The 258,702-nt window shown below is 43.2% G+C and overlaps 1 protein-coding gene and 1 pseudogene across 5 annotated transcripts; one reads left to right on the top strand and one right to left on the bottom strand.

The window, feature by feature from the left end:
- Window positions 1–23,891: 23,891 nt before the first annotated feature.
- GHR (growth hormone receptor) lies at window positions 23,892–233,193 on the bottom strand. 4 transcript variants are annotated; one of them, XM_084629150.1, is made up of 9 exons: window positions 232,891–233,193; window positions 135,988–136,068; window positions 47,551–47,680; window positions 43,656–43,816; window positions 42,707–42,885; window positions 32,031–32,196; window positions 28,029–28,119; window positions 25,782–25,851; window positions 23,892–25,503 (listed from the first exon to the last, which is right to left on the bottom strand). In XM_084629150.1, the coding sequence occupies exons 2-9, from the start codon at window positions 136,055–136,057 to the stop codon at window positions 24,523–24,525; spliced, it is 1,848 nt and encodes a 615-aa protein (XP_084485276.1). In that variant the 5' UTR covers window positions 136,058–136,068; window positions 232,891–233,193; the 3' UTR covers window positions 23,892–24,522. The 4 variants fall into 4 exon arrangements, with proteins under 4 accessions (XP_084485276.1, XP_084485274.1, XP_084485277.1 ...); XM_084629148.1 differs by lacking the exon at window positions 232,891–233,193 and adding an exon at window positions 232,586–232,724; XM_084629151.1 differs by lacking the exon at window positions 232,891–233,193 and adding an exon at window positions 58,864–58,977 and having other exon boundaries at window positions 135,988–136,071.
- On the top strand, window positions 220,487–221,099 carry LOC311521345 (myelin-associated neurite-outgrowth inhibitor pseudogene; annotated as a pseudogene). Its single transcript has one exon. The product of its transcript is annotated as a myelin-associated neurite-outgrowth inhibitor pseudogene (transcript).
- Window positions 233,194–258,702: the final 25,509 nt, after the last annotated feature.

The raw sequence follows: 258,702 nt of genomic DNA, 5'->3' as shown, positions 1-258,702 counted from the left end.
TGCCCTCATTCATTTCATGTGTCAAAGGGATTGCATGGGTGTGAATGTGAGCAAAATATGTCTTATCTTCAAATCAAATTAGTCTTGCAAATTAAAATGAATTTCTATCCAACTTAGACATAGCTGATTTTACATATAATATTTCACTTATCTTTATTAATAAGCCAGAAAGTGTTGCAGACATTTTTCTAGATGTGCTATTTCATATGCACCTATGAGAACCATTTTAAAAAATCATTCTCACTAGTATCCGAATAAGAGCTCTGTGTAAGCTCAAAAACTTGTTTCTCTCATCAACAGAATTTAGTCCAATTAAAGATATTACCTCACCCATCTTGTCTCTCTAGTACCTTTAGTGACATTTCTAGGAATGATATTTAAATGTCAGAAAACAGAGGCAATGTTATTAAATAGAATAGCGGGCAATCTTGTAAGAATTTGAATTTTCTGCTGAAGTTCAAAACTAAAGCTGCAACCATATCATCAACATACTATGCCAAATAAATATTAGTGGTTTACATGTACAAAGAACTTTACAAACATTAAAAGACAATTAATCCACAGTACCCTGTGAAATAGATTGTCCTCATTTTATAGCTAGGGAAACTGAATCAGAAAGGCTAAGTGATGTACCCAAACTACACAGTACATGAATAGTTAAGACAGCTATGTGCTTACTCCTTTATACCACACTGCACCGATACTAGAACCAGTGGATCAAATGTTGTGCTGCTTTAAAACCTATACAATGCTACTGATATCAGTGGGATTTTACAGTGTGTAAATTAATATAGAATTTGGCCCAGTTATTTTATGTTTATAATGTACATGCTGCTAGACTTAACTACTCAGGTTTATAATCCTGCATAAATTCACTTTTATGTGTTCTTTTAAACCATGATTTGGGTGCAGGCCAGTGAGCCTTGTATTACAGTATATATAGCATATATTCACGGTTTTATGTCTCACAGTGGGGTGTGATTTTCAAAAGCAATCTGTGCTGGCCTAACTCTTTTCCCACTGAAGTGAACAGTAGAAAACTTCCATTGACTTGAGTGGAAACAAAGGTCAACACTTTTGAAATTTCACTCTAAGGACTTAAACATAAATTTACAAGAAAGTCTCACTTGTAATAAATATTTATAAAGACAGTCTATATGCATTAACCTGAAGACTCTGTTAGGAAACAACCGAAAGACCAGAACAAATTATGAATTAGGACAGAGCTTTAACTTCAACTTTTAATTTCAACTTTTAATTTCAAGATGGTTTGTACAACCTTTTGTTTTCAATTTTTACAAACAGTAAGTGGCAACATGATAGAAAAAGACCAGAGGTTGGAATGTGCAGTATAAAAAAAAATTGAATGGATTTCTAGATAAAACCATTTAAGAGAAAATTACACAGAAATGTGCATTTAAGTGACCAGTTTTGATTAGCAGACAAAATTATGTCATCAAGCCAGCAGATATTCTTGGTAATGTAATGATTAGAAGCCTGTATAATATATATATATATACACATATATTTTATAGCTTCATTAGTAAAACAATAATGTAAAAACATTAGCACTCTGTGATGAGTACATTTTTTTTTTGTTCTCACAGATTACTTAAACAGCTAATTAACTTTACAAATATTTTTCAGGAAGATATGTACAAAATGTGGTTAGCATTACAGAATAAAACTTTTCTTCCTAATAAGTAATTACCTGTACAGAATCATAGAAATGGAGGGCTATAAAGGACCTCGAGAAGTTATAAAGCCCAGTGGTAAGGGAGGGCCAAGTAAACCTGTGCCATCCTTGAAATATAGTTGTCTAGCCCAGTGGTTCCCAAACTTTAAGAACCCGCGAACCCCTTTCACTAAATTGTGAAATCTTGTGAACCCCCTCCTAAAAATTTTCCAGGGATTTAAGTTTAAATTTCCTCAGTGTGATGGATGTGCTTGCTTTGCTCTGCATAGCTCTTGGAAGTCTGGAACCACTGGAGAAAGATAAAGTCTCAGGTCTGGTTCGGCATCAAGTCTGTTTCTGTATTTGGTTTTCAGATGTGCATATGAGGAAAATGCTTTCTCACATAAGTATGTTGTTGAAAATGGTAACAAAACTGTAATACCCTCTTCTGGCAGAAAAAGCTACTCGTTTCTTAAACTCAGCCAAAAGTTAATCAATGACAGATTTCTGAAACTCCTTTTCAGTAATCACAGGAGATCTCAATCAATTTATCTTTTTCTCAGTGTTCAATATCTGTGTTGAGAAAGTGGTATCATCAAAAGGGTTGTGAATCCAGTCATTATCGCCTGACAGATCTGGAAAGTTGTGCAAAGTCCTGTTAGGTGTATTGGTTTTAGTGCACTGATCCAACTGAAGTTTATGTTCTGCCAGGAAGTCATGAAGAGTACTGAAACACTCAGTTTGATTGTTTTCAGACTACTTTCCCAGAACTGCAACTTCTTTATCATGGATTCAGCTCGCTCTTGCACATTGAAAACTGTTATATTGAGGCCTTGAAGAGATAAATTTAGGTAATTAATTCTTGAGAAAATATCTGCTAAATAAGCCAGGTTCTGGAGTCAGACATTATTTTCCATACAGCTGGCAAGGTGGAAAGGGTGGCTGTTGAAAAAAACCCTAGGATTTCCATTCTAAGCTCAAACAAGCGCAAAAGGATTTTGCCACGTGAGAGCCATCTAACTTCGGTGTGGGTCAACAGAAAATTGTGTATACTACCCATTTCTTCACAAAGTACGTGAAATATTCTGGAATTTGTTGGCTGTGATTTTATGAAATTCACCATTTTTACTGCATATTCCAGCACTTCCTTCAGTCCCTCAGGCATGCATTTTGTTGCAAGGGCTTGTCTATGGATACTGCAATGAGTCCAAGAGACTTTTGATGCAAACTTTTTTGTTTTATCTACAAATCCAGTATACTTCCCTGTCATTCATGTGGCCCCATCAGTGTAAATGCCTAGGCAACGAAACCAATCTATTTCCTTTTCTTGAAAATATTCATTAGTCAGATTGAAGATATCTTCTCCAGTTGTACGTTCTTCCAATGGTCAACAAAACAACAAGTCTTCAACCATAGCTTCATTCACATAACGTACAAACTATAGCAAAATGGGCTAGATTAGCTACATCAGTTGATTCATCCAACTGTATAGCATAATATGGACTAGTTTTCACTCTATGTACCATTGTAGTCTCTACGTTATTTGACTTGTCATTAATTCTTCGTGACAATGTATTATTGGACAAAGGTACCATGTCAATCCTTTTTGCAGCCTTTTCTCTGAGCATGCAATGAACTACGTCTTTTATACATGGACCAATCAAGCTCTCTGCTACGGTATAGGTTTCTGATGCTTTTGCTACTCAGTAGCTCATGCAATATGATCCTTCAAGTGCATTTTCATTATCAGTACTTGCTTTGGATATAAAACTGGTAGTGTCACTTTTCCTCTCAGCTAATTTTCGCTTGAAAAAATCAACATGCTTGTCGAGTTGTGCAGGATGCCTAGTTTCTAAATGGCACCGAAGTAGAGAAGGTTTGAGAATGCTGTTTGCTAGAACATCACCACAAATCACACACAGTGGTGATCTATTCTTGATCACCAATGCATGTAAAGCCATATTTTATATAATCATCGTCATATTTTCTTTTCTTTGTAGGTGAGTTTCCAGGACCATCATGATCATTAGACTTAGATTTTCCATAGTGTGGACTTGAGGAAACACTAGCTGATTCTTGTGTCTTTACACTTTCCTTTTTCAGCCACTTATCCACTGAACTTGTGTACAAAATATTTATTGTGTTGTAATAAAAATAAAACAGAGAGAATGCTAACAACCAACAAACTAGAAAATGAGAAGATTCAATCACGTCTCACTGTAGCACTCCAGAGAGAATGACTTAGTATCGAATTACTGAGTCACCTTAACTCTGCTACACTGACTACAACGTGGTTGCGGCTGGTTTGGCATGCAAAAACCTTTTCTTCCACCACCAGGGCCATTCCTAGGGGGGTGCCCCATAAGGGACAAATTAGCCTGGACCACCCTCCACATACAGTGTGGCCCCTGCTCACTCTGCCCTTTATGCCACCCAACTTCCCCTGTTGGCCAAGGGTCCAAGCTACCCATCTGTGCGCCTGGGGTCTCAGCTGCTGCCCTGCCCACCATGGGGCTCAGGCTGCTGGCCCTGTGCGGGGGTCTGGGCTGCTGGATCCACACTCCACAGGGCTCAGGCTGCCCAACCCCATTGACCAGGGCTCTGGCTGCCTACTCAGTGCTCCAATGAGCTTGGGCTACCGGTCCCAACTGCCCAGCCCCGCGCTCCATGGGACTTGGGCTGCTGACTCCATGCTGACCACGGGAGCTTGGGCTGCCGGCGCCCCCGCTGACTGGGGCAGGGCTCGGGCTGCTAGCTCCAACTTCCCGGCCCCGCTTTCCATGGGGCTCAGGCTGCCAGCCCCACACTGACCACTGGAGCTCAGGCTCCTGCCGACCAGGGCTCAGCTGCTCTTCCACAGGCTTGGGCTGCCAGTCCCTCCACTGACCGGGGCTCGGCTACCTGCTCAGCACTCCGTGGGTCTCGGGCTGTCTGCCCTGCAACCAGGTCCCACCTGCTGCCTCCCATTCCCGGGGTCCTCTGGCCACCATTAGAGAAATTTTTCTGGCAAACCCCCTGTAACGTTGTGCAAACCCCCAGGGGTATGCGAACCCCAGTTTGGGAACCACTGGTCTAGCCTGTTCATAAAAACCTACAGTGATGGGGATTCCACAACCTCCCTCGGAAACCTATTCCAGTACTTAACTACCCTTATATTTAGAAAGATTTTCCTAATACCTAACCTAAATCTCCCTTGGTGCAGATTAAACCCATTATTTCTTCTTCTACCTTCAATGGGCATGGAGAATAATTTTTCTTTATAACAGCCCTTAACATATTTGAAGACTGTTACCAGGTTTCCCCTTCAGTCTTCTTTTCTCAATTCTAAACATGCCCAGTTTTTTTAACCGTTCCTCATAGGTCAAGTTTTCTTAACCATTTATCATATTCCCCCTCTCCTCTGGACTCTCCAGTTTGTCCACGTTTTTCCTGAAGTGTGTCACCCAGAACTGGACACAGTACATGAGGCCTCACCAGTGTCCAGTAGAGTGGGACAATTACCTCCCGTGCCTTACATATGACACTCCTATGAATACACCCCAGAATCATATTAACCTTTGTCACATCTACAAACACATTGTTGACTTATATTCAATTTGTGATCCACTATAACCCCCAGACCCTTTTAAGTGCTACTGCCACCTACTCAGTTATTCCTGTAGTTTGATTATAATTATTACTATTATAATGGGGTTTGAAAAAATAAAATAAAGAAAAATCTGCCTGATGCTGTATAATTTATCAGTAATTATCCAACTGCACATCGTATATGCTTTTCTAGGTACATAGTTTTGCAAAATAATTCTCTCTCTACAAAATATACCTGCTGAGGAAACTATGTAGTATGAATGTAAAGCCCTGTATTATACAGTCCTTAAAAATATCTATACTGTTTCCATTTGCTTATAACCATTCCTCTTTCTCATAAGCATAAATATCTTCCTTTTCTGTAGTCCTGTTATGTCTTTGGTCTAATATTTACATCACAATTTCTGGGTGGGCGTGAGAGGATTTGCCTGATCTTGCAAGATACAGAGAAGTGCCTCTTGAGAAGTGTTGCAGGTCCTCCGTTCCCATTGGAAGATACTAGAACCACAGCACTTTGTAGCATCAGGTTAACAGTACCATACAGAATAAAACTCCTGCTAAACTGAAATAATGAAAAATTTAAAGAAATGTTTAACAGAAGATGTCATATTATTGCTGTTAAACTGTCCCTGTTCAAATAATCTAAAAAGAAAGGTTATGTTTTTAGTATTTTTGCTTATTAGTTCATTTTTCATATATCTCTTCCTCTAACGATATTGCATTAAGTTTTTTATCCACATTTTGAATTGTGTTATATCCTTATTTATTTCAATATTAAGAAGTATATGGTACCTTTCTAACATAGACACTTTTCTGACCATACTCACAATTAAATTAAATAGCCTCTTTTAATCTAGCCTGGAAAATAATTCACATTCTCATCCCATTACAACAGAAAAAGCATGTTGTGGGTGAGATGAAAGAAGAAAAACATAATTTTTTAAAAATTTTTCAGCATAGTAACTGATAATCTGCTTTTGAAATTTGATTTGATACTTTCTCTACAACAAGTAACTGATCATTTAATTCATGACTGCCAGCTTAACATCAAAAGTTTCTGTAAAAATTAAGTGTATATCAGTGGAATATTAATTATTCAATGATGAGTTTCTGTAACAGCCTTATCTGTTCTTTCCATTGTTTCACACTTTGATAAGTGAGGCAGTTAACATTTGCACCAAATCTAATCTCATAAGAACATAAGAAGGGCCATACTGGATCAGACCAAAGGTCCATCTAGCCCAATATCCTGTCTCCCAACAGTGGCCAATGGCAGGTGACCCAGAGAGAATGAACAGAACAGGTAATCGTCAAGTGATGCCCTTGTTGCCAAGAAGGCCAATGGCATTTTGGGATGTATAAGTAGGGGCATAGCGAGCAGATCGAGGGACGTGATCGTTCCCCTCTATTCGACATTGGTGAGGCCTCATCTGGAGTACTGTGTCCAGTTTTGGGCCCCACACTTCAAGAAGGATGTGGATAAATTGGAGAGAGTCCAGTGAAGGGCAACAAAAATGATTAGGGGACTGGAACACATGAGTTATGAGGAGAGGCTGAGGGAGCTGGGATTGTTTAGCCTGCAGAAGAGAAGAATGAGGGGGGATTTGATAGCTGCTTTCAACTACCTGAAAGGGGGTTCCAAAGAGGATGGCTCTAGACTGTTCTCAATGGTAGCAGATGACAGAACGAGGAGTAATGGTCTCAAGTTGCAGTGGGGGAGGTTTAGATTGGATATTAGGAAAAACTTTTTCACTAAGAGGGTGGTGAAACACTGGAATGCGTTACCTAGGGAGGTGGTAGAATCTCCTTCCTTAGAGGTTTTTAAGGTCAGGCTTGACAAAGCCCTGGCTGGGATGATTTAACTGGGAATTGGTCCTGCTTTGAGCAGGGGGTTGGACTAGATGACCTTGTGGGGTCCCTTCCAACCCTGATATTCTATGATTCTATGATCCATCCTTCACCAATTCCCAGCTTCTGGCAAACAGAGGGTAGGGACACCATCCCTGTCCATCTTGTCTAATAGCTGTTGGTGAACTAATCCTCCATGAACTTATCTAGTTCTTTTTTGAACCCCGTTATAGTCTTGGCCTTCACAACAACTTATGGCAAGAAGTTCCACAGGCTGACTGTGCGTTGTGTGAAAAAATACTTCCTTTTGTTTGTTTCAAATCTGCTGCCTATTAGTTTCATTTGGTGACCCCTAGTTGTTGTGTTATGAGAAGGAGTAAATAACACTTACTTATTTACTTTCTCCACACCAGTCATGATTTTACAGACCTCTATCATATCCCCCCCTCAGTTATCTCTTTTCCAAGCTGATAAGTCCCAGTCTAATTAATCTCTCCTCATATGGCAGCTGTTCCACACCCCTAATCAGTTTTGGTGCCCTTTTCTGAATCTTTTCCAATTCCAATATATCTTTTTTGAGATGGGGCAACTACATCTGAATGCAGTATTCAAGATGTGGGCGTACTATGGATTTATATAGAGGCAATATGATATTTTTATGTCTTATTATCTATCCCTTTCTTAATGATTCCCAACATTCCATTCGCTTTTTTGACTGCCGCTGCACACTGAGTAGATGTTTTCAGAGAACTATCCACAATGACTCCAAGATCTCTTTCTTGTGTGGTAACAGCTAATTTAGATCCCATCATTTTATATGTACAGTTATATGTATCTCACTTTAATTGCTTGGTCTTCAAAGGATATCCTGAGAATACCAGAAGAGGAAAGATATGTTTGTGAATATTAAAAGTCAGTTTTTAATCAAGTGTCGCATTCTGCCCAGGTAACCTGTGGGTGTGCAAGTGTGGGAAAGGACTCATGAGTACCTAGCTCAACTGCAGGCCTTATGGTCTCTAGCCAACCCAAAAGGGACAGTAGAATACGTTGGCCACAGTGGAAGGCTTGAGCTGCCCCAGACTTAGAGGGTGTAGTTATGGTCACACTGTATGTCACATGGAACAAGTGGCAGCATTTTAACCTACCTACCCCAAAGCCTCTGGGAGGCTATCAATAGGGAAATGTAGCTTTATTTTGACTGCTCTTTATCTTTACAAACAGAAGTAGCAATCCTTACTTTCCTTTCTGTTAATAAGGTCCTGAGGCTACAAAAAATGGTGCTTAATTTTACACCGTTAGGAGTCCTATTAACTTCAGCGGGATGGCTAACTGCATAAAGTTAAGCGTGTGTAAGTCTGCAGGATAGAGGCCTTAATACGCATAGTCATCTTCCAATATGTTTGTTGTTTTTGCTGCTGTGAAAAGATATAGAAAATTTAAATAATGGTTAAAAAAGGCATAAAGAAAAATGAAGGCAATTTATATAATTAATTGTAATGTGCTTTAAAAATATATTTGTGTTGAGTTAAAATAACTTAATTTTGTAAAAAGAAAAGGAGTACTTGTGGCACCTTAGAGACTAACAAATTTATTTGAGCATAAGCTTTCGTGAGCTACAGCTCACTTCATCGGATGCATACAATGAAGTGAGCTGTAGCTCATGACAGCTTATGCTCAAATAAATTTGTTAGTATCTAAGGTGCCACAAGTACTCCTTTTCTTTTTGCGGATACAGACTAACACGGCTGCTACTCTGAAACCTGTTGATTTTGTGAATGTTTTAAAATTCACTCAGTAAGCGCCAGTATTTTCTCCCCTTTTGTGTGTATTTTTAGAGCTCTAAAAAAATTATCATGGCAGGGACAGCTGAAGTATGGATTCTGCAAATTGGCCCTTACCCCCCATGTCTTCTGTTTGGAATTATGGACCACACAATGACATTGAGCCACTATGCAGGACTTCACAGATGAGTGTCCACTCAAATGTGAAGATTTAAGTAGAGGGGCCGTGGAGGTTAGGTATTCTAGGATGCAATGTTGAATCATGCATGACCTATAGTGCTCACCAAGGCCCTTTGTACAGAGTGCCCACAGTGAAGAACAGAGGCCCCAGGATGCAATGCTCTGTGTTGAATAATGTTGCCACCTGAGCCCTCGGTACTAGGAGTGGCTGTAGTACCTGCCCTAAGCATTAGTAATAATAATCCCCCACTCTTATACAGTGCTTTTCATCAGTAGATCTCAAAGCCCTTTCTGAAGGAGGCTAGTATCATCACCCCATTTTACTGATGAGCATGCTGAGGCACAGGGAGGTGATGTGACCTGCCCAAATCACCCAGCAGGCTGGTGGCTGTGCCAGGAATGGAACCCAGCTCTTCTGAGATCCAGACTGGTGCTCTGCCCCCTAGGCCAAGCCCACAATATGGCCTGGCCTCTGGGATTCGGGTGGATGCACGCAGGGGCTCATCACTCCAGCCGCCGTAGGAGTGACATCACTCAGGGTGGAAAACTACCCCCGCCCAGCAAAGGCACAATCTATAAACCTCCCCAAAGCCAAACCTCCAGAAGGCTGGCACCGAGTGTTGGTGGGCGGCCCAGCGCCTCCCACTGCAAGCTCCCCTTGACCTCTGTGGGGTCAGGTACACCCCACGGCTCCTACACCGGGCAGGCTCCAGAGGCACCCTTGGGGCCGCAGCATGTGTCTGTGGGGCACAGAGGGAGAGTGCCCAGAGTCTGCGCCAGGCCCCTGGGGAAAGGGGATAGGACCCAGCTCACCTGACTCCCTCCGCACCCCCCTCAGCCTCCTGCCCCTCGCGCCAGGCTGAGGAGCAGCGCTGGCACCTTCCCAGACAGGCGGGAGAACCCCTCAGCACAACATGGACTGTACCACTAGCGTCCTTGGGGGCACAGGAGGGAGATTTTCTACACTCCCCCACACCAACCAGCTAATGGAGGAGGCCACCCAACCACAGAGCTGCTGAACAGTCTGCTTCCCACACCCTGCATGGTGGCATCTGATGCATGTCCCCCCAAGCAAGCTCTGCTTGCTGTGTCAGGGGAAGGGAGCAGTGGAAGGAAAGGACAGCACAGTGCATGGGGATGGGGGAGAATCAGGGCAGGTGAGCATGGTACTAGGGGAGAATGGATGCAGCACTGCAGCAGAGGGGGGTGACTGGATGGCTCTGGGTGATGGCGGGGAGACACAAGAGGTGGATCCAAAGCTATGAGGCTGATGGATAAAATGAATGCAAGGAAGGGTGGGTGTAATGCTCAGGCTGGATGCAGTCAGTGCAGCGTGGGGCTGTTGGCTCTCAGGCTGGGGAGGCAAGAGGACAGATGTAGCCTGTTTGGAAATTGGAGATGGGCTTAGGTAAGAAAGGAAGATTGATTCAGTGTTGGAGGGGCTGGATCTTGCTGGGTGACAATGAGTACATGCAATGCCATCTAGTCTATAGTGATTCTAAGATACCTATTATCAGAGTAGATAAAGAAATGGCAACATTGCACACTTCTTTTGGTAGTGTGTAGAGTACATACCCCCTAGCACAGGTACAAATAGCCGCACAGATTGTGAAGCATTGCTTAGGTGAGTAAAAACATGCCTGAAGCCTGTGGGAATGTACCATACTCAGCTCCCTATTTGCCCAAGCCATGTCTCCCCATGTATATTACTATTTTTAGCAGCGTAGTGTCCTGCTGCTTCCCCACTGCTGGAGCTTTCCACCACTGCCTCCCACCCCACCAAAGCCTTACCTCACTGCAGTGAAAGGCTGTATCAGTGGGGAGCTGCTGAAGCCTTTCCCAACTGCCTCCCACCTGCCTGAAACTTTCACTGTCATGTGTAAGTCTGTACCACTGTGTGGACACAGCTTGTTTTTCAGTGAGGTGTGTCGATCCATATCCGCAACGCTGTGGCTCCACTGTCTCTGGTGTGCAGTGTAGACATAGCCTAAGCGTCAGGCTTGGTGTAGCGATGAGTGGCAATGCTTCCAGGGAAATGAAGTGGAAACAGAGAGGGTGCTTTATACTGATGACCTTGAAGAAATGGGGGAAAAAAATCATTGTTTCTGCATGAGATGGGGCTAGAGGAGGAGAAGCAGAAAAGGGTGATGGGAATTCAGAGTAATTTTAAATAATTAGTGGCTTTTAAGGGAAAAAAAGACCAATCATTGCCACTGACTCCATGTCACGCTAATGTTTTTAAAATAAGCAAGGCCATTAAATACAATCTTATCAATCAGGCTTTAAATTTAAATCACCATGTAGTTTCCACCTAGTGAGCAACAAATTCTAAAGGGAAAAGAGGAGTGTCATAGATCCAATATTTTTGGTTAAAGCCACACTCTTTAAAATTCAGATGATTCAGACTTTAAGGCCAGAAGGGACCAGCATGATCATCTAATATGACCTCCTGCAGTGTAGATGTAGCCTAAGTGTCAGGGCTTATGAATACAGTCTGATGTGTTCAGAGACAGCAAAGCAGCTAATGGATTGTTTTGGAAGGACTTTTTTCAGAGTACTTCTTCCCTGAGTAGTATCTAGTCTTTAGGGATCTGGTATGTGCAGATATAGGGAATGAATACCTCTGAAAGATGGAAGCATTTTCAGTTCCCAGTGACATCATTGGGATTTTCATGGGAGTTGAGAGGACTATGCACCTCTCAGGACTGGGTCCTTAGACAGGCTTATAAATTTACATGTATACAGAATACAGTAATTTGAATATATTTTATCTGTAGTTCTTAGTTTCCTAAATCAGAGATTAGAGGTTTGGTTTCACATTAACAAATCAAATTGTCATCTTGCCATAATAGTGTGCAAACCATCATCTCTGTTCAATGACTGTGAAGTCCTGATTGTTCACTTATTTAGTTAATGTTGATAAAACACTATAAAAGCAGTAAGTATAGCCATATGATTATGCCCAGTAACAAAGAGATGGTTATTCACTGAAGTCAGTGGATTTACACCAGCGTACCGGACAGCAGAATTCGATCTCTTTTCTGAACTATGTGTAAGTGGTGAAAGGAACGGGAGGGAGAAGGAACAGGGAAAGATATACTGAGAATATACTTATCAATGAAATCTTAGAAATTCAACCATGTAATTCCCAACACATTAAAATCTTTGAATTACAGTATATGACCCTGATAATTTATATGTAACATTGTATTGTACTACCACATCATTCCATAGTACTGAATCTAAACTAAGCCAATGTAATTGAGTAAAATTAGACAAGGGGGTGGTGCATAAGATATATTTGTCTAAAATAAGGCTCAAAACACAGTCTTTAATTATTTATCTAGAACTGCAGATTCACATGGTTAAATACTTCTCTAGAAAACTCAGACAAAAGCTAGGAATTTTAAAATGGAAATTTTCTTGAAGATGCTCTTGCTGTATTATTCTATTCTATGAACAAGCACATTATCCTGGGGCCAGAGAGGAAATGTGATCTAGTGGTTACAACATGTAACCCAGGTTCTATTTCCTGTTTTGTTAGTGATGCAACATGGGATGTTGGGCAAGTTGCCTCTCTATACTTTAGTTTTCTCATCTATAAAACTGGGATAATACTCACCTTTCTAAAGCATGTAAAATTATAACAGTTTCTGAAGCCTTTTCCTATTGTAGGCTTTCTAAGGTTTCTAGTTTCAACAAAATTCCAGAAAATTCTGATGTTAAAAATACAAGTGGTGTTACTGCTAGGCCCCATTACAGGGTGAACTGTGCCAAATGGGATTTCAGTTTACACTGCTTAATTAGGAATTCTGTTTAACTAGGGATTTGGTGGTGCTTAAATGTTGTATATGAGATTTTCAGGCTGGTTCTTGTGTCTATTCTCCTGACATCATCTTTCAATCTCTTCTTATCACTAACAGAACACACACAGAGTGATTCACCACTGTCTCCCACAGGTAACCTGCTCCCTTTATGGCACTTGCAGGGGGACCATAATAGGTTTCTAGCAGCAATTCTTATTCCAGGGCAGATAGCGCCACATCCAAACTTCATTGGTAAGGTTTGGTAAGGTTTGAGGCTGGCTGCAGTTTTCTGCTCTGCAACACTACTGTTGAAAAGATGTCTTTTGTTAGAACAGAAAAGGAGGCCACTCATCTTTTCTGTTTAGATTCTTATACCAAAAGCCATGACTGTGGCCAATAGTATTCTGTCCTTGTTAAGCAAAGTCAACTTGATTACGTTCAGGATTTCATACATATGATAGAAATAGGTAAGGGTCTTAAATATTTTTTATGTTGGTGTTCTGAAATGAAAAATCATTCCAAAACATGTCTTAGAGACATCATTTTTCAGCAGCATGCACATTTCTACATTTTTGTCCAGCAAGAGTAGAGCATATTGCTCAAATTAATGTGATCAAAACCTTCTTCCTTACTTATAGTTTGTTATGGTATTTTTGGCATTCTTTGCATGCAATAGTCAGTGTTGGGCTGTCAAGGTTCCTCCCCCACTCTGAACTCTAGGGTACAGATGTGGGGACCTGCATGAAAAACCTCCTAAGCTTATCTTTACCAGCTTAGGTCAAAACTTTCCCAAGGTACAAAATATTCCACCCGTTGTCCTTGGACTGGCCGCTACCACCACCAAACTAATACTGGTTACTGGGGAAGAGCTGTTTGGACGCGTCCTTCCCCCCAAAATACTTCCCAAAACCTTGCACCCCACTTCCTGGACAAGGTTTGGTAAAAAGCCTCACCAATTTGCCTAGGTGACTACAGACCCAGACCCTTGGACCTTAAGAACAATGAACAATCCTCCCAACACTTGCACCCCCCCTTTCCTGGGAAATGTTGGATAAAAAGCCTCACCAATTTGCATAGGTGACCACAGACCCAAACCCTTGGATCTGAGAACAATGAAAAAGCATTCAGTTTTCTTACAAGAAGACTTTTTATAAAAATAGAAGTAAATAGAAATAAAGAAATCCCCCCTGTAAAATCAGGATGGTAGATATCTTACAGGGTAATTAGATTCAAAAACATAGAGAACCCCTCTAGGCAAAACCTTAAGTTACAAAAAAGATACACAGACAGAAATAGTTATTCTATTCAGCACAATCCTTTTCTCAGCCATTTAAAGAAATCATAATCTAACACATACCTAGCTAGATTACTTACTAAAAGTTCTAAGACTCCATTCCTGGTCTATCCCTAGCAAAGAAGCATATAGACAGACTATAGACAGACACACAGACCCTTTGTTTCTCTCCCTCCTCCCAGCTTTTGAAAGTATCTTGTCTCCTCATTGGTCATTTTGGTCAGGTGCCAGCGAGGTACCTTTAGCTTCTTAACACTTTACAGGTGAGAGGAGCTTTCCCCTGGCCAGGAGGGATTTCAAAGGGGTTTACCCTTCCCTTTATATTTATGACAGGCAGCTTGTAACGTTTACTCCCTTGGGACTGAGGTTACTCAGCTAAGTACCAATATGTTTGTGCTTCACTAATGCCAACCCTTGACAAATTGATTTCTAGCAGCAAGAAGTTAATCAAGAACCATGGATTATTTTGAGATGTCAAAGGACATGCAAGAAACCCTGTTTCACATTCTAATAATAAAAGCTGATAAGACAGGAACCTGAATTCAGCTTTTTGAAAGCATAATTGTATCTTTGTTTCTGTTGGCCTGATAGTGAGGTTGCATTATAAAATGTAAGTCTGTATTCTAGACCTGCAAGATTTATTACAGCTTTTGCAACAGTGAAAGCTTGTCAAGTCCAAACAAACCTTATGTTAATCCCCATAGTCATAAGCTTGTAATTTTCTCAAATATTCTTTCTGAGGGTTTCAATTTTTCCATCTTCTATGATCTCTGCCCTTTTGTTATTAAAAGTTTGAGGGGAAAATCATTCCACTGCTTTTTGATTATGACTGAATGAAAAAACACACCACTTTCAGCCTACAATTTAACTTTCCAAAAACTGAAAAATAATTGAACAAAACCTCCCAAGCTTAAGATATAGTTTTCCCTCCATTATACAGAGTATCCTGGGAAATACTAGCCCCTGTGCAACCTTAGAGATTCCTACTCATTTATTCTGGGGAGAAGGGGACATTGATGAACTGTAGTCCCCCAAACCACTGGATCTTCTGAGATCCATAGATGCCCTGTACCTCTACCTTCCTCGTACCCCAACTGTGTTGTATACAGAACGATTCTGATTGACTCCTTTATGTCATCATCAGCAGAGGGGGTAAATAGGGTGTGAATGCTTCTTCAAGCAGCATTCAAGCCCAAATGGATTTTGAATAGGAAATAGCATGCTGCTGGGTATGACAGACAGATTGACATCTCTCTGACTCTGTCCTCTCTCAGCATTTATACTGTGCTTGTCACCCCGGCTTCCAATCAGTGGCTACCTCTTGATCCCATCCCTCATTTTTCTGGGGAAATCTAACATCAAAGAGTTTTGGGAGAAAGCTTCCATGGTATCACAGGCTGGGTGGGAGCATGCTACAGGTCTTGGACTCCTTTCACACTCCTCAACTGGGATTTAATGATTATGGTCAAGCCCTGGGGTACTTTGCAGGAAGGTTGACCTAAGTTTTGCAGCCAGACATCTGGATTCGGCTGCATTCTGTTGTACACTGGGACCCGTGCTGTTCAACATAGTCATAAATGATCTGGGAAAAGGGGTAAAAAGTGAGGTGGCAAATTATACAAAATTACTCAAGATAGAGAAATCCAAAGCAGACTGCAAAGAGTTACTTACAAAGGGATCTCACAAAACTGGGTGACTGGGCAATAAAATGACAGATGAAATTCAATGTTAATTAATGCAAAGTAATGCACATTGGAAAACATAATCCCAACTACACATACAAAATGATGGGGTCTAAATTAGCTGTTACCACACAAGAAAGAGATCCTGGCATTACTGTGGATAGTTCCCTGAAAACATCTGCTCAATGTGCAGTCAAAAAAGTTAACAGAATATTAGGAACCATTAAGAAAGGGATAGATAACAAGACAGAAAATATCATAATGCCACTGTATACATCCATGGTATGCCTACACATTGAATTCTACATGCAATTCTAGTCACCCCATCTCAAAGATATATTAGAATTGGAAAAAGTCTGGAGAAGGGCAACAAAATGATGAGGTGTATGAAACAGCTTCCATATGGAGGAGAGAGAAAAAAAGACTGGGACCATTCATGGGGATATGATAGAGGTCTATAAAATCATGAATGATGTGGAGAAAGCAAATAAGGAAGTGTTACTTATCCTGTCACATAACACAAGAATCAGAGATTATCCAATGAAATTAGTAGGCAGCAAGTTTAAAACGAACTGTAGCAGGTGTTAAAGTAGAATGAATTATATTGAAATTATAATTCATTAAAGAAATGCTACTTGAAGGGTTTGTTGAAATATAGTTGTCAGGAAGAGAAACATTAAGGAGTGTGAGACAATGGGTCCTCAAACTAATTAACTTAGAGCTCCTACTGAGCTAGGAGATTGGTAAACGTTAGTATGCAAATAAGATATGTATGTATATTTGTCAGTTTCTGCTTCCTTTTGTCTCTTATGTTAAATTGGCTTTGGCTTAGCTGTATACATAAGTTATCTTTAGCCTCAGAGGGGGGCTCACATCTGGGTGCATTAGCAAAGCGCTTTGCTAATAAACAGAGTGGTCTGACAAATTATGTGAGTCCTGAATCTGACTTTGACACAGGGTGGACACCTGTTCAGGCCCAGAGTGGTTTAAGATAGCCCTGGGAGAGGGCTAGGGCAGGGGAAGAGCTGGGCAGATTGGCAGAACAGCTGCAGCTGGGGCCCATGCCCCAAACAGACCCAGCAGGCCTCATAAGAGCCAGGAGCAGAAGACCACACTGTCTCTAGCTCTGAGAGGGCGGGACCTAGCTGCAGAGACCTGAACAGAGGACCTAGTTTGGAGCAGGGCTGGGGAAAGGCCAAGGGAGCCGGGGAGCTCTGGCCTAGGAAAGCTGCAGGCCTGGGAAAGGCTATTAGGTACAGGGGTTGCAGGGGCAGCCATGGGTAGGCAGAGGCAGCAGGTCCAAACTCAACCTTGCTGGTGATGAGTGGCTCATACTGCAGTCTGCCCTGGGGGGCTAGCTGGTGACTGGCGGGAGCTTCTGACTGTGGTGAGGTAGGGATAGTGGGTGGGGGGTTCCCCTGGGAGGGGGAGACCCAGAGGTGTGGGGGTACTGCCAGGGGGCAGCACCCAAGACAAGAGTACTGGGGTCCAGGAGGGACACGGGGGCCGGAGCAGTGAGACACCAGCCTGAAGAGGGTGCTCGAGACGCTGGAATGCTAATTCCCCAAGATGACCAGCAGGAGGCACTGCTGGGTGAGTCTGCACCCCGTGACACAAACATAAGTACTGCTTCACACCGTGCACCGCCAACTTGTGAAACTCATTGCTAGGGACTGTTGTGAAGGTCAAAACTATAACTGGGTTCAAAAAAGAATTGGATAAGTTCCTGGAAGATAGGTCCATCAGTGGCTGTTAAGCAAGAGGGTCAATGATGTAACCTCATACTCAGCATGTCTCTCAACCTCTGACTGCTAGACACTGGGACTGCTTCATTACTTGATAAATTGCCTTGTTTTGTTCACTCTGTCTGAAGCATCTGGCCCTGGCTACCGTCAGAAGACCTGATATTGTGCTAGATGGACTATTGTTCTGACTCAGTATGGCCATTGTTATGTTCTTAGACTGGAGATCTGTGGCAGCTTCAGATAAATTAAGAAATTCAGAGTACTACTGAATGAAATATGAAAAATGAAGCAATCACTGCTTTACTACTTATGTTGTTCAATTTGATATCAAATTCAGTTTAGTTCATGCTGCCCCTGCATTTTTAATGTTCTACAGAATCTTGCATTGAAAGTGTGTAGAAGCATTATGGAAGTTGTCAGGAGGCAGCTGGGGCTTCTTGTCACCTGGTAAGGCATCAGAGCTAGTCTGGGACTGTGGGTTAAGCATATTAGCTGGATGTTCCTACTGTAATGGTCAACTGTAAAGCAATTAACAATGCTGACATTTAAAATCACCATTAGTTTTCAGTATTATCTTATTGGGGCGAATGGGCAGTTCACATGCCTCAGAGTGATTGATTAACGCAGTTATGGACTCAGGTACACACCTTAGCATTAATTTGCATTTTATTCATGTTTGGAAGATTATAGTTTCCAGCCCTTGTTAGTGCGAAATCAGTCATGATTTTCAAAAATGAATGCATAAAATTAGGTTCTTAAATCTACATTTACATCCCATAATAATTGGCTTGTGCTGAACACCCTGCAGCTTTCATTGTCATGGGTTTGATTTTTGTTTAGAGAAAAAAGAAGAGTCTAGCACAATTCTGCAGCTAGGGGTGGTTACTTCAGCAAACTCAGTGGCTACAGCATCACAGATATGGCTTCCTGTGCTTATGTAACTAGAGGAAAGAATATTGCCATATTTTTGGAGGAAAAAATAAGAAAATAAAATCATATCTGTGCATGCTCTGAGAGTATCTGTTGTGATTTCTAGAAGCTTAATGAAGCTTTTCCTCCACAATATCACTAATGAGTTGGGAGTACTATACATTCTTTTCTGTTTGAAAAATTTTACTGCTGGATACCATAACTGTCTCTCTAAAAGCCTGTATCCATTCCCCAAAAGTGTGCTTTAAAGGATTGGTCTGTTTAAAAAAAAAAAAATTACAACTCTGGTAGAAGCAACTATTTGCTAGAGTAGACCAAACTGCTTCAATCAATAGGAAATGACTAGTGTTGCTCTTGTCAACCTTGGAAAAATGGTGCACGTAGATATTAACTGCAAAAACAAATAGATTTGTGAGTGGTGAGGGAATAAAATTTTAAAGCATTGTAAGAAACTGGATTGTGCAGGATGACATTGGTTATAGTTATGAAGTGGTTTATCTTATTTTGTAGGTTGCATTCATGGGAAGATACCGAGAAGATACTCGGTGCTGACCATCTTGTTTGGGCAAATTTTTTATGGCCCTGCGGTATGTTTGCCTGAAGTTAAATGGTCTGTATATAAATGCAACACAACCACTTGGAAGCTAATTGCTGTATGCAAAACACTTAAACCACATACAATTTTTTACCAAAATTAAAGTCTGCAAGAAGATTAAATTATATTTAATATTGTGAATGTTTCCTTTAACTATATGCTAAGCAGCACACTGACAGATGTCATAGAGTTTCTCCTTAGATTTTAACTGGATCTAAGTATCTTAAGTGTTTCTAGTGCACCAATTATATATAGTATCTATCATAGGTTATTTATGACATAATCAAAGGGGAAAGGGTATTATATATACACTCACACAGAGAAATGCATCTCAATAAAATCTGTGACATTTTAGAATTTAGTAAAAACTTGCATGATCATCATCACTACTTTTGCATGTTTGTCCCCTAAATCTTAAGTAGCAGTAGGTTTCAGAAAAATAAAATGAGACTGGATGATGTATGTAACTCTCTCCCTATAACCGGATCTCTCTCTCTCTCTCTCTCACACACACACACTTTCAGTACATTCTTGATTTGTATGTGACACTCTCTCTCTCTGAACTGTTTCCAGATAACATTTCTTTATACTGCTAAATTTTCCATATTGGGGCAGCGGGTAGGGGAAGGCCATGATGAAGAATGAAAAATTATGAAAGCAATTTCAAGGAACCAAAACTACCTCTCCCCCAGCACTTATGTCAAGATACTTCACAGTATTTACATAGCCATTTACTATGCTGTCTGCATTGTGATCCAGTCCATTTTCACAGATCTACCTACCTCTGTCTATCTGTGTATTATCTGTATTGGCATCCACTCCACCTCCAATATATCTGCTATCTCTGTTCTCCACCTGCTTGTGTATTTTCACCATTATATTAACCTACTAATAGGATCAGAAAATGCAAGGATGTAGTAGATAAATTCAATGCTACTGAAAGTGTGTTCCATTCCAGGGGGCTCAGCAGTAATATATAAATAGTGACAATGGGTCAGAAATATATATTCCTGGTATTTGCAATATGGCTTCCATATGGGCCAATTCTGCATGGACATTTGTATGGTTAGTGATGCTTAGTCTGGAAGTGGAGCGTGTACAATAAAATTATATTTAGCCAAAGGAAGCTCCAGCATGAAAAATGTGACTAAATATGATTGGAAGTACTCCTTCCAAAATCAATAATTGTTAAAGCTAGTTGATTTTCTTAAAGTCCCTATAACTTCCACCCTACATATAAATTAGGATAATCTGAATTAGAATTTGCATGTAATCTGAAAAATGCCTAAAAAGCAAATATCATCCCCCTTTTCCCCCTTCAAAATGCAATTTTTATATCCTCTTTGATTAAACCATGAAGTATGTGAGATTCTTTTCTTCCTTTGCAAGACATTAGCTGGCTACCATTCAAAGGGTAACAGAGAGTAGCCATTCCTCCCCCTCCCCTTAACTAGTTCCTTGAAATAACAAATGGTAGCCTCAGTCATGTTTCTTATAGGTTCAAGTGTTGCTTTGAACCACAGCATTCTTTCTGCTTGTAAAGCTATCCTGCTACATCTGTCCATAAGAGGCTATGAACTCCAGTAGCATGCTTCAAGCTTGGATTAAGTGCCACTTTAAGTTTATCATCCCTGTACTAAGGTTTTCAACTGCTTCTAAAACACCTCCCACATTTTCCTTTGTTGCTCGTTACCATGAAAAATTGATTACACTTTTTCTGATGTTAATTGACATTCAAATAGACATTGGGGGAGTGCAGAGATATATTGAGGTCCCCTTGGCCTCCAATCATTACTGATTTACACTTGGCCTGTATGGGCATGTCTACACTGCAATTAGACACCTGAGACTGGCCTGAGCCAAGGATAAGGGGTATTTAATTGTGGTCAGAGGGTCCCAAAGCCTAGGCTGTAGTCCGAGACCGAACATCTACACTGCAATTAAACAGCCCCAGCCCCTTGGCCTGAGACCTATGAGCCTGAGTCAGCTGGCATGGGCCAGCCACAGGTGTCTAATTGCAGTGTAGACATACCCTATGAGGTCATAGAGTCTCATTCCTCATACGGGCTCAGCCACATGTGGGAAAGCACAAACTATTTGGGACAATATACAGAATACAGGCCTTTAACTATCAGCTTTCTCAAAATTACACATTTAAAAAAAACAAAAACAACCAACTGCTCTTAACCCAGTGGAAGTGCACTCACACCATCTGGTTTTCTTTCAACCTTCTATCAAAAATATCCTCAAACCATGGGATCTCCTATTGTCACCAATGCAGAGAAGGAATGGAAATTGTACTCTGCTCCAAGTTAAGTGTATTTGCTTAAGTACAGCACCAAAACCCTTCCCTCTCCCCTTGAGAATCAAATTGTAATCTCAATATCCAGCCTCTACCAGGAAGCATATGACCATACTGAGCAATTAGTATGCTAATTTATTCCCCATACTTAGAACAATGACTATTTAATGCCAGAAGAAAGATTCAGTTAAGTGGCTTTGTTTTGCTTTTCACCAAACTGTTACTTGTCTCCAGTGTCTATTTGTCATCTGTGATTTGATTACAAAATCTCAGTGTGCTGATTACATGCAGGAAGAATTGAGGGAGGAAAATGTAGCTATAGTAGGGGGTTGGCCATGCTGTTTCTCAACAATTTCAAGAGGGACTGATTCTCATACTCCTACATTGAGTCATATGTAACTTTGGGACTAGGAAAGACACTACTCCTCCGTGTAAAAGAGTGGCAACATTGGACCCTAAGGCTAGATCCACAAAGGTACTATTCAGGCATCCAACTGCCTCTTGAGGTGGCAAAGTCCAACATTTAGGCACCACTGAGGTTCTCAAAACCACCATACAGCTGTCACCTAACCCTGTAGGTGCCTATAGTCCATTAGGTGCCTAAATGTCCTCCGGTAGGCATGCACAAAGCTGCCTCAGCCCTGATGCTGCCCCAGAGCTAACAAACTGCTTGGAGCCCTATGCCCCAGTAGGATTCTCAAACTAGGCGCCCCCCCCCCCCTTATCTCCCCACCAGGGCCCAATCTGGTTGGTGTTCTCAGAGCAGGTCTCGCATTTAGGACAGCAGCGCGCGAGCGGGTCATGAATTGCTCAGGTGGCTGTGGTATGTGCACTCCGCCTGCCTGATTTGAAGCAGGTGCTTGAATCTTTCAGGAGTGTGCCCTGACCACCAGGCTAATGGGATTTTGGGGTAGGGCTCTCAGTCTCCCCTGCTGAAGTTCCACTTTGTATTAAATAATTACAGAGAAAAAGATTTGACTCTGTGGGCCAGGGGTTAGGGCACTCATCTGGGATATGGGAGAGCCATCTTCAATAAATATATAATTTTTAATTTTTATACAAAGTGGCCCACCTACAATTAATTCTACCCACATTTAACTGTATACATGTGGCCCACAGAGAACGCAGGTCCTAGCATGCAATGCGCCTGGTCCAAGCAAGAGTGGCTGCATTCTGCTTCATTTGATGGAAAACCCTGAATACACTGGCATAATTCACAAATGCTAAAAGCTATTTAATGCACCTACAACAAAGAACACCGTGTCAAGATGGATCAAAGAAAATAAATTTATTAAACTTTGAAAGAAAAAACACTGACATAAGGAAAGTTAAATAGAAATTGAAAGGCACAAATCTTCATACTGGTGTATAATGACTTGTGTAACCACTAAAGTACCAAAATGACATTCTGAGATTGATTGAGGTATCTTCTATTTTTGGCAATAGAAATATAGTAAGAAACTTTTTCCAAACACATACATAGCTGTTAATCGCATTAGTGTCGTACACTTGTTAAATTTTATATGAAACCAAATAATACAGCTGTTGGCAGAATATTTAATAAACATTTACCATAAAGTACATGCTAAACTTAAATCCCATCCAACCATAGGGTTCAGTTCTGCAGCCCTTAGTCAAAGGCTGAGTCCCACTGAATTAAGTGGGAGTGCTCATGTAAGCAAGGTCTGCCTCATTGGGCCCATAGATTGCTATTCACCTAAGAAAAGGGAAATTAAAATCCCTGGTTATGTTTGCTTTCTAAAAATATTTCTGCTAAGATGGAAATTGTTTCTTATAAAGGCAACTTCTGAAGCAAATAATGGTTCATTGCAAAGCTTTATCACCTTCTTAAAAATGCATAAGAATGAAGAAAGCTATTACACTGAATTTTGGTTTTCTCTTTCATAGATTTCTGAAAGTCTTCCTAATGTTGCTGAGACTCTCTCTCTCTGTGCTAGGCTGTGAAAAAGAAAACACACTGCTGAACAATACTGTACTCAAACTCCTTTGTTCTGTTAACTTCATTTGATTCTGTTTCAGCTTCAAAAATGCACTATTGGCCAAATCCTGAAGTTCTTACTTAACTTTTATTCCATACTCAGGCAAAGCTACTAGTGACTTCAACAGCAGATTTGTCTGAGTGAGGACTTCAGAATTTGTCCCCATGTGAAGAAATAAAGCTGCCAAGTCACCAGAGCTTATTCTTGAGAACCATTCAATAAAAGTGTAATTGTAAGTATTTAAAGATCTTGGTAAACAAACCCTACTGTTGTTTCTACAGTTATATAAAATGTGTATTATTGGCACTAACTAGCATCCAGTGAAGAATAGACTCGTTTTGTACATTGTAAAGTTTTCTGAAAAACTTAAAATTTATTAATACTTTTCTATACTTACGGTAAGAAATTAATATCAGATAATGTGAGTTGCTACAATTTTTAATTTCTCTACAGGTTTCTTTAGAGGTATAAAAATGGCTCTGTAAAAAACTAATCCCCCCCCCCCTCCTGCAATGACTGATGCAGGAACAAGCTCTTATCAGATTGCAGCAAATACATTCCTTAGATGGAGCATCATATTTAAACTACAGTATGTAGTATAATATAAGATATCCATGCCTTTGTTTAAAATTAAAATATTTATTAATTTATGTAATTCAAAATAAATGTATTTATCCAAACAACTTTTTCTTTCCCACCTATTTTATATTTTCAGTTCCCAGTTACTGATATAAAGATCTCAGCACGTGATATAATTTGCATTAAATTCTCAAACTTCAAAATCCACCTGACTTTAGCTTTTTCAAAAAGCATGATTTACTGTATATTAAACATAGTAATTCAATGCTTAGTATCACAAAAATCAACACCCACAATAACAAGACAGTCACTACTACTAAACAGTCTTTTAAGACAATTCATAGATATTTACAATACACAATGGGAATATTTTGATGTAACATTTTATGTTTTGACATTTCAGGTAAAAGCGTAAGAACCACAAAAAAGTTTAAAACATTATTTTGGTTTAAGCATATAAGCCCAAGCCAACTCTATGCCATTAAATACATACTGTACGCACATTATCGAAGAAAGGCTATGGCATGATTTTGTTCAGTTGGTCTGTGCTCACGTAGCCACATGATATCATAAATTCTTTGTCTGGCACAGGCAGTGCACTAGCATTAAGTACAAGGCCTTGTGGAGAGTGCACTATATGAATGGAGGTATAGTCTGGGACAGGCATTTCGGAACTTGAGGCTTCTACTGCAGCTGCACCTGGATTCTCGGCAGTAGTGGTAAGGCTCTCCGTGGTGAAGTAAACATCCTCATTAAAGCTCTGCTCCTGAACATGTGGCTCAACCGCATCGTGAGATGTTGCAGAGATACATTTTTTCACATCCGCCTCACAGAAATAGGCATTGTCCAGGGTGAAGTTTGGTTGACATTGTATAGCTGGTTCTGTGTAGGCGTCACACTGTGTTCTCCTTGTCTTGTTTGTTTGCCCTGGAGATAGTACGACACTTCCTGCTGGAGTAACGTCACTTACTTGCGCATAAAAGTCAATATTTGCTACCGAACTCTGGTTGCTTAGCTGTGTATGGACAGGTGGGCTAGTTGATTCAATACTGTCAGCAAAAGGCGGCTTTGACTGGTTATCTTCAGACTGAATATTAGTATTAGGCTTCTGAGTAGTTGGGTCAGCAGGACTAGCATGTGACTCATCATTATCTTTTTGATCAAGGCACAAGAGATCCTCTTGTTTTTCACTTGTCTTTTTGGACTGATCAATATCTGAGGTGCCATCACATGTGTCACTTGCACTGAAGTCAGTCTCTGGAATGTCCGGTTCACAACAACTGGCACGTCCAGAATCATCATCTTTCACTCCAAGACAGTTGTGAGACTTACCACGGTCATCACCCAGGAGCCTGTCAGTGTCCAATCCGTCTGTCTTCTCATCGGGGTCATCTATATCCAATTCGATAAACTCAACCCATGAGTCGTCGTTATACAGCTGTGGCTTGCAGCTGTCATGGCTGGCTAAGATGGAGTTCACTTCATCTAGCTTTCCTTTCTACAGAGCAAAACCAAAATGTGTATGTTATAAAGGAAATAGTCAAGAATGGTTATGCTTTTTTATGTAACACGTTTGTTCAAGGAAAAGTAACTGTTGCAATGGTAGCAGTTGCACGGTGTATTACGTTAAATACTTGGGCATCTCTCCCAGCATGGAACACCTCTATCTGATAGTTTTCCTGCAAAATCCGGCTGCATGGGAAAGCTTTTTTCCCCAAGTATCATCACTGAATTGATGCCCACTCTGCAGAATTATATTGTACAATATATAATTACCTTCAAGAGGTCTGGATCAATCCCTTTAATCTTTGGAGCTGGAACCGGAGGAAGAATCAGCATTTTTAACCTTGAAAAATAAAAATTGGATTTTAATTCCAAATAATTTAAACTGTTACTTTTTTTGGCACACAGAGAAATAAGATGTTGGCATTCCATTGCTTTATTGCTTATTTATTCCAAGACTCCGGTGTGATGGACTCAATATAAAAATATTTTTAAAAAACTGCTGTTTACTAGTCTCATTTCCAATAAGAAGCAGGTTTTCTGAAATCTGGCTTGTTAAAGTCAAGTAAATTTATGTCCAGATCACACACATTTTGGATACAGGTCTTCATAGTTTACACTCCACAAGTCAGTTCTTGAATAAATTTCAGGAAAGCCCTATGGAAGGTCCCTCTTGTATAATTTACAAAAAAACCTTATGAGTCAGCATGGGTTACTCAACATGCCAAGCGACTTTCCCTAAGTATCTTCAGGGACAAGGGGTTCTTGCAGAAGTCCAATAAGTAGTAAACAGAGGAATGGAAAGGGTTAGATAGCGAAAAGGAAGGAAGGTATTTTAGGCCTGCTAAACAAAACCTGCAGATTAATGAAAGCAAAATTTTAAATGATTGTGTTTGTGAATTCAGACCATCCACTAAAATAACAAATTTCCATGACAGCAATCTGAAGATCATCATAATGGGGAGAGGGCCAGCATGCTCTCTCTGCACCATTAAGTGATATTGAAAGGTTTGTAGGCCTTGTGTGGTACCCTACACAGTGGTGAATTTTAGCCTGGGTGAAAAAGAACTGATCTTCAACTATTTCTTGTGTTTTGTGAAAAGCTAGGCTTTACATTAACAGTGGGCATACATACCACCTCTCCTCTTTCACCAAAGAAGGTTACCATATCCGTGGAAGGAAAATCCTGCTTGTCTTTTGTAATGTATCTAGCTTCTTGTCTAATAGGCCCGTGATGGAATACTGGCTCCCATGCCATGTATTTTTTTCCCGAAAGTTTCTGCTTCGGGGTTACTGTGTCACAGAACGAGTTCCAGAGCTTTAATGACCTTCTGAACTAGCGGTTCCATCTTGTGGGCCTTGTATTGACTTTTGCTCCACTTGGCATGTGAAAAACACTTATAGTCTAAATATTTAAATGTGCATATGCAAGACCATTGGGGGTGGTGTGTGTTCGGGGGATTTACAAGAATACTTTAAATAAGTTATGCTTGATTATGCCCTTGCTCCTTAGCCCAGGAGGGTGCTGAGGTAACAATTGAGCTGAGTGAAGTCTGCAAAAGATATCGATGAACACACAGTTAAATGAGAGCCAGGAGTTCACTTCATCAGTATTTATGTCCTTTTTATCCATGGTCATCATGAACTTTCTTTCTTTTTCTCCTGCTGCTTATAAAAAGTTTCAGTCATCCAACCATGCACGAGAAATAATACCATGTGATTTAGGTGTCCAATCCCCCATATCGAGTAATTGCCCAGTTCTAGTTACGAGTAGCAAGGACATGACTATCTGCAGCCTGGAAGGAGTAGGAGCCATCAATATGTGAGACTACTCTGCAGAAGTTCACGCATCATGTTCAGTAAAACCAATGAGTTCCATGTACCACCAGTATATGGGATCTGCTTTATCTTGAAAATGGTGTAAAAACTTTTAAAATAAAAGGTCTACAATTCAGTTTTACATGTAAACCTCATAGGGACAGGTTCCATTGTTCAGGGACAAATAAAAGTTCAGCTTCAGTGAGAAGTTAATGCATCATTGAAAAATCTCAAGGAATAGATTATTCTCCCCCTTTTTTTCCCCCCCAATGTAAGCCTGCTAAAACCTGACAATTTTTTAAAAATGCACCTCATAATTCAGAATTTTTTCTATTCCACAGACCACTGCAGAGCTGAGAATGGATTGCCTCATCTTACAGTTATCTTGTCAGTAACTGCAACAGACAAGACAGCAGTTGGGTGTGTGTGTGTGTGTGTGTGTGTGTGTTTTACAGTCAGCTGTATCTCTGGAAGTATTTAAATTAGATGACTCATTTGGCTGCTACTATGGAATTTTCTTTAACTTTTTTTTTTTTTTCAAATCTACAAACAGCAAACTCCTCAGAGCAAACTGTCAATTCAACATGCAACGTAAGAGTCAGTAGACTTTACTGAAAGGGCAGTACAAATCTGTGATTTGATGACATAATGGATCACGCCAAACAACTGCTAAAGAAAAGTGAACAGATGAAGCACACTTACCTGCGGTGTTTAGAGAACAGAATTAAGAACATCACCACTATCAGCCCAAATGTTCCGAAGAGGATAACCAAGAGCCATGGAAACTGAATTTCTGCAACAACATAACAAAATCATATTGGCAGGAATCTGCAAGGCTTTGCTGTGACCTTACATTTAACTTTCCTGTTAGTTCCAAAGGATTCCACAAGTTATGCATTTTACGGGGCTGTTGGTCACTCAACCAAAAATGCTGCACAAAAAACAAGTAAAAATGTCCGTCCAATCTCAACCCTTTTAATATTGCGTTTCATGAGTCCAATTCAACACCTCGAAAAGAAGACCTATTGTTTTCTATTATAGAACCAAATCCTGGCAAATGTAGCATGGGCAGAAGCACTTATATGAAGGGCATAGTTACGCTAGACAGTTTACAGCTGCGCTGCTGTAAGCTCTCTAATGTAGCTGCTCTAAGTTGATGGGAGAGAGCTTTCCCGTCGGCTTAACTGCTCCAGCCCCTGCAAGTTGCAGTAGCTATGTTGGTGTAACTTATATCGCTCAGGGGGTGATTTATTCACAGCCCCCCAAGCGACAAATTATGCCACCATAAGCTGTAGCGTAGACATAGCCTAAGAAGGAGACAGATGCATGCACGGAAGGCCTTCTCAGGGCTGGACAGCGGTAGTATTGCCAGCAAACCTTGCCGCAGGGGTATTTTACTGCTCCTCTAAGCAAGAGAAGAGTGCTCATTACTGGGAGCAGATGCCTTCACTAGACCACTAGCCATCCTCCTTTCTGAGCAAACCATGCCCTTTGGCCCAGGCAGTCACCCAACAGCATAACATGATGTAACAGCCAGCATGCGCCTCTCCACAAGGCCAAGCTGGTCACTTATGTTTTGAGTAGTATCTGTTGTACAAAGAAAAAATGACAAGGAGTCCTTGTAGCACCTTAGAGACTAACAAATTTATTTGGGCATAAGTTTTTGTGGGCTAGAACCCACTTCATCAGATGCACAAAAGCTTATGCCCAAATAAATCTGTTCATCTCTAAGGTGCCACAAGAACTCCTTGTCGTTTTTGCTGATACAGACTAACACGGCTACCACTCTGAAATTGTACAAAGGTTGATGGCTTTTTACCCCTGCCTTGCAGCCTGGCACATGCAAGGAGAGAACTTAACATGTGTGGTATGATAGGAATGAGAAACCATGCTGATAAGTGAAACATTCTTCTTAAATAATGGCACTCTCATTCTACTGTAGCTCTGACTGTAAAGGGTAACAAATCAGGAAAACACATGGAAATCTGTTCCGGCTGCAGCCCTTAAGATTTCTGATTCCCTGTTTTAACTTTAGGCCTCACTCATTTTTCTGGCCAAGAATGATTGAACAAGGAGCTTTAAAACTTGTATGTAAGAACATAAATATAAAAAATATTTTCAGAGACCACTTTTCCCGTTCAGTTAATGGCTCAGCTTTTTGATCCTTAGGCCAAATTTTCAAGTTTGGGTGTGTAGGGAGCCAGGGTGGCTCCCCTCCGAACCAGAGGGTAAAGAGCCACCCTCTGAGCCTGAGTGGGCAGGGCCAGGCCAAGCTTCCGCCAATCCCCGGAAGGGGAAGGGTGGGACAGGAAGTACAAAGGGCAGGGCCCTCTGCCCAGTGAGGAGAGCACCAGGGAGGGAGACAGACACAGGCTGCTCCCTCGCAATCCTGCTGCTGACCCAGGCGAAGCCCTGGGCAAGGAGGAGCCTGACCGGGGGGAAGGCCTGTGGCAACCAGGGCTGCCGGCCGCTGAATACCCAGAGGACCTGGACGGGCCTGACTGCAGCCCGGGCCAGCGTGAGTCCAATACCGAGAGGGAGCGGGGGTGGCCCGCAGCGGAATACCCGGAGGAACCGGAGCTGCCCGCAGCGGATTACCCGGAGGAGATGGAGGATCCGGAGCTGCCCGCAGCGGAATACCTGGAGGAGATGGAGGGACCGGAGCGACCCGCCTGAGAGAGACCGGGTAGGAAGTAGCCCAGGGGCCCAACTACACCGTGGGGTGGGTGTGTTTGGTCAGCGGGCGCGGACTGCCCCGCTGACCCAGCGGTGGGACCTTCGCCTCCCGCCACTGTCAGGGCCCTGGGCTGGAACGCAGTGGAGTTGGGTGGGCCTGCGTTCCCCTACCCCGGCGCTCCCCTGCCTGAGGGGCGCGCGACTGACTCTGGCCAGCGCTCCCCTGCCTGAGGGGCGCGCGACTGACTCTGGCCGGCACACCTTCCCGCTAATTCCCCAACGCCCAGGAGGTGGGGCCGAGGCCTGCCACGGAGACCATTGCTCTCCATCGCCCGTAGGGGCTCGGAGGACCGACCGACGCCTGTCACAGGGTGCTTGAAATTAGACACCTAAATCCATATGGAGACACCTAAATAACAGGCCCCATTTGAAAAGGTGCAGAGCACCCAAAAAGTCCCACTGAAGTCAATGGGATTTGTGGATGTTTGAAAAATTAGGTGCCTACACAAGGATTTAAGTGCCTAACTTTAAGGCAAAAATTTTCAAATCTAACTTTATGCTCCAAAACTGAGAAATGCCAAATACAGAACTCAGATCAGCAAAGTCAGAGGTACAGGTGCACCCATATGGCTCAGCTTCCAGAATCCGGTCTTTAAGGATGAAGGGAACCCAGCACGCACAGTGTATTTGGACTTTATTAAGGTATTTTGTCATTCTGTTTCCACAAAATCTTACTTGAAAATTTAATTTGAATTGACATGGGTAGGAAGAATAGTACCATATGGACAGAACACAGGCTAAATGTCCATAGAAACTGTCAATATAAATAGTGGAGGGGAGGTGTCCAGTGGGATTTTGAAGGGATCATTGTTTGGTTCAGTTTTATTTTACATCTTGTGGCAAATTGCCAGCACAATTATGATGGGTCCTGAGCTTCCTTTTCTGGTGGGGGTGGGGGAGGGTTCAGGGCGCAGTTTCCTGCCCCTGAACTAGGGTATCTACTGTCCCACTAGTAACCCAGAGAAGGAGGGACCTGGGCCCGCCCTCTACTCTGGGTCCCATCCCAGGGACCCTAGGGATAGTGGCAAACCACTTGAACTAGTGCTTCTTTCCCCTGGGCTACTTCCCTCTCCTGCTCTTCAGCTTGTGGGGCTTCCTGCCCTCTCTCTGCACAAGCCGGCTGTCTCTTTACCTAGGGTCTTGGTCTTCTAGCCAGCCATGGCACTTCTCCAAACTCTCCTCTACTTCAACTCCTCCAAACTGCACTCTGCTCCAACTCCTTCCCCTGGCTGATTGAAGCAGGGGGTTTTTATCAGGTGACTGGCTTCAGGTGCTTTTAATCTATAGCAACCTTTCTTCCCTCTACAGGGAACAAGGCTTCTCCTTATCCTGGGGCTTACATATCTCTCCTATATCACTCTCCTGCTGCCTTCTGGCCATGCTGTATCACAATCTCAACTAGTGATCTGGAAAAGAGACTAAAACAGAACTAAATAAATTTGCCAATGATACTAAGTTTTGAGTTGGTAAATTTGCAGGTCAGGCCCAATGATGTTTCAGAATGATGAGTTCCTTATTTTTAGATAAAAAGAAATGGGAAGGCTCATATCAGCTGTTTGCCCATTTTTAAAAGAGTTTTAGAAAAAGAAAGAGGAGCAGGAGTCAGAAAGTTACTATCCCTTGCCACCTCTGGCAGGCCAGGAGGAAAGCAAATTGCTTTCACAGTGTAATTGTCCTTCTCTAAGCGTGTATGGCATGAACTACAGAACTCATTAATAATCCTAAAATTATTTTTATCTCTGCAAAGTTGGGAAACAGCCCCACTGAGTTTGTTTCCGAATCTGTCCTTCCTGTACCACAATGCAAGGATCTTCTGCTGTGCCAGAGCCAGTCTCACCAAGTGTTTTTTATTGCAGTCATTTGAGTTTCTAGCATATTCAAGTACTAAATACTAAGGAGAGGAAGCAATGGAAAGCAGGGCAATGTTTAGAATGACACTTCATTGCAGAGTTGTTCTTCCTCACTTACCTTCATTACACAGAACTGAGCTAATTGAAGAAAGAGACACATAAAGGGCTTCACTAAACACCCCAAATTTTTCAGAAGCACGTTGTCTTGATCGGACTCGAATCTCATAGTCTCTTCCCAACTTCAATGAGTACAATGGAACTACTGTTGCGAGCACAGGCTCCAGCTACAAAGACAAAATGACTGATACTAGTTGACAAATACAAACATCTGCAGGCATTTTTACTTACATGGAACTTTTATGTTTACTGTTCAGAGGTATAGAGGGTATATGTCAAACTGCAAGCCCTTTTATTGTTCCAACACTATTCTACTAACTTCCCAATGAAAACTGTCTTGTTAAAAACAAGAGGACATATTGGAAATATAGAGGCATGGCTGTAAGGGACCTTGAAAGGGCATCTAGTCCAGTCCCCCACGATGAGGCAGGATTAGGTATACTTCCTAAACCCCATCCTGGATAATACTATGCTCTAGAGTCCACACTTCAGCACAGATCTTATGAACTAAAATTTTTTAAACTCTTTTCTGTGCACAAACACTAAACTCACTGCACATCTTATAAACGTACTTATTTTAGGAATATTGTGTAAACCCCTCCCCCCAAAAATCACAGAGTGAATAAAATGTAATGGTAACATATGAAGAGTGGGAACAGATTTCAGGAATCAAGACGCTTATATATAAATATTAACCACAGATCTACCTGCCTTGGTACCTACCTATGTACACGGGCCCCATCCCATAGTATCTGAACACCTCCCTTCCTTAAGACCAGTCTTCCTCCCTTATATAATCTATTTCCAGCTCCGGCATCAGAATACACAAAAATAATGATAATGTGCTCTAAATACAATTCCCTCTGGTGGGAGTTACATTGAATTTATGTTTGCAGAACCCAGTAGTATGATTGGCAAGAGTGAATGAGAGTCAGAAAACCAGACAGAGTGGAATAGATTAGCCTGAAATCATTTGGCCAAAACAGGATTCATGATCCCACAGATTTGGAATAAGTTTGTGCTTGAACTGTGCAATCTAAATAAGCTGTGTTTGCCTAAATGTGTACTTTAAAACACATTCTCTCTGTTGTTATGAGACTGTGGTCTTTGGACCACAAGTACCCCTATAGGTTGAAATATCTTGTGAACAAATCAGTCAGGAATTGCGGTGTTGGGAGAGGAGAGGCTCCTTCCCGTCCCCTGTGGTCCACAGGAAGAAGTTGAGAGAACCATGATATTATGTCTTACTGACTCTTAGCATGCAAAGCCAATCGGGCTGGAAAGCAGCTAAGAACACAATCCAAAACTAATTTAGCTTGCTTGTTTCATACTGTAGTTGTATAAATCCAGAAACAATGAAATACATTGGATTTTCACACCGTGGCATAGTGTCTTTTCTTTTACTGAAAAAAGAAAAGGAGTACTTGTGGCACCTTAGAGACCAGCAGAAGCAGCTGTCCTATCTCAGGGCCTCTCCTTCTGCCCCTCCACCCCCACGAACATGATACAGTTCTATGGTGACCTAGAATCCTATTTTCGACGTCTCCAACTCAAGGAATATTTCCAACACACTTCTGAACAACATACTAATCCACAGAGACCTCCCTACCAACACTACAAAAAGGATTCTAGGTGGACTCCTCCTGAAGGTCGAGACAGCAGCCTGGACTTCTACATAGAGTGCTTCCGCCGATGTGCACGGGCTGAAATTGTGGAAAAGCAGCTTCACTTGCCCCACAACCTCAGCCGTGCAGAACACAATGCCACCCACAGCCTCAGAAACAACTCTGACATCATAATCAAAAAGGCTGACAAAGGAGGTGCTGTTGTCATCATGAATAGGTCGGAATATGAACAAGAGGCTGCTCAGCAGCTCTCCAACACCACTTTCTACAAACCATTACCCTCTAATCCCACTGAGAGTTACCAAAAGAAACTACAGCATTTGCTCAAGAAACTCCCTGAAAAAGCACAAGATCAAATCCGCACAGACACACCCCTGGAACCCCAACCTGGGATATTCTATCTACTACCCAAGATCCATAAACCTAGAAATCCTGGGTGCCCCATCATCTCAGGCATTGGCACCCTGACAGCAGGACTGTCTGGCTATGTAGACTCCCTCCTCAGGCCCTACGCTACCAGCACTCCCAGCTACCTTCGAGACACCACTGACTTCCTGAGGAAACTACAATCCATCGGTGATCTTCCCGATAACACCATCCTGGCCACTATGGCCCTCTACACCAACCCTCTACACCAACCCTCTACACCAACATTCCACACAAAGATGGACTACAAGCCGTCAAGAACACTATCCCCAATAATGTCATGGCTAACCTGGTGGCTGAACTTTGTGACTTTGTCCTTACCCATAACTATTTTACATTTGGGGACAATGTATATCTTCAAATCAGCGGCACTGCTATGGGTACCCGCATGGCCCCACAGTATGCCAACATTTTTATGGCTGACTTAGAACAACGCTTCCTCAGCTCTCTTCCCCTAACGCCCCTACTCTACTTGCGCTATATTGATGACATCTTCATCATCTGGACCCATGGAAAAGAAGCCCTTGAGGAATTCCACCATGATTTCAACAATTTCCATCCCACCATCAACCTCAGCCTGGTCCAGTCCACACAAGAGATCCACTTCCTGGACACTACAGTGCTAATAAACGATGGTCACATAAACACCACCCTCTACCGGAAACCTACTGACCGCTATTCCTACCTACATGCCTCCAGCTTTCACCATGACTACACCACATGATCCATTGTCTACAGCCAAGCTCTGCGATACAATCGCATTTGCTCCAATCCCTCAGACAGAGACAAACACCTACAAGATCTCTATCAAGCATTCTTACAACTACAATACCCACCTGCGGAAGTGAAGAAACAGACTGATAGAGCCAGAAGAGTTCCCAGAAGTCACCTACTACAGGACAGGCCTAACAAAGAAAACAACAGAACGCCACTAGCCGTCACCTTCAGCCCCCAACTAAAACCCCTCCAATGTATTATTAAGGATCTACAACCTATCCTGAAGGATGACCCAACACTCTCACAAATCTTGGGAGACAGGCCAGTCCTTGCCTTCAGACAGCCCCCCAACCTGAAGCAAATACTCACCAGCAACCACATACCACACAAAAGAACCACTAACCCAGGAACCTATCCTTGCCACAAAGCCCGTTGCCAACTGTGCCCACATATCTATTCAGGGGACACCATCACAGGGCCTAATAACATCAGTCACACTATCAGAGGCTCGTTCACCTGCACATCCACCAATGTGATATATGCCATCATGTTCCAGCAATGCCCCTCTGCCATGTACATTGGTCAAACTGGACAGTCTCTACATAAAAGAATAAATGGACACAAATCAGATGTCAAGAATTATAACATTCATAAACCAGTCAGAGAACACTTCAATCTCTCTGGTCACGCGATTACAGACATGAAAGTTGTGATATTACAACAAAAAAACTTCAAATCCAGACTCCAGCGAGAAACTGTTGAATTGGAATTCATTTGCAAATTGGATACAATTAACTTAGGCTTGAATAGAGACTGGGAGTGGCTAAGTCATTATGCAAGGTAACCTATTTCCCCTTGTTTTTTCCTCCCCTCCCCTCCCCCCACCTCAAGATGTTCTTGTTAAACCCTGGATTTGTGCTGGAAATGGCCCACCTTGATTATCATACACACTGTAAGGAGAGTGATCACTTTAGATAAGCTATTACCAGCAGGAGAGTGAGGTGGGGGAGAGAAAACCTTTTGTAGTGGTAAACACCCATTTTTTTCATGCTTTGTGTGTATAAAAAGATCTTGTGTACTTTCCACAGTATGCATCCGATGAAGTGAGCTGTAGCTCAAGAAAGCTTATGCTCAAATAAATTGGTTAGTCTCTAAGGTGCCACAAGTACTCCTTTTCTTTTTGCGGATACAGACTAACACGGCTGTTACTCTGAAACCTTCTTTTACTGAGGTACACCTTGGAGTAGGTCCCTAACGGTGGAAAATCTACTAGAGACAGGAAGGCTGTAGTGGTAAAAAGTGGTCACAACTTCTCTAGTGCTGGAGCCCCATGGGGCCAATGTAACCTCAAATATAAGTAGTGCTGCCCTGAGGATGCACTGATTGAACCCATTCTCTTAACAGACTCACATGGGAAGGATAGTATGAAAGCTTGATCATAATGTAAAGCTGGCCTTCTCCAGCAGAAAGTCAACAGGGAAGGCTAGGCAGCAACAATGCCATCTATATTCCTTTGCACAGTTTTAATCACACTGTTAAACAATAAGAGAATACAAATTTAAATTCAGCATGGATGCATGCCCTTGGAATGGTGGTCGAAGCATGAAGGGGCAGATGAATTTTTAGCATACCTGGCACGTAAAAACCTTGCCATGCCGCTACAACAGTGCTATGCAAATGCCTGTTCTTACTTTTAGGTGACATTGTAAATAAGCAGGCAGCAGTATCTCCCATAAATGTAAACAAACTTGTTTGTCTTAGCCACTGGCTGTACAAGAAGTAGGACTGAGTAGACTTCTAGGCTCTAAAGTTTTACATTGTTTTGTTTTTTAGTGCAGTTATGTAAAAAAAATTTCTATATTTATAAGTTGCACTTTCACAATAAAGACTGCACTACAGCACTTATAAGAGATGAACTGAAAGATACTATTTCTTCATCTTTTTTACAGTGCAAATATTTGTAATAATTAATATAAAGTGAGTATTGTACACTTTGTATTCTGTCTCGTAATTGAAATCAATATCTTTGAAAATATAGAAAAACATCCAAATATTTATAATATATTTAAATTGGTATTCTATTGTTGTTTAACGGTGTGATTAAAACTGCAATTAATTGACAGTCCTATTCAGAACTACAAGTCAAGGATTATATTGTTTGCTCCAGTTTTCTGTACAGAGCGGCCTACGGAAGACTCTGGACTTTTACAATTTGTTGCCACTGCATGCTTGCAATGTCCTGCCTTATTCTTTGTGCCATGCAGCTTTACTCTCCTTCTTCACACCTTTCAAGAGTCACTTCTTTTGTTTTACCTTCCATTGCTAATCACTACTCTGGCCTTTATTCTTGATCATGGTATCAAGTTAATGATAGATGGCTTAAATGCACAAATTGGCAACAACTCTACTGGCTGCGAAGGAGTCATGAGCATAGCAGCAGAAGGCATCCTAACTGATAATGGTGAATGGCTTTTGAATCTCTGTGGCACAAACACCCTAATGATAGGAGGCGGTCTTTTCCAGCAAAAGAGGATTCCCAGGTTCACATGGAGATCACCAGACAACATGTCTGTCAACCAGGTAGATGATGTGTGTATAGCTAAGAGATGGGCATCCTAAGTTCAAAGATAGAAACACACAGCAGATTCCAGATTGCTTGTAGCAACTGATCCAGTGTTTTCTAGGACTAGGCTGATAAAAGTCTGGAAAGCAAATGGTGGAACTGCAAGAAGGCAGTCGAGACAGCACGGGTAGTAGTGGGCCTCCGAAGAGGGCAGAAGAAAGAATCATCCATTACATCTGGAACAAGGGAACTGATTGAGGAGCAGGAAGCTTTGAAGGCAAAAAAGGAACAGTGCAAGATGCAGGCAGAACTTTTAGAAGTGGATGCAAGATATAGAGTAGAAGACAAAGAAATAAATACATTCAGGCAAGATGGAAATGCCAGGATTCAGAAGGCTGCAGAGGCATAAGTAGCACTACAGGGTGCAGACTTCAAGCAACTCTAAAGAACAATGAAAACCTCTCAGGAAGAACCAGACCATCAGGGACAATCATGGACAGAAGCTAGACAATAGAAAGAATATTTCCATTCCATATTAAATTGTCCAGAGCTGACGATCATGCACAGGTTCATGAGAAATACCAATGCTAAGCTAGAAACAGAAGAGGGACCAACAATGCCCGATGAAATTAAAGTTGCTATCAAAGAAAGGCCTTAAACAGGGGAAAGTGCTGACAGAATACAAGCAGGTTTCAGAGTAACAGCTGTGTTAGTCTGTATTCGCAAAAAGAAAAGGAGTATTTGTGGCACCTTAGAGACCAACCAATTTATTTGAGCATAAGCTTTCGTGAGCTACAGCTCACTTCATCGGATGCATACTGTGGAAAGTGTAGTACACCCGCATTTGCTCCAACCCCTCAGACAGAGAAAAACACCTACAAGATCTCTATCAAGCATTCTTACAACTACAATACCCACCTGCGGAAGTGAAGAAACAGATTGATAGAGCCAGAAGAGTTCCCAGAAGTCACCTATTACAGGACAGGCCTAACAAAGAAAACAACAGAACGCCACTAGCCGTCATCTTCAGCCCCCAACTAAAACCCCTCCAACGCATTATTAAGGATCTACAACCTATCCTGAAGGATGACCCAACACTCTCACAAATCTTGGGAGACAGGCCAGTCCTTGCCTTCAGACAGCCCCGCAACCTGAAGCAAATACTCACCAGCAACCACATACCACATAACAGAACCACTAACCTAGGAACCTATTCTTGCAACAAAGCCCGTTGCCAACTGTGCCCACATATCTATTCAGGGGACACCATCACAGGGCCTAATAACATCAGTCACACTATCAGAGGCTCGTTCACCTGCACATCCACCAATGTGATATATGCCATCATGTTCCAGCAATGCCCCTCTGCCATGTACATTGGTCAAACTGGACAGTCTCTACGTAAAAGAATAAATGGACACAAATCAGATGTCAAGAATTATAACATTCATAAACCAGTCAGAGAACACTTCAATCGCTCTGGTCACGCAATTACAGACATGAAAGTTGCAATATTACAACAAAAAAACTTCAGAACCAGACTCCAGCGAGAGACTGTTGAATTGGAATTCATTTGCAAATTGGATACAATTAACTTAAGCTTGAATAGAGACTGGGAGTGGCTAAGTCATTATGTAAGATAACCTATTTCACCTTGTTTTTTCCTACCGCCCCCCCCCCCCCGACGTTCTTGTTAAACCCTGGATTTGTGCTGGAAATGGCCCACTTTGATTATCATACACATTGTAAGGAGAGTGGTCACTTCAGATGGGCAATTGCCAGTGGGAAAGTGGGATGGGGGGAGGTATTTTTTCATGCTTTGTGTTTATAAAAAGATCTTCTACACTTTCCACAGTATGCATCCGATGAAGTGAGCTGTAGCTCAAGAAAGCTTATGCTCAAATAAATTGGTTAGTCTCTAAGGTGCCACAAGAATGCAAGCAGAGATACTAAAGTGAGAGGTGAAATTCTGACCGAGGAGCTAAGAAAACTAATAAAATATGGGTGAAAAAACAAGTGCCACAAGACTGGAAAGATGGCATTACCATGACATTGCCAAAAAATAAAGGGTGACCCCCACCACGCCCCCATCCAACACCCCCGCTCCCTGTCCCCTGACTGCCCCGACCCCTATTCACACCGCCCACCCCCTGACAGGCCCCCCGGGACTCCCACGCCTATCAAACCACCCCCCCTGTTCCCCATCCCCTGACTGCCCCCACCCTGAACCTCCACCCCATCCAACTGCCCCTTGCTCCATGTCCCCTGACTGCCCCCCAAAACCTCCTGCCCCTTATCCAACCCCACTGCTCCCTGCCCCCTTACCATGCCGCTCAGAGCGGCAGGACTGGAAGCCATGCCACGTGGTGGTGTAGCTGCAGGGGAGTGGGGACAGCAGGGGTGGGGGCCAGGGGCTAGCCTCCCCGGCTGGGAGCTCAAGGGCCGGGAGGACGGTCCCATGGGCCGGATGTGGCCCGTAGGCTGTAGTTTGCCCTCCTCTGGATCATACCATGCAATTGTACTAAGCATGCTACTCTACATGAAGAGACTTGGCTGATGACTGTGGTTAACAAAAAGTGATAGGAGGCTGCCTACCACAGCTGGCTGAGGGAGAGAGTATAAAGGACATGGAAAAACAAAACAACAAATGTGAAAGCAAGGGAGCCAACAGAGCAGGACATGTGAGTGAATATCAAAGAAAGCAGGCTCAGGTGTTTGGGCCATGTACGCTGTAGGGAAGAGGGGAGGCATGCTAAGCAAGCACTGCATTGGGTACCCAACGGAGGAAAGAGAAAGCGGGGAAGGCCAAGGAAGAACTGGGCAGAAGACAGTGGCAGAGGACATAGAATGTACTGGTGTCAGCGGGGAAGAAGCACTACAACTAGCAAGGGACCGTAATCAGTGGAGGAACTGGACTGCCTGATGTGACAGCAGCACAGATAAGGTCTCTAAAGTAAAGACCTTTTTAGCTTATGAGACTCATGGTCCTTCTGCTTTAATTTAACCCCCCCTTTTCACGATTTTGTAAAACTAGTGTCTGTCACCTGCCCCATACCAAAAAAATCAGCAAGAGAGATGTAAGCTCCTCCCCTGTTGACATCACTTATATTTGCATGCTAAGCACTATATATATTGCTACATAGTCTTGTTTGAAGCCACTACATTACAGCCTCCCAACACAGATAATATTGGAAGGCAAATAACTCAGAACAGAAGCAGCTCAGATTACAGTTTTATAGACAGTGATTAACATGTTCTTTGGGCTTCTGATGCTACTATTCACTGAAAATGGAGTAACGCATGCAGTTTGAAGCTAAAAAGGCATGTGTCCAAACAGAAGACTTCAAGGGCATATAAAAGACAAATCAAATAGTTTTTTTAACATGTATTGGGGAAAATTAAAAATATATATACTAACATCTAGAGGTCTTTAGAAAAAAACAAAGAAGGAAAAATTTTCCAAGGCACAAATAGTAGTTAGGCACCTAAATTGCCATGTATTTGAAAATCTTCCTCAAAAACCTTGCAGGTGATCTTTAAGTTGTTCTTAAAGGGATAATGCAAGGTATATTTTGGTCCAAAATAAAAATGTAATAAAAATAACTGTTTATAAAACCAAGTGACAATAGTTAATATTTCATTTTTTGAAAACTATATAATTCCTTGTAAATTTTTAACAAGTCTTCTAAAGTCTTTGAAATGTAACATTGCAACATTGTGCTAATGCATGAGAATTTGAACTTAAAACTTAGCAGATACTGATTATAAAATGAAGTGAAAACTATTACATTTTCACTTTCCGAAATGAGAAAAATGCAAGAAAAGTCTGATTCAAATTTCTTTGAGTTTCAAAAAGCTACGATATTGTTTGTGACAGAAAAGATCAGATTTTTTAAAAAATATTCATTTTAATTTGATAGTATCTTAGAAAAAAGCCCAAGTGATTAAGTTCCATTTTAAACAAAGGGCATTTGCCAAATGGAAAAGGAGGCAGATGGTAAGGATGCAAAATTCCATTTTCATGATTCAAAATGTGCAATGGAAATAAAAGAAAACATAAAATGAATACTAAAAGTATTACAAATGCTCTTTTAAATCAATGCATAATTACAAGAATTTTCCACAGAATTGCATTCAGACGTACATTTAAAATGTAAGCAATTTTAAAGGGTTAACCAAAATGTATAAAACCCAGAAATTTCACAGACTAACCTGAAAATCTGATATCCTGGCATCAAACTAATATTGTTGTGCCAAAAAATAAAAACAACAGATATAACAGAATAACTTTTTTTTTGTAAAACAGCTAAAATTTAGGAAACTAACAGAAGATTATTTTATTACAGGAAAATTTGAGATCACTGATAATAATCTTACTTTACATTTATCCACAAGGATCTCAAAGTCTTTTATTATTATCACGTGAGCCTATTACCACTTCATCCATCACTAAGATATAACTACTTTTGGGGGAGGAATCAGCAGCCATCCTGCACTGACAACTCCACTCAGCAGGACTGAGGAGGAAAAGTGCAGGTTAATTTCTCTAAGTAGACAAAAAAAGTAACTTGTCAAATTAGAATTTGGCCATAATATCAGGATTAAACACTCTTGTGAAACATGGCCCAAAATGTTTACCAACCACACAAGTGATCAGGAGCTTGGTTTTATGTCTTATCTTAAAGGCAGGACTTCCAACAAAAGATTGTGCAATTTAGCACAGCCTTAGAGAGAAGAGCGAAACCTGCTACACCCCCAATATTATCTGGGTTTTCTTTGGAGATCTCCCATTCAAGTGCTGACCAAGCCCAATAGTACTTCACTTATGAGATCTTACAAGATCACAACCAAAGTTGGCCTGCCTACAGGCTGTAGAGAAATATTTATATTGTTTGTTAAAGGCTTAGGGTATGTTATCTCATTTTATTTATTTCCTTTCTTTCATATTAGCAGCATAAATGCTTTAGGGCCAGATTGTGGCTACTGAATCACTGTCCACACCAGGGAGGGAGTATGCTGCATCTGGAGCTTCAAGGAAGAATTCTGGAGAATGCACAATGCAGAGGCACCCAATCATTACCCTTGCAACTAGTGCAGCACACGTTCTCCTCCATGCCTTGCTAGTTACGCTGCACAGTGTAGACTGCAAGCAGGTCAAAGGCCTACCATCACCCTGCCTCCTTTCAGGTGGCTACTGCTAGTAAGAAGCATTGCCTGTTCTACACAAAAGGGAGCACGCACTAGTTGCCCCAAGGAGGCACAAATGGGAGAGATTCCTTCCAGAACCAGGCACAAATGAGTTCTTAGTATATTACAATTTTTTATATATAAATGTTTCCTTCATACCTCCCTCCATTTCGTCTCATTTACTTCTTTGTACTGCAGCTCATACTCCAGCGTAATCCATCCCTTCTGAACGTCGGCTGATGGTGGTGGATCCCATCTCACTTGGATGTCTGCATGGATCCCGGTCAGGCTGGTGTTCAGTAGAGTCCAGTTGAGACCGACAGGAGGATCAGGTTGTACTGTTTATTTAAACAGCGTGTTGGAAATAAAACAGTTTTCAGTCTGAAATCACTATTCTTGCTCAACACTGTTCATGATTAAAGAAGTATTTGAACCACACATACAGTAATTCCAGTCTCAACCTACAAATTAATATAAAAATTACTGAAGATTTGATAACAGGTGTTATATTTTCATTTGAGTCAGACATTTTGCACCTAAATCTCAGAGGGCCCATCACACAGCCCTGATGCTGAAAAAACTCCTGCTGACTTTAAGGATAAAATCCTGGCCTCATTAATGTCAATGGCAAAACTTCTGCTAGCTTTAATAGGGTTAGGATTTCACCCTAAGATTACATAGGAATTTAGGAAAACCAGATATGTATGTTTTAGAATTTTGAAACTCTGGGCCCAAAACTTTCCCTGAACTCCTAACTAACAACATTTTGCTCATAATATTTCATGGATTTATATTATATTTTAAAGCTAATCTGTGCTGAACTGTGCATTTAAAAGAAAAGAAAAGGAAAAAACAAAAACAACCTCCCCTATACCAAACGAATTGAAATCCATGGGAGTTTTCCCCTCTATTGGAACATTTTCCTAGGTTGTACTTTCAAGCTTTATACCATCTACTTTTAAAAGATTATTCTTTACCACAGTGTGAATTTAAATATATAAAACTCCCAAATTAATGAAAAGAAATCATAGTAACCAAGCCAATGTATTTGATTATACGTATCATATTATAAAAATAAAGCAGTGTAAAATATATAATGGAAATGTACCTATTTCATCAACACTGAAGCATTTTTCATCTAACACTTCATCTTTATTGATAAGCTTAACACAATAAGTTATCCAAATAGAGGTGTACGATGTGTTGAAATAACAGCTGTTTTCTCCAGCAGTTACATAATCGGGACATTCTTTCCATTCTTCATCATTCCTAGAATTACAACAAAACACATATTACAAGGTGGCTAGTGGCAAGTCACAGCTAGTATAGAAATGGAAATGAGGAATCATGTCCGTATTGATCATGTTTTATAATAAATTACCCAAAGCCACCCGAAGCCATATGTATATGATCATGTGGCTATTTTTATGGACTTTGGTGAAATTCCAAAACAGGCTGTTAGATTATATTGTTATGCTGGAAGGTATTAAACATCTGCTATCAATCACAGGCCTGGGTAAAATTGGTGTGTGTACCAAGCACCCTTCATTCAAGCTAAGTGGAAGGAACAATTAAATGTTCCTTTGTGTAGTGAAAGATGAAACAGTAGAAGCCATCACCCAAAACACTGGCCGGCTTCTCCTCCTAACAGAAACCATCCAGCAGACTCCAAATATTGGCTAACAAGTCAGGCAAAGGGGCAATGATATTTCTCTAGCTTCGTTTTCATATGGCAGGTCTGAATAACGCCAGGATTTTCAAAGAAAAATGGCAAAAGTCTTCAGTTAAAACAAAATGAAAAGACTCAGACTAACAAGAGCTTGTCCCCCGAACCATTACATATATTTATAGGTATACAGTGAAGCTGTTTTGGATTTTCTGAGGGAAGAATGGATGCCTCTACATTTCTGATGCATCATGCACTGGGAAAGAATCAGATTTGAATTGTTGAAACCAGTGTGAGGAAACAAGGCAGTTTAAAGTAGTGGTGTGATAGAATACTGAGACCCAGTAGCTGATCCAGCACTCTGATCACTTAAACAATAATTAGCTCCACCCAGAAAGTCCTGATGGAGGAAGAGAAGCTGGGGTTTGGTGAGCTAAGGAGCAAGTTATCGCACGAGTTAGGGATAATTAGTTAGATGTAGTTATATGTGCTGCACAGGGACTGTGATGGGGACTTGGTGGTGGTAATATTAATAAAACTCAGAGGTCTTGACAAGCAAGAGGTGTCCAAGATTGTTTGTGAGGGACCCCAGCATGGGAAAGGAGCCTGCCCTGTCACTGGTTGTAAAAGACTAAATGGCAAATTTAAAAATCAGAACAAAACTGTACAAACACTGGGCCTCCTGATTCTTCCTTCTGCCTGCTGAGATAGGTGTAGGGAACAGTAGGAGACAGCTTGCACCTCTCCATTTATAGGGATGCCAGGCGTCACTTGGTCACAGCAGTCCTGAAGACTTCCCTAACTTTTTTCCTGACTTCAAGGTGCACTTGAGAATGGCTAGGGCATAAGGATGCCATGACTATACCTAGGGTGGCCTGGCAAATCTCCTGCACCAGGGGCTTCTGTTTGAGCTGGTGTAGAGCCAACCTAATGCCAGGTCTTTGTGTGGTAGGGAGACGCCCTGCACAGACTCTTTCATGGGGGTAAGGGGGTTCCAACACTTTGCACAGCCCAGGATGATGATGAGCTTCCCTCTAGATTTTTGCATGTGTGGAAGGTGATAGAATTTCTGCAGTGGTTTGCTGGAGAGCCCTTAATAGTCAGTATCTGAAATCAGTTTCATTTCACCTGAGTAAAGTTGATAAAGGAAGTTTATCACTGGATAAAGCCACTGGAACAGCTAACAGAATTTGAGGAGAAAAATAAAACAGTTGTTCCTTTGCCTTTTATGCTGGATGAGAACTCTGCAGAAGTTCATAATTTTAACAAATTACGCTGCTCAATGAAACTTTTTAGAGGAAGATTATGCCCACCTGAAATGTAAAACAAAGCCAGAGACATGGTTAAAGACATTTATTTTAATTGCACTCACTGATGTCTTTAACTTCATTGTCAAGAGATGTGAAGATACATTTCTTTCTTCACAAAACAGAAAATATATTGTGGAAAACAGTCTTTAATAGTCTGATGTTTGTTGGAAAAATTATAATCGGTTTCTCTGTTCATGTAGCTTGTAATACTTGAAAACAGGGTATATGTGCGCTAGAAACTGACAGACCACTATATCACAGAAATACTTCTAATTAATCTTTTCTCCATTTGATTGCAATTCAGGCTGTAATGGGAGCTGAAACAGACTGGCATGCGGTTACCCAAAATGCAGCCTTAGGTTATATGTTATATGAAAAACTAAAATGTGGCCCACATCTGTCCTTTCCCAGAAACAGTAGGGTTAGGACAAAAGTAATCAGCTATAGGCTTTTGTTGCTGGTGAAAAACAACAAGCAAGTTGTATTCAGGTATCAAGAAAGATACAAGTACAAGCAAATACTGTGAATGTGTGCTATTTTTTAACATGAAAATTAAGCAAAGCCCTTGGGCTCCTGGCAAGTAGGCACTGAGGCCCTTGATATTGCAAAGTTTGGCCACCCGTAGCTTAAAATAATAACCCTCTACCCAGAAATAATTTAGAATATGCTATCTTTCCATACAAACATACTGCAATGCCCACCAGCAGAGATGGAAGCTATGCACATGTACCAAGAAGAGAACATATCTCCATATGCACAGTCTTTAAGCAGGTTTCAGAGTAGCAGCCGTGTTAGTCTTTATTTGCAAAAAGAAAAGGAGTACTCGTGGCACCTTAGAGACTAACCAATTTATTTGAGCATAAGCTTTCGTGAGCTAAAGCTTATGCTCAAATAAATTGGTTAGTCTCTAAGGTGCCACAAGTACTCCTTTTCTTTTTGAGTCCTTAAGCAGGCATTAGGCAAAACTTCTAGTACCCTGAATTACATTATAAGAATGTGGTCAGAAACTTAAAGGCAAGAAAATTCATGATTAGCAATTCTATCAATCACCTAGTAGCCCAATGATTATGTAATAATCAAATGGCACTGCTACAACATTCCCTGTCACTTGAAGTCTTAAATTTAGATTGGTTATCTTTCTAAAAGATATGCTCTAGCTCAACCAGAAGTTATGGACTTGATGCAGGAGTTACTGCATGAAATCTATGACCTATGCGATACAGGAGGTCAAATTAGGTGAACTCAGTGTTGCCTTCTAATCTATGAACATACAATAAGTGGCATTAAATGCAAATGTGTATAACAACATATCCTAATGACCTCTTTTGCCATTTAGTTCAATTTTTTATTACATCATTCTTGTTTCCAGTAAGAAGATAAAATGTGTGATATGTCCAATTTGTGTGGAATTGTTATATTGAGTTATTAAATGGAACCTACTTAGTCTTTATAGCTCACGCTTTACAGTTGGACACACACAGAGATATCACAATTATCTGATAATCATTTACATTAGATGGAATAGTGGCATCCCTGAGCATTTAGGATTCAAAGGAGTTCAAACTAACAGTTGATTTAGGAAGCTTCTACTAAAGCTTGAACCAGAATTTTAGATGGGCCTGAAGCAGACCCCCAGATGTGAACACAACTCAAACTTGGTAAGGTTCAAAAACGTGGCTTTAGTTTCAAAGCTGTCTGTTAGGTTCATAGGGGAACAAACGAAAACCCCATATCCTAAACCTCTTCCCCAAACTGTGGGGTGTTCAAATTCCAGATTCTGCACCTTGGGCCTATTTCTACTAAGAATGTTTCCTTCGGTGTTTAACCCATTCTTTCCCAATCCATATTAGTCATTGCATTATACCTGACAAATAACAGACATCTTTGGTTTCAAAAACATTTACTTAAACTGTGCCTTCTTAGCCTTTTTTCATGATATGAAATGAACTGCTTTGCATTTTAATGAGTGACTGTTAGGCATTTTAATGAGTGACTGTTAGGCATTTCAAATTGCATACTCTCTTTACCTTCTCATATACAACAGTTGTACTGTTCCTGGAGTAGTGAGGTTGTAAAAATCCCTATCTGTCCAATGACATGAAAATGTTTCCTGTTCAGGTGATCTGCACTTGATGATTTGTGGCCGTCCCAAAATAACTAATGAAAAATGGGAAGAAAAAGAAAGAAATGAAACAAACATGTAAAACCAGACAAATACCGTGCTGAAATCCTGGGCACCACCTTAACAATCACCATCTTGAGATAAAAAAACCCCACAGCATATTGCTATTATTGTTACCGATAAACATGGATGACTTTGCCCCCCAACTGTTTGTACACACAGCAAGATACACACTAGAGTGTGAGCAGAACACAACTTCAGATCCAAACACCCCTTATATTGTGAGGGTGTTCACCATCCAAACATAATGTCACAAACATTTTGCAAGTGATGCAGATCCTGATAATGGGCCAAATCGAAAGCTCTGATCCAACACGGTCAAACTACAGAGTGTTTGAAATAAGATCCAGGGTGAAATTCTGTCCCCTTGAAGTCAATGGGACTTTTGTTATTAACGTCAATGAGGCCTGGATATTACCCCCAGACTCTCCTACTTGCATCCAGTGAGCCTCATTCACTACACAACCCTGCCTGATTTACTATCCAGCCTGGACACTGAATAGGGTAGGTAACAACAGCCACTAAAGCAAGATGAAATAGGAATGTGGTAACAACAGTCACTAAAGCAAGATGAAATATTTTCAAGGAATAGTAAATCCTTTTGACCTAAACAAATATTTGTTTTCTTGTTTTTTGGTCTGGTGAGAAAAAACTAAAAACAATTCAGGTTTGCTTCTAATACAATAATTTTATTTGTTTTTTATTTTTGGTTCAACCAGTGAACCAGAAAAATAAATTATTCACTCAGTTCTATCTGTGATCATGGAAATAGAGATTATAGTAATGCATATACACGACAGGGCTGAGTGGAGTAATAACTTACAAAAGCAACCTCTTTCATCTCCTAACTTTATTTTTATTTATTTTATTTGTTTATGTTTATTTCAAGACTATTTTTGAATAAGTTGATCCTTCAACGGCCTCAAGAGTTTTTAGGCATGAAAGAGATTTCCCTACAATACATATGTGCTCAGTTTCCTGATTTGTAATTTATGACTTTGTTTTTTACAATCAGTGCCAACGTTTGTAATACGGATTTTTCTAGCTGATCGCTTCTAGCCGCTGTGTCAAGTTTCCAGGCTCCACAAGAGCAAGTCTTAGTGATCACAGGAAAGGTTGTGAACTTGACTTACATAATGCTTGGCACTCTTTGAGCAAGTCTACTTTACTTCCCACTAAAAAACAGTTATCAACATGTAACAGAGCCCTGCATGAGCTCTGTCTCCTGAACATACTGTACCAAAATGAGATACACAATAGCTAAATTAATTTAGACAAAGTGAGCAGGTTTAGGCTACTGAAGGTAAAGGTTAAAGACATTAATCTGGGAATCTCTCAAGATGAGATTTAAAACAGACTAAAATAGCAAAACAAAACACTGAGTGTGTATTCTTGTTTTCCTACTTGACCATATCAGCTAAAGTATAAAAGATGCAGTCAGCAAAAATGTTCACTCTGTGCACTTTAATGGATATTAGACTACTTAGTAATCTCAAACTTGCTAAATATTCAGGCCCAACAGCAGAAGGTATTATGAAGTAGGGAACGCTCCAGTGACTCTGTGGCTTCCATTATAACCAAGCCCATCTGGTAAAAAATTCCTAGTCTCTGCCTTGGGGATCAGCACAATGTACAACTACTATAGTCATGATACAAAAGCCAAACAAACTCTTCAGATCCTGCTGTTTATTTTGTTATGACCACATATTAGCTATGGTCTGAGCTCTGGCTCAGTTGGAAGTAGCTGCTCCAATACAGTAGCAAAACCAGTGCATTTTATGGAAATAATTGAAAATGCAAGCATGTCACCTATCTCTTGTGATTATCTAGCTTGATGTTCTTTCCCATATAGCTCAGTTTCAACCGCAAATATGGTTTAGCCACTCAAAAACAGTATATTACTGTAACTACAGACTAATGGAAACAGTATGTGTAGCCAGCCCTTTAAACAAAAAGCTATGTAAATTAAAATAGAGGGAAATCAATCCACAAAGGACTGAGCCCTGACAGAATACTGAAGCCTAAATTTCATTAAGTCTGTAAATTTCAGTCTGTAAATGAAATGTGGTACATCCAAAAGTAGGCCACTTACAGCTTGATTCATGGCAGAACTCCCACTGACACCAGTGTGCTAATATTACTTTGATAACAATGATGGTATACTGCTCTGGATCAAGGGCACTGTGTGGATCCTTGCACTGAAGGATTGTGAAGGCAGGTCTACTGTTCATTCCCCCTTCAAAGAGTGCTGGGATAAACTTTGTCTTTCAATCTGAAACTCTCAATTTCTTCTTGTAATAAACTGACAGTCATTGGTGAGCATCTTGGTAACTACAACAGTAGCATGACGCTTTTCCCTTGCAACTAACAATCAGTTATTTATGTCCTCTTCAAAGGCTTGAGAAGCTCTGAGTGTTGTGGGTTGCCCTGCTAATCTATTTAATGTAGCCTTCTCAAGATCATCTGGTTTTATTGTACCAAAGTGGATGCTGTCCTTGTAGCGCTTTCTGGGACGGCCTTGATTCCGATGACCTTGTGCCAATTCTCCATAGAAAATTTTTATGGGAAGTCGATCTTCAGGAATCCTAATGACATGTCCAACCCAGCATAGTTGGGCTTTAATTAGCCTGGCCTCGATGCTTATGGCATTTGACTTTTGGAGAAGCTCCAGGTTGGTAATTTTGTTCTGCCAACGGATGCCCATGCTGGTGTGCAGAGACTGCATATGGAAGTTTGATATGTTTGAAGCTGTTTGAAGTTTGAAGCTGTTTGATATGCCATTTGTATGGTGTCCAGGTCTCACAGCCATAGAGGAGAGAAGTGAGCACAAAAGCATGTTCCCTACTAGATGGGATCAAAACTATTCAGTTGTTTGTCACAGGTCCTAAACTGCTAACACAGAGAGGAGATTATCCTTTAGCTCAAGTGTCAGGGTCCTGTGTTTTTTGAGCAACAGGATCCAAGGTCTTTCCCCACTTTCACCATGAAATTTCAAGTGGCCATGGATTTGTTATGTTAATATATTTGTGTAGTGATGTATTAGAGGCAGGTAGGGAACAAACTGATCTCCACCCCCTAACCTAACTACTGCTCCAAAAAAAAGTAAAAATCAAAAGTATAAATTCTTAGCCTGGGTTTCAGCCAACAAGCCTTATGTACTGAACACTAAGAGAGGGCTTTATCCTGTACCCAGTAAATTCAATGGCTAAACTCCCATTCACATCCAATGGGAGATGGATAAAATCCCTAGCATTTCCTAGTTTAGTTTCTCCTACGGCAGATCTGATGAACAAGCAAATACTTTGATTACAAAAGAAAGCAGATGTTTCTGAACTAGATGAGATTAAAAAGCTCTTCTTTATTTAATACAGGGTTCTGGTAGATGAAAACGTAATGTAATGTAATGATGCAAATGATATACAGAATCAAGCTACCTGACCATAACAGATGCAGAAGGCCATATTCTCTCTTAAAAACAAAAAACTTCTGGTTGTCTATTTAAAAGGTTTTTATAAATTACAAAGACAAGTGATAATGCAGAACAAATCAAAAACAGAACACACACATAAGAAACGATGGACAACATGTTCTAAAAAATAAAGTGGCCTTAGGAAAAGATATTTTATGCAACAGGAAGTACTACTTTCATTTAAGAAATTCTCAAATTGATCACAACGTAGAATTAGGGGAGCTTAATGGAGAAATATGGAGGAGAAAGTAAAGGAAACAACTAAGTGGGAAATAGACATTAGGAGCTGAGAGACTATTTATTGTAGTTGGGAGTTCATATAATGAAACTGAATGCTCAATCTGAACTTACCCCTATCCAGTAAGGTCAATCAGTTTGGTGTTTATTTTAATGGAAGTAGGATGATGTCTACTATGCTGGATATCAAGAGAACATGTTCTGAGATTCTAACTCAGTGACTCTTTCAAGATACACAGAGAAATGAACAGCGCTGGCTATCAATAAAGGCAACTTCAAATATACACAGCCTTGTGCTAATAAACTAATAAGCACCAAATATGGGGAAACTGGAATTTTCTCTCCAGATGTGGTAAACAGATACAATAACACTAGCAAAGTAGGCCACTTTCTAGTTTATCACTAACTAGGCTCCAGGTAGAACCCTTGCATGAATGGATAGCAGTAAGGTTCTGGGTCAACTCCCCTCCTCCATTTGGGAAATGGAAGAACTTTTTTCATGAATGTAAATCAGCAATGGAAGAGATCCCTTTGCATGACAATGCCTGGAAGAAAGAAAGTAGAATGTTCCTGTATCTGAAAAATTAAAGGTTTTATTGCTGAGGCTTGGTCTACACCACAGAGTTAGGTCGATGTAAGGCAGCTTACGTTGACCTAACTCTGTAAGTGTCTACACTACAACGTTGCTCCTCCTGCTCCTGTAAATCACTTACTACACGACCTTATAAATCTCTGTGAGAGGCGTAGTGCTTAGGTCAGTGTAGTTAGGGCGATCACTTCATTGCTTACGTTGACAGTGGGCTGTGAGTCCCAGGGTGGAGTGGGGGACGCTCTGGCTGTGAGCCCTGAGGGGGCTGACAGCTTGGGCTATAGGTCCCAGGGTGGGGCTCCAGCTGCCAGTGCCTCACAATGCCCCACACAGTTAAATCAATGGAAGCACTCCTGGTGAGGATTCACACCACCTACAGAGAGGGCGTAGTGTGGACATGAACCACTACAGTAATTACTGCGGTGGCTGTACATTGACTTAACTTAGGCCGACTTAATTGTGTAGTGTAGACAAGGCCTAAGATGGTTGGAGGAAAGGGCCGAAGAGGAGAACATTCCCAGCACCAATTTGCTGCCAACACTTAGGATATCAGAATGGCCTTTTTACAAGGTTTCATTGGTCATTTTTGCCTCAGTGGCACAGAAGCTCTTGGCTACTACATAGCTGCAGATATACAGAAACAGAGTTAGACCAACTCTATAGTATGGCAGTATAATGTGGGTGCTGAGGAACACTGAAGAGCAGTGGATTGAAGTTTTCAATTTGTAGCCTATAGGTATAGTTATTTGCCAGGTAAGACATATGAATAAGTTAAGGCAGTAAAGCAATGAGCCCTACACACCTCAGGCCTGTAAGATAACAGTTTATCTAAACAAGGCATAAGGCCCAAAGCCTTACACGTGCAGTTAACCAGGAGTAACCTTGGATCATAAGCTATCACAAGACAGAGTGCTGTAATGACTAAACTGTTGACAGGTAACCACAAGATGCTAATTTATACCAGTTTGGCATATTTTAAGTTAGGAATATCAGCAGATGTCCCACCACAAGAATACCAAGGTAACGAATTGACATACATGCTAATAAACTTGCGGTAATAAACCAGCCAATTAGCCTATGGGAGAAGAGCACCCGAACATTAGTAAGGTGAGGAAATACAAATAAGGAAAAGGGAATGAAATCCCTATTGATTATGCATTAGTAAGGCTAAGATTTTGTCATGGTTATTTTTAGTAAAAGTCATGGAAAGGTCAAAAGCAATAAACAAAAATTCATGGAAGCCGCAGCAGCAAAAGTCACAGACAGGTCACTGCTTCCGTGAATTTCTGTTTATTGCTTGTGACCTGTCTGTGACTTTTGCTGCTGCGGCTCTATGGTTTCCCCTGCCACTGTGGTGGCTGGGAGCTGTGGAGTTCCTCTTCTGCCCACGGCAGCTGGAAGCTGCAGGGTGACCATATTTCCCAAGGAGAAAACAGGACACCCCCAGCCGCTTGCCTGAGGCGTCCCACACCCCCTTTGTGAGGCTGTCGCCCGTCACTGAAACCCTGAGGAGGGCCCCCTCAGGAATTTGTCACCTGTCGCTAGAACCTTGTCGAGGGGCCCCTGTTGCTGCTGTCCCCAGAACCCTGCCATGATCCCGCTGGGCTGCTAGCTCCAGAGTCCTGCAGCCCCTGGGGCTGAAGCAGAGAATGTCACAGAGGTCTCTGGAAGTCACGGATTCCATGACTTCCACGACCTCCATGACATAAAAGTAGCCTTATGCATTAGGCATAGTAGCATCAGTGTAACACATTATAAAAGTTGTCTCCTAGCTTGTGTTCTCTGGGAGCCGTAACTCTTGGGAGATGCCACAATGACAACCACTGATGATGATGAGGACGACGAATATTTTGGTTCTTTTTGCAAGGGATGGTGTGAGTATACAGATGCTCAGATACATGGCACATTCTGTGTTATCTCTACCTACCTTGTTGTGTAGGAGTGTTTGTAACTTTGCTAACTGTGTTAATAAAACTGTTACAAATACAGAGGGTTTACCCCTGCACATTGGGGTTCCCAACTGAACAATAATTTTAATATACTCAGCCTGATTTTTGAACAAGAACCTACCAAATCTCAGACTGTTAATGGGAAATTCTTAAGTAATCACTTTAATTAATATACAATCAACAGATCAGCTACAAGTTCTCATTGTCTTTATTTGCTGCTCGATATTAAATGGCAGGACACAATCAGCAATGAGGATATTTGTAGCTGAATCCAGAAACCACCTCCATCAGCACTAGTTCAGTTTCGGGAACTTTTTTAGTATGGACATGTTATTAGGATGGAAGACCAATGAATTATGATGCTTAGCAGCATTCCTTAGTAAACATGTGGCTGGCAATCACATGGCAAAAAAGCTTCAGTGATGTAATAAAATCTCCAATGAAGGACAAACTGAATATCCAGCTAGATCACCTTAAGAACCCAGCTTGAGATCAATCCAGGTTGAACTCAATCTACATGGAGGTTACTTCCCTTTGGGATTTGCCTTGGCGATGATGAAGCACAGATCAGTTTGCTTGAGTAACAAGTATTCTCTAAATGTTGTAGTAGGATTACGTAAATTATCAACAAATATTGTTGGTTTCAACTCTCTAGGTTGTCAAAGGGATTTTTAATACTTTCTCAATATAGTCTAATTAAGTTAAAAAGAAAAAAACCTCTATTGATACAGAGGAGCCAGCTGAGGTGGTTCAGGCACCTGATAAGGATGCCCCCTGGGAGGTTTCCTTTGGAACTCTACCAGGCACATCCCACTGGGAGGAGGCTGACCCAGGACACGCTGGAGGGATTATATCTCCCAGCTGGCCTGGGAATGCCCCAGGAGGAGCTGGAACCTTTTGTGAAAGAAAGGGAGGTGTGGTCCTCCCTACTCTCCATGCTGCCGCTGCGACCCTCACCAGGAAAAGCAGAATAAAGGAAAAAGAGACTAAGAAAAAAAAATCCTATACAGGAACTTAATAGTGGGAAATGAGGCAGTAATGGACAATCATTTCCTCTCTTAGGGCCAAATCCTCCCGTGCCCAGAACACAGGACATGAGTCCTCAGTTTTCCCTGCCAATGTGACCTCACACATGGTGCATGGGAGGTCACACTGCACAGAGGACACCATTTGGCAGAGCATGCCGCCCCGCTCCTGCTGTTGTGAACTTGCATGCACCGAGTGTGCAAGGTCATGCTGGCAGGAGTAGAACTGTACACTCTATAAAATGGCTTCCTCCATGGGTGATACCAGACAAAACCACGCCCGGTTTTACATAAGTACCGGACAGAGGACAAACCAGAGAAAAACAGGACTGTCCAGCTTAAAATCAGACAAATGTACTGCTTACCCATAACTCATCCACCTGCACAGAGCCCAAGTAGCAGGGCGGAAAGAATCTACTGTCTAAGGATATGTCTACACTACAGATGGTACAGCAGCACAGCTATGGTGCTGCAGCTGTAGCATTGGAGTGTAGAGACTTGCTACAGAGACAGAAGGGGTTTTCCGTCTCTGTACTTAATCCAGCCCCTCAAAAAGTGGTAACTGGGTCATCGGAAGAAGTCTTCTGTCAAACTAGTGGTTTCTGTAACAGGACTCAGGTTGGCTGAACTATCTCTTTCAGGGGTGTGACGTACCTAGGTTGACCTACATTTTAGGTGTAGATCAGGCTTGAGTTAGATTAGTGGGAGCCACTCTGCAGCAAATACAGCAGCTACTGAGCACCTGCTGCCCTTGGGCAATCATTCCCATACCCTTGGCCCAACAGAAAGCCCCACAGAGCAGGGATGTGGAGGCACCCCTAGGGAGCTGGACCCTGTGACATATTCTCTCCAAATCTCTCCCTGCCTTTCCCCTCAGTGTGCAGAGGAACCACACCACTCAGGGTAGGCAAACAGTATCCTCCAGTGGCCTCAGAAGATCAGTTAGGATTTGTCCCTTAGAAAACCAGCCTGCAGACATAAACACCACTGGCACAATTGACTGCATTAGTAAGTACAGCAAGAGTTTGTACTTCTCTCATTTACAAAACAATAAGGGTAACTAATAAGTTTCCAATTATTTCCCAATTTATCTGAGTGACTCAGCTTGCAATTATGTTTCGGGGAGTGATGGGGAAACAGATGCTTGTGCCTTTTTATTATCTAAAATGGAATCCTTTCTTGTGAAAAAAACTAGCAGTACATTTATGTATTGCACACAATTAGTGTAGTCAATCAACATTAGGATGATGTTTTCAGTAGGATGTGGTTAGAGCTGTACTCTCATCAGAAGGATAAATAAGGAGAGTGCAGCGTAGGTGGTAAATGAATACCACACATGATTGACTACGCTCTTCAACAGCAAGCAATGCTCCTGGAAGAGCGTAATTGCTATAAATTCTGTGTCTACTCCAAAATGCCCATTTGTAAGACCTCCATGAACAGAAAACAGGTCTCAGAAAAACCAAGACTAAATACTCTTGGATTTTATGTTTAACGTTATGCCCAGGAGGGAGAAGGGGATCTTTCCTCTGACCTGACAACCTCACTCTAAATTGTTTTTCTTTTACCATTAAGCACATTTTTACCTTCATGGATCATGGCCTAAATGGCTCCTCTGTGATGTTTCCCTTTCAAGTATGAGACTTGCAGTCTAAAATTGTTACCCTGAATGCTTGTTTATGGGTCAAATTCAGGCCCTCAGCACTGTTGAGACACAGAGGAACTGTCATAAATATAAAGGGAAGGGTAAACCCCTTTGAAATCCCTCCTGGCCAGGGGAAAGCTCCTCTCACCTGTAAAGGGTTAAGAAGCTAAAGGTAACCTCGCTGGCACCTGACCAAAATGACCAATGAGGAGACAAGATACTTTCAAAAGCTGGGAGGAGGGAGAGAAACAAAGGGTCTGTGTCTGTCTATATGCTGGTCTTTGTCGGGGATAGACCAGGAATGGAGTCTTAGAACTTTTAGTAAGTAATCTAGCTAGGTATGTGTTAGATTATGATTTCTTTAAATGGCTGAGAAAAGGATTGTGCTGAATAGAATAACTATTTCTGTCTGTGTATCTTTTTTGTAACTTAAGGTTTTGCCTAGAGGGGTTCTCTATGTTTTTTAATCTAGTTACCCTGTAAGATATCTACCATCCTGATTTTACAGGGGGGATTTCTTTATTTCTATTTACTTCTATTTTTATTAAAAGTCTTCTTGTAAGAAACGGAATGCTTTTTCATTGCTCTCAGATCCAAGGGTTTGGGTCTGTGGTCACCTATGCAAATTGGTGAGGCTTTTTATCCAACATTTCCCAGGAAAGGGGGGGTGCAAGTGTTGGGAGGATTGTTCATTGTTCTTAAGATCCAAGGGTCTGGGTCCGTAGTCACCTAGGCAAATTGGTGAGGCTTTTTACCAAACCTTGTCCAGGAAGTGGGGTGCAAGGTTTTGGGAAGTATTTTGGGGGGAAGGACGCGTCCAAACAGCTCTTCCCCAGTAACCAGTATTAGTTTGGTGGTGGTAGCGGCCAGTCCAAGGACAACGGGTGGAATATTTTGTACCTTGAGGAAGTTTTGACCTAAGCTGGTAAAGATAAGCTTAGGAGGTTTTTCATGCAGGTCCCCACATCTGTACCCTCGAGTTCAGAGTGGGGGAGGAACCTTGACAGGAAGGTAAATGCAGCAAAGTAGCATTACTGTGTGCTGACAGTCAGACTAGCTGCTGCTTCCTGTGAAATCATCTGCGTAAACATGGGGCAGCTCTTTCAGGGGACATAGGCACTAGACAACAAGGACCTGATCCCATGCCTCAATGACATATCATGCCGTGCAGGACCTGAGTGATTTGGGGACATGTCCTCTTTTACAGTGTGATCATCACCATGGTATTTGGTAATTTTGAGCATATTTATGTGCAGCCATAGGAATGAATATGCACTCTTTGCTACAGTGAAGTCGTCCCACCCCAGCACAAGTACCTTTCTAGAAGAGGACAGAAGGTTAGTAGGCCGAGCATTAAGTATTTTGGCTGTAGAGTTTTATATGCCTTCATGATATCCTTTAAGTTATAATGTCCACCCCTTTTCCTCAGCAGAACTTCATTGCCACAACTTTTTTCTGGACAGGGCTCCCTCTAATCTGTAGCTGCACTAACAGAACTTGTCTAAAAAATGTATTGCCCTCACTATCTCCACTTTTCTTTATTATTTAACATACTGTGTTATGGTTACATATTTATTTATTGGTAAGATTATTTTCCTGGAATCAGTTGCCTGCTGAGGACCTGAATTTTTAGTTAGGGATTAACTGTCCTATATTCTAATGATTTGAAAATGTAAGAATTCTGCACTATACTGATGTTATCACTTAGTATAAAAAAGTGTATGGGGGAAAATAAATCTGCATATCATTCATTATGAAGAGAAATAACACATTTATTCAAAAGATAAATACTCCATGTTGAATACAAAAAGTATGGCAAATTAATTAATTAAATCAGTCAGTATCACAAGCCCTACTCTATTTTCTTCCATTTAGTATTTAAATAAACATTGAGTGCTATAAAAATAATAATAAATGTCATTTTCCCTTCCAATGTAAGTTACCTTTAGGAAGAGGAACTCAGCAGAACCAATATAACCAGTCAGGGCTTTCAACATTTGTGCAACTTGTGCTAACATACTGTCCTATTTTTAAATTTTTATTTCTTATTGCACTTGAATGTGGTAGGTGGTACACAGAGCAGCAGCCACTGGTGAACTTTGTGGCATGTGGGCATAGCCTATAAAACAAATCATGCCCACTTGTCCCCATGGACTACCATCCACACCCACCTCCAAACATGGCAAACGGGAGGACGGGCCCTAGGAAGGTTACCCTCCCATGCTGTCTAGGGCCCTTACTTACCCTGGCCAGTCCCGGGCCTGGACTCTTCCCAGGATGGTGGTGGTCCTCCTCTTTTTCCTCTGTTATGTTCTCTCTCTCCACTGCCTCATCCCCTGCAGACTGCGCAGTGAAGGTCTGATAGGAGGCAAATTGTGGCTATTTTGGGTGGGGTTTGGAGCACCACATTCACTGCCCAAGTCACAAGCTGTGGTGACTGCAGAGTGCTCTAAAGCGTTGTATTCCAACTGCACTGCGTAGACCAGGGGTGGGCAAACTATGGCGCAGGGGCCACATCCGGCCCTCCAGATGTTTTAATCTGGCCCTTGAGCTCCCGCTGGGGAGCGGGGTCCGGGGCTTGCCCCACTCCGGCAGTCCAGCCAGGGAGCGGGCCCATGGGCTTGCCTCACTCCGTGTGGCTCCCGGAAGCAGCAGCATGTCCCCCGTCCGGCTCCTACATGTAGGGGCAGCAAGGGGGCTTTGCACGCTGCCCCCGCCCCAAGCGCCTGCGGACAGGGCAGCGTGCAGAGCTGCCTGACTGCGCCTCCACATAGGAGCTGGAGGGGGAACATGCTGCTGCTTCTGGGAGCTGCTTGAGGTAAGCACCGCCCCTGAGCTTGCACCCCTGACTCCCTCCGGTGCCCCAACCCTCTGACCCAACCCTGATCCCCCTCCCACCCTCCAAACCCCTTGGTCCCAGCCCGGAGCGCCCTCCTGCACCCCCAACCCCTCATCCCCAGCCCCACCCCAGAGCCAGCACCCCCAGCTGGAGCCCTCACACCCCGTGCATCTCAACCCCCTACCCTAGCCCGGAGCCCCTTCCTGCATCCTGAATTCCTCATTTCTGACCCCACCCCAGAGCCCGCACCCCAAACCCCAATTTCGTGAGCATTCATGGCCCGCCATACAATTTTCATACCCAGATGTGGCCCTCAGGCCAAAAAGTTTGCCCACCCCTTGTGTAGACCCTGCTAGCATGCTCTAAAAGATACCCTGAGCACATTAATGTAGTCAAGCCTGTGGCTTGGGCGGTGAATCCCAGCATCTAAAATCACACTCAGAATTGGCATGGGTTTCCTTCTGTCAGCAGTCTGTGCACGAGCCAGAAAGGGGTGATGAAGAGCACCTTGCTACTATACAAATCGCAAACCCAACAAATCTATAGCAGCCCCCTCCATGCATGTTTTATTTTGTGGGGTGGGGCAGTGCCCCAACGCCCTGTGTATTTGAGCCTCCACTGGCATAGAGATAAATAGAATCACATTTTCTGCCCCAAACAGCTTATAATCTGAATTCAGATTCATAATGAGAGGGTCACAAACAAACTTAAAAGTCAGGGACACGGGGAGGTAGGACCAAAGTGTTGTAGTTTAGCCTAGTCCTGTTCTCTGAAGAACACCAGTGTGTTGTGATGGGAACAAGCCATTGAATCCCATATGGTTCCAAGCCTCCTCAGTCTGGGTAGTGACTGGTTACCATTCCTAGCTCTGGGTCTGTCAGGTGTATTCCCAGATGAAGACCCTGTGTCTGACACCCTTCTTGGGCAGTGGGACCTCACAGTCCAGTTGCCTTGACTCCAGAACCAATGCCATAACCCCTGTCACTTATGCACAATGCATCCCAAGTGGCTGTGGGAGCCCTGTTTTTTCTAGCTACACCCTTAAGGGACAACATGACAATACAGCAAGGAAGTGCAGGCTTAGCAAAGGAATTTCTTAACCACAAGCACTTTTACTCTTAAAACCAACTCCTGAATGTAACCCCCCTGAGTGTGTCCCAACCACCTATGTGAGTCCAGAGTTTGTCCTTTAGACCAGGCAGCTCTTCCTACCTACTTGGTCTGGTATTCAAGCAGGGGAATGGCTCCCTTTGGTTAGAGAACATTCCTCTTTTAAAACAGCTCCTGACATTTCCCTACCCCCGTTTTTCTGCTGGGGACTTCCCAGGCTCCAACCTCCAGATTAGCTTCTGGGAGAGTTGTTCAAAATCAATGGCTCATCTGGTAGCAACTCATTGTTTCACTAGGGGAACTTTTCAGACAGTCTTTCTACTAAGTGTCAAGTTCCTGCTACAAAATGATTGCTCTGAGCCACGCTACAGGTTACTTTAAAAATGGAGGTTGAAATACAACATGGCGTACACAAAACCAAAATGGAATTCACATGTTGACAGGCATATCCCCCAAACCATCACACAAGGTTATAATAGTAAAGTCACCCAGTTACTTTGCCAGGCATGTTCAAATCCTGATGGTTCAGCTAAATTTGATTTTTAAGTTTCCCCTCTTGATTAACAATAATTCTTTTCTAATAGCCAAAAAGGCAGAAGAGAACTGAATGAGGAGAAGGGAGGTATCTTGGTTACCAGGCTTGGAAATGGCATTCCACACAGAGGGGGCAGCACAGAAGGAGGTGGGAATGAGGAAAGCTTCGCTGACAGAGTGGAAGAGACTGAGTGAAAGCACAAGGAGACACAGACTGGGGCTGGGTACACAGGGCCTTGAACAAGGCCCGGGAGATTGAATTCAAAGCCTAGATTTCTCTGTGCTGGACATTAACAAACCGTCTCCCTGCAACCTGCTCACATGTTCCATATGCCCATAGACAATGGGGCAAAAGAAAGCCCAAAGTGCTTCATATCCCACTCTTTGAGGCACTTGTGGATGTGTCACACCTTGGACCGAATGGTATGCTAAACAGCAAGGGCACAGTTCATCAGGATTGAGCAAATATTGCACTAGGTCCTGGAATAGAAGCAGCTAGACCCCCTGAGTTCCTTTAACGAAGGGAGAGGATGGTGGCCAGATGCCCCTTGTGACCCAATGTGGGTCAGGTGGATATATACACTTAACCTGACTCACTCCAACAACTGCAAGAACCCTCTTACGTGTAACTGCCCTCCTTCCCATGTGACAAAGGGAAGTCTTTGGCATTAGAAATTGGTCAACCTAGTCTTGGATAGAAAGAGACATTCACAATCACCAAAAAGTCAGAAAAGAATTCTGCTGATGACATTTAATACTATCCTGACTGGTCAGCACAGTAACTGGGCAAGGATGCAATACCTGTGTAGCTACTCTAAATGGCAGCAAATATTTACACATTAGTGTCCTAAGTTTAACTAAAAGAGTAACACAGAAGTGTATATGAAGAGAACACCACTTGAGGAATGCACTACCAAGGGAAAGTTAAGGTGTGGGGGAATACAAAACACACAGTGGGAGTGGATTGAGGGGAACAGACAACATGGAACTAGAAGGGAAGAGGAATTAAAATGAACAAAGAAATATTAGGAAAAATAAAACAAAACGGGAGGTGGATAGAAAATGGGAGGGAAAGCATGAGAGAACATAAATAAGATGATTGGAGTTGGAAGATAAGACGGAAGATGGAAGGAACATAGAAAGGACAACTGTGCAACCCAGGAGAGATCCCAAAACAGTTAAAGAAAAATATAAATAGTTTTATTTACCAAGCAGCCCTCACTGAAGCCCTACCTAATGATACAGAAACAGCACAAAAAGTCTAGTAGAAAACATCCCCTAAGAATCAAGTGAGATTGTCAAAATGCAAGAAAAAGGGGGGTTAACCTGGAGTTATACATGAGCCCAACAGTGGTCAAAAGAAAAGCAGATTTAACTGAAAACATTTTTGAAATATTTTTAAAAATCAGAGTTGAACTGTGCCAATTGTTTTTGAAGAACACATTTCATGCCTTAGAGATGGGATGGAAGTGGAATTTCCATATGTCTTGTATTGGGAGACTAATATTCCCTCTGGTGACACCTCAACTACACAAATCCAAAACTTCAACACCACACCCATTCACAGAGCAGGACACACTCAGGATATCAAAGGGACCACCTCCCTGGTCATGACCTTCCATGACAGCTGCATTCCTTAGGAACAATAGAATTGTCAATTACAAAGGTGAGCTTCCCAAGAATAAGATATCCTGAGGCAAAGAAACCCTGCTAAAAGAGAATGAGAATAAATGACGCTTGTGCTCATGAGGGCACATGTTGCTAATATAAGGTCAGTCTGTGGAAGTATATTCATACTGCATCCAACACATGGTGCTCTCCAAAGAGAGGGTTTGGCTGAAAATGAACCAAGATTTGTAACCTGATTCACTATCATTGAAGGCACCACATTGATAAGAAGGGAAAAGGAGGAGCTAGCCCTCATAATGATGACTTCTACCCAGTAACAAATGTTCTAGTTTCCTAGTATTGTGGACACGGTGTGTGAAATCCTGGTGAGAATGAAGTCATTGAGCCATTGACCTCAGTGCGGCCAGGATCTCCCCCTGTTAAGTCCAACACCGCTCTCTCTCATTTTTGTCGAAAGCAGTCCAGCCATCAAATTTGCAGGGTCCCTGGGGCAAGAGACACACAGCTGCGGATTATCACTTTACTCATGACACTTTATACTGAACTTCATGACATCATCAAAAGGACTCATGTTGGGCACAGAATCCTCCCAATAGTTCATGAAGTTGGAGCTGAATTACAACTCATTGGATGTTTCCCCTGGGTAACTGGTGGTGATATTGGGCCTGCATCAGAGTTCATTATTTACACCTGTGACTAAGTCACTCCTGCTTTACACTGGCACACATGAGATCAGAATCAAGCCTATGATACCTGAACTTGCCATTGTCAAACATTCAGGCTGCTTCCGATTTCTGCAGATATTCATGTAGATAAATGGCAAGAGCCATTTGCCAAAACAATGATTACCTAATCTGTGATATCTGACTGGCAGGCAGAACAATCCCACTTTATATTCTCCTTGGATCTTTTAGGCAAGGTGTGCACTAATTTTCCAATGGCTACACAAAATCTAGAGACTAAAAACTCAGCTATTTTTAGGCACCGGGAGAGTGAAAATAGCAGCCATCTCTACAGAATAATCATCTATAGGAAGTTTATTGGTGGCAAGTACTCTGAATTTGTGGGAAATAAAACCTCCTAAAAAAGCCTTACATAAAATTGCCCAGAGTTGGTAAACCACAGAGATCCTGTTTTTCAATTCGAAGATATATTCACTGCTAAATCAGACCTGAAGAAGAGCTCTGTGTAAGAGCAAAAGCATGTTTCTTTCACCAACAGAAGTTGGCCCAATAAAAGATTATACCTATCCACATAGTCAGCCCAAAATCAGAGAGTTTGTAATTGCAGAAGGCAGCTGCTATGTATCTAACAGACATTTTTGTACAAAACATTGTCATTCCGTTACTTTTTCATGCCTGGAGTATAAGCCAATCAATGTGTGGAGGTATGTGGGGAGGAATGAAAATTTAATTTTTCATTCAGGGCATCCTCTGAAAGGCTCTGAAACAACATCATTCTTTCACTAGAAGGCCTATATCAACACAGAAAAGAAAACTGTACAGAATAACAGGGGAGATTTCAAAGCCATGTAAGGGACTAGGAAGTCCAAGTCCCATTAATTTTAACTGGATATCAAAATCCTTTACACAGCTTTGAAAATTTCAGGCCAAGACTTTTTGGGAGGGAAATACATGTGAGTTTGCATTTTCTGAGGCCAAGAAAGCATGCATTTTATTATTCAGTATTCTTTTTATATATAATATTTGGATCCTATGATCTTTCTTCGTTTAAGAAAGAAGTATGATCAATTCAGTTTTGGTACTGTAGAAATCTCTGGTACAAAGTGTTTCATTTATGGTTTTTAAATTGCAAGATTAATCATTATAGTATGGAAGCTTATTGATACACTAATTCAGAGTTTTATTACTGCCGAGGCTCTTCAGTTATGATTCACCCACCCATAGGAAGCTCCAATGAAATTGTAAAGAAATACAAAATAAAGGAATAACAAAGTACTGGTTTTCCTCTAATTTTGTCTTCAAATTGATGATGCATCTTCCTTTCTTTCTCATATTTTTGTTTTTTTTGCACAGTACTCTTAATAGCCTTCTCTTCCAAGCATTTAAAAAAGAAACTGACAATACTGTCCTCTACACACATCCTCTGGTTTTTTTGAGGGTTCTCAGAAGTTTAATAAAGATTTTTACTTTAATAGGGTTTCTAAAACAAAAGCCTTTCTAGCATATCACCTTTTTTAACAAAACATTGGCTCTGCATAGAGAATCTAATTATCATAAAGTTCAGACTACCACAGAAGTTCTGTTAGCTAAGTCAGCAACCTACTTTTGCATATACACTTTCATTGCTACCTTGATTCCTGGGTCCATCTGGATTTGTGAGCATGAAGGAAAATAAATGCGGCCCCATTAGCTAAATTTTGTTTGAAGTATCTGTAAAATTTCCCCAAACAGGTCAATTTCTATGAACGATTAATCTTTTTAAATATTCAACCTGATGTTAGATTCAGGAGGGTGCAAACGCAAAAGAGAAATTATTAAAGTGGCACAAGCACCTACATCTCAGAGCAGCAGGATTAAATTAAAGAAAGGGGAAATTTCGGTTGAATATCAAGAAAACCTTCCTGACAGTGAGTTCTATCAGATGGCAGAGCAGTCTCTCACATACCAAAGATAGCAGCAGACATTTAATTAGGTTTGACAAAGGGATGGAGAATATACACATGGGAACAGTCTTGCACTGGAAGGGAGTTGGACCAAATGACCTAGTACACCCCCAGCATCTTTAATTTCTGTGATCCTCAGGGCTGCACATATAGAGGGGGTTTCTGATCATCCACACAGTGTTGTCTAGCTTCATGTGCGTTTCCCAATTCAGCCTTACATTACTATTGCATTTGGTGACTCATGCACAAATTTGGACCATACAGGTGCGAGCAATCTACAGTAAGCAGATTAGTAAATTAAGCTGCAGCGTTTTCTGACAAGTTTCCAGAGGTGATTTAAGTTTTATGTATCCTCTGCTGACCTCTCCTTTTCAAATACTCACTGCCTCTTTGTGAGAATCCAGTGCTGCCAGTTTTACATTTCAGATCTGTCTATTCTCAGTCATTCGTGCGAGTAAGACCCAGTCATAGGAAAGAGAACAACAGGAAGCAAGAGCTACCAAACTCGTCCTCTTCTAAACATGGGCTCCTGGGGACAAATTTACTCCTGGTGGAAGTGCAGGGCAGTGGAGTTGCAACTAGGGTAGATTTGACCTCTGAAAGCAGGGGATTTATCTTCTGGCTTGGCTCCTAGCAACGCATTTGAATTGACTGGCTTTCAAATAAAGGGAGGTGGAACTGGAGGTACGTCTTCAGATTGGTCATTTGAACATAGGACCATCTCATGACAGGAAAAAACAAAACGAGACATGAACTGTATCTCATTATCTCACCAGTGCCAAGAGACAGCATGTGCCCTGCATCTGCAGTAATTGGTACCACGTTACTCTTTTCGGAGCAACAAAGGCTACACTTGAAAAGACTCCATGGGCTCCAAGTGTCTTTTATCAGAAAGAGGTCCTTTTTCAAAGGTTATGTGACACTCAGAAAGAAGCAGTACTTCAGCTGAAGTCCTGTGCTCATTTTTTATTTCAATTCATGAAACAAAACAATAACAGCAAAAACGAGGTGCTTCTCTGAAAATTTCCTTCACTACCTAACAAATAAAATAAATCCAAAGGAACAGCAATCCCACAACTTATACTACATAAGGCAGGGGGGAAAAAGCCAGAAGCTCTGTTCCCCTATGCATTAGTTCTAAAAATATTTGTTTCTCCAACTGCCCTTCTAAAACGATTTGGCTTGTTGTATGCTCTGAAGATCAACAGATTTGGGCTATTTTAGATAAAGAGAACATAGTTAATACATAAACAAACTTAGCACTGAAAATGGAAGGTGCTTTATAAAAGTGCTTTGCAAACAGTAACTTTGTAATCCATTTCATGCTGCTGTGAGGTGCATGTTTTCCTTCTCTTATAAATGGGGAAACAGAGTAAGAGAGATTAAGCAGCAGGTGGTCCCAAACCAAACTGGGGAGGTGGGAAGGAAGGGGAGGTGCAAAGCCAGAACTATTATTTAAACCATGCAGTCAGCCAGCCAGGAAATTCCACTTATGTCCAGATTTCTAAAGGCACTTACTAATCATTTATATAGTGCAATAATTTCACACCAGGCTTTTACAGAGTAATGCACTTTCCTTGCCCTAAAGACTTTGCAATCTAAGACAGATAATGCAGAATTCATTGCCTTTGGCAGTGGAAATCTGTAACCTGGCTTCTGCTCCCTGTCCCTTCCCCTCCAGGGTTCTCTTCTCTTTTGCCCTATTTTCCCTGTTTACTTTGTACAGATCAAAGGCAACATTCACACTGATTATCTGTCCATTGCTCTTGCTCCAATACTTTGATTTGAAACTGCTGCTAATGAGGCGCCAAAAAGCGCTTGACCAATCAGGACAATGAAGGTGACTATAATCCCATCTACACCTCTGAACTGTGTGACAGAGGCTTCCACTCTGACAGTTCTCAAAATATATATATATAATTACACCACTTTCTCAGCCACAGGGACCACAGGCTATAATTACACAAAATGTTTATAAGGCACTGAAGTGTATGGAATTAAGTGACAGGTTTCAGAGTAGCAGCCGTGTTAGTCTGTGTTCGCAAAAAGAAAAGGAGTACTTGTGGCACCTTAGAGACTAACCAATTTATTTGAGCATGAGCTTTCATGAGCTACAGCTCACTTCTGAATGCATCCGATGAAGTGAGCTGTAGCTCACGAAAGCTCATGCTCAAATAAATTGGTTAGTCTCTAAGGTGACACAAGTCCTCCTTTTCTTTTTGGAATTAAGTGATTAATTCATCTCCTCTGCCAATAGCAGAAAAACATGGTGACTGCAGGGAGTTTGATCATTTAATGTACTTCTGTAACAACAAATACAAATAGAAAAAAGCAAAGAAATAGTGTGGAAAATGTGCATGAGTGAAGTGAAGCCGCCCGGATGACCTCAGCAAATGACTCATTTTTAGTGACGAGCTGAAGATGGGTACGTCAATGAGGACTTGGAGCTTGACTTGCTCCTAGCTTGCATTGGTTTTACATTGGAATAAATTCACTGACTTCAACGGAGTTACACCTGATTTACACCAGCATAAGGGAGAGGAGAAATCAGCCCCTGGTCTTAATTTGGGTTGCAAACTATCCTTTGTCTCTCTTGATATGCTCAATTTTGGTGGGTCTGTCCCATCGCTTGCCAATGGCAGGCTATTAGTAGTTCCTGTATTTAATTTGGTGAGAAAGGGACACTTGAACACATCAGAACATACAACTAGAAATTCCTCCCCCATTGTCTTATTTTGATTGTTTATGGTCCTGCTTCTGTCTTGAGCAGTATGTCTATATAAATCGTGAACATGTTCAGTTTGTTTTGAGGAAGGTCACGTATTTCTCCCTGATTTTACTGCTTCTGTGGATGGCATTAATTACCATACTCTCATTCCTCCTCCCCGCCCATCCCAGAACAGCAGAAGACATGTTACAGTAACTTCCGAGGTGGCTGCTACTGTGGCTTCATGTTGAACATTGAAGGCTACACTGGTTAATAGCACAGCTTCCAACCCAGTAGATAGTCACCACTGCACCATAACTTCACTAGGGTTGCCAACTTTGTAATATTTAAAAACCGGACACTCCAGCAGGAGTGCCGGAACCTTCCCTGCCCCACCTCTTTCCCCAAGGCCCACCCCTGCCCCGTCCCTTCCACTGAGACCCTGCCTCTTCCCCAAGGGCCCTCCCGCTATTGTTCGCTGCTTCCCCCCCGCCCTGAGCTGGGGCTGGGAGCTGCAGCCACCTGATGCAGGTAGGAAGTGGCCCCAGCTGAGTAGAAACTAGTACAGGTGATGACCTGGCACCTTCCCTGCCCGCAGTAACCAGACTTTAGATGTCTGGTCAGTAGATCTGACTGGACACTGTCAATTCCCCTTTTCAACTGGACTTTTCAGTCGAAAATCAGGCACCTGGCCATCCTAAACTTCACTGATCTCCAGCACAGAAACCTCAAGGCTGTTTCTTAATCTGGATGGAGAGACATACTGCCCCAGGGCAATCTATGCTTTCATCTCAGAGCCTATGTACAAAATAAATTGAGCTCAGCGGGTTGGCTGTACACACTACCTGATAGTATTACACAGTAAAACAGACATGTGGCAACATGTTTTATTTTTAATTAAAGAGGCCTAAAGTTGGAACAGGAGACTAACAAAACATGTCCTGATGAGGGGAAGCCATGGCTTCTGTGATCTTTATATTTGCCTTGAAAATCCCTCTGGAGCCACTGCTCCGTTACAAATACTTTACATCAGTAAATGATTATTCAGTATGATAGCAAACCAGATCATTAGCTACCTTTAATATTTATCCACATTTTGTTTTCTTTTCAAAGAAGGCAGAGTCCATAAATTATGTACTTAGACATTAGTTGAGTAGTGATTTTATGCCCATGCACAAAGCATAAAGCACAGAGCAGGTACAAGTACCAGACAAAAATCTCAATACAAAGCAAATATTTGGTTTTGCAATAGATCCAATCTTTGTGCTTCTGATTATCTAGGAAAAATATTTGCCAGTGGTGGGGAGGGGGAGGCAAAGTCTAACTTTCTGTGGAACCTTGATGTTCAAGTAACACAATGGCCAGGCAGATATCAATGTAATAGATTAGAAAACCTCAAGAAGTCCCTGACCAGAGGAATAAAAAGAGATGGTGAAAACTAACTCATGAGTATGTTGCAAGACTGAGATTTACATGGATCCATTGGAATGTCCAGGACGATAGGCTTTTATTGATATGTTATCATGTTTGTATTTCCTCACTATCTTTGTGACTAGAATTAGCTCAGTCTGACAAGTTACATTAGAAATAATCTTTAACACCGTGCAAGCCTTTATTTCCTAAATCAGCTCAAATGAAGAAACCAACACAAAGAACACCACTCTCTTCATTATGAAGCATTTATCCGATGGATGTTCAGCCACTCAACTTGGCTGAACACTTGTCATCGCGATGGGCTAACCTCTGAAAACATAGTCAGCACTTAAAAGCTTGGATTCTTATCTGAACTTCTGGGAACTTGATTACTGGCCTGCAAATCAGAGCACAAAAACTGAGCAATGTCTCATGAGATTTCTAATGTCTCCCATTTCCAGCCAGGCTAGAAGTATCATGAGAATGGTCTCTGTATTGGTTTTTCAGCTCTTCCATTTTAGCCTTGGTTTGAAACAAAAGAAAAGGGGATCAAGACACTAAAAATTAAAGATTAACATATATTCTATTATCTCTGACAGGTTTCTCCTTAAGAAAAAAGAGTACTGCTATACATATATTCCAATGTACCACATAGCACAGAAGAGACAGAACTTTACAGCCTCAGTGCATATTCCAGAATGAGTTGTAGACCATTTAAAATTTCAAGAAACTACTCAAAATCCACCTTTTCCATGAACTGTTCAAACTCTCATGACCAGATGCTGCACTATGTCCTCTTTGTCCATGTGTGCGTTGTCCTATTTGAAGTGTCTGTCTAGACATTCCTTCATTGGGTATGTTTTTTTTCATGTTTCTATTGGCACATTTGTTGACAGTCTCAGCTAAGTGATCAAAGATTTACTGGATACAGACACTGAATTATTCTCCTTACCAAAAAAGTGCCAAATTAGCATCCATGCACCTTGGTGGAGAATGGAGGGGTGGGAGAAAGGGATGTTACATGGCTACTTCCTGTGCTGCACACTTGTATGGATGGAAAGAAAAATCAAACTCCTGTACCATCGGTTTGGCTCTGGCATCTTTCCTTGAGTGCTGAAATAACTAAAAATGAAACAAAACAAAACTAACCAACCAAAAAAAATCCAGAGCTTGCAAAATAACATGCTATGTTGTTGCATGGTGATTATGCTTTAGAGAGGTTATCTATATGGCTTTGTATTCAACCACTTTGAAAATCATTATAATTTTACAGTTCTCTGCTACTACATTCTTCCCATACCAATGTTGGCACACAGGGCTGCAACCAGTCTCATCCATTCCTCTGTCATTTGCTGCTGCTTCCATTTGCTCCATGATGTTGAGATCAAATTATTCTGCCTTCCCTTCTTTTTCAGGTTTCTCTTGGGCACCCTCGTTCCCTCACAGCTGTTGGTTTCTACTTGACAGCTTCATATGGGTATCTGTGTACTGGCTTATAAATATGTACTATTCAGAGTACATGCCCCAAACACGGCCAGCGTGTCCTCCTGATTCTGGTGGAAATGAGCTGCTAGTTGGTGATTTCTTGGATTTCTTCACTGGTGGTGAAGTCTTTCCAAAAAAATACCCAGAATCTTTCATAGCCACTTATTTTCAAAGGCATCTAGTTTTGTCTAATGTTTTAGTAGATCTCCAGCTCTTATAGCCGTATATTAGCACCAATATTATGTTTGAATTGAAAATTCTCAGTTTTGTTCTGGTCCTGTAGGTGATAGATATGGCAGTTTCCTGTAATATCCTTGAAAGACCTTATTGTATTAAATTATATATTATTGTGGGTTGGGATTGTATAACACTCCTGTGTCTGTGGGGAGGAGGGGAAGGAGGGAGGTAAGTGCAAAATGTAAGACCGAAGTTCAAAAGACTTTACTAAAAACGTTCTAGACAAGTATGTACTTTTGAGACAATAAGTGTTAAGTGGGTTTCCTGGGGAATCCCTAGGGAGAGATTTGACCGGGAACCTCTTGGTGCCAACTGCCAGAGGGCACAGGGGATACAGAGTTTTCCAGGGATCTACTGGGTCAGACAGTTACATAATTATTCACTAAAGAGTGACACGTGAGGACTCTAACAAGAGCCAGTAACCCACTGGTCATTATAATCATTGTGAAATGTTTGTACAGATAATATTTAAGAAGTTAGGTGTCTGTACTGAAAACTATATTCTTAAGGCAGATTTCCAGGAAGTGACCTGTCTCTGACAGGTTCCTTTCCAACAGGGGGTAACAGACACTTATGTCCCTTTCTGGTCTATTTGTATACTGAGCCAGATGCTGAATAAGAGATTGCAAAATCTACAAGAACGGTGTATACAGCAAGAAAAATACCCAGCAGAGAGTGTCCTGCTTAAGAATAAAGACAACAGATTGTTCGGATAGGTCTGGGGGTGCAAACAGATATCCAGGATCTTTCACTGAGGAGGCAAGCTGATGGCACGACTTGTTTCATAAAAGGAAGACCACAGTCAGTCCTGGCTGTAAAACGTTGAAAGGACTTTGGGTGAGCATTGCTCTATAATACAGGAAGTATCTATTTAAGTAAGTCAAGATTCTAGAATACGTGTTATGATTTTATTTCATATGTAACCATGTTGCTTCCAATGCTACTTGCTATCACTTGAATCTCTGTACTTTGTTAAATAAACTTTTACTTCTTTTCACTATAAACATACCTAAAGTGCTGTGTGTTAAATGGAGTGATGATGTGAGGTGTAATGGTAAGCTGGGGTATACTGCTTCTCTGAAAGCAGCAAATCTGTGAATACTACAAGTGTGCAGTGGAACAGGGCCTGGACACTCCAGGGAGATGCTTGGAGGGCTTTGGGATTGGAGTGTGCATATCACTAACCTGCAGAGAGACAGCAGGGTCTTCGCAGGCTTTGAGGAGAGTGCTTGTGTTGCCTATGGCCAGTTGAGTTCGGGAGCTGATCCACGGCAGACACAGACAAGGATTTCTCATGCTAAAGGCAGGTGGAAGCAGGGTGCCGCACAATCCAGAGTACCCCAGGGAAGCATCAGAAGAGATTAATGCAAGTTACCCAAATCCAATTATGAAAAACTCAGCATTTTGAAGCTACACCCTGAAGAGAGCGTCTTGGCCTTCTGTAACAGCTAATCATCAGACAAAGATCAAAGGCCTGAGCTGTATAAAGAAATGACTGCTCTGTCCACTTGTTGTTCTCATTCTAGATTTAAGAGTGATATGAACTTGCACCCATGGGGAAAACCCAGTTGTGAGTTTTGAAGGACTGAAACTTACCAGAGTTACCTAGAGTGGAGTTGCGAGTGACCTCTGGTACATGTTTTGGCATGCATATTGGTTCTATTATTGTTTTAATATAATTTTCTCTGCAGTGCTTTTATCTTAAGAATAAATGTGCTTGCTTGGAAGGAGCTGTGTGGTAACTTTTAACTGCAGGTAATACACTGGCCATAGCTTTCAGAGAGAAAGCAAAGTGCAAGCACTGGGCTGTTTAGGCAGCCTGGTTTGCTGGGGATATCAGTGTAAATCCAGTGAACTGTGCAGCCTTAAAACCCCAAACAGCAGTGAGTGAGATGCAGGTCTTTGCCCAAGAGAGGTGATGACTGTGAGCCAGAAACCTTTAAGGAGGTACCCTCAAGGGACCATGGAGGAGGAATACATGTGCAGTTATCCTGAAACTGTGACACTATATCTTTGATTTCCATATATTGTTGAGTTTAGTAAATTGAGTGGATGCCTTTTGTAGTCCTCAATGTGACTTCCTTCTCGAGATCTATGTTGGTTAATATGGTGTTGCCCAGGTAGATGAACTGTTTTACTTTGATATTTTTGCCTTCTAATGTGATGTTACTGCCTGTATTCTGGGTTTCAAGGATGTTTGTTTTAGCATAAATAATTCTGAGTCCCACTTGGCCTGCTATATTTGCCAAGTTGTCTGTCTTTGTAATGTTTTGAATATACAGATATCAGAATTACTAAGGGGATAGTCAAACAACATAGTAATTACCAGTAAGTGAAAGTTTTATAAGGATCAGAGTCTACGAAAAACTATAGTTTTGCCGTTCACAACACCGACATAGGTGATTGAAATAATATTCCATGAAAAATACAAGCTATCATACCAGTGTGATCACTCCAGAATATTGTAGATGTGGTTTGCATTTGGTCTGAGCTGGATATGAATGTCTCAACATGCATTAACCAATGACTGAGCTCCTCCAATGCATTGGACATATATGCAACAGTGAATGGGATCTATGCACGACAGAATGTCTGGACCAAAATGAACCACCTCAGGTCATGTCCAAGAAAATTAAAATGGAAATGCTTTTGACTATTTTAATGTGCTTAGCAGCTTGTGTTTACATGCCAAATATTTTCAAAAGAGGAAAACTGTCAGGACTCCATAAAGCACAAAATCAGCCCTGCTCCCTGATGGCTTCCAGAATTTTTGCTTCTTTTGGGAAGGAAAACAATACATGTACCTAACTGACAGTGTCTTGTCAAGCACAGAATTCCCCTCTAATGAATTAATCTCCATGGAAACTAATATTCAACATTTATATCTCAGTTAAGAAAATACCAAATCAGACATACCCAGTAACGCTCCAGAAAAGTAGCTAAAAATGAAGGATTTAGCAGTTTGAAATAATTTAATCACAGTTTTCTCCACAGAACAACCTGTAAAGTGACAACCTCGAGTGCTTGATCCTCAGTGGCAGATACTCAGAGTATTGCTATGAGGAGCTGGTTTCTATCTAAGTACTTCATACCCCACAAATGAGTCAATAGATGCAGTGGGTTTAGGGCTTGGAGAAAAGAGGGTGTGGGGGGGGAGAGGGGCTGGCGGTGAGGAAGACGCTTCTTAAATCTTGTGCTTTGTTTTGATAAAAGTTGCCAGCATTTAAAATGAAGGCTATTGAGGAATAATTGTGCAAGTATGGGGTAGGGGGCAGAATTGAGCTAAAATCAAATAAATATTGTTATTGGAACTGCGTGAAACATCTCCACCCTGACAACAATATTTCAGAAACCTATTTTCCTCATGACACAGCAGATAGTATTAACCACCCAACTGCAATCCACAGCTTGCAGAGCACATACTTCCACTTACATGGCCAGTAATGATGTTTGATAACATCTGATCCTGACATAGTGTTGCCAACTTTCTAATCACAGAAAACCGAACACCCTTACCCTTCCCCCTTCTCTGCCCCTTCCCCAAAACCCCATCCCTTCTCCAAGGTCCCATCCCCTGCTCATTCCACCCCCGCCCTCCATCGCTTTCTCTCCCCCACCCTCGCTCATTTTCACTGGGCTGGGGCACAGGGTTGGGATGCAGGAGGGGGCTCTGGACTGGGGCTCAGGGGTTCGGAGTGTGGGAGGGGGCTCCAGGATGAGGCAGGGGGTTGGGGTGTGTGTGGGGGGTACGGACTCTGGGCGGGGGGTGCAGGCTCCAGGATGGAGCCAGAAATGTGGGGTTCAGGGTGCTGGAGATACTCAGGGCTGGGGCAGGAGTTTGGGGTGTGGGAGGGGCCTTTACACACTGCCCCCCTCTGCAGGCACTGCCCCTGCAGTTCCCAATAGCTGCCGTTCCCAGGCAATGGGAGCTGCGGAGCTGGTGCTTGGTGTGGGAGCAGACTGTGGAGCACCCATTGCCGCCCCTGAGCCGGAGGGACGTGTCACTGCTTCCTGGAAGCCACGCAGAGCTGGACAGGGAACCTGCCAGCCCCACTGCGCCAACAACCGGATTTTTAACAGCCCAGTCAGCAGTGCTGACTGGAGCTGCCAAGGTCCCTTTTCGACCGGGTGTTCCGGTGAAAAATCGGACACCTGGCAACCCTATGCTGACACCTTTTATCATCATATGGGTCTTCCTTGGGCTCATTTTAACTTGGTTTCACTCACACTTTTGGACCCTTCCTTACTGATTAAGGGTCTGACCCTGCCAGGGACATCACTGGAGCTGAAAGTTCTCAGCACCATGACGAAGATGCTTTGCAAGAAACAGTACTAAACAGTAACTTTCTATAGCTGGTGACTTGGGTATCCACTAACACCTTCCCAAAGCAATCAAGGTGTTGAAATAAAGGCCAGAAAATGTATTCTTTTTAATACAAAAGATTGTTACTAGAACATACCATACCATAGGTATGTGTCAGATAGTGCTTCTTGTGAGTTGAATCTCTTCTAACTTGTAAATTACAGAGCAGGGGTGGGCAAACTTTTTGGCCTGAGGGCCATATTTGGGTGGGGAAATTGCATGCAGGGCCATGAATGTAGGGCTGGGGCTGGGGCTTGGGAGGGAGTGTGGGGTGCAGGAAGGGGCGCAGGGCAGGGGGTTGGGGTGCAGGAAAGGTGCAGGCTGTGGCAGGGGGCTCAGGGCAGGGGGTTGGGATGCGGGGTGCAGGAGGGGTTCTGGGTGCGGGCTCCGGCTCAGCGCCGCACAGCGGGGCAAAGGCAGGCTTCCTGTCCCTGCGCCGCCCTGGGAAGCGGCTGGCACCACATCCCAGCAGCCCCTGGTGGGGACGGAGGGGAGGCAGAGGGCTCCGCGTGCTGCCCTTGCCTGCAGGTACCTCCCCCAAAGCTCCCATTGGCCACGGTTCCCCATTCCCAGCCAATTGGAGCTGTGGGGGGCGGTGCCTGCCATATGGCTGGCAATCCTGCGGGCCGGATCCAAAGTCCTGATGGGCTGGATCTGGCCCGCAGGCCGTAGTTTGCCCACCCCTGTTATAGAGCAAACAATTCTCTCCCACTCCTGTCTGTTTTGTGTACTGTCTACACAACAGCATAGCATATATTTTTATCAATCCCAAAGTGTTTTAAATATGGAGGCACTGTGGGCTTGCTTCTTTTCACATTGTGAAGTCAGGCCCATGGCACTGACCACAGCCTGAGTGGGCGATTTGCAGGCTCAGGCTCTGAAAGTGATTGTGTAATCGTTGTCACAGGTGCATGAGTTTATTTATCTAGATTCTACATGATGAATGCTATAGAAATACTGAGCACACTGAATGCCAATATGCACTCTCTGCAATTCATGCTCTAAAACAGACAGGTGAGGTGGCTTCATGGCCTAGAGATAAATGGGTTGAACAAGAAACATTCTACTTGTTTTGGTAAAAGTTGCAGGTGTTTAAAATTAGGGACAATGAGCATTAATTGTGTGAATCCAGGTTGCAGAATTGGGCCTATAATCTTGTACTCCCTCCAAGAGGATGTGGTGTGAAAGGAAAAGGCTCAGGGCTCTTCCTCTTAGATGGAACCGTAGCAGTGCAGCTAACCCCGCTCCTCTATGTCCATAGCTTTCACCATAGAGACCTACAAGGGTCTGTTGTATTCAATCATAGACAGAAATTTGTCAGGAGGACTAGTGAGACCATGAGCAGCACCATCTTCCTCCTTCTCAATGCCTAGCTGAAAAAAAAACCTGGAAGAAAAGCAACTAGCAAAAGATGAATGCAGGCAAGATTGAGGCGAATCTCGTAAGAAGAGGGACATGCTTCAAAAAAATTTGCCTCCTCTATAACATCCCCCACTAATGAGTGCATTTGCCCCCAGGTTAAGTCTGGCCACCAGCCTTTGGGATTCCTCAGTGATACTGGATATCCAAATATGGCAAACAATTTCTCATTTCCATCTGTGGCTGGGCAGAAGATTGTGTACCCCATCCTACTGGGTACAGACCTGGACACAGTGATCCAGGTATTCAAGATGTCTGAGCTTCAATACTGTAACTAAGAGTGATACCATACATCCAGAAAAAGCTCCAGCTGGCATAAAAACACAGCAGCCCATCTGTTTAACATATGTCACCCCAGTGATCTGCTGACTACACTGGTTCCCTGTTGAATATACAGTCCAGTTTGAGGTGTCTGTTTCAGTATTCTTCGGCCTCCACAGGACTGTCCTTAGATACCCGAGACCCCTCCTTTCAGTTCACAACCATGACCTCCCACAAGAGCTATGATCTGATAAGAAAAATAAAGGTGACAATGACAACCAGTAGCAGAGGCTCATGAATGCCAGAGATAGGAGATGGACCTAGACCACAGAACTCACTCCCACAGGGGGTTAAAAAGGACATGGAGCTAACCATTTTCAATTACAGGCAAAACTGATTTCTTCAGCTTAGCTTTCCTCCAACAATTTCTTCACGCAGATGCAAATGCCCCAGAGACACCTATCCACCCATAGAAACAAGCAAGCAAAAACTATCAGACAAAATACCAAAACCAAATCAAGATATTTCTCCTACTGGCTGGACGGGAAGAAAGACTGAGAAACCTATTTCTATTTTTAAATATAGGGGAGGCATTATGTTGATGGGGGCATAAACAGAAAAACAGCATTATTTGGAGCACATTTGTTTACACTTTAGTGCCACAGAAGAGATTAGTTTATTGATTTAAAACAATTTTTTGTTTTGCACAGTTGTAATCTTTAAAGGAAAAGCTCCAATATGGGACAACTTGTGAGGTAAAGACCTGACAACCTCGACAGAGTCCTTTAAGGATGAACATATTTCTATTGACTCTCAACAACTGCTACCTAAGTCAAGAATAATCCCACTGGTTTGCGACTGATAGAACCCCCCCACAGCACTATACGCGTATTTGAACAGATCCACTTTACACATACACTGCCAAATGTTTGGATAGGCTACATGTGTATATTATAGAAATCACCTTTAGCTAATCAAAATAATTTAATAAAGATCAGCTGGAAACAAATGGCTACCAACATCTATGAAGTGCCTAACAAAGGTCAAATCCCTGAGCAGTGTTAAACCAACTGAAATACATTAAATAAATATTCACTAATTTATGACTAGAGAAAACTGTACAAATCTTGTAACATTGCAATACAAAAATCTTACATGCAAAGGTCTTCCATTCTATTTCTTAAATCACAACGTGCTTAGAGCGGCACTACAAAAATGACAGGTTTCAGAGCAGCAGCCCTGTTACTCTATATCCACAAAAAAGAACAGGAGTACTTGTGGCATGTGGGCTGTAGCCCATGAAAGCTTATGCTCAAATAAATTTGCTAGTCTCTAAGGTGCCACAAGTACTTCTGATCTTTTTACTAAAAAAATGATGGTTGTTAGGTGCCTAAATACCTTTGAGAATCTGGACCAAAGTGCTTGGAGCAAGGGAATAGGAATCTGAAGTAAGCCGGTACGCCCCAGTACAGCGTACCGGCAAGAGCCGCTACCCTGTACTGGGGCAGCCCGGCTTCCCCAGGAGGCAATTTAAAGGGCATGGGGCTCCCAGCCAAATTGTCTCCAGAGCCCCGCTGCTGGAGCACGGGGTAGCAGCTGTGGGGCTCCGGTGGCTATTTAAAGGGCCTGGGGCTCCCCTGCTTCTACCGCCCCAGCCCTTTAAATAACTGCCGGAGCCCCGCAGCTGCTACTCCAGGGCTCCAGGGGCTATTTAAAGGACTGTGGCAGTAGAAGCAGGGGAGCCGCAGGCCCTTTAAATAGCCCCCAGAGCCCTGGGGTAGCGGGGGCTCCAGGGGCTATTTAAAGGGCTGGGGCTCCAGCTGCCTCTGCCGTCCCGGTCCTTTATATAGCCACTGGAGACCTGCTGCTTCCCCAGGGCTCTGGTGGCTAATTAAAGGACCAAGGCAGTAGAAGTAGGGGAGCCCCGGGCTGCTGCTGCTACTTAAGAGGGGGGAGGATGGAGGGGCACTTACCTTACAGGGTGGGCTGGGGCTGGCTCTGACCCCCTCAGCCCCGCCCCTTCCACTCTAGGCCCCGCCCCTGCCGGGGCCACTTCTTTGCTGTGTAACTTTGAGCAAGTTACTTATACCACAATATCCCCTTCTATAAATTTGGATAATACTTTATTATCATTCATTATTTTATTGTAGTAAGAAGTGCCTAGGGGCACCATCAAACATCAGGGCCCTATTGTGTTAGGTACCATAAATATATACATAAAAAAAAAAAAAGGTAATCCCTGTCCTAAGGGCTCACCATCTATGTTACTCATCTACCCAAGGGTTTGCGGAGATTAATTTAGATTTATAATAGCAGTTTGAGATCCTTTAATAAAACCTCTATTAGTAATAGTAGTAATACTAAGACTGGCTCTAATAATTGCGAGTTGCACACACTGCAAATATCCACAGAAAAACTAGCTCAGAAAATAAAAATCAACAGTTATGTTTTTTGTTTTGTTTACTGTTTGAAAAAAGTGCGGTTAACTTTTCTTCACTCCTTTGCTTTTGCTTTCTTCTGCCTCTGAACTACTTTCATTAGGGAAGAGAAGAGGAAATACCAAACTATTATGAGAAAAGTTTTAAAAAAATTCTAATCAAATCAAACCCAGAAAATACAGGCAATCTAGTGTGAAAGTCTGCTCTTGTGAGATTTCCATTCTGACCAAAGAGGTCAGACCAAAGAGGTTGGGCTCAGCAGCCAAAAGTTCATCCAACTTGAACCTTCAAACATAATTTGAAAACAAATGAGGAAATGTAAACAGCTTAATTTTGTAAGGGAGAAAAAAATTGTGGTTGTCAGCTACCATGGTTAGGGGGGCACAGTACAGAGTTCAAGAACCTTATTAATTGCTGGCACGTCATATGAGCACTAATTGAGAGAACCAGTGCTGGATGGTAGAAAAAGACATTCATAGGGTAGAACAAGGTTATAAAATGCCAGAAAATTGCCAAAATAAAAGCATATATTATAGGTGGGGCTGGTAGCTTGATCTGTCCAGGTTGCCCAACACTTCCCATGATAAGATTCTGCTTTCAGCTGTTATAACTTTGCCAAACTAATCATCCAGGCTAAACATTTCCATGCTAGTAGTTTGCATCCAGCTGAAATTTTATGGAAATTTTCACCCCAAACAGTTCATCCATTTCTGACAATCAGGCCAGGGAAAAACATACTCACTCCCTCCCCCCCCACCCCCCCGTCTCCAATCTTAAAACATTCTGGCAACTTTTTCTTTGAAAAGAACTAGCATCCCCATGCTTTGGAGCTGGGACTTGACATTTGGTACAGGGGAGGGTGGCTGTTGGGTCAGGGATGTACCTTTTGCCATCCCTGTGAAGCAACTAAATTCCCTGAAAATTCTGGACACACATTGGACACACGTGTCCTGAGGCCGAGCAGGACTTTCCCTGCAATTGCAGCAGGTCTGGGTTCCAGCACCTGGACTGAGAGTAGGGACCCTGTCCCTTCTGTGCTCCCAGTGCTCCCCCTGCTGGGCCAAAGCAGTGAGAGGAGGAAGAAGCTGCCTGAACCAAATGAGAGAGGGCCTGAGATCTGATGAGGAGCTGGAAGGACTGTGAATAGCTGGGAAAGGAGACCGGGACTAGAAAACTAGTGGGGCAAGGGGAAGGAAGACAGATCTAACTAGGTGTCACTACGTGGGTGGAAAACTGGGACTGGCTGGACAATGAGACAGGGACGAGGAGTTGGGGAGGAGTGGGAAACTGAAGTTGTATGAGGAGCCTGGGGAGGGAGATTGGGCTGGGAGCTAGTGGGGAAAGGGAATGTGGGCAGTGGGCAACTGGAAGCCAGAGTGGGGGAAGAAAGATCAAATGAGAAGCTAGAATGGGACTGGCTTGGGAAAGGCAACTGGGATGGGGAAGGCGGCGGGGACGCTGCACAGCTAAACTTAATTCTGCTATTTTCTAACTCGGGGCGGGCAAACTTTTTGGCCTGAGGGCCACATCAGGTTTCTGAAATTGTACGGAGTGCCGGTTGGGGGGGGGCTGTGCCTCCCCACATAGCCAGGCATGGCCCGGCCCCCGCCTCCTATCCGACCCCACCCTACATACGACCCTTCCGCTACTCACCCCCCAACGGCTCCCCCAGGACTTCTGCCCCATCCAAGCCCCCCTGTTCCCTGATGGCCCCCCCCCCCCCGGACTCCTACCCCATCCACCACCCCCTGCTCCCTGTCCCCTGACCGCCCCCCTGGACCCCGCCCCCCTGACTGCCCCCTGCCGCCCCATCCAACCCCCCTCTCATTCCTGACTTGCCCCCCGTGACCCCTGCCCCATCCAACCCCCCTGTTACCTGACCTCTGACCGCCCCTGCCCCTGACCCCCCCCGACCCCCTTACCGCGCTGCCTGGAGCACCGGTGGCTGGCGGTGCTACAGTTGCACCGCCCAGAGCACCGGGTCAGGCTGTGGCTCTGCAACCGCGCTGCCCAGCCGCCTAGAGCGTTGTGCCGGCAGCACGGCCTGCTGTGGGGGAGGGGGAAGAGCAGGGGAGGGGCCGGGGACTAGCCTCCCAGGCCAGGAGCTCAGGGACCAGGCAGGAGGGTCCCGCAGGCCAAATGTGGCCCACGGGCCGTAGTTTGCCCACCTCTGTTCTAACTTGTGAGTGCTAGGCTGTGCAATCTTAATGTCCTTTTACCAGAGTGAATGTGTGCACACACGCAAAAAACTATACAAAATACAGTATTCCCACTACACATAATGGACTATGACTATTTTCTGATTGTTATTCCTCCTTTATTTACCTAGATGAAATTCTGTGCTACGTTATGCTATGACAGCACAAGACCTACACACACACACACATTCCATTAAGCACTGCACTGAAGGATTAAGTGATGTGCAGACCTTTCACTGTTTTGTACAAGAGTGAATGCCATCTCATGGGAATATATGCTCAAAAATGTACTTTTCTTTTTATTATAATGGCTAATTACATAATGATATTGTAAATCACTGTAGGTCTATGTATTGGCAAGATGCTCATTTAGTTATATGAGCTAGGAAATGACCTCCCTTTGGAATCCTGTAGGCACATAACACAAATGGTACATGTCCTAATATTCCTAGAACAGTGGTGAATCGCTGACAGATTTATCTTCACCTGGGCACACAAAGTGCATGCTATGTCTTAGTAAGGCAAGTCAGACATATTTTCACAAAATTCCTTTTAGAAACTGCTGAGCAAATATTCTTAATTGTGTTCAAGCAGGATCCCTTTTCTCACAGAAGTGCCAAGCCCTTTGGAAACCATAGGATTAATTAAGGAATAGACTCAAATGTCAAGTGCTTCTGAAACACCAGGGGCTGTAAAATCTCTGAGGAGTGGTGCTGCTAAAATGGGAATATCTCTAATGCTGTGTTGTAGGAGAGGAGTTGGACAGTCACTGCCTCTGTGTGCCATGTCACTCTGTGTGTGTGTGTAGCCAATAAATGTTCTCAAAGTCATCTCAAGAACTCTTACACTCAATAGTAAATGTTTGCAAGATTGGGTCCCTAGGGCTCAGTTCTCCACTCAATTGCAATGTGAAGTAAATGGAAGTTGCCATGTAATTGAGAACAGAATTGAGCTTTTAGGGTGAATTTCTCTCAGTGTAGAGGGCAGGTGCACACTTATACATAAATATGGTACACATATGTGTGTACACCCTCCCGCCCCCCATACAAGTATTTTATATATTTATATTTGATAGTGGACTCTCCAATCTAGCAGACAACGATATCACAAGACTGTCTAGCTTCAACTTCCAGCCTTTCAAATTCAAACAGGAAAATAAGGTGCAAATGTTGAACCGTGAGGGTAATTAATTATTGGAACAACTTACCAAGTTACCAAGGGTTCTGGTGGATTCTTCATTACTAGCAATTTTTAAATTAAATTTGTTTTTTTTCCTTTTCTAAAAGATATGCTCTAGTTCAAGCTAATATTGTATCAGGAAGGTTCTAGGGTCCCTAATAAAGGAGGCCATACAAGAGGATCACAGTGGTCCCTTCTGGTCTTTGATTCTATGAATATAGAATTATATACATGTGTACACAAAACAAAATATTATACTTGTGCAGCACCTTTAATTTGGAAGGACCACAGCCCTTTGTATCTTGACAATTCTTTTTCAATTATTTGAATGTCGGAGGACAACAAAAATTCCACTGGATTATCCGGAACCTCAGTTATGTAAAATTAACAGTTAACAGAAGGGGGACCCAAAGAGGATGGATTTAGGCTGTTCTCAGTGGTAGCAGATGACAGAACAAGGAGTAATGGTCTCAAGTTGCAGCGGGGGAGGTTTAGGTTGGATTTAGGAAAAACTTTTTCACTAGGAGGGTGGTGAAGCACTGGAATGGGTTACTAGGGAGGTGGTGGAATCTCCTTCCTTAGAGGTTTTTAAGGTCAGGCTTGGCAAAGTCCTGGCTGGGATGATTTAGTTGGGGATTGGTCCTGCTTTGAGCAGGGGGTTGGACTAGATGACCTCCTGATGTCCCTTCCAACCCTGATATTCTATGATTCTATTTGCATGCTTAGCTACCAGCTAGTCAAGATTAAGAAATTAACAAGAGATTGCAAAATCTACAATAAGGAACACACAGCAGGAGGGCTCCTGGTTTACGAATAAAGATTAAAAGACTGTTTTGATATATCTGGGGTTACAAATGGACACTGTGGTATCTTTCACCCAGGAAGAAAGCTGACAGTGGGAATGCTTCATGAACGGAAGATCCCAGCCAAACTTGGCTGTAATATGCTGGGAGAATATTGGGTAAATTTGTTCGTGAAGACAGAGGCAAAAAAAGCATGGAGTACATTAGCTTTTTGCACATCCTCTGTCACTAGGTTGCCTCCCTCATTCAGTAAGGGGCCCACACTTTCCTTGGCTTTCTTCTTGTTGCCAACATACCTGAAGAAACCCTTCTTGTTACTCTTAACATCTCTTGCTAGCTGCAGCTCCAGGTGCAATTTGGCCCTCCTGATTTCATTCCTACATGTCCAAGCAATATTTTTATACTCTTCCCTGGTCATTTGTCCAATCTACCACTTCTTGTAAGCTTCTTTTTTATGTTTAAGATCCGCAAGGATTTCACCGTTAAGCCAAGCTGGTCGCCTCCCATATTTACTATTCTTTTGACACATCGGGATGGTTTGTCCCTGTAACCTCAATAGGGATTCTTTGAAATACAGCCACCTTTCCTGGACTCCTTTCCTCTCATGTTATTCCCCCAGGGGATCCTACCCATCAGTTCCCTGAGGGAGTCGAAGTCTGCTTTCCTGAAGTCCAGAGTCCATATTCTGCTGCTTACCTTTCTTCCCTGTGTCAGGATCCTGAACTCGACCAACTCATGGTCACTGCCTCTCAGGTTCCCATCCACTTTTGCTTCCCCTACTAATTCTTCTCGGTTTGTGAGCAGCAGGTCAAGAAGAGCTCTGCCCCTAGTTGGCTCCTCCAGCACTTGCACCAGGAAATTGTCCCCTACATTTTCCAAAAACATCCTGGATTGTCTGTGCACCACTGTAGTGCTCTCCCAGCAGACATCAGGGTGATTAAAGTCGCCCATGAGAACCAGGGCGTGCGATCTAGTAGCTTCTGTGAGCTGCCGGAAGAAAGCCTCATCCTCCTGGTCCGGTGGTCTATAGCAGACTCCACCACTACATCACTCTTGTTGCTCACACTTCTAAGCTTAATCCAGAGACACTCAGGTTTTTCTGCAGTTTCATACTGGAGCTCTGAGCAGTCATACTGCTCCCTTACATACAGTGCTACTCCCCCAGCTTTTCTGCCCTGCCTGTCCTTCCTGAACCGTTTATAACCATCCATGACCAGTTTATAACCATTCTACAAAACTTGAATGGCAGTTTAAAACTAATAAAAGTAAATCCTTTCCTATGAAACTAATTTTCACTGAGGTCAAGAGTTTAGCAGGATTCAAGAGTTTGGACATATATGGCTCAAGATAAACTACCCCTCAACAAATACTGGAGAGTAAAGAGAGATTGCCAGGGCAGAAAAAGGCCCATGCACATAGGATATAAAAAGAACCCTGGCAGGTTTTAAAGGGAATACTATCAAGCTGGGGTAGCTGTTTGGGATCTAGACTGAGACAGAGGGACTTGCTGGGTGTCTGAAGTTAGGCCTACCTAGGGGTACCATCACAGAATAACCTTTTAGATAATAATGAGTAGACTGTTCATTATTTTAAACCCCTTTTTCTCTAAATGCTTCGCTCCTATTACAAAAAACAAACAATACTTTGGTTTAAGAAGGCTGCCGAGTCACTATATTCATCACAGACTCCTGAAGGAAAGAACCACAGGCATCTAAACCCTAGTCAGACCTGCTGGGTAAACATGGTGGATACAGGGTATTATAGCCCAAGTCCTCGTCTAAGAGTGGGAGAATTGTGAAATTCCAACTCTGGGTAGGTGCAAGCACAAACCCAGAGATCGGAGGAGGTGCACTGAGAGACCAGAACAGAGACAGAGGTGAAGGTTAATGACCCAGGTTTTCCAGCACCTTCCTCTACATCAGCTATTTCTAGCCACTGTCAGAGATAGGATGCTGGACCACAGTTCTGATCCAATATGGTCATTTTGTGTTACCTTGTTCCTGTAACAAAGCCAGTCGCATAACTCGAATCCTTAGGCATCACAAGGAGTGTAGCAAAAAAAAAAAAAAAAAAAAGCCACTAACTCCAGGATTTAGGAAGATCATGTCCTGTTTCCTTGCACTTTCTCATACCTCCACAGCATCTAAGTTACACCATCTCAGGTTCCCTCACACCTCGATGTGTAAATAGGACTCTGGGAATGCAACCAAGTGTAAAGGAACTCAGGTAAGACTCTCTTACCCTAAGTTAAATCACTTTTCATTTCACCTCTGAATTTGGCCCATGGACTCCAACTAATTTGTCTCATTGCAACATGTCATGGAGATGAATGCAGCAAACTATAAGAAAAGGCAGCTTAACAAGCCTCAAACATCTGACACAATAACTTTGCTCCAATAAAATGTGATGGGCTGACCCTTGTTTATACAAACCCTGCTTTAACTATTCAGTTAATAGAACTCACACAGCATTGAGCGTGACTTTTTAGGCGGCTTTCCAGGCTGTTTCCCAAGGCACTCCCCAAACTGCAACCCTTATCACCATAGCTAAAAGCACCAGGGCCACGGTGTATGTTTACTCCAGACACAACAAGATCTGAGAACCCTGGACATGAAATCGTGAGAATTTATAAAATAAACACTTTCCAGCTGGCATTTTTTCTGTTATTCTCTGTTTCTCGCCAACTTCCAGCCTTGATCCAAGGAAAATATGATAAACGTTAATAACCCGCTGGGAGTACTGAACAACCAACCAACTTCTCTATTAACTTTCTCTGCCCCAACCCAGGGTGAGACTTGTGCACTACAGCACTGACAGGTTCTTTTCTGATGCTTCAAATGTCAGCCTAATGCAAGGAAGGCATTATGCATCACCCATATAAATTCAGCTTCATAGAACAATTGGTGTTAGAGCCTGATGTGCCCCCTCCATGTTGCAGAAGTGAGTAAAAGAAGGGCCAGAATGGTCCCTGAAGCTGTGTGGAGGTGGGAACCCAAGCAGCACGCTTACCCCACCTCTGAGAGATCCCTGTGGGACAGGGCCAGCCTTTGGAGCAGATGATGGCAACTGCAGGAAAAAGCTGCCCTTTGTGGTGTGGGGCTTCCTATAAACAGGATCTGATTTTTAGTGGAAATCCATGTTGTAGGTAATATTTCCAGAAGCAGCAATACCTTTCTCCTCTGTGACTTCGACCCCACACACGGGGTGGGGAAGAATGCATAGCCATGGGAACCAGTCACTGGTAACATGAGAGCTAGGCTGCCAGCAGTGGGGTGGCCCAGCAGCAGGTTCTCTCACGGCATCTGCAGGCTACAAAGCCCATACTAGCTCATAATGGAAAGGGGGACAATTGTCTATACACTCCCAACCTATGAAAAGAAGAGAGAAATAACCTAATCTCTCTCTCAGCTTTCGAGCTGCAGAGAACAAGACAATCGGACAGTCTCAGGGAGGGATTTGTGGCAGTGCAGAGGAGGCATGCATAAGCCCATGGAGCTCAAGAACCCCTGGTAAGAGAAACTGTTGGTTCAAAGTAAGAGATCCAATTCTGTGAAGTGCAGAATGCACTCAACTCCATACACTTCAATGGGAATTGAGGGCACTCAGAACCTTACAGGCCTGGGTCCCTAGCTGGGGGAGAGACAGGCGGAGGCAACCTTCTAGGCCCATCTTGCAAAGCAGAGAGGGGGGACAGTTTTCCACTGAGGAATCACTTACCTGATAGAAGTCTCTTGTTCTTCCTATTTTTTCCACTTCTCCCTTCTTGCTTTCCTCCATTGGGCCCATTCATTTCCACCATTGGTCCCTTTCTTCATCTTTCTCCTCGAGTCCCTGAAGTTCTCCTCCCATTTCATTTCTCACTACCTTTGGCACTCCTCTCTTCATGCTTGGGGGAGTTCTGCAGTATAATTTCATTCTGTAGTCATTATCAGAAATCTTCTGGCCGCTATGGGAGTTATTAGGGTGACACACCTGTCCCTCAAGGACCACCGATTTCATGGGGGGCTTCCAACGTGCGAGGGAGAGTGTTGCAGAAGTGGCTGACGTTCCTCTTTCACAGGCGCAACCCAACTAGAACCTTCCCAAGCACTCCCCTCCTCTTTCCTTACAGCTGCAACTCTTCTGCTAGCTTGTAAATGGGGTGGGGGGTAAGGGTGAAACTGGCCATGTTTAAATGCAATTAAAATTAGAAAAACAGATTTACTTACAGATCTGCAGAAGATGTTTGCAGTTACACAGTTAAGCCACCTAAAATAATTGTGCTGTGTGTCCTACACGGAATAGCAAGTAGTTGCCACTAGTGCTATATGATAAAACCAGAGCTGCCTATGAAATGGAAAGAAAGAAAATCTAGTTGGACTATCAGAATTCCATTTAGCAATTGCAACCTGGAATCATATAGGCACCAAGGATAACTGTTGATCAGTTATAGGATTCTGAGCACTCATGGAAACATGCTCAGTTTTAACGCTGAAACAACAATAAATCATATGAGCTGCCCAAGAGTTACCAGAGACAATGCAGTAAATCCTCTAATTGCTACAAAACCCCTCCCCGAAAGCTGTTATGAAGGAATTTAGAAGATATTGCCATCCTTGTTAAAAACCTTATAGAATGCAGCTGTTGCAGCATTTCAGCAATTTGTTATGAAGTTGACAGACAGATTTATTCCCAGCAAAGGCTCCTTGCTTGGAGAGACACATGGTATAGGATACTACATCATCATGTCAAATTCTTCAATTTGCAGAGCATCTTATAAGGCTATATATACGCAAGGTATATTTGAGGGTGCATCAACATTTCAACAATTAAAAAAAAGTTGGGTGATAAATGTGTGTTCCTGCTCACTTCGATTCCAAGCACATATAGTAAAAATGGGACAAATTTAAACTATTCCATTAAACAATTTAATTTCCCCTTCAGATTTTAAAGCCTTAAAATGCTGATCAAATGCATCGTTGCACAGGGTAACAGAGTGCACAAGTTTCCTCAAAGTTGGGTGCATTTCTGGTAGAGCACTTACATGAATCTCAGCCACCAGGGGAAACAGCAGATTTATGGACTTCTACTCTTTGCAGCTCTAGTGCACAGTGGAAAAAACGGCACATGGCCAAGAAGAAAGTGAATATGCTAAACCCCAGGCCAAGCTTCATGAATGGCCAACATTAAACAGCCGCCACTGTCAGTATCAGACAGACCCAATTAATTTATTCCAGCTCTAACAGCCCAGTTGAGAGAGACGCTGGGCACTGCTAACAAGGTGTCTAGTACTTTCAGCTCCCACTAGTGTATGTTTATACAGTACTGCAATCATGGTGTGTGACTGCAGCTTGGGTAGACATATTTGAGCTAGTTCTAATCTAGCTAGCTCAGGTACGAGAGCAGAGAAGCTACAGCAGTACCACTGGACATTCCTTTGTCTTCCTGTTACCCCTCCCTCATTTATGACACACCTTTGAACTTCTGCAACAATTAAAGCAGGGGTACTACAGACAAACAGCCTCCTACACTACACAACCCTGATTCATCCCAAGAGCAAGCCCATCCTTTGCACTGAATGATCCTGGGATCCCATGGAAAATAGTATGTGAGGACATAATTAAAATTATCATAATGCATATGCACAAGGGAGCTGAATTAAGGTTCCATAGGCAACCTTAATTCTGACATTTGAGTGCTTGACTATGTAACCTCAATAATGTTGTTTTAATGCAGTTTTGCATGTGTAATTTTCTAGGTTTTAAAAAAAGCAAACTAAAATCAGAAATTACATTTAGGGCATCGTACTGACACTCACATGATTCACCAGCAATGGTGGAACCTTCAGATGCACCAATAGACCTCTGCCACTTGAGCCAATGGAGTAATTCTATATCAGCCAGCACGAGAGGGGGATGGAATACTTTGCCAGTGAGTTTCACAATTTTGTTGACAGCAGAGGACTGGTTCCATTCCAGCTGCAAAGGGGCAGACGCTCCAGTGGGCATAGACTTTTTTGCCTGTTCCCCGCACAGCTTAACCTCTTCTGCCCTGCCCTCTCCGGCCTTTCCCTGTTCCAGTCCTGCTTCTTCCCTACCCCTGGCTCCAGCCCGCTTCTCCTTACCTACACAGTCTCAGTCTCCACTCCTGAGGCTTTTCACCCCAATTACAGTAATTTTGTCCAGATAGTCCCTGTTCCCTCTTCCCGGCTCCTTGTCCAATCAGTCTCTTTGCTCCCCACACTGGCTCCCAGTTGTAGTCTCTTTCCCTGGGCTACCTACCCCAATCTTAGTCCTCCTCTTCCTGGCTCTTTGTTCTAGTTTCTTTGCCTAGCCAATTAGTTCTTCCTCCACATCCCAGCTTCTTGTTAGACCTGTCTTTCCTCTCTCCACACTCTCTGCCATATCCCCCATTGGCTCTTAGTCCCAGTCTCTCGCCCTCCCCCAACTCTTTGTTCAGTCTCAGTGTTTCTCCCCGCACCCAGCCAATTGGCTCCCAGCTCTCCCTCCATTTCTCTCACTAGTGCCCAGCACCAGTCTCCCCACCCTGACTCCCAGCTCCAGTTTCTTTGCTACGCAGAAATCCTAACTTGGAAGGATAAATTATAGGAGTGATAAACCAGGTTTCATTTTCCATCCCAGTTTTAAAGACAGAATATGATGTGCAGCAATGTTAAGTGATTTGCCCACAGGACATAAGAACCAGAGCCAATAGCTGTATCCACATTTCCTGATTACCAAACTTATGCCTTAGCCATAAGACCAACCTTCCTCCCATTAACTGCATTTAAGTTAAATTTCTAATAACCTTTTTCTTGTAATATTATTTTTGATCAAATACAGTCATTGGCAAAAAATTATTGGCTTTTAAGACATATATGAGATCTTAGTGCTTTAAAAATACATATTGTATCCAAATCTTTATAATGGAATGTTCAGAGTCCTTTCAACATAATTTAATAGATTTATTGACTATTGTAAAGATAAACTGCTTTTATTTGGGATTAAACATTCTGTCACATCCCTGGTGAGTGAAAGGGATACGTTTGAGACCAGTGAAGCAATTTACTAGCCAAAAAGTTGCACATTTATGCTTCAATGGACACTATCAGCCTAACTCACTTCTGTCTGAAATATTTTTATATTTCACTGAAGAATAGCACTATAAGAGACTGCAGAAAAAATGTCTCTCTCTGTTCCTGCGGTCCCAGTTTATTCGATACATTTGACAGCACTTCCTATTTACTATTTTCATTGCATTCCTTTGTATAGTCAGACAGTTTCCCCATTGCTTGTGTATATCTTTCACACAGCAACATGGTGGAGGAGGGAGAAAAAACTCAAAAACAGGAAAATATGATTGTTAAACCATAAAAAGTGTTGTGGGGGAGGGGGGGACTCAGGGCTAGGTGTAAATATTTGTTCTCTATATATATAAACCTCCCCACTGTATTTTCCACTGAATGCATCCAATGAAGTGAGCTGTAGCTCACGAAAGCTTATGCTCAAATAAATTTTAGTCTCTAAGGTGCCACAAGTACTCCTTTTCTTTTTGCGAATACAGACTAACACAGCTGCTACTCTGAAACCTATTTAAAACATATTATTGAAAACTAACTATATCACGGTTTCCCTCTAACTGAAATGCAGCTCTCATATGTTTGAATAGGTGATTACACATCTCAACTAAAGAAAGGATTCAGAAAGAAGCATCTCCATACAGACTTGTGGAAAACTTCCCCTCTTAACAATCGCCCCTTTGCCGCTCCAGCTGTACAGAACAAATGTTGAAGTTTCCTAACAACTCCCAGCTTATACTTCACATATTCCCTTCCTGTCTGGCAGTGTGCATTCTGGTATGGTTTCCAAACGTCCCCTTGACACATGCTTGTGCAGGTAGGGCTGCATCTGCTACTAATTAGCAATGGATACTACAGCCTGGGTTTTAAATGCAGCCTTTGAACAGACAGGAACTAGCCTCCCACTGAAAGACGCATTCCATTTACGTTTCTATTTATTTTTTAAAAGATACATTTGTTAGTGTACACGCACACTAAACCCTTCGAATCCTGTCAAGGGCACCAGTTCATCTGCACAAACATTTCCAATATTTTTAGTATCCCCAAAGTGATTTCTGTTGCTTCCCTGCAAATTGCAAGTCAGACAGGCATCATTCCTGAAAGCAATACACACCCATCACAGACCTTTTCTGGTCACAGCAGTTAGATTTGAATCTAGGTTTGTACTGAATAATAGTCTGTCTTGAGCAGCAAGTAGAAAAAAAAAAAACCCCAACAAAATGTATTTGCAATACCTGTATATGCGTGCACACGCATGCATATACATGCGCACTTCAGAGATCTGATTTCAAAGGTACTGAGCATTTGCAGCTTTTCTATAGAATTACATGGGGCATGAGAGCCGAGGACTTCTGAAAAATCAGGCCAGTTGTTTTTAGGTTTATCATTTTTGGCCACGTATTTGACACATGCAAATGCATGTTATATCTGTATAAAAGCTGCACACAACATCTGCTATAATTTGGCTTCAGTGGTACAGAAACGTGCTTATGGGTTGCTTAGGCAGCTGTGTAATGGAGGGAAAGGGGATTCCATTTGCTGTGTATGCACCTTTAAATTATTATATAGGGGTTTCCCTATGGGCTTCAGGGGCGACTGTGAGACAGTTGCACAATGGTACTTGTGTTCTATCCCTCCCATGGAGAGACTTCAGGTTGGTTCTCTCTCTCTGGTTGTTTTTTCATGAAGCATGGCAGAATTGGCCCCTGGAACATGCAGGGGGAGGAGTTAAATGATATGCTTTTTTCTCCAATCCATTTTGTGCACCTGGAAGAGCTGGGGGAAAAAGATTTAACTGCTGGACATCTGGGGGATTTCTAAGTATCCAGAAGTTCAAAGAGGGAGCTTTTCTTCAGGGAGGCACAGCAGGGATACAACATCCTTTAAGACAGGGGTTCTCAGGATAAATTTTTTGGTGGCTTCAGAGTGAGGCCACCAACTTTTGCTGGTGGCCGCTCTCACACTTTTTCCTGAAGTACTTAATTAGCGTAAAGAAAAACAAATAAATATGCACATAGACATGTCCAAAACATTATAATGTATTTATTGCTAGCTAGTAAGTCTGCTGTGAAAAGTGATATTAACCAACATACAAGTATCACTTTTCACAGCAGACTTACTCAGCCCTGCCAAGCCTGGGGACAAATTAAGCCCTGGATGGGAGGCCAGAGGAGGCAGCTGGGGACTAGAACCTGAAGCCCTGCAGCTGGAGGCGGGGGCCTGCCACCGTGCAGCCGGAGCCCAAAGCCTGAGCCCCATCACTCCAGGAAGGTGGGAAATTCACTGGCTGCCAGCTCCTCCAGCGTTGTACCCTAGGTGTTGGTCCAACCCCTGTTGGCGGCCCCAGCAACCAATACCAAGGAAATACATCCAGGAGCAACAGGGAGGGGCCACTACTTTGCCCTCCCCTTCCTCCTAATCAGAGCCCAGGAAGCTGTGGCCACAAGAAAAGCCCCTGGTGGCCGAATTTGAGAATCGCTGCTCTAAGATGTTACAGCTGGATGAAAATTCTCCTGAATATATTTGTGAGAGCTTAGAAAGACACTCAGAGAAAAAGCTTAATAATCCTAAATGCTCCCCAGTGTCATGCTCTGAGCCAAATCTTGATCTCACTGCCTTCAACTGAACCAAGATTTGGCACAAAGGGAAGCATTTGGGATGGCTTCACACAACTCAGTGGAATTAAGAAATTTCTATGAAAACAAAACAAAACAAACTCTCCACATTTTTGAACAGCTTCAAGATATTTAGCAACAGAATTCTATTGTCTTTAACAGGAGTTCAGTAGCTAAATATACAGGATTGGGAAACAAATCCAGAGTTGAGACAGTAGGTGCTTGTCACCTCAGCACAATCCCCAATGCCACCTTATTCTGGCAAAGTCTGGGGGCTGGAATTTCAAGAATGTTTTGAAGGAGGGGGATGAGAAAGGGAGGGGGCTTGAAGCCACCTGTCCTTTAAAGATTAATTTGACCAAAGTAGTCCTGGCCTCTTTAACAACCTTAGCTGCCAAAATATGTTCCTGCCAGAAAATCTTTTACACATAGGCACTTTCGAAACTGTCTTTTGCCAGAGCTAGAACATACCAGAATATAACGGAGCAACAATTTCAGTGCCTAACATAGTCAAAGATTATAACTACCCTAGTGCAGAAAACAAATACCAAATCAGAGTGCCAGCAAACATGCACACAACAAATGGGACAGCCATACAACCCAATGTTAATTTAAAAGGCTTTTCAGACATTTTAGTCCAAAGGAAAGCTGCAGGCATGAAATATTTGGCACCAGTAAAAGATTGGTGTTAAGAGACAAAGCAGATACATTCTGGAATTGGTGATTCACTAAGCATCCCTCTGCAGACTCCACAGCAATATTCCACAAGGACATTTGCTTCAAATTGTATAGCAAATCTATAGTATCTGCTGTGTTCAGTCAGTTTCTATTTTAATTTACAGAATTGATTTAGATGTATGGACACAAGCAACACTTTCTGATTTGCTGTCAATCTAGTCATAGCTATAGCAGTCAGCAAATGTCCAGGTCTAAATAAGTCTCCTTGTGTTTTCATGTATAAATTCCAATTCATTATAGAATAAAAAGTTCCTTCAGACTGGAAATTCCAAAATGATTACTGCACTTTTTGGTGCTTAAAATAACTTAGTCTTATAGCTAGGATCAGTCCTCGGTCATCTGTGACTCCAAATGAAAACTTTCCTAGCTATCTACTGCTTGTGATCCCTGCACGCCATGCAAGTTTGCATGAAAACAGATCCAGCTACTCACCATGACAAGTAGTGGAAAGGGTAAAGGTGTCTCCACGCTCAGGTGTGACTCACATACACTGTGGGTCTCAGAAGTCTACAATTCTCGACGATGACTGGGGTCTGTCGGTGTTACACTTGCCTCCATTAAAAGTTATGCACTACATACATAGCAGTTTGTTCTTGATACTTTTCAGAGTTAAGTTATATCCCTCAATTTTCAGAGCCCACCTCTGTATACCACCCTTCACTTGCACTATGTGCAGTTCAAATTCACCCCCTGCATCTGGTCCCAGAAGACATGTTCTTCTGGAAAAAGAAGGAGCTGTTGCCCCATGTAACAATTTAATTAAAAAATAACTGTACAGTAGGGGTAGGCTGACCTTTTCCTTCTCTATATAGGTTTAAATAAGCCCACCCCTCCAGTAATGTACTCATATACCTCTCAAATTAAATAGAATAAATTTACTTTCTATGTGATCATTTTAAAGAGAACTATGAAGTCAAGGCAGATAAAAATGCTCCTTTATTGATTCACTTACATCAGTTGTCTGTTATTCATACATACTACACAAGTGTCATTCAACCTTGAAGCTCCACAAATCCACTTATTTAAGTAGGGCAGGGATTCTTCAGCTCAGTGACACGGAGTTCATAGACTCAGGACTGGAGTAGCAGCTTGGCTTTGATAAATGGTTAGAATTTTTTAAAAGCTTTTCAAAAAGCACGGTTTCCCCCAAAGGGAATTGCTCCAGATACCAAGCAGCAAGATGCATTTTCCCAAATGAATTGATTACTCACATTCGTAAGCATGAGAAAACTAAACTAAAGGACACTTCTGCCTTTCCCTTTGCCTTTCAACTGCTCATTCTTCTGAGTTTTTTATTCTCCCATCCCACCCTCGGCTGACCAGCCTCATTCCCTGTGTGGGCACTAATGATACAAACTTTCTCTCTTCTTTGGGAAACAAACTATTTTCTCCAAAAGAAAAGGAGTACTTGTGGCACCTTAGAGACTAACACATTTAATTGTAGCTCACGAAAGCTTATGCACAAATAAATTTGTTAGTCCCTAAGGTGCCACAAGTACTCCTTTTCTTTTTGCGAATACAGACTAACACGGCTGCTACTCTGAAATTATTTTCTCTCTCTCACACACAGACACAGACATTTGTTCCCATCTGGTGGTAGAAAATTGTTTATTTTTCCCCAAATTTTCTTACAACTGCAGCCCACAGAAGGGGAAGTTACTCACCTTGCAGTAACTGAGGTTCTTCGAGATGTGTATCCCTGTAGGTGCTCCAGTCTAGGTGTCGGTGCATCCCGGCGCCGTTGATCGGAGATTTTTGGTAGCAGTGCCTGGCTGGGACGCAGGCGCTCAGTTGGTATCTCCCATCTCATTGGAATCTTCCTGAGCGCCTGCGTCCCACACCCCCCTCAGTTCCTTCTCTACTGTGGAGCAATTATACTAGTACTCCAAAGTAGAGAGGAGGAGGGTGGGGGAGTGGAGCACCCACAGGGACACACATCTCAAAGAACCTCAGTTACTGCAAGGTGAGTAACTTCCCCTTCTTCTTCGAGTGCTGTCCCTGTGGGTGCTCCACTCTAGGTGAATGTGTAGCAGTGCTCACTATGGTCGGTGGGACTTTGGAGATTTGGCAGTGAGTACTGTAGAAAGTACTGTATGGCCTACTGTGGTGTCTGCCATGGTATCTTGCGTGATAGCATAGAGTTTGGCAAATGTGTGTTCACATGGCCATGTAGCTGTTCTAGAGATGTCAGAAACGGGTACATTATGTAGGAAGGCAACAGATGTTGACATAGCTTGAGTGGAATGAATTCTAATGCCTTCGGGCGGTTGAATATTTTTAATACGGTAAGAGGATCTGATGCAGTCAGAGATCCACTTGGACAGACATTGTTTAGAGATAGCTGTACCTTTTGATCTTTCAGTGATGGAGACAGAGTCATGGAGATTTATGAAATGGCTTAGTCTGGTCTAAGTAAAAGGCGATTGCTCACCTGACATCGAGAGTATGCAGGGATGCTTTGTGTGGAACTTGTGAGGTTTGGGATAAAAAGTAGGCAAGTATAGCGGCTGGTTAAGTTAGAAGGTGGATTCCACCTTAGGGAGAAATTTAGGATGTGGTCTCAGAGTGACTTTGTCTTTGGAGAAGATTGTGTTGGGAGGATGGGCCATCAGGGCGCTTATTTCACCTACTCTCCTTGCTGATGTTATTGCAACTAAGAAAGCTACCTTCATGGACATATGGAGAAGAGAGGAGGTAGCCAAAGACTCAAATGGAGGTTTCATGAGAGCATGAAGAACGAGGTTAAGATTCCATGTAGCTGCCGTTGGGTAAATTTCAGGGTAGAGATTTTGTAGGCCCATGCGAAATCGTTTTATGGTGGGAAAGTCTGTGGATGACAGGAGGACATGCGGAGTAGGTAAGGATACCATGACTGTCTGGGCCAGCCGCCCAATAAGCATGACCTGTGCATTATCATCTATGATCTTCTTAAGAACCTGTGTAGCAGAAGGATTGGTGGGAAGGCATACAGGAGAGAGTTGTTCCATGGGATGAGGAACGCGTCTCCTAGGGATGCAGTCCCGAGTCCCACTCTGGAGCAAAACAGTCGACATTTTCGATTCTGGGTTGTGGCGAGGAGGTCTATTGACGGGGTGCCCCAGAGGGAGAAGAGCTGTTGCAGTATTGCGGGTTGCAGTTCCCATTCGGGTTCTGTTGAAAAGTGCTTGCTGAGTGCGTCGACAGTAGTATTGTGGCAGCTGGGTAGGCAATGATTCATATTTGATGTTGTGTGCACCAATTTAATAGTAGGATGGCTTCCATGCAAAGGGAGTGTGATTGGGCTCCCCCTTGTCTGTTGATGTAAAACATACATGCTATGTTGTCTGTTAAGACCCAAATAGATTTGTTCTTTATGAGAAGAAAGCGAAGGCATGCTCGTCGCACTGCTCTGAGCTCTAAGACATTTATGCGTAGGCGTGTGTCTGATGCGGACCACCAGCCTTGTGCCCTGTGTCCCCCTAGACGCGCTCCCCAGCCCATTAGGGAAGTGTCCATGGTGAGCATGAGCGTTGGGGATCGTTGCTGGAAGGGAATGCCTGTGCAAAGGTTTTCTGGTCTTGTCCACCAGAGTAGGGAAGCTAGAACAATTGGGAGGAGGAGGAGTTAGCACCATCCCTAAGGTGTGTCTGTTGGGTTTGAAGTTGGAGTTGAGCCAGCCCTGAAGAGATCTCATGTGTAGCCTGGGGTATGGGACCACGAAGGTGGTGGCTGCCATGTGACCAAGGAGCTGTAGGCAGATTCTTGCCTGTGTTCTGGGACGAATAGAGAGCGTGCTTATCAGTTGTGTGATAGTGAGGAATCTGTGATTTGGGAGTGAGGCTTTGCTCCAGATTGAGTCCAGATGAGCCCCAATGAACTCGATCTGTTGTGTAGGTGTCAGGGTGGATTTCTGGACGTTGGAGGCAAAGGCTGTGAAAGAGGGAGATGGCGAAATGGGTAGTTTGAAATGTCTCGCCATAAGAATGGCCCTTGATGAGGCAATCATCCAGCTAGGGGAAAAAGCGTGTTTCCATGTCTGTGGAGGTGAACCACAACCACGGCTAGAGTCTTGGAAAAAGACTCTCGGCACTGTAGAGAGTCCGAAAGGAAGAACTCTGTATTAAAAGTGGTTGTGACCGATTGTGAGCTGGATGAATTGGAATATGAAAATAAATGTCCTGGAGGTCGAGGGCTGTGAACCAGTCCCCTTGATCCAGTGCAGGAATTATTGTGCCCAGTGTGACCATCTTGAATTTTTGTATCCTCACGAATTTGTTCAGTCGGCGTAGGTCCAGTATAGGCCTCCATCCCCCGGTCTTTTTCTGGGTCAGAAAGTAATGGAAGAACCCTTTCGATCAATGTTGTGTCGGCACAGTTTCCACTGCACCTAGTTGTGGAAGGTGAACCACTTCTACGCAAAGTAAGTGCTTATGAGAGGGGTTTCTGAAGAGGGACGGGGAAGGGTAGGATATAAAGGGGATAGAGTAACCGGACTGCACTATTTCGAGCACCCAGCGGTCCTGTGTAATCCCCTGCCGGGCATGTTGGAAACTTTGGAGGTGGTGGCCTAAGGGGCAAGTAGGCAGTGGATTCAAGGGGAGGTCCTGCAGACCCTCTATCAACATTTCAAAATTGTTGTTTATTTCCCGGTGGGTGGGAAGTGGTTGCTTGAGTTTGATTTTGATTTTGTCTGCGCTTAGGAGTCTAGCGCGACTCCTAGTTATGTCATATGAATTGGGTTGAGGCCGATAATACTATTGTGTGCATGGTCTTTAGTAGGGTTGGTAGTGTTGTCTCCTGGGAAAAGATGGGTGAACGCCCAGGGTATGCAGTGTCGCTCTAGAATCTTTCATGGTGTGTAGGAGTTCATGGTTTTTGTTTATTTTTTCTTGAGAAAAGTTTATCCTCATCAAAGGGGAGGTCCTCCACTTTGGTCTGCAGATCTTTAGGGATGCCAGATGCAGAGATCCATGAAGATCTGCGCATAACCACAGCAGCTGCAATAGTATGGGCTGCTGTGTCTAGAGCTTCTTGTAGGGCCGTTCTGGACATTAATTGGCCCTCAACCAGGATTGATTTGAAGTCTGCTCTCCTACCCTCTGGAATGTAGGAGGCAAATTCGAAAAGTTATTGTAATTATCGAAGTCGTAGCTGGTGAGGAGGGCAGAATAATTAGCAATTCTGAATTGCAGAGTGGAGGACGTGTAAACCTTGCAACCGAAGACGTCAAGGCATTTAAGGTCCTTGTCTTGCGGGGTGGGCCAATATTGCGGCTGTTTTGTCTGTTCTGCAGCTGCATCCATGACAAGAGAGTTCAGTTGTGGATGAGAAAATAGGAAGTCAGCGTCCTTTGCGGGAACATAGTATTTACGTTCAGCCTTTTGCAAGTTGGTAATAAAGAAGCTGGAGTTTGCCAGAGTGTGTCAGCTGGCTCCAAGAGTGCCTCGTTTATGAGGAGCACGATCTTTGTGGGCACAGAGGATGGAAGGATTCTGAGGAGTCTGTGTTGTGTTTCCTGAACCTCTTCTAGGGGATGTCTTGACTGAGTGCCACCCTCTTGAAAAGTTCTTGAAATTGTTTACAGTCATCCATGTTCTGTGGAGGCAGAGGAAGAGGGCTCCATCTGGAGCTGATGGAGAGTCAGGGGATCAGTGAGTCAGGATATGGTCCGTAGCTCATGTTCTCAGGAGGGGGTTCAGGCACTCTAGAAGTGGACGGAGCTGGAGATCAACGCACAGAAGAAGGTAGTGGTTCGGTAGAAGAGGTCTGAGGGTGAGTGGTAGGAGGATGTGGCCAACGGTACCACTGAGGCCAAGGCATAGGGTAGGAGAAGCCAGGTGCCGTCCACGGATGGGTGAAGTAGGGAAACTGAGACTGGTGGTTGTGAGCTGTGACCTGAGGCGGAAAAGGTTCCGCTGGAGGAGGAGAGGCAGATGGGGAGAACTCCGCCTGCTACTGTACATCAGGTTCGCTATCAGTAACGGTAGCCAGTTCAGGTGGGGAGAGCAGCTGTTCAAAAAATGAGCCCTGTTTGTCCAGGAGCGGGGAGTTAGGCTCAGGTGGCATTGAGAGGTCACCTTGAGTGAGAAACTGTTGCTCCTGCTCCCTGGGCAGCGCTGAGCCTGGACTGTGCTCTAGCGCATTGTCAACTGAAAGCCTCACTGGTGCCCCGGGGCATGTGGAGGGTCCGCTGCTGGTGCGGGGGCGGGAGGCAGGTTCGGTGCCGACGTTCTTCCCAGCACCGGAGCAGAGCGCGCAGTCCGCACCGCGGCTATTTTTAGCGCTGAAGTGCTTGGTGCCGCAGAAGCCTTCCCAGCACGGGAGGTCGGGTTCCTGCCTCTGCGGGAACCGCAGCTGAGGCGTTGTGACAGCCTAAGGCACCTGCCTTCTGCGCTGTCAATACAGAGGGTAAGGATCTTGTGGGAGACCCTTTACCCTTGTTAAAGTCTCTCCTCGGAGACTGTTGGGCTTCTGCTACAGAGAGGGTGAAGCTATGCTCCCAGTTGGCTCTGATCTGGCTGGGGAGCGTGAGGGAGAGGGTTTAATTTTCCCCGTCTCCAAAGGCGGCTGCAGAGATTTTTCCATTAGTAACATTTTAAGCCACTGGTTCCTGTTGCGACGAGCTCTGGTCTTGAGTCTTACATAGTGAAGGCATTTAGCAGGGACGTGTGTTTCATCAAGGCACTTCACACATCGTGAGTGCCCATCAGACCTTGGCATGGAGACCTGATAGGAAACACACTTCTTGAATCCTGAAGCACCTGGCATACTGAATTAGAAATGGCAGGGGTGTGTCAGCGGGAGACAAGCCTGAGGCGAAAAGTGTTTAGTTTGTTTTTTTTTGTTTTTTAACCTAAGTAACTAAACTATGTAACTATTCTAAAGGAAGGGAAACAACTGGGATGTAACTAATAACTATTTCTATGTTCTTTATTACTGTTTCCTACAGAGACCAGGGAAGAGAAGTAGCACTGCCCCGAGTCCCGTCTTTAGCTGAGGATGGTTGAGAAGGAACTGAGGGGGGTGTGGGACGCAGGCGCTCAGGAAGATTCCAATGAGATGGGAGATAACAACTGAGCGCCTGCATCCCAACCAGGCACTGCTACCGAAAATCTCTGATCAAAGGCGTCGGGACGCACCGACACCTGGAGTGGAGCATCCACAGGGACAGCACTCGAAGAAGAAATCCAATTTTTATATCCTAGCTAGAAGGATCCATTTAGAACACACCTCTGTGAATTCATAGTTACTAAGCGGCACAGTAACTCTCTCTACATTTATTTTGCCTTTCTGCTATGTCCGTAAAAGCAACTGCCAGCTTTCAATAAGGACAATTTTCAGAATCACAAATTATACTTCATAAATTAAGTTGTCTAGACATGATGTGCCAGGAGCTTTTGATCCCAGTAAACTAATAGGGATATAAAGCTTTGCATGCACTGCAAGCACAAGTGAAAAGCCTCATCTCATGTTTAATTGCAGTCAGTAGGCATCTGAAACAAGGGGTGGACAAAAGCCAGACAGAAGCTGCAGACCAACCATGCTCGTCAGTCTCAGCATGAATGTAGCTCCCGTTTTATCAGCACCACATGTTAGTATTTCCACATCAAATGCTTTAAGAGGAACAAACATTATTAAACTAATAATTATACATAAAGACATCTGAAATAAATAACAGATTTGACCTTTCGTTATAGGTCACACAAGGGTTTGAGAATATAACTGTTTAGTGTTTAAAATATTACCAATAATGCACTGGTGAAAAACGATTCCTCGAAGTGTTATTTAACTGTGATCAACAGCTGCTATTCATGTTTTAAAAAAAGAATGTATATCTATTACTAACAGGGGAAGATATGAAAGTCATGAAATAAGAAGGAGGCATGGTCTTATGATTAAGCCATAGGACAAGGAGCTGGAAGATTTAGGTTCTATCCCCAACCTGGCCACAGATTTCCTTTGTGACTGGTGGCAAGTCACTGAATTTCCTCTGTATGCTTGTGTTAGCTGTAAAACAAACATAAAACTTATGACTTAAAAAGAGTGCTTTGAACTTTAATTCAGTTAATGTTTGTAAAAATAAATTACTTTAAAAACTTCAGACAGACAGTAAATTAATTTTTACTATTGTGGCAAATTGACGGCACTACTATGATGGGTCTCGCGCTTTCTCTTCTGGGGGGGGATGGTGGTTCAGGGCACCATTTCTTGCCCCTGAACTGGGGTATTAACTGCCGCACTAGTGTCCTAGAGAAGGGGAGTGAAGAGGGAGGGACCCGGGCCTGCCCTCTACTCCGGGTACCAGCCTAGGGGCCCTAGGGATAGCGGTAAACCACTAGAACTAGCCGTTCCTTCCCCTGGGCTACTTCCCTCTCCTGCCCTTCAGCTTGTGGGGCTTCCTGCTCTCCCTCTGCACAAACCAGGTGTCCCTTTACCTAGGGTCTTGGTCTTCTTAGCCCACCGCAGCACTTCTCCAAACTGCTTTCTGCTCCCCTCCAAACTGCTTTCTGCTTTCCAACACCAATCCACTCTGCTTCAACTCCTCCTCTTGTCTGATTGAAGCAGGGAGTTTTTATCATGTGACTGGCTTCAGGTGCTTTCATTGGCTTCAGGTGCTTTAATTAATTTATAGCAAACTTTCTTCCCTCTACAGGGAATAAGGCTCCCTTCTAACACTCTCGTGCTGCCCTCTGGCCATGCTCTATCACATATCTGCCCCCCTTGCTCAACACCAAGGGGTTGGGCTACGTGGGATGAGAGGAAGTGCTGTCGTGATAGGCCATCAGTGTTGCCGTGTTGGCTTCCGGCCCTATGCTGTACCCGGAAATGGAAGGGCTGCAGGGATACGAACCACCTGGTCACTCTTGCTTTCTTCTCCTTGTTTCTGTGCAACCACTGGAGTGGGGCGTGGTCTGTCATGAGGGTAAACCGCCACCCCAGAAGGTACTAGCGGAGAGTCTCCATAGCCCATTTTACCACCAGACATTGCTTTTCAACGACGGCATACTTTTGTTCTCTGGGGAGGAGTTTCTGGCTGAGGTACAAGATTAGGTGTTCCTCCTACCCCACCATCTGCGAAAGGACAGCTCCTAGCCCTACCTCTGAGGCATCTGTTTGTAGGATGAATTCCTTCTCAAAGTCTGGGGCTATAAGTACTGGATGGCAGCACAGGACTGTCCTTAAATCTGCAAATGCTCCTTCTGACGAATCAGTCTACTTTACTATCAAATCCGTCAATGGCCCTGCTCTTGTGGAGAAATGAGGGATGAATCTCTGATAGTATCCTACTATCCCTAGAAATGCTCTGACCTGCTTTTTGTGGACTGGTCGAGGCCAACCTTGTATTGCCTCCACTTTATTCCGTTGGGGTTTCACCAAACCATTCTCTACTACATACCCAAGGTATCTGGCCTCAGCTAGTCCTATCATGCCCTTGAGAGGATTGGCAGTGAGGCAGGCCTTCCGCAGGGCATCTAGCACCACTTCTACTTTTCCTAGGTGCGTTTCCCAGTCAGGACTACGGATGACTATGTCGTTTAGATAGGCGGCGGCAGCATACTTGGCATGGGGTCGCAGCAATTTTCCATAAGTCGTCAATTATTATTAGCGCATAGTTGGAATGTTGCAGGGGCTCCATGGAGTCCGAAAGGGAGGACAGTGTATTGGAACAGGCCATCGGGTGTAGAGAAGGCAGTCTTTTCCTTGGCATTCTCGGCCAGGGGAATTTGCCAATATCCTTTGGTCAGGTCCAGGGTGGTTAGGTATTGGGCCTTGCCTAATTGATCAACTAGCTCGTCAATGCGTGATATCGGATAGGCATTGAATTCGGATACTTCATTCAATTTTCGGAAGTCGTTGCAAAACCTCAGGGTGCCGTCAGGCTTGGGGACTAGCATGATAGGGCTGGACCACTGGCTGTGGGATTCTTCAATAACCCCGAGTTCCAGCATCTTCCTCACTTCTGTCCTAATTTCTTCCCTTTTAGCTTCCGGTATCAGGTATCCTTACTCTAGGCCTGGTGACAATATGATGTTGGACCAGTGTTGTATGGGCCGGCTGTGTACAGAACATGTCCTGGTTCCGTTGGATCATATCAATGACCTCTGTTCGTTGTTCTGGAGTTAACTCAGGAGATATCTTCACTCGCCCCTGTGGGTCGTCTGTCTGGGGTGGAGCTCCCCAAATGACTAGGCACGTCTCTCGGTCACACCAGGGCTTCAGTAAGTTGATGTGGTAGATTTGCCCTGGCCTTCGGTGGTCTGGTCATCTGACCTTATAGTCCACCTCCCCAGTGGCTTCCACTATCTCATATGGTCCATGCCAGCTGGCCAGGAGTTTGTTTTCTGCTGTCGGCACTAGCACCATCACCCGTTCCCCCAGCTGAAATCTCCGTACTTTCGCCTGACAGTTGTAATATGTCCGCTGGGCCTCTTGTGCTTTTTCCAAAACGTTCTCGTATTATAAGGGTTACTCGAGTTATTCGCGCTCTCATCTGTGTCATGTGTTCAATGACATTCTTTCCTGGGTTGGGTTGTTCTTCCCAATCTTCCTTGGCAATATCTAATATTCCGCGTGGGTGGCATCCATATAGTAGTCCAAAGGGAGAGAAACCAGTGGACGCCTGGGGGACTTCCTGTATAGCAAACATTAGATACGGTAGAGGGGTATCCCAGTCTTTTCCGTCCTGAGCTACCACCTTCTGGATCATACTTTTAAGGGTACGGTTAAACCGCTCGACCAGTCTATCTGTTTGTGGATGGTAGACTGAGGTCCGTATGGCCTGGATGCGGAGTAGGGTACATAAGTCTTTCATTAATTTTGACATGAAAGGGGTTCCTTAGTCAGTCAGGATCTCCTTAGGGATGCCCACTCTGGCGAAAACATGGAGTAGTTTTTTGCTATTGCCTTGGATGTGGGTTTTCTTAAAGGACTGGCTTCTGGATACCGCGTGGTGTAGTCAAGGATGACTAGTACATTTTGGTGGCCCCATGCTGATCTTTCCAGTGGGCCCACTATGTCCATGGCTATCCTCTCGAAAGGGACTTCAATAATAGACAAAGGTACTAATGGAGCCCACAAGTGAGGTCGGGGGCTATGCAACTGGCATTCAGGGCAGGAGGCACAATAGTGCTGGACCTCTGCACATATTCCTGGCCAATAAAACCTTCTTAGGATTCTATCCAGTGTCTTGTCTACTCCTAGATGTCCCCCAAATAGATGACTGTGAGCTAACTCTAGTACTGCCCTTGTGTGTTTCCGTGGGTGTGATGGGGTTAGGACTCACCACCGCTGGCGCCTCCCACTGGCTGCCCCGGGAATTATCTCTGTCCAGTCATGGAGCATCTTATTTGCATGGTGCCTTGCCCCTCATCCACTCTGCTGCTTTGGGGACCCTCGTTGCTCCCTGCTCGGCAGCGTCCTCTTCAGGACACTGCCCTCTGGCAGTGCCCACTGCTCCGGTCTCAACCCCAAATCCCCAGGAAGGGGGTATCAGCAGTTCACGACCTGCACCTGTTGTAGTGGCCAGCTGCAGCCTCTAAGTCTCGCCCCTTATCGCAGGGCCCAGCCACAGCCTGGATCAGGCCACGCTCCTCTTCAGCCTGGTGTAGCACAAGTGGAAGGGGAGGGACCCAGGCCCACCCGTTACTCTGGGTCCTCTCTACCCTCCTTCTCTCCCTTTACCCGGCTATTGTCCCTGGGCCACTTCCCCTTCGGCCCTATGCACCTGCCTGGCCTAGGCCGGCAGCCTGGGGTTTTTCCTTGGCCGGAGCTCCCCAGCTCCTTCTGGCCTTCCCCAGCACTGCTCTGTCCAAGGTGCTACCTTCCAGAAGAGGAGCCAGTCCTCCTACCTTGACCACCAGGGAGAGACTACCCACTCCCTTCCTGGGCAGCCTTTATATATGGCTGAGTCTGGCTCTGATTGGCTGTCTCTAACGCAGCTTCTGATTGGCTCCCTAGCAGGCCTTCTCTGATTGGCTGCCCACCTGTACCACCTCCCTGGCCTGCTGAAGCCCCATTCTAGGATAGGAGTGGGGCAGCCACCCCACTTCACTGGGACTTAGAGTTGCTCTACTTCTTCCCCTTGTATTTGAGCTATCCTGTACAACAGATCGCGTTTGAGAACATAATATGGCCTTAGGCCTTTGGTCTTTGCTTCCATGGATACGCCGTTTACTTTCACTACCTCCTCCCTTACATTTGCTTATAGAGGGTCATTGACTAGGTCCTGCCCGAAATTCTCACATGCGGTACCAATCTGACCTGATTCCAGGAGGCCTGTTTCTACTCCAGCCCCTGGGTTGCCCCTACTTGGGCTAGGAACCGCCTCCGAGTCCTCGCTGGGCTGAATTATCTCCTGGCCTCCTGAATGGGTTCACCTACCAACAAGGGAGGTTTTCTGTTTCTCTGCTAGAATCCTGGTCCCTAATCTTTTATCTGCTCTCATTTCCCACCTAGACTTTCGGGGTTTTCCGGGGGATGAGAATAACTCTGGGGCAAATTCGGCAAACATTGGGGTGAGGCTATCTGTACGTGCCTCCGTCTCATCCCGGCGGTTGCTACCCTCCCCTGCTCTACTGGGGGGAGTAAGCTCTCAAACCCAGAGAAATCCCTACCAATTAAGGCAGGGTAGGGAAGCCTTGGGACAACCCCTGCAGTCACCCTGGTAGTATTCCCCTGGATCTCAATCCATACCGGGATTGTGGGGTAGAAATTTACGGTGCCATAATTTACGGTTACCCCTGTGTTTTTGGCCCAGGTTAGTTGGTTTTGCCCCACCAACTTCCCCGAGACCAGCATGACAGCACTCCTGGAATCTATTAATGCTATGGTCTCAATACCATTCATTTTTACTGATCTTGTATGCAAGGTCATTGCGATCCCTACCAAGCCGATTAGGCCACATTGCTCCCCGTGATCCCCCAGATTACATTGCATAGGTTCTTCCCTGTTGGGGCATTGGGCTGCTATATGCCCCAATTCCCCACACTCGTAACGCCGCCCCTTTATTCTGGTTGCTGCCCTTGGCCTGGGGCTATTTGGCCGGCCCCCCACTCCTCTCTTCCCAAACCCCCAGGACCCTGCTTGGCCTCAGGCCATTCTTTCCTCCCAGTTATGGTTCTCCTGGAGTTCTTGACAGTCCGGGGCCTTAGGTTTGGGACTGGCTTCCTGGTTTGCCGTGTCTCACCGCCTGGGGTCTGGAACAGTTTGCGGGCTGCCAGCTTCCTTTCCACAAGGGAAACCAACTCATCATAGGTGGAGGGGTCATTCTGGACAACCCAAGCCCAGAGGCCTGGTGGTAGCCCCCTCATATACCGGTCCAGTACCAGGAGCTCTATCATCTTCTCAGAGCTGAGGGCCCCAGGGCACAGCCATATCCAGGTCAGGTGGATCAGGTCAAACAACTGTGATTGGGGTGTCTTGTCCTCTGTATACTGCCACTCATGGAACCTCTGGGCTTGCAACGCTGTCGTTACTCCGGCTCTGGCCAGGATCTCTGCCTTCAGCTAGGGGTAATCTGTTGCAGTCTCCACGGCCATATTGTAGTAGACCTTCTGGGCCTCCCCACACAGGAACGGGGCGAGGATACCAGACCACTGATCTGGGGGCCAGGCCTCCTGCAGGGCTGCTCTTTCAAAAGCCAGGAGGTACGCCTCCATATAATCCTCCCATGTCATTTTCTGTAGGCAGTGGTTGGCCCATATGGTCCGGGTCCCGTCGCAGTTGCGGTTCAGCTCCATAAGGGCCTTCATCTGGTTCACCAGCTCCTGCAGCAGGGCTCGGTCCTGGGCAGCCTGACTCATCAACAGATGATTAGTCTCCTGCTGCAAATGAACTGAAGTTCAGCAGTTTCTCTAATACAAAAACCTGTAGGAGAACACTTCAACCTCGCTGGACACACAATAGCAGATTTAAAGGTCGCCATCCTGCAGCAAAAAAACTTCAGGACCAGACTTCAAAGAGAAACTGCTGAGCTTCAGTTCATTTGCAAATTTGACACCATCATCTCAGAATTAAACAAATCCTGTGAACGGCTCGCCCACTACAAAAGCAGTTTCTCCTCCCTTGGTGTTCACACCTCAGCTGCTAAAACAGGGCCTCATCCTCCCTGATTGAACTGACCTCGTTATCCCCAGCCTGCGTATTTATACCTGCCTCTGGAAATTTCCACTACATGCATCCGATGAAGTGGGTATTCACCCATGAAAGCTTATGCTCCAATACGTCTGTTACTCTATAAGGTGCCACTTTTGCCACTCTTTGCCGCTTTTACAGATCCAGACTAACACGGCTACCCTTCTGATACTCAAAAAAATTTGTTTCCCCACAATATTTATTCCTAAATTTCCTCTACCCTTTGAATTTATGTAGCTGACAGTTTGTTTTGACCCTTTTGAGACTATTATTTCCTAAAATTTGAGATTTATCATAGTACATTTTGAAGCCTGATACTTGCCCAACTCCAAAAATAAATTCTTGTATAATGCATCCGGCTCCAGCAAATACAACAGGACATCTTCAGCATACCAATCTTTTGGGTTCAAATCCAAAAATTGTTTTGATGCCTCTTGGCTAATTTCTCACCTTTATTGCAAATGGCTCCATTGCCAGAACAAGCAGGAGAGATAACGTACAATCATAGAATCATAGAATATCAGGGTTGGAAGGGACCCCAGAAGGTCATCTAGTCCAACCCCCTGCTCGAAGCAGGACCAATTCCCAGTTAAATCATCCCAGCCAGGGCTTTGTCAAGCCTGACCTTAAAAACCTCTAAGGAAGGAGATTCTACCACCTCCCTAGGTAACGCATTCCAGTGTTTCACCACCCTCTTAGTGAAAAAGTTTTTCCTAATATCCAATCTAAACCTCCCCCACTGCAACTTGAGACCATTACTCCTCGTTCTGTCATCTGCTACCATTAAGAACAGTCTAGAGCCATCCTCTTTGGAACCCCCTTTCAGGTAGTTGAAAGCAGCTATCAAATCCCCCCTCATTCTTCTCTTCTGCAGGCTAAACAATCCCAGCTCCCTCAGCCTCTCCTCATAACTCATGTGTTCCAGACCCCTAATCATTTTTGTTGCCCTTCGCTGGACTCTCTCCAATTTATCCACATCCTTCTTGTAGTGTGGGGCCCAAAACTGGACACAGTACTCCAGATGAGGCCTCACCAATGTCGAATAGAGGGGAACGATCACGTCCCTCGATCTGCTCGCTATGCCCCTACTTATACATCCCAAAATGCCATTGGCCTTCTTGGCAACAAGGGCACACTGCTGACTCATATCCAGCTTCTCGTCCACTGTCACCCCTAGGTCCTTTTCCGCAGAACTGCTGCCTAGCCATTCGGTCCCTAGTCTGCCAATCCTGCCAATCTTGCCTTGTACCCCAGAAAAATTAAAAGGAGTGGATCGAGGACCATGAACCAAAGCAGAAGCTCACAGCCAATGTGCCCCTATAAAATTAATTTCCAAAACCAAAACCTGTCTGAGGTACTTCCACTCCAGCTGGTCGAAGAACTTCTCAGCATCCAAAGAACCTTTTAGTTCACACCAGCAGCATTCACACAGGGCAGTTTGATCACACCACTTTGGTGGGCTCTGCAATTCACAATCCTGTAGTCTGCTCTGCAGCACAGTCTACTGCCTTAACCACAAAACTGCCTTACAAGTTACAGTCTACTGCCTTAACCACAAAACTATCTTTCCTTTCTTGCTGGCAGTACAGAAAAGAGGTCAAGTGTTGATTTGGCATGGAGCCTGAATTACCCCATAGGAAGGGAAGATCGTCACACAAGAATAGGGTTGAAGCATTTGGCAGCAGGGGGTGGGGGTGGTGTGTGATGCCCATGCTATACCAGTTCCAGGGATAAAAAGGGACTTCTGCTTCCAGGACTGCACCTTTAAACAAGCAAAATTCTTTGGAACCTGCGCTGCCCCCATCCCCAATCCTTGTGCCAAATGGTTTGAGATTGAAAAATCTACTCAGATTTTTTTTATGCCAGACAGATTTAGTTTACTGTTTCACTAGGCTTTGTGAACCAACTAGTGTAAACAGCTAGAGTACCAAATGATTCTCACTGGTGATAAAAGCCAACAGAACATTTCTGAACTTTAAACAACAAAGGGAAAGAAGTTGTGTTCAAAGGACTTAAACTGTCTATGTGCAAAGTAAGGCAGTTTAAAAAAAAGCTGAAACAAGCAGTACCTTAGGGCTAAGTTAAATAGGATGAAAGCACACAGTAATGGATGGAAAAATAAAATAGTTTAGAATAAAAATGTAGCAAAATCCAAGCTATTGTTTTGCACCCACTTTAAATGCAGGAATTTTGTTCTTGAAAGCACTTTCAAGTGCCTTTTTTAAAAAAAATTGTTTAGAAAGTACTGCCTCCATGGAGATGTCTATTTTGTTATAGATTTTTGTTCATGTTTCAAAAGATAAGTGGAATGATTAAAATAGGGACATCTTAAATATATACTTGTATAGTGTGAACTATACAATACTAGGAGGTATTCTAGAAAGTAAAAGAAAACACTTTACATCGTACACATAATTACAACATCACTAAGTGTCAGGTATTATCAAAAAACTTCAGTTATGCCCAGGGTTCTACAATCACCATTAAAATTATACTGCATGTATGAACACTATTCTGTTACTACTATACAATTTTAAACAATTGATACTATCAATTTAAGTACATAGCGCTCGAGAAATAAAATAATGTAAGTTCTTTTTAAGTTGTCCACATTGTATTTATTGTATAAATTTAAGGTAATGTTATCAAAAATATATGTAACACAAGGTAGATGGGTTACCTTTGCAAAGGGAACATTAAGTTTAAAAAAAAACAAACAACTATCAGTAAAATACTAATGCTACAAATTTAAATACAGATTAAGAAATGAAGAAAGTTAAAGGGCCACTGTCAACTTGATTATTTTAAAAAGGTCAATTTAAAACAAATCAGTTTTCTGACTGCACCTTATTTAAATATGGTCTTTTATTTAAAGTCCTCTAAAAAGAATAAAAACACTTATGAAGGGGGTTTCTGCTCATGTCTTTCCAGTTATTCAATTTCTCTCTTATCATAGAATATCAGGATTGGAAGGGACCTCAGGAGGTTGTCTAGTCCAACCCCCTGCTCAAAGCAGGACCAACCCCAATTTTTGCCCCAGATCCCTAAATGGCCCCCTCAAGGATTGAATTCAGAACCCTAGGTTTAGCAGGCTAATGCTCAAACCACTGAGCTATCTCCTGCCCCCCTCCCTTGACAAATTAGGATACAGGGAAACAGTGAAACTACCTTATTTCAGCTTTAGTACTATGAGGTGTTACTTGTTCATAAAAAAGGTTCAGAATTTTAAACGAACAGACAAGATTTTTCTAGGTGATGTTGCCCCTTTATTTATTTCTTTAAGTGTGTGTGTTGGGGGCGGGGGGGGGGGGGAGTGTGGAAGTTAGGTACTTTTGAAAATCCCACTAGGTGCTTATCTGCATCTTTTGGCACCTAAGTACCTTTAAAATCTGGCCTTATGTTACTACATCAATCACACCCCACATCATGTTTGTTAAGGAAACCTATATCCAGACTTGACCTCTTCCTTCCTTTCTCTTCCATTATTCTGGATGTTACATCAACATGCAGCACGTCCTCCCATAGGTGGTGTTTTGAGCAACGGACTCAATAGAGAGTACAACTCCTTTTTTTAAAGCTACCCAGGAAAGAGAGAGAGATAGATAAAATGAAGTGGCAGTTTAGACTAATGTATTGAACAATGGACAAAAAGCCAGACACTGTGTTCTAATATTTGTGATGTTACTAGCTCACAAAAGGTGCTAAACGGACCACCTTGACTATTGATGTTCTTTGGCTAAAGCAGGGGTCAGCAACCTTTCAGAAGTGGTGAGCCGAGTCTTCATTTATTCACTCTAATTGAAGGCTTCACGTGCCGGCAATACATTTTAACGTTTTTAGAAGGTCTCTTTCTATAAGTCTATAATATACAACTAAACTATTGTTGTATGTAAAGTAAATAAGGTTTTAAAAATGTTTAAGAAGCTTCATTTAAAATTAAATTAAAATGCAGAGCCCCCCGGACCGGTGGCCAGGACCTGGGCAGTGTGAGTGCCACCGACAATCAGCTTGCGTGCCGCCTTTGGCATGTGTACCACAGGTTGCCTAACCCGGGCTAAACCGAGCCCATATACAGCAGAGGCAGTAATAATGCAGCCTTCTGCATAATACTCCATCAATGTGCTTCAAACCTGATTTGGGAAGACGGTGTCTCAAACTTTTTGTATTGGCAGCTCCTTTCAGCCAACAAGCTTCTGCGTGTGACCCCTCGCTCTTATAAATTAAATGCTTTTTTATATTTAACACCATTTTAAATGCTAAACTTATAACCCTATTGTTTTAAATAAATTTACCTTTTCTCACCACTTTCACATTAAGACTAAAAGACATTTTTATTGAATTATTATTATAAGCAGAAAAGTTCTCTCTTTAACTAGTATTGTTTAATATGGGTGGGAGGGGGCAGGAAGAAACTTTGTCAATATCACTTTTCCCAGCAGACCTAGTACCCTATTGCCACTCTTACTTCTGCGCTGCTGCTGGTGGCAGGCGCTACCCTTTAGAGCTGGGAAGCTGGAGGGTGATGGCTGCTCTGGCTGGGTGCCCAGCTCTGAAGGTAGCACCAGCACCAGCACCGAATTGCAGAATTAAGGGTGGCAATGCCATATTATACCACCCTTACTTCTGCGTAGTGTTTGACCTTTGTGCTGGGAGGGGTGGCTACGAGGGCTGTTTAAGGCAAATTTTGGTGTGGCTATAACCCCCCCAAATCCCTCCAACACTGTCCCTGCCTGTGTGTCTGACTGTTAAATGATACATTACTTTTTTTGGTGATCTCTGTGTTCTGACTGGTCTGCAGTTTAAAGCAGCTCTTCAGCTGCTGAATAATGAAGCCCTTTAATGTTGTCTCAGTCCCATTGTTTTAGTGTCAAGACAACAAACTTGCGCACACAATACTATAATCTCCAGAGTCCAATTTCCTTAAGTGGTGACAATACAAATATATATTGTGTTTAGGAACAATGATCTCTGCATTATATGTTTACAATACTTTTTGAAGTAAATACACTACATTGGGATGGAAAGGTGTGTGTAATTTTCTAAAACGCTAGATTTAAATTATATATTTTATAGGAGTTGCTCTCTCTTTTGTGCATGTACTTGTGACCCCCAGTTTGAGAACCCCTGGTCTAGAGTGATGACAGAGTGCTTAGATTTCTACAAGTCCTCAGCTTCCTCTGCTGAGAATCCAACAAACGTGATAGTTTCAGGAATGCAAAGTTGATGGATTTAGGCAAACTGGTTTCATACAGTTACCTAAAAGCTTTCAAATGGTTATGATTTTTAGTCCTTTACTACCATAAAGATAGATTCTAACCAATGAACTAGAAGTGAAAGGCTCTGTACCCTATTACCATTCCCTTAAGTCATCATTAGGACTGCAGGTTTGTCACAGTGGTAAAAATGTCATGGATACAGTCATTTTTCTGATCGCATATGACTTTTCTTTGTCTCCTGGATATTAATAAAACAGCGTTTCCCCAAGTACAAGCAGACTAGACAGTACCTGGAGGCACGATGCAAACAGGGGAACTAATGGAGGAGGAAGAAGAGCTAAAATTTCCGTTTACTGGCTGCCACCTTCCTACTTGAAACCAAAAAGAGGAACATATGAGTGTCCACAACAATGGAGCCGAGCAACAGAAAGCGGCATTCTGGGTATCCTTAACTCCCTGAACAACCCAGTAAGAAAATTGTTAGAGACATTGCTGTGGCTCCTAAGAATCGTAAAGCTGCAGAATGTTTTTACATTTCATTTTGAATATGCCATCATGGGGGGGAAAGAGGGAAGAAATGAATGGCAAACACATATATTTGCAGAGGGCGATTGAAGAATATGCCTAAACACAGGCTCTATTCAGATACAGAAATGAACCCATTCCAGGGTTTACAACAGAAAATTTGTTATGGAAGAATACAAGTTACTGTGCTTGCATGTGGAAGGGGAGTGTGGTTTCTGCAAGCACACAATTTCGTGCAGAAATGTATGGAAAGGATGACACTTTTCCAGTCACCCATCCATTGAAGTTAACTGAGCAACAGCCATTTAGGCCAGCTAAGGAGCTGGCCTATTAGTTATGTAACTATTTAGCTTTATACAGTTAATTTAATGCTGGTGACAGATGCCAGATTTATAGTCCTTTACCTAGGACTTAAATCATCCCATCTCTGTAGTATCTGAGCAACACAAAACACTTTAATGAGTTTATTCTCAAAGCACCCCTGTAAAATGGGAAATTATCATCCCCTATTCACTGATTGGTGGCTGAGGCACAGAGATTAAATGATTTACCAAAGTCACTGTGGAAGCTCTGTGGCAGAACCAGGAATTGCACCCTTATCTCTCAACTCCCAGACCAGTGCCTTAGCTGCAAAACCATTAGCCCTTTCTGGACATTTAGTTTTGTTGTTTACCACAAGACAAGTATAGCACAGTAAGTGGCTGTGAAGCTTCTCACTCCACCTACAATATACTCAACCCTGTTCAGGTCTCTCAAGGCACTATGTCCCAATCAGTCCTTGGTTTTTTTGCTGAGACTACGACTAAGAATGTCAGTGTCAACTGTTACATGGATACATGCTCTAGAAAACAGACAGACCAGACCGGCAGACTTATTTCACACAGGCCTGGGAGCAGCCAGCCCATACATTAACAAAATACATCAAAAATTGCACTTAGGGACTGTTTGCCAGATGAGGCTAGATGGAATTCAGTGCATTCGAGTCCGCCCAGACATGTCCCCTATGCTAGTGCTGCAAGAAAGGCATGGTACAGGAATTCCAGCTGGGGAGATGGAGTACTTTCCACTCTCTAGGTACCCCCTGAACCTTGTCTTGATACACACCAAGCAAGAATAAGGAGAAAGTTGTTTTTCCTGTAAATTGGTCTAAAAATGTGTTTCTTTTTAAAAAACAAACACTCTCTATTTAAAAGTCACACACAGTCTGCCACTAATAACTAGGAAATGCTTGGGTGCTTTTGGCCTACATCACAAGACATCAGCATGTACTACCGTTAGTATAACAAAGAAGAGACTGATTCAATGTTCTTTTGAAAACAAGCTGTCTGAAAAATTGGTCTGGCATTTCATGAACTGTAATTGACTGCATGATAGGATTTTACTGAACTGGTCAGAATACAAATATGCTATCTTTTTAAATCCATGAGCCTACTCCATGGAAGTAGAAAAGATCAATGTAGTAATCTTGTTTTGAGTTTAGTTCTCATTTCTCTATTTAACAATGGACTGCGAACCATGTCTCTTCGGTTCTATTCCCTATCCACCAGGGGAACAACCTTAGATAAGATGCTACTGAACTCAGTTTAAGAGTCTGTGCTTATTCACACACCTCCCAGGATCACTGTAAGACCTGATTAATCTTCACAAACCATTTTGAGGTCCTCATATGTAAAATCTATAGAAATGCAAAAGTATTATAATATTTATGCTTCTTGAGGAAATACAAGGCAATGTATTGAAATTAGCTGGTGACATTTTCTATGTAGTGCAGCTTTCTGCTGATGGACTTTGTTGTTGGGGACACCTATTTGTTCCTCTTCTTGCTTTCAAGTGGGGAGCTGGCAGCCAATCAAGTGAAATTTTAGCTTCTCTATTCATTCTGCAGTTTGCAGGTGATCTGCCTTTGTATACAAATGTCTTATTTCTACAGCCCAGAAAACCAACAGCAGCTTTGGCTTTCTTCAGGCTCTTAAAGACTAAAGAGAGTATTTTTTTTAAATGAAAAGCACAGAGTACAGAAGAATATCCGATCCATTTTTTTCTACTATGTTACTCTCAATAAGATAGATAATTTAAGATAAATTCTTGCTAGTTTGCCATTATGCTTTGGATAAAACTCCACAGTTTACAAAAAAAATGCCACTATCTAGAGAGACAAGGTGGGTGAGGTAATATTTTTTATTGGGCCAACATCTGTTGGTGAAAGAGACAATCTTTCAAGCTACACAGAGCTGCTCTTCAGGTTCTTATATGGCACCTGTCAATTGCAGTATCTGATTGCTACCCAGCTTGCTTGCCAAATCGCTTAGCTACTTCTTAAAAATAGGTAATTGGCCACACTATAGTTCTCAAGCACAGTAGCCATGTTTAATGTTAAATTAATACTTTTGCTAGAAGTTGAGTAACTTTTCTTAAAGACTTTTGGATGCATGTCATCTGGTCCTGGAGATTTATTCCCATTTACCTTCAGGATTTCCATCTATTTGCTGGGATTTTCAGACTCTCTCTGAAAGTGCTCATCTTCATTACTTTTAAGGAGAACCTATAGATAAGTACAGTGTATTCCCCTAATAACCTGTGCTGAAGAACAATGCAAATCATTTAGCTTCTCTGCAAGCTCATACCCTTTGATCATCTGTTAGGCCATGTCTACACTACTGGCTAACTCAGCAGTGCTGCAATCGATGCAGTGGTGCCATTTTAGTGGGTCTGGTGAAGACATGCTAAATTGATGGGAGAGCACTTTCCCATTGATGTCTGTACTCCACCTCCCTGAGACATGCAAGCTATGTTGACAGAAGAGTGCTCTCTCGTCAACACATATTGGCGTAGACACTGCTGTAAGTCGACCTAAGTTAGGTAACTTACGCAACTGAACTAGCGTAACTTAGATCGACTTATAGTGTTAGTGTAGACCAACCCTTAGAGTGCACACTCACCACCAGAGTGCCCCCTTTTGCATCAGGGCACAACAGTGTAGGGTCATCATCTCCAGCACCCCTTCTGGGCACAATTCAGTCTTCTATCTGAGGAGCATCTAGTTCAGATCCCTTTCAGGATAACAAAAGCTCAAACTAATGTCCAAAGTCTCTCAACAAATCAGGCCTTCCTCAGGGCTCTGTCTTCCATCTCCATTTTCGGCTACTCTGGAATCTCCTCATCAGCTCTGGTACTGAGTACTGGACCCTCAGACTGAGTCTTTCTCAGGTGCTTGTTCTTGCTGCTGCTTGTGGTTTCTTCCTTCAGACTGAACTCTCCCCCTTTTATGCAGCTCAGGTGTCCATTAAGTTATCACCTCATGCCTCTCAGTCCTGCCCCTCTGATTGAGAAGAAACTAATTAGTGATGGCTCAGGTGCAATGCATGTAACTAACTGGCCATTAACCACTGTGACATTCCAGGATATAATCCAGACCATTGGCTGCATCATCCCTGCCCTCTAACTTGAGGTGACTTGCAACGCCTTACTGTTGTAACTTCCAACCTGGACTGCTCGCAACCAGCCACCAACATGCAAGCCACTTCCAGATGTGTTTATGTAACTGCAGCCTGCCAGCCAGTCACACCGTAGCTTTCACCAGCCGTGGTTATACCAACACACCCACAGTCCTGGACTTTCCCCCCAGAAGTGTATGTCCTGCCCTGTCCAGCTCTCTCCCAGACAGACCAGAAATATTAACTTTCTTATTCCTTTAAGGGAATACTGTACAACAACTTACCATGATAAATGAAGTTACCCAGACACTAACAATCATACCAGACTAGATGAAACAATAAGTTTTTAAAACTACAAAGAGACAGATTTTTAAGTGAGTACAAGTAATGAAGTATAAAAGTCAGACATGGTTTCAAGAAAAATAAAGATAAAACACTCTCTAGAGCTTAACTTAAACTATATTAGAGTCAAGCAAAATTTCCCCCACACTCTTCCAGAGAAATTACTGGCCAAACTCTTCAGGTCAGGACCCCACACAAGTCTAATTGATATTTCCTTTTTCTCCTTAGGTGCAGAGAATGCAATTGGGGAAGAAAGGGGAGGAGGCAGGTAGAAGGGGGGAAGAGACAGACGACGCTTTAGGATGTTTGTCCCTCCTTTTTATAGTTGCAGACTCCCTCCTGAAAAACATTTCCAGCTGAGAACTAGGAGACAAAGAATCTATGTGGAAGGATTTTCCCTGCTCTTTTTTTCTCCCACCTGTTTGAGCTTCCTTCATTTTCCCTTCCTACTTAATAACTCCGTTTATTATTTAAATGCAAATTAAGGCAAGCACACATTCCTTTGTTAGTACAGACCAGTTTGCCAACTTCTGCCTGGAACATGTGTTAATATCATACAGGGGAATCTTATAACTTCACATATGATGTTGCCACTCATTTTATCAGGTGTGATACAGGAGGACCAGGGAGCAATGTTAGAGTGTTAGAGGGGAAATATATAAACCCTAGGCTAATTAAGGCGTGGTTCCCTGTAGACTAGGGAGGGTTGTACAAGTTAATTGGAGCACCTGTTATCAATTAAGACCCTGTCAGGAACCTAATGAACCCTCCTGCTTGAGGCAATCAGAGGAAGAGGAGGAAGGAGAGAAGACTGGTGCTTGGAGGTGTGTTGTGAAGACCAGAGAATTGAAGTAAGGGAGACCCTGCCCCAGCAGGACAGGGAGACTCCCTCCCCCGCAGTGTCTAAGGACGGAGGGTAACGCCACCTATGGGGGATGAGGGTAAAAAACCCGCAGGAGTTGAGAGGGGCTGGGACTCAGAGTGAGGAGCAAACCCAGACCCCTCCCCCACTTCCCTCCTTTATCACCTTCCTGGGCCACTAGCGGGGCCCTTGGCACCCAAGAGCAGGGGCAAGGGGTGGTGTTGTAGCATCCCCCTTCTCCCCCCAAGAAAAGCACAGGACCCACCATATGAACATCGGCCATCTTGTACACAGGATATTACTGATCAGCAAGTTAGGAATTTTGAAATGACACCTCTCAAGGCACATTGTGTACAAAGATTACAATAGTCCATAGGTTATGAATAAGGGTGCGTTCCATCACACCCCTTTCCAGCCTGTGATGGGGTTTTGCCACACCACATCACTCCCATTTCATTTTACTGGTTTTCTGGAATTAGACTCATCTATAAGCTCATGACTCCCTCATCAGGGGTAATACTTATCTACCCATCTACCTCACAGAAGTGTTGCAAGGATGAACCAATTAGTGCTTTCCTTTGCTCACCAGCATCACTGCAGTCTTTCCTGGATTCAGCTTCAGCCTGCTGTTCTTCATCCATCCTTAGCTAAACTCAGCCAAGCCCTCAGCTAGCTGGGAGATGTGAAATGATGTAGGGTCGGCATGTCATTTGCATGTTGCTAGCATTTTAGTCCATAATCTCCCCTGCTGGCTTATAGATGCTGAGCAGGATGGGGAGAGGAATGGATACTGGTGGAACTCCAGTGGTGAGGGTTCTGGAGACGCACGTGTCCTTACACACTTCTCTGAAGCTTGAGAGGAATGATCAAAGCCATCTCGCAGTATGACCCTGCAGTGCCTCTGAGACAGAACGGCAGGATTCCCTAAGCAACCAAATCAAATGCCACCAGCACTCTCCCTGCTCCACACCCTGACCTGAAGCCTAATTAGAATCATAGAATCATAGAATATCAGGGTTGGAAGGGACCCCAGAAGGTCATCTAGTCCAACCCCCTGCTCAAAGCAGGACCAATTCCCAGTTAAATCATCCCAACCAGGGCTTTGTCAAGCCTGACCTTAAAAACCTCTAAGGAAGGAGATTCTACCACCTCCCTAGGTAACGCATTCCAGTGTTTCACCACCCTCTTAGTGAAAAAGTTTTTCCTAATATCCAATCTAAACCTCCCCCACTGCAACTTGAGACCATTACTCCTCGTTCTGTCATCTGCTACCATTGAGAACAGTCTAGAGCCATCCTCTTTGGAACCCCCTTTCAGGTAGTTGAAAGCAGCTATCAAATCCCCCCTCATTCTTCTCTTCTGCAGGCTAAACAATCCCAGCTCCCTCAGCCTCTCCTCATAACTCATGTCTTCCAGTCCCCTAATCATTTTTGTTGCCCTTCGCTGGACTCTCTCCAATTTATCCACATCCTTCTTGAAGTGTGGTGCCCAAAACTGGACACAGTACTCCAGATGAGGCCTCACCAATGTCGAATAGAGGGGAACGATCACGTCCCTCGATCTGCTCGCTATGCCCCTACTTATACATCCCAAAATGCCATTGGCCTTCTTGGCAACAAGGGCACACTGCTGACTCATATCCAGCTTCTCGTCCGCTGTCACCCCTAGGTCCTTTTCCGCAGAACTGCTGCCTAGCCATTCGGTCCCTAGTCTGTAGCTGTGCATTGGGTTCTTCCATCCTAAGTGCAGGACCCTGCACTAATCCTTATTGAACCTCATCAGATTTCTTTTGGCCCAATCCTCCAATTTGTCTAGGTCTTTCTGTATCCTATCCCTGCCCTCCAGCGTATCTACCACTCCTCCCAGTTTAGTATCATCCGCAAATTTGCTGAGAGTGCAATCCACACCATCCTCCAGATCATTTATGAAGATATTGAACAAAACCGGCCCCAGGACCGACCCTTGGGGCACTCCACTTGATACCGGCTGCCAACTAGATATGGAGCCATTGATCACTACCCGTTGAGCCCGACAATCTAGCCAGCTTTCTACCCACCTTGTAGTGCATTCATCCAGCCCATACTTCCTTAACTTGCTGACAAGAATACTGTGGGAGACCGTGTCAAAAGCGTTGCTAAAGTCAAGAAACAATACATCCACTGTTTTCCCTTCATCCACAGAACCAGTAATCTCATCATAAAAGGCGATTAGATTAGTCAGGCATGACCTTCCCTTGGTGAATCCATGCTGGCTGTTCCTGATCACTTTCCTCTCATGCAAGTGCTTCAGGATTGATTCTTTGAGGACCTGCTCCATGATTTTTCCAGGGACTGAAGTGAGGCTGACTGGCCTGTAGTTCCCAGGATCCTCCTCCTTCCCTTTTTTAAAGATTGGCACTACATTAGCCTTTTTCCAGTCATCCAGGACTTCCCCGGTTCGCCACGAGTTTTCAAAGATAATGGCCAATGGCTCTGCAATCACAGCCGCCAATTCCTTCAGCACTCTCGGATGCAACTCGTCCGGCCCCATGGACTTGTGCACGTCCAGCTTTTCTAAATAGTCCCAAACCACCTCTATCTCCACAGAGGGCTGGCCATCTCTTCCCCATTTTGTGATGCCCAGCGCAGCAGTCTGGGAGCTGACCTTGTTAGTGAAAACAGAGGCAAAAAAAGCATTGAGTACATTAGCTTTTTCCACATCCTCTGTCACTAGGTTGCCTCCCTCATTCATTAAGGGACCCACACATTCCTTGGCTTTCTTCTTTTTGCCAACATACCTGAAGAAACCCTTCTTGTTACTCTTGACATCTCTGGCTAGCTGCAGCTCCAGGTGCGATTTGGCCCTCCTGATAACATTCCTACATGCCCGAGCAATATTTTTATACTCTTCCCTGGTCATATGTCCAACCTTCCACTTCTTGTAAGCTTCTTTTTTATGTTTAAGATCCGCTAGGATTTCACCATTAAGCCAAGCTGGTTGCCTGCCATATTTACTATTCTTTCGACTCATTGGGATGGTTTGTCCCTGTAACCTCAACAGGGATTCCTTGAAATACAGCCAGCTCTCCTGGACTCCTTTCCCCTTCAAGTTCGTCCCCCAGGACGAAGGACTTCATGACAAGGACTTTAGAAGGACTTCATGACAAGGAAAATATCTCTGTGGTGATAGCTGTGATATTTCTACATTAGCTTGCTCAGGAATGGGATGTTGGATACTGGGTGCCAGCTGGCAAGGTAGGCTGTATCAAGTGATGATTTAAATGCTGGCTGGATAATGGCATGCTCTGGAGAGGATAGGGAGATTTCCTTCCTGTAAGGAGATATTGACTCCTCCCATTAGCAAGGTGTTCTAGAAGTTCTCGACTCTTTTTTTACTAGCTATGAAAGGCACGGGTCAGTGTTTCAGATGACTACTTGGTTTTCCTGCTGAGTTTTTAGGATTGCCTGTTGTGCAAATGGGCTTGATTCAGGAAGGGAAGAGTTATCAGAAAGGGAGTTATCAAGCCCACAAACACTGCATTACTCCTGGGGTTCTGAAAGGTTCCCCCAACATACAAGTGATTTTCCCTGCAGAGTGGGTTGACTGTTCTTCACAGCAGGAAATGCTGGGCTCTGGAGTTGAGCACAGGCTTCCCTGGTTAACAAAAAGAATCACAGTCAGAATAGATGAGGCAGTTACCCACAATACTAACTTAGCTGCACATGCATGTGCATTACAGGCTGCCTTAAGTGTAGTTTGGAGGATGAGTGAGTTAACGATTAAATGAACTTGGCTGAAAAGGTAGGTAACCTTTAGATGCCAGCAAATTTTCACTACTACCTTAGGTCATATACTTAATTTATAATATGTTGTGTACAAACATTTGACTTTGCCTTTTTAATATAAATGGCTTTCCTAAAACTCTAGCATACACAGGGCAATGCACAGTACTGCAAGAGGTTACACAGGTGTCTCTTCAGTAGCAGAAAACATCATAGAATCATACAAATGTAGAGCTGGAAGGGACCTTGAAGTCATCCAGTCCACCCCCCACATTTCCCTGCGTTGTGGCAGGACCAAGCAAATGTAGACCACCCCTGACAGGTTTGTACAACTTGTTTTTTTTAAACTTTCAGTGATGGGGACTCTACAACCTCCCTTGGAAGTCTGTTGCAGAGCTCAGCTACCCTTATAGTTGGAAAGGTTTTCCTAATATCTAACCTAAATCTCCCTTGCTGCAGATTAAATCTATCATATAATTCTATATTTATTTTAGATAACTTAATCACCTTACTCAAATCACAAACAAATTTCACCATAGTCCTGACAGAGCAATGCTTTTCAGTTTCAACATCTTCCCCATGTCATATCTGTTGTAGACTCATTCCAAAAAAGGTGCCAAGGACTTTTGGAATTGGTAATGGTGTTTCTTTTCCTCCTCACCTTTGCACTGCCCACTGACTGAACAAATGTTTGCTCAAAAGTTCCAGAAAATTATTTAACTCCAGGCAGAGACCAACCCAAGATAACGTTAGCCCAAAAGTTGTGAAAATATATAGATGGATGAAAACAAGTGGTTTGAATGGCAAGCTATGTAACAATAATCATAGTGATCGCTACCGCTCCCATTAAATTATGAATATTAATATATGCTATTTAATAATTACCTGTAACCAGCTTCTTTAGCACTTGCAATGCCATGTTAAATGATATGTTTTGCAGCCAGTATTCCAATGCCTAGTTTTTCAATGGTGAAATGACAATACATCAGTTCAAAAGATGTAATGAAACTGAGCATCATGATAATTTGTATATTCATATGAAAATGTTTCAGACTGGAATTTGTTGAATGCTAGAATAGTTCTGTCTCTTGCAAAAGGTATAAGTGACAGCCACTAAGTGCCTTTCAAGACAAACACCATTCACAGCATTTAGAGCAGCATGTGCCAGCAGAACACGTTATTATTGTAGTTGCTTTGTCTCCTGAAAAGTGGAAAACGCAGGGTTAGGGCCATATATATTTTAATTTAAATAGAAATGAGCCCAAGTTTAAAATCCTTTATCCAAATACCCTAGAACTTTGGGGGAATTTGGGTTCTGTCTCTGAATTCTGTGGGGTCAGACCCATTTCTAAAATCAAGCTATTTTTTTTCCCCCTACAGAGTACAAGAATAGACCTAATACAGTATCACAAATACTGCACTACAATAAATCCTCCTGAATATATTTCAGAATGTTGATTGTTAGAGTTAGCCACAAAAAAGACAGGAGTCAGGATGGAATTCTGCCTTTTAATAATCAGCTGTACCTTTATCGTCTAGCCCTATATTCCATCAGTGAAGTCTTGGAAACTTTATGCGCACAAACTTTGTGAGAACAGGAGACCTAGAAGCTGACCTAGGTCTTCAACCCTTGATCTAGGGCTGAGAAGACCACATATGCACTCATATGAAAAAGTCCTACAGAACTTAATAGGAATAAAAGAGGTTCTACAGAAAATACAGATCTGTAGATATCGTTCAAGCTATAGGATTTTTGAACCATCATAATAAAAATTCTGTATTCAGGGATAAAATTATCTATTAAGTTATACGATGGTCAAGGTCTTCATTTTTAGTTTTTTTAAATTTTTCCAGGAAGTTTATTTCTCACACACACAAAAAACAGGTGCAAATTGATACAAAAATTAATGTTACAGTTTTCTGAGCAAATATTAGGGTTAATATTGGGGGAAGGGAGAACAGAAAAAAAAAAGCAACAAATAGAGAAAAATAAGAACTTCTGACCTGGCTCCCTGCTCTGGAAGGAGAGATGGCAGCTTGGTCAGAGCAGGGAGTTCCAGCACTTCTTTTTTTAAAGACTCAGCATTGAGAGAGGGGTGTGGGTGTCTGTGCGTCTGTGCTAATATGCTGCCGTACTTTAACAGAAAGCCTTGCATTTACACTTACAATAATTTATTAAGAAACATCTACTTAATATATGGGATTAACATAGTTGGTAACAATCTGTATTTTCACATACTTGAGTGGTCCAAAATTCAGGTAAAAAAAAATTGTAAAAATCAACAGCTGTAAAACCTTGGAATTTTTTGGTAAGAACTGAAATGGTTCATGAAACTCTAAAAAGATTACTTTTTTTAGGTGATGAAAAGTGCTATGTAAGAGCTCGGTGTTATTATTACTTAAATTTTATAGAGCTTTCTATAAAGGGCATAAAAAAGAGCAAGCTGTAACACAACACCTCTTGCCTCACTGCATTGCTGGGCCTGTTCATGTTCATGAACTAGGCAACACTAATCAGTGTCTCCCTGCACAGCAGAACTGCTATCTATTCCTACCCTATCCCTCTTTCTTTCTTGGGTTGTGCAGAGATTGGCAGTTACTACAGCCCTGGGCCAGGAGTAATCCTGTGCACTATGCAAGCAGGAGAGGAGAGATGAACCAGTCTGGTTCTCTTTTTAGGGGCAAAAAGGACCTCTCAATGTGGGGAGCCCCCTACCTCTGCCTCCTGTGGGTTCCTAGCCACCTTGGCATATAGTGGGGAGAAAGATATGCTTCTTCCTTGATAATTATTACCATTTGGGTTTGAGGGTTCCTGTATTTCAGGTGAGTGTTCTTCATCCTCTGCAACTGCAGCTAGGAGTTGGGAGGAGAAACCTTTAGGCCACTGAGGACGAAGAGCTCTCTCTCAATGCCACAAAGCATCTAGCAAGGTGGTGTCCAAGAGGATCATAGGACTTCCACATGCTCAGTAGCTGAGGCAGCTTTGAGCAGCATAGGGCCCTTCCATAGGAGATCTGCCTAAATACCATTAAAAATCTGTCCCTTAGTCTTTGTGTCAGTTCCCTATCTGTAAAATGGGGGATAATTGTTATTCTCAACCTCACAGAGGTGTTAGGAGGTAACTACATTAAAGACTACGAGGTGCTCAGCAGTAGTGGATTAGCCACTGGGCCAATGAGGCTTGTGCCCAGGGGCTCCGGCCAATTGGGGGCCCCCCAGAAAAATGGACGCCCATGCAGTGCTCCTGCTGGGGAGCAGAGTTGGGGCGTTGGGGCATGCCCTGCTCTGCCCATCCCGTGCTCCTGCCAGGGAGCGGGGTTGGGGTGCAGGGGCTTGCCCCACTCTACCCACCCAGCACCCCCACACCCCGACCCCCTACCCGGCAGGACCATGGAAGGGGGACTGCAGGTGGAAGGGGTGGGGAGGGCCCCCCACTTCCTGTGACCCAGGGCCCCACAAAACTGTAATCTGCCTCTGGTGCTCAGGTACCATAATGATGGGGACCATTCAAGGACCAGACAGATAAATGACCTGGTTTTTCAAATGTACTAACCACGCCACAATGACTTACATTGGAGTTCCTGGGTGCTCAGCACTTAATCAGGCTAGATACCTAATTATGGATATCTTTGAAATGAGAGCCCCCAAACTTAAAAGCTCACACAATACAGGTGAAATACATTTTCCGAGAGCAGGGTTCTCAAAGGAGAGATGACTTCATACAATGGACAAAATCTCTTAATAGGGTATACTGGTAAAATTAACACAAGCCTGTAGTATTTGGCACTTCTATAGTAGCACCCAAACAGACACTGGGATGCACTGAATTCTCTAATTTAGTTATTCTTTTGCCTGAATCACCAACCATTTCAAGTCAGCATTGGTTTGCTTAACTTCACAGCCATAGAACTCTGTTTGCAGAATCTGCCAAAACTAGGTGCAGCTACAGGAGAGAATAGTATTCAGCATTAAATCTAGTGAGCTCAGTAGCCTGGAAGGTGATGATCCAGATATTTGTTTATGTGGAGAGGACAAGATATTTCCCTTGTCTTTTCTGTACACTGGATTCTGCTGCAGTTGTCCACTACACACACAATTCTAGGAAGCAATAGAGTCTTACATTAACCGAGCTTTAATAGGAAGCGTAGAAAACTGGAATTTGGTTTGCAAGAAATGTTGACATTTCAAATTCTGATTTAGAACAAAACCAACTATCTTCAACATTTCAAGAAATAGAAATTCTGGGAAAAAAAAGTTTCAAAAGTTTTGTTTTGGAAAAAATATGAATTTTCTTTTCAAAACAATTGTTTTGATTTTTTTCATTTTTGTATGTTTTTGACATTATTTCATGATATGCCAGTAGTAGTAGTTCATAATTACCTGTCATATAACATGGGGTCAGAATAACAAATAATGAAATGGAATATTGTGATTATCAAATTATCTTTATATTGTATTTTTAAAATCACTCAGGGCAGATGCTACTTCAGATGTTTCAATCAGTGCTATTTTTAGATCAAAGTTTGTGTTTCAGTGAAACAGTCCCACACTGAAGAAAAGTTGGTAAGAACTCAATATATTAATTAGAGAAGTGGCTGTTTACAATATTTTCATGTTAGCCTGGAGTAATTTTTCTAGAATAATTAAAAGAGCTCCAATTAGTACATGGAGTTCTTACCTTCTTTTCTTGTTGAAAGAGTCAAGCTGTTTTATTACAACACAAAAGGGAGACACTTTGATCTAAAAAGTAAGATAAGACGTTTCCATCACTATTAAGTAGCCCGTAGCTACTTAAGAAATAAAACTAGAATAATGGCATTTATTTTACACCTTCAAAACACTGCCACTCCAAATACAACTGCTAAAATAATTTGTATAGTCAAAAAACTGTGTTATAACATCAGCTTTATTTTGTATGTTTTATCAACGAGCTCTTGGATTATATCCGTATCTCAAGTTAGAAGCTCCAGTTCTGCCAAACACATGTGATGAACTTTAAAGCATAAGTTTAAGTGCTTTGCTGAAGAGGGATAAGCTGTGTTTCAACAAAGCATTTAGCACATTAACCTAAAATCAAGTTTAGAGGGATTATGTGTTATCTATTAAAGTGCCAACTGCTATAATATCAAGGCTATGATTAATGTGTATGGCTCCCATTATAGTGAGATGGCCTTACTGTATCAGAGAGAATAAATATCAGCAAACCCTACTTGTACTACATAGTAAATTTCTCATATACAGATACACAATTCCATGTGAGTACAATAGAAGTTGTGTTTGTGTGCCTATTTTGTCCCTACTTTCTTGTCTGAAATACTCCTCTTATTTATTATAGCCTCACGCAGCGGTGTCCCTCTGTTTATGGTTTGTCAATGCTTGTCGTAAAATCATAAAAACTTCTAGAGCTAAATCATTCCGAGCTCAAACCTGGCAAAGAAAAGCCTCCGCTCACAGACACTTAATGTTTCTTGGGAGAAAACAATGTGTTATGTCCATTTATGTTATGGTCGTATAAGAAAATCGCTTAACAATGAGAAATACTGCTGATTCCTGTTTTATTTCAGTTTAATGTGGCTGCATTGTTTACACGAAGCTTTGCAAGCAATTTGTCTTTTCAGTAGACTGATATTTAATGCAGTGGCCGAAGTACCAAGAGCTGAAAGGTAGCTCAAGCAAATATACATTACTTATACATTTTGGCTGGGAGTTTGTCAGCTATGATGGGTCCATTCTGTGCAACTGCACACTGTAAAAACGGTTGCCAGTCTATTGCATGCTGTATAGTGGAATGCCTTTTAAGAATGACTCCATCAACACTACAAAAAACATTCCGTACTACACATCCATAATAGGGAAAGGGAAAGTGTACACCTTTCAATGCACATTCACGGCATGCACTGGAATTACTTTGTTGGAAATACGGAATCGTATGTTGTGAATTACTACTATACAAATATCATAATCATACAATGCCCATTAACATGCCCTCAGAACACAAAGTTGGTACAGTAAATTATAGATTTTTCTTTATTTATGAAAAAAGGCCCCAAGACAATAGACTTCAGAGTTTTGATCATTATTAAAGCTCTCAAAGAGAAGCTCAGTTCTAGATTTTAACGTTTTCCACGTGCCTAGGAATTGCAGGGTCGCCTATGTGAACAATGGTTGGTTGATTTCCATGTACTATACAGGTGGGACTTTCCAAAGTGCTCAGCAATGGCCTAACTCTGCTTCCATTACATGCAATGCAGTTAGACCAGTGTTGAACACTTTGGAAAATCCCATCCTTTGTGGTCTAATCCTGCAGATTTCCTAAAACACAGGAGCAGGGTCATGTATTTTATTTTATTTTATTTTTTTTTTTAACAAGTAGGCCCCAATGAAGAGGCTGGATCCAAATATCCAAAGGCCCCCAGACTTTGGGGTGTGTGTGTGTGTGGTGGGGCGGGGGGGGGGGGTTGGTAAAGACTACAGATCTATATGTGGACATATTCAAATATGGTTTTGTTTTGCTTTTGTTAATCATGAATGACTTTTTACACATGTTCAGGTTGAAAAATTAATATTACAAGGCAGCATAGCTGGAGTTATTACTGGATCAAAGTTTATTCTAGAATCTAAACAAAACAGGATGTGCCTGGCCTCTTTTCCACTGGGAAAAGATTGGTTTTGGAACCGCTCGAGCTGATGTGTTTGTTCCACTAGCTGGGACTGGTTCCCAGTCCTCTCTTCCTTTCCCTTATCTGAGGCATGGTGGCTTATTCAACAGCCTGCCATAGTTCAGCAGAAGTGAGCAGACAAAATCATTCTTGCCTTGTAAAAGCAGTTTGCAACCTGTGACTGCTGCAGTTTAAAATTACAGTTTATTTTTTTAGTAAATGTCTTTTGATGTTGCCAAGTACCTTAAAATATTTTGTTTTCATTATAAGTATTTAATACAAAGTTATTTTTAATTTATATTTCTAAAATATAAACCAAATTATATGTGTATTAAAGCTTACTGTCTTACTAGAGCCACAATTATTATCACACAATAAAAAATATAGTGAGGCAAGTGACCTGTTAGTAAATCATCACAGCCTCTTGCTCATTTGCCTCATTAGCTACAAATAAAGCTACAGAGTAAAATTTTCAAGAGCTCCTAAGTCCCATTTTCTAAAGTGATCTCAGGATGGGTTTTTAAAGGTAGGTAGGTGCCTCACTACCTTTAAAAAGCTGGCTCCAAAGCACCTAGGAGCCTAAATCCCATTTACTTTAAATCACACTTAGTGCCCAGATCCCCAAAGGTATTTAGGTGCCTAGCTCCCACTGAAGAGTTAGGTACCTATCCTAGGCCTAGGCTCCTGTGTGTCTTAGTTTTGAAAATGGGACCTAGGCACCTTTGAAAATTTTATCCATGGTGCCTCTACACTTGTTAGTAACTGAAACCTTGCTGTCCCACTACTATGACCCTTCTCTCTGCCATCCACCCCTCTTTATGTTCTATGCCTCCAATCACAGTGTGTCTTTATGACATCAGTTTTATAGGGCAGGCTCCTTTATTTAATGTTTGCACAGCAACTACCACTTTATATATTTTTGCATAAGGAAGATTGTATTTTGAGACACCCCAAACCATTCTCACTTGTGATTTTTCAATTTGAATTCAGGTCTCCCTGTGCCATTGATGGAGTAAGCACGTGAGGCAGGCTACTAACGGTAGCATAAGAAGTTTACAAGCCAGGCTTCTCACACTGAAAGGGGAGCTGGATAAACTGCACAGAGGCTCTGATCCAGCACCCACTGTAGTCAATGGAAAGGCTTCAATGAGAGGTGGACCAAGACCAGACAATGAATGGTTGGACCACGGTACAAGATCTGATCATGAATGCCTTGCAGTTCCTCAGTAGGGGTGCCAACTTTCTAATTGCAGAAAACCAAACACTCTTGCCCCGCCCCTACTCCACCCACTCCATCCCCCCTCTAGGGTTGCCAGGTGTCTGGTTTTCTACTGGAACACCCAGCTGAAAAGGAACCATGGCAGCTCTGGCATTAAAAGTCTGGATGACAGCACAGCAGAGCTGGCAGAATCCCTGCCCGGCTCTGTGCGGCTCCTGGGAAGCGGCCAGTATATCCGGCTCTTAGATAGAGCGGTGGCCAGGGAGGCTCCGTGTGTGGCCTCCGCCTGCAGCCGCCACCCTGAGTGCCGGCTCCGCAGCTCCCACTGTGAATTAATTTTAGGCTCCCTCACACATGGAACATGCCTTAATTGCCTACTCTGGTTCTGCTTCCCCCACCCTCTGTTTATTTGTCTCTAGATTGTAAAATCCTCAGCACAGGGACTATCCTTCTTGAGTACCTGGAATGTGCCTAGCAAGTAGCAGGCATTACAGTACATCTGAAATTAATTATTGTCTGTAGGTACAAAATCTCTCAGTTCACATGTTGCACCAATCCTGTGAGGTGCTGTGCCCCTGAAGCTCCTACTGACTTCAACAAGAGATAATGGTGCTTGCTATCTTATACCCCTTTTCCAGGACCACACATGAGTGAGGAGTCCGAGCCAGAGTCAAGCTGGGAGCCAGGGTTCAAGCCCTATTGCTTTGTGGTGTAGATGCAGCCCTCCTGGACTCGTGCACTGGGAGTCCACCAAAAGTATCCCACAATCCCATGGGCCACTTTCTTTGTCCTCTGGTCAAGTTTGGTGAACAGTTAAGATTTCCCACACTGCATCACAAAGGCTAGAGCAGCCACATTTTGGGGGGGCTCTAGGAAATCTGGATATGGATGGTTGAACTCGGGCCTGCATAAAGCAATGTAGACGTTGGGATGCAGGGTTCAATAATTCCTATGCCGGGGTTACACATGAGTGTAGTTTGTCAAGCCCTAGCTTAACAAACCCAGGGTCTGCTAACTCAATTTCTGATAGCCCTGGGCTTCTACTGCAGTATAGACATACGCATAGAAACAAGCTCTCATGGTCCCAAGACGTGGGCAGACCCCTCCTTGCACCTGTGTGGAGCCCCACTGATTTCAATGGGACTTCATGGGGATGGGCCTAAGGGTCCACCCTGTGGAGCAGATTGCAGGATCAGGGGGGAAATGGGTGCAATTCATTTACACAACATCTTGCTATCTTAATAAATGTTTGTTGGTTTTTAACAATCTCACCCACAAAAAGGCACCCGCTCACATTCACACACTCTTCCTTGTCTTGCAGTTTATGTTCCTCAGGCACTTTTGTATTTTGATAGCTTTATATTCTGAACACATTGTAACAGGATGTCATCATTTTGCAATGAATGACAACATATTTCAGACATTATACTTTACCATCACCTTTTGGCTGACACCTACAGATCAGCAGCAGTAGAATAGCAGAGTACAGTATCCTTCTGTTTGTTTTGCTTGTCATTCTGCCCAGCTCTACTGTAATTCAGAAGTGCTGGCATATATTTGACAAATGAAATGCATCCCTGGGAAGAAAGCCTGCCCAAGCTCTATGCATCACGTAAGCCCATTCTACCCCTCAAAACAGGACTTAAATTCTACTTATATTGTGCATATTTGATTACTTTAAGATGGCAAAGAGACGGACATTTTTACAAAAAGAAATGCATTTGCTCCTTAAGTGCTTTAATTCACAAAGCAGATTGAGGGAAGAATCTGTTTGATCAGCACATTCCACAATCTAAAATGAGCCCGTCTGATTTAGAATGCAGCACACAGATTTGCAGAAAAACTATTAATGCAGCTAGTCCACATCTCAACTGCCAGAAGAGCACAGAACCTTTTACATCCATAAACCAAGAGAGGGAGACATTAATCTGTTCCTGCACCCACTGTGTCTAAATGAGTGAGTTTTATGGCATTTCAAATGGCCACTTAATTACTCCATTGTGAAATCTAGACAATGGGGCCGGGGGATGGGGGGGGGAGGGAGGGAAGGGAAGTAAAATCTGGGACATTTTAACTTTTATTGTACAGTTCGGCCTTTAGAAAGGAATTACCAATACTCATTACATTGCTTAATAGTCCACCAATAAAAAAAAAAAAAATCACAAACTTAGGGTTTTGCCCAGACCAAGAAGCAGTTTGGAGATTTTGCTACTGTTACAACATGCAGCTGTACTAAGTGGCACTCAGAGGGACACAGGTTTTAGGACATTGTTTTATCCACCAAATTGCTTGTCACAAAGAGCCTTTTCTTTTGACTGTATCAAATGATGGAGCAGGACATAAAAAAAGAAACAAAGTGGTTCCAGCCCATTTTGAGTAGCAAAATAAACACATCAGTGACTATCAGACTGACCTACGTTTCTTACATATGCACCTTCATTTTCAAAGGATGTCTTGGGTAAGCAGACTCAATGGACTGTAGAAGTTTGATTCATGCAAACAGAAAATGGGGGAAAGCCCAGGAAATAACTTGCATCATCACTGAATGCTAAAAAATTAAATAGTTTTCAATAGCACCTGCATTCTTTGATAACAGATGCTATAGAAGGGTGAAATTTACTCTGTGCAAGAGGCCAGCCCACAGGCTAGGCACCACTTCAAGCCTTCATAACAGGTTTTAATAGAGACTTGTGCTCTCTACAAATAAGTGAATTTCACTTTAAAGTTGATAAGATACAGAACAGAAAAAAAACCCTTGATGTTATGCCTCCACCTTCATTATTTTACTAACTTCTATAGTATATACTGGCCATCGGGAAGTTTAGACTTGAAATTAGACGAAGGTTTCTAACCATCAGAGGAGTGAAATTCTGGAACAGCCTTCCAAAGAAAGCAGTGGGGGGCAAAAGATTAAACTCGGTAAGTTTATGGAGGAGATGGTATGATGGGATAACATGATGTTGGCAATTAATTGATCTTTAACTATTCATGGTAAATAGCCCAATGGCCTGTGATGGGATGTTAGATGGGGTGGGATCTGAGTTACTACAGAGAATTCTTTCCTGGGTATCTGGCTGGTGAATCTTGCCCACATGCTCAGGGTTCAGCTGATCGCCATATTTGGGGTCAGGAAGGAATTTTCCTCCAGGGCAGATTGGAAGAGGCCCTGGGGGGTTTTCACCTTCCTCTGTAGCATGGGGCACGGGTCACTTGCTGGAGGATTCTCTGCACCTTGAAGTCTTTAAACCACGATTTGAGGACTTCAATAGCTCAGACGCAGGTGAGAGGTTTATCATCGGAATGGGTGGGTGAGATTCTGTGGCCTGCGTCGTGCAGGAGGTCAGACTAGATGATCATAATGGTCCCTTCTGACCTTAGTATCTATGAGTCTATATCTATAGCCATTATCTATAGTAATGCTTTAAGTTACAAAAGAAGTTTTTCCTGCACACTACATTGATCACCCCTCCACCATTGGAGACAGTAGCACTGCTGCCTTCATTGCTGGCTGGCCTCAGACAACCTCATGTAAAGAATGCAGAACAGAGCAACCATACCTGAACAAAACGAGCAATGGAACTCCAAGCAGGATTAAAATCAACCAACCCCACGCGAAAGAAACATGAAAGCTTCCTGACCAGCAAGTGTCAGAAATATGCTCAGGAGAATTTTATAGTAGATCTACATGGCAGTAGGGTAATTATATTATCTTTGATTGCTACTGATCAGCTCAAATAAAAGTAAGGAATTACATGTTTTCCCATCCAAAAAACTTTGGTTCTTGTCTTAAGTCAAAAGCTTTACGGAAATGAACCATCTGAAAACTGATCTCTTTTGACATTTTTCGGGCTAGAAGGTCGGGGGCATTTCCTTAAGGAGCTGCCTGTCTTGCAGCTGTTCTTTAGCTCTGTCTCTGGAGGTCTGTTACAAATAGGCTTGGCAGAATTTTATTTTTTTAATACATTTGACAGCTAATGTTTGTTTTGAGTATTTTTCTATTTTTATCCATTTAAATGTTCACAGCTGTGGGAAGTTACGGGGGGTTTCAGACAATGGGGGGAGGAAGACAGTAATTATTGAATGACCGTAGACATTGAGATTTTAAAAGTTAAAGCTTTAACCTAACCATTAACACAAAATAAAGCGTCAGTAGCACGTCAAAATATACAAAGGAAACAGTCTTAACTCTACGAAGTGCTCAAGCAGCATTTCTTACTTTGCCTATTTGTAAATTTCTATTATTGATGGAAATATTTTGCCATCAATTTGAGTGTGTTTGATGAAATAGACATTTACCAACAAAAATCTAATCCTGCCATGCCTCGTTATAGAGTGGCAGGCACCTGTTAATTTTAAGTGAGCAAATATTTAGCTGTCGTAGACGACAGTCTACTGATCTGTCCAAAGGCACCAACAAGGCAGAACAGACATGGTAAAGCATGAACCCAGAGACAAACAACTCTATAGGTCTGATGCAAGATAAAACTCCCATGGAAGTCAAAGGGAATTTTTCCATTCTGAAGGAGTATGGGATCAGGCCCCAAAGGGCTTAATCTGTGGGGTCTTCATATTACCTCTGGATAGCACAAAAGCAGTGGGTTGTGAGAAGCAGCGGAGAAAACTCAGCAGGAGGGGTTACTCTTCTTTCCTCCCCACCTCCTGCCCCCTTAACCGCTAGCGTGCAACTTGGCACAGATCCATACACGTATAGGCAGTGGGATGGGTAGAGGAAGAATTGTGGGAGGCCAGAGGTATGGTCAGTGGATCTGTGAACTGAGTTGTTCCATTGGACCTAAAACCCCACATAGAGGGGGAGGGTCATATCCAGTGTTCCTCCTCATAGCCTATATAAAGGTCTACAGCCTGACTCGATGAGTGGTCTGGCCAGTTGATGTTAACAATAACAGTCCTGTATCCTCTTTCAGACCCTTTTACACTGATTTTACTCCATTCTCAGTAGTTTCCCCTACTGGAATTTCTTCTATGGCTTGCTCATATAGTGCCGGCTTTAGACTTGAGATCTGCATCATGAAAATGTTTCCTCCTTACTTCTAGCCATTTTAACACTAAGTGCATCAAGAAATTAAAAGAGCTCTTTTTGAAAAATGTATAATTCTTTTACAATCTCTGTACTAGAGAGGTACTTTCAGCACAGGGTGGAATTTCAAGAATCAGGATAAAGACTAAAAAAGCTCTGCTCTGATCTCAGACAAGTGGAGATTATTAAATCATTAAATCTTAAATCAGCAAACGAACATATCCCCAGGGAGCTTCAGGTAGTTTCCCAATCTGAGTTGCAAGCAGCACAATTTGCTTTAGACGGATTTGTAATTTTCTCTTTGCATGTGTAGATATCAAACAAACATTGATCCCACTTCCATCTCATCCAGTGCCGTGCACTGTTGGCTGCATGCTAAATTCACCACTCCTTTTGTGCTGTAACACTTTGTCTTAAACTTTCTATGGCTTTAAAGATAACAGCTACATCTTCTTTTTCAGAAAATCTGTAGTGCACACACTTTGCAGAGACCAAGGAACACAGACATCACCAACAATGGCCAAAAGATGTTTAAACTCAGTAACTCACCCTCGCTTGTAGAAAGAGAATCATTTGCATGAACCAGTGCCAGAATAAGCAACAGCTGCCGAAGATCCATACCTCTGGGTTCTGCAATCATAAAAGAGACAGTACAATCAGATTCTTTATGAGCTCCTCTCATTACATTTAAATGCAGTTTAATGTATCATCTAGTTTATTTAATTTCTGAATGGAGTTAAAGCAAAAGTTTATGACGGAAGCATGTTAGAATACATTTTATTGCCTCAAAGTCCTACATTATATTACTCTCTCTGACAGACAGTAAATACTACTTCCAGAGGACTGCTTGTTTAATAAATTCTGAGGGCAATGTGGGATTTTCTGGCCTTGGCCTATATTCCAGGAATTCTCCTTCATCACATTTTCCCCACACAGCCTTTTGAGAATGAAATAAAAGCATTATCTTGTATTCACTTTGAAAATAAGAGCTGTTAGTAATGCATTTTTAAAGGGAAAAATATTTTAGTCCATTTGCAGTAGTTCACATCTCTCAAAAGTTCTGTTGGTTTCTCTCCTTTACCTTAGTGGACTTCCAGTGCTATGTTGTCTACCACATTGGTGCATCACCAGAAAAAAAAAGTACAGATAAATTGAAGAGGGTTCAAAGAAGAGCCAGGGAAGTGATTAGAGGATTAGAAAACAAAGCTTATAGCAGTGGTTCTCAACCTGTGGCCCGATCAGCACAGAGCTGTGGCCCATGTGACATCCTCAGGGCCATAGAGCAGTGAGGCGAAGAACAAGTGAGAAAAATACAATCTGTGGGTCTTGCTGCCCTTACAGGGAACATACTGTTGAAGCACTCATGAGGCAGAATGGATGGAGAGGAGACACTGCACTTGCTAACAAATTCATGAGCAACCAGCTCAGACTGAGACTGCTTAAGCTTTGGGTAATATTTAATTCACACTGAGCATGCTCAGAGGCTCGCAGGTATTAACTGGTGACTTGAATATGTAACTTCAAACACTTGTCCTTACAAGGAATGAGACCACCACAAAGCCCTACTAGCAACTGAGCCATTGAGGTAGTATTGGATGCGGTCCACATAGCACATTGTGGGTCACATATGCGGTCCACTATGGTAAATATATTGAGAACCACTGGCTTATAGTGATAAACTGATTAGATTGGGCTTCTTAAGTGTAACAAAGAGAAGGTTCAGGGATGACTTGGTTACAGTCTATAAAGTACCCACAAAGGGAACAAATATTTGAAAATGGGCTCCTCAGTTTAGCAGAGAAAGGTGTAACACGATTCAATGGCGGCAAATTGAAACTAGACAAATTCAAACTGGAAAGAAAGTGTATATTTTTAACCGTGAGAGCAATTAACTCCATTCGAACAATTTACCAAGGACCGTGGTGAATTCTCCATCACTGGCAATTTTTAAATCAATATTGGATGTTTTTCTAAAAGATCTGCTCTAGGAATTATTTGCAGAAGTTCTATGGCCTGTGTTACACAGGAGGTCAGGTTAGATCAGTGGTTCCAAAACTTTAACAGCTCGTGAACCTCTTTCACTAAATTGTGAAATCTCGTGAACCCCCTCCTAAAAATGAATATTTCCAGGGATTTAAGTTTAAATTTCCTCAGTGTGATGGATGTGCTTGTTTTGCTCTGCATAGCTCTTGGAAGTCTGGAACCACTGGAGAAAGAAAGTCTCAGGTCTGGTTTGGCATAGAGTCTGTTTCTGTATTTGGTTTTCAGATGTGCATATGAGGAAAACACTTTCTCGCATAAGTATGTTGTTGAAAATGGTAACAAAACTGCAGCAGCTTTTTCTTCCAGAAGAGGGTACTCGTTTCTTAAACTCAGCCAAAAGTTGATCAATGACAGATTTCTGAAACTCCTTTTCAATTCATAATCACAGGAGATCTCAATCAATTTCTCTTTTTCCTCAGTGTTCAATATCTGTGTTGAGAAAGTGGTATCATCAAAAGGGTTGCAAATCCAGTCATTATCGCCTAACGTAGTTGGAAAGTATTCCCTGAAAGTTGTGCAAAGTCCTTTTAGGTGTGCAGTTATACTGGTTTTAGTGCACTGATCCAACTGAAGGTTATGTTCTGCCAGGAAGTCATGAAGAGTACTGAAACACTCAGTTTGATTATTTTCGAAAAAACTTTCGAAGATTTTGCCCCGTGAGAGCCATCTAACTTCAGTATGGGTCAACAGACAATTGTGTATACTACCCATTTCTTCACAAAGTACATGAAATATTCTGGAATTTGTTGGCCGTGATTTTATGAAATTCACCATTTTCACTGCATTGTCCAGCACTTTCTTCAGTCCCTCAGGCATGCGTTTTGTTGCAAGGGCTTGTCTATGGATACTGCAGTGAGTCCAAGAGACTTTTGATGCAACCTTTTTTGTTCGAGCTACAAATCCAGTATACTTCCCCGTCATTCATGTGGCCCCATCAGTGTAAATGCCTAGGCAACGAAACCAATCTATTTCCTTTTCTTGAAAATATTCATTAGTCAGATTGAAGATATCTTCTCCAGTTGTACGTTCTTCCAGTGGTCGGCAAAACCACAAGTCTTCTTCAACCATACTTTCATTCACATAACGTACAAACAGTAGCAAAATAGCTAGATTAGCTACATCAGTTGATTCATCCAACTGTATAGCATAATATGGACTATTTTTCACTCTATGTACAATTGTGGTCTCTACATTATTTGACAGGTCATTAATTCTTCATGAAAATGTATTATTGGACAAAGGTACCATGTCAATCCTTTTTGCAGCCTTTTCTCCGAGCATGCAATGAACTATGTCTTTTATACATAGATCAATCAAGCTCTCTGCTATGGTATGGGCTTCTGATGCTTTTGCTACTCGGTAGCTCACGTGGTATGACACTTCACGTGCATTTTCATTATCAGTACTTGCTTTGAATATAAATCTGGTAATGTCACTTTTCCTCTCAGATAATTTTCGCTTGAAAATAATCAACAGGGTTGTCGAGTTGTACAGGATGCCTAGTTTCTAAATGGCGCCAAAGTAGAGAAGGTTTGAGGCTGCCATTTGCTAGACCACCACCACAAATCACACACAGTGGTGATCTATTCTTGATCACCAATGCATGTAAAGCCATATTTTATATAATCATCGCCATATTTTCTTTTCTTTGTAAGTGAGTTTCCAGGACCATCATGATCATTAGACTTAGATTTTCCATAGTGTGGACTTGAGGAAACACTAGCTGATCCTTGCGTCTTTACACTTTCCTTTTTCAGCCACTTATCCATTGAACTTGTGTACGAAAGTTCTAATAAAAATAACAGAGAGAGACTGCCAACAACCAACAAACTAGAAAATGAGAAGATTCACTCACGTCTCACTGAAGCAAAACAGCACTCCAGAAAGAATGACAATTACTGAGGCACCTTAACACTGTCACACTGGTTACAATGTGCTTCTGGCTGGTTTGGCTCACAAACAGCTTTTCTTCTGCTATGAGGTCTGTCTCTATGAGTGTGCCCTGTGAGGGACAAATTAGCTTGGACCACGCCCCACGTACAGCATGGCCCCTGCTCACTCTGCCCTCAATGCCAACTTCCCCTGTCTGACAAGGACGGGGTCCGAGCTGCCACCTGTGCGCCTGAGGTCTCAGCTGCCGCCCTACCCACCACAGGGCTCAGAATACTGGCCCCGTGCTGGGGTCTGGGCTGCCGCCCCAACTGCCTGGCCCTGCTCTCCCTGGGGCTCAAGCTGCCAGCCCTGTGTGGAGCGCTGGGGTTCGGGTTGCCGGCTCCCCCGCTGACGGGGGCAGGGCTTGGGTTGCCAGCCCCAACTGCCTAGCACCGCTCTCTGGCCGCCGTGAATGAAATTTTTTTGGCAAAGCCCCTGTAACGTTCTGCGACCCCCAGTTTGGGAACAAGTGGGCGAGATGATCACAATGGTCCCTTCTAGCATTAGAATCTATGCATAACAATACCAAATAAAATAGAGAAGAAGGCTGGTCCTGCAGTTATGGTGCCAATATGGGACTTGGGAGACCTGAGTTCAATTCGCTGCTCTGCCACAGAGTTCCTCTGTGATCTCAAGCAAGTTATTTATGGTCTCTGTGCCTCAGTTCTCTGTAAGATGGCGATAATAGCACTGCCCACCGTCAGAGGTGGTATGAAGATAAAAGCATTAAGAGTTGTGACGTGCTCAGATACTACGGTGATGGGGCCATACAAATGTGTAAGATAGATACCCTGTGTTTTTAGGGATATTACTAAAGACTTTCTTAAATAAGGGGTACAACTCCCAAACAAATGCCAAGGCTGATCTAATACTCCAGGGCCAGCACCGTGTCCTATGGTATGGGACTCCGGAGAACAAACTGTGCATCCCAGCTCAGTGGACTACTGGAGACATTCATTATGGAGTCACATTAGCAGCTTCGTCATTAGGGCTGTTTTGTGATCTGAATTTAAAACAGGATGGCGGTCCCTCTATTGCACACTTGAATGTTTGAATTTAGTAGACAAGGTGGGTGAGAATATTTTTTATTGGATCAACTTCTGTTGGTGAGAAAGACACACTTTTGCGCTTACAGAGCTCTACTTCAGGTTCCTACCAACTTGTTCTCTTATGCATGCCTGCAGCCTGCATGTGTCTCAGAGGTGTGTCAGAGGGAAGGTATGATGGGAGATGATCCTCCTTGAAGGAGCTGTGATATCCAATAGCAACCCAAGTTCTAGTTCTGAAGGCAACAGGGACTGAGCGCCTCACTGGTGTCCACAGCGCACACCTGTAGCTCCGAAGAGGACTTGGTAACTGCCCCCCCAGGAGAACTATCTTGGAGGGTTGGAGAGAGGCCACAAACAGTGATATCTTGCCACACGTCTGGCATTGACAGCTTGAGAATGATCTCAGAGGGGAAGGAGAGGAGAGATCTGTTCTAAGAGCTGAAGTAAAAACACACACACAAAAATAAACAAAAACAAAAACATATCACATGATGAAACTGTTCTTGGTAGACAAGATCATTCTCAGGAGAAACCATTTCTGTGAAATGCCAGCTGCCCTCTAATTAGACAGAGCCATTGCCTAGCAGAAATCCACAGAGGAATATTTAGAAGTGACAGCAGATTGCGATGCTGAGGGCTGTCTCGCAAATCGGTTTCCCACAAGGACAGCATTGTTCAGGGGCTGGAACACTAGTTTAGTAAGAGCTGCTTCCCCACCCCCAGCTTCAGAAAAACCGACCCTTTACATAGTCCAGTAATGGTTCCTTCCACCACATACCATTAAGCGTAGGAGAAGACAAATTCCACTGTGAAGGCTCCTATTGCCTAGCAGATCAAAAAAAGCAACAATTGCAATGCACAATATTTTGGGGAAAGCTGTGTGGTAGGCTCTATAAACTCTGCCCTGCAGTGGGTATGGGGGAAGAGGGTTAAAACCAGCAAGAAGGGTTACAATAGCTGACTGTCCTCACTATAGTGATTGCCAAGAACCCCCTGCCACCAGGGAATGTTTATATGGGTCAGCTGGGGCTAATTGCTCCAACAGAGAAAGGGAACCAGGAGCTATAAAAAGGGAAAGAATTTCTCTTTCTGGGCCTTTCTATACCAGTGCTGGAGTGATGATAGCCACAAGGAGATTTAAACTTGACTTCTGCTAGTCGGGTGCTCACGCTGTCAGTGTAGGCAGGGGTGACCCAGACTAGAAATCGGTACAGAAAACCATGCTAGAGACAAGAAACCTAGCACAGTTTTTAGTTTACAGCATGGATTGTAACACTGTTCTGTACTGGCCAGATAAAACATCTCAACACCCTGTTAACAAGAATGTTATTCTAGGGTCAGACCTCTGAATCTGGAGAGTCCCTGGGACCTCATAAGACAAAGGGAAAAGGACTTCAGAAAGCCATTTTGTCCTGAATATACTGACCTCTGGCTAGCACAAGAGCTTTTTGCCTTTGCTACCAGCAACAACTCTCCAACCTTGAAACATGAGGTCATTTCAACTACAGTCAGTCAGCTTCAGTGTAGTGAGCCTACCCTATTACATTCTTGGTTCCTGAAAATTTATATATAGCTTATTTGCCATAAGCTGAACAAAATTATTATTAAGAACATAGAACTGATTTGGGGAGGAAGGTTTAGTTTTCGCTGTGCTGCTGGCAATGACGGGCAAGGAGAAAGGCTTAGAAAACGTACAAGTAAAAATAAACACATACAGATACCTCAATTACCAATTAATATGATTGTAGGGGAAAAATACATGCAATATCAGGGGCTTTAAAGCACAGAACTATGCTGCATTTAAGATAGATGTAACATTTATTGAAGGAGATTTATTACTGAGTTGAAATATATAGCCTTGCAGTGTTTTCCTGGAGAAAATATTCCTGTGTAATTCTTGCAGAGTATTTATACATTCCTCACAAATTACCTCATGGCAAGACTTGTGATAGCAAAGAAAGTCTCGTTTCTATTCTTGTATAATGAAATACAGATTCTGTCCAATGTACTTGGTGAAGGCATTTTGTCTGCTCACCCTTGTTCCACAGAATACCAACAAGAACAGTTCTCCAGCTAGAATGAGTTAACGCCCTTCAAATCTACACAAATTAAAATGGCCACAGACCCAAACCGTTGCATCATTCCCAACCAACACTGAAGTCTGGATTAACTAACCAACAATGCCTGAATGAATGGCTTTTTCAACAGAGTCTTTTTCAGTATTATGTACCCACTTGAATTAAAGGACAGAAATAACTGTTGAATTTGTATTAAAAAGCTACAGTACACATATTGCAAGTGATAATCCATTACACCGGGGTGGGCAAACTACAGCCTGCAGGCTGGATCCAGCCCCTCAGGGCTTTGGATCCGCCCCGTGCGATTTCCCCTCGTGGTGCCGCAAGCCCCGCGCCACTCTCAGAAGCGGCCGGCACCACATCCCTGGGAGCCCGGGGGGAGAGGGGGACGGAAGAGGGGAGAGACAGAGGCTTCCGAGCCCCTCCTGTACCCCACCCCCAACTCCCTGTCCTAAGCCCCCTGCCTGCACCTCACACCCCTCCTGCACCCCAACTCCCTGCTCTGAGCCCCCTGCTGCACCCTGCACCCCCAATCCTGACCTGAGCCCCTCCTGAACCCCAACCCCCTGCTCTGAGCTCCCTCATGCACTCCGCACCCTTCCTGCACCCCAATGCCCTTCCCTGAGCCCCCTCATATGCCCCACAGCCCTCCTCTGCCCCAATCCCTTGCCCTGACCCCGTTTCTGGACACCGCACCCCCTCCCACACCCCAACCCCCTGCCCTTCCCCACCCAGATGGGGCCCTCGGCCCAAAAACTTTGCCCACCCCTGCATTACACTAAAGAATGAGAAATAATTCTGTGGAATAAGAAATTGTGCCTTGCAAACAAACAATCCAGTGTCATCAACCAGAAAAACTCAGAATGCAATACTGAGCAAGTCTCATAAAATACTGCAGTATTTTATATGTGGGTTAGCCCATATTTTGGGATTATCACAAAACACAACCTACCAGTAAACTGAACCATGAAATAAAGGCATCTTTCTTTCATTAATCAGACTTTTACATAATAAGGAAGAGATTCAAATGAGTTAAAAGGAGCTCTGATAAAAGAGGTTCTCACCTATTACTAACAGCTTTAATTATTGAAACTGGAAAAAAAATTACATCCATGTATAAATTTCTGTTCAAATTAGATTTTGTATAACTTAACTCCCCACCCCAAGTTTTGGACCTAAACCAGTGGTTCTCAACATACACATACCCCTGGGAGTATGTAGGGGTCTTCCAGAGAGTACATTGACTCATCTAAATGTTTGCCTAGTTTTACAATAGGCTACATGAAAAGCACTAGAGAAGTCAGTACAAACTAAAATTTCACACAGACTTGTTTATATTGCTCTATATACTATACGCTGAAATGTAAGTACAAAATTTATATTCCAATTTACTTAGAACTATATGGTAAAAGTGAGAAAGTAAGTGATTTTTCAGTAATAGCGTGCTGTGACATTTTTGTATTTTATGTCTGATTTTGTATGCAAGTAGTTTTTAAGTGAGGGGTACGCAAGATAAATCAGACTGCTGCCAGGGATACTGTAGTTTGGAAAGTTTGAGAGACACTGACCTTAACTACTCAAAAGCCTCACTTCAAGATCAAACCCCAGAGACCTCAGCTAGTCCTAATTTAGCTGATAAAATATCACCATTCACATTATATGCCTTCAGTAATTTGACCAGGAGAAAAATCTCTCTTTTATGGATGGATACATCAAATACTTAATTTGATGTCCCCACTTCAACAGAAGACGGGGAGAAACAGGTCAACTGAGCAGCACCAAAGACTGATTGAAGGGTAGCAAGACAGGAGGCTTCTGCCTGCAGAAGAGTGCTAAATTGTAAGGATGGATGCAGGGACCTGTTCTGGGTATTCATTTGACACAGAAACAGAAAACTTTTTCCAAGCTCTATGTTTTTCCTTCTGTCATCCACTAACTGCCATGGTACTGTACACTTGACAGCAGAGCAGATGTATTCCACTTGAATGCACCTGGAACATTTAGCAGCTGCTTAGCTTTTTGTTTAAAATAACTCTTTATGACTAGGGCTGTCAACTGCAGTTAACTCACGTGATTAACTCCAAAAAATGAACTGCGATTCATTGCAGTTTTAATTGCACTGTTAAACAATAATAGAATATCAACTGAAACTTATGAAATATTTTTGGATGTTTTTCTACATACATGAATTTCAATTACAACGTAGAATACACAGTGTACAGTGCTCACTTTATATTATTTTTATTACAAATACATGCACTGTAAAAATGAAACAAAAACAGTATTTTCAATTCCCGTCATACAAGTACTGTAGTGCAATCTCTTTATCATGAAAGTGCAACTTACAAATGTAGATTTTTTTTTTGGTTACATAACTGCACTCAAAAACAAAACAATGTAAAACTTCAGAACCCACAAGTCCACTCAGTCCTACTTCTTATTCAGCCAATCGCGAAGACAAACAAGTTTGTTTACATTTATGGGAGATAATGCTGCCTGCTTCTTATTTACCATTTCATCTGAAAATGAGAACAGGCATTCGCATGCCACTTTTATAGCCAGTGTTAAAAGATATCTATGTGCCAGATATGCTAAACACTGGTATGTCTCTTCATGATTCGGCCACCATTCCAGAGGACATGCTTCCATGCTGATGATTCTCGTTAAAAAAAGAATGTGTTAATTAAATTTGTGACTGTCCTTGGAGGAGAATTGTATGTCTCCTGTTCCATTTTACCTGCATTCTGCCATATATTTCATGTTATAGCAGTCTCGGATGATTACCCAGCACATGTCCGTTTTAAGAACACTTTCACAGCAGATTTGACAAAACACAAAGAAAGCACCAGTGTGAGATTTCTAAAGATAGCTACAGCACTCGACCCAAGGTTTAAGAATCTGAAGTGCCTTCCAAAATCTGAGAGGGACAAGGTGTGGAGCATGCTTTCAGACGTCTTAAAAGAACCTCACTCCGATGCAGAAACTACAGACCCGGAACCCCCAAAAAAGAAAATCAACCTTCTGCTGGTGACACCTGACTCAGATGATGAAAATCCGCTCTCCTCTGCTTTGGATCGTTATCGAGCAGAAGACGCATGTCTTCTGGAATGGTGGTTGAAGCATGAAAGGACATATGAATTTTTAGCACATCTGGCACATAAATATCTTGCAGGGCCAGCTACAACAGTGCCATGCAAATGCCTGTTCTCATTTTCAGGTGACACTGTGAACAAGACGTGGGCAGCATTCTCTCCTGCAATTATAACCAAACTTGTTTGTCTGAGGAATTGGCTAAAGTAGGACCAAGTGGACTTGTAGGTTCTAAAGTTTTAGATTGTTGTATTTTTGAATGCAGTTATTTTTTGTACATAATTCACATTTGTAAGTTCAACTTTCATTATAAAGAGATTGCACTAAAGTACTTGTATTAGGTGAATTGAAACATACTATTTCTTTTGTTTTTTACAGCAAAATATATGTAATCAAAAATATAAAGTGAGCACTGTACACTTCATATTCTGTGTTGTAATTGAAATCAAGATATTTGAAAATATAGAAAACATACAAAATATTAAAATAAATGGTATTCTGTTACTGTTTAATCACGTGATTAATCACAATTAACTTTTTTAATCACTTGACAGCCCTAGTAATTTTTAAACTTATTCTCTCCCTATTTTAGCCTCAGATCTTAGCTCACTTTCACTGGCATTCACTACGTTAGATGTCTAATCGCTACTAATACTTTTGGTGAAAAACAAACAAAAAGTCATTTAACATTTCTGCCATTTTCACATTTTCTGTTATTGTTTTTCTCCCCTCATTGAATAATGGGCCTACCCTGTCCTTGGTCTTCCTCTTGCTTCTAATGTATCTGTAAAATGTTTTCTAGAATTCTGACTTTAAGCATGCAAGTTGTCCCAAAGTGAAGCACACGCTTAAATATTCCACTTGATTGGAACCAGAGTTCTCAGCACCTTGTAGGACAAAGTCCTAGGAACACAACACAGAAATGGAAACACAAGCAAAATCACCTTATGGCCACAAAGTTATGTCACAGTAACAAAAGCAGAATTAGACTCCCATCCAGCAATGCACTTAATTATGCGCTTAAACATAAGTTGCGACTTATAGGGCTACTCGCTTACTTAAAGTCATGCATTTGTTTCAGTGCTCCATTTGATCGGAACCTTAGAGGAAGCTACTTCTACTGCTATGGCAGATGTTCAGTCTCAAGTCTTTTCAATGTTGATCACTATGGTATTTACGTATTGCAGGAAACAAACAAGCATGGAAGCACTTTTTGGAGAACAGTGTGGCATTGGGATAATGGAAGACTGGATTTGCACCCACTATGAAGTCAGCATATGATGTCTCAAACTTTTCCAAGCTTGACATGCACAACAGATATAGCTAAGGATACAACAATTAGTGTAAGTGAAATTTAAAAGGTTAAATATGAAGGGTGATGAAACGCTCGCTTAACTCAGTGGGAGCAGGCTGGCTAACGCAGAGTATTTTTGAAACTACCACATGACTTTTAAAAAGTACTATCTTTAAATCAACCCCGGACTGTTTCAGTGAACATTAAGTAAATGAGATGGAGGGAGGGTTGTCATTAGGTGGCTCATTTTAAATAGCTACACTTAATTTATTTTCTGTAATGCCAGCACCTTCCAGAGGCCATAAAATAAAGTATACGAAGCTGGAATTTATGTGGACTAATGGAACTGCTTAATGGTGGATTAACAAGAAACAAAATGTGTTATAAACACTAAATTCATGCTAAATTATTTCACATGCTACTAATCAGATTAAAATCTGCATAAGAAGAATTGACATAGTATTAAGCAAAAGTTATTGACGTAAGTATTAGATAAAATACAGGATGATAAGTGATAGTCAAAGGGTTTTTACTGGCATGAGTTTGGGAAGACCACATTACTCACAAGTGGCAAAATGATCTGAGAATTACAAGAACTCCTCACTTAACGTTGTAGTTATGTTCCTGAAAAATGCGACTTTAAGTGAAACCATGTTAAGCGAACCCAATTTCCCCATAAGAATTAATGTAAATAGTGATGAACTAGCTTTTGGCTGAGCCCTCAAGGGTTAACACATTGTTAATGTAGCCTCACACTACAAGGCAGCAGGAATGGAGGAAAGGGACACAGCAAGCATGGCAGACAAGAAACAGACACACACCCCCTGTGTGTGTGAGAGAGAGATGTGCACTGCCCCTTTAAGTAAGCTGATCTCATTTTTAAGTGGATCAGGAAGTTGAAACAGCACCTGCCCAAGCTCTCTCTGTCTCTCTCTGTCCATGTCCCCAGCCTGCTCTATATGGAGAAGGAGTAAGCGGGGTGCAGGGGGACACCTTGACATTAGCCCCCCCCCGCTCCTCCCCCCCACTCCCGGACAGAAAGCAGGAGGCTCCCGGAAGCAGCTCCAAGGCAGAGGGCAGGAGCAGCACATGGCAGTGGGGGAAGGGACAGCTGAACTGCTGGCAATTGATAGCCTGCTGGGTGGCTGCCGCACAGGGAACTTAGGGGAGTGGGGAGCTGATAGGGGGGCTGCCGGTCCACCTTGGTTCCAAGCCCCCACCAGCTAGCTGCAACAGGCTGTTCTTCCTGCAAGCAGTGGACAAAGCAGATGGCTGCCAAACGTTAGAAGGGAGCATTACACAACTTTAAACGAGCATGTTCTCTAACTGATCGATGTAAGCAGAGTCAGGATGAGCTCCACCCTGACATCTGGTGGTGAGGTGAGACAAGTTGTGGAAAAGAACTTCAGGGGCCAATCTCATTTGCATAGGCACACCTACCCCGCCTAGAATGAAGCCATAACTGCCCAAATGGTCACTTTGGCTGTTGTGGGATCCCCAGTGTCTCTGTTATTGGGGCGGGAAGAATAAATTGTTATTACCCTGATTATGGGAACTGTGCTTGGAACTGTACTTGGCCTTTTGTTATGATGGAGGGACTCTCCCCCAACTGAGTAGTGCTCGCTAGGCAAGGGAAATGGGTTCCAAAACTCTGTGAATTGAGAGAGGCTTGAGACAGGTATTAGTACCTGGTGGTGTGGGTCCCTTTGTGAGGGCCTGAAACACCAATTGTACCTCTGTCTCTCTCCACTGTGGAATGTCAGAGCTAATTTTGGGTCTATTAAGAGTCTTGCTACAGGTACTGTGCTGAATTCACTTTGGCCTTATGGTGCACCAGCACTAAGGCTCCCACTACTATGAGCTGGAATCACTGAGCACTGTGTCAAGTAGTGGGGAGCCGGAAGATCTAGAGTGCAGTGGTGCTGTTCGTGGATAGGCTGGCGGAGCATTCGTGAGACAGCGAGGCGAACTGTGCAGAGCGGAGCTGTTCGTGAGACAGCGGAGTGGAGCGTTCGTGAGACGGCGAGCCGTGCAGAGCAGAGCCGTTCGTGAGACGGCGGAGTGGAGCATTCGTGAGACAGCGAGCTATGCACAGCGGAGCCGTTCGTGGTGGAGTGGAGTGGAGCGGAGCCCTGTGGGGCAGTCAGCTTCAGGACACGTAAGGTGCCCCTTACCTCTTTCCCCACACACAGGCACATTTTAGCCAGACTGGGGAGTAACACTCTGCAGATGAAATTTTGAACTCTGGGGCTGGACTTTTTTGGACTTTGGGTGATTTGTGGTTTGCTGGATTCAAGAGACATTTGGGTTCTGGGACTCAAGAACCCGAAGGAAAGGATGAGGCCCAATTTGCTGGGGTGGGTCTTTGCTCATGGTTTGGTTAATGAACACTAGTTGTGGTGTTTCCCCAATTTAATGCTGATGTCGTTTACTTCATGTTATTAAATATTCTCTGCTACACCGAGACTCTGTGCTTGCGAGAGGGGAAGTATTGCCTCTTTGAGGCGCCCAGGGTGTGTGTAAGATTTTCGCAGGTCACTGGGTGGAGGCTCGAGCCAGTTTTGCATTTGCTTTGATGAGAGGGAACCCCTGTGTACTGAACCCGGCCCTTGCTGCTATCAACTTGGCCTGGCAGAAGGGTTACATCAGCAACGTAAGAACAAAACAACATTAACTGGGACGACTTTAAGTGAGAAGCTCCTGTATACTGGTCATCAGAAAAAAGTACTAAATCAAACCTTTTCATCCCACACCCCACTCTCCTATATTTTCTATGGCCTGTACTACAAAGTTGCATAGGTTTAATAGAAGGTGTGGCGTTAAGCTGATTTAATTATACCAATGCAACTTTGTGTCTCGATATTTATTAGTTAAGTCTGCACCTGTAATTTACTAACCTGAGTAAGCCTGATTTAAACTGATGTGTGTCCACACAGGAGTTTGCAATGGTTCAATTAAATTGTTTTTTAAAGCAACTGAAAGTCAGACTGGTGCAACTTGGGTGTGTAAACAAGCCCCATGTCCCAGATAGCATACAGAAGAAATATTTTAGGCAAGCACCAGACCATCATTAAAGAGTTTATTGGCAATACCAGCTATAAAGTCAGACCCCTTAGGTACTGAATCATGGGCTGATTCTCCATTGCCTTGCAGTTTCACACCTCGCAAATCTGAAGATGAAAGCCACAGAAAATTACCTAGCAGTAACTCTTGCATTCAAGAGTTGTATTACTTAATATATAGCCATACAGAAAAGATAATGGGCCAGGTCCTTAGCTGGTGTAAACTGGCATAGCACCACTGAAGTCAATAGAGTTAAATTGATTTATGTCAACTAAGGATGAGGATCTGATTTGGTATTTTATACAAATTTGTACGAGAAATTAGTAGCAGCTTTTGAACTCTCACAACAAATCTCTCAGTGAGACAAGAAATGAACTATTGGAGACCTCAAGATCATAGAATAAAGTTGTAGCACTCAGTGAAGAAAGAAATAATGACAACCACCTATAATCCAAAGTGATTAGCAATTTAGATATTGCTAACCATTAGTTAGTCCTCTATCTACTTGCTTTTTCAAATATTAACACTGAGTTGTATCTTCTGTATGTTTATTTGTCTTCTTCAACCAGTGTAACTAAGGAGCAATGGCAGATGTGAAGTGGCACATTAACCACCACTAAAACACCAAAGAGGAGTGCACTAGTAACTCTGTATCACAACTTTTATCTTCAGACATGAAAGATGGAAGAAGTGTAGCTATCAACCCACAAAACCATGGCACCAACATTTTACTTTGTATGTTATAAATAGAAGGGTCTCTTGACAGGGAGAAAGAGTGGCTGACAAACTGATGCTGACCTGGATGAATCAATGCCATGACCCTCATCTACAGGAAATTCACAGCACTATATTCTAAGGTAAAGGAGGTGTAAAACCTCTGGAGCAGATTCACATGCTTTGAGTATTAAATTGGGAAACCATGTGTCTGTATTGTCCTAATTTTTGTTTATTATTTATACAGCTCCACAGGAGTGTTTGGCACTTTACAGACAAAATTACAAGATTTTTGCCCTGAGGAATTTACAAGCTAACAGCCTGATCCTTTTCACACTTAACTACCAGGCTTACCACTTACTACTGCACATACAGTGGAGTCGCATCTCACACAGGGGTTAGGTTCTAAAGTCAGCACGTAAGGCGAAAATCACATAGTCAAAATTACCCTTGAAAATCCCTTAAATCGCCCATAAAGTACAGTATACTGTACATGGGTTTGTGTATACAACCCTGTACAGTAATATGTATAAATGTATACAGTAATGTACAGTATATAATAAAGAGTACATATGCAAAATATAATTTTATAGTACTGTATTTTTAATTACAGGGGGTTATCAGGGCTTGATGTCGATCCAGGAGACAGAGGTGACGGAGAGCTTGGGTGATGGTTGGCTCTGGTTCAGCTCGAGAAGTTGATTGCATAGGCTCATCCGTTGCTGGTTGTTTTTCAAGGAAAAACATGGTGATTGGCAACTGTCGCTGTTGGTCTCTTGAGCTGCTCAAACATTTCTTGATATGGTCTCAAATCGTCCGTAATACTACGTGTGATTTTGAGGCTTCATTCCATAGAGGGATCGTATTCAGAAATTAAATCATTTAAGTGTTTCGCTGCTGGGAACACTTCAGCAAATTTATGAAGCTTCCAATTTGCTGGCTCTTCCTGTTAGTCGTCGTCATCTTCATGTTCTGTAGACGATTTTATCAGTTCCTCTAACTCTTCGTTAGTCAATGCTTCTCTACAGTTCTCAATTAATTCTTCAATTTCTTCCTCAAGGATGTCGACGAAGCCATCACCACCCACTTGCCTGGCCACCTGAACAATGTGTTTCACTTCTTTGTCAATGGTTGGGAAACCCTTAAAATCATTCACACATTCTCTCCATAGGTTTTGCCAACATGCATTGACTGTTTCAGGCTTGATTACATCCATTTTCTGTTTAATATAAGTGATGCAATTGGCAATGTTGAAGGACTTCCAACACTCCATCACATTAAGATTGGGATCAGCATCCATAGCGCTACGTATCTGTGAGAATGTAAGCCTCATGTACATGGCCTTGAAACAGCGAATCATGCCTTGGTTGAGAGGTTGGAGGAGGTATTGGGGTCTGGGGCGGAAGAGAAAGACGACTTCAACATTGTTATGCACAAACCGGAGTGCCTCAGGATGGCCAGGAGCACTGTCTATGATCAGCAACACTTTAAAGTCAAGTCCTTTCTCTTCGAGGTACCGCTTGACCTCCGGAATAAAACACTTGTGGAACCAATCCAGAAATAATGCTGCCATCACCCAAGCCTTTTTATTGGATTGCCAGAACACAGGCAGGAGATTTCTGTTCTTGCCTTTTAGGGCACAGGGATTTGCAGCCCTGTAGAGCAAGCCCAGCTTTATTAAATGCCTTGCCACAAAACAACACAGTCACACCGTCTTTAACTGCTTTGAAGCCAGGGGCTTGTCCTTCTGATTTCGAAGGGTAAGTGCAGTTGGGCATTTTTTTTCCCAGAAGAGCCCAGTCTGGTCAGCATTAAAAACTTGTTTGGGAAGAAAGCCCTTTTCTTCTGTGATTTTCTTTAATTGTTCGGGGTAGGCTTTTGCTGCCTCTTCATTGGCAGATGCAGTTTCACCAGTAGTCTGCACATGTTTGAGGTTGAAGCGGTTCCTAAAACTATTAAGCCAACCTTGGCTGGCTTTGAATTCCTTCTCATCAGAAGGCTGTCCCTCTTCGGCGGGAGGTTTGAACAGCGCGTAGAGGCTAAGAGCCTTTTCTTGCAACGTGTTGCCATCGATAGGCACATGTTTGCGGTTCATGTCTTCCAGCCATAAGTTTAAGCCTTTTCAGTCTTCACTAAAGTCTTATCACGCACCTGGCTCATCACTGTAGCAGTTATTGGAGCACCTGATGCCACGGCTTGATGAATTTCTCTCTCTCGAATCTTGATGGCACAGATGCTAGATTCGTTGCGGCCATATTTACATGCCATGTTGGAGACCGACATACCATCTCTCAATAAGTCCAACATAGCCACCATTCTTTTCAGATTACTTTTCAGATTTTAAAAGCCACCCTCACCTCATTGACCTTGTGTTGATGCTGAAATAACCGGTAATTCTGCTTTGATATGAATCAAGCAGCAAAGTGCCCTGTGTAACTGGCTCTCCTGCACTTAATCTACACGTTTATACCACATTACTGAATAGTTAGGATTGCAGTTTAACCACAAGGCTATTAGTCTTACTTATGTGATCATGCATGGAATCTCTTCTCATTCCACACATGACCAACTGCCAGGGGCACCCCAGTTACTTGATTCTACCTAGTGGCTTTGGGAAAACAGTATGACTGCCCCCACCTTTTTTTTTTTAAAAAAAAACAACAACAAAAAAAACCAGTTCTTACACGCACCAAGTTTGAAGTTGCAAGAAACAAGTCAAGGGACAAATAATACATATAGAGGCATTCATGGTTGTGTTTTTAAAGAGACCTTATTGCATTGGATACAAAGATATTGTTAATGTTTGGAAGACATTAACAGTTATTTCATATGCTCCCAAGATACGTATGGCACTTCAAACTCAAACTTGAATCAGGTTTGTATGTAATTACAGTCACAATGAGCAACATTCGTCATGACACTAATTGATCTTAGGTCTTAAAACTGAAATTGAGACTAATGTCTTACTTTACATACCTACAGCGGCATAGCTGTACGGCTGCAGCTGCGCCGCTGTAAGGTCTCCCATGTTGCCACTCTATGCTGATGGGAGAGAGCTCTCCCGTCAACATAATTAAACCATCCCCAACTAGGAGCAGTAGCTAGATCAGCAGGAGAGTGTCTCCCGCCAACACAGCCCTGTCCACACCGGCACTTGGCGGTGAAACTTATGTCAACCAGGGGTGTGGTTTTTTCACACCCCGGAACGACAAAAGTTTTACCAACAAAAGTGCTAGTGTAAACATAGCCATAATCTTAGAAGTCCCAGACACTTGAATGAATCAGCATCTGTAGAGTCTAACCTTTATACCGAGGGTCGAATGTGTCTACTTCATAAAGCTGCAGAATACCAACTGGGTGGACCCTTCTCTACTCCTTTGAAATGGATCTGTATGTTTCAAGTCCCTTGAACACATAAGGCCCGATTCTGATTTCACATACAATACACTAGTTAGCCTTCAACAGAGTCATTCCTGATTTAAAATGGTGCAAGCACATTTCAAATCACTCTAAAAGTAACCACAGAGCAGTTAGCCAGAGGGTCACATAGCAGATCACGTGACCATGTTTAGTAATCCAAGTGCAAGGCACTTTGCAACTCCCCTACCTTTTTTCAATTGGTGTGTTTTATATTATGAAATATACATACTGGAGTAGCATATTGAGGTCCCAATTGGGACCAGCAAGCCCACTGTGCAAGGAGCTACACAAACTCACTAAATCAGAGTCCCTGCCCTAAGGAGCTTATCTAACCCCCAACACTTACATCTTGTGTAATGGTGGTGCAGTTTTTTTCTCTCCCTCCCTTACCTAATTCTTCCCCTCCACTTCATAAGAGATGGTGCAGCATCTATTGCAACAAGTTTCTGGCATGCTTCTAACATCTTGTCTGTAACTAGGAACTCTCACAACAAAGCTGCACTTCTCTGAGAAGCTGCAGAAGATGCCACTTTCAAGACAAACTCAAGATGCTATCTGTTTTCAATTGCAATAACTCAAAGGAGGAACCATGACAGAAAGAAACAGAAGCCTTGCAAAAGGCAGGTAACCTGGTGGATGGGAAGGGATGGAGAGGAGAACATTTCATTAAGGGAGCATGTGGAGTTGTTTGGTTGGAAGATATTGTTGGGTGGAAGGAGCTGCTAAGTAACGAGAATGTACACAGACTGGCATTTTCCGTGTGAGCTAGATTTACCCCCTACCTTAAAAAATGGGGGTTTCAGTGGACAATAGCATACTCAGCCTATAGCTTCCTTTTCCAATTTACAGAGCAAGAGATTATAAACTTCTGTCCCACTCTCTTATCTTTCATTCTGTAGGCATAATACCCAGACTGGCTCCTGCTTTGCACATGCTGGCCACATTATCAGCAAGCACTCTAGCCAGTCTCCATCTGAGTGTGTGTGACATGGGTGCTGACCATGTACTGAAGTAGTATGATAAACCATTAACAGCTAAGAAACTCAATTAAATCAGAATGTTTTACATCACCTCTGACACATTCCGTCAGAAATTGCCCCGGTCTTTCTACAGTATTCAGCAGAGCTAGTTATACTGTCAAAAAACTAAAGCTGTTCCCTGTGTCTTACCTTCCACCTTGACTAACAGTGATTAGTGCATTTTACTCTCTCCATGTCAAAGGGAAAAATTCAGAGTCCGGAACATAAATTAATGGCTGTGCTTGTTTGCTTTTTAATGGAGGGGGTCACATACTGAGCTCAGAATAAAAGGGATATATTTTACCGCAAACATGTGTTTATTAATTTCAATTTATAAAATGTGTCCACCCAAGACTTCCCCTGAAAAAGTTAAGACAAATTGAGAAGGGTGCTAATTAACCCAACAGGCCACAGCTGAGAGGAGTCAGGTGACTAAGCAATCCCCTGATTGAGGGAGGAAGCCTCGGTGGGGAGGAATGAGCTGGGCTGGATTTATAAAGGGAGGAAACTGGTAACTGAGGGGGCTGCTGGGCAAGTCTGGAGTCGCTGGGAGAAGGGAGGTGTGTTTGGACTGGCAAACCCAGAAGGGGGGCAGAGCCAGGAAGGTAGGACAGGGCTCTGGGAAAGGCAGTCTAAGGTCTAAGAGGGAACAAGCCTTGACTGCTGGCTAGACAGTGGTTCTCAACTTATTTACCATTGTGAGCCGCATATGCAGGCTGCATCCAATACTACTTGTATGACCCTGGAGAGGTCACATGGGCCACAGCTTTGTGCTGATTGGCCCGCAGGCCACAGATTGAGAACCACTGGGTAGAGGGTCCCTGAGCTGGAACCCAGAGTAGAGAGTGGCCCAGCTTCCCCTGCCAGCCACAGAGGGAGTTTCACTGTGAGGCAGCGAATGGGAAAAGTGCCTAGGACTGCTAGCGAGGAAAGACTTTGATACCCTGGATGTGGAAAACCACACATAGCGACATGGCCAGAGGGCTGAGTCACGGACAAGCAGCAACAGCAGCTCGTAGAGCAAGATGGGGGCCGCAGACCCAGAAAGAGAGGTGAAGAGATGGCATGCAACCCCAAGAAGAGGCATTGACCTCGTGAGCTATTCCCCAGTGGACCACCCTGCCACAGTACTGTACAGCTCCTGCTGTGCATGGAAAAAACACAGATCAATTTAAATAAAAGTGCTTAGCAAGTAAACCTGCTCCCTAATATCTGAGTCCAGAGATGCATTTCAGATTTAGTATGCCACCAGAGCAAACAGAGACCCAAGTTGCACTACACTGGGACCATACAGAACTCCCTGGGAAATCCAGTTACAATAATACTCACCCTCCCCCCAACGGCAACCTAAGTGGCCAGTTTTGGAGAAGGCTGATCTCATGCTCACCCTGCCAAATGCAAAATATTCTTTGCCATCTTAGGAGACGCACCAAAAAAGAAGGCACAATCACGACAGTGAATCTAATTCTCTCCCATTGAGATTCACTGTATTCTCCAAGGACCGGCATGTGGCCAAATAAAGAGAGTGTTAGAAGACTTCACCTTTGGTAACATAGCACGAGCAGCAAAAATAGATAATGACATACTATGTGAGTAATATTGCTCTCTTGGGCAGCAAAGTGTTTAATACTTCACTATCCATGAAGATGCAACTCTCCCCATTTTACAGATGTGAATAACAAGAGAGAGGGTAAGTGACTTGCCGAAAGTCACATGGAAACCCCATGGCAGAGCTGGGAATAGAATCTAGAAGTCCTGACTCAGTTTGTGCTCTAACCACTAGTCACTTCTTCCTGCATCATTTCTTTAAGAGGAATGAGAGGAGCAGGTTTAGCTGGGAGGGGCTGATGGAACAGATCAAGGAAAATCAAGAATGGAAGAAGTTCTTCTATTTGAGAGTGCTGTGCTACTTTGTTTGGGCTATAAAGCAAGACAGAAGAAGTTATTCATGAACTGTGGTGTATAAAGTTGTTACAAAATACACCTCATAAGGAAGACAACCTAACATACAGGTTTCTATAATTCAGTTTCTAGGATTATAAATTAACCCAACTTTATGAACACATGCTCCTTCATTATTCCGCACTTAAAAAAAAAAAAAAAGTCATCAGTGCAACAGAAATCTCGCAAGTTTAAACTGAAAAGTGCAGAAGATGCATATAAAAGTTCAATGTGGTGTTAGAAATATTCTCGGTTTTGGTGATATTCCCTATGCTCAAAATGGGGAAATACCATAGAACTGGTACTCTCTAGAACTGAAACCAACTTTTAAAGCGCACCCACTGCTGTAGCAGCCATAGGAGCAGGGACAAGCAGCAGCCTGTGTGTGTGCAGTACCTGAACCAACCATCTGGCAAGGATGACAGCATTTCCCACATAACTCAACCTTCATGTCAACAGCAAAAAGCCAGCATTACTCAGCTAGCATTGTGCCTAACTGAAGTCACTGAGGCCTCCTCTACACTACAGAGTTAGGTTGGACGTAAGGCAGCTTATATCAACCTAACTCGAGAAGCGTCTATACTAAAATACAGCTCCCATCGATGTAACTCACCCACTACACCAACTTAACTCCACCTCCACGAAAGGCGCAGTGCTTAAGTCGATGTAACTAGGTCGATGCAGTGTCAGTGTAGAAACTGTGTTGCTTACAATCGATTGCTGCTGCTTTTCAGAAACCATCCCACAATGCCCCACACTGACAGTTAAATCTGCACAAGTGCTCCTGGTGAAGACATGCACAGCTGACACAAGGAACATAATGTGGACATGTAAAACTGATTCAATTACTGAGGTGGCTGCACGTCGCTATAACTTAGGTCAGCTTAATTTTGTAGTGTAGATTTGCAGTGAATGGATGGAGTACAGCTGGCATAAATTGAACCTGGGCAATACAGAAGTCATGTTGGTGGGAAGAGGAACACGTTTTGAAATAGTAATTTGCACCATATCCTCACCCTCCACCAAGCAAGGCTGCCAGCAGATTGTCAAAACAATGCATACCAATAGGGTCCATCTGGACTCTCAAACAGTAATGGCTGATAGAAATGCCTTTGGCCATTTGCTGTTGGCGAGGCCACAGCATACAATGTTATCCTTGGCATTAAAGCACCATTAATATAGATTTGAATAGCAAAGAGACGTCTGAGATGCTGAGGTGAGAGAGATTTCTCAATGCCCATGTGAGGTATAAATTGCTTGGTTATGTGCCACTGCCAGAGAGGATTTGATTAATCATACTACAACAGGTAAACTGCCATAGACATCTGAAAGAGTCACTTTTTGGTAACCGTTAATCTAAAGAAAATGATACTTCTGTTTCAAAACAGTCCACATACACAGACCCAGTACGATTAGAATTGCATACTGTTAGGAAAGACAAATGCTGCAAGGAATTTATGTTCAGAATTGTCAAATATATTAGTGCAGTCTTGATCTTTGGCAGAGAAGCACAGTTTGAAGTGGTTCTATGCCAATGGTTTAAAAAGAGTCAATCAATTAAACACAGAAATTAAGTTATTCCTGAGCATGGGGGTAGGGATTTACTGCCTGATTCAGATTAGAACAGTAGAAGCAATGAGTAAATGTATCTAGGAAGATAAAGGCCCATGAGTAAAGCAGAAATAGTTTGCTCAGGAAAACCAATGCAAAGGGTACAACTGTTTCCAGGAGTTTATACAATAGTAATTATTATTTAAATGAATAAATGTGACAAATATGTTCAAGGTATCTACAGGGGTGTGCAGGTTCTAAAATTTCTGTTTCTTGTTACATATATTTTTATGGTCTTCGTTAAGTGTTTCAGTCAGCCAGTTATGGTGACAAATCATCAGACCTGCTGCTCTCACAGTAATTCCAGTTGGTGGGAATAGAAAGATCATATTTCATAATACTTAGGACTCCTTGAATAGCCAACAGAGAAGAAAGTCCATGAAAAAAACAACAAAACAAAACAAAAATGTACAGATATGTTCAGGTTTAACTGACTGCTGAGGGCATATTCTATTGTCCTATATGGGGGCCTCAGTGTCTCCAGGGACAGTTTTTCTAAATTAAGGGTTACAGTATTTGGCTTTAAGAAATTTAGGTGTGGCAGAAACCCCACAGATTTTGCTTCATTTTTTCCCCATGTAGTTAAGAACAGTAGGCCATCAGCCTGAATGGGCCATGTAAGAAGGACAACAGAACTTTGAAGATACCAATCTCCCACCTTCCTGAGAAGCTTCCTGGGATGTTGCTTTGACATTGCAGGGTCATGTGATGGTGTCACTTGGTACGGAGTTCCACCTTGGACACTGCTGGTCTTTTTCCACTGGAAACAAAGGATTCCTGCCTTATGTAAATCCTGCTTAAGGCTGGGAAGTTAGTCAATCAGAGCTCTTCTCCATTGTCTCCCTGCCCAGAAAGGAAGACTGATGAAAGCACCTGAACAAACAAAGGGACTAGCTGGAAAAAGGCAAGTCCAGGCTGAGACCAGAATGAGACAGGGGTCTAGCCTATGAAGGGAAATAACTGGAATTCTGAACTGCAGAAACTCTGCAACCTGCCTAAAACAACATTTAGGGTGAGAAATTACTATAGTAATTTAGTTTAATACTTTAGTGTATTAAGCCTAGTTTGCGTGTTTTGTTTTATTTGCTCAGTAATCTGCTTTGCTCTGTTTGCTCTCCCTTATAATCACTTAAAATTTACCTTTTGTAGTTAATAAACTTATTTCTTGTTTATACAAAAACCCAGATTGCGCAATTCATAACTGGGGGGGGTGGGAGGGAGGCAAAGAGCTGTGCATATCTCCCTCCACATTGATGGACGGGGCGAATTTCATGAGCTTACGCTATATGGATTTCTATACAGTGTAAGACAACATAATTTGGGGTTTTCACTCCAGAGGGTATGTGCACAAGAGTGCTGGCCAGTCCTCAAGCTGAGTCCTCCCACAGAGAGCTGATTACAGACTGTGTGACTCTGCAGCTGGGTGTGTCCCTACTTGTGTGTGTGTGTGTGTGTGTGTGCTGGAAAGGAGCTTGAGAGCCGGTCACAGCAGCACAGAGTGAGGGAAACCCAGGCTGGTGAGATAGACAGGCTCAGTGGGACCCCAGCACATCCGGTGGCACCCCAAAAGGGGGGGGGTCCAATCCATCACACTTACCATGATTGAAAAATACATCATCATCATTTGTCATATAGTGTGGTAGCCTCTTCTCAACAGGCCCAGAGGAAAATCAGTCATTTAATAAAGAAATCAAGAATCACAATTCACGCACGCCTTTAGGGTAGCTGTGAGTGAGGCACATTAACATGCTTGCAACAATGCTAAATAAATATTGACCTAGAGAGAAGTGTTAAACTGACAGGATTTGAAAATTGGAGAGAGAGAGAGAGAGAGAATTTCCATGCAAAAGCAAGAATGTTGTGCACCTGCATTTGAGGCTTAACTAAACCTGAGGGCTAAAAAATGCTCGTTATATATATTAAACACAAAAATCCTGCACAAAGGAACATTGAAGTTGCAAAGTTAAACACTCAAAAGTTAAGAATCCTGTGGAAAAAACAATATGTGATCATGTAGATACAGACTGTATCATAATGCATATTAATAACAGACTGAACTAAGATTGCATAGTGTCAGATGGGTAGCCGTGTTAGTCTGTATCCACAAAAACAACGAGGAGTCCAGTGGCATCCAGTGGCATCTTTTGTGGGTAAAAATCCGCACTTCTTCAGCTTTTAAGAATCAAATCTGAAGAAGTGGGGGTTTTTACCCACGAAAAATTATGCCCAAATAAATCTGTTAGTCTTCAAGGTGCCACAGGATTCCTCGTTGTTTTTAAGGTTGCATAGGCAACCTCAATTCTTCCATTTCTTAATTTTTGGGTGTTTGACTACGCAACCATATAATGCTTTTAGCAAAGCCTCACCCTGGCACAATTTTGTTTGCAAAGTTGCAGTTTAGAGCCAGTGACAGACACACACAGATTTCAGAGTAACAGCCGTGTTAGTCTGTATTCGCAAAAAGAAAAGGAGTACTTGTGGCACCTTAGAGACTAACCAATTTATCTGAGCATAAGCTTTTGTAAGCTACAGCTCACTTCATACACAGAGTTATATTTATATTTGGTCTTCGATACAGCTACAACCAACTGTGCAAAAGGGAAGTGGATATTTAAATGGAAAGAAGCCACACTCCAGTCCATTCTTTGAAGAAATAAATGTCCCACAAAGGGAGAGCATCAAGCTGTGTGATTAGATTCTTGGGAAGGATTTCTTTTCAGGAGCACCTTTGCTTTTTCTAACAAAGGACCAGAGTGCCGAACACAAAAGATTGCAACATTCTGCCTCTAATTACCCTTAGAGAAAGGAAATAAAGCTGAACTCTTGCCAATCAGGTAAAACCACTACATTGCCCCACGGGTTACAGTTTGTTGTTGTCCAAGTTAAATACTATTTATATTAAATTACCTGGCAAAGAACCCTTTGAATCGCCACAATTTGTTTACACTTTCAGCTTGTAAGGCTACTTAGACTAAAATATTCTGGCAAGATTACAGTGTTAAGGCTCATTTTACGGATACCAAGTTTCCTTCTCAGATAACTTTTACAAATATATTTATTCAAATTTTACTATTACACAAAATACAAAAAGCCGCAAAAAGACAACATTATTTTATACTCACGGAGTTCCAAACAAGAGTTATAAAAGGGATCAAAGATTCTTTGTTGCTTAAACTATTAGCTATATGACATAACTGTCCATTGAATGTTCTTGCATTTTCATCCATCTTACGTCCTTGTAAATATAACTACTACTAAACACACACACACCTACATTGCACAGAAGGAAAAGAAGTGATGTTGATTATCTGTAATATGCTACTTCATTTCATTATCTGTCCAAATTTTATACAGTTGAGAAACTTTAAAATTATATATAACTTGCAGGGAATAAGAAAATTACAGCACACAACTGAAACAGAGTCAGGGCCAATTCCAACTGTCTCATCCACACTGCACACTTCTGTTGTATATTCTGCAATTGCTCCCTAAACAAAACTGCATTAATGGCAACAGGATATTTACATGGGGGTTCAGATACAGACTGTGTCATAGAGAGTCATAGTGAAAAGTGGAGGGAAAGATTTATGCTTTTAAGTTTTTGTAGAAGGTGGCATTTATTGAGGAATTTAATATCGCACTATTTCACCCCGGGGGGATTCCTTCTTTTTAAGATCAGTGGACCCAGTCCAAAAAGCTACTTAATCACTTGTAACTTTCAGCATGAGTAGTTTCATTGACAGTAGAGGGATTACTTATGTGCTTAAAATTATGTTCTTACTTAAACCTTTGGAACAGCTTCTCATTCACGGCAAGAATGTCTTTTAGCTCTAGCTTAGCCAGATGCTATGGGCTTGCTGCAGGAATCACTATGGCCTGCATTAGTCGGGAGGTCAGAACACACTGGAGCGGCCATTTCTGCCAATGAAAAGAACAAGAGTCCTGAGCCATTTTGAAGATGGGGCCAATTCCACTGCAAGTGAAGATGATTGGAGTCTTTTGGTTGACTTGAATAGATCTGGAAATTGGCCTTACGTTAGAGTACTTCTCAAAATTAGGTGGCAATCCTTGGAGTATTATAGCTTTAGATTCCTACCAACTTTCTCTTTCAGGCTTCTGAAAAGGCCGGAGAAATGCTATTTTCAGATATTTCAAATGTTGTGCTGCACAAACGTATGCCTGAGAAGAGATGGGGCTGCTATAATTTCTATTTATATGTAGCTCAGGGATACATGTTGCAGAATGAACCAAAGGAAGCTATACTGAAGATGGACGCTATTAACATGAGCATCAACTCAGAAAGAATATTCTGTAAGTGAGATTATTTATATTGAGCCTCACCACAAAAAATATCAATAAAGAGAAGGTGGAGCTGGGGCCAGGACTGCTTCCTTGAGAATATGGCTGACAGCAGCCAGAAAGAGAGAGGGTGGAAGAAGCATGCACTGGGAGGAGATTGTGTACCAGCTTCATGGCCAATTGCATATGCCATCAAGGAAGGGCAAGTTATTTGGAAGCAATCTTGTGCAGCCTGCATTCGTGGCAGGTGTGCCAGAACGTTCAAGAACTCCTTCCTTTACCCATGCTGCAGAAGGCCTGCTGACAGTGTTATAACAAGAGACTTCCATAAAAATGTTCTGTCTGAGCTGGTGATAAACCCCTTGTTCTGGGTGAATTGTGCTCATAGTGAGAGGAGGGGCTGGGGAATTTTCTTGGCTTCTCATTTAAACAACTTTCTCAATCATATCCTAGGAAAGAGGCAACCCAGCTTGGCAAACAAATATATTAAATATATTTGATGGAGAGTAGTTCTATGTCATACCAGCTGACTTGTGCAGTGCAGACTTGTAGAAGGCCTCAAAATACCTTTCCTGCAAACATTTTTGGAGAATACCTGACCCAGTATGGCTGATCCCAGGAAAACAAAGGAAAAAGAAAAAGCTCTTCAGAAATATTTATGAGCCGTGGGCTGATTTATCCATGTAATCGATTGTCCACCCAACTCTTTGCCATCAGCCTCTCTCTCAGATTTCAACTCCTTGCTCTCTCTCCCCCATACTCATCCCCTGGCTCCAACTTTATGTTGATGACCTATCCAACCCCTTAAACGCATGTTTCTTTTTCATCACCTCTTCATTCAATCTGAAGCTGTGGTTCAAATCTATCACCAAAAGGGCTATGGACTTGACTTGGTTAGAGAGGGGAAAACTCACAACATAAAGAAGAAAGAGTAGTATTTGGTGAAGACCATCAGCTGGTCGCTCAGCCTCTCTGTGGCCTCCAATCTATCTGTGTTCATGACTTCTTCTATTGATCCTCTCCACTCTTCCACCTTTGAGTCCTCCTCTATTATAATCCCCAGCTCTCACTTACCCCCAAACATCCAATTCCTCCACTCCTACTCTTGAATTGCAAAGCATCTCCGGCAGAAATCATATCAAGTGGAATTTTCTCCACTACAAATTTGTTCTCTCCTTCACTTCTCCTGTCTCCTTAACTAAACAACCCCACCTCTCCAACTTAACTGAACCACAAGTCCCCGGTCCCAGCTCTCTTTTGGCTCAGTCCTCAAACCTTCCCCTCCCCTCCCCCTCTCTCCCCACAGGATCTTGCCAATTTCTTCCAAGAGAAAATTGACAAGTGACATGACCTTTTCCCTCTCCTCAGATTGCTTTTTCTTTTCCCTCCCACAAATCTCTTTTCTCCTCTGGCACAGACCAAAGTTTGTCTCCTCTCATCCTCAGTGATGAAATGCATAATTTCCTTTCCCCGCACCCCACCTTCTTCTTAGAGTCCAGTAAAACTTTGAAAAGTATTCTTGCTGTTTGTTCCCCATAGTGCTGGTGCCATGTCCGATTTACTTGTCCCTTTGTTAATTTGTTCTTCTTGTTGATTTCTGATACAAATGTAATCCCATTGTCTTTGGCCTACCCTGTTCCATTTGTATTTGAGGCAGACAGGCAATCAACATGCCTTTGTGTGGGACAAACTTGTTCACCAACTCTGCATTTTTCATGGTTTGGGCATATTTAAATACACATCTACAACTTTTAATTGTTACTTGTAAATATAATCACACTGATTATGATGGCAGTATAAGTTCTCATTTGATACCTTACACAAAACAATCTTTATAGAAAAATACCATGACAGCCATGTGTTAGATGTAGTGAATTTGTCAGGCCTGATAGGAGATGCTGTTACATGACAGTAGACCCTTTGCCAGTGGACACTGAGGGACTTCTAAGGGTCAAAAGACGAGATCAAACTTCCACAATTTGACCACATTTAGGAAAGTTGCTAGGTCTTCCCCTTTCATTTAGCCTTTCTACTATTACAAAAACTTTATTTACAAAACGAATATTGTTGCTCTGCCCACCCCCAAAAACCTGGTACCTCCAGCAGTCCCTCCCCAATAAACAGAGAAGAAAGACTCAAAATCTTACACCAGGGATCTCCCTTTGCCAGGCTAATTAAATGAGGGTGAGAGGGAGTCAAAAACCGTTTTTTTAATAAACCTGTTGCAACATGGGTTCATAGCGTAGCAAAGGTTAAGAACCCCTGAACTAGACTGTAAGCATTTAAGGACTGGGACTATGTCTCCTTATATGTATTTAAAGCAACAAGCCCATTATCAGTGGCAAATGAATAATGTTACATGAAGTCACTGGCACCAAAGCCTACACTTAAAGCACAGGCGTTAAGAAAAGTCAACAGTTATTTGAACGCTACACTGAAACACTGAGAAACCTGCTTGTATGTTAAACTGGCACCCACCCTTCCCTTTGTCCTTTTTTTCCTGTTAGGGACAAGTTAACGTAAATGTCAACTAAGATTTTGTTTTTCTTACACAAGATAGGGATAAACTGGAAGCTGTCCCCATCTATCCTCTTAACATCTTTAGGAGTTTGGGAGTAAATCCACGCTGCCCTTCATGCTCTAAATGCTTCAACCAACCAGAGACCTGTTCTTACAAAGCTGATAATCTTTGACTCTTTCGTACAATAGCAGGAGGAATGTTTTCTTATTAACATAATAGACTGTAGCAGCGGATGTTTGTTTTGGCCCCAGTAGTTTGTCTGAAGGTTGAATGAACTTTCAGCCTTAACTAAATACTACTTAAATATACATATATTTATATTACAGGACAGACTAGCTCAGAAGGTGCCACACAAGAAATGAAATAAAGGACCAAATACAGCATCATTCATCAGGAATTTTTTGTCAAAACAGTTGGTCACTGGAAAATGCAAATTCATCAAAATTTAAACTTTTTCTGAGAACCTATCAGCATCAACAAAACTTTCTCAAGTCCAGGATGGAATTTCTGTTGGAGAGAAAGAGACCCATTTGGACTAGCCAATAGTCCAGTGATGAGGACATTCACCTGGAAGACCCAGGTTCACCCCTTGATCTGTTTGATTTTGGGCAGGGACTTGAACTTGGGACTCCCACATCCCAGGTGAGTGCCCTAACCACTGGCTATTCTGGTTGGGCCTCTTTCTTGCAAAATTTTTTTGAAAGGTTTAAATTTCTTCTGAAGGGGGTGGGGGGGGAAGACATGTAAAGCTCAAAAATATTTGTGGGGTGAAAATACCATTTCTACACCACCTAGCTCAACCCAATTAAAACTCTCTGGGTTGCAATGGAAACCAATGGAGTTGCAAAGGGTGTGAGTCAGGCAGCATTCAGTCCAAAGTCTTTAAGTAGGCAGTATTACTGCTTCCAACATATAGTTCAGAGCTCATTGCATCCACAAATAGAACTGCCAAGTTTGTTTGTGGGTAATGACTGCTATAGTCCCAGATACAGTTAATTATCTACTTCTCACCGTAGGGATGTTGTGAGGCTTACATAATCATCATTTTAATAAAGTGTTTTCAGATCTTGGATGCAAGAAAATCCAAAACATTATCTGAAACTGCCATTGACACATCAGTGTGCTCCTTGACTGAATTAGCCCAGGGAGAAATACCAAGGAGAACTAAAGAGCACTAATGAGACCATTATTAGAAGACTGCCTCTAGTTCTTGTGTACACATTTCAAAAGGAGAGGTCTAGAAATTGCAAAGAGTTCAGAAAAGTGCTGTGTGATAGGGCATCTGACCCACACTGGGCCCTAAGGAGTTAATAGAGCCCTTGGGAGGCTGCACGGAAGGCAGCCAATCAGAGAAGGGCTTCAAGGAGCAGCCAGCCAGGGCAGGCCCATATAAGAAGGGCTGCAGAACAACTTCAGTCACTCCCTGGAGCTTGAGGAGGGAGCAGAACTGGCTGCCTTGCAGGCTGAAGGCAGCAAGCACCCTGGACAGAGCGGTGCTGCAGGCAGAGACCTAGCGAGCTAAAGGCAGCTATAATGATATGCAGGCAGAGGCCTTCAGACAAGGGTAAAGAGGGTGCTCGGGCTGTGGTCCAGGGAAACCTACTGAAGAGTCGGAGGGGGCACCACAGGGTCCCTGGGCTGGGACCCGGAGCAGTGGGAAGGCCCAGGTCCCCTCCACTTGCCATGGGGGAAGTGGCTAAACAGCAGACTGCAGTCATCATTGAGAGAAATGGCTGGACAGGGACTAGAGAGACATCCCCCGGAAGGGGGGAGCACTAAGTGTGACATGGCTGGAGGGCTGTCACACTGAAGAGGACATTGCGGCCCTTGGAGGGATGTGGGTCCAGAAGCAGAAGAGGTGATGGGTGGAGCACCACCAGAGCAAGACATACTGGCTACCAGAGCTAATTCCCGTATTGGCCACGAGGAGCCACTGGAGTGGTGAGTGGACCCAGTCACAAGCTACAAGAACAATCCAAGGTCTAGAAAATCTGACTTACAGTGACATTTCAGATGCTTAATCTATTTAGTTCATCCAAGAGAAAGCTAAGAAGTGACATGATCATGGCTTACAATTATTTACACAAGGAAGATATTTGAGAGCAGATCACTATTTAACAGAAATGGGCATAGTGGGAGCTGAATCTAGACCAATAGGCCCTAAACTGTGGGATGTGCCCCCCAGGGTGGCATGGAGGAACATTTGTGGGGCGCACGTCAGGGACCGGGCCAGCCCCCACAGGGGGCGGAGAGGGAGCACCACTTAGCCCCGCTCTGCCCCGAGACCGGCTCTAACCCCAACCGCAGCTCTGCTTTGCCCACAGCCCAGCTCTGCCCTCATTCCCTCTCCACCCCTAGGCCAGCTCCTCCCCCATCCCCAGTTCAACCCCAGCTCTGCCTTCAGCCCAAGCGCCTCTTCTGAGCCAACTGTGCAGTAATGGGGGCTGGGGGTTCAGACAGGAAAAGTTTGGGCCCCACTGATCTAGACAAACTGACTGGAAATAAGGTCAACATTTTTCAGTGTAATTACCCATTGGATCAACTTACCTAGGAATGGTATGGGTGGATTCTCCAACACTTGACATCTCAATTAGTGATTAGTGTATCTTTTCAAAAGTTATGCTATTGGTCAAACAGAAGTTACTGGGTGAGGCTGTCCGGCCTGTTTTATACAGAAGGTCTCAATAGATGACTACTGGTCCCTTCTAGCCTTAAACTAGGAGCATAAAAAAAAAAAAATGCAGAGTATGCACTGTAGTTCCATGGCCACCACCCACCTCTGTTTCCCCTTCAGCAGGGCCCCTTTTCAAACTCACAAAAAGTTCCAGTTACCTTTTTCAGACCAGAATTCTTTAATTCATTCTTCACCAAACTGGCAACAAAGCTTGTCCTAAACAGGACTCATAGAAATCCCCAAAACAAAGTCTTTCATCAGTTCCAGGCTCAGCACAGCTTCTTCCCTAGTTTACTACCATGCCTTTGGCCTCTACCAATCTCAACCACACCCCTCTCCCTACAGCTTCCTGCTTCCTTTTATGTTAAAAATACATGATTCCCTTCAGGTGGGGGCTCATTTTTAAATCAGAGCTGATTTTGTCCCAGCCTCTCCAGCCCAGGGGCAAGCCACCCTGTTGCAGATACCATAAGGTAGGCAATATGAAAATTGGGTCTGTCTTCTTCTTTCTTTTAACTTAATCATCTGAAACTTATTGCTTGGCTTCTGAAGAGAAAGTGTTGCTCCAATTTCTGTAGCAATTACTTAAAAAACAAACAAACAACCCATGTTGCTTCCAGACTCCCTAAGTAGATTCAAGTTTAGAAACAGAATCCAGTAGAAATGGCTAGTAACAGGAATACCCTGAATAAGTCAGTTTAAAAAAACCCACACCTCTTGACTTGAATCATTAACTTCAAATTGACAGCAGCAGGAAAAATACACACATTTAAATTAACATGTATATACACAAGTCTCACATGTGCATTTTGCATTATACGTTCTTCCCTGGGATTTATTTACCAGTGGAAGCTTAGCATGGAGCTGCATCTGATTTTCAGTGATGTCCTGGGTTTACCCAGTTTCATAACTGACCCAACTGCTGTGAAACAAGGAAGTCACCCGATATTCCAAGGTGACAAGAAGTTATTCAGTCCAGCTAAGACTACAGAAGACTCCAGGCTACCAAGACTTTGCTCTGACCAAGAAGTTTCATAGCTTCATGATACTTTAACATTTTAATGGGCTCTTTTCTCTCTCTCTAAGTATTTAGCCAATTATGTTAAAACAAAAAACAGACCAAAAAAAGAACCTCACATGTAGAAATTTTCTACAGTGAATTCACTGTGATGGTGATTTGTTGGCTCCTTGGCTGAGAGAGTATCTCCAGGCGGCCTCTTTTGTCTGAGCTACTGCTGGCACATGGCAGGAAAGGCACAGCATCTATGTCAACAGCCATCAGCTTGCCCATCTGTGGTAGGGCAAAGACTAAATGATGAAACCACCCCACCCTTACCACAAAAATGAATCTTTACTTATGGATGGTCTAACTAGCCAGCTAAACAAGAGAAAGTTCTTCGGTGGCAGGACTTTATGTTGGTTTGGTTTTGCCCTCAGTACCAACTTTGCAAACTGAGCCCATGTGTTCCTTAAATGGGTCTTTTCTCTGTAGCCTGAGGGGCCAAATACAGAAGGAACATTGCTGTAAAGCTTGTCCTTTCCAAGTTCCAGCAGAACCAAGTTAGATTTCCGATTGTCCAAACATGCTTTGGGGACTTTAGGCAAAGCACAAACACCACAATGAGATCACTGAGCACTCTTGTTTTTATGTTTGATGCCCCAGACATTTGAGCTACTCCAAGCCATCAGTCCAGGAAATGGGTAATTATAGGTCACCACACCAATCCTCTGTGTACCGCAGGATTCCAGAAGGATAAGATTACTACAGAATTGCAAAATAGGGCTTCTAAAATTAAAAATATAAATGTGAGGGCAATTCTCAAAGGGATCCATCCCTTTAATCCAGGCATAAGGTCACTTGTCAGTGTCATTTTCTACTTCATTCTTCCTTTGCCTGCTTTTATTTTGGAGCAGAGAGAGGCGGGGATGAACTCTGATCTCTTTCCTTAGACAAAGGATATATCTACATTACGAAATTAGGTCAATTTCTTGAAGTCGATTTTTAGAAATTGATTTTATACAGTGGATTGCATATGTCCACACTAAGTGCATTAAGTCGGCAGAGTGTGTCCTCACTACCATGGCTAGCATCGACTTAGGGAGATCCCACAGTTCCCGCAGTCTCCGCCACCCATTGGAATTCTGGGTTAAGCTCCCAATGCCTGATGAAGCAAAAACATTGTCGAGGGTGGTTTTGGGTAAATGTCGTCAGTCACCCCTCTCTCTGTGAAAGCAACGGCAGACAATTGTTTTGCACCTTTTTTCCATGCAGACACCATACCATGGCAAGCACGGAGCCCACTCAGCTCACCATCACCACTGCTGTTGTGTCCTGGGTGCGGCTGTCAGCAGATGGTGCAGTACGAGTGCTAACCGTCATCATTCACCGCTTCTGCTGCAACTCTGTTCTCCAGGTGCCATGAATCCACCTCGCAGGTCCCCTCGTCGTTCTGTATAAATATCTATTCTCATGGCATCTGTCATCATCCACTGTTTCCTCTGCAACTCTGCTCTCCTGCAGATGCCATACCACGGCAAGCATGGAGCCCGCTCAGCTCACCTCTGTTGTTGTGAGCATTGTAAACACCTCGTGCATTATCCTGGAGTATATGCAGAACTGGGCTAAGAGATGCCAGCACGAGGACGATTTTGATGAGGACGTGGACACAGATATTCCTGAAAGCACGGGCTGTGGCAATTGGGATATCATGGTGGCAGTGGAGCTGGTTGCTACAGTGAAACACCGACTCTGGGCCTGCCAAACAAGCACAGACTGGTGGGACGCATAGTGTTGCGGGTGCAGGATAAGTCACAGTGGCTGCAAAACTTTTGCATGCGTAAGGCCACTTTCCTGGAACTCTGTGAGTTGCTTTCCCCTACCCTGAAGCCAGGAATACCAAGATGAGAGCTGCTCTGACGGTTGAGAAGTGAGTGGCGATAGCCCTGTGGAAGCTTGCTATGCCTGACTGCTACCAGTCAGTCGGGAATCAATCGGGAGTGGGCAAATCTACTGTGAGGGCTGCTGTGATCCAAGTAGCCAATGCAATCACTGACGTTCTGTTATCAAGGGTAGTGACTCTGGGAAATGTGCAGGTCATAGTGGATGGCTTTGCTCCAATGGATTTCCCTAGCTGTGGTAGGTAGATAGACGGAATGCATATCCCTGTCTTGGCACCAGACCACCTTGCCAACTGTACATAAGCCACAAGGGGTACTTTTCAATGGTGCTGCAAGCACTGGTGGATCACAAGGGACGTTTCACTGACATCAATGTGGGATGGCCAGGAAAGGTGCATGACGCTCGCATCTTTAGGAACTCTGGGCTGTTCGAGCATTTGCAAGAAGGGACTTACTTCCCAGACCAGAAAATTACCATTGGGGATGTTGAAATGCCAATAGTTATCCTTGGGGACCCAGCCTACCCCTTGCTCCCATGGCTCATGAAGCCCTACACAGGCAGCCTGGACAGTAGTAAGGAGCAGTTCAACTATAGGCTGAGCAAGTGCAGAATGGTGGTAGAATGTGCCTTTGGACATTTAAAAGCTTGCTGGTGCTATTTGCTGACTAGGTCAGACCTCAGTGCAACCAACATTCCCATTGTTATTGCTGCTTGCTGTGTGCTCCATAATATCTGTGAGAGTAACAGGAAGATGTTTATGGCAGAGTGGGAGGTTGAGGCAAATTGCCTGGCATCCTATTTTGAGCAGCCAGATATCAGGGCGATTAGAAGAGCACAGCAAGGTGCGCTACGCACCAGAGAGGCTTTGAAAGCCAGTTTCATGACTGGTCAGGCTTCGGTGTGACAGCTGTGTATATTTCTCCTTGATGCAAACCCGCCTCCTTTGTTGATTTTAATTCCCTGTAAGCCAACCACCCTCCCTCCTTCAAAATGAAGTAACTATTGTTTTGAAACCATGCATTCTTTCTTTATTAATTTAAAAAAAAGGAAGATAACTGTCAAGGTAGCCCGGGTGGGGTGGGGGAGGAGGGAAGGACAAGGCCACATTGATTATTGTAGCCACACTACAAATCAAACTGTTTGAATGACAGCCTTCTGTTGCTTGGGCCATCCTCTGGAGTGGAGTGGCTGGGTGTCTGGTGCATGAAGCCTCCCCCCCTCCCCCCACGTTCTTGGGTGTCTGGGTGAGGAGGATATGGAACTTGGGGAAGAAGTCAGACGGTTGTACAATGGATGCAGGACAGCGAATGAAGCTTCCATGGAGATGCTTCCACATTCCATAGCAGCTGCAGAAGGATAGGTCCTTGACTGATAGGGGTGTGTTAGGAATTAAACACCAACTGGCTGTAAAACCCCTTCCACAGGAAGGCCCATCAAGATAGCTATTAAGGCAGCATGGACCTTTCCATTTCAGAGCTATCTATTTGCAGTGTTGCCAACACTCATGATTTTAATTACAACTCTCATGATATTTGTTGCATCTCTTGAAGCCTCTGCTCCTGGAATCAACTGATTAGGTCAGAAAGTCGGCTCGCATTTAAAACAATATTTCTAGCCCCCATCTTTACAGAGAAAAGATTGAAAATGTGACCCAAGTGCATCTTAAAGGCTCAGAAACTAAAAGACAAATAAAAAAAACTGATATTTTATCATTTTAAAATCTCTTAATTTTAAAGCCAGAATCATGATTTTTTGAGCCCTGACTCATTTTTGAATCCTTGGGATTGGCAATCCTGCTACAGTAACGCACCCCTAATGGCATTCCCCTCCCTTACCAGTTCATTGCAGGTGCCCGGCATTCGCAAGAAGCTGGGGGGAAGGAAAGAAAAAGAAAACAATGCTCTCGGGTGGTGGTGCCTGTAGCTGGCTCCAGGGGAAGGCGTAGGCACTGGCTGCATTAAAGGATTGTTGGATTTAAAGACAATGGGTGAAATCCTGGCCCTGATGGAGTCAATAGGACTTTTACCATTGACTTCAGTGGAGCCAGGATTTCCCTCCAACATGCCTTGACTCATTGATTCAGAAAGTCACACTGCTAAAATATTGTAACTGGCTCCCCCAGAGCAGACTAACGATCCATCTCTTAACTTGAAGAGCAGACAACACTAGGTGCTTGCACAGTCTTCATGACAGTACATCTTATTATAGCAAGGCTGCAGGAGGGATGTCAGAGTAAAATGTGGTAGAGACTTTGTCTTTTGTTCATCTCCCTACCTACATGTCACTGCTGAGTCACTAACAAAACACTACATAGTGATGATACTGCTCTCTCATTCTTCTAGCAGGTGCATCCTGTCAGCCACGACAGCCCTCCAGGCTCCCCTAATGTGCTTTTGTGCATTGCTTTCATATGAGCATAGCCGCAACTGTATGTCACACTGTACAGCCAAGCATACTGTCCCTTCTGTTTGCTGCTGTGATGATTTAATAAAGGGCAAAGATAGATCCATGCAGAATAGAGTCCGAGTGTTTTACTCCAAAGGTGGGAATGGGATAACAGGAGTACAAGCAGAGAGCCAGGATTCTGAGGCAGCGTAATGTAGTAACAGAGAGAGGGCACACGAATCTGTTATCACCATGCACATGTAACACAAAGCTATAACAAGTGACCAAATAGTATAGGGTGCTTTAGGACAAAGGGGGCAGATCTTATGAATTTCTCTATGCCTTGGTGTGTTGTGAAGTAGTAATTCAAACAACTCATGTTTTAGTCACTGGAGAAGGGTAGAAAGGGTATAGCAATAATACCACTTATCACTTATAGGACATTTATCTATTCACAGCACTCTGCAAATATTGACTAATTTTTACAACAACACTGCTATATGATAAATGGGTACCAATATCTTCATTTCATAGATGGGAAAATTGAGACAGGAAGCTTAAGTGATTTGCTCAAGAGTACCGATTGAGTGACAAGTAGAGAGCCAACTATGAACTCAGGGTTGTCCTACTCTCAGCCCTGTGCTCATTCTGCAGGGCAGGCTGCCTGGGAGTTCATATCATTATCCTGCATGAGTTGAATTATTGAAGTTATTTCTTGTTCCACTTTTGCACACAGCGGTTAGTGAGTCATCACACATGGGTTTACAGCTGATACCCACTATGTAAGCATTTTCATCTGCCAAAATGTTTCCTTTCATCATCTCTCTGTTATAAGAAAATTCACTTTGTTATTTATGATTTACAACATGTATCCACAATCCCCAATAAGGGTTGCAGATGTATTATGCTAGGCTATATAAAAAGGTAGAAACTGTTCCTCCCAACAACAGCTTACAGTCTAAGAAACACTCAAGAAACTAAGAAATCCTGAAAATACTGCTCCCATGCATGCATTTATGCTAATTTATCCATTTATTCCATCCCTGCTGCACCTGAGCTGAGCATACTGAACTGTCATGTTTCACTGCCATCTATTGGCTGGAATGTACATGCAACTTGACTAAGCTAGCTGGATATTCTCCCTTAGCTCAAGTGGGAGAGAAAAGTGGTTTCGGATGGAAGAGCTGAAAGTTCTATTCCCCATGCCACATAGATGATTCAGGGGACAACTGCAGTATCTAAGAATTCATGCAGCCACAGATCAGAACATTAGATAAATATTCTGCCTGTACCATTCTCAGAGAACCAGTCAATCATCCAATTTGAATTTGTATGATTTTCTTGTTGCTTGTATAGGTTGTCACTTCCTGAGCTGCAATATCACTCATGTGGAGAAACTCAGCAGAAAGCAGAAAAAGGAGTGACATTCTGAATTCAATAGACAACCTGGGACATCACCAATGGGACCTTCATAATATTATGTATTTAATGTAAGAATGTTACAGGATATTAGGGACCTTCACTCATGATAGCTCTGGTGGTCCGTTCTTTTAGTCCAGGCCTGGAAGGAAAGAAGATTTTTTTCTGAACAATCCTACAATAATAATGCTTCACAATTCAATTGCCAGCTCTCTGTTGCACAGCTGTTTAAGTAACCTGCAGGACCCTTACCATTCTAAAGCCCTTGTCTACAGTGACACCTGTTACCCAGGACAGGACTAACCAACTACAGGTCTCTCCTTTCTTCTACCAAGCTGTGCTGATGAATTATAACAATAGTCACTTGTAACCGCAGACAGTTTTGCTATGTAAGCCAGAAGATACTGTGGAACAGTCATTCCCCTCCCACTCTTCTTGGTCTCAGTCCCTCACGCTCTCAGGTAGCAGACAAGAAGAGAGCAATATGGTTAAGATCTCTCAGGGAGGGATGGAAAGAAAAGCTGTTCTTTAAAGCAACTTTCAGGAGTGAAATGAATCATATTACACAGACACCCTAACAGAATTTACCTAGAAACAAAAGGTAACAATTGAATGGCAGGGGGTTTTGTCACTTTGCTAGAGGGCTTTGGATGTTTCATGCTCCAGAAAGGTAAAGTCCTAATGTAAATCTGGAAGACAGGTTTCTTTGGGAGCAAAATCAAGACTGTGTCAAGGAGACATATCCAGATGGATAAAGAGTAAGCGTAGAGAAGGGTGGTGTTTAGAATTCTCGTATTTAGTTGTGCACATCTATCAATACTTTGCATTTGCATAGAGCGTTACAGATGTTTTCCTTGATTACTAATTAATAACTTTCAAGAACAGGCAGTGAAGGCAACTCTGAGCAGTTATCTTCAGCCTGGTCCATCCATTAACTGTCCATGAACTGTTTCTCATTTTACAGATGTTTCTTTGATACATGTAGCACTACTGCAGGTTTCATTTTCCTTTAATGATTCTTTGGCTATTTAAGATACTGGAACTTTATTTGATGATGAAGCTGACACGGCTGGTTTAACGAAACAGCAGATACGGATATGGCCTGGAAACCCAAACCTGCAACAGACTCAGGGAACTCATATCAGTATTTAGAATAGGACTGTCTCAAACTTTAGATGTTACAGGATTTTTAAAGACACCCCCTCCTCACTGATTACAACTCCCGTGGCTCTTTCTTCCTTAGTCCTATCCTGTGATTCTGCATAGAACTTCTCAGCCTTATGCTGATCTGCTTGCACTTTTTAAAAAAAATATAAACTTTGGAACAATTGAAAGAATTAACACAAGTAGCCAAACGGTGTTTCTCAGTTACAATCATGCAGCTCCCCTGTCTTCAGCAAATTGCTCTGCTGTAACCGAGGGCAGAACATTGCCCACAGAATGCAGCAGGTTACAGCTACCCCTAACCAAGAGTCACATTGTGCAGGTAACAGGCGCACCTTCTTGTCAACTGTCTGTAATGGGCCACTCTCTTATCTCTTCAGAAGTTATTTCTCCTCCCTTAGTATCCTGCTGTTAATTGATTTATCTCGTTAGACTGACCTAACGCTTGGTAAAGCAACCCACATCCTTTCATGTATTTATACCTGCTCTTGTATCTTTTACTTCGTACGTCTGATGAATTGGGTTCTAGCCCATGAAAGCTTATGCCCAAATAAATTTGTTAGTCTCTAGGGTGCCACAAGAACTCCTCATTTTTTGTGTGCCGGTAAGTGGCAATATGCCATATAAACACTTTTCTGGTACCCTATCAGTTTCTGCAACATGTAAACTTCTGTTATTAAAAACTCACGAACGCGCACCCTGAACTGTTTCCAGCTCTGTGTTTGCAAAGATCACCTTCTAAATGCAATCTAATGTTCCTAAATCATCAGATGGGCTGACAAAACAACAGCTCCAAGAGATATGAACTCTCCAGTTCATCAGAATGGAACTCTGAAGCTAAATGATAAATTTAAAACGTCAACTGTGTTAACACATACAGCTCTTCAGGGATTGTGTGTGGAGGGTGATCTTGTGGGTGGAGTTCAAGTAGTGTCCTATACTTGTTTTTCCCCAAATTCTGTATCCTGCAGAGATCAGCTCTTTTCTACTAGCTTTTTAGCCATGCTCTGACCTCAAAATAGAAGCTCTGAAAAGAGCAGCAGCCCAAAGCAAACTTGTTAGAAGTGCTTAAAGATTAATCATCATATACCTCATGATTATTCATGTCATAGCAACAGATAGGCTGGGAGCTAAACAAACAAAAAGAAAGGGGCCAGTGTACAAGAGCAAAAAAGCACAAAGATCATCATAGATAACAAAGAGACGTGAGGTATAAAAAAAACCGTGTTGTACAGTGATAGAAGGAATGAGAAGATTACCGAACGAGTATACATAATATCTGACAGGCACTAAAATCAGCTGGGACAAAAGGTTAACAAACAACAAATATTATATCAAACAGGTAAGGAACAAGTGGAGGAAGTGGAGTTTCTAAGGGATGGAAGGTAATTTATTGGAATAGTGATATTGCGGATAAATTAATGTGTCTCAGTGCTCATTAAAAGAAAATGGGGGGTGGGAAGACGAAGAAATTAGAACCGCTGCACACTGAGATTCTATCATAATTAAGTATAGCCACCTGGGCCTTTATCCTACCAAGACCTGCTCACATACTTATCTAGACAGACTGCGACAGACCCACTGAAGTTAATGGTAGCACTCACAGCATGTAAACTGAGGCATGTGTGTAAGTCTTTGTAGGACTGGGGTCTAATGATATACATATTTTTTAGTACTAGACTACTATATGATACCACCACTAATATTATAAATCACTACATTGTTTTCTTTGTAGTCAGTCACCTATGCTGGGCCTGCACCTGCCGAGCAAAACCATAATTCTTAATTATTAAAAACTTCTTTTGTCTTTCCCTCTGGTAAATTAGGGCTTTACTCAAAACCCACTGAAGTCAATGGAAAGACTCCCATGGACCTCAATGGGCTTTGGATTCAGCCCTCAAAGCCCATTCCCTTCCATAAAAACCCACTGCAAATGGACTGTAGAGTCCCCACAATTGGTTGCATTTTGTCAACAGCAGAATTAACAATGAACATTGCACATGAATCAGACGGCAATGAATGCTGAAATACTGAAGGCTATTTACATTTTTCATAATCAATATGGATATTCACACAAAGGCACATTCAACCTAATACAGCTGATAGGATTCTTTGTGAAAACAAGAATTGACATCACAGAGGTTGTGTAACCCAGGGACCTAGATAGCATTTACTGGTCTTGGCAAAAAGCTTTTTGATGCCGTACAAAATAGCGATGTACAAGGTCAGTAAAAATTGTTAAGTGCAATCTTTGATTAGCTCCGAGCTAAGTGTAGGAAGCAGCCAGCTCTTCTCTGCACCCATGACCTTATGTTTTTCTAACATAACACAACCCAATAACAGGAACATTCATCCTAAAATAGGCTATATACCTGAGGCTCTAGTTTTCATGGCATTCCAAGATCTACACCTTCAGAATGCTGTGTCAGACAATTTCTGACTCTGAAGCACACTGAACAGCATGTTGTTGGTACTATGGACCAGTGAGGACACCAGCTGGTAAGGCAACCAACACCCCAAAATCATGTTAGCCATGTTTGGGTGGCTTCCCAAATCAACCTAACTTTATTTACCTCAAGGTTTTGGGTGTCCACTAAAGACCTCTGATACATACAATATAATGGAGTTATTGTGTTACTGTACAAAACTTTTTTCTCTTCGGGCCTGCCTAAAACAGACCCATTGGTCACACTCAAAGCTTTAGCACAGTTACAAATCATAGCCCCATCTAGGGTGACCAGATATCCTGATTTTATAGGGACAGTCCTGATATTTGGGGCTTTTTCTTATGTAGTGCCTATTACCCCCCCACATTCTGTCCCTATTTTTCATACTTGCTATCTGGGCACCGTAGTCCCATCTGCACTACAAATCAGAACTGTATTGTGACTAAGTTAGGGGCAAGAGTGTTGTAATCAGATCCCCTGACATGGTTGTATTTATAGTGTAGACAAGTTGTCACTTGTAAACCACCAACAAACCTAGGTTATTTCTGCATGGAATATTGTTTTCCTTTAGCCACTCTCTCTACCAGTTGTATTAACAATTCCCTCTAAACTCTTTAGCTTGTATCATATAAAAAACTGTTAAAGCCACATGGAGAAAAAAAGAACAATGCTTCCACATTTCCGGATTTAAACTGGAAAATTGGCTTTGGCTATTCTTAGCTAAAGAAAATTATATTCACTGCTTCTGCCTCCCAAGAGAAAATGCCACATGATCATTGCTGCACGTGACTTCAGTCTCCTTTACCATAAATCACATTTTCTTTTCTTTTCAAGCTGCTAAAACCACAGCTGGCACTCCGAATTCTAGCCCACACAGCTGCATACCAATTCAACAATTTGACTGGTGATGGAGGAAACAAAACATGCTTATTATTGGCCTATCAGCTAAGATGCTTTTGTTTCACATCAGCCTCAATTAGATATGGACTAATTATCTTGGACCTAAATTTGTCAAAGGCTTGCAAACACACTTCACTGCATTCCACTCATCCTGCAGCACACAGCTCATCTCTAGTTGTACACATTACACCAGTGGTTCTCAACCAGGGGTCCAAGGCCCCCCGGGGGGCCACGAGCAGGTTTCAGGGAGTCTGTCAAAATAAACCAGAGTGCAGGGCTGACGTTAGAGTCACCGGGGCCCAGGGAAGAAAGCCGAAGCCTGAGCCCTGCTGGCTAAGGCCAAAGCTGAAGCCTGAACCTGCCGTATGGGGATGAAGCTAACTTAGCTTTGCGGAGCCCCTTGTGGCATGGGGCCTTGGACAACTGCCCTGCTTTCTCTCCTTTAACGCTGAGCCTGGCTTTTAATCTACTGGATATGCAGAAAAATATTTTTGTGGTGCAGGTGTGCCACAGAATTTTTATAGCATGTTGGGGAGGGGCCCTCAGAAAGAAAAAGGTTGTGAATGCCTGCATTACATAAGTGGGGTAAAGAATGACATAGCTCGTTCCCTTTTAGGGTAAAGTTTCTTCATCACCTGAGATGATATGGATGCAAGAAATCCATAAATGTTGCTATAATACTAATACAGGGAAAGATACAAAGGAGAAAGACATTTCTAGTACTTCTGGTTGTGAAGCCAACCATGCATGGCTGTACTTTTGTCCTGTTGGACCTCCAGCCGAGCACAGCAAGAATTAAAAGTAAAAAGATGTGAGGTTCCACCATTTATTTTAATGGAATTCTGACCTTGAAATCTAATGATGACTGCTAAATGCCAACATTTTTCACCATTTCATAATTACATAATTCATAATCAGCAAATTCTTGAAGATGCAATGAAATTTAATCCATGCACACAGGTTAAAAAAAAAAGAAGAAGAAAAATGTAGTGATCACAGACATCGGGCTGAATTCTAAATGATTTTTTAATTTAAAAAAATTAGGTTAAATGTTCACAAAGGTATTGCAGTAAAAGCTTTGTTATCCAGCATGTTGGAGGAATGGCGGGTGCTGGTTAGTCAAAAATTCTGGTTAACTAAGAGTTATACTTACCAATTTTCAAAGAATTAGAATACAATAAAATGAATAAAGTGTAAAATAGTATACAGGTACTCACGAATCCAGTAGTCGTACTGCACTGTACAGTGGTTGGTTTCTTGAAGCACTTAGGTGTATACAGGTAAAGTTTTCTATACATTAAGTTATCGTATGACACTTCATATCACTATGGGCAGCACCTGGCATATACCCAGACCACTAAAAATACACTTAACACTAAAACTATACTGAACATAATTTAATCTTTCTTTAATAATTCAGAAGGCACTTCAAGATCTTGCAGTGCCTCAGGATCATCGTTATCAACATCAACTATCATGGTTGATGTACTGTAGAAAGTGCAGGAGATAGGGTCATTACAGATCCAGCCCAATGACATACCCTGGAAGCTGCTTTTTTGAATAAATCCCTGATACCAGCTTGCTTACTTGACTTCTGCCTCTTTTGCATAAAAGTTGAGTGCGGAATGTGCAATTGCACAACCTCCTGGGCAGTATATTAGTCCCAGTTACTAGATTGAAGATTTGTATTGGGAGATACCAGAAATGCCAGTTAATAGAGCTTTCTGGTTGATAAAGTGCCGGATAACACAACTTTTACTACAAAGCTTATGCTCAAATAAATGTATTAGTCTCTAAGGTGCCACAAGTCCCCCTTTTCTTTTTGCGGATACAGACTAACATGGCTACTACTCTGAAACAACTTTTACTGTAGCTTGTTTGATAACTGGGCAAAGCCCACAGAAGCAAAACAAGGCCCCAGCCCTTCAGGTGGGGGATGGACCATAGCAGAGACTTAAGACCTCAGTTGGGTAGGGGGACAAAAACCTGAGCAAACCTATATTGGATTGGCAACACTAGAGGCTGAAGTTGTTAATTTATTCAAAGCACAGGCATAGCAAGAGCAGCAGTAGCTTTCACATGCTGTCCTACTAGCCTGCCTCACAACTCTCTTCTTGAGGTTCTCCATGCAGGTTAGCTTCTGTGCCTGAGGGCACCTTTCTGTTCAGGTAGCTGAAACCATGGAAGAGGTGCCTTTTCAGTAGAAGTGCCCCAGAGTCTCAATTATCCTGGAAGGCGGAGACCTATGGTGCAGCTCTCAGGAACCATCACCTCAATCTTTTTGCTCCACGCTGTGATCTTTTGTGTTTTTAAGCACACTGGTTCATCAAATTAGCTGTCTCAGAGAAGCTTATCTCAGGGTTTACATCTTCACATGATAAAGTCCAAGTCCTATTACTCTTTAGTTTTTTCTTGTAAATCTATGTGATTAACCGTCCATTACCTGACCACCACAATCGAGCAATGGATTTATGCAGAAAGCTATCAGGGAAGGTTATTTTAGTCAATCTGACTGTATTTATATTGGTGTATAATTATTAAGTTAATCAACTTAACTACAGACTGATGATAAATGTCTGTGTGCCGTCAGTTTTATGCAGTAATACTAGCACGATACAAGAAAGAACAACCAGAGGTAATGTAATTTTAGTAATTAATGGGGTATCAGAGTTGACTGATACAACATGCAACCTTTAAAATATTAAAATAGAAGCCAAGTACTAAAATGGAACCAAGTTTTGGCTTTGTATTAAATTGTGGGATTCTTTCCAGAGTTTCTTAACGAAGAACGTGAAACAAAATAATACTAGATTATAGTTTAAATATTGCAAAATGTAACTAAATCATTCACTATCAAGCTACTTCCAGGAAGAATTTTTAATGGTATAAAAATGATACAGCAACTCCATCTCAGTGTATTCAGGAATGGGGTTTGGTCATAGACTGGAGAAGTGAAAGGAAAATCCATTTTCGTAAATGTTTTTTTTCTGGCCTGAGTGCATTTTGACTTCTCGATATTTTCTGCATCCACACTGGAAGGCAGTTATAACAGAAAACTACTCTGCCATGCAATGGCTCCTAGTTATTATACATAAAACATCATAAGCATCCAAGTTAGAACAAAATCTGCTTGTGACACTCCTACTTTCCATCTCCCTAGCATTTAATTGCAATGGAAGCAAACTGTTTGCTACATACTTGTTTGCAGTGTTGTTGCAGCCGTGTTGGCCCAGGATATGGGGCAGACAAGGTGGGAGAGGTAATACCTTTTATTACTAATAGAAGCTGGTCCAATAATATATATTACCTCACCCTCCTTGTTTCTGCTATATACTTGGCAAATACACCTCTGATCTAGATTTAAAAAAAAAAAAAAATCACACACCCAGCTTCAAACAACCCCTGCAAACCCCACCCTTGTACCTTTTAACTCAGACTCACTTTTTTTCCTTAGAAAAGTAAAATAATATCAATAAATTTTACCTCCTAGTTTTTAATATATTAAATAGATTCATCGAGTGAATTCCTGGCCCAACTGAAGTCAATGCAATTTTGTCATTGAGTTTAATGGGGCCAAGATTTCACCCACAGATTGTAAGAGAGAAGGGACCACTATGATCATATAGTTTGACCTCCTGCATAACACAAACCCAGGAACTACACACAGTAATTTTTGCATCAAACCCATAGAATATCTTTTAGAAGCATACCCTGACTTGAAGACTTCTAGTGACAGAGAATCCAGCACATCCCTAGGTAAGTTGTTCCAATGATTAGTTAACGCCACCATTAAAAATATGCACCTTATTTCTAGTCTGAATTTGTCTAGCTTCAGCTTCCAGCCACTGAGTCTCATGCCTTTGTCTGCTACATATAACATTAACAACACTCAAATGTCACTAGTAAATGCTTTTTTTTTTTTATAACATTGCTGAAAAGATCTTACATACGCTAGACTCTCCAGAGAACCACATGATTTTACACACACATTTGCCTCCGCTATGACCCAGTTACTACCAGAGCAAATCTATGGTTACTCCAGGAGATGGTGGTAATTACAGGACACAGGGAGCACCTCATCCCCACCCATACTGCAGTGCAGAAGACTGCCATATTACATCTACTTGTTCTCCCTGAGCACAAGTAGGGTCTTGCAAATGCTGCTCACAATGATGTACAATCTAAAAAAGGAGGGTTTTGTCTGGGTGCACGGGGCATGGCTATGGTCCCACTACACCACCACTAAGAGCAGTTAGTGCTGATTAAACAGCACACACTATACAAGTGTATAGCCACTATTTAGACAGGGAGGGATTTTCAAAAGTGCTTATTGCTTGCCTAAGTTTTCTCCAGTTGAAGTCAATTGGGTTTACTGTTGACTTCAATGGGAGCATGGTTAAGCCATCACTGAGGTTTTTTAAAAGTCCAACCCGTAGTCCTCTGAAGTACGATAAATGCTTTACACAACAGAGCCTTGCCCTGAAGAGATCACAGACAGACTACACACAGACAGAAGAATGGGGAGAGGGGGACACTTGGAACAATGAACACTCATTCGAAAAATGCAACAGAAAATACTCTGCAGACAAGACAGGGGGATGAACTAGCAAGCAGCTCTTCCTCTATGTAATAACCCCCTTCCACTAGTGCTGGGTTAACCACAGGTGCTTCCCCCTCTTCTTCCCCAGCATTTCTTTGGCTCTCAGGACCATAATTTAGCTAATAGATTTTGAAAGTCACACTCATGAGAACAGAATATTGAGTATTAATAATGATCTTGTTCATGCTATAATTAATATTAATTAAAATAGGGGTTGCTGCTATTACGATACAACAGCAAAGTATCTTGAAATAAAATTAATAGACTCAAAACATATTAAGAGAAAAAACAGGAAAGAAACGAAAAGGTGAGTGAAGATCTGGACAGCCCTCATTTGTAATATAAGTTAACCTTTGTTACTATTTTCATAACAAATACCAGAAATGAAATCAAGTACTGTGTAACGCAATTCCAAAAGTGTATTGCAAATAAATGTCTGGAGGTTATTAATTTGGTTTGGCATAAAACAAAATACAGACAGAGCAAAAATAGAGTGTGATCCCCAGTTACAGTATGTACATTAATGCAAAGACATTACGGTTTTTGTAGTTTAAAACGATGTTTTACATTAGAAATACAATGCAGATGAATAATTGACTACATTGTGACAGTAAATGTGCTACAGTACGAAGAATGTAGAACTAACTGCGCAAGTTCAAAAGCTGTTGATCTAATAGACTGAGAGTCAGGAGACCTACAGTCTGACCCCATCTCAGCTGTGTGACTCTGAGCTAGACACTTCACTTTGTGCCTCGGTTTTTCCTCTTACTCTTAGGATATGTCTACGCTGCAATTAAAAACCCACAGCTGGCCTGTGACTGACTCAGTTCACAGGGCTCCAGCTAAGGGGGTGTTTAATTGTAGTGTAGACATTTGGGCTCAGGCTGCAGCCTGAGCTCTGGGATCCTCCCACCTCACAGGGTCCCAGAGCCCAGGCTCCAGCCCAAGCCTGAATGTCTACATCGCAATTAAACAGCCCCTTAGCCCAAGTCAGCTGGCATCAGGCCAACTACAGATGTCTAATTGCAGGGTAGTCTTTGTCTACTTAGATTGTAAGCTCTTTTGGGCAGGGACTACCCGTTACTACGTATACGTGCAGGTCCTAACAAGTGGGGCCCTGATCTCAATTGCAGTCTATTTGTAGTACACAAATAATAATAATACAAGAACTCCAGATATGGTTCTTTGGTTTATGTTTTGCAGGCGGCCGGACTAGATCATAATGGTCCCTTTTAGCTTTACAATCTATTAATCGCATGGTTAACATTTTCTTTCTCCAAGCAGTAGCTTTTCCATTGAACTGCACATCACTGTTAAGTCTGACTCTTGTGAATAGGCACAAGACAGCTGTGCGTCTGCTATTGCAGCGAAGGAAGATATACATAATTATGGATAGGGAGCCCCTCAGATGCATGAATGATTCCAAACCTCAGACCTCACATCTATGCATTACTAGATGTTTAATCAGTTCCATGATTTTACTTTCACTCCATTTGCCTATCTTACTTGATTTTTCCATTGGTTAAAGAATTATCCATTCTCCCATTTGCATTTTTGGTGTGGAAAATGCAATTTGTTTTTCCTGTTATGGAAGAGCAGATGGGGTGGGAAGCAGAAGCTGCAATCCCAGACAGGCACTAAGGCATGATCCTAATGCTATTGAAGTCAAGGTCTGACTTTCCATCAATTTAATTGGAGTTGGATCAGGCCATAAAGTAGTGACTCAGTTACTTCTTGTTCTTCTAGGATTGGTCTATAAGAATTGGTGTTATTCAGACCATTTTATAAACCCAAAATAAAATATTAAAGAAGAGGATTGCTGCAAATTGCTTCACATTATGCAAGTTAGGTGAAGCCCTCAGGCAGCTAATACATACCAAAGCAGGCATCCATTGGGCAGATTTGGAAGAGAGAAAGAATTATCCAGTGGTTAGGGCAATAGCCTGGGACTCTGGAGACCAGTTCAATCTGCAGAGCTACCACAGATTTCCTGTGCTGCCTTGGTTCTGCGTCTGTAAAATTGGGGTAAATAGCACTGCCCTACCTCATAGGGATGTTGTGAGGATAAATACATTGAAGATTGTGAGCTGCTCAGACACTGCAGCTCTGGGGCCATGGACATACTTAAGATAGGTGAAAACAGCTAAAGAAGAAGAAGATATTCTTAATCTGGAACAAGTGTCCACACATGGAGTTAATTGCCTACAGATGGAATTGTTCCTAAGTCCTAATATTCCTTATCTAGTTTATAGATGTTGGATGCTTAATTAAAACTTTGCCAGGACCTGTGATGAAAAACTTGATGGAAGTGCAAAGTATTATTTGTTGTTTTGTATCAGCTACAATTATTTTCAGCTATGTTCTGTGCCATGAAAAATAAAGTATTCCTGTATTATAATTAAAACAAAATCAATATGTCTCATCTACATAAGTTCTTAGCATAGGCCACCTTGCTTTGGAAAATAAGTGACTTGGCATTGCCAGCTACAGATATAGATAACTATTCACAAATAATTTTTTAACACAGCTATTTACAGTTCAACAAAGCTAATCAAACCTAAAAGATTTTTCCTCTTTAAAATTAGGAACTGTTTAGTAACCTATTTTCCTTCACAGATCTTTGCTGCCAAATTCAAAGCTTTGATACCCACATCATTTCTTTTGTAAAATTACACTTGCTTACTGAAGGGAAAAATAATTAACACAATAGAAGGCTCTCTGCATATGAAACTTGAAAGGCATCCAGGACTCCAAAACATTAACACTGAATATGTTCAGTGACTGAATCATTCTTTAAGAAGAAAAACCCAAGAGATATTCTCTTCCTTACCCCTCCCCCAAATCACTTAAGATGTATTTAGTCACACATTCTGAATTTATAGATCCTAGGTAAAATTTTCCCAGAGTGCCAAAATGACATTTTCAAAGGGGACATGGCACTTAAGGGCCAGATTTTTTTTTTAAAGGGTTGGAATTAGTTGCCCTTAAAAATCTGGCCCTTAGAAGTCTAAATCCCATACGTTTTTACCAAGTTGTATGATAGGTTTTCACATAAACATTTTCAATTGGCCCAGATTTACAGTCAACTCATAAGGCTCATTAACTTTAGGACTTGCCTACACTAGGTTTTTTTTTAAATGGTGCAGCTGCACTAGTGCTCACCCCTCATATAGACATGCTGGACAGGTAAGTAAAAAGACAGGGGAATTTGGGTAAGCTGCACCAGCGTTATTCACTTTTTTATCTGACTGCAACATATGACTACACTAAGGTTGGTTGCACTGGTGCAACTTTATTTTTTGTAGATACACCAGTGTAAAAAACAAAACAAAACAAAAACAAAAAAACACCAACCAACCAAAACCCACTATGTCGACCTAGCCCCCAGTGTAGACGCAGTTAGGACGGTGGAAGAATGCTTCCATTGACCTAGCTACTATGGTTTGGGAACATGGTGTTCTTACGCTGACGGAAATCCCCTGCTGCCAGAGGAGACTGCATCTACACTGTGGGGTTATCCTGGCATAGCTACAGCGGCATATGCCTACACTACAGCAGCACAGCTTCCTCTGTCAACAGAAGGGGTTTTTTCCTCAATGGTGGCAATCCCCCTCCCCCACAGGCTGCAGCTCGATTTAGGGAAGAATTGTTCCTTTGACCTAGTGGCATCTACAGGGGTCAACCTAACAACCCTGCAGAAGGTGCACAGGTTTTCATAGCTCCAAGCGAGCTGGCTAGATCAATTTAATTTTTAGATGTAAAGCAGGCCTTAGAGTAGAACAGAATACCGCACTCAAAGTTGTATTGTTGCCATTAAAGGAGACTGGAAAAGCTGTCCTGCAAGACTGAATTTTAACTGATTGGGATTCATGATGTGATTTCATGGCCAGAAGGGACCACTGTTATCATCGAGTTTGAACTCCTGTATAACACAGGCCACGGAATTTCCCCAAAATAACTCCTGGAGTATATTTTATACAAAAACATCCAATCTTGTTTTTAAAATAGTCAGTGATGGAGACTCCACTACAACCCATGGTAAATTGTTCCAAATTGTTAATTACCCTCACTGTCAAAAAAAATTATGCCTTACTTCCAATCTGAATTTGTCTAGTTTCAACTTCCAGCCATTGGATTACGTTATACCTTTCTCTGCTAGACTGAAGAGCCCACTATTAAATATTTGTTCCCCACGTAGGTACTTATAGACTGTGATCAAGTTACCCCTTAACCTTCACTTTGTTAAAGTAAACAGATTGAGCTCCTTCAGTCTATCACTATAAAACATGTTTTTTAATCCTTTAATCATTCTTAAGGGTCTGGTTTGAACTCTCTCCAATTTATCAACATCCTTCTTAAATAGTTGGCACCATAACTGGACATAGTATTCCAGCAGTAGTCACATGAGTGCCAAATACAGAGGTAAAATCCCCCCTCTACTTTTACTCGAGATGGTATCCCAAGATCACATTAGCTATTTTGGCCACAGTGTCACACTGGGAACTCACGTGCAGCCGATTATCCACCATGACACCCAAATCTTTTTCAGAGTCACTGCTTCCTAGGATAGAGTCCTCCATTCTGTAAGTATGGCCTACATCTTGTGTTCCTAGATGTATACATTTAGACATATTAAAATGCATATTGTTGGCTTGCACCCAGTTTACCAAGCAATCCAGATTGCTCCGAATCAGTGACCTGTCTTCATTATTTGCCATTCCCGCAATTTTTGGGTCATCTGCAAACTTCATCAGTGATGATTTTATGTTTTCTTCCAGGTCATTGATAAAAATACTAAATAGCCTAGAGCTGAGACCCAATCCCAGGGGAACCCCAATGGACACATCTGCTTGATAATGAACCCCTGCTTACAATTACATTTTGAGACTTATCAGTTAGCCAGTTTTTAATCTATTGAATGTGTGTTATGTTCATTTTATATCATTCTAGGTTTTTTTAAAAAATCAAAATGTCATGCAGTACTGAATCAAGCACCTCACAGGAGTCCCAGTATGTTATGTCCATTACATTTATCAAACTTGTAAGCTCATAAAAAAAATATATCTAGTCAGTTTGACAGGATTTATTTTCCATAAACCAATGTTGATTGGCATTAGTTATATTACCTTTCTTTAATTCTTTATTAATCTAGTCCAGCATTTCTCAATGCAGCCACCAGGGGCTTTTCTGGCAGCCACAGCCTCCTGGACAGCAATGAGGGAGAGGGGCAAAGCAGTGGCCCCTACCCCGAGGCTGCCAGTAGGGGTTGGGTCCTGTCCCCGTTTGGAGAGACAAATGCTGGAGGAGCAGGCTGCTAGTGAATTCCCCACCTTCCATAGGGTCCCATCCATTCCCCCTGGCCCCCACTGCCTCTCCTGCCCCCCCATCCATTCTCTCCATTGCCTCTGACCCCCACTGCCTCCCTACCCACCTCCCCATTTAGGGCTTAAATTTGTCCCTGGCCTTGCCAGGGCTGAGTAAGTGATATTTGTTAATATCACTTTTCACAACAGCAGACTTACTAGCTAGCAAGTCTTAAAAAAAACAACCAAAACCACAAAATAAACAACAACAAAGACAAGAATGTGCAATACGCCTTATTTGTGTTTCTATTCTGTTTAGGTCCAGTAAAGAAGAGAGACAAGTGTACGTTATTTTTACTACTGAGTCTGCAAAAAATCCCAACATAAATAAATTGGAATGATTTGGACATGTATATGTGCATATTTATTTCTTTGTCTTTTCTAAACTTAATTAGGAATTGTAGTTAAAATTGTAACAGCAGCCACCAGCAAGAGTTGGTGGCGGCACTGTAAGGCCACCAAAAAAAACAAACAAACATCGTAAGATCCTCATATCAGCTACTTCATTATCTTGCCTGGCATCAGCGTCAGGCTTATAATTACTTGGGTCATCCCATTTACCCTTTTTAAAGATTAGCGCAACACTACTTTCTTCCAGTCTTCTGGAACTCTCCCAGTGTTCCAAGACTTATTGAAAATCAACATTAATGGTCCAGTGAGCTCCTCAGCCAGTTCTTTCAAAACTCTTGATGCAAGACCTGCTGATTTAAAAATGTCTACTTTGAGCAGCTTTAACATCCTCTAGAGATGTTAGTGGAATGGAAAGTGTGTTATCACTAGATGAAACTGCATCATCAGTCTCCCCCCACCTCCCAAATGCAGAACAGAAATATTTATTGAACACTTGTCTTTTCTCATTATTGATAATCCTACCATTCCCATCTAGTAATGGACTAATACCATTGTCGGGTTTCTTTTTGTTCCTAATATATTTACAAAGACATCTTTTTATGTCCTGAATTCTGCTGGACATAGATTTTTTGTGTCCTTTATTAATTTTCTACAATTCCTATATATGCTCCATCTCCTTATATATAAACTTCTGGTTTATATGCATTAATATCAGCTTCCCCTTTCTTCCATATTTTTTTTAATAGCTGCCTTCACTTTCCTTCTAAACCCGGTCAGTTTTTAAGCCAAAACAACCTTCTTTTTCAGTTGTGGGACTGTGGATTTTTGGGCATCTAATAAGGTGCTCTTAAATGATTCCCCATTTTTCCGACTAAAGTCTTCCTCCCAGCTGATGTGGCTCAAAATTGTTTTCAGCTTTGTGAAACTGGCCCTACTAAAGCATCAAGTATATATATTACTGGTCTGGACTTTATTTTGTTTACACATTATAAATGTGATCAGGTCACGATCACTTGTACCTAAGCTACCAAGAGTTCTGTGATCAGTTCCTCTTTATCTCTTAGGACAAGGTCTAATAAAGAATCCTCCCATGTTGGCTGCAACATTTGTTGAATTAGGAAGCCATCCATGATATTTAGAAATTTCAGGCATGTTTTAATACTGGCAGCATGAGACCTCCAAGATATGTCATTCAAATTGAGCCATTTTCTAATGGTTAGATACCTACCAGAAATCAGTGGCATAATATAACATAGCACAATGAGAAAAAATAAAAACACTTGAATGATGAATCCATTAGAAAGTCATTAAGTAGTAGAGATTCTGTCTGACTACTGTTATATTATGCAAAGATTTAGCCTCACTTATAAATCTGTAGTCATTAACAATAACCCAGCATCTTTTAAAGAAAAAGAAACACTTTTGTAGGTAATCACACTCTTTAGACGTTCTACATAAAAAGACACTTGTCCCACCAGTGCATTAGCGCTCTTGCAGAAACGTATCAACATTACAGAAAAATATATTTAGGATGGTGATGGTGGAGGTTGTTGTGAAGAGATCTTAAAAGGATTAGGGGCTAAATATCACAGCTATGGCTGAGAAGGAGTGGGGATGGATGGGAGGATGGTGCTGCAGCTTAGATGCCCTTCCCAAGGCTCTGCTCAGAGAGCCAATGTAGGCCAGTGGATAGAGCAGTAGCATGGAACTCAGAAGACTTAGGTTCTATTCCTGGCTCTGCCACAAACCTGCTGAATGACTGTAGGCAAATCACTTCCCCGCCATGTGCCTGTTTACCCTCCCACCCTTTGTCCTTGTAATTGGAACATGACCTCTTTGAGGAAGGGATTGGCTTACTGCTGTGTTAACACTTTACATCCCACAACAAGGCCCTAATCTTCATTGGGGCCTGGAGGTGCTAAGGAAATTAAAATACTAAGTGCTCTATTTATTTGCTCTGGTTTTTGGGATATGCTATTAGCACTATTTATCATTCTTGATATTGTACGCGAGAAGAGATGAAGATAGCTACTGCTCTAAAGAATTTATAATCTAAATTGACAGTCAGGGACAGAATACACTGGGAAACCCAGAGGAGAGAATGACTGGGCAAACTCCCATATGTTATGGGACAGTCAGATAAAGTCCCTCACACAAACTTTATGGGCTCTTTTGCCAGCCCAGGCACACTACAGAGCCTAAACCACACAGTAAGTTCCTCTACATGGCAGATGTATTCTTAATAAGTATCATTATATTGCATTAGCACCTAAAGGCCCCAATGACTTCACACAGGAAATCTGTAGCAGAATCAAGAACTGAATCTCAATCTTCCAAGCCCCAAATCCACTGGACGACCTTGTACACTGGAATAATAGAAATGGGATGAAATTTAATAGTGCAAAGTGCAAGGGACTAACAACAAGAATTTTTGTTTTAAACTGGGGATGTATCAGTTGGAAGTGACAGTGGAGGAAAAAGACCTGGGTGTACGGGTTGATCACAGAATGACGGTCACTCATCAATGTGACGCAGGCCTAGGATGCATCCAGCGAGGTATTTCCAGTAGAAACAAGGAAGTGTTAATACCATTATACAAGGCACTGGTGAGACCATCTGGAATACTGTCTGCAATTCTGGTCTCCCATGTTTAAGAGATGAATTCAAACTGGAACAGGTGCAGAGAGGGTCTATTAGGATGATCTGAGGAATGCAAGACCTACCTTATGCAAGGAGACTGAAAGAGCTTGGCTTGGTTAGCATAACCAAAAAAAGTCTGAGGGGAGATATGATTGTTCTCTATAAATACATCAGAGGGATAAATAGCAGGGAGGGAGAAGAGTTATTTAAGTGCCAATGTCGGCACAAGAACAAATGGATATAAACTGGCCATCAACAAGTTTGGGCTTGAAATCAGATGCAGGAGTGAAGTCTAGAACAGCCTTCTAAAGGGAGCAGTGGGGGCAAAACATCTAACTGGCATCAAGACTGAGCTTGATAAGTTTATGCAAGGGAGGTACGATGAGACTGCCTACAATGGCATGTAGCTGATCTGCGATGGCTAGCAGCAAATATCTCCAATAACCGGTGATGAGAAACTAGATGGGGAGGGCTCTGAATTACTACAGAGAATTCTTTCCCAGGTGTCTGGCTAGTGCAGGGGTCAGCAACGTTTCAGAAGCGTGCCCCGAGTCTTCATTTATTCACTCTAATTTAAGGTTTTGCATGCCGGTAACACATTTTAATGTTTTTAGAAGGTCTCTCTCTCTAAGTCTGTATTATATAACTAAACTATTGTTGTATGTAAAGTAAACAAGGTTTTTAAAATGTTTAAGAAGCTTCAATTAAATTAAAATGCAGATCTTATCAGTTTAGTGCAGTGGTTCTTAACCTGGGGTGCACGCACCCCCTGGGGGTGCAAGATGCCCTTTCTGGGGGTGCGAGACATGAGAATTTTTTAGAAGGTAAATCATCGAAAATACAAATTAAGCACAGGCACATAAGTACAACTATTTTGTTTCATCAAACCTATGTATTTATTAACTTTATACATTTTTTAATGATTACTGTAATAAACAGAGTTTTTAAGTTTTCAAGTTTTTAAGCTAATTGTAGTGTAATTTTTGATAAGGGCTTCAGAGCGCTGGGCCCAGGCCAGGAGCAGAGCCCTGGGCTGCCTGCCAGTACCCAAAACCGGCAGGAGGGCTGAGCAGGGACAGAGGCCCAGACCACGGCTGGCAGGGGGCTGCGCAGCTGGAACCCCAGACCAGCTGTGAGGTGAGCAGGGCCGGCAGCTGGTATCCCAGGCTGGCAGCAGGCTGAATGGGCAGATGGCCGGGACCCCAGCTAGCAAGGGGCTGGCGGCCAGAACTCCAGACTGTCAGCGGGCTGAGCTGGGTGGCAGACAGAACCCCAGACTCACCCACTGCCGGTCTGGGGTTCTGCCAGCTCCTGTCAGCCAGGGTCCCGGCCGCTGGCCCCGCTCAGCCTGCTGCCAGCCTGGGGTTCTGTTCACCCAGGCAGGCAGTGGGCTGAACGGGGCTGGCAGCTGGGACCCCGGCTGGCCGTGGAGTGACAGTAAAAATTGGCTCACGTGCCGCCTTTGGTACGCGTGCTGCAGGTTGCCGACCCCTGGGCTAGTGGGTCTTATCCATATGCTCAGGGTCTAACTGATCACCACATTTGGGGTCAGGAAGAAAATTTCCCCTGCGTCAGGTTGGCAGAGACTCTGGGGGTGTTTCACCTTCCTCTGTGGCATAGGTCATGGGTCACTTGCAGATTTAAACTAACGTAAATGGTGAATTCTCTGTAATTTAAAGTTTTTAAATAAAGATTTGAGGACTTCAGTAACTCAGCCTGAGATTATGGGTCTATTATAGGAGTGGGTGGGTGAGGTTATGTAGCCTGCATCATGCAGGAAGTCAGACTAGATGATAATGATGGTCCCTTCTGACCTTAAAGTCTACGAGTCTACTGCCTTTACACAAAAGCCTCCAATTAAAGTACCGATTAAATCCATAAAAGACTTGATTCCTTCCAGGACATTAGCATTACTGATAAAAAAGTAGTAGTCAGATCTGTCTCCCAAAGTTTTCATACAGACTGCTGTGATTTTAATTTGTTTTAACTATCTTGACAGCATCCCTTTAAATTCAGTACCGTAACTTGCAAAACGAAAGGGCATGGTATCCAATCCTATTTTTGAAACGTAGTGTGAAAAGACTTAATTCAGCAGAGGACGAACAAGTGCCAAATGTGGATCCAGACTTGGAATTGAGAAGTCCTCAAAATAAGCCCCTCAAAAACCAATGCAGCTGAAATCTTAATAAAAGAACCACATGCAGATAGGTATGTTAGGCAAGTGTGATCTTACTGGCCTAGTCTGTTTCTAATTGTAAATCCTCAACTGTAAGACTGACTCAAGAGGTGTTCTTTAAATACCCTGTATGACAACCACTTATTTATTTCTATTGCAGTAGCACCTACGGACCCCGACCATGGATCAGCAGCCAACTATACTAGGCACTCTAGACAAATGGTCCCTACCCCAGAGACCTCACAGTCTAGCATTAGACAATATGCACAGGTGAATAAACCAGCAAATGGGGGTGAAAGGAGTAACAGCAGAAACCAGTATTTGAATAAATCAGTAATCAAGGCGGTCACCTCCCTAACCAATTACAGGGGGCTAGATTGTCCTTAGCCCTTAGTTGGCTATGTGGAGCCCCATTTCTCCCCTACTTGGCTGAGGAAAAGCTGCCCAGTTTGCAGCTCCAGCCATGTGGAGAGGTAAAGCAGTAGCTGTGTGCCTGATATGCCCCCTGGTGATCAAGGGGGTGGGAAGGGTATGGCGAGATACAGGGGGGAGGAGCAGACCCCTACTAACCAACCACAACAGTTGGCTGGGTGAACAGAGTGGGAGCGAACCTCAGCCCGAAGAGTGGTGGAGTGACTTATACCCTACCCAGAGCAAGGAGAAGGGTGACTCAAAGGCAAAAGTCCTTCCCGTTGTTCCTCCTGCATTGTGCAACTACACACCACCTCTTACTCTGCGCTGAACATAATGACTCATTCTAGCCCCAGGTTTGTACTGAACACGCTTGTGGGAAAAGTTCTTCTGTTTAAAGTTAACATTCTGAGAGCAGCAATTTCAGTTGTAGAATTAAAAACTAACAGAGCTAAGAACACTTTGTACTTATAGCACCTTTCAGCCAATGATCCCAAAGCAGTTTACATCCAACTGAGTAAGCCACAGAGGTAGACTTTATTATTATTGTTTATCACCAGAGTTCCTTCCCCCAGGGACCCCCTAGGCTCTCGGTGGGATCCCAGTACTCACCCAGGCTCTGCAACATCCAAGTGGTTCTCCCACTCCAGCTCCAGTCCTAAGAGGCTCAGCTCTACAGTTGCCTTCTGGGGTTGTCAGTGAACAGAACAAAGGGGAACTGACACAATGAATCATTCCAAAGTTGAGCTAAGGCTACAGCCCTAAACTGAGTTCACAGAGAGGAATAATCCTCTATCAAGACGAGTCAGCATCAGGACAGCCTGCTAGCCAGTAGGCAAGCCCTTCCTTCCTTCAGGGACCATCAGGCAGCAGTCACCTATTGAGCTCCTGTCTTCGGTCATCTCTCTCCAGGAACTGAGATCTAAAGGTCTACTCTCCTTTCTGGTCTGCCCTTAGCGGAGCTCTTTTTCTCCCTTTTAGGCTCCTCCCACCATGTCTGACATCTCACAGGTGTGATGGGGCAGGACCATCTAAACCCAGATGAGCTCATTAACTCCATGTTGCTCAGTATAGGGTTTGTATAGCTCATTACATGTTTTACAGGTGGATACCTGAAGGCACAGAGAAGTGAAATGACTTGCCCAAGATCACACAGTAAATCAATGGCAGAGATGGGAATAGAACATATAATTCTAGACTCCTAGGCTCTTGCTCTAATTTCTACATACTGCTGTGAAACTACTCCATACAATGCATAGCACTGATTCATTCATGAGGGTTGACATCATTGGCAATAATTTGCTTTGAAAATTTCAGGTCTACAAGGTAGCTAATCTGGTTTAAACTTAATCTTTTTATTAGCAATTTGGTTTTACGGATCACTAGCTTTTCCTTCTTTGTTCTCTGTCTTCCTCTGTAATTTTCTCAGCTCCTCTTTGATGCAAGAGGTTTTGAATGCAAAGACACACAACATTTGGTTGCTAATTGAAGTAGAAACTTGCATCAGTAATCAGCAGAGTGGACGGTGAGAAACAGTTGAATTCCAGACCTCATATTATGCTAGTTACTAATGTATGAAAGCTCTTGTAATTTTCACCAGTTATCCAGTTTAGAAATAGATACCCATATGGTTACATCAAATCACACACTAGAATATAATTTGAGAGAGAAAATTAACTAAGTTTCTTGAAAGGCTATGGGCCTGGTTTTCAGAGGTCAATCCACAGATTCAGTGAAGTCAATGGATCTGAAAACTAAGGCCAACATTTGCAGTACAGTTATGCCAAAGGACCACTAAAGGAGCATGATATGCTTGTTGTCTGATTCAGTGGTCTGTAGAAGAACCAACCATTCCTTCTTTCCCTTGTGACAAGTTGCCTTTGTAAATTAGGGTACACAAGCAGACAGCCAGTCAACTGAGCCTTGTTTTGTTGTTATTCAGAAGGAAGCATTTCGAAGCTTGAATCAATTAATATGGTTAACCTGGTCTCCCTGTCTCTTTCTAGATGACAAATTATAAGACCCAAATAGTGAGCTGGCTGGGAAGGCAAGGGATTCAAAGCTTCTTCTAAATAAGTTTATTCTTTTTCAGAGAAGGGGAAGGGGGCAGAAACATTTAAGAAATAAAGGTCTGAGTGAAGCTATTGGGCCTCTTTTCTCGTTTCATGAGGAAGATGGCAGTTGCAAATTGATGTAGAGGAGTTTCACAGCTCCCAAGATGCATGAACCCAGTGGAGGATTATGGACAAATAATGCTCAGTCTCCAAAGCCCTCAACCTGTGGCATGCCAACAAGATCTAACCTTGTATTATTCATCATCCTATAAGAACACTAGATTGACATTTTCAATTCTAACAATCTTTGTCAGCTCCTCTATATTACATAGCAGGATCAGAACAGAAGTGAGGATATTCAAAGCTGAACACAGCAACTGCCTCTGTTAGCACTGGTTTGGTTTTGGCAGCTTTCTTGGTACGGACATATCCGTAGAATGAAAGACTAATGAATTTCATACCACCTTTACCATGGAATGCTGCTACACGGCCAGCAATCACATGGGTATCAGTGATGGACACAAACTGAATATCCAGCCAGACCATCTTAAGGACCTAGCTAGAAATCGATCTGCAAGGAAGCTATGTCCCATCTCCAAGCTTTCTCAGTGCACCTACATGAGGAACAACTGGGTAAATCTGAATCTAGGCAAGACTGGCAGGAAGAGAGAAGCACTTCAAGTACTACTGCTCATGGTGACAAAAAAAACCACCCCCTTCCAGAGGATGGATTGCATTCGTCTGGCCACTGAGAGTTTATAACAGGGGTGGCCAACCTGTGGCTCCGGAGCCGCATGCAGCTCTTCAGAGGTTAATATGCGGCTCCTTGTCTAGGCGCTGACTCCGAGGCTGGAGCTACAGATGCTAACTTTCCAATGTGCCGGGGGGTGCTCACTGCTCAACCCCCTGCTCTGCCCCAAGTCCTGCCACCACTCCACCCCTTCCCCCAAGACTCCTGCCCCTTCTCCCAAACCTGCCATGCCCTCGCTCCTCCCCCCTCCCCACCAGAGCCTCCTGCACACTGCAAAACAGCTGATTGTGGCGGGCAGGAGGCGTGGGGAGGAGCTGGGGGCTGGAGCGGGGTAGCAGATGGGGGACTGCTGACATATTACTGTGGCTCTTTGGCAATGTTCATTGGTAAATTCTGGCTCCTTTTCACACTGAGGTTGGCCAGCCCTGGTTTATAACAATACTTACCTCCTTTATAAAGTGTTTTGAAATCTGTGGATAAAAGCACTATATGAGAGCTAGTTCTTGCTATTCAAAAGCCCACTAAAAACAACTAAAAACAGGCAAATAACATGGAATTAAGACATGCAAGGGATTTATAGAATGAATGAGTTTGTCTATTGTCTTTAATTTGTGAGAATGTTTAGAATGGACAGACACCAGTAAAGACACGAGAAATTAGAGTTAATGTTCAATGAAGCCACTTGCTGAAAATGTGATTGAATAACCAGGATACAAATTCATACCGGGAAAATGCAAAACCGATTGGTACTGTCTGGCCCTGTTTACACATGTTGACAGTAGTGGGTCTGCTGAATTAGAGCTGAAGACAGTTTGACTAACAGGATGGGACAAAATCACTGTCAGCACCATTGCAGAAAGCATTCTTGAGAAAATCATCATGCTATCTACAAGTTCCTGGAAATTGTTTTGCCCCAGTCACAAGAGTAGTTGAATTGTTTACAGCACTTCTAAATAAGTCCTAAAGAATTTAATAAGGATGAAATCAAAAGGATTCTGGAGAAATGTTATAGAATTGCATAAAAATGACGCTGAAACTCTACAGAATTTAATAAAGAACAAGATACTTTCTACAGACCTTTTTAATCATTCCATATAATTCTTGAGCAGGGATAACTATTAAATTCTACAGGGTAATTCAAAAGATCTACAGAAAGTTTATCATGACAGTTCTCACCAAATGGGTCAGTTTATTAGTATAGATGGGGCTTATGGACTAGTTGCAATACTAGTTGCAAAAACCCTGGAAACTATTACTATTTTAAACGACACAGAGGATGCCATTAAAATTTAAATAGCAAGTGTAATTTATTATGCCTATATTTAGACTATATACACCAGAGCAAGGTGTACACTATACTGCACTAATGTTCAATTTTTAAATGGCACTCACTCCACTGCAGGGTGAATTGTTTGACTGCTTTGTTTTTACCCAAGGCTCATATACAACTTCATCATCATTTCCCACTCTCTCTGGACTAGTGTATAGCAGTGGCTCTCAATCTTTCCAGATTACTGTACCTCTTTCAGGAGTCTGATTTGTCTTGCACACCCCCAAGTTTCATCTCACTTAAAAACTACTTGCTTACAAAATCAGACAAAAATACAAAAGTGTCCCAGCATACTTTTATTGGAAAATTGCTTACTTTCTAATTTTTACCATATAATTATAAAATGAATTGCTTGGAACATAAATATTGTACATCCATTACAGTGTATAGGATATAGAGCAGTATAAACAAGTCACTGTATGAAATTTTAGTTTGTACAGACTTTGCTAGACTTTGTTATGTAACCTATTGTAAAACTAGGCAAATATTTAGATGAGTTGATGTACCCCCTGGAAGACCTCTGCGTACCCCCAGAGGTACGCATACCCCTGTTTGAGAACCACTGGTATACAGCACAGTGCATGTTGGAGTACTACATTCTGAACAGCACTGGACTGACAATAATCACCACATGAGGTCATTTTTATTTTTGTACTAAGGATTAAAAAGATAGTTCCAATCAGCTAACAAATATGACACAATCAGTAAAGCCTGAGCAAAAGAGCACACTATGGGAGGTGGTAAGGGGCCATGCACTAGCCACTGGAGAAGCACATACTATTGCGTTTTAAAGGAATGTAACTTTAAATCCAGTCAATTAAAAACAACATTGATGTGAAAGTTCTTTCAGGGGTTACACCTGTTCCCCAAAACCCCAGCTAAGTTTTGTGATTACACAAATATGTTTTCCCTATTTTTCAAAGTGTTTTTCACTCCCCCATTGATGTAAGCAGCCAGATAAACCGACTAGTCAGGGGTAACTATAAAAGCAACTATGTACAAAGTGCTCTCATAGGTACAAAGTAAATACCCTGGAAACAAAAGAGAGAAAATATTCTCACTAATCTTTCAGCTACCATCATTTTAAGGCATAAATACTGTCTTTTTGTTCTGTATTTGTACAGCGCCTAGCACAATGGGAATGTTGGTCTGTGGCTTCTAGACATTAAGGTAATACAAACAATCAAACAAAGGAGGTAAAAAGGAATTTAGATGTGATTTTAAGTTGATCATGTCCCTTTAAACTTAGCCTCTCTAGCAGTAAGTGACTCATTCTGGATGCAAAAAAATTAAGAAACTATCAGCTGAGAAATAAGAGAAAAATTGGACACAAAACCATGAGAGATATCCTAGCTGGATAACTTTTTGACCAATGTTTCTAATTACACACTCTGTGATAGAGGTAATTGAATCAAACCTCTAACATCTAGGTGCATGCTGACTGCAAGATGGAGGACTAAATTCTCATCCTCCACATGCATTACAGAAGAGCTGACTAGGCCATTATTGGCTAGGGATTAATTATTTGATATTTGTGCAATGCCAGGTGTCACAGTTCAGAGTAACTGCCCCTGTATTTCCCTCCACTTGTTCAGTAAGGGCTCCCAATCTCAGGCTACAGGCGGGGAGCTGGAAGTCTTTCTTGGGTGAAGACCTACATCTCACTCTCTTCTGACCATGATATGTGCAGGCTAAACAGTTCCCTGCCTTCACTATGTTATTCCCAGCAAAGACAGTCTGCCTAAATAGACCCGCTTGCTTTCTTTTCAGCGACTGACAACAGAGTGATGGCTATAGGTAAAAGTTACACCACAGTTCTTCCTATGCAGGTATTCTCAAGGTAAAAAGCATTACAGAAAAAAACCATATTTTAAACAATAAAAGAACCTACACACAAGCTAATAAATTTAATGGAGTTAACCACAACCCTAACATGGATTCTGGCAAGAGCAGTCCTTCAATCCCCACTTTGAGGGAGTTCCTATGGTTACCAGTTCATCACAGGTTTCAGAGTAGCAGCCGTGTAAGACCGTATCCGCAAAAAGAAAAGGAGTACTTGTGGCACCTTAGAGACCACCAAATTTATTTGAGTATAAGCTTTCATGAGCTACAGCTCACTTCATCGGATGCATTCAGTTCATCACAGCTTCAGCTCACAACAAGCACATTCATGACAAGTTTACTCCACCCTTTTAGACAGATCATGGGTCTTTGATCTGGAGTTCCCAAAAGTAGATAAACAAATTCAGCTGGAAATAAGGAATACATTTTTTAACAGTGAGCATAATTAACCATTTGACCAACTTAGCAAGGAGCTTGGTGGAGTCTCCATTACTGGAATTTTTAAATCAAGATTGTTTTTTTTTTTTCTAAAAGATATGCTCTAGTGACAGAAATTGTTTTGGGGCAGTTCTATGCCTGTGTTATACAGGAGTTCAGACTAGATGATAGTAGTGGTGCCTTCTGACCTTAGAATCTATGAATCTGTGACTAATTGCATAAGTAAGGTAAGCAAGAACTAACCCCTAATGAATCAATGACCTACTAGGGTAGGGAAAAGCCTATGTCCCTATTTTAGAATAGCCTGAGAAACTCTGCCACTAACCAAAATTAATAGAAGGAAGAATGGTCCTGTATTATTATTTAATATTTATATTATGGTAGTTCCAGAGGCCGCAATCATATTGAGACCCATTCTGTTAGGCGTTTTACAAACACAAATGGTAGACAAGGTCTCTGTCACAAAGAGCTTCCACTCTCACTCTCTCCAATCTCTAATGAAATATAAAGTATTAAAAATTAAGGCCAATTTAATGTTTTTTCTGAACTCAACCTGCTGTTACAATGAATAGTTTCGAACAGCTGTCATTAAAAGCCAGGGCTAGCTAGCAGGTGCTGCATTAACTGCCATCATCAATTAGAACTCACTGGAAACAGAGTTTATTTACAGAGTATGAAGGTTCTGGGAATTCACTTGTGTGTGTTTTAAAGAACTGCATATGATTCCGGTAGGTTGCTCTTGAAAATGAGTGCTGCTTAATTAAATACTGTACTACAACATTTCCAAACAGACAGAGCACAACTCATTATTTCTTCTAGGGTGCCCATCATCATCTATTATGAAATAATGTTAACTATAACTTTCATTTCTAATGTCCTGCTCATTCAGCTGCTCTTCTTCTTCCTTGAAGTCACAGGATAAAGTGAAATGGAAAATTTAATTGGCTTAGAGCCACTCACACACCATTCATGGACAGACATAATCCTTGGTAATCCAGCAATGCTTTAAAAAAAATTACAGATTAAAATAAAAACACTATCAAAGGAAGTTGGTTAAAAAAAACCTGCAAAAAAACGTAATCAGGCCCTCCTTCCCTTTCAGAAAGACCCCGATTATCTTGAAATTTCAGATGGAAATAATCAGAGAAAAAAAATGATGAAATATTTCCAACAAAACCTTTTTCTCCTGTGCCAAAACACATTCCATTCTCCTCCCCACAAAGTCTTTCCCAACAGATATTAACTATATAAAACTTTTACATGCATTAAATGAACTGGACTTTTTGATATAGACAAACGTTTTTAAAAGGATGTTTTTGTAACATTTCTTTCCCTCCAGTCTCAAACCAAGGCAAATTTTAACTCCCACAGTCTAGTACCTATTCATATCACAACACAGAAGGCAAATACTGTAGTTCAGTTTGTCTACATGTCAGACACAGACTGCTTTAGGTGCCTTTGCAGACATGAACACTGAGAAGCCGATCCTGTGTTTTGGTTAAGTGAGCATGCACCCACGATGTACATTTCAGCAGTGACACTGGATAGGACCAGTAGATAAACTGCACTGCTTGCTTTTCTTGGGGGCAAGATGAGCAGGCCCTAGAATGTTACAGTGTTAACATTGGTTGGTTTTAGACTGTAGTGAAAGAGATAAAAAAACCTGAAAGTATCAATTGATCTAAGAAGGAAGAAAGGTCGGGAAATATAATTAGAACTAGGCAAAAAGTGACATTGCCATCTATTAGTAGTTTTCCATTTAATACAAGCCCTTTATTAGCACCCTCAAGGTACCTGTAAATTGCAAAGGAAACACTCTTGCTGTCAACTTAACATTCATATCTTTCTCAAAGATAATTGGATGCCAGAGCTAGCTGATTTTACTGCTGTTTAAAGAAACAGTGGAAAGAACTGAGGAAATGATGATTTCTTTGTTTTCAAAAGCTGCTTAACTCTGGAATGCAGTTTGTTTTTTAATAACAGTGCAAGGTTCAGATAATGGCCCATTAGCAAAACACTTATTTAAAAAATTCAAGAAAGCAAATACAATTAATGTTTGTGTTTACAATAAAGCCCAGTTTCTGATATAATGAAATAGCTACTACAACTCAAAACATAAACAATGGTGTTTTCACAGCTGATAATTTGCTGCCCTCTTCTCCACCTTGCAACGACAGAATTCTTCCTATTAGCATTTCCAGTTCAAAGTGTGCCTCACAGCCTTCCCCCATTGTTGCCCAGTCCTGCAATGAGTGCTGGTCAGGCAGACTCATGCACATCAGCCTAAGTGACATCAGTGGCCCGGGTCTACCTGCAAGAAGCTCACTATAGAGGGTTGGAGGTCTAAATTCTGCACACACACAACAACACACAGAACACCCACTCATGTACACCCAGCAAACAAAAGCCCTGTCAAATTCTCAGCTATGAATAGCTTGACTAAGACAACAAAGATACACAGAGAGTTACTGTTCTCTCTATTTAAATAGTTGAGAGGTATTCAAATGCTATGGTGATGGGGGCCATATTTATAGATAAATGTATTGTCAACTCCAAGCATTCACAAATCATGAGCCAGGCCTGGGAGAAATGTGGATGAGGAACTGACCTCAGCATTCTTGCTCACCTCTTACAGGTCCACGCAAAAGACCTTTCTGAACACAAGAGCTTTTCCATTCTGCAGCTTATAATAAATAAAAAAAATTGGGACAGTTTATTTATGGTGGGTTATAACCAACAAGCTTATTTTTAAAAAAAAAAAACATTTTATTTGCAAAATTCAAGTTGATTGGGTCCTTTCTAAATGCCAACCCCTTTTTTCAGCCAGTTGAACTGACCAGTAATGTAGCAGAAACTCATACAGCTGACACCATTTCTCAAGCAGGTTCCCAGCTTCCCTTGATCAGTTAGAATGCAGAGTAGTAGCCTAGCTGTTATAAACACATCTCTCCACTGCCTGCTTCAGGAATATTTAATTACATATAAATACAATTAAATAAATATAAATATAGTTTTCACCATAGAATTCATTTAGCAGGCAAAAAGGGTCTTTCATATATATTACCTGTATAGGTAGCCTGCAGTGCAAAGTGAGTACAGCAGTCCTGCTGCAGGGGAAAGGAATTTAAGTTAACAGTGATTGTTTTGTAAATAATAGCACTTCTAGTACACAGCCATTCACATCTTCACAGCGCTCTGCAAATCTTTGTAATTTGGCATGCCATACCGAAAGGACAATTGGAAAAAAATTATAATTAAAATTGGGAAGCCCACACTGCCGCAATTCAAAGCACTGGACTATTCCGGCTCCAATGCTCAGCACACGTGCAGTTGAGCTCCAAGGTCAACTTTAAAGGGAGATAGAGGGTGAGACATGCAGGGTAATGAGACAAGCTGGAAAGATAATGTGTGTGGGCAGCTATAAGTACAGCAGGTGATAGTCACAAGGTCATCCATCCTTTGAGAGCACTGGTCAGTAATCTTAGCCCCTCCCCCAGCTGCCAAGCCTTCCCATGTGCCACACTGGCAAACATCCCTGACCTCAGTTCCACTCACATCTCTCAGCTGCCAACTTCGCCTCATCACCCAGGGACAAGCCCCCTTCACACACTCTCCCCATGACTCCAAACCTTCCAATCCCACCACAGTGGCAAAATCAATGGCACTTAGCACTTTTATAGCCCTTTCTGATCACCCTAGGCACAAATTGGAAGACACGCTAACATTGGATTTCCAAGAAAAACCCTTCTCTGGAAGGGGAATAAACAGAGAAAGCATGTACAGGGATCATCTGGAAGTTTAACGCAAGACTGTGCTATGCAAGAGCAACGACCCTATGTACCCAAAAGTCAACAACTAGATTCCAAGTATTTTAGAAACTGAACTCAGTATTGCTTCAGTTAACAACGTTTACAAGTCTGACTCAGTTCCAGAGGCATAGGGAACATTCTCATTTTGCAACAGACCTCAGGAAGAGCAAGAGCTGCTACCCCTGGAGAGCCCGGAGACAGAAAAACCAGCCTCCAGCTTAGTATTTGTCTTTGCAAAGCCTGAAAAGCTTCAGTTAGGAGCAAAAGGGAAACTATATGTGAGTGGCTTACTTCAGACACCACAGGTACCACCCTAATCATTAGAAAAGTCCTGACAGGATCTTTACAGACTACAAAACAAGCAGGACCTTGTATAAACATTTAACCTGAAAGGACAGTTTCAGGGGCAGCGCTTCAATGTCATGCTAATGTAACTGCTGGAACTGATCTAGATTCCTCAAGTAGAGCTTTTTTAGTATTTCACCACCTAGCCTGGAGATAAAGGCAGTCTTTCACTAAAGCAGTTTTCAAATATTTGTTTTGGGGACTATAAAAGTAGAAAAGAAAAGAGAAAGATCTGTCCTTAAATGGCAGGAGTGTGAGTGTTTACAGTTAGGGAATCTGCATGATTCAAGTTAGTTTTCTCATTGCTTTTAATCATACGTGTAAATGTTTTAGACGGACATTCTGCTATTAATTAGTGTATCAGGAGTGTTTAGAAACTATAGTAATGGGGGCTGTAGAAAAGAGTAGAATAATAAATACTAGTAAGACCAAAACCATCCAGACAGTTGGTCTTAAGTACTTATAGAAGTATAATACTGTTGTTAAGGCAGATTGTGCCTTTGGAGATCTGGGTTCAAATTCCGGCTATGCCACAGACTCCTGGGTGACCTTGGACAAGTCGTTTAATTACTCTCTGTGCCTCCATTCCCCATCTGTACAAAGGGGTTAAAATCATTCCTTTCTCTTATTCTTTTAAGTGGTCTATTTAGAGTGTGAACGCTTCGGGGCAGAATTGTCTCTTACTGTGTGTGTGTACAGTGCCTCGCACAATGGGGCTCGGATCTCAGATGGGGCCCTCTTCAGGCTACCGTATTATAAATACAATGCATTTTAATAACTTACACACAGAACCAAAAGGAGAGAGGTGGGGAAAAGGGAAGGAGCAGATGAAGATAACCCTCAGAAGCCTATGTCCAAAGATTGATTAAATTACTGTATTTAGTGCTCCAATATTACAGCAGTGAGCACTACAGAAATACCATAAGTAGATAAATGTGGCAACAACTGCATCGGCCTGTTCACACACAACCTGGGTGCACTAGTCCCTTTATCCTTACTGTTGTTTTTTCCCTAATTCTTATCACCCTGGTGTAACCCCTCCTCCTCCCCAGAGCCTGGAGACGCATGCTTTTAAAGAAGTATTCATTATAAGCAAGCAAACTATTGTAGTCTCGTATTTATGACATTCAATAGCAGCACTGAGGCAGCCCATCATCTGAAAATGGCTCAAAAGCGAATCCTGTCCATGGTTTTCATATCCTCTGGAGACCAGCTTGTTTCAAGGGCAGAGGATTGTCATCTTCCTCCTAGAGAGGACATGTGAGGGGCAGAGTCTTCCAAAACAATTCACCTTCCAGCCTACATACTATTGCTACGCACACCCCATGAACTGTAACACACAATAGGCTTCTTATCATCACCTGAACCAGACACATTGTTACAATAGCTCAGTGAGAAATCACCAAGTATGGGGACCCACTATTTCATTAACAGGACAAATTCTGCTCTCTAAAGCAGCTTCCACTGAAATCAATAGGAACAGACCTGATATAAAAGAGATATATAGCTGCATTCGAACCAGACATCAGCAGAGACCAGTTTTACTTTAGGTAGACTACATTTTATGTCTGTTCAGTGGCCTCTTGATATCTGCATATCAACATGACGACCGGCATTGTATGAAAACCAACCAGAGCAGTTATAAAATTTATATGAAAAGCTGTAACACATATATACACAGACATTTGTGCACGTGTATCTTTCTCACATCACTTGATCCTAGCAACCCTACACATCAGGTTGTATTCACTGGTCCCTTACAAATCCCTAATTTCAGGCACTTAACTCAGTGATGACGATTAAAAGCCACTCATACCTAGTATGACAAAGCCCAATAGCTAAAGCTGGAGGTCTCCCTTACAAAGTATTTTTTTCTACAGTCATTTCAGAAAAGTAGAAAAAACACAGCTGAGTTTTGGGGAGAGTCTGATTTCAGAAGGCATTTTGCTCTCCAGCAAAAATATATAAAATATTTAAAAGACAAAACATGTACACAGCCACACACAACTGCGTTTGTTTTGTATTAGAGCAGAACCTCAGAATTACAAACACCAGAGTTACAAACTGACTGGTCAACTACACACCTCATTTGGAACCAGAAGTACGCAATCAGGCAACAGCAGAGATGAAAAAGAAAAAGAAAAAAAAAACCCATGCAAATACAGTACAGTGTTAAACGTAAACTATTCAAAAATGAAGGGAAAGTTTAAGAAAAAGATTTGACAGGGTAAGGAAACGGTTTCTGTCCTTGTTTCATTTAAATTAAGATGGTTGAAAGCAGCATTTTTCTTCTGCATAGTAAAATTTCAAAGCTGTATTAAGTCAATGATTAGTTGTAAACTTTTGAAAGAACCACCATAACGTTTTGTTCAGAGTTACGAAAAACCTCCACTCTCGAGGTGTTTGTAACTGAGGTTCTACTGTCTATTGTAATCTATCCTACTGTGTCAACACGTCTATAGACTGCCAGTTCTCCAGGGCAGAGATCTCGTTATTTGTTTGGCACAGTTTACCAATTATAAGTTATACTTATAGCACTATATGAGCCATAAGTAATATGGAACCTGGGGCCAGATTTTCTGCTTCCATTTGCCAGACCAATCTAATAATCTGTTTAGCGCAATGAAGATTAGGAGAGTTTTGTACTTAACCAAGTACATAGCCATATGTGGATTTAGGTGCATAAACTTTGAGTAACCAATGTTTCAAAGTGTTGGCTACTACAGGTGTGTACTATTTCTCTCAAGGCTGAAATTCCCCTAGCAATGCAAGGGCTGTAGAAAACCCTCAGTGTAGTATTTCTGCCTGAGTTTGGGCAACTCACTCAATCTCTCTGTGTCTCAGTTATACCACTGCCCTACCTAACAGGGGAGAGGTAAGGACACATACATTAAAGCTACTGAGGTGCTCAGATACTAGAGTAATGAGGACCATATAAGTACCTAAAATAATGAAGACAGATATTGTAGCCACCATGATTGCATTGTGCAAAGTGGCTGAATATGAAGGAGTATTTGGTGGAAACAGGCTTCATACTGGTTCATCACAGGCAGAGGAGTGTGGCATGTTGCCATGGGTTGTCATAGGTCAGTGATGCCATAACCCATCCATTTTCCACTGGGGTGGACCCTGCCTCTTTCCCCTGAGGCTCCACCCCCTGGCAAGGCCAACATGGAGCCCAGGCAGTTGTGGGAGCCATGCGGACCCTCCACTTGCCCGGAACGTGGGGAGGCTGAGAATAGCCCCTGGCCCATGTCTCCGCCCCCTGGCCCCCCCACCTGGCCCAAGGCAGGTGGAGGTAAAGGGTCCGTGACTCCATGCCGACTCCCCACAGCTGCCTGTGTGGCACTCCCCGACCCAGCTCTGGCTCCTGGAGGGGCCCTTGAAGCCACAGCCCGGCCATGATAAGAGCTGCACAGGCAGCTGTGGGAGCCGGGGCAGACCCTCCACCTGCCCACAGTACGGGGGCCCCGCTGAGAACAGCCTCAGCCTATATCCTGACCCCCTGCCCAGGGTGGGTGGAGGGTCCACCCCAGCTCTTCACAGGTGCCTGTGCGACTCTTACCATGGTCAGGCTGCAGCTCCTAGCCCCCCCCCCCCCCATCTGGAGCCAGGTCGGGGAGAGCTGCCTGGGCAGCTGTGAGGAGCGGGTCCATTTACCTGCCCTGGATGGGGCGGGGGGGCGAGGACATGGGCAGGGGGCTACTTTTTCTTCCCCCACCCCTGCTCTGGCTTCCAGCTTGGCTGGGGCCTCTGGGGGGAGAGGAGGGATGGGGTCCCCAACCCCCCCCCCCCACTTTTGGAAAGGCTCTGGTGCCCCTGCCATAGATCCAATGGCTAAAAAAAATCTCACATATGGTGTGAGTGCAGAGCACAGCTCCTATTCCAAACCCAGAGGTGGAGTAATAGCCGCAGAAGAACTACTCCATTTCCTACTCTAAGCTTTGAGTCTGCCCCTAAACTGTTCCCCTGCAATCAGGTTTTGTCAGTTGGAGGCAGAGGAATCTCACCCTAACAACATTATTGTGACAAGAATACACCTCACTGATTTCAATGGCATTAATCAGGGTTCCCAGCAGAGTTAACCTAGGTTTTTCATTTTCCCCAAATGGATTGCATGGTAGCAGCAACCATCCCAATGTAATAATACTACAAAAGCATAAAGTGTTTCTAGCATAACAGAGCAAATTTTTCCTTTTTAAATTAAGTATACGTGTCTGAGCATGAAAAGGAAGTAAATCTTGTGATGTAATCCAGACAGCCACATAGGAATAGTACCAGCCTCTACTAGACAACATGATCCCTATTCGCACCTAATTATAGTCAGCTGTGCTCTGGTGTGCCTAACTGGTGGAGATTTGATCTCTTATTATAATCCCTTCGTTGTTGTCTGTCACAATCTTTTGAGCGTATTTATGTTTGAAAATATGCTAATCAAAATACAGAATTTAAATATTGTCCACTGTGTCACTCTCTGATCATAGTTACGGGTGCATGAAAAATTAGCTTGAGAAATCTGATCTATGGGAGGGGAGAGTGTTGTAGCATTCTAAACAAACAAAACCACCTGAGTCTTGGCATTCCACAGATACTTGGTGTAAAATGCTGGAAACTGATGAAAGTGGTACTCCTAACTCAGCAATACAGGATTGGATATGCCTTTGCCTTCTGCATTTAACACTGCTTTAACTCCACTGGCCTCAATGGAGTTATTCCAACTGCACACTGGCGGAAGTCCAGAGTCAGGGTTATCACAGGTAAATCTGGCTGTGTGTGTAAAATTTTGCATGCAAATGCCACATTTCTAGACATCTGTTACTAATAGTCTATACAAATGGGTAGAATACATAAAAGGCAATTCATAGATACTGTTTTCCTAATCTTTTGAAAACAACTGGTCTGTTTGGCAACTAAATTTCAGTTACAAAACGTAAAAATCTAGACAAAATGATTACAGACAATAACGGATTAAGCCTATTACATTTCCAGAGAACAGCAAGTTAAGTCTATTATGTTTACACATTTATTTCTCTAAGTATTTTGCCATCTTTGTAGACCTTCAAAATAATTTGATCTTCAGCTGCAATTAAAGAAAGTTTTGGCTCTCTGTAACAAAACAAAACAAAACACCACCAAAATGTATTTTCCAGTCTGTAGAACTCCCAACTATGTGCCAGAACGTAATTAGCTATAACAAGCATAAAATGACATACAGACTAAAAGCACTCAGGCCTTAATGCTTAATATGTACAAATATGGAATGTTTTTGCATCAAATCTTTTATGCACAATTGGAATTTTTAAATTCAAAAAGAAGAGAATCATGGCAACCTACCACAGAGGCAGAGTTCAGATAACTGAGAAGGAAAAAGTTTCTCTCCAGTCATCCAAGTTGCCTGCACTGATTACCTTTATTTTATTGTATCCACTGCTGCTCTGAATGAAAGCAGAGGTGGAGGGATGTGTGGCTGACAGGATATTCTCCAAAAAGAAAAGGAGTACTTGTGGCACCTTAGAGATGAACAAATTTATTTGAGCATAAGCTTTCGTGAGCTACAACTCACTTCATCGGATTCTGTAGCTCACAAAAGCTTATACTCAAATTGGTTAGTCTCCAAGGTGCCACAAGTACTCCTTTTCTTTTTGTGAATACAGACTAACACGGCTGCTACTCTGAAACAGGATATTCTCCAAGACTCCGGAATTTTCTTGCTTCTTGATCTGTCAGAGCCCCAACTTGTTAGTTTTCTGGACACACTGAAGAGCTCATCTTTTCTTGACAGTACACTGGGAGATGGGATTGGGTGGGGAGCAATGTTCCCTGTGTTTGACAGGCTGTGTGCACACAAAATTTCTTCTGTGCAAATTGTTGTGCTTCTGTGCAAACTTTTGTCATGCAGTGTTTCGCCATGTGCCATGTAATTCTAATGAGGCAATTTCAATTTTGGATTTTTGGGGGAATACCTAGGTTCTGGTTAGGTGCCAGAGATCTCAGAAAAATTAAATGAACTCTTCCAATGATCAACACTGGGTGTTGAGTAATTTCCTGTTTCCTGAACTAGCACTCACTTACGGTCAGATCTTGCAGATAAGAGTTTTTCAGGTTCTATTTGTCAACAAAGAACATGGGGAAGTCATAATAAAATAAAATAATCTCTTTTTCCAGTCACCGGACTGTCAGTTGTATGCATATCCTATGCATGTTTGTCCCAAATGCTTCCAAAGGTACTTTAGTATTACTTAACAATAAAGCTGTGAAGAACCTGATATAACTTCTCTGTGTACAAGACAGACCTGCTGCCAACTGGGTCTTACACTAACAGGCAAATTGGATTCTAGTAACAATGATGCACTGTTTCTGCATTGTTGACTCTTTCATACCCCCTAACAGCATCAGTCACTGAGGCAATTAAATATGAGTTAATGGCTTTCTCCCCTTACAGATTTTCACTGCCTCCATAGTAACAGTCTGAATGGTGATAAGGGAACTTTACTGGTCTGGCTCTTTAGGTAGTTATTCATAGCTCACAAGGATCTTTAATTCATGTGAAACTTTCAACAGATCACACTAGCAGCAAAGAAAAGAGCCCCTGTACGGATGTAATTGGGAAACTGTTACATTTAGCATGCTACCTTTAAAATGAAAACAAAATTTGACGGTTGCAACTATTATTTGGCACTGTATTTATTCTAAGGGCATGTCTACACTACACGACTTAAGTCGACCTATGTAATTACTGTGGTGGCTGATGTCTACGCTACCTTCCTTCTGTCAGTGGTGCACGTCCTCATCAGAAGCACTTCCACTGACTGAAGAGGGGCAATGTGGGAGGCTGAAAACCCGGGCTCTCAGCTCTGCACAGCACCATGCTGGGGGCCCAGCTGCCTCCCTGCTCCCTCCCAGGCTTCTTGGCTCCCTGAGTGGGGAGCAGCCAGGCTCTAGCTCAGGGGTCGGCAACCTTTCAGAAGTGGTGTGCCGAGTCTTCATTTATTCACTCTAATTTAAGGTTTCGCATGCCAGTAATACATTTTAATGTTTTTAGAAGGTCTCTTTCTATAAGTCTATAATATATAACTAAACTATTGTTGTATGTAAAGTAAATAAGGTTTTTAAAATGTTTAAGACGCTTAACTTAAAATTAAATTAAAATGCAGAGCCCCCCCCGGACCAGTGGCCAGCTCACGTGCTGCCTTTGGCACCTGTGCCATAGGTTGCCTACCCCTGCTCTAGCTGCATGGCTTTCTTGTCAATTTCACAGCTCCAGCATGGAGCCCTGAAATTGACAAGACAGCCAACAGCGGACATAAGTAATGCATGTCTACACAGACGTTGCATCACCCTAACTAAACTGACAAAAGCCCTATGCCTCTCATGGAGGTGGAGTTATTAGGTCGGTGTAGTAGGGCACTTACATCGGCAGGGCAAGGCTGTAGTGTGTACACTTAAGTAATTAGTTCAACGTAAGCTGCCTTACGTCAACTTAACTGTGTAATGTAGACCAGGCATAAGGGTGTGCAAAAAGGGAAAGCACACCAGACTCAACTCTGCAGTCAATCTATCAACATGACTTTTGACCCATAATGCTTTGCCCTATAATGAGACAAATATAAATTTGAAGACCCTGGACTGCATAACTTTTCCTTCTGCTCTAATCTGGAAGCCAGCACTACGAACACAATGGGTGTGAGATGCTAGAGAAGCAGGCAGCACTTACTGTCCCAGGATAAATGGCGGGGTAGAGGCCGGGCCATACCCCCACGCACAGTTGCTGTCTTACAAGCTGCACTGCAAAAAACACATGCTATACCTATTCTGCAGTCATAGCCAGGCTGCTGGTGACAGCTACTTAGAAGGTATCGAGCTCCTAGCCACCACAGGCATAATGGTTCCAGAGATTGCTACCTAGGAAAAATAAAACATTCCCTCCCCTTCCTCACCACCCATAACATTAATATGGCTGTAAAAGCCAGAGTCAAGCCCAAATGTGAGAAATAAGAGTGTACTATAATCTAGAAGCTACTATGCTGAGAGGCCCTGAGACTGCTCTGTTCTTTAATAACTCTTCATACACATTACAGTGCACTCAATAAAGCCTTGATAATGCCATAATGCAATCTCACTGAAATTAACTTTGAGCAATTGTAGAAAATTAAACTCCCCAGAAAATTCAACTCCCCAAAGGTGGTGGCTGTCCTCTTATACTCCCCATTTTTGGCTGCCTTCCCCTTTAAGGTGCTTTGTGACAGCCTTGGATCTTTACTTCCCAGCTTCTACATGCTTGACTATATTGATGATCTAAGACTAAACAACACTGTTCAAGGCCTCCCGATTCCCAGATAATTGTTTCTAACGGTCCCCATGGCACATCCCCATTGCCCTTCCTCTTTGCCGACTGTTAAATCCATCACTACGAAATGGCTGTCTTCTACAGACTAGCACAGCCAATAATGAGAGAAAAAAGAAAAATGTTTTACATAACATTCAGGTTGTGACAAATAATAAAAATGCCTAACCCTGGCATCGTAGATCTCAAAAGGCTTTACAAAGAAGGTTGATATCATTATTCCAGTGTTACAGATGGGGAAATTGGAGACACAGGAAGGTAAAGTGACTTGCTCAAGGTCATCCAGGAGGCCACCGGCAGAAGTTGGAATGGAACCCAGGTCTCCTGAATCTCTGTCCAGATAATGGTCAGAGCCAGAAAATCCAAAGCCACCAACTGAAAGTATATCCTTTTTTACATTGATGTGAGCACGCAACAGCATAGGAACAGGCCCATGCAAAAAGCAAAAGGCCAATTTCTCAATCTCAGGGACAGCAAGGACTGAGAGGGTTCTGAAGGCATTATCCTGTGGCTACTGGGAAGGAAGGAAGGGAGGAAGGAACGTACAGCTAGCTACTCTTTTGGTTGATCAGGACCAGCATAGTTGGACTCTGCAGTGAGCCCCATGTAATGCTCAGTTGAAGAACACTACCATAAATTAAAGGTGGTGGGAGAAAGGAAAACTGGGAGGGAGCTGAGTCAAAGGTCAGTGCACAAAATCAGACCTGTCTGTGAGCAAATATTTACATTGTGGGAGATGTGAAGAAGTCAGTGTTGCTCATCTGGGAAACTCATACCCTTCTACCTTAATTCCTGTTCTGCGCAGCCCCAAAAATGGACATGTCCGTGTAGCTGGAAACCCCATTCGAGAGCTTGGCAGCTGCAACACAACACCATCCAAGATTGCCTGGGCAGAGCCATCCTGCCACCCGTGGGGGAAGGTTGCCATAAATGCTGCCATCTCCGGAACCAACAGCCAACTGCGACCGGACACCGTCATCACCAACGAGGACCGGAAGAAGATCATCATGGTGGACGTCACAGTGACCTTCCAGAACAGGGTCTCAGTCTTTCACAATGCCTGAGCTCGAAAGGTAGAGAAATATGCTTCTCTGGCCGAAACTTTGAGAGCTATGGGTTACCAGGTTCAGAAACACACACTGATCGTTGGAGCCTTGGGTGTATGGGACCCTAGTAACGAAAGAGTGCTGAGAGAATGCAGAATCTGTCAATGCTATGCTCAGCTGATGCAGCAACTCATGGTGTCAGATGCCATCAGGTAGTTGAGGGACATTTACATAGGACACATCACTGGACATCGGCAATACTAGGAGGGATGATACTTTCCTCATGGATTGTATTTTATAAATCAGGGGTGGGCAAACTTTTTGGCCCGAGGGCCACATGTGGGTATGGAAATTGTATGGCAAGCCATGAATGCTCACGAAATTGGGGTTTGGGGTGCGGGGAAGGGTGAGGGCTCCGGGGTGTGGCCAGAAGTGAGGAGTTCAGGGTGTGGGAGGGGGCTTGGGTGCGAGCTCTGGCGTGGGGTTGGGGATGAAGGGTTGGGGGTGCAGGAGGGTGCTATGGGCTGCTCAGAGGGCAGGAGGGGGGTCAGGGGTGCAGGCTCCGGGTGGCACTTACCTCAAGCAGCTCCCGGAAGCAACGGCACGCCCACCTTCAGCTCCTATGCCTCTACACATAGGAAATGGAGGGGGGACATGATGCTGCTTCTGGGAACCATGCGGAGCAAAGGCACACGCGGAGTGGGGCCAGCCCCGGACCCTGCTCTCCGGCGGGAACTTGAGGTTCGGATTAAAATGTCTGAAGGGCCGGATGTGGGCCCCGGGCCATAGTTTGCCCACCCCTGTTCTAAATGGACAACCTACCTAATCCTCATTTACTAGGGACAATCTCCACTCATTGATATATTTTGCTTTCCACAACAAAAATCTCGGTACAACTTTTCATGAGTGATGTACCCAAGTATTCGGATTCTAATATCTAACCCTTCTGTTAAATCTATCCACCTAAATTTGGGTTATTGCCGATTATGTGCTCTATGTATCATATGACTTTTAAAAACAAACTTTGTATTTGTGGATAATCTAAGCACTATGCCCAGATGTACAGACACTCTTTTCTCAACCTATGTATTATATATATATATTTAACCATTACCTTTAATAAAATTTTTATATCTAGCACATAAACACTTTGCAACGCCGGCTACAGACGTGCCATGCAAACACATGTTCTCAATTACTGGTGACATTGTAAATAAGAAGAGGGCAGCATTATCTCCCATAAATGTAAACAAACTTGTTTGTCTTTGCGATTGGCTGAACAAGAAGTAGAACTGAGCAGGCTCTAAAGTTTTATATTTTATTTTTGAGTGTAGTTATGTAAAAAAAAAGATCTGTATTTGTAAGTTACACTTTCACAATAATGAGACTACATTACTGTACTTGTATGAGGTGAATTGAAAAATACTATTTCTTTTGTTTGTCATTTTTACAGTGCAAATATTTGTAATAAAAATAATATAAAGTGATTACTGTATACTTTGTATTCTGTTGTAATAGAAATCAATATATTTGAAAATATACAAAACATCCAAAATATTTAATAAATTTCTATTAGTATTCTATTATTTAACAGTGCTATTAATCATGATTAATTTTTTTTGAGTTAATCATGTGAGTTAACTGTGATTAATCGTCAGCCCTACTTTGAACACAAATTCAGATTCTGGCCAAATTGCTGATAGTTTTTAACATAACTGCTCAAAGATTCATAGTCAGAAGATAACAGCAGCCCTTCCCTGTAGAACAGACATAAATTGCCTTCTTCTTCTTCATGGCCAGTACTGATGTTCATGCAGCACAAGTCATGGAAGCGGAGGGGATTATGAGAACACTCTGCTCCCTTTCATTCTACTTCTTCATCCCTTCCCATGGTCAGCCCATGTCAACTTCCCATAAATAAATAAATCATCTATGAGCTGGGACTAAGTAGATGAATTTTCAGCCCCAGAGATTGAGAAGCAAAAGTTTATATGGGTTGGAGGAGGGAAATAGAACAGAATCAGACTGATAGATAACAATGAAGTCCCTACCATGTCTCTATGATATTGCGTACTCAGTGAGGGAGAAACCATATAATTTTCATGCTAGCTTCCAAGGTGTCTGATTAATTAGATCAGAAACAAGATTCTTCTCTGTTGCATAGCTGTGCTCTCCCACTTCTCAAACTTTCACCTACACACCCCAGGATTACAGTTATTGCATTGCAGTCTCTGCCAAAGACGGCTCCTTGGCAAATTGCCATTTTTCAAATAGGAACATATTTCATTTGTTTTAATAAGTTCAGAGATGTAAATAACTAGTCAGAATCCTTCTTCCATATCAGCCTTAAGAGAAAGGAAACAGTAAGTCAACAGAAATGACCGACACTAAACAAACTTTACACACTTCATATGAAGAGATATGAATAAAAGCTGTATCACAACTAAATATGTGATGCAGAAATACCTATTTTCAGTTCTCAGTGCCCAGTTTGGGGTTGCTGAACTGTGACTATTACACAGCAGTGCAATCAATGTGCGATCTGGAAATCACAGCACTAGAAACTTCTAATAAAATAGAAATTCTACCTCACCAAGAACATTTCAGGAACTACAACAGGCCCATGTGAAAAATCTGATCCTTGTTATCGTGTGAAAACCTTTGCAAAATTACATGTCAGAGGTTTCAGAGTACCAGTCGTGTTAGTCTGTATTTGCAAAAAGAAAAGGAGTACTTGTGGCACCTTAGAGACTAACCAATTTATTTGAGCATAAGCTTTCGTGAGCTACAGCTCACTTCATTGGATGCATACTGTGGAAAATACAGAAGTTGTTCTTATACATACAAACTATGAAAAAATGGGTGTTTACCACTACAAAAGGTTTTCTCTCCCCCCACCCCACTCTCCTGCTGGAGGTGCAATTCAGGATCCTGTTATTCCAGCGGTTACATTGTTTGTCCACCTGTATTATACATGCTATGCAGCTGGTGCTGGAAAGTGAGAGAATTTAGAAATTTAAAGTACCTGATCCTAAGCCGTATAAAGTCCATTGACTGCAATAGGTTTTGGAGGGAGACAGAAGGAAGACAATGTGCTGGATGGGAGACCTTGTTTGCCTCATCTCATGCCCTCCCCCCCAAAAAAACTTAATCAAGAAGCCAGAGGAAAAAAGTCATGGTTTTGATGTTTACACTATTACTACCTTGTCGTATTTAAAGAGCTAAGATTCAAATCTCCTTCACCAACCTGCAAAGTAAAAGGTCACAGAATCAAGACAGGTTTCAGAGTAACAGCTGTGTTAGTCTGTATTCGCAAAAAGAAAAGGAGTACTTGTGGCACCTTAGAGACTAACCAATTTATTTGAGCATAAGCTTTCGTGTAGAAGATCTTTTTATACACACAAAGCATGAAAAAATACCTCTCCCCACCCCACTCTCCTGCTGGTAATAGCTTATCTAAAGTGATCACTCTCCTTACAATGTGTATGATAATCAACCTTGATTATCATACACATTGTAAGGAAAGTGATCACTTTAGATAAGCTATTACCAGCAGGAGAGTGGGGTGGGGAGAGGTATTTTTTTCATGCTGTGTGTGTATAAAAAGATCTTCTATACTTTCCACAGTATGTATCCGATGAAGTGAGCTGTAGCTCACGAAAGCTTATGCTCAAATAAATTGGTTAGTCTCTAAGGTGCCGCAAGTACTTCTTTTCTTTTTGAGAATCAACAAATGCAACCCTTCTCTAAACCCGTCCTGCAAGGTCTGGAGCACCCACCTGTCCCAATGGAGTTGACGGTGCTTGAGAACTTTTAGGATGAATCTCAATGAAGTGAATGGAAACTTTGGATCAGGTCCTATATAAATAATCAAATTTATGCCAATCTGATCACTATCAGTATTGCTGATGCATTACCATACCTAAATCATGCGGGAGATGCGATTTGATATCTCACATGGACCATGCTATCTAAATGCTCACTATGACCACGTTGCAGCTAATGTATGGACTTCTGTTTTTGAGGCTTCCAGTCTCACTATGCATACAATGCATTCCCACCCCTCCCCAATGGCTTCCTCCACAGAATTACTGGGCACATGCCAATCTACACTTCACACTTTTAATGTTGTTTCTCCCTCTAGCCTAGATGTTACTGAATTGATCCTATTTCATGAGAGACCATAACTCAGTGCCGTACCCAGAGTGTGGCAGTCCCGGGGGCAGCTCCAGCCCTCTCCGCCTCTCTCCCAGTCTGCCTCAGGTTCAGCCCTCTGGCCAAGTCATAGGTCAGAAGCCAGAGCCAGGCGTGCGGGGCAGCTGCACCCCTGGCTGGTGGTACCATGGAGCAGGCAGCTGTGGCTTTCCCCTGTCTGCTGCTGGTGGCCGGGCTTGCGGCAGCTCCTCAGCTTGCTGCCCCCTGACTGCTCATGCAGCCGGCAAGAGCAGCCTGGGCAGGGTGACCCAGCTCTGGGGCAGCCGAGCCCTCGGGGAGCAGCCACCGCAGGGGGAGCCCTGCTGGCACACAGCCCCTAGCTACCCCCTCCCTGCATCCCGCGCTACCCCATGCCTGCACACAGCCCCCAGCTACCCCCTCCCTGCATCCCGCGCTACCCCCGTGCCTGCACACAGCCCCCAGCTACCCCCTCCCTGCATCCCGCGCTACCCCCGTGCCTGCACACAGCCCCCAGCTACCCCCTCCCTGCATCCCGCGCTACCCCCGTGCCTGCACACAGCCCCCAGCTACCCCCTCCCTGCATCCCGAGCTACCCCCGTGCCTGCACACAGCCCCCAGCTACCCCCTCCCTGCATCCCGAGCTACCCCCGTGCCTGCACACAGCCCCCAGCTACCCCCTCCCTGCATCCCGAGCTACCCCCGTGCCTGCACACAGCCCCCAGCTACCCCCTCCCTGCATCCCGAGCTACCCCCGTGCCTGCACACAGCCCCTAGCTACCCCCTCCCTGCATCCCAAGCTACCCCCGTGTCTGCACACAGCCCCAGCTACCCCCTCCCTGCATCCCGAGCTACCCCCGTGCCTGCACACAGCCCCCAGCTACCCCCTCCCTGCATCCCGAGCTACCCCCGTGCCTGCACACAGCCCCCAGCTACCCCCTCCCTGCATCCCGAGCTACCCCCGTGCCTGCACACAGCCCCCAGCTACCCCCTCCCTGCATCCCGAGCTACCCCCGTGCCTGCACACAGCCCCTAGCTACCCCCTCCCTGCATCCCAAGCTACCCCCGTGTCTGCACACAGCCCCAGCTACCCCCTCCCTGCATCCCGAGCTACCCCCGTGCCTGCACACAGCCCCCAGCTACCCCCGTGCCTGCACACAGCCCCCAGCTACCCCCTCCCTGCCTCCCGAGCTACCCCCATGCCTGCACACAGCCCCTAGCTACCCCTCTCCATGTACCCCGAGTGGTTTTCAAACCACACAGCAGCAGGAGGCCCAGGCCCCAGCCACCGCTCTAGCTTCCGCCCCCTCCGACCGCGAGGCTCCACCCATTCCCTGGGCTGCAGCAGACACCGAGTGACAGAGCCAGAGCCGGGGCCACCGCCACGAAGCGCCGCAGCCCGTTATTGAAGTCATGAATCCTGTTTAGAGTCTTGAATCTTCTGGGGTTCCCTATGCAAATGCCAAAGGAATTGGTTATCCAACTGGTTTCTCAATGGGCTATGCAGCAGCTCTCCCTGCCTATTCCCCCAACGTGTACCCAGGAGCAAATCCTACCTTCCAAACAGGTTATACACCAGAAACACCATATGAAGTATCCTGTTTACCCACCAGTGGTGCAGTGCCACCTTATTCTTCATCACCCAACCCCTACCAGACTGCTGTGTATCCGGTTCGAAGTGCCTATCCACAGCAGAATCCAAAGGCACTTACTAGACGCAGCATTTATATGCAGCACCACCCCACGTAATCCATCACCCCACAGCTGTGCAGCCTAATGGCATGCCAGCAACTATGTATCCTGCTCCAGTTCCACCACCAAGAGGAAATGGTGTGACTATGGGAACGTTGGCTGGGACCACTATGGCAATGTCAGCAGGTACTTTGTTGACAACTCTTTCCCCAACTCCAGTAGCCCCTCATCCAGTTACTATGCCCACATATTGGGCTCCAGGACCACGAACCTATAGCTATGTGCCCACACAGTGGTGATTATTCCAGTAGTGTAAGTTACCAGTGCCTATAGTTGAAACAGTGGCCTGTATATAAATGGCCACATGACTGCAGCTTCTTTCATTGAGATTTCACAGGAGTTAAGATATTCAGGGAAATTTTACAATATGCCAATTCAGTGAATAGGGATATAAGTAGACTATTTTGCCTAAATGTCAGTTCATTTTGATCAAGTTGTGTAGGAGGAAGGATTTTTTTTTAAACACAATGTGTTGGGTTTTTTTAAACTGAGTTAAAAAGTCCCCCCCCCCAAGCCCTTTGAGTTATATTTTTTGGTTGCATCCTCCCTGGCTGGCTTGCTGAGGTGAGTCAGGGAGTGGAGGTGGCACTCCTTCCCTGGACCCCACTGTGCGGAGCTGGCTCAAGCCCTGCCAGCCCTTGTACCCCCAAAATAGAAGTAAAACTACACCTATGCCCAAGGACCCTCCCGCGCCTCCGCTGGGCCTTGGAGTTTTTATAGCATGTTGAGGGGGGGCCTCTGAAAGGAAAAGTTTGAGAACACCGGATATAACTGACAGATCAAGGAACTTGGTGGTAGGCTTTAGAACTGAAATTATCCTTTGTCCACAGTCTGTCATTAGTATTACCTATGAGGGGTTTTTTTTTTTGTTTTTTTTTAAAACTACTTGCATTTATTTATAAGCATCTACCTACTACACTAGGTGATGAACAATAATTACACAAACCTTTAGTAAACTCCACAGGCCAAATCAGCTGTGAAAAAAGTATCCAACTCACCACATCTCACTCATTCTCTCATCTTTTCCTTATCCAACAGCCTCCTCCCCCAGAAAGGCTAGAGAAGCTTTGAAGGGGGTCCTGAAGATAACCAAACAAAGTTCTATTAGATACATGCGTGAGAGGAGAGGAAGATAAATGTATTGCAGAGTTGAGAAGCCTTCACAGAGTATGCACTCTCACCAGTCCCCTCTCTTTTATTAGTTCATGCATCTCATTTAACATCTGCTGCAGCATCATGCGAGGTGACAAGTGGTCTCACAGGAACTGAAGACCCAAATTATTCAGGTTTTTACAGGCCAAAACCAATATCCTGAACTTCACTCTGAAACCAAGCCGGCAGCCACCCTAGATCAAGCAGCACAGGTATAACATGTTCCTTGAGCTAGCACAGTTTAATAAGCCTTCAGCACCAGCTTCAAGCCAAATTTCCAAATCATCTGAAGGTGTAGAGCTCATTGCAGCAAGCCAATCTTCAGGAGACACAAGCATGAATCACTGTGGTGAGGTGTGCATCCAAAAGAGGAAAGGACAGATATTTTGCCAGCTGCAGCCCATAACACGGGAACTTGTCTGCTACATGAACATCCAAAAGTAGCTGGATGGGCAATAAAGCTGGGCAATTAAGCAAAATATCCAGGTTCCAAATAGCGGTAAAAACTACTAGGCACAATCCTTTAATTGAGATAACTCCTCTGGTTACATCCCCCAGCCTGTAAATATTATCTCCACTTTATCTGGATTGAGCTTCGGTCAGCTAGCTTTCATCCAGCCCCCAAACTCCATCAAGTACTGACCAAGTTCTTCAACTGCACTTGTATGAGGTGGAGATAGACCCTGTATGGAACAGAAACCAGAACTGCCACATACTGGCCAACAGGCAGTAGATCCATGTGTGCCTGGCTCTATTTGTAGATTAGGGATAAATACTAAAAGTCCATTGGACTATGAAGCCAGTCCATAGGGGCTAGAGTAAGCACAGAGTTCTGTACATATGCCATAGTTTTCAAAGCTAACTTCAGATCTGTATTCCTTTTCTGCCTTAAAAACAAAACAAAATTAGGCTGAACAAGCAAAATTTCTTAAAATAAAAGGAAATAATAGAAACGTAGGATTGGAAGGGACCTTGATAGGTTATCTATTCCAGCCCCCAGCACACAGGCAGAACTAAGTAGTATTATCTACACCAGTGGTGGGCACACTACAGCCCGTGGGCCACATCCAGCCTGTGGGACCGTCCTGCCCGGCCCTTGAGCTCCCGGACAGGGAGGCCAGCCCCCGGCCCCTCCCCCGTTGGCTCCCCTCCCCTGCAGTCACGCCGCCATGTGGGCAGTGCTCTGGGCGGCACTGCTGCCAGACATGCTGCTCCGAGCGGCATGGTAAGGGGGCTCGGGGCTGGATAAGGGGCAGGAGCTCCTGGTGGCAATCAGGGGACAGGGAGCAGGGGCAGTTGGATGGGGCGGAGGGTCTGGGGGGGCGGTTAGGGGAGAGGGAACGGGGCGGGGTGGGGGGATTGGATAGGCATGGGAGTCCCGGGGCGCCTGTCAGGAGGCGGGGTTGTGGATAGGGGTCAGAGTAGTCGGGGGGGTGGTCAGGGAACAAGGAGAAGGAGGGGTTGAATAGGTGGAGGGTTCTGAGTGGGGCAGTAAGTGGGAGGAGGGGGATGGGGGGGACAGGCTGCTCGGGGAGGCACAGCCTTCCCTACCTGGCCCTACATACAGTTTTGCAACCCCGATGTGGCCCTCGGGCCAGAAAGTTTGCCCACCCCGATCTACACCATCCCTGACAGGTGTTTGTCTAACCTGTTCCTAAAAACCTTCAATGACACAGATTCCACAACCTCTCTAGGTAATTTGTTCTATGGCTTACCTACCCTTACAGTTTAGGAAAAACTTCTAATGTCTAACCAAATTTCTCTTGCTGCAATTTAAGCCCATTACTTCTTTTCCTGTCCTCAGTGGTTAAGGAGAACAATTTATCATGCTCTTCTATTTAACAACCTTTTACATATTTGAAGACTGTTACATTGCTGCTCAGTTTTCTACAGACTAAACACACACAATTTTTTCAATCTTTCCTCATAGGTCATGTTTTCTAGACCTTTAATCATTTTTGTTGCTCTCTTCTGGACTTTCACCAGTTTGTTCACATTTTCTCCCAAAGTGTGGTGCCTAGAACCGGACACAGTACTCCACTTGAGGCTTTACGAGTGCTGAGTAGAGTGGAAGAATTATTTCTTGTGTCTTGCTTACAAACACTCCTGCTCATACATCCCAGAATGATGTACGCTTTTTTTTTTCAACAGTATTACATTGTTGACTCATATGTGATCCACTATAACCCACAGATCCTTTTCTGCAGTACTCCTTCCTAGGCAGTCATTCCCCATTTTCTATTTGTGCATTTCATTTTTCCTTCCTAAGTGCATTTGTCCTTATTAAATGTCATCCTATTTCTTTCAGAACATTTCTCCAGTTTGTCAACATCATTTTGAATTCTAATCCTGTCCTCCAGAGTGCCTGCAACCCCTCCCAGCTTGGTAAGATCCACAAATGATACAGTGTACTTTCTATGCCATTAACCAAACCATTCATGAAAATATTGAATACAACCAGACCTAGGACAGGTCCCTGGGGGAGCCCACTCAATATGCCCTCCCAGCCTGTGAAACGTTGCCAGTTGTGCATTCACTTTATACTAGGTTAGTCTAAAGCTATATTTCCCTAGTTTGTTTATGAGGTCAAGTGAGACAGTATTAAAACCTTATCAAAGTCGTGATGTGATATAGCTACTACTTCCCTCCAATCCACAAGGCTTGTTACCCTATCAAAGAAAGATATTAGGTTAGTATGACATGATTTGTTCTTGACAAATCCACAATGATTGTTATTTATTATCTTATTGTCTGCTAGATGCTTACAAATTGATTATTTTAATATTTATCTTTCCAGATACTGAAGTTAATATGACATCTATAATTCCCTGGGTTGTCCCTCTTCCCCTTTTCAGAGATAGGTACTATATTTGCCCTTGTCCACTCCTCTGGGATGTCTCTGGTCCTCCTCCAGGTGTTGCAACCTGGTGCCCAGGGCCACACCACCACTCAGGTTAGCCCAAGATGACCTTCCATCACGATGAAGGGATGGACAGGCCAAATTTGAGTGAAAGGTGCTACAATTCCATGTGCCAGGTCGTAACACCTGGACCAGGGAGCTGGGCCCAGCCCTGCAGGACATTGGAGAAACTTCAGGATAAGTGCGGCGTGGGCTCACTCTCTGACCCTCCCTCAGGGCCTCCCATCTGAACCAGGCCAGTGAGTTAACCCACATAGAGCCTTCCAGCTCAGAAGTAACAGACAAACAGAGAAGTCCCAGTGTCTGACATTTTCACCAACATAACAAACCTGCAGACCTGCTCATAAGTATTGTTAAGCCTTTCTGAAGTTTATATTGTTTTCTAAGATATTTAACAAAAATAAAGTTACTATCAACTACATGTTTTATTGTTTTTTTTTCCTGTGACTCCTTTTTAAAAGGTCACCTGCTTAAATGTATTTAGCATTTCATACACTGGGACAACAAGATATGGAAAACATCTGTCTCTGGGAAGGGATGGCCTCTCTCATTTATGTGACGAGTCCATTTCTCATACACTGAGCATTAATCTCTTAAGAATAGGCAGTGTTCTACATTTCACACATCAAAACGATCTGTAAGTAAGCAGCCACTGTATTTCAGGATTCACATACAGTAAACAACCTGTGGTAAACAATCTGAGCACAAAGTGTTCCTTCAAGCCCCAATATTAGTCTGTTCCTGCCAAGGTAGGCTGATGCAATATGATACTTTCTGCCTCCAGCACTTTCCCAGCAATGGCAGACTCAATGCCCCTTGACCTGCTCTTCCCACACTGACCCTTACCTTAGGACACCATCCCAATTCTGCTCTGCCAGACCATTATTCTTTCCTCATTCAAATCCTTCCTACACAGTCACCTCATTGGTCATGCCAATAAAAAGATAGCCAATAAGACATCTTTTAACTAAAAAGAAACCCAAATCTTCTACTGAACCATCATAACATGCGCATACTTAGCTGAGTAACCACACAGTTACATTGTGGTAACCCATTCCTCATCCGTTCTATTCTTTGTTATTGCTCACTTATTGCTTCCCACCTAAAGTGGGATTGCAACAATGTCTGTCTAGCAGTGTTTTAAGCATTGGAACATTTACAAATGGTCAATGTAATACAGACCTTCCTAAGTACCAAGAATTCCTCACATATATTCTATCCATGAAAATCTGGCATTTGGAATAACATATGCAACATTCCAAACTCTGAAACTTGACTCTCCGATTGATATTCTAAATGTGACATGAGCATTCATAGATACTAAGGTCAGAAGGGACCATTATGATCATCTAGTCTGACGTCCTGCACAACGCAGGCCACAGAATCTCACCCACCCACTCCTGCGAAAAACCTCACCTATGTCTGAGCTACTGAAGTCCTCAAATCGTGGTTTAAAGACTTCAAGGAGCAGAGAATCCTCCAGCAAGTGACCCGTGCCCCATGCTACAGAGGAAGGCGAAAAACCTCCAGGGCCCCTTCCAATCTGCCCTGGAGGAAAATTTCTTCCCGACCCCAAATACGGCGATCAGCTAAACCCTGAGCATATGGGCAAGATTCACCAGCCAGATACTACAGAAAATTCTTTCCTGGGTAACTCAGATCCCACCCCATCTAACATCACATCACAGGCCATTAAGCTTATTTACCATGAGTATTTAAAGATCAATTAATTACCAAAATCATGTTATCCCATCATACCATCTCCTCCATAAACTTATCGAGTTTAATCTTGAAGCCAGATAGATCTTTTGCCCCCACTGCTTCCCTTGGAAGGCTATTCCAAAACTTCACTCCTCTGATGGTTAGAAACCTTCGTCTAATTTCAAGTCTAAACTTCCTGGTGGCCAGTTTATATCCATTTGTTCTTGTGTCCACATTGGTACTGAGCTTAAATAATTCCTCTCCCTCTCCGATATTTATCCCTCTGATATATTTATAGAGAGAGATCATATCTCCCCTCAACCTTCTTTTAGTTAGGCTAAACAAGCCAAGCTCCTTGAGTCTCCTTTCATAAGACAGGTTTTCCATTCATATAAATCAACAACTAGTCATTTCTGCAGCAATAAACAGCTTCATGAGCAACTTGATAAAAGCAAGGGTCACATCTAATTAGTATATATGTGTGACACTGCACCCCATCCATATTCTTCACAGTGATGTTATTATGATATGAGTATGGCATAACTATGATCTATTTTATGTAAGATTAGTCATGTGAGGTGTTACTGGAAAAGTCATGATTTGCTGAATATGATTATCCTATTTGAATGCATGTATCATTTTTGTACCCGAAGTTATGAATATTGACTATGTATCTGTATTTAAAATGTAGTTACACCTGGGTAACACCCACTAGACAAGATGCTTTCAGTCTCGATCAGTGTTCTTCATCACAAGGCCCGCGAGCCAGTGGCGGCTCCCATCAACCCTAAGTGCGGCTAGGCTATAAATAGCCGTGCAGCAGCTCTAAAAGGCCACATAGCAGGGACCTGGAGAGGAGGCAGGTAGAGGGTGGGCAGGAACTGAGGAGGGGAGCAAGTTGGGGCTTGCAGGACTGCTGTGGGCCTCTCCTGCCTGCACCCCAAAACTCCTCACCCCCCATCCTAACCCTCTGCCCCAGCCCTGAGCCCCCGAACCCCCCATCCCCAGCTCCACCCTAGAGCCCTCAGCCCCAGCCAGAGTGGTGAAAAGAAAACAGAGGAACAAATTGACCAATGAACATTTGGACTGCCTTACTAGGATTGCAATGACAGATTACAAATACTGCATGAAGAAAGTCAAGGAGGAACAGACACACTTTCACTCATCCAGTTTTTAAAGTAAGTTTTGCATTATTCTGCTCTTAAAAGATTTACTCGCATAGCTGCCTTTTTAATTCCATATATTTTCCTGGTTATTATTTTACAAAAGGAGTATAGTTTTACTGTACACGTAGACTTTGTTTTAGTTACACGAGTGGCTCTGTAACATTACATTGTTAAGGAGCAGTAAGCAAGGCATTAATTTAGTAGTTGATGTGGCTCTCATATTGAAGGTTTTTTTGCCAAAGTGGCCCCCACTTCAAAAATAGTGAAGAGCACTGGTCTAGATAGTGGGTAGGGAAGAGCCTATTCAGGGCCATGGGCCATCAGGAAAAAATAATAGGCCTTAGGAGAAGCTTATCTCCCACCTGGGGAACCTTCATGAGAACGCAACAGACAGCCTTCAAGCAATGGCTGCTAGGACTCTACAACGACATGTGATGAGACCACATGTCTCTGGACTCCAGCTTGGGATGTCAGTATTTTTCCCAGACTGGTCTGGGAACCAAGCTTTGGGAACAAAGGGTTTCCACTGTATGCAAAAGCTATATACAGCAGGGAGTGACATCATCTGGTGTTCTTCACTCCCCACACACCTGAGGAACAAACACTGAACTGGGGGAAGTGCTGGACCAAGACTAAAGGGATTTCTACCTGTGACTGAAACACCTGGGGATTCCAAGCTGTAAAGCAAGTGCAGTTTGCCCCTTAAGAATCTGCAACCTGCTTATATCACCTCTTAGGGTGAGAATCTGTTATTCATATCCAATTTATTGAATAAATTAAGCTGTGTTTTTTTGTTTATTTGCTAGGTAATCTGCTTTGATCTGTTTGCAATCACTTATAATCACTTAAAATCCATCTTTTATAGTTAATAAACTTGTTTTTGCTTTATCTAAACTGGTGAATTGGAGTGAAGTGTGTGGGAATTATAACTTAGGGGCAAAGGCTGTTGCATATTCCTCTCCGCATTGAGGGAGGGGGTGAATTTTATGAGACTGTATCATTTTGGGTTTATACTCTGGGGGGAGAGGGAGTGCCTGAGGAGCTGGGAGTTGCCTTAGCTGTAGCCTTCCTATGCAGGGGCTGGTCAGAGAGCCTGCATGTAACTGCAGCTGGGTGAACCCCTACCTGGTGAAAGTATAGACTGGAGGGCTTTGCAGCTTGTCACAGCTGTACAGTGTGAGAGGGAAGCCAGACTGGTGGGTCGGGGGCTCAGTGGTACCCCAGTTCAAGGTGGCACCCCAGGAGGAACCAGTCACAATATGTTTACATAAAATTAAGCACAGTCCTAGGAAAATGAACTTGGAAGTAAAAACCTTATAAATCCAATATCCCCAAGATCTGTGCTAACAAGAGAACACTTTTTAAGTCTCCAGACTACTGGCTAGAAGGGCTCTCATCCCACCCCTGGCTGTTTGAAAAGGGGTCTGTTTGTTCTGTTCTCTCTTTATTCCATCCTGCTTCCCCCACACTCTGAGGGTAAGATTCTGCCCTGTCCTGCTGAAATCAGTGGAGCTAACTGTGGAGGAAAGTGCTACTTCACAGGAGTATGGGAGCAGAATCTGCCCCATGTGAGAACTTCTGTTTTCCACACCTTAGTGGGGTGGGGGGGCTTAGGCTTCTGGCAGCTCCAGATCCACCCTGGAGGAAGATTTCTTTGGAGGAAGTGCTTTTTTTGCCTCCCACAGTGGTAAGGGATCCAATGGTTCACTTGCAGTTATGAACACTACTTTTGTTAGTGTGTGTAAGATCAGACGCTTGGACTGTAATAGCAAAACTCCACATATAGTGATACCAACTGATGCTGTTGTACATCATTAAAACAAAAATATTAGTAGGATTTTCAAGTGTTAAAGAAAGAATTATATCAGTACGGAAGATAATGGACAAGAGTAAAATACAATGCATGGTAGTAATTAGGGAATTTGCCAGGTGCCTATCGCTAGCAATTACTTCTAAAAGTTTACCACTATGGATAAATTAATAATTCCAGCTCAAATGGAAAAAACAAAACAAAACAAAACCACACTGGTGACTCACTTGAATAGGCGAACATTTGCCTGCACTTTCTACAGCAGGCTTCCCGGGGAAACCCATTAAAAGTTGAAAAGACAACTAACTGCCTTGTTTGCACACCCTTTATAATTAAAATGTACCAGCATAATATATTAACTAACATGTTGCAATTCTTGGCATGCGAGGCTGAAATAACGTGGAGGAGATGAAAGATAGAACATTCCTATTTAAATCGGTTTCTTTTTTTAAGCTAGATGGGACAGCTTTCAATAAACATTCATGTAGTTCGATGAGATTCAACAAGACATTTTAATTCCAATTCCCTTTATCCCTCCCTCCATATTTTAAATAGTGTCATTTACATCAGCATCCTTGTCTCAAACAAATCTTTTCAATATCTCATCACAAATCTGTCCAAAAGTGTTTTCAGCTTTGAGGTGAGTGAACAGGTATTTAAAAGTCTTTTTTAAATTCAAGTTAAACTTCCATCAATTTCACAAATATTCTCAATGAAATTTTCTGATTTATCTTATTAAATGTTTGCTGGCAGGCTGACAGGAGGATTTGTTAAGAACTAGCTTTCACTTGCACCAGTGTAAAAGAGAGCTATTCCATTGGCTTCAATTAAGTTATTACAACTATTTAAACTGGAATAACAGAGCAAATGTGTGATCCATGGTGTCTTTATGGGGCTGCTCCTTGAGATATGGCAGGAGCAAACTGCAACTGTGGTTGAATATATTAAACATACTGAGTTAAGGAGTATTTGTGGCACCTTAGAGACTAACAGATTTATTTGAGCATAAGCTTTCATGAGCTACAGCTCACTTCATCAGATGCATGCAGTGGAAAATACAGTAGGGGGATTTTATATACACAGAGAACATGAAACAGTGGGTGTTACCATACACACTGTAACGAGAGTGGTCAGGTAAGGTGAGCTATTACGAGCAGGAGAGGAAAAAAAACATTTTGTACTGATAATCAAGGTGGGCCATTTTCAGCAGTTGCCAAAATGTGTGAGGAACGGGGGGGGGGGAGAATAAACAAGGGGAAATAGTTTTACTTTGTGTAATGACACATCCACTCCCAGTCACAGGAAGACTGGCAATCTCTGAGTTCCAATGTGATTCCACCTGGCTATAGCCTGGATTCTGATTTGTTATAACAAGATAACAGCAGCAATACATACGTTCACAGGAAGAACTGTGTAATAAAGAAACTTGGGGCAGTGGGGAATGCGGGGGGCGGGGGAAGGAGAGTGTTAAATCTGGAGAGATTGACCAGAACTCCCACCACAGCTGGGCAGTCTAGCCAAGTAGAGGCAACGGTGGGGGATGACACAGGGTCATGTGCCCCTTCCCCCCAGATTTCTACCTTCCATTTAGCAACAGCTAAATGTTTGGAGAGGACCCATCTAGAGGGGCTGCTGCAGACTCTGCCCCACAGCCCCAGAGCAATGGGAGTGGGCAAGGCATGCCTTTCCCCAAGATGGCCAGCATCCAGTGGCTCTCCCTGGCATCAACACTCACCACGACCCCGTGCAGCACAGTGAGGGAGGAAGCAGTAGGGCGGTTGGCTATGAGCTGAGCCTGCTACCTGGGGCTTATTCTCCTTCCCTGCTGCTGGAGTCCCAGCACTTCCTGCCACCTGCTTTGCAGACCACCCTGGGGCGAATACCCCAGGCCTGTTCCCAGGGCAGAGGCCGCTCTCCCATTCCTATAGCAGGGGCTCTGCTCCCCTGACACTGCAGTGGGGCTCACCCTGCCTTCCATTTAGCACAACTTCTATCAGAGGGTTTCTAACTGTGGGGCTCACCCCCCCCTTGGAACACTCAGGCCCAGTAGGGCCAGCTCTGGCAGGGCTGGGGGAGAGAGCACCATCTCCACCCCGACTCACCTAGGGGGCAACTCAGCCTGTCTGGATGGGGGGGGGGGGGGGGAGACACAACCAACAATTGTAAGCTATAACCCCACTTTGAGTTAAAATTTTTGGTTGTGACCCCCCCCCCACCAGATGGGCTGGGTGGCCCGCTGAGGTGAGACCGCCCCCTCCCCGAGCCCCGCCTGGTGCCTCTGCCCCAAACGTTCCTCTGCACCCCCCCTACTGGGGCACCCCCCTTTGAAAACCTCGGTTGTAGATGCGGAGGCTACGCTGTGGGGTGGTCGCCTGCCCCCTTATCAACAGTTACACGTTGCCTCTGTAGCCAAGCCAAAACGAGATTCCCCTTCCCGGCCAACCCCCTTCCTACAGAGCAAGGCGCCCACCAGCATCGCCCCGGGGCTTGCACTGCACGGTATGTCCACCTGGGACCTGCTCTCCGCACTGACTACAGCCACCACGGCACCCCTGTTAGCACGGGCCAGGGAGAGCTACACCGGGCGCGGAGATGGGCACAAGCCTGGCCAAGGGACAGCGAACAAAACAGCCGACAAACCTGTGCAGGGCCATTGCTCCCGCTTGGACACGCGCGGCTCGCGTCACCTACCATCTGAGCCCAGCCAGCCCCCTGCCCACCCCCCTTTGGGCCAGGGCTGCCCGCCCCGCGAACAGCAGCACCCCGGCTCCGGCTCCCCGCCGCCGAGGCGCTGTCGGGCTCAGGCGGGCTTGGCCAAACTTTCCCGAGTTTCACACGCTGTCCGATAACAGCCCCCCCCCCCGCCCCCGGCGGGGCTGCCTGTGGGCGGCCGGGGCGAGGGAGAGCGCGGGCACCTCGCCGCCAGGCGTTCCACAGGGCAACGCGCGCCCGGCCGCAAGCCCAGCCCCGCGCGGGGAGCGGCGCCCCGGACCCGCCCGTGGTGCACTCACCAGCGCGCCGCCGCACCTCCCCGCCGCAGGGAGCCCGCTCTGGGCTCAGCCCGGGGCCCATCCGTACCCGCCCGCGGCGCTCGCCAGCGTGTCCAAACTTCCAGGCGTTCGCCGCTAAAAATAGCAGCGCAGCAGCAGGGCCGAGCGTGCCCCGAGCGACCCCCCTGCCCACACCCCCGCTTGCACGGGACGGATCGGATTACACCCGCCGGCGGAACAACAGCCCTGCGGGCGAGCAGGCAGCCCTGCAAAGCCAGCGCAGGCTGAGCGCGCACGGCAGGGGAGCGAGCCCAGCTACCCCGTACCTGACTGCTCCAAGCGAGCTCCCAGCCGCGGGGCGCCAGGGGCGGCTCTCGCTCTCCCGCCACCGTGCACGGAGCTCCAGTCCCAGCAGCGGCGCCGCTAATCGCCTCCCCCCATCTCGTCCCGGCGCGGGACGCTCAGCGGCCGCCTCCTCGCCGCCCCATGGCTGCTGCTGCCTGCGCCCCGCTCGGCTGGCAGCCTCCTGCAGAGGGGTGGCGCGGGGTGGGAGCCGGGGGGCGGGGGCTTCAAGAGGGACTCATGCCCGGCCGAGCCTAGCGGCTGGCTCCTGGGCCGGGGGGGAGGGGAAGAGGCTTGGAGATGGACAAGTGACTCCCTGCGTTCCTGGGAGCTCCGCTCCCTGCCCAGCCCGTGAGGAGCCGGCGTTAGTGCGTGTCACTTCCCTGGGGCTAGCGGGCTCCGACTAGAGGGAAATGTTTGGTATTGCAGAGCGTTTCCACAGGACTTCACAATAAAAGTGAGGCTCTTCGGGCTGGAGCGAAGGGGAGCCCCGCTCTCTAGTGCCCGGGGTTAGCAGCTAGGAGATCGGTTATCCAGTACATTTAATATCCCCCATAGACCTACTGCACCTGGGCTGTGCAAACCAGCCGCTCCTTAGCGCCTCACCCGGGCTCCTCGGCAGGCTGTGCGCGGCGCGTGCTCAGAGCTGCAATTTAAAGGGAAACAGTTAAAATCATTCGGCCAAGTTCAGGGAGGGCCCCTAGGCTAAAGGTAGACGGAAATGAGGATGCATCTGCCACCTCTGGACAGTTGGTCAGCAGCCCTCCCCCCACTGCCGCCTCCCTCTGCTTTCTTCCAGGGACTTTTTCGAGTTGGAGAGGAAGATAAAGCATCCTGTTTATGAGTACATGCTGGACAGGGTCGTTATTCGCATTGTGGGCAATGTTAGAATCATAGAATAACAGAGTTGGAAGGGACCTCTGGAGGCCATCTAGTCCAACCCCCTGCCCAGAGCAGGACCAATCCCAACTAAATCATCCCAGCCAGGGCTTTGTCAAGCCTGATCTTAAAAACTTCTAAGGAAGGGGATTCCACCACCTCCCTAGGTAACGCATTCCAGTGTTTCACCACCCTCCTAGTGAAAACGTTTTTCCTAATATCCAACCTAAACCTCCCCCACTGCAACTTGAGACCATTACTCCTTGTCCTGTCATCTGTTATCACTGAGAATAGTCTAGATCCATCCTCTTTGGATCCACCTTTCAAGTAGTTAAAAGCAGCTATCAAATCTCCCCTCATTCTTCTCTTCCATAGACTAAACAATCCCAGTTCCCTCAGCCTCTCCTCATAACTCATGTGTTCCAGTCCCCTAATCATTTTTGTTGCCCTTCGCTGGACTCTCTCCAATTTCTCCACATCCTTCTTGTAGTGTGGGGCCCAAAACTGGACACAGTACTCCAGATGAGGCCTCACCAATGTCGAATAGAGGGGAATGATCACGTCCCTCGATCTGCTGGCAATGCCCCTACTTATACAGCCCAAAATGCCATTTGCCTTCTTGGCAACAAGGGCACATTGTTGACTCATATCCAGCTTCTCGTCCACTGTCACCCCTAGGTCCTTCTCTGCTGAACTGCTGCCTACCCATTCGGTCCCTAGTCTGTAGCGGTACATTGGATTCTTCCGTCCTCAGTGCAGGACTCTGCACTTGTCCTTGTTGAACTTCATCAGATTTCTTTTGGCCCAATCCTCCAATTTGTCTAGGTCCCTCTGTATCCTATCCCTACCCTCCAGCGTATCTACCACTCCTCCCAGTTTAGTGTCATCCGCAAACTGCTGAGGGTGCAATCCAAATGTTGGCAAATCATTTCTGCATCCAACATCATTTTATTCCTGTAAAGTCAGTCTTGTATGAGCGTTTTACCATTTTACCAACAATCATTTTCAAGAGAACTTTTTAAAAAATGAAAAGCTTACAGCCTGCTAAATCAGAGTTGATCAAGAAATACAAATTGAAGAATGAAACACACAATACAGGGCTTGTTTTTTGTTTTTAACTCCTGCACTTTGGGATTGCTAAAATAAGAATACTATAATAAAAATTGGTGTTTGTAATACAATCCGGATCTCAAAAATTGCCTTCCAGAGCTAAATAGTACGATTATAGAGATGAACAATAGCAAAGCAAGGTAGCAATTAGGATGTATATGAGAAAGGTTAACGAAGCAATACAAAATCCTAAATTTTATCAGTCATCCCTCTGGAACATTTTCAGTGAGTATTTAACTAGTCTTTGTCTACAGTTAATAATATGATTTTCATTTTTGTGTAGCTATTCAAAACACTATAGGCAATAAAAGGCTATAATAGGAACAATTCAATTTATTTTAATTTATTAAATTTGCATTCAAGATGATGAAGGTGGAGACTTAGGCCCAGATCTCACAACGATTCACTTTTTAAACTGTATATACCTGAACTGTCCCAATGAAGTCAAGTCTGCCCATCTGCACAAAGTTAAGCTTGTATATAAACAGTTGTAGAATTGGGGCCTTAAATGTCTCCAAGCAGTGGATTCACAAGAGGAGGATTTTGTCAGAAAAAGATGCAGTCACCTAAAGAATGCAAAGACTCTTTTCAGCTCCAGCCATATGTTCATTAAGTGAACTCTAACACTTTGTTACTTGTTCAATTCTACCTGCTTCATAATGGGTACCTTATAATATTACTATGATTTGTACGTGTAGAAATACCTGTGATGTCAAAGAGGAATTAAAATATCTGACGTTTTTACAAAAAAATATTTGTAGGGGCTCAGTGACAGCCACTTCCCACCACCTGAATTGCTGGTTATGTATAGCTAAGAGGAAAAGGTTTTTTTGCTCCTGTTTCATTTCACAGGTTTGAATAAGCATTAAGAATTAATAGACTGATTTACTTCTCTCATGTTGTTGCTTTCCTTGATAAAAGGTGCTCTTACTTTTGGTCTTCTTACTGCTGGTGCGTTTGCTTCATTGGGATTGGATCCAAAGACTTCAATGGGCTTCAGTCAGGGTGTCATGCTGTCTGTGAGTGCCAACCTCAGGGAAGACTGTCAAACATTAGGGCAGAAACCCCTAACCGGTTATATGTTCTATAATTAGATTTCACCAAACCAGTAACAAGTGTGAACTCCTAAAGCACTGTATCAGTCTCACCATGAAGTCACAGACCCCTTGGGCATTCCAGTCTATCTTGCCACTCAAGCAAGTTGGATTGTGCAGTAGATGGTGACTTTACATGAAAAATCACAATGATATTCAGGTTACTCCCAGTCCCAAAACACCAGTCACTTACCCTAGGTCAATTGTACTCAGATCTCAAACCAAAGACAACACCGGTAGCCAATCTGGTATAAACTAAAGATTTATTAACTAAGAAAAGAAATTAGAGTTATTTACAAGTCTAAAATAGGAAACATACACACACAAATGAGTTACAATCTTAGATCTAAAAAGGTGATATAAGATTATATAATAAGCAGCTCTATATCTCCTTTAGGTCTGTCGCGTGCCAAGCAGCATTAGGATCTCTTGCTTATGTTTAGGAATCTTTGCCCCTCAGAGTCCAGACAGCATAAAGAGACCCTTGTCAGGGATTTTTATCCCCTTCATCCCAAAATTGAAGCTGATGGGATGAGTTCATGCATAGGTCTGCCCTTCCTGGGGGGAGTTAGGAATGCAATCAATGAAGTCTCTGTCCTTTGATGCTACACAATACCTCATTTGCCTTCAGATGGACATCTTCTGAGCAGGACAGGCACTTTACCCTAATTAATGCTTCGTTTCCTGTTTGGTGAATTACACAATTACAGAGACTTACAATGCAAACACTCAATATAACTTTATACCATGGGATACAGATATTCTAAGAAACTATACTAACCCAGAGATAAGCCAGACTGGTTTCCAGCTATGCACTTGTTAGTGTTCAGTGAGGCCCTGGGCTTTGACATAGGCTGGCATCTGGTCTGCCAGAGTCACACAGAGCCTTTGACCTCAATCCTGCAAACACATGAATAAAGTTATTACTCCTGTGGTAGGATAGGGGCTGGGATCAGGGCATTCATTTCTCTTCCCTGCTCCATACAAGTGAACAAAATAATGCATGATCAGTGACCATCTACCACCTACTTGTCTTCTCTCTCACTATTAAAAAATTAGGAAAATCTGCTTTTAGAAATAAAATGCTCACATAGATTCCATTTGAGTACGATGGCTCACTTGTTCTATGCTACTAATGTTTGCCAGCACAGTCCACATGTCAGTTGGAAAATGATTTCTCTTTTGGTCTGTTTAGAAATGCTGGCGTTAACCTTGATTTCCACATACTCCTACAGAGATATGTGTGTACCTAGCTGACATTTCATTTCTCCAAACTGGAGGCCTCGTGATATTTCTAAACTGTTGCCACACAAAAAGGGTGCTTGCATGGGTGGAAACTGATTGAAATGACTGATTAGCGAGACAAGGTAGGGAAGGTAATATCTTTTACTGGACCAACTTCTGTTGGTGAGAGAGACAAGCTTTCAAGACTTGACCTGAAGAAGAGCTCAGTGTGGCTCGAAAGCTCATCTCTCTCACCAATAGAAGTTGATCCAATAAAAGATATTACCTCACCCACCTGGTCTCTCTAATATAATGGGACCAACACAGCTACAATTAAACTGCATACATGAAATGACTGATGGCATTTTGGTGATAACGGATGGAAAAGTCAAATTTCACTTTTGGGATTTTTCCTGTTCTCAACATCCTAGAAAGTACGAGTGTACCAAATGTCAAGAGTCTATCTCAAAGGAAACAAGATAATTAATTGTGTCATTTAGTGAGTGAATACATATATTGAATGGGATCCATGAAGGGACTTAGGCATTGCAACGCCGAGCATCACAGCACCTACATTTTAGCTGCCTAGAAAATCACAGAAACAGCACCAAGATCCACAAAGCCTGAGTTAGGTGCCTAGGCTTTCTATACAATGAGTGGGGGAGAGACAAGCAGTTTAGAATGCAATCCACAAAGTCAGTACACTAGGCAGAGAGCCAGCTAAGCTAGCCAATGGGAGATGCTGCCTAGAGGGGTGTGCACTAAGCCTCACCCCTCTCTTGGAGATGGGTACCTAGAGTTTGACCTGCAGGGAGGCACCTAGCTCTAGTTGTGGTCCAGAAACTGCGGGAAGATAGACATTTGGCCACTTAAATTATGTGGGACCCAAAGCAAAAACAGCTGGGGGAAGAGGATCTTCTCCCTTATAATCTTTAGTCTAGTGGACAGGATACTCACCCAGGACATGGGAAACCCCCCAGTTCAATTTCCCCTGGGTACTCACCTAGATATGGGATACCTCTGCTTCAAGTTCCCCTTGCGTTTGAGGCGAAGGCCTCTGTCTCAGATGAGTGCCCTACCCCCTGGACTATAGGATGTTCCAATGTGGGATTTCCTCAGTCTCTCCTGTGGCATCTGTTCCACTGTGGATACACAATTTAAAAACGTCATTGGAGCAGGGGGACTGGCTCCTGGGTCTCTCACATCTGAGGTGAGTACCCTAAACACCTGGGCTAAAAGTTCTGAGAGAGGTCATTATTCTCCTCCTCCTCCTCATTTCCTCCTGAGAGGGAGAAGGAATTTCAGCAAGAATCAGCCACCTCTCAGGTGAGTGCCCTAACCACTAGGCTGCGGACTAGCCTGGTGTGGGTCTTCCTCAGTCTCGCCTATTGACACAATTCCATTTTAATTAAATAATGCGATACAGTACTTAAATAATTGGGCCAGGGACATATTTAGAATGGCCCTATAGCCTAGTGGTTAGGGCACTCACTTGAGAGATGACCACTGAGTCCTGTTTAAATTCCTTCTTTCACCCACAGGAGGAGGAGGAGGGACTAGAAGAGGGGTCTTTCACATCCTAGGCAAGTGTCCTGTCCACTAGGATAAAGGTTGTAAAGGGAGAAGGGGAAGTTCTACTCCCCCACGCCTGATTTGTGTAAACTTTCCTGAAAGGCCCAATCCAGTAGGCATGGTCAGAAGCCACTTACCAGATTGGGCCTCCGCCTGCAATTTAGGCAGTTGAATGCCTATCTTTCCCAGTTTGCAAATCACTCTGAGGTTTAGGCAAGAGACAAACATCTAGACACGTATCATAAGGCAGTAGTGCCCATGCTCAGGCAGGGGAGAGTGCCCAGGTGCCAAGAGTGAGGCTGCAGTGCCCCGAGGAAAAAACTTAGGTGCCAAGTGAATTTAGGTGCCCATAGGATTATGCTGCAGCCAAGTGGGGGTGTTGTGGATCACAGTGGTGCCTAAAATCAGGACTTGGGTGTTTAAGCCTTCGTGGATCACACCCATTATATTTTCCTCTTGTGCCATCCTATCCTCCAACCAACCCCTCTCCAATTAGCCAAAGAAGCTGGGCAAGTCTTGCTTATGCATAATAAAGAAAGAAGCCAATTCTGACAGCTTTTGTTCTTGAGTGCTTTCTTCAGCAACACATCCTATAAGCGCATCTAGTCAATTAGATAATTTTCAACCTTTTTTCTGTTCTATATACTTGATTTTCATCCCATAGCCATTCTTAACATATCACCGCTCTGGATTGTTTTTGCTCCCAGTCTGATGCTACAGAACAATGCACAGTAGTTAAGAAGATGACAGAGCATGCTTTTCATATTATATATTTGCTGCACACAGATGTCTAATCACATCAGAGGTCAGAGTCTGAAACCATTATTCACATTGAGTAGCACCTTAATCCACAAGTAGTTCCGTTCACTTTAATGTGCCAAACGATATCAGAACCTGGCCTGTACCTAATGGAGCCACTATTTTCTGCATGATTAGCTTGTCATGTTTTTTAAAACATTAAGGTCTGGTTTCCACTTAAAAGTTTTCCTGCCATAGCTATACCAGCTTGGGATATGATTTTTTCCAACATAGACATGTTGGTAAAAGCCCTAGTGTGGACATAATTATACTCATATAAGAGGTCTAATCCGGGATGGATTATTTTGCTTTGCTGAACTAGACTATGCTATGCTGGCAAGAGCATTTTTATACTAGTATAACTACGTCTACACTGGGGAGTTTCGCCAGCAAGGTTAAATATGCAACACTTTCAAGTGTAGACAATAACTTCATTATAGGAACTCTCCCATCACAGATAAATGTAAGTCCCTCTCTGCCTCTCATCCCCTCTGAGACATTGTGGCCTAATTTTGATCTTGTATTGGTTTAAAGCTTTTACACACTGGTGTAACGCCATTGAATTCAGTGGAATTAAATAATACAGATTTATATCAGTTTAAGTGAGATGCTAGAATCATTTTGTTTTTTGAGTGAGGAGCCATTGGTACAAGCTGTCATAACTATTTTCCTTTATATTAAACACACTATATAAATAAACCAAAAAAAACCTTTCCTGTGTTTTATCCCATTGTTCATATTCTTTCGTACATCTTAGCTTCATGATTTCATTTCTTGTTTTTTATTGGTTCACCATTGGTGTCATTTTTGACCTAGGATTTTTGATTAGTACGATGCCCCTCTCCAATTAGGCCCTATCAAAGGCTCCTGTGGATGAAGAGTATAGATGGTATGAAAAGGGAGGTAGTTAGGGGAAAGAGTGGTCTTGTGGGTTCAGGTACATACATAGGCTTTAGGCGAGTGAGGTTCTATTCCTTGCTATGCCGTACACTTTCTAGATAACCTGAAATAAATTATTTAACTTCACCATGCCTCAGTTTCCCTACTTTACAATGATGGTGAAAGATACAGAAAATACCATCACCACGGGCACAGCTAGAATGTTCTATGCTGTTTTACAATGATGTAGCAGGAGTGAGTGCAAACTGTATGATTAAATAAATGATTAAATATCTTCATTACTACACCTTTATAATTAATGTTTCCTATTCAATGTAACATATGAGACCATCCACAATGGAGAAGTATTCATTTAACCGCATTTCCACCATATATTTAATAGCAGAAAAAATACCATTTATGTTATTTTTCATTGCACAGTATAGCTTCACATGAGAAGCTACATTAATAAAATGCCTATTTAGACCATGATTTGACTTGTAGTATGTGCTGGAAATGTATAGTACATGCTTAATGTAAAAATAAAAGCAAGAATTAATTGGGTTGTGGTTTGTCTGGGTTACTTCCTCCAAAGTTACAGACAAAAACATTCCTTAACACTGCACAAAAGGCAGAATAATTGCACAAACAAACAAACAAACTCAGTGGAGAGAAGTAGAGTATTTTCCGTAAAGAAGAAAATCCCTGAGGACCCAAGGTAGACATGGGAGAAAGGGGGAAATGTAGAGGGAAGAAAGCAGAGAGATAGTGAAAACTAAAGTACAAACCATGGCTAAAACATGCACACTCTCTCACTCTCTCTGGAGTGCCTATCATGTTGGTATCTAAGCCAAAATTAAGAAGTTCCAAGTCAATAAAACATGTGGTGAATTTCCCTCTGTTTCCCAGGGATGGGAAGTGAAAGAGTGTAAATATTCTCTCTCTTGTGTGCTGATTATCATATCTTCCTAGTACTTTTTACTACTCTGGCTTGTAGTTTATACATAAAATGTTTCCCTATGGTTTTTTGTTAACTTAAATTTTTTTTTCTTCTCTAATAGAATACTTAGGTGAAAAAGCCATCAAAGAAAGTGAGTGAGCAGCAACAGCATATAACTTCTTATTACCCTAGATGTTACAACTCATCTTCATATTTACAGACACTCTAGAAGAAACTAAGACAAATAGCTAATTAACATCACCATCCAAAAAATCAACAACAACATAGACGAGTTCACAGGATTCAATGTGTGAGATTTCAGCTTCTTGGCATATTCCAAGAGTGGAAACCAAATCAAACTGAACCAAAAAAGTGACTGTCTATATGTCGTACTTATAAGTATGTTAGTTCCTGGAACACTAGTGTCCTTCAGTCTCCAAACCCGCTGAATTCCTACAAACTAAGGGACCCACATGTGGCACATTTTGCATGTGACAGCAAGGAATTCAAGGCAAAGGGACTAATGCCTAGATTTATATAGGAACTCAGAGTCATCATGCCTAACTTGTAAGCGCCTAATTTTGTGGTATTCACAAAGCCTGGGTTAGGCGCCTTGGATCCCTATACAATGAATGGGGAGGGATAGGCGCATCGGAATGGGACTTGCAAAAGACAGCATGCTAGGTGGCTCCCTGCCTAAGCTAGCCAATGGGAGCTGCTAAGGTGAGGGGTATGTCCCACACTTCACCGCTCTCAAAGACATAGGTGCCTAAGTCTGGGCTGGAGAGAGGCACCTCCCTCCACTTGGTGGTTTCAGATCTCTTGGTGTTGGACTCCTATGCCATTTTGATGAGGAGGAGGACATTAACCTCTCTCAGAACTTTTAGCCCAGGTGTTTAGGGTACTCATCTGGGACATGGGAGACCCAGGAGCCAGTCCCCCTGCTCCAATGACATTTTTAAATTGTGTATCCACAGTGGAACAGATGCCACAGGAGAGACTGAGGAAATGCCACATCGGAACATCCTATAGTTTAGGGGGTAGGGCACTCACCTGAGACAGAGGTGACAAATCCCTGTTCAGATGCCTTCTCCTCAAGCACAAGGGGAACTTGAAGCAGGGGTATCCCATATCCTAGGTGAGTGCCCAAAACACTGGACTAAAAGTTCTGAGGGAGATCATAGTGTTCCTACTCAAAATGGCATAGGCCCCGAACACCACAAAAGGGTTTGCAGCTGAGACTCCCAAGCAGAGGGAGGCACGTCCCTCCAGCCCAGACTTTGGCATCCTCCCCTGGCTGTTGTATGTAAGCTCCTCTATGGGGGCCTGATCTGGTAGACAAGCTCTGAGCACACTTACTAGCTTGGACCCCACAGGCAAGTTAGGTGGAGAAATGCCTGTCTTGTCCCAGTTTGTGCATCATTCTGGGACTTAGGTGTCTGGATGCCTAGGGTGAGACTGCAGTGTGCTTGCACACTGGCAGAAACATAGACACCTAGGCAGCGTTTACTGCAAATATTTAGGCACCAACAGCATTCGGCAGCAGCTGAGCAGGGATTTTGTGAATCCCAGTAGAGCCTGACTCTGGGATTTAGGCACCATTACATTAGGCAACAATTTACAGACTAGTTTATGATTTTCTACAATTGCTGCAAGAGGTCATTCAGTAGCAAAATGTACCTTCATTGGAAAAAATTTCCTATAACTCCCTTTAGTGATGGTATGTTTTATCTGGGCCAGCTGATATGATACAAAGAAAAGAAAAGAACTAGCAGAGCACCCTGTCTGAGATAACCTATATGATGGATATATATGCTATCCCTTTGCCAAGCAGTAGCAGGTTTCAGGCCCTTACAGGTCAGTTTCTTGTTGGAGCAGAAATCTGTGGCACAAAATCAAGGTATTTTTAGTATAATGAGTTTACTTACAAAATATACAGAAGACCTGTTTACCTGGAGTAGACATAGCCAAAGCTGCACACAGCAACTACCTCCTGCAGAAGTCTCAGGGCATGTCTACACCACAGTCTTAAGTAGACCTATGTTAGGTCGACTTAAGCCACCGCAGTAGCTGATGTCCACACTACCCTCCTTCTGTCGGTAGTATGTATCCTCACCAGGAGTGCTTCCACTGACTGAAGAGGGGCAGTATGGGGGGCTGACACCCAGGGCTCTCAGGTCTGCGCAGGTCCCTGCCGGAAACCCAGCTGTCTCCCCGAGCTCTTGGCTCTCAGCTCCTGCCTGGCAGTGGGCGGCAGCTACCTGGGTTTCTTAGCTCCCTGAGCGGGGAACGAGGAGCCTCTGGGCAGCAGCCCGGCTGGGAGCAGGTAGCTGGGGCAGCCGGGCTCAGGGCTCCAGCATGGAGCCATGAAATTGACAAGATAGCCAACAGCTGATGTAAGTAAGGCATCTACACAGACTCTGCATCGCCCTAACTACACCGACATAAGAACTACCCCTCTCGAAGGGGTAGCAGGGCACTTGCATCGGTGGGAAAGGCTGTAGTGTGTACACTGTCATAATCAGTGACATAATTAACTGTATAGCGTAGACCAGGCCTCAGTTAAGGCACCACCGCTCTGTTACTGAGAAGCAGCTCTGTCTTGAACTCTTGCTTAACGCTCTTTTCCCTTTTCCAAGTTCAGCCCCTGGGTTTTATCCTGAAACTCACCTAATACGAAAGTGCTCACTTAAGACTATGTGCTGTTGAGTGCTGCCCTTCCTTTGGTGCTCTGCAACACAAGCATAGTGTGAGGACACAAATACAAAAAGAGCCATACTTCAAGCAGCAACTAGAGAACTCCCGACCCAGGAAGTTCCTACGTTTATTAAAGTCGCTGCATGGGCAGTGGATGTCATAGGCTGGGGGAGGTTGTGCCTCCCCAAACAGCCAGGTGTGGCCCCGCCCACACGCTGCCCGTAGGCACCCCAATGCTTCCCGCTCTGCGGGTCCCCCAGTGCGGTGGCCCTGGCTCGGGCTGCACTGCCTGCCCTCCCAGCACTCTGGCACCAGGATGCTCAGTGTTGCATCAAGAAGTGCCTGTGTCACAAGAGCCAAGTCTCACTGTTTCCACCAGGAGCTGATTCTGATTCAACCGCTGGAGTCAGAACTTAGTGCTATTCTCTTTCAAAAGGACAGCTTCATAGGGTGGGATGGGTCAAGGCAGCAAGGCCTCTGGGAGGGGACAGCAAATGCCTGGTACATCCCGTCACAGTGACAATGGGTCAAAGATCTAACATGATACGTTATTGGAAAGGAAAAATGCCTTTTAGTTGACATAATCTTCAATTCCTACTTGGAGGAGTTCATGTCTGATGGTTTATACAGTCATAATGCCCAAATTATGTATACAGAATGATGTGTTTAAAATTGCATTCATACCTGTATCACTTTTATCTGCTTTTTCCTCCATGAACAGGATCATTGTCTTTTATATTATTTCCTGCATGCAAAAACAGAATAGAAAGACCAAACTAGGAAAACATGCGTTCATCAGTTCTACATGTTAGTTCCATGTTTATGCCTCCCTGTGGCTCTGGAGGAGTGAAACTGGGCATTTATTTATACTGTAGCGTTGACTAGTGCACACTGATTTTTAATTTAATAAATCAGCTCTGAAGTCACTTGAAAAGTCTCTTGTGTCTTAAATTAACTGACACAAAAGCCAGATACATTTGTAAAAAGTTAGGTTTTGCTTCAAAATAGTTCTAAACTCAAAGTGAAGCACTAGCAGACATAATTGTCTAGTTCCCTTTACATTTACTTGTTAGCATTCCATTGATTTGACACTTGTAAACAGATTCTTATATATCTGGCCAACTGTGAAGGCCAAATCTAGAAATAGCTCCTTCAGAAACTGTCTCATAAATCATTTGACAAGGCATAAGGAGGACTCCTAACAGATCTGCAATGTGAGAGAGTCCTGCTTTCTGGGTGCACTGTGTGAGTGTAACCCCAACAGACCCCGGTTGCCAGCGGGCAGGATTGAACCTGGTGCTTCTGGAGCTTAGTGCATGGGCCTCTACTGCAGGAGCTAAAAGCCAGCTGGCTGTTAGCTAAGGCTGTAGAGCAGACTCATTTTACCTTTCTCTCCAAGTGCTCTTGGTGCCACTAGATGGGACAGAACACCACACCCAGGAGGTGTGTGGGTTACATTAGCAATGGCACCAGCTGTTTTACTCTCAGGACTAAGACCTTTGGAATGGCCTAAGGGTTCATTCATGCTGTTGTGTGCAGTGTGTTTTATGCTCACCTCATAGATAGGGTACTCACTCAGGATGTGGGAAACACCCAATTCAACTCCTTCCACGGCCTAAGCGGGAGCAGGGATTTGAACAGGAATCCACCACCTCTCTGGCCCAATTAATAGTTACTTACACAAGTATTTAATTAAATGGAACAACTTCAGTAGGAGAAACTGAGGGAGCCCCACTCAGAATATTCCATAGGCTACAATAGGGCACTCACCTGAAAGGTCACTGGGCATCTCCCGCATCTGGGGTGAGTGACCTATCCACTATGCTAAAGGCAGTAAGGGTGGTGGTCCTTCCCACCCACTGTTTTGTTTTGGATCCTGAACACAATTTAGGTAGCCAAGGGCCTATGTTCCCCCAGTTCATGGATCACAAGTAGAGCTATGCACCTCCCTGCTGCCTGGACTTTGGTGCCAACCTCCATGAGAGAGGTGTGGAGCTTAGCAGACACCCTCTTGTCATCATCTATCCTTGGCTAGCTTTGGCAGCTCCCCACCTGCCATACTGGCTTTCTAAATCAGGGTCTAAGATGTGTTTCAGAGTAACAGCCGTGTTAGTCTGTATTCGCAAAAAGAAAAGGAGTACTTGTGGCACCTTAGAGACTAACCAATTTATTTGAGCATAAGCTTTCGTGAGCTACAGCTCACTTCATCCGATGCATATCGTGGAAACTGCAGCAGACTTTATATACACACAGAGAATATGAAACAATACCTCCTCCCACCCCACTGTCCTGCTGGTAATAGCTTATCTAAAGTGATCATCAGTTGGGCCATTTCCAGCACAAATCCAGGTTTTCTCACCCTCCGCCCCCCCCCCCCAGACTCACTCTCCTGATGGTAATAGCCCATCCAAAGTGACCACTCTCTTTAAAATGTGTATGATAATCAAGGTGGGCCATTTCCAGCACAAATCCAGGTTTTCTCACCCTCCACCCCCCCACACAAATTCACTCTCCTGCTGGTGATAGCCCATCCAAAGTGACAACTCTTTACACAATGTGCATGATAATAAAGTTGGGCCATTTCCTGCACAAATCCAGGTTCTCTCACCCCCTCACCCCCCTCCCAAAAACCACACACACAAATTCACTCTCCTGCTGGTGATAGCCCATCCAAAATGACAACTCTTTACACAATGTGCATGACAATCAAGTTGGGCCATTTCCTGCACAAATGTGTATCTCCTCATAAGATGTGTATCTCTCCTCATGCATTTTATAGAAATCTAGGTGCCTAACTCAAGCCACGTCTACCCTACAAACTTATATCAATGCAAGTTATATCGGCATAAAGCTGCCACAGTTAATACGTTGTTTGTGTGCACGCATATTTTGTCTCCTTGCATCAGCGCAGCACATACTTACCAGGAGTGCTTGCAGTGATGTACAGTGAAGTGCACAATGGGTAAATATCCCATTGTGCAACTCACCACTGTCCAGTGCACTGTCTTTTGGGATGATGGGTCCAAATGCCAATGCATGATGAGTCCGAAACGAGTCATGCAGGGATGATGGGAAGCAAGAATCAAGATCTTAGTTTGCAACCCACTCCATCCCATAATGTTATATGTATTGCATAATTTTTGTGCCTTTTTTCAAAATCCCACAAACCTGTGCAGCCCTCCTCGCTGTCCACCACCTTGGACAGAAGCATGGAGCCTGCACAGCCCTGCACTAGTGTCATGAGCGTTGCAAGCACAGGGCGCCCGATCCTGCAGTATTTGCAGAGCCGCAAGAAGAACTGAATCAGTGGGGAACATGATGATTTCTTGGAGGACAGATTGCTGTGGGACATAGTGAGAACCAATTCAGGGTTGTTGGTGATGTTCACGGAGCAGCTGGTGGAGCGCTGCTCCTTGGCCTGAGAAATGAGCACCGACTGGTGGGATCACATCTAAATCCAGGTGAGCGTTGGCTGCAGAACTTTTGGATGCGCAAGGTGGAGCAATAGACGGCATGCATATCCCCGTTTTGGCACCAGACCATCTTGCCACAGAATACATCAACAGAAAGGGGTAATTTTCAGTGGTTATGCAAACGCTGGTGGATCACTGAGATCGCTTCATTGACATCAGTATGGGCTGGTCAGGGAAGGTGCATGATACTTGCATCTTTAAGAACACAGGACTTTTCAGAAACGTGCATGCAGGGACTTTCTTTCCTGACCAGCAGATTACCACTGGGAATGTTGAAATGCCAATAGTAATCCTGGGTGACCCCGGGCTCAGAAAGCCGTACACTGGCCATCTCGACAGCACCAAGGAATGATTCAACTACCAGATCAGCAGGTGCAGAATAAGAGTTGAATGTGCTTTTGGTGAAAGGATGCTGGTGTTGTTTTACTCATAAGATTGGACCTCAGCGAGAAAAATATCCAATGGTTGTAGCTGTCTGCTACGTCCTGCATAATGTATGTGAAGCAAAGGGGGGAAAGTTTCTGCTGATGTCCAGGGACTGTCTGTGAGTTTGAACAGCCAGACACAAGGGCTATTAGAAGAGGCTTTGAAAGAACATTTTAACAGTGAGCCACTAATAGTGTTTTGCTGTAGTGTGCTCTACCTGGCTCAGCTCTTTTGTGGCCTGTTAGGAATTGTGTGGTGTTTGCCTTATATGTAGATATATAACATTATCAATATATCTATTAATTTTGTTTGTGGCTTATCCCATGAGTTGTATCACATTGAATTGGTCACTTTCAGCCCTGCAAATCACTCAGAAGTGGATGTTGCAAACTTATAAAGATGATCTATGTTTTAAGTTACACATATATTTTGTAAAAGAATTCTGTACAAAAAAAAGAAAGTGACATTTTAGAACAAATATATTTAAAACTTAATAAACCTTAATTAATTATGTGAATAGAATTTATGAATAACATTCATGACCATTTCAGCTACCCATACACGAACCTTGGCTTTCACGGGTCCTTGTATGTGAAGCTGTGATTGTCTTTAACATTCCCTGGGTTGGAGTAGTAGGGGTAATGCAGTGACCTCTGATGCCATACCCAATGTTGACGGGGGGTGGTCTAGGGAGGTTCTGATATTGGGTTCTCAATGGGCTGCAGAGGGAGGTGAGCCTGGGATTGCTGCAGCATCTGTGTTTGCTGCCTGAGAAGCCCCATTGTGTCCTGGTACATCTCGCTCTCCTTTTTCTGCTGGAACTCCTGAGCCTTTCTTCTCTCCACTCTTTCTTTCTCCAGGTTGTCCACAATGTTCATCCTTCAGGCCCTGTGCTCATAGTCTAATGCAGCACTGGCTTGCAGGATCTCAATGAACATGTCATCCTGCGTTCTCTTCTTTATCCTCCTTATCTGGCTCAGGAGCTCTGCAAGTGTGGAGGGGGAGACCCTGAAGGCCACAATGGCAGCAGCTGCAGATAAAACACCCAGAGGTACCATTGTCAGTCTATTCATCTACTTAAGATGCAGAACTCACTCCCCTAAAGTTTTAAGCACTACATTCTCACTTCTGCTTGGCACTGTTTGTGCACAGCATCAGTCCCAGCACCAGCCATGGTGAGCATGGCCTGCCAGAGGTTAGGGAAAATGAGGGAATTGCTTGGTTGCATGTGTGACGGGTTGAATTACAGAAACCCCCTGGGAGCTGCCACCTGATGTGCCAAGACTACTTCTGCCCCTGCTTTCCTGCCCAGTCAGCTTTGGGCTCCAGCACCCTGCCTGCTTTGAGCCAGACCCGCTAGCCTGCTGCAAACCCAGACCCAGGTCTGAACCACGTCCCCTAACAGCTGTAGGCTTAATTGAAAGCAATTTAGGAAGTGTTCCTGCCTTTAACACTCAGATGCCCAACTTCCAATGGGGTCCAAACCCTAAATAAATCTGTTTTACCGTGTATAAAGCTTATACAGGGTAAACTCATAAACTGTTTGCCCTCTAACACTGACAGAGAGATATGCACAACTATTTTCTCTCCCCCACCCCCCAGGTATTAATACATACTTTGGGTTAAATAATAAGTAAAAAGTGATTTTATTAAATACAGAAAGTAGGATTTAAGAGGTTCCAAGTAGTAACAGACAGAACAAAGTGAATTACCAAGCAAAATAAAATAAAACACGCAAGTCTAAGTCTAGTACAGTAATAAAAACTGAATACAAATTTAATCTCACCCTTAGAGATGTTTCAATAAGTTTCTTTCACAGACTGGACTCCTTCCTAGTCTGGGCACAATCCTTTCCCCGGTACAACCCTTGTTCCAGCTCAGGTGGTAGCTAGGGGATTCCTCATGATGGCTCCCTCCCTTGTTCTGTTCCACCCCCTTGTATGGCTTTGGCACAAGGTGGGAATCTTTTGTTTCTCTGGGTCCCCCCCTAAATGGAAAAGCACCAGGTTTAAGATGGATTTCAGTACCAGGTCACATTTCCTGTGAGACCCCAAGCCTTCATTCCTCCCAGCCTGACTCACAGAAAGGCCTGCCTGCAAACAGAGCCATCCACAGTCAGTTGTCCTGGTTGATGGGAGTCATCAAGATTCCAAACCACCATTAATGGCCCACAATTTGCATAACTACAATAGGCCCTCGGAGTTATATTTCATATTTCTAGTTTCAGATACAAGAGTGATACATTTATACAAACAGGATGACCACACTCAGTAGATTATACGCTTTGTAATGATACCTTACAAGAGACCTTTTGCATGAAGCATATTTTAGTTACATTATATTCACACTCATCAGCATACTTTTATAAAAACATAGAGAGTGAGTCACAGCATGAATCTTGTAGAATAAGGTAATGTCATTGAATACTGGCACTGGTTTCTACAGGTGATTGTGATTCTAGCTGATATCTCGCTCCTGTGGGTAACAGAGGCAGAGAGAGCACAGCTGCTACTGGTGACTTGAAGCTGTTTGGGCCCGCATGCTTCTAGGCTGTGTATTTCAATGGTGTGTGTCGAATTTTTGCTGACTGGTGTGGGAAAGTGTCCTACCACAGAGGACAAAATAAGACAGGCTTCCCTAAAAACCTTTGGCAGAAGATTGCAGAGTCCCTCCATGAAAAATCATCGGGATCTCTCAGGATGATTCCAGGGATATCCCTAAGTACATAAACAAACTGCTCCATGTGGCCCAACCTGCCTAACTCTAGTGGGGAATGAAAAGCAGATAACTCTTTCTCTTGGTTGTATCATTACCTCTTCTAGCACAAGGAAATTAATGAAAAGTCAAAAGCTGTGTCCTGCTATTTTAAAGGTGCCATCCCTGTATGTACAATTCATCTACACACTTACCTTGACCTGCATCGAGCTTTCCAGTGCTAAACTGGCAGGAATGGCTGGACTGTGGTGGAGTGAAAATAGGTCCTGGCTTGCTGAACAGCTGGATCCCTCAGTCGCCTATCCCCTATCCCCCTTCCTCCTCCTCTTCCTCATCCCCATCCCCCTTCTCTTCCTCGCTGGTCACAGCAAGGAACTGTGACTTGGGCTCCTTGGAGGTATCCTCAGTGATCTGGAGGTGATGGTGGCGGGATCTCTGCCAAGTATGGCATGCAGCTCATTGTAAAAGTGGCAGATCTGTGGCTTTGCACTGGATCTATTGTTGGCCTCTCTGGTATGCCTGCTGCTACTCTTTGGCTTTCACGCTGTTGGCCCCATCATACTCCTTCTCCTGCATCTCTTACGCAATCTGCTCACAGAAGTTGACATTACTATGGCTGGTACAGAGCTCTGCCTGCACAGCCTCTTCTCCCTACAGGCCCACGAGATCCAGTATCTCTGTCTACTCAGGCATGTGTCTGGAGTGCAGAGCCAGCATGGTCAGCTGGGCAGTTGCACTCAACAATGGAGAGCTGCTAGGTGTGCTCGCCAAGCTGGGCAATCAGGAACAGGAATTTCAAAAATTCATGGGAGGGGGCGGCCTTCCAGTCTCCATGACCCTGGGCAGTGGAGTTCACACTTGTGTCCAGAGAGGTCAGTGTTGGGCATTATGGGACAGTTTCTGGAGGACTGTTAAGGTCAGCATAGGTAACAGTGTCTACACTTGTGCTATGTCAACCTCCATTCATCGACCATGGCTCAACACTGCTACATCGGCATAACAGGGCACTTAAATTAGTGGGCAACAAATTTAAGTGTAGACACATGCATGATTAGGTTGACGCAAAGGAGTTTACATCAACATAACTTTGTAGTGTAAACCAGGCCTAAGGTTCTGTGGATTTCAATGTTGTTCCTGTGATTATCTATGTTCTGCGATGCCTAAGTCCCTTTGTGGATCTGGGCCCCAGTCACCTGTATGGACCTATTCTTTGGGGGAAGGGGATCATTTGAAGCAGCATGTTTCACTGAAGACTGCCACTGTAATTTCTGGAAATACTGGTTGAAAAGCAAAGACAGCACACTCTGTTGATGTCTTAGTTTCAGCCCCCTTCTTGGACTTACCCTAGTCTGTTTCCACAATTCAAGACTCAGTATGGGGAAAATAAGGTCAGTTATATTATATTCTGCCCATTTTAAACCCTGTTCAACCTGCCTAACCTGAACCAAAGCCAATTTTAAGCAAATACGTTATTTTAAGTTTCTGGCAGCTATTCCCCCTCTCCTCCCAATTCCCCCTTTCCAGCTGCAGACTCCCCACCCAGATCCCAGCTTTCAGAGCTCATAATTCAAAAGAAAGAAGTAGGAACTGAGAATACTCTAGCAGCTGTTCTTCCCGTCTCAACTGCCTGCTTTCAGCTGCTCAGTCCTACACCAATCCCTGATCGCTGGCCTTGGTTCAATATAAAAGGAAACATTAAAACATCTTTTTAGTGTTCCTTGCACATCTTTGACAACTTTCTCTTGCCCCATCTGTCCACTCCCATCTCTGCTTCCCCTTCTCAGCTGCACAGTCCCACCCCAGTTAGCATGAGATTCCAAGTTTTACCGTGTTTGCTGGCAGATCCCCACTTCTCTCTTTTTATTTAAACTTTGAATATATGTCTGCACAGATGGTGTCAACAGGAGAACTTCGGCTTCTTCGACCATGGGATGCTGTTCCATGAGGAAAGTCTGCTGGGAAGAGATGGGTTCCACCTGATCAAGAAGGAGAAGAGGATCTTCGCGCACTGACTCATCAATCTAGTGAGGACGGCTTTAAATTGTCTTTCACGATATCTTTAATGCTGAAATGGGAGAAGACAGAGGAGGTGAAGAAATGCCAGTTTCTGTACAGGCTCTATGGTGAGAACAGACAAGATATATATATTTATATATGCAAACACAGCAAAATATAAGGGTAATGAGTTCTCAGACAAATTGACCACTAGAATAGCAAATCCTGAATCAAGTGGGGCAGGAGGGTGGGGGGGGGGGAGAGGCAACCACTCTGGCACACTTAAAAATTAGACATTTATCACCCACAGTAGATATGCTTACAATGGTACTTCTCATTCAAAATATAGAGAGTACTGCAAATGCCATAATCAAAGCATGCAGTATAGTTGTAGTTGTGTTGGTCCTAAGGATATGAGAGAAACAAGGTGGGTGAGGTAATATCTTTTATTGGACCAACTCCTGTTGCTGAGTGAGACAAGTTTTCGAGCTACATAGAGCTCTCTCTCACCAACAGAAGTTGGTCCAAAAAAAGAAATGACTTCATCCACCTTGTCTCTCTAATAGTCAAGTAAACACTGGTGAGGTTAACATCTCTCAGACAGGTGCCCACTTCAGATAATACTTTTCAGACAACAGGAAAGCCACAGTACAAAATAAGGGAAATAAATGTGTAAATTACCAGCTGGAATTGGTAGAAAACTATACCCCAGAGAAAACATTAAGAAGTCTGACTGGCTACTGTAATGTTTTGTACTTTGGGTTTTACTGAGTGGCACTTCGATATAAATGAAATTGAGATCCGTTTATTTTAAAAAATTCATCCTAAATGCCCTTCAGTGAAGAAAAGTAAGTAAATAAAAGGTTCACTGAAAGGGAAAGTCAGGGGCTTTGATGTCATGTGGTTTGAAACTGAAGAAAAATGTTCACATGAACCCCTAAAGTGAAGCTGTTAAGTTCTGAACAGCCCTTCTTACTGTTCAGTGAAATCTCCCTACCCAAGGGATCATTGAAAACTGGGTTACTTAATAGAGATGTTCTTTAAAGGTTGAGCAAAAATGTACCAAAGCAACATGGCAATTTTCAACTGGTTGCTTAGGAGAAGTTCTAATGGAGGTGGCTGTTAGTTTAGGTTTCATGGTGTTCAATTTTCTGCATTTGTCTTTTTTGATCTCGGAAACAAAAAGTTTACTCTATACATACACATGAAAAGTTCCATCTACTACTGCTGCTTATTGTTCCACAATCCCCTGTGCGTAACATCACCGATTGCCTGCTGTGGAGACAATGCCAAATGCAAAGGATTATAACAGCAGATGGGAAATAGGCAGTAGAGGAAGGAAACACTTAAACAGACATCCACTTTTCATTCTAAAATCTGCTTTAGTTAAATTACAAACAAATCTGAAGGAAGAAAATGAAAATATCTTTGAAGAGAGAGGTCTCTAAGCAAGATGAATGTCGTGGCTTAATCATAATTCTTGCGATAGGATGCAGAGGGATTAGCTGCATTACCTGGTCAATGTTAAAAGGACAAATTCAACCCTGGGCCTCAGGGACTGAGGGAAGGTGGCTTATGCCTTTCCAGTTATGGGATTGCACAAGCTATTTTAGTCCCCAGTGCAGGAGAGGGCAGGCCCAAGCAACACTCTTTACTGTCACAGTCCATATGGAGCTTGCAACAGTAGGAAACTTCTGCTATGCTTCCTCCACCCCCTGGATCAACCCAGAATGCCTGCCCCGCCCCCCCCCGTCCCCATCCTTAGTTTGAAGTGGCGGGTGCTGCTCCTATAAAGGTGGTGCAGAGGCTTCCTAAACCTGGAGTATTCCCAGAGCAGGGCTTATACCTGCTCTCTGGAAACCTTCGTACCATTTTATCCTCCTTCACATCTAGCCTTGCTGCAGCCTGAAAAGGGATATTATTCCTAGGTCACTGCTCAGTTGCAGTTTGTTCCATGGACCTCAAAGTTCATTCCCCACCTGCCTTTTAGATACAATCATTATCTAATGTGTGTAGTTATTCATGCCACTCAACACCGTAGTATCTGAACACCACACTTGGAACTGTACCCTCTTAGCCGCCCCTCTTCCCCTGAAAGGTTTTCGCTCATGTCCTGTTTGGCAGGATGCAGCCACTCCTCAACAGACGCTGTCATCCACAGCAATCAACTGTCACTGCTGGGCACTCGACAATTGATGCTGTCTTTCCCTCCAGCTTCTGGCTGAGCTGCACTTTGAGAATCGAACCATCCACTACACGTGGCTTTTGACTCAGCTGACAGGTCAGCACTTCAGCATGCACAGAAAGGAGCTGGCATCCCAGAAGGTCTGCTCACTCTGGTGCACTATCTTCACACTGGTACCAGTGCAAGAGTGTGTAGTGGTTCATGGCTTTTGCTGAATTTCTGTACAACCTTGGGCAGGGCAAGGGTGCATTCTCGCCACAGCGAGCCATCGACTGGGTATTAGGACTTGCCGCCCCACATGTTGGAATCAAGGTTGATCAAGAAGTGTTCACTGACCAAGACTATACTGACAATGCTGCCTTGCTTTTGAAGAAGCCAGAGAATACCAAAAGCTGTGATTCAAGACTAAAAAGTGATTATGGTGCAGGCTGGAAACCTAGTTAACATGGTACATATTCCGAGAGGAGGGAGTACTACAAATAATAGGCAGTGAAACAGATTAGACTTAGATCTGTTGTGATAACTGCATGTACAAGTTTCCCCCAATTGTAAAATCAGCTTTAAGAAGTGAGTGAATGTTCATAAACTATCACAATAATCTGTTCTATAAAATTGTTTAAAAAATGAGAGGAGACAAAAACAATTCATTTAAACAGAAAATGTTTTACTAATACTAGTCAAGAACTGTGTTAAAATTATGTCAGGTAAACAAAAGTAAAACCAAAAATCAGTAACAAACGGTGTGTTGAAAAGTAGGCCTATGGGTGGACACCAAGAATAGACTATTCTGTCTAACATTCCATTTGAACATGCTCAAAAGGAAATGACTTTGGGGGAAAAATTAGGAGAAGGAGGTCTGTCTGTTCACAACTGCTGCAGTAAGCATTATCATGGCTGCCATCCCCCACCACCTCCTGGGACCCCAGCCCTCCTTCAGCCTAATCCTGAGAGATGCCATGACCAGACCAAGACAGAGAGAGGGACCCAGATGATATTGCCACATCCACTAGCTTTGGCTAAATCCTGAACACCACCTGCAATGTGAGACTTTGTCATCCCTCACCCACCCTTGAATCCTTTTACTTCCCTGCCTTATTTCTTTTCTATCCCTCTCCTTTTGCCTTCTGTCTAATAAGAGTCTGGCCTAGCTAGTCAAGACTGCCTATTTTGCAACACTGCTGTAAGCCTATGACGAGACAGGCAGCTAATGCAGTGCCTTAAACAGCCTGATGCTGGTATGATCTTGCCATGTTTCTGAGTGGCTGATAAGAGAGTGTGCTGTGCTTGTGTTTTTCTAGTAGCAAGGTTGCAAGGGAAAGTCAGAAGCTAGAAACAGAAACTGCATTTGCTATCTTTGCTGTTCTTTTCTTTCCCCATTGTGCGTTTCTCTTGTGTGGCGGTTCAATGACAAGACAGCACAGAGCTTTTAGCAAGCAAGCGGCTGGTCTGCTAACAGGCTTCTGCCTGTCAGCTTTCCACCTTCCCCTTTATTCTTTCTCTCCCCCCGCGCATTACATTCTCCAACAGATAAAAGGAATACACTGGCTTTGTTTAACATTCTTATTTAGCAGTTTCTATCTACCGCATTCCTTGCTCTCGGGCCTTGAGCCCAGTCCTGGGAGGCTTCCCACGGTTCATGTCATCTGGGCGAGACTCCAAGGTTGATGCCCTTGAAAGGAGCTGTGTGTGCACAGGTCCAGCACAACACTCTGGGTGTGCCCTGAATGTTGCCAAGCGCATAAACCTTGTATGAATCCTACATCCCCTCCTTTTTTGTTTATTTGTGCTCGGCCATCTCATGCTAGCCATCAATTTGCTTTTGCAAGCCAATTAACTCCTGGACAGACAAGGTCATAACTCGTGGAGCCTGCCAGGGCAGTTCTCGACAAAGCCTTAACAAAAAGGAAATACATTGCACACAGCAACAGCAAAAAATAAGCTCAAGAAGGTAAAGTGTAATTGGCCAGGCCCAATTAGCCAATCTAGAGTACTGGGAAGAGAGGTTCGCGTAAGCAGCGAGCATCATCTCATTTCCAATTTCCTCAGGGTGATGACATACTGGAATAAGGCACGTACCTAACAATTCTTCAGCTGCTACAAAATCAAATAAACAAAAGTGGATAACATTTGCTATTGAAGCCAATCTTTCCCGTAGGTTATATGTCATTCGGGCTCATAACGGAGAAAGCGCTCCCGAGCCAACCCCTACAGGAAATAGCAGGCACAAAAGGCATACAGTCAATACAGAATTAGCAGTAATTTGGGCAAGAATTGCCACAAACAAAGTCTCAGAAGTCTCTGGCTGTTGGTTTGCTGCCAGTCTTCGTTGAGCCGCGGCGACCAATGCTTTTACTGCTCCCCATGTCACGGGCTGGCTTGGGACGCTACGCCTCCTCCGTTTCCGTCCCGCCGTTGTCGACCCAGGAGGCACCGCGTTCTCCTCCAAGGTCAGCTGAAACTCCGGTATGGGGTTCGACAGCCCCTGGTGCCACGCCATGCTGTTTCAGTGCTGGTCGCACACACCGGGCCGGAACCCACAACGGTCCTGCAGGGAGAGACACAGCAGCATATCCCCGACCCCAAGTGATTAGAGGCACTGGGCCCAACCATTGCGGATCGGGCAGCTGACGGTAATAGACACGCGGTCTTTTCAGTACCTCGGATTTGTGAAAATGCCGATCCATGGGGGTCTGCTGATCTGCGTTCAGCGTTAAATTATTTAAAGTGAACAAAAGGATATGCAATTGTTGCTGAATGTCTCCTAAGGTTCGGAGACGCAGCTGCCCTTGTTTTAATTGTTTGTCGAGCAAGGTTTTTAGCTTACGATTTGCACGTTCAACAATGGCTTGGCCCGTGGAATTATAAGGGATCCTGTGTGTGAGACGGACGTCCCATTGGACACAAAAGGTGGAAAGGGCTGTGGAGCAGTAGGCTGGGGCATTATCTGTTTTTATCTGGCTCGGGCGACCCATAACAGCAAAACAGGCTAGCAAATGGTGAATAACTTTAGGAGTGGCTTCCCCATGCTGTGGGGTTGCCCAAAGGAATCCCGAATAGGTATCAATGGAAACATGTAAAAACGAATAGGGGCGGAATTGTGGCACATGAGTGACATCCATTTGCCACAGCTGATTCGCCGCGGTACCTCTGGGGTTAACGGCATAAAAAAAAGGTAGGGGCAGCAGCGGCACGGTGGGGGCAGGAACGAACAATAGAACGTGCATGATCAGCAGGAATATGAAACTGTCAGGCCAAAACAGAGGCAGACTGATGAAAAAAGGAATGGCTTTCAATGGGGTCAGAAAAAAGGGAATTTACCTGACCACGTAACGCGCGATCGGCGCGCGCATTGCCTTCAGTATGTAGCCCAGGCAGAGGGGTATGACTGCGAATATGAGCAACAAAATAAGGGAAATTACGAGTGGTGAGGAGATACTGTAAGGACAAAAACAGGCGGAGGAGGTCCGCATCGACCTTAGGGGTAATAAGGGCAAGGGGTAAATGATCAATTACCTGATAAACATAATGTGTGTCCACGATCAAATTAAAGGGACAATCAGCAAAAAGTTAAAAGGCCAAAATAACAGCAGCTAATTCCAAGGACTAGTAAAGCTCTCCAAGTGCTGTGCATGCAAATATTATTGTACAAGTGAATGAAGCGCTTTCAGCTTTTCTAGGGGGAGGGGCCACTGGTCAATCCATATGGGCTCTAAGGATTGCCATACTAATGGTAATGCGGATGGCAAGGTGGGTGAGGGAGGATTTCGGCCCATTATATATTAATATCGAGGGTGGTGTCCAGCTTTGTA

The sequence above is a fragment of the Lepidochelys olivacea genome (assembly GCF_965140295.1).
Source record: "Lepidochelys olivacea isolate rLepOli2 genome assembly, chromosome: 5".
NCBI classification, from domain to species: domain Eukaryota; kingdom Metazoa; phylum Chordata; order Testudines; family Cheloniidae; genus Lepidochelys; species Lepidochelys olivacea.
The sequence above is the reverse complement of the archived record's forward strand: the minus strand, read 5'-3'. Positions and strand labels throughout refer to the sequence as shown.

Excerpts from the sequence above, each read along its gene's own strand:
- GHR (XM_084629148.1), bottom strand. The coding sequence starts at position 232,646 with ATGGGCCCCGGGCTGAGCCCAGAGCGGGCTCCCTGCGGCGGGGAGGTG. Across the intron at positions 47,681-135,987 it reads TTCTCTTTCTACAAGCGAGG|TTATTTTGGGACGGCCACAA; the intron begins GTGAGTTACTGA and ends ATTTTTCATTAG. Across the intron at positions 43,817-47,550 it reads CAACTGTTGTATATGAGAAG|GAATGATGAAGAATGGAAAG; the intron begins GTAAAGAGAGTA and ends TTGTAATTCTAG.